Source organism: Carassius auratus, chromosome 45, assembly GCF_003368295.1.
Source record: "Carassius auratus strain Wakin chromosome 45, ASM336829v1, whole genome shotgun sequence".
NCBI lineage: Eukaryota > Metazoa > Chordata > Actinopteri > Cypriniformes > Cyprinidae > Carassius > Carassius auratus.
Window position 1 is genome coordinate 9,971,507 of NC_039287.1, and position 282,768 is coordinate 10,254,274.

General features: G+C 38.1%; 12 protein-coding genes, 1 long non-coding RNA gene and 1 pseudogene across 22 annotated transcripts in view; 5 read left to right on the top strand and 9 right to left on the bottom strand.

Annotated features, from left to right (window-relative positions):
* Nucleotides 1–12,702: 12,702 nt before the first annotated feature.
* On the bottom strand, nt 12,703–16,224 carry LOC113063222 (transcription factor Sox-7-like). The gene is made up of 2 exons (XM_026233462.1): nt 15,727–16,224; nt 12,703–14,537 (listed from the first exon to the last, which is right to left on the bottom strand). The coding sequence occupies exons 1-2, from the start codon at nt 16,169–16,171 to the stop codon at nt 13,585–13,587; spliced, it is 1,398 nt and encodes a 465-aa protein (XP_026089247.1). The 5' UTR covers nt 16,172–16,224; the 3' UTR covers nt 12,703–13,584.
* Nucleotides 16,225–21,892: 5,668 nt separating this feature from the next.
* On the bottom strand, nt 21,893–45,088 carry LOC113063223 (PIN2/TERF1-interacting telomerase inhibitor 1-like). 2 transcript variants are annotated; one of them, XM_026233463.1, is made up of 7 exons: nt 44,953–45,088; nt 44,461–44,570; nt 43,821–43,913; nt 43,654–43,735; nt 43,308–43,391; nt 35,556–35,641; nt 21,893–22,738 (listed from the first exon to the last, which is right to left on the bottom strand). In XM_026233463.1, the coding sequence occupies exons 1-7, from the start codon at nt 44,969–44,971 to the stop codon at nt 22,055–22,057; spliced, it is 1,158 nt and encodes a 385-aa protein (XP_026089248.1). In that variant the 5' UTR covers nt 44,972–45,088; the 3' UTR covers nt 21,893–22,054. The 2 variants fall into 2 exon arrangements, with proteins under 2 accessions (XP_026089248.1, XP_026089249.1); XM_026233464.1 differs by lacking the exon at nt 44,953–45,088 and adding an exon at nt 44,756–44,843.
* Nucleotides 45,089–50,009: 4,921 nt separating this feature from the next.
* Nucleotides 50,010–55,350, bottom strand: LOC113063224 (L-threonine 3-dehydrogenase, mitochondrial-like). 2 transcript variants are annotated; one of them, XM_026233467.1, is made up of 9 exons: nt 55,191–55,350; nt 53,367–53,571; nt 53,148–53,190; nt 52,959–53,029; nt 52,271–52,420; nt 51,904–52,076; nt 51,717–51,807; nt 51,160–51,429; nt 50,010–51,076 (listed from the first exon to the last, which is right to left on the bottom strand). In XM_026233467.1, the coding sequence occupies exons 2-9, from the start codon at nt 53,554–53,556 to the stop codon at nt 50,937–50,939; spliced, it is 1,128 nt and encodes a 375-aa protein (XP_026089252.1). In that variant the 5' UTR covers nt 53,557–53,571; nt 55,191–55,350; the 3' UTR covers nt 50,010–50,936. The 2 variants fall into 2 exon arrangements, with proteins under 2 accessions (XP_026089252.1, XP_026089251.1); XM_026233466.1 differs by lacking the exon at nt 55,191–55,350 and adding an exon at nt 54,024–54,111 and having other exon boundaries at nt 50,875–51,076.
* Nucleotides 55,351–57,382: 2,032 nt separating this feature from the next.
* On the bottom strand, nt 57,383–67,206 carry LOC113063225 (myotubularin-related protein 9-like). Its single transcript, XM_026233468.1, has 11 exons — nt 67,101–67,206; nt 66,318–66,523; nt 65,951–66,059; nt 65,723–65,848; nt 64,723–64,896; nt 64,429–64,646; nt 62,992–63,153; nt 62,482–62,623; nt 62,044–62,264; nt 61,162–61,313; nt 57,383–59,746 (listed from the first exon to the last, which is right to left on the bottom strand). Exons 2-11 carry the CDS (start codon nt 66,497–66,499, stop codon nt 59,583–59,585), a joined length of 1,650 nt encoding a protein of 549 aa, XP_026089253.1. The 5' UTR covers nt 66,500–66,523; nt 67,101–67,206; the 3' UTR covers nt 57,383–59,582.
* Nucleotides 67,207–70,547: 3,341 nt separating this feature from the next.
* LOC113063226 (XK-related protein 6-like) lies at nt 70,548–118,451 on the top strand. The gene is made up of 3 exons (XM_026233469.1): nt 70,548–72,468; nt 112,299–112,495; nt 114,101–118,451. Exons 1-3 carry the CDS (start codon nt 71,894–71,896, stop codon nt 115,072–115,074), a joined length of 1,746 nt encoding a protein of 581 aa, XP_026089254.1. The 5' UTR covers nt 70,548–71,893; the 3' UTR covers nt 115,075–118,451.
* A 2,830-nt stretch (nt 118,452–121,281) lies between these two features.
* On the top strand, nt 121,282–131,358 carry LOC113063227 (cerebral cavernous malformations protein 2 homolog). 2 transcript variants are annotated; one of them, XM_026233470.1, is made up of 10 exons: nt 121,282–121,619; nt 125,946–126,122; nt 126,818–126,901; nt 126,997–127,180; nt 127,298–127,428; nt 127,654–127,789; nt 128,005–128,062; nt 128,149–128,278; nt 128,421–128,559; nt 130,058–131,358. In XM_026233470.1, exons 1-10 carry the CDS (start codon nt 121,590–121,592, stop codon nt 130,342–130,344), a joined length of 1,356 nt encoding a protein of 451 aa, XP_026089255.1. In that variant the 5' UTR covers nt 121,282–121,589; the 3' UTR covers nt 130,345–131,358. The 2 variants fall into 2 exon arrangements, with proteins under 2 accessions (XP_026089255.1, XP_026089256.1); XM_026233471.1 differs by lacking the exon at nt 121,282–121,619 and adding an exon at nt 125,145–125,282.
* Nucleotides 131,359–136,403: 5,045 nt separating this feature from the next.
* On the bottom strand, nt 136,404–142,247 carry LOC113063230 (protein FAM167A). Of its 2 annotated transcripts, none has more exons than XM_026233475.1 (3): nt 142,153–142,247; nt 139,192–139,774; nt 136,404–137,220 (listed from the first exon to the last, which is right to left on the bottom strand). In XM_026233475.1, the coding sequence occupies exons 2-3, from the start codon at nt 139,528–139,530 to the stop codon at nt 136,957–136,959; spliced, it is 603 nt and encodes a 200-aa protein (XP_026089260.1). In that variant the 5' UTR covers nt 139,531–139,774; nt 142,153–142,247; the 3' UTR covers nt 136,404–136,956. The 2 variants fall into 2 exon arrangements, with proteins under 2 accessions (XP_026089260.1, XP_026089261.1); XM_026233476.1 differs by having other exon boundaries at nt 139,192–139,664; nt 142,153–142,239.
* A 1,538-nt stretch (nt 142,248–143,785) lies between these two features.
* Nucleotides 143,786–149,605, top strand: LOC113063228 (ectonucleotide pyrophosphatase/phosphodiesterase family member 5-like). Of its 2 annotated transcripts, none has more exons than XM_026233473.1 (4): nt 143,786–143,853; nt 145,282–146,129; nt 146,598–146,774; nt 147,391–149,605. In XM_026233473.1, the coding sequence occupies exons 2-4, from the start codon at nt 145,295–145,297 to the stop codon at nt 147,771–147,773; spliced, it is 1,395 nt and encodes a 464-aa protein (XP_026089258.1). In that variant the 5' UTR covers nt 143,786–143,853; nt 145,282–145,294; the 3' UTR covers nt 147,774–149,605. The 2 variants fall into 2 exon arrangements, with proteins under 2 accessions (XP_026089258.1, XP_026089257.1); XM_026233472.1 differs by having other exon boundaries at nt 143,817–143,888.
* Nucleotides 149,606–149,826: 221 nt separating this feature from the next.
* Nucleotides 149,827–155,663, bottom strand: LOC113063229 (eukaryotic translation initiation factor 5-like; annotated as a pseudogene).
* On the top strand, nt 152,708–163,070 carry LOC113063231 (uncharacterized). 3 transcript variants are annotated; one of them, XR_003278649.1, is made up of 4 exons: nt 158,098–158,306; nt 162,252–162,330; nt 162,562–162,695; nt 162,771–163,070. It is a non-coding gene; the product is annotated as an uncharacterized LOC113063231 (long non-coding RNA). The 3 variants fall into 3 exon arrangements; XR_003278648.1 differs by lacking the exon at nt 158,098–158,306 and adding an exon at nt 152,708–153,135 and having other exon boundaries at nt 162,562–163,070; XR_003278647.1 differs by having other exon boundaries at nt 162,562–163,070.
* Nucleotides 163,071–182,290: 19,220 nt separating this feature from the next.
* On the bottom strand, nt 182,291–203,018 carry LOC113063232 (tumor necrosis factor alpha-induced protein 2-like). Of its 2 annotated transcripts, none has more exons than XM_026233477.1 (12): nt 202,991–203,018; nt 190,125–190,283; nt 189,156–189,786; nt 188,943–189,057; nt 187,791–187,913; nt 187,566–187,660; nt 187,389–187,481; nt 186,983–187,109; nt 185,871–185,996; nt 185,493–185,708; nt 183,160–183,281; nt 182,291–182,543 (listed from the first exon to the last, which is right to left on the bottom strand). In XM_026233477.1, the coding sequence occupies exons 1-12, from the start codon at nt 203,013–203,015 to the stop codon at nt 182,381–182,383; spliced, it is 1,995 nt and encodes a 664-aa protein (XP_026089262.1). In that variant the 5' UTR covers nt 203,016–203,018; the 3' UTR covers nt 182,291–182,380. The 2 variants fall into 2 exon arrangements, with proteins under 2 accessions (XP_026089262.1, XP_026089263.1); XM_026233478.1 differs by having other exon boundaries at nt 183,160–183,300.
* Nucleotides 203,019–205,120: 2,102 nt separating this feature from the next.
* Nucleotides 205,121–238,721, bottom strand: LOC113063233 (tumor necrosis factor alpha-induced protein 2-like). Of its 2 annotated transcripts, XM_026233479.1 has the most exons (13): nt 238,621–238,721; nt 220,381–220,584; nt 220,130–220,288; nt 219,162–219,792; nt 218,949–219,063; nt 217,211–217,333; nt 212,789–212,883; nt 212,618–212,710; nt 212,258–212,384; nt 211,288–211,413; nt 210,970–211,125; nt 209,494–209,615; nt 205,121–206,403 (listed from the first exon to the last, which is right to left on the bottom strand). In XM_026233479.1, the coding sequence occupies exons 1-13, from the start codon at nt 238,643–238,645 to the stop codon at nt 206,238–206,240; spliced, it is 2,142 nt and encodes a 713-aa protein (XP_026089264.1). In that variant the 5' UTR covers nt 238,646–238,721; the 3' UTR covers nt 205,121–206,237. The 2 variants fall into 2 exon arrangements, with proteins under 2 accessions (XP_026089264.1, XP_026089265.1); XM_026233480.1 differs by lacking the exon at nt 220,381–220,584.
* A 16,960-nt stretch (nt 238,722–255,681) lies between these two features.
* Nucleotides 255,682–269,987, bottom strand: LOC113063235 (protein LBH-like). The gene is made up of 4 exons (XM_026233481.1): nt 269,839–269,987; nt 263,828–263,937; nt 260,539–260,704; nt 255,682–259,673 (listed from the first exon to the last, which is right to left on the bottom strand). The coding sequence occupies exons 2-4, from the start codon at nt 263,912–263,914 to the stop codon at nt 259,627–259,629; spliced, it is 300 nt and encodes a 99-aa protein (XP_026089266.1). The 5' UTR covers nt 263,915–263,937; nt 269,839–269,987; the 3' UTR covers nt 255,682–259,626.
* A 6,053-nt stretch (nt 269,988–276,040) lies between these two features.
* LOC113063237 (serine/threonine-protein kinase MRCK beta-like) overlaps nt 276,041–282,768 on the top strand; it is a 492,601-nt gene continuing 485,873 nt past the window's right edge. The window contains exon 1 of the mRNA XM_026233483.1: nt 276,041–276,850. Coding sequence (XP_026089268.1) covers nt 276,676–276,850 — 175 coding nt within the window. The 5' untranslated portion in view covers nt 276,041–276,675. The remainder of the gene's footprint in view (nt 276,851–282,768) is intronic.

A 282,768-nucleotide genomic window follows, 5' to 3' on the forward strand; every position in this document is an offset into this window, starting at 1 on the left:
TAAAAATATAAATAATTTAAAAAAATATATTCTTTTGAATATTCTATTCAATTTCCATCAAAGAAACCTGCCCCCAAATAAATAAATAAACAAACCATTAGTTTCCACAAAAATAATAAGCAGCTGTTTTCAACATTGATAATGAGAAAAGTTTCTTGAGTGCCAAATCAGCATATTAGAATGACGTCTGAAGGATCTTGTGGAGTAATGATGCTGATAATTCAGCTTTGTCATACAGTACATATATAACTTTAATACTTTACATTTTTAAGTGTCACTGATGTAATATAGATTCAAAAATGCAGAACTAACACTGAATCTGCATCTGGAAAAAAAAAAAAGATGTCCTAATAAATTACCCAGAGGCCTGTTCCAATATCTGCTTTTGATGAGAACATTTGAAGACAACAGAATGTAAACAAATAATATAAATCATCAGAAATGAATTATGTTACCCAAAACAAGTAAATTCTTGTGATACAGAGGCTCTGTAATCTCAAAACAACATATGAGCAACAAACAAACCTGAGCTAAGGTTTTAAGCATCATGGATCATGGATGTCCACAGAACTTTATAAATGCGGGCAGAAGCTTTCAGCTCTGACTGGTTCACAATAATTTTAATGGATGCCAGATAACTGCAATGATGTTTCTCATTATTCTCCAGTATTATCGCATGCACCTGTTTTGATATCCTTGTAATCACTTAATTCAGATCTACTGAAGACCAAGACCATTGAAAACACCAACTGAAGCACAGAAATTGGAGAGAATCTTTAAAACCGAAATTTCTACCGTAGTCTAAGCAGGTGCGTCCCATAAAATGGGGAACCAAAGACCCCCTCAGAATTCAAGTCAAAATTAGCCAATAGGAAAGGGTCTTTGTATAAAAAACTGAGTAGTGTAAGTGATTTTAAATGGCAGTCAGACATCTGCAGTACCTTATCACTACAAACACAGCTCAGGAGGGTATCTGGGATGATCCAGTAACTTGATGGGTGGCCTAGATGGAAATGGATTAATGGCTCTTATTCAGCAGTAGTTAGAACAATGCATATCACATTGCTTTCTTAAGGCCAGAGTTCTGCTCCGAACCAGCACTGTTTTCATCAAGGCTTTGCCAGCAATGACAAATTCAACTGTTCATCTGCATAAAGCCAAGAATCTAATACATAAATTCACAAGTCTCTTGCGTAGTAGTGAGTCAAGCCCACTGGCACAAATCTGCACTTTTGATTGTTGAATCAAGTTAATTTTTGTGAACGTAATGACTCAGCTTTTCTCTTAGAATAAAAACATTTTGTTGTGTGTTTTTATGTTCACAAATATCCCGAACACAGTTTGTAACACTTCTGGGAATTATCATATCCAAAGCACTAGGAAACAGCTTTGTTGCTGAATAAAGGCCCCAAACAAAAAGCGAACCACTCAAGGCTAGTCACCAGCTAATGTCATTCTTATCGGAAACTGCAGCTTGTAAAGATATCCCAACCCTGGTTACAACATTTTCTCTGGAAATTGCAAGGGTAGAGATGCTGATTCATCCGAGAGAATCTTTCAACGAATGGTGAACTTGCGGTCTTACCATCTGTCTGTGAGTCACAAGAGGCTTGACTGAGCGGATGGGTGAATGGGGACATAAGATTGTTTTTCTCCTGAGTTAGGTGCCATTAGACCCCCATAGAGTTCACACACTGGCCTCCTCCTTCTGGGTCTTTCCTGAGTTAAGGAACCTCTCTAAAGAAGTGGAGCCAGAATGCAAAGCACTGCAAGATTTCCAAGAGAAATCATATAAAAATATTTTTTAAGATATTCATGATATCTGGACATACAAGACGGCAACTAAGATAAGCAAACCTTTTTTTTTTCACAGTATGTAAAGGCTGTTAAAAAGACAGTCTTCTGAGCATGAATGTATAAAGGTACTATGTCATAACTGAACCTACAGTATTAGTTTGTCCAGTTATGTAAAATGTTATTCTTAAAAGACCAAATGAAATTTTAAAGCAAATGTGCAATAGAGCATACAAGTCGAACCGACTACTTTTTGATGCTTTTAATTGTTTTTGCATATATTTATAGCTGTAATTGACCTTTATTGATAATGCATTGAAAGGAGCAACCACCCAGCACAGGCTTCAAAATGTCCTGTTTTGTTTAGCAAAGACGAAAAAAGTCACAGTTTTGGGATGACATGAAGATAAGTAAATTAAAATGTAATTTTCATTTTTGGATGAATTAATCTTTTCAGTTTATCCAAAAAAAAAAAAAAAAAAAAATCATTAAACATCATTAAAATTGGCATGAAATTAAAATCCTCATTTAAAGCCATTTGAATTAGTCTCTGTCTGAAATGTGTTTGCCAAACCTGATATTCTAAATCTATTTTCTCAGGAAATCAAGATTACAACAATAGACAGTGTTGCACCGTGGGGTGCTTATTAAAAGAAAACGAGTGAAATAGAAAGTGAGAGAAGAAAAGTAGGAGTATGACAAAGAGGAATGTGAACGTCACAAAAGAGGGCTGTGTGAACATGAGACACTTTATCAAATGCTAATTTTGCTACTTTTCCATAATCAACCTCTCTTGCACAGGTAAGCAGCTGAATTAATTCTGACACATATGCAAGGTTGCACCACCTACCTGATTAAGAGCACATCTTTACCTGCACTACATGTATTAATATGCCACATGACCCCTTGACCTCATTCACACCAATAGGAAGTCAAAATTCACCGGTTAGCATATACTATAGTTAGCACCTTCTATTTGATATGGCAACTGCACTGTCTGAAAGCAATAAAAAGCATCTTTTTCCATTTATAGCCACTCAAAATTAGCCCTTTATTTTTTGCAAGCCACACTGAAAGTGCAAAAACTTCATTTTTATTATAACAGGAGTTTTGCCATTGTCCAATTTGTTTTTGGTCAGATAGAAATGCATATCTCATATTAACTATTAACTCAGAATTTGTAACTTTTTTTCAATTCTGAGTTTACACTTACATTTATATTTTGCAATTATGAGTTTATATTTTGAAATTATGATTTTTTTTTTATATATTCTGACTTTTTTTTTTCGCCACAGAAAATACAAATAAAAAAGGTAATCAAGACTTTTTATCTCATAATTGCAATTCTGACTTTTATCTAGCAATTCTGAATTTATGTCAGAATTGTGAGATATAAACTCACATTTACCAGTCTACAACACTAATGCACTTACATATTAGTCACAAAATCAAAGTCCCTCGAAAACCAGTCACAGCAGACATATTTGCCATATCGGCAACACTTTTCAATAAGTTTCAGTTTGTTAAAATAAGTATTTTTACAGCATTTATTAATCTACATTTATGTAAATTTTCAGTATTTCAAGTTGTATACTGTATATTGACATCATTTTTTACAGACAAATATCAATTAACAATTAATGAGCAATGATATATTAATAATTACAATTAGCCGAAATGTCATTCAATTAAATTCAATTCAAGTTTATTTGTATAGCGCGTTTTACGATACAAATCATTACAAAGCAACTTTACAGAAAATTACATTTCTACAATATTTAATTGTTGCTTATAAGTGGTGACTGTCAGTTTGTGCGCATATGACAGGATTTTTCAGAAAAATGTATACAAGACGTAGTCAGCCAGACGATGAACATCATCAGCAATTATTATATGATGCAATCACACTTGTAGCAAAATTTGTTAGTTCTGTTTGTTGATTCAGGTTTGGCATCATCTGAGGTCCTCTGATGGTCAGCATCATCTCTTCTCAGGTGTTCTGGATCCAGACTGGAGCTTGTGTAAATCCTTGTTACCACGCAATGTAAATCCCGTGGCAAAACAGAGAAAAAAATAGAGACATAATTAGCGTAGCTGCTGTTCCAACAAAGTAAAATGAATTAATTTAACCAAAGATAAAGAGTAAGAATGCGCATTTGATCAGATGCAACTGCTGTCACAATTTATGAGATGCATTATTCGAATGCTTGGTGAAAAAAGTGTTTTTTATCTAGATTTAAACAGAGAGAATGTGTCTGAACCCCAATTCAATGTTTGATTGTTATACCTATATATCTTAACATCATCTTTGCTTATAGGCTACTGTATAATGATTCATGAACACTATAGTGTACATCCTGTTATGCACCTGTCAAGATGTGTCATGACAAACTGTCACTAGCACTATGACTCATTTCCATGATTTTCATTTGAAGTGAAGTCTTAAGGAAACAGATCTGACTATCCACCAGGAAAAGGTGCCTTGCAAACCCATAAACAACATCGCTCTAAAATGTTTGCGCACATGAGGGGAAATGATATTACTTTGTGCAGTGGCCAAGGTCAGCCGCTACCGATCCTCCCACTGTTGTCACATTGTAAACACATGGGATCAAGGCATCGGAAATTCGCTTTTGTCAGAATAACATATTTAAGGATAAACGTAATGATTTTTGGTATGGCTGTTGGAGAGCATGAGTTCAGAAGTGCTATGAGCGGTTGTTGTTTTCACAGGCAAAATGCTTGAATAATGACGTCAATTACTTATGCTTTCTTACTCGTGTGATTTGTCTACAAAGCAGGTATAAAGTGCACACCAGACGTAACAGGACGAAACAGATTAAAACGTCTCTCATCATAATCATTACTGTGGTTTAAGGAAATTAGTTGAGTAAACACAGACACAATAGTTAGTAACTTCAGACAAGATGTTAGTGGTCGACTTTGAAAACCCCCTTTGGAAAAATGGTTCCCAAGCTGTCAAACCTATACAACGTAATGCTGACATTCTCATTTTCAGAGAACCTTAATTGCTTAGTGTCTCTAAAAGTAGCCCTCTTTTGGATTTTAGAACATTAAGTGAATTGTTTAATGGTTTTCGCAGTTCATACAGGTCATAGGTCACTGGAACCAAAAAATTCCAGAGCATTGGGCTGTCACCAAAAACTCTTTCCAGCAGCAGGACAGGAAATGACGTGACGTTTTACACAGACTAAATGAAAGATCCACATTGCAATTAGGAAGCACAATAGGAACATCCTCCTCCACATTGGGGTTAAGAATTATGACACTCGTGGGAGCTCCTGTGCTTTACAAAAACAAGTCTGTAGAGTTTTCAGCTTACTAACACTGACCCGGGTAGGATTTTCACAATATCAAGATCTGCATCAGCAAAGGATTCAGTAAATCTGTTTTTGGCCACTGATTACACCTGCAATGCATGTCAGCTCTGTATGGGAGTTGGGGGTCAGAAGTGAAAAGGAACCTGACACAGATGTCACATAAATTGCTGAAACTATTCGTATACAGTAGCTTTTTGTTTTGTCAGAAAGCTTTATGGATTAAAAGTGCAGTGACAAACGTCTGCCTTGACTTTGAGGCATACAAATATGAAGAAAATCGTAACCGTTTTTCTCCATATTATTTTGCACATTTTGCACATGCGTTCTAGCCCAATCACGTTAGCAGGAGGGCAGCCTGCTCTCAGCTGCTGTCGAATCACAGCACAGGAACCGCTGGCCCAATCAGAACTCGTTACGTATTTCTGAAGGAGGGACTTTATAGAACAAGGAAGTCATCAGCCCGTTTTTATGACAGTGAAAACAGCAGTATACAGATAGGTGAACTGTGTGAAAAATACTGTTTTTTTTTTACACGTGAAACATGAACATGTTATATTGCACACTGTAAACACAATAAAAGCTTCAAAAAAGCACGAAAAACGGGACCTTTAAGAAAATAATAATGTATTAGTCAAGTGCCTGAAAAACATTTGTCCCCTTCATCTAGTACATTTACATAACTTTTTAATAATATAAACAATTTTAAAAAAGATGCTTGCCCCTAGATTGTTTGTTTGTGCAATAGATTGGCATTAGTGTTATTGATGTTAAAAACCTTTATTTTGAAAATACAAAAAGCTGTGGAAAAGCACTTCCAAGGTTAAAGTAAAGAATTAAAAGGGTATTTGTTTTGGGGTCAGTAAAATAATCAGACAGGATACATTAAATTGATCAAAAGTTAACAGTAAAAAAGTATATTTCAAATACATGCTCTTTTAACTTTCTATGCATTAGATAATCCTGAAATAAAGTTTCCACAATAATATTAAGCAGCATAACTTTTTAAACATTGATTATAATAAGAAATGTTTCTTGAGCACCAAATCAGCATATTAGAATGATTTCTGAAGGATCATGTGACACTGAAGACTGGAGTAATGATGCTGATAATTCAGCTTTGCCTCACATGAATACATGACATTTAAAATGTAACAGAAACAGTTATTTTAAATTGTAATAACATTTCACAATATAACTGTTTATACTGTATTTTGATAAATGCAGACTTGTGACCATAAGAAGCTTCCATCAAAACATTAAAAAACGACCTTTATATATTTCAAAATTTGTAACTATCAAGGTGTGCACGTTATTTTTTCAAACATGTTCTGATATGTTTTCAAACCCTTTTTGAACAGTTCCATGACTTGTTAAAATTTTTTCTATCCATTTGTTGAGCTGTTTCATTTTTAAAACATTACATTTCACATTACACAATTAGTATGCATAGCGAAAGTATCCTGACAATGCTGAGCAGGAGGACACGAGGCATAAAATGTTGATATTGGAATCGCTTACCTCTGAGAAGGAAAATGAGGAAGCTGTATTCCCTCTCCCGTGGTTGGCAGTGGAACTCCAGCCTCATTTTCTCAGTTAATGGCACCTTTCAGTATCTGCAGTAAACAGGTGCTGGACTCAACACGGCTGGCGTATTCACAGGCAGGTACAGGTGGGTGGCCATTGGCTGCTTGCAGCATCCCTCAAGTTTTCCAGGGGTTCCCATCTGTACCCATGCGCTGGCTCCACCACATGGCACGGGGCCCTGGGCCGGGTCTGGTCCATTCTTTAGCTGGCCTTGCACCACGCCTGCACCACATCTGCTCGCTGACTCTGTTGTTCTACCACAATGAGCAGGAATGCAGGAGAACAGCTAGACCTATAATCCCCAGCCACCAGTAATGGATGCCAAATATGAATAGTAAGCAGGTTATTATTCTTCTCGATCCACATGCTGGTATGTGTAGTGGCCATATTGACAGACACAGACTCCTGTTCCATCCGGAAGGTTTGCGCGTGAGTCTCTGACATACCAGAGTGATTAGGTAGATTAAAGTGAGGTATTCGTTCTGTAAAATCACAAGGTCAATGTCATTGTTTCCCCTTTAACTACACAGCTGTTTTGAGCAGACTTGTAAAGGGCATCAAATATGTTGATTTGAGTTCATTTATTTATTAAAGATATTGCGTCTTGTTATATCTCACAATTTCATAATTGCAACTATATCTCACATTTGTAAAATATGCAGTACTTTATTTTTAAAGAATTTATCTCAGATTTACTCCTTTTTTTTCTTTTTTACTTCAAGGTTGGCTTCCATAGATTGTTGTTATAGTGTAAAAACTTTTATTTTCTCATCATTAATTATGATTTTTTTTTCCATGTACAATAGTACATAGTTACAATAGTTTTTAAGAGTTTTACAAGAGTTTTACAATCTAATAGATATAATAGTTGTTGTGTATTTTTACAATTATATTTTATATGATTTAACACAATTTAGTTTGACTGTACAGTTTAACTTACCAGTAAATAGTAACAGGAAAATAACTGTGACGTAGCACTGTGTACAGTCATAACTATAACTGTATGAGTACTATGCTGGAATAAATAAATTATGCAGCTACATTTTTTTTACAAATAAACACAAATAACCATAATGATGACTTTGAAAGAATAATGCAATGTGTAATTTCTTTTTGTATACAATTTGCATCTGTCTGCATTAATTTACACAGTAAAAATGACAGTATTTTATTGTTTATTCTTGAAAACCCTAGCAATTTTACAGTGTACAGTATGTGCTGTCTAACTCATTATAGCATATGGGCTGATGTTATCAGGTGGCTTTTGTCCACACCCAGCCAGGCTTATGATCAGAGCTCGAGCCAGTATGTCTCCAACAGGGGCGTCAGTATACATGACCTTCTTTCCCTCAGGACATTTAATACTTTACCCAGATGTGCTCAGCAATGTTGGACATGTATACACGCAGTGTCACACCATCAGAATGCGCATGCTGGAGCACTCTCACTGTGACGTCACTGCTGGGGAAACAGGAAGCAGTTGAGACTACCTGACATCCACGTTCTGCAGAACTGACCTGAAAATGGAGCAGAACCAGGGAGCAATCAGAGAGAAAAACAAGAAGAGTCTATAAAAAGGGGAAATCTGTTAAAAGGGGAAATGCGACTTACAAGCTAACATTTTTTACCTAACATGTTTTCCCTGGGAATCAAACCCACAACCTTGCGCTGCTAACGCAATGCTCTACCACTTGACCCAAAGTCAAGTTTACTGTTTGCATATTTAAATTGGATGCATGACCTAATTTTACACATAACAAAACACATAACATTCTGCACATTAACGTAATTCTCAGGCACAGCACTGAGCTGGCCAACACTCTGGCCTATTTAAGGAACATGGAAACAGGGGCCATTCCGTGGGTGACACTGAGTGCAGTGTATTCTTAGTCTGTTGCATGGAGAATTATTCAAGTTTCACACAGGAAAAGATTGTAGCAGATGAGTTGATTGTTTGCCCTGGTTTCCTGAAAGTCTCCACAGCGACTACAATGGCCACGGTGTTTGAGAATATTGGTGACCTAAAACCTAAAACAGGCTTTATCATGGTCACTGTATATACTTATATCTTGTGGTATAATTCAGTTGATGTGTCAAGTATAATATGATTGAAATATTGGATAATATTTTGAAATATGCCCAGTAGCTACTTTTTAGTGCTAAACGCAACTGTTTTAACCAAAGAATAAGCAAACTCAAACAATCCTCATCTAAACTCTGTTTAAATGTCTTATTTTAATTAAGGTTATTGTGTCCAGTGAAATATAATGAAAATATTTGATAATATTTTGAAATATGACCAGTAACAGGCTACTTAACAGCATTACTAAATGCTATTGTTTTACGATCCTTACCTAAGCTGTCTTTTTCTTAAATAAGGCCATATAATGCATCAAGAAGGTTTTTGAACCTTGGCTGCTTTGAATGGCCAAGGACCGCTCAAGAGGACATATGACTGACAAGCAAAGCAACCAATTAAGTTTTGTTTTGTGCCTTGTCATGTTTACGGGGGTGGAAATGTCCCCACAATAACAGGCCGGTGTGTAAAGCTATTGTGCCTCATCCGAAATCATAACTATATCATATCATAACTCATCGAAACTATATTGTAGGCGAAAAACAGTATGTGAGGGGAGTTGTATGTCAGAATTTATAGTATTCGGCAAAAAGTATTTCTACCGCCAGGATTCTGAAATGTTCATTCGATGGAAACTTTACTATACCATGAGGCCACGGCAGAGCATTTATGAATGACAGTGAAGTAACGCAACTGATGCTGGTAGGTCATCTGACAGTAGCAACATGGTGGATGTAATACGTCCGAATTTCGAGGTGATTTGGCATCACGGCATCTTTGTTTCTAGTCGGAAGGTTAAAGAACGTGACACAAACGTTTCCCAGAAATCCTGTTTATTTCAACCAATTTGATGACGACTTCCAAAGTCCTACAGTCCGTGTGTAGTCACATCTGGCTCCGATTAGTATTGTTAAGGAATTTCTAGTCCCACGGAATGTTGGCAGAACGTCTGATGCATATGGCACTCAAAAGCGGAAACACTTCAGGAGTTTCGAAGTCATCATCGGATTGGTTGAATTATACTGGATTTCCGACGTGTGTGTCGCGTTCTATAACGTTCGGCCTGGAAACAAAGACACTGTGGCACCAAACCCCCTCATGAAAGTAGGAAGCCTAGTGTTTACAACTGTGATGACGAGCACTTATCAGGGTCAACTAAGCGCAGGATTCTCAAAAGTATTTGAAGTATTTAAAGTCCGCGGCATAGAATATTTAAAATATTTCCTAGAGTTTTACACTCTGTTACAGTCTGTTATTGTGACGACATTTCCACACCCCGTAACATGATGCTGAAATGAAACGACTCTGAAGTAGTGTTGCTCACACACATTCATACAGTGTGGCTTGCGCACTCCCCTTTAAGTCATGATTTATACATCTGAATATCATGAAACCATTTTCCTTGGTTTCACAATACTCAATTAATGATTGTAAACTGAGTTTGGTTTCTTTAGATGACGTGTCTGTATTGATTTTACATAACTCACAATAAATAATCCCATGCTATGTGCACAGCCATTGACACAAGCTGCAGCGGAAGTTTTTTTATGCTACTATTTGAAACTTCTGCTTTTCGAAAGTGGAAGTGTGATGAAGACCTATTTTATGTGCCATATAATGCATTAAACGTTCAGTCAACAGTCCGTGGGCGTGAGACTACTGATAACACAACTAAATGCAACATCACTGATTTAGCTGAAAGAATAATCAAACATACTCATCAAAACAGTCCTTTATTTCTTAATTTATTTAGGTTAATGTGTCTGTGAAATATAATTAAAATAGTGGATACTATTTTGCAATATATTCCAGAAAGGAATCTCTGAAGGCAAAATTACATCGTTGAAAGAATCAAGTGCTCACCTAAATGGTCCGCAGTTTTGCATTACGAATGAATCAGTTCATTATCATCAGAGTTTTTCTGATATGCAGTGTTGAAAATTTAATTCATTCTAGTGGCTCAGTTCGCTCTAAATGCTTTCCTCTGTGTAGTGGTAGAAAGTAGAGTCATTTAAGACAAGTTTTCAGGTGATTCATTTAATCACTCAATAACAGATCAAATGATTTTCTAATTCCCTGGGCCATGGAGTAATTTATGTAAATAAAAGTGTGTTTTTTTTGCATTTAATATAAATTTGCCTGTTCAAGATTGATTTTGTGACCCCTAATTGAGATATAGTAATTTATTATTGCAGGATACTATTTTGTATATTTTTTTATACAAATCGTAAAAAAAAAGTCTAAATTTGGCTCAAAAATGTCTGTCAGTCTGTCTACTAATATTGCCTACATCAATGTGTAACTGAATATTTAATCGATTGAATACATATTACATATAATCTCTGTTGTTTAAACCAAGCACACAATGATTAGGCCAATTTTTTAATGTATGGAATCATATTGATTTTAATGTGTGTGTTTTACCATGACACACAATGCCCTTCCCCAAGGCCAGTGGAGAAGGTTATATTGGGTCCACTTACTCTGAACCTAGAGGTGTCTGGGTCACAAGCCCCAATTCAAGCCTCGGCCTGGGGCTGGTGGCCCCAATCAACCCCTCTCTCCTAAACCTTAAACATTTACTCAGACTGTTAATAACAGCCTCACTCGTGAAAAGAAATTGGAGGCACATGATAAATGTCCTTTGAATGAAACATTTCATAAAAATGAATACAACGCCATGACTCACATCATTACCATGAGCTACTAGCACTCTTTGGAGCCAGCAACAGAGACCGATTGAGAAAAGCTGTGCTGAGCCCGGTGTGTGGCCAAACCAGACGAGGGTCAAATCGAAGTCCTAAAAAAATCACGGTGTGAGATATTAATCAACGAGAGCCATGTTTCCTCCCTGCTAAAATGAACAGCAGGTTCCCTTTCCCTCGCCATGGGCTCTTTTAATGCGGGGACCGGCCGGGGCCCAAACATCCTGACGGAGAGAGGCTTTACTCTTATCAGGCAGGAAACACTGCTTCTCCGCCACATCCTCTTTACAAGAAACACGACTCAACCGTTCCCAAAAAACGCAGGAAGACCAAGCCAGACTCCAGGATTTGTCAAACGCCACCACCGCCTCCCTCTTTCCCCCACTTCAGATTCCTTTTATCAGAAAAGAGAAGGAATTTGAAAAGAGAGGGAGAGAGAGACAGAGAGAGAGAAATAAAAACGATGAACGTGTAAAACGTGGACGAGGTGTATTTATTTATTTCGCAGAGATTATGAAAGTCTGCATCAGCAAGATAGGACAGGCAGCAGAGGGGGGCGAAGGTAGGGTAGGAGGGGTGTTCCAGCGATCTGCTTAAGACACACACCCAGAATAAGACGAGGGGAAACAAAAGGCCTGTGGAGATGGAGGCGGGGAGAAAAACAGCAGAGCCTGTTTTACACTAATCCTCTGATCCGCAGAGGAGTGAAACTGAGTGCATAATGGGTGTTGCTGATAGCAAACTAGGAACTTAGGGTGGATGCCGCCAGTTTCCAACACTATGGTTATGGCGACGCACAATAATAAAAAATGTAGAGGTCAGCTTCTTGAAAGGACCTCAAACGGTAGCATTCAGTACTAAAATATATGTATGCAAAAAAGCTCCACAAATAGTGGAAACATTAAATAAACATTCAGTTAAATATTTTTAAGAAATAACTGTGGATGAAAAGAACATTTATTAATATCCTGTAAATAAGTTTATATACTATAAGTTTATAAAAACAAAACAAAAACATATTTAACTTACATAAAGCAATTATATACTCACGAGTAATAATAATGATGATAATAATTCAAATGAAAAAGAACTGAATAATTATAACGAAGCTGAAAATAAACCTTTAACTTCCAATAAAGCAGTTTATACTTTCTACTACTACTAAAAGCGACCAAAAAGTCTCAATCTACCAGACATTACAAAATCAAGAGTCACCTGTATTTATTTTTTGTTTTTATTAAGTGGCGTCCAATTCAGATGGGGCCTCAGAACATTCACTTTTAATATATCACAAAATGAAGAGCATCTGCAATTTTTTTTTCTTAAGTCCAGACCTACAGACATAACCATTGTGCTGTACTTAAATGGGCATAAACAATGCAATTTATCATGAAATCGGCCAAACAGACTGGCGATCAACAAACACCAATATTGATACAGTAATTCGCTTGTTATTGACATCAGTGTGGATATCAAAAGTGAGAATGCTAAATGTATAAAACTCGAAATGTAATTTCAGTTAAATTAATATGGCAAACCTAAATTGACATACAATAGTATTCATTATTATTATTATTCTTTTAATTGTTTATGAGTATACAAATACATTTTTTTGAAATGAAGGTAAAGGGAAATGAAAGGGAAGAATTTCCTTCAAAATTAAGTCCTATAAAGGAAGAGACCAGCCTCACTTAAATAAATCTTGAGGTAAAACAATTGAGGTTAAAAAAAAAAAAATCAATTGAATATATCTGGACTGAAAAAAAGCAATACAATAAGCTGTAATGCAAAGCAATTCGATATATAAATAAGCTTTATAGCATATGTACATGCTTTTGTGGCAAGATATGAGAGCATTTTCTATGTTTGTCCATTTTTTCTTTTACTTCCGTTCTTCTTTTGGAAACAAAGATGGGAATGAACTTCATTTTTTTTTTATCTATGCATCCCTGAGGTGTTCTTTGACTTCCTGTAGCTTCTCTTTTCCGCTCCCTCCGCGGCCTTCCTTTCACCTGTCAGTCACATTGCTGACCCTTGTCGAGCCCACAGTCTCTGTCTGTGTCAACTGTCTCTGTTTTGGTGTTTATGAAATGCTGTAGTTGTTGTAATAGGCTGCCGTGGCATCGGCCAATACGGAGATGAGACTGGTTTCCGTAGTGCTGCTGGAGCAAACAGAAGCTGGCGTTACCTGGATGTGTCCCGTGACTGTCATCCCACCGTGTTCGGGGTGATAACTAGTAGAATTTAGGTACTGGTCGAACTCATCTCGGTCTACTTCACCCAGCAATTCAGCCTGGCTCAGCTGATCCAGACCCTCCATGTGCCCCTGCTCTGGAGGGGGCGAGAGCTGGCCCAGGTGCCCCTGGTGCCCGTGATGGATCTGAACCTGGGGGAATGAAGGGCTGTAATAGGACAATGGAGTTGATGTGATAAGGGTCGCCCCACTTCCCTGATGGGACATTGGGATGTGGCCCAAATGTGAGCTCCCACAGTGCAAAGGTACATGCTGGGAGTAATCGGGATGGTAGGGGTGTGGACTGCTCATGTGCACCGGGGTGGGACGCCTGTCATCTGGGCAAGAGGTGGAAGACGAGCAGGAGCTGGTGGAGACTGAGCTGGAGGGCGAGTAGTAGGACTGGTGTTCGTGATCCACGGCGTCCAGAGGCGACATCTCAGGTGGCGTGGGCAAGCCGTATGGGTACGTATCGAAGCTGCTGTTGGAACTGGTGGGATCTCTGAAGACCCTGACGCCGGGTAAAGTTGCGCTGGGAGAACTGAACCTGACACTGCCACTCACAGCGCTCTCGTCGTCTTTATCGAGGGGGTGACAGCAGCCTCGGGGGGAGTTTTGGTCGGGGCCGAGGGTGGTCAGGAGGAAACCAGGGTCCACGCGTTTACAGATGCGCTTCAGTTGCTTCTTCCTACGGGGACGGTATTTATAATTGGGGTAGTCCTGCATGTGTTGCACCCTCAGCCGCTCCGCTTCCTCCACATATGGCCTCTTCTGCGGTGGAGTTAAAGCTTTCCATGACTTTCCTGTTGGAGGGGAAAAAACAGGAGCATTCGACTTAATACTGTATTTTTAAAGGAACAGTTTGAAGTTTTTGAGATTGCCCAGTTAGTTATTCCATTTACAAGCACCAACACAAAATCATTAACTGCTTTATTAGTTTTAAAAATAGTTCGTTTGTATGCTTATATTGTGTGCAGCAAACAAAGTTAAATTAAATGTCTTCATAACTATTTTTTTTTATATTTCAACATAAATAATAAAAAAGAAATATTCATCAGCTAGTAAAATTGCTAATAATGTCAGTTATAAAAATATAGATATTTTTGCACCATAGTTTTTTTTTTATCTTTTAAAAGGTACATATCTTTTAAAATGTATTTGTAGCTTGGCATTCATTTTATAATGTTTGAAATATAATATTGGCAGTAATTATACTGAGTTTATCATTTTCAGCTTTTAGGAATACTTGAATAAATTAATAAATAAAAATCCTATAAATGCCAATAACTGTTAAAACAGGTCTGAAAATTTATCACAACTGAAATAATGTATAACAGTATTAAAAACTAATTTAAAAATACTAACATACAATAAAAAATAAAAAAATAAAAACAACTTCTTAATTCATTATCCCATGAAGTTTTACACTTTTCTTTCAGTTATTTCTCATACAAACCCAAAGATCCGACTAATTTCAAATTAATGAATTTGAAATTATTTCTATTATTTATTTTATATTATTATTGTTTACATATTTTTATATTTTATATGATCTCATTTCTATATAGTATTTATGATTGTAATAAAGTCTCCCACGTGTTACATGATAATATGCGCTCTTGATCTAAATAAAAAATAAATACAATTTATATCACACTGTGATTTATTTCAGTTTAGTTTCAGTTCAGGTTCGTTACGAACATATTCAATTTCTCTGTGTGCTTTACGCTTTACATTTCTCAAGCTTACAAAATTACTTATATCTTTTAATTTTTGTAATAAACATCCCACTTTCTGAAATCGATGCATGAAAACAAAACACAACTGATTCAAAACTGAATTTCGATGAAGCCTCACAAGCCTCACAGTGATATTAATAACAATCTCCTACTATAGTAATAATAATAATACTAATAATAGTCTAATAAAAATAATAAATAGGAGCTGTTAATAATAATGATTATTACACAAATAGTATTAATGATGTCTCACCCAGCATCTTGCTCAGCTCCGCGTTGTGGAGATCGGGGTTCTGCACTGCGAGTCTCTTGCGCTCATCTTTGGCCCACACCATAAAGGCGTTCATGGGTCTCCTGATGCGCGGCTCCGACACCTTGTCCGCGGGAGCTCTGTGGGAGGTGTGTCCGTCAGGTACGTCCGCATTTCCCGCAGAGCACTCAAAGCTCTCCGGCCAGGACGAATACGCGCTTATCAGAGCAGCCATGTGCGCTCTCAAAACTTCAGCTTCCCTTCGTCTCAAACTTTGTTTCTCGGGCGCGGGTGTGACCAAGAGTTTTTCTTTCGTTGTTGAATTTCGTAAAAGTTCACTCAGAGATGACTTTGACTGAGCAGCTGGTGGCTGAAGAGCAGTGTGAGAGAGATGAGTGGATGGTGCTCGACTCCCTCTGAAGCTGTGATTCACTGTTTCCTCCGGCATTGGGAAGCGCTTTATATGAGACGAGCAGCTTCCAGCGCAGGCCCACGGGAGGATCTCAGCTCCTCCTTGACTGAAACCTGAGACCAGCGACAGAAAAATCACAGGAGACTAAAATATTTCAACAGCTTTACTACCAAATCACGTCATTAGCTCTTGGTTGGGTTTGTTTTCATCACATTATTTTGACGGAGAGACAGACATGGTTTTCAGTCAGTGTAGCAGACATTTCCTATATGACAGTCTTTAATAAACAATTAATAGAATGAGATTTTTATTAAAACCTAAAATATAAGCTATATATATACACACACACATTTTACAAGAGTTTGGTTGGATATACTAAAACAGATTCTCAACTGTTATTTTAGCACCTCAAGTTTAGCAAAACATTTTCTCCTTTTCAGGTTCTTGAGTTGTTTTTTTTTTTTTTTTTTTGTGATTTTGGAAATTAAAAAAGGTCTTGATGACACATTACAAGTTCATAAGATCAGAGTATTAGTTTCTGGATTCATCAAACCACTAGTCCATATAGGTTTTTCTATAGACCTATGAGGAAAGGTTCTTCAGTTGTATAATAAAAAATTAAATAAATGTTCCAAAACATTTGTTGTTGTTTTTTAATGTCTGTTGATAAGTGCATTCTGTGACATCCGAATGTTTGTCGTCTTGATTCACTATGATATTATCATGACATTCAATTATTAAAAGTTCTCACTATGAGTTCAACTTCTCAATTTTTGAATGTCAAAACGAAAACGAACCCCTTCAGCCGAAGTTGTTTTAAAAATACAGGAAGCTATTTAAAAAAAGGTATTAAAAAAATATATAGTTATTTAACCAAGGCACAGGAGGCCATATTGTGTGTCACTGGCTGAAGGCTGTTGTTATAGGCACAACATGCAACAAAAATTAGCAATCAGAACCAGGACTGGGATTATCCATTTTATGAATTTTGTTTTAAAATATTGAAGCCTGTAATAAATGATGATGCCAGACTGAAAAGAGTTTGAGTTGGGTTAGTTGGAATACGGATATAAAAATTTATAATTAATTAATGTTGGGGATGGTTTGTAAAGAGGTGCAACATAAATTTAATCATGTTTAAAAAAAAAAGACTTATTCTGTCAAGAATGTTTTACCTGAGCACTTGACTCAACTAAGAGCGAATTAAAGCTTTTGTTCCAGTAGAGACATCCAAGAAGGAAAAGTGTGGTAACAAACACCAGTTTGCTTGTAAGGCAACAAAACACTTCTTCATAAAATTATTTGTAATTAATTGTGCATAACATTTTAAATATAGCAACTGTGTTGAAATGTTGCTTTAAATGGAATGATGTATTTAGATAGCAGATAGCAGATATTAAGATTTAGATTGGGCCGCTTGTATGTGTCCAACGTTCAGCAGAATTAATGACAGATTATACATTCTCATTATTCATTTTCGCTTGAGGAAACATTGAACTTCCATTATGAAACAAGACTTTTCCCTGTACAGCATCTACATGACTTACTCATCAAAACCAGTTGTTCTGCACAATGATTCACATGTCAGACTGTTCAGATCCACTTCAGGTGCTCCCTACCGACTTGTTTTGGTGTTTAGGTTGAACTCCTCTGTTGTCACGATTAGATGGAGGAGTTCCTGTTTACAGCTTTATCTGTGAGCTGCAGCAAATACAGGAAGAATTCAGAAGAATCCAGTGATCTACTCATGAGAATCTGAACCGAGAAACTGGTCCCATTATTGATTTCAATGAATATTAAAAGTATCACGTTGACTGACCTTTGAATTTCTTGTAAGATGTCGGAGAGTTCAGAGGAATGGCAGGTTCATGGAACAGGCAGAGGATGAGCACCATTAAAATGAGGGAGTCATTCAATGAAGCAACAGGAAGAGGAGCTTGATGCCCTGGATTGCAAAAACATTACGATAGAAAAATGACACTTCCTGCTCTCCTCATTATACCTGCGTATGTTGGGGTGTGACAAGCTGGACGTGTGAACTGTTTACTCATTTGTGCCCTTCACTAGATAAACATCTTTCTTGTTCTGCATTTTGTGGCGTGATTTCCTGTTTCACCTGATTAACGTTGGGGAAATGCAGACATACCTGCTGCTTCTCAGTAGGTGTTTGCTTCAACGCAGATAAACTTGGCATCATCTCTGTTGAAGCAAACACCTAGCGAGAAGTTTTTGGAGAAACTCTACATAATTATTGTCACATGACCAAACATTTATAAAGGGCCCATGATGCACAGCTGCCTGGTTATTATATGTCAATGCAAACTTATGTTTAAATATATATGTACTTTTTAATGTATTTGGAAAGTGTATTATTGTGATATATTATTACAATTTAAAATAACTGTTTTCTATTTGATTATATTTTTAAATGTAATTTATTCCTGTGATGGCAAAGCGGAAATTTCAGCTGCCATTACTCCAGTTTTCAGTGTCACATAATCATTTTTTAATGATGTTAATAGACCATGAATTCTTACTTTTCAGCAATGAATCGTTAAATGAAACGTTTAAATGGTAGTGAAGTAAAGTGTATCAGATACTCTAAACAGGGTAAGGTGTGTCAGTCGATGTTGAAAATTGTGGAATGTTGAAAATTATTCACTACATTACAATTAGAATTATTTCCTGATAAGCTTCTGAACATGACACATTTATGTATTACATTATTTGAAATGTAAATGCAGTTTGACCTTGATGATGACATTTTCTGATATATGTAATGTGTATGTTTTCCGTTTATGGGAAATACTTTAGTGGATTCATTTAACTGAAATATTCATGGCTGTTACCTACACATTTAAATTTAGATCAAATACAATATTATCTGTTAAAAATGGACAAGATCACATATCATAACAAATGCTCTGCCAGAAAACATTTGAAAATGACTGACAGTAACAGCCTATTCTGATGTAATTACAATTTCAAGATTTGGAGTTAAATTGTTTTTTCACATTTAGTGCTTACTGAACTTTTTTGTCCCATCTAAAATACAAGAAACATCTGAAAACACTCTTACTTCATACAAAACGTCTAAATTAGATAATAGAATAAAATATCATTAAATATAGTAAATCACATTTAAAATAAAAATGATAAATCTGACCATACCTATGTCACTGGACCACTTTGTTTTAATATATTTCAAATATATCCATCCTTAGAGAACAACATAAGCAAAATGTGATACATCTAGCATCTTCCCCCACACCTATTTAAAGCTTTAACAAAATAATCTGCCTTTTATTTATTTATTTATTTTCTCTAAGAAACAATCTTCTCATTCCTCCCCTTTTGACAAGCACCTTAAAGGATTGTGGACATGGACCGTGGGAATAGGTAGGATGTAGCTCCATTATTTAATCATCACAAACGGGTTTGACGATGCCTTCAGATTAACCTCAGATGCAGATGCCATTTATAGCGGCCGTCATGACACATAAACAAATGAAGCCGTCGCTGTATGGCAGATTCCACAATTATTGTTCTGATTAACATAAGCTGTCCGTTTCCCTTTCCCTCTCTTTGCTCCATACGCCCACTCAGACTCCAAACACGATTATCTTGTCGGGGTTTCTGCTGTCCTCTCAAAACGGTGTATTCTTGAAACAGTTACTCTATGAGTGTCTATTTAATAAATTCATGACAGATGCCCACAAAGTTGACCGAAGTGCACGTGAAGGTCAGTAACATTGGATTTGATTAATCTAGTAAAACAGGACCTCCTTTGGTATTGCAGATTTCAAGAGGATCAATATTGACCGTGTGACAAGGTCATTAGGATTTTAAACAAAAGCATCGTATTTGCTGCCAGTTACTCTACATCAGCTCATGTACTTAACATACACTGGATAAGCTGGGCCCAATGCACAACATTACCATTACGAAAAGACCTCAAAGCTACACATTAGCGTGACAAAGAAAAGCAGGGTCACGCAGAGCGGTGTGCTATTAATCATACACTTACAAACAAGCCAAATGTGTTTGTTTAGCGTCATCATTAAGGATACGTGCAAAATAGGTGAGATTAAATTTAAGGCCCATGATCCATGTCCCAAAACTGTCTATTTGAATAAATCATACTGACAGTAAACACTGCTGACATGTTGGGCTGGTCAACTTATTCCAGAGAAGACCGAGACAAATCTGGCCAAACAGCAGATGAGAATCGAGACTGAAATACTGAACAGAAAGTCATTTTTATCCTATACTAATTAAGAACATAAACTGCAGGGCAAATAACTATTTCGTCACCGAAACTATCTTAAATTGTCACTCTTCAGTCATCCTTTGCTGTAAATAATTTAAAGGGAACAAGGAGTCAGGGGGCAGACAACTTTACACAATTTGTACAAGTAATATTCACAGAGCTGGTTCGTCAACATTGCATAAGTTGCATACATATGAAAAAAAAAAATATATATATATATATATATATTTAATGTAATGTTACCTGAGGTGTCTGTCACCACCTGCCACAAATTTCTGGAATTTATTTACACTGAAATGGCAAAATTATGAACGGAGACATTTGTTTTGAATATTATCAGTAATTTCCAATCCATTTAAGCAAGGGTTTGAAAGTGTGCATGTGAGAAGTTTAATAATCAATATCATAGTAATCTTATATCATTTAATATTATGTTCAGTACTGTATAAAAAAGCTAACCCCAAAAAAATTTAATTGCCATCATCAGAACAGATTTGGAGAAATTTAGTATTACATCACTTGCTAACCAGTGGATACTCTGCAGTGAATGGGTGCCGTCAGAATGAGTCCAAACAGCTGATAAAAACATGAAATATTTTTTAATAAAACTACAGCCTATCATTTAATATCTTGTGAAGTGAAAAACTGCATATTTGCAAGAAAGCCATCAAGACATTTTAACTTCAGATGGTTCATTTTGTCCAAAATACATATAGCGTTCAATCCATAATATTTCTTTATTCAGTGAAACATTTGTCTTATCTGAATCAAGAGAAAAATATGTGCAAGAATGGGTTTGGAATCTCTCCAAATCTGATCTAAGGAAGAAACAAACTCCTCTACATCTTTAAGAGGGAGTAAAAGTTTATCAATATGTTCATAATTGGGTGAAGGTGGAATTTGGATTAGAATTTCATTTGCCATTTTAAAAATGACAGAAGTTATATTAATCCAATATAAACTATAACAAATTACATAATTTTTACCAATTATGTCAATATTGGTCCAGTTATGTAGAATACATTATTTCTCACCTGATTAGTCATCAAAAGATTTTAATCTACTGATTATACATCTATATTTACCTTTTAAACATTCCAGGGGCATATTTTCTGGAAAGCTCAGCATTCTTCCACTATAGACCATTTAAAAACACTTTACAATTTAAGTCATAAATTAATACAATTTTATAAATTATATAGGCGGAAAGTGAAATATAAAGTGTCTCTGAAAATACCCCATATTTTTTAGGAGGAAAATAAAAAGTAAATCATTTATTCGGTTTGCTACATTTAGGAATTTCAATTGCTGCACAACACCATTATCTCTCTATATATTAGATATTTTGTAAAAATATACACACACACACACACTTATATATGTATAACTATATGGCCCATATTGAGGCATGCATCTAAAAATTTTATTTCCAGGAAACCATGACAACAAAGAAAAACAAAAACATAAAACCACAACTGCACATTCAGTTTGTTGTTGTTGTTTTTTAATGTTTTGTCATTTAGTTTAAATTTGTAGAAATAAACTATCATAAATGTAAATTCATCAGCTTCATTGTCATTCATTTTGGTGATCAAAAACATGATGGTATCAGAAAGTCAAGCGTTCAGAGAGCAGTTAATTGTAAGAAATCATTTCTTCTGTTTTTTCTTGTTCTTTTTGGGCACCACTTCCTCAGTTGCTCCTTCCTCTTCATCCCGTTCTCTCTTTTTCTTCTTTTTCTTTTTATCTGAAACTTTATGGTCCATATTCCCAGTCTCTATTGTTTTCAGTTCATCTGCATGAACCTCTGGAGATGTTTTTTTCTCCTTCTTCCTCTTTCCTGTGGTGGGAGCGTCTTCTTCAGTGGTGCCATCCATTACTGTAGGAGCGCTGCCAACTTCAGTCCCATCCTCATCCCGCTCCTCACGTTTCCTCTTCTTCTTTTTCTTCTTTTTCTGTGAGCAATTTGGCTCTTCAACACACTCTCCTGTTACTGAGGTCAGTGCATCTTCCTCTACGCTATCTCTTTCACTCTCCCTGTCTTTTTTCTTCTTTTTCTTCTTTTTGGACTGTTCTATATCGCTGGTGTTGGGGGAGTCCTCCATGGAGGCAGGCGTAGCCAGTGGAGAAGGTGCATTGCTGCTGACCTCAGATGAAGACGCGGCTGGGTCTCGTCCTGTCTGAGTCTTCTTGATCTGGGCCATCCGCTGGGCGAAGTACTCTTGCATGGTCAGTGTGCTGGTCACTGTGTTTGATTGTGTCTCTGGGTTCAGATTAGTTCCTGTGTCTTTGTCCTCTTCTCTCTCTTCCTGAGAGTCAGGTCCACTGCTTCCCTAAATGAAAGATATAGACCAATATAACAATACAAATAAAACAAACAAAACAGTATATATAGCAATATATAATTGCATTATTAGTATTACCATATAATTAATGTATATTATAAAAATGTATAAAAAAATATGATGATGGTTGTTGTTAAAGTATATTAAATGTTTTATCATAAAAATAATTTAATAAAATAATTATAAATTATATAATTATGCCAATTTACAATAATATGTGTTACGGTATAATAATTACTATTTTCATCAAGTGATTATACAGTATTTTTCTCTAATAAATCAATTTTATATTAAAATAAAAATCTTACAGTACTACAAGAATAATATATACACATCAAGTGATAACACCGTATATATGTAAACTGTATAATACAACAAAATAGTTATTATATCTCATTACATTAATGCTTTTATTATTAAAGGGGTTAAAGCAAAAAAATCCTGAGCCTGAGTTTTTTTCCGGGGGTGGGGCAGAATATGTAAAGCATGCAATGACTGTGGCAGTCAACTTTAACATCTGAAAGGATACTATGGCAAAGTTATTGCTTTCATTATTCAAACGGATTTTCTTTTCCATGAATATATGGTTGACCTGAAGAATGAAAGCTATATCATACACTTGGAAAATTATGAGCTATCATCATTATAGTTTCACTACAGTTAAATTAAGTATTTTTTATCTGTATTATAAGAACAATAATAATAGCTTGACTATAAAAATAAGAGCAAGAACTCAACATGCAAGCAGAATATCCAGTAGTGAAAGAGCGAACTGTCTGTTAGGAATCAATAGGACAACCCCTCAATTAATTTGAAGAACTTCGACGTACACACCCCTCATGTGTGTGTCATTAAATGCTTAAACAGATGTCAATCAACTTCCAGTCATGCTGAGACTTGTACCAGGTATCTAATGACATCACTGAACTTCATCTGAACTATCGGCTAAAAAAACATTTACAAAACACTTAGTTAAAAAAAGTATAACCTAAAAATGTCTTAAGTGAAAACATTTATTGTTTTCAATCGGTCACGAATCTGATTCTGTTCTTATCTTTATATATTTTTACACAGTGTTGCAAATATTCAGCACTATGTATATATAAAGAGGAAATGGATTCAAAAGGGGGCGTATGTACAAGTCACTGTGTAAATGGTTGGATTAAACAACTGATTCCTGAAAAACTTGCCTGATGAGTGAGAGACGGTGCTTGCACTGGCCAAACTAAGACAGTGATTATAAGAATTAAGAGAAAGAACAAACTTTATAGCATAACATACAGCTTAATCATAACAGGCAAGACACAGTGACTATGTTGAAAGACCACAGAGGAACACTTTAGATTAAACCGTCGTCCTCCAATACTTTATCAAGTTGACTCTCTCTCCCATTCGTCTTCATTTTGCTAATGGCCTCCTCAATGCATAATGATTTGCAGTGAAGAATACCCGCTCTGAAGTCAGCGCTAAACCACGCCGGTGCTCTACATTACGCCAGAGACGCCGGTGAAAACGGCATTTTTCAAAAGATGTATGGAGGGACTGGACCAAAAAAAAAAAAAAAAAAAAAAAAAAAAAAAAAAAAACAGATTGCAAAGCTTTTGTACAGCTAAGCAACAGCAAAATACATACAAAGACTTGCAATGCTAAAGAGGTTAAAAGCATTCTACATATAAGTAGCGAAAAAGTAATAATATTAACCACCTTAAACCCTAACTACTAGTAATAATATAAAACAATATTATTACTAGTAGTAAGGGTGTGTACCGCTAGACACAATTAACTGCTAGAAATGACAATCAGTCGAGATTTTGAATTATCATCTCTATACTGGATACACAACACATGACATTGATGTGCTACGCAATCACCAAAACGTATCACTGGCATGAATTTTTAAGCATTGTGGTTTAAAAACAATTGATTTTAATCCATTGAAATGTAATCAGCAGCAAAAGAGAACTCGGTATATGAGCACACAGTCTCCTCTGCGAGTATTGAAGTTATTTTTGCCACTTTATAGTCCTTAAAAGGTTGAAAACACATTTGTGTGTATCAAAATGCCCATCTTCTCAACTATCCTTTTAAACACAGTAGGTCTTAAGTAAAAGATACAGCTGAGAAGGAAAACACGTGTAACAGTATAATGGATCTGGGCAGCTTTTGAAGAAAGATAGCTTGTCACTGGGGCAATACGGTCAAAGGGACGTCTCTGTACCTTTTTTAAAAGTGACGTGACATTCAGCCAAGTATGGTGACCCATACTCAGAATTCATGCTCTGCATTTAACCCATCCAAAGTGCACACACACACACACACGCACACACCCGGAGCAGTTTTTGGGTGCACTATCTCTTTGAGAACCACTATTCTAGATCAGTGGTTCCCAACCAGTGGTCATTTTCAGGTCTTGAAAAATTCAGATGTGCTTTAGTACTAGTACTAGATGGTCATCGTGACTACAAGCGGCTGCCACAGGTCCCTCAAACGTTGGAAGTCGCCCAGAGGGAGACTGGAGAACTGCAGATGTAGGCTCATTAAAACAGAAGTCTCACTTTTCCCTCCAAATAAAAGGAAATCTATATTTCTGGTTTTTGGGACGGGGGGGGGGGCTGTCTTCAGAGAAGATGCGTCTGACTTAGAGCAGGGACTTAGAGAAACAACTGGGGGGCATTTTGGAGCACACTGTGAAATTACTCTCTGGAGAGAAAGAACGAGGAGGAAGAGAGATGGAGCGAGTGGGAAATCCTCTTCATCGGAGAGGTGGTGATGGTGTGTGAGTGTGTGTGTGTGTGTGTGGTGCGATGTCTCACTGCCTGGGGACCTCCATTAGGCTTATCTCTCTAATGTGCCGAGAGAAGTGCTGTTGGAAGCATTCCCTCAACAGTGCTGAGCAGGGATTGGGTTATACCACACACATGCAAGCACATACGTGCACGCGCACACAAACAAACAAGCCAGCAGGAAGGCTGACACGGAGATAACGCAGGTCCAGGTTTCATGACTGTGCTTGGATGTCCTAATGAGGGTGTAAACACAACAAAAATGGCCCCTGAATGTTCTCAAACGCTCTCTGGCTTCTTCTGCCTCCACATTCCCTCCGTTCTTTCTCTGCTCCTGGCAGATGGGAGGCCCCAGGAAAAGGATGCGTTCCCTGAACTGTGTGCAGTGTTCAGATAAGGCCCTTGCAGCAGGAGCTATGGGCTCTTTCCTGCTCCGCTCTCCCCAGGCATGGGCGGCTGGAGGGGTGGGGGCGGCGCGGCAGTGGGGCTGGACTTGGAGGGGGGTGTCGGGACATTCAAAAGTCTGTGTGATGAGGAAGCCCAAGAACAAGACATTGCCGCTGACGCCAACACATTGCAGCAGACAGTCCGAAGCAGCCAGGAACGGTGAAAAAAAAACCTTGTCGAAATGTGTTCACGAACCAAAAAAAAAAACAAATCGTGACAACATTCTTGAATTTGGTGCTGAAAACTGCAACTAATTTGTCCAACTCTGTGCTATGTCAGAGAGTCCCTAATTTATAATACAAAAGTAATATTCCTTCCTGCACAGAGACACGGTGCTCTGACTACGCTAGTTTAGCACTGCAAATGCTGCGTCAGCAATGAGAACTTCTGGTGTCCAGGGATTAAAGACCACAATATGGTACAAAAACACTGTGCTATAAATAAAGTTAGGATTATTTCTAGTACTGATTTTTCACAATACTTTTACAATAATCCCAGCTGAGAATGTTAAGCCATCAAAAATAAATGTGTAAATGCAGTACAAGCATTGTATAGGCAACAATTTGTTAGTAGTGCGATATGTTTAAAAAGACATTATAATATTGGGGGAAGGAAATATATATATATATATATATATATATATATATATATATATGTATGTGTGTGTGTGTGTGTGTGTGTGTGTGCTTGTGTTTTTGTGTTAACATGTCCTTTGATCTCTCTTGCTTTGATTTTACCTTGCAACCAGACTTAAAAATCTGTCATATTTATGATCCCGTTTTGCTAATCTGTATAGTATTTAAATGAATAAAAAAAAGGATTAATATATATATATATATATATATATATATATATATATATATATATATATATATATATTTTTTTTATGTACATATTGCTCCCTGACTGAAAAAAAAAAAAAAAAACTATAATATATATATATATATATATATATATATATATATATATATATATATATATATATATATATATATATATATATATATATATGAAGAGTTCAGATGCAAAAACCTCTAAATGCCATCTGAAATTTTCATCTAAAATTAGGATTTTTATCAAGCTCCTATGCTTAGGTTGAGTCATTTTACTTTAATGGCAATGTGCAGGTCCTTTTCCAGGCTATTAAAGTGAAATAACTGAACATAAATATAGGAGCCTGAAAAAAATCCTAATTTTAGATGAAAATTTCAGATGGCATTTAGAGGTTTTTGCATCTGAACTCTTCATATATATATGTATTTATATATTAATAGAGTGAGCATGCATTAATATATTAATAGAGTGAGCATGCATTAATATATTAATAGAGTGAGCATGCATTAATATATTAATAGAGTGAGCATGCAGTACAAACAATTTGTTAGAAGTGTGCTATCATAATTAAATAGTAGTAAAAAAATTATAAATTACAATATTAAATACATAAATGTAAAAAAAGAAATTAATATAAAAAATACTTAAATATTTAAGAAAATATTTAAGAAAAGCACTGTATGTGCTTTGGTCACAGGACATAAAAATCTGTCATATTTATGAAATTATGATCCCGTTTTGCTAACCTGGATAATTTTTTAAATGATTAAAAAACTCTTAAAAACATACATAATGGTGCCTGGCTGAATGAAGAACTGATTTAGATCTTCATTGGGCATCAACTATGGATAAGGTCAAGGTAAAAAGTCGGAATTAAATGATCAATCAATCTTCATTTGTGAAAAAAAACAAACAAAAAAAAAACTTCTTTAAGACATCAACACTGTGTTTTTCTCTTCTTATCCCTCAATTTCTGAAGATGGAAGCATTGAAGATAATTTACTCCTTTGAGGGTTCCAAGTTAAAATACCTTCTAAACAAAATAGATCCTGGCCCATTACACTCACAGGCCGAAGGATAATATTGAGATGATATTGGGAAGAGGGCTGAGTGTGCGAGTGTGTTCTCATTGTCCTGCCACTATTATAAATTTGGTGGTGGCCTGGGCTTATGGATCGGGACCCAGATTACCCAGGTGTCCCTCCCTGATGAGGAGAAAGGACCCGTCGCGCCATCCTTCATACCATTCACATGGGCGGACAGCAAAACTGGTGGCACCCACGCAATACAGTGCTTTGCATGCTTTAATGAGCATTTGAACATGCATCATGATATAATACATTACGTGAACGCAAGTAATGAAGTGGAACAAAGCAAATAGTCCAATTACAAGCCATCCTTTGAGACAGGTTTCTTTAAATCTACATCAAGCATAATGCTCTTCTTACCAAGGAAGACAATATCTAAATAATGTACACAAAACTTTAGACAACATGTTAGAACAGATGCAATCAAAAAAAATAAAAAATTTAATTGATGCATTCAAGCATTGCATTATTATTATTATTATTATTATTATTATTATTATATCAATTTAGCATACACCATGCAACTTCATAGAATTTCTCGTGTATATTATATATAATAATAAATTAAATTCATATTTATTTATAATAATTACAAAAACAATTCGATTTTCAATGTCAGTCATTAAAATAATTAACCATAAAGACAAAAAAGAATGAATAAAACCGGACAAATGAAGGTGTAAGTAATGAAGAGGTATTTGAATAACAAAGACCTACACCTAATGCAAACAGTAAGCCGGCGTGATGCAGACCTCTCCACCAACCTGAGACTTCATTACTTATCATGAGTAACAAATGGCAACAACACGCTGCATAGGGCATCATCACTAAACTCTGCTTACTTTACATTGTAAAGTGCTTGCCTTTCCGTGCCCTCCAAGGAGCTGATGTGTCAGCCCCAAGATGGAGGACACACCATTTATTCTCTGCCCTGCGGTGATTTATTAGATTAAACTGGCGGTGATTAAATGCAAGTCGAGGCCCAAGAAAACAGCAGAGGTGGTGGCTCTCAGGAGCGTCAGGCGGTTAGCTTCCTCTATTCATACTGTAATCACCATGCCAGGGCAGTTCTGCCTGGGCCAACAATGACTGCAGAAGTTGGCCATTTCAGTTACCGTTTTTAGTTAATGCCGTTTTTATTTTCACACTAATTTGTACGTGTCAGAGCTGGCATGGGCGTGAAGCCAGTTGCCGGAGGGTATGTAGCAAGCAGTCATTTCAGTCCGTTTCTTCATTACTCTGTAGCCCTGTCAACAGCATAAGGGAGGCCGCGCTTTTGTTTGAGGCAATTAGATGTTATCCGAGAACATATTAGGGATCTCGCACTCAAAAACAAACATGTCTTTGAACACCATCGCAGAGGCGGCAGTTACCGCATAACATACTGGAGCACATGGTTACATCGCACCAGTGTGCACTGCTGTCTGGTCCTAAAGGTTCTGTTTTTATGTTTAACGTTTTTTCAGATTTTTATTATTAGCGTTTTGTCACTTTTTAATGAGAGGAAAGGAGAGTACAGGAAATTAAAGGGATAAAATCTATAAAATCTGGAGATGTTGCAACCCAGATTTGAACTTGCAGGGTCCAATGAAGCACCAAAACACAATGCTAAACTCTAAACCATACGTTAGCATTTCTAAAAAGACATCAATACTTTTATTTAGCAAGTATGCATTTAATTGATCAAAAGTGACAGAAAAGGCACAATAGACTTCAATTTCAAGTAAGTGCTGTTCTCATGAACTTTGTGTTCAAAGAATCCTATAAAAAAAGAAAGTCTAAAATAGTAAACAACATTTTTAACATTAATGAAATGTTAAGAAATTAAGAAATGTTTCTTGAGCAGCAAATCAGCATATTTGAATGATTTCTGAAGAATCATAATACTGAAGACTGGAGTAATAAATAGTATCTTTTTTAAATCGCAATAATATTTTACAGTATTTTTTTTCTCTGTATCTTCTAATCAAATAAATGCAGCCATTATGAGCATAAGAGACTTATATATATATATATATATATATATATATATATATATATATAATTATACACAGTTTAAAAAGCCTAATTTGCTCAAATTGAGAAATTAAATGTTGTTGACAAATCTTTAGTTTTATTATTATCCTTCGATAATATCTAATATTAGAAATTTGAGTCATATATGAAATGTTTAGTTATGGGAGCTCCATCAGCCCGCTGGTATACTTGCATCCTCAGCAGCATTTCAGTGTTCAGCTCCGCCCACCAGCCGACTCCCATGAGGCCAATGACATCGCTGCCTCTCGCCCCTTCACCGCTTCATCTGCCAAATGGTGCAACCTCTTCTCCTCATTTGGTGAGGTGGCGGCATCGGGGGAATGTGCGAGTCAACTGGCCTGCGATCCTTCATGAGGACGGGCGTGGGCTGATACAGAAGAGCTACAGGTACCACCCTCCAGTCTGACGGCTTTGTGCTGGAGCTGGCGTGGGAGGGGGAGAGGCCACAGGGGGTCACGCCAACCCCTGGAAACACAGCGAGAGGAGATGCCTGACCGCCTGACTGGAACCATGGAGACAACCCCAGACCCAAACGCTCTCAGCACTTAGCTTAAGAAAAGAAATCCAGTTTCTTTACGTTTGTAATAAAAAAACAATATATGGGCTGTTTATGTGGGTAGTTACATAGTATATTTACATTATGTAAGTAAGAGTGCAATTAAATGTATTCAGACTATTTTTCTATGCTGAAAAAGGTTACTAAACAATTTGTTGTAATTTATATAATAATAATAATAATAATAGCGGTAATAATAGTGTATACATCAGATGAATCCCCACTTTAAAAATTTTAAAATATTCAAGTACTGTACAACTAAAAAAAATTAAACAATTGCAAGATTCTGTAAGTTTTTTTATTATTATTAAACATAAGCTATATTATTACAATTATATTTCCATTTTAATATATTTTACCCCAATGCTAAATTTTCAGCATCATCACTCCAGTCTTCGGTGTGAATTCTTCATTCTGATATACGGTTTCGTGCTCAAGAAACATTTCTTATTATCTATGTTGAAAACAGTTGTGCTGTAAGTATTTTTGTGGAAACGGTGATGCATTTTTTTTCCAGAAGAACAGAAAGAGAAATCTTTTTATTATTTAGTATTACATTTCTATGTTATATAAACCATAAATGTCTTTACTATCCATTTAGATCAATGCACTGTTGCTGTATTGAACTATAAAAAAAAAAGGGACTTCCATCAACAGGTAGCAATGGATCTTTTTTAGCCTACAATAAATGGAAAAGCCACAAAAAAAATCCCTACAAAAAATGGCCAAAATGATACAAAACTAACTTTTATCAAATCAAACCAAATATCAAATGAATCATTGTGAATGTCAATCTGAAAGACTATTGCTTGTGGATTTAAACTGAAAAATGTGGAACATAACAATATCAAAACTACAACTTTGATGTGGATATTATGCTGAATAGACATTTATTAAGCAATTTAAAGCAAAGACCAAATCAAACGATTGTCTGAAACGCATTCCACACACACAGATGGAGTTTCACGCGAAATATATAAGTGTAGGCCTTAGCGATCCACCATTGACGCAAAGAGCAGAGGTAAAAAATGACTAAGTTTCACTGATGTATGAAGCAGGAGGGAGTCCATTTATCAGCGGGCCCTCAGCGGTCGCCCGCTCGGGTCCCTCAAGTCACAGACCGCGACGCTCCCCTTTTGACTGATTAATTAGCCAATCACAAGACATTTTTCACCAGCAGCAGGAGGGTTTATTTCAGCTAATGCTGGGGCCTCGCAAACCGAGCCACGTTCAAGCAAACTCGGCTCTTTCCTCTGGGCCTGCCGGAGTGGAGGGGGCTACAGAGGGGCCGAGGGAGATAAATCACACCCACTCCTCATGAGTCCGTACACACTAGCCTACAGCCTAACTAAGGCCCCCGAGAAGAGAACGAGCCAACAGGAGAGAAAGAGACAGGGAGGGAACAAAATAATAAGAGACATCAGGAATAAATACTGAAAGGTAAAGACAAAAAAAAAAAAAAAAGTGATCGAGTAAAGCCGACAACTGGGAAAAGACTCAAATAAACATCATAATGCCATAAACGCTAGATGTGAACATCACTCTCTCTGTCGAAGAGATCTTCCCTAGAGGTTAGAGGTTGCTGTGAAATTGCTAAATAAGAAAAATAAACAAACTATAAAGATCAAATGAAAAAAAGAAAATAAATAATTTAATTGAGCAGCTTTGATATTACAACAGAAGCACAACAAATATCTTATGCGGCCCTAAAAATAAAAATTTGCCCTTAAAAATAAGGGGCCTCAAGTAAAAAAGGTCGAGAAGCATTGTGTTCCACTATTGTCCATCACAATATTTCACACTCAGCATCTGTTTATGCAAGCGAAAAGGCTCCAACTGGTTTTTAAAGATGGAAAAGCAATTGGGTCGCTTTCCATTTTTGTTGAACTTCCTCAGAGATGTGACTTTTTCGTCATCATGCGTCACATGAAAAAAAACAAATAAATACTACTGCACCAGAAAAATACAAACACAGATCCATAACAGCTTCTTAAATCAAAAATAATGAGCAACTTGGAGCAGCCTCCCATGTGCATGCATGTGTGTCAGAGAACACTGTGACAAGAGATAAGGGACTGGCAGGAAGCTCTGAGAGAAAGGAGGAAAACCCCTGGTGCAAGAGGTGGGAGCGAGGGCGGCCAAGACACAGCAGCAGTCAGATCGAGTCTTTATATGAACGCTAACTGAGCAATGCACTAAAAACCTGAGAGTGACACTGATGACACAAGCTTGGTCAAAAAAACTCTATGGAACTACCTTCCTTGCACAGACTAAAGTGTTTAAAGCATCAGTTCATCATGTTGCCTCATTGTGAACCCAGGATGCATCTACAGTATACACTGCCGTAAAAAAATCTTCCACTTGCCGTATCACCACACAAGCACACAATGCACACATAAACAACGCCCCCTCATTGGCTTCCTATGCAGGCCTAACTGCCCCTCGTTTACAGGGTTCGCCACCAGCCCTTTGCCACACGGCCTCCTGGGACACCATTGTGAGCCTGTTCAGATTGGTTTTCAATCCGGTCAATGAAGTCCCTCCAGAGCAAGACAATAACAAACTGCAACAAAACGATTAGCTGAAGAAAAAAAAATTTATAGCACAGTGCCGGCACTTCCAAATTCAGGCGAAGCATGAGGCGCTGCTATTGTGTCGCTTTCTCAGTAAAGAGGTGGTTCTGCCGGGGGCTGCATGGAACTGCTGTCACAAACACCACAAACCACTGTCAAACAAGGTTAAGAAAATTAAACTTGGATTTGTGTGACAAACTGGATGATACATGGACACCATATGCACACACTGCGACTGTCTAAACATACATAATGTTAATTAATATGGGTTTTAATGAGGTTGGACAGTGAGCAATATAAACAAAATACTACTTAATAGCATAAACAAAATCTGAAATCAACTAATTTAATAATCTTTAAAAGAAAAGAAAATTTACATTTGAAAACAGAATTTTTTTTATGTTTTCGAGAGAAGTCTCTTCTGCTCACCAAGGCTGCAGGTAAAAACAATAATATTGTGAAATATTGCAATTTAAAATTCTATCTGAATCCATTTTAAAATAATTTATTTCTGTGATGGGAAAGCTGATTTTTCAGCAGCATTACTCCAGGAAACATTTCTTCATATTACAAATGCTAATATGAATGCGTTTGTGTTTTTATTAAGGATTCTTTTCAATGAATAGAAAGTTCAAAATAATCATTTTTTACTTTGACCAATATATTACTGGACGAAAAAAAAATCTTGAAAAAAAAAAATGCTGTTTAGTCCAGCCAACCCCATTTCATCTATTCAGTTAGAAAATCCCAGAAGCATGTTGCAAAATTGCTCAGCTCAACGTTTGGTAATTCCATACACACTGGCACTTAGCAACTAAACACTAAAAACTAAACAAACATTAATAACGTCGGCAATTACCTGCTTGATTAGTTAGACGCTGAAGAATGAATTGATTTCAACTTCCTGCCAGGCAGAACTGTTTTTCTTATCGTAATCCACAATTTTCCAAAAACAAATAGCCTAGAACTGATGACTGTATGGAAAGTATTCAAACCATTTAGTCTTACCATCTATTTTGACTTTTTGTAAAGACATTTGACATTAAATGCTTGCTGAAAATCCCCTATAGACATAGTAAGAATATTTGTATTGACAATGGACATATCAACTGGTCTTATTTCATTTATTCGCACACTCTGTTGTGGTAGATATATGAAAATACCAAAATAGGCAGTTTTTTCTATGCTGTATGGGAATCAACTTATAACAACACCGTCTTTGCACAGCAGCCAAGAAGCGAGGCACACGCAGAGTGTCATGACAACAGCAAAGCTGCTCTGATGTGGCATTTCATTCACGAGCCAAAGCTTAAAACCTAAGCTTACCTAAAACTATTCTTTCTGCTGCCTTGCCTCGGAATGACAAATCTCACTAAGAACTAAACTACAAAACCGCAGTATACTATTTACATCTCAACAAAAAGAAAAAAAAAAAATAAGGAAAAGATTTGCAAAATAAATAGGTGTGGACATAAATTACAATGTCAAATTCAAGGTGGACTTGCAAAGGAAATACAGTTGCAACATGGGCCGGGGGAACCACCTTCAAACTGAATCCAAACTAGCAGTGTAAGCCCAAACTCCACTAAATAATCCCTTCAAACCAACTTCTCCAAACCAAGTTTCCAGGGTTTGAAGGGATCATCAGTAATTCGGTTTTTACTTCTATCACTGCCTCCTGTACCTGGGAGATGACGGGGAAATGCAGTTTGATCGTGCCCACTAGCACATCATCAGAAATACACTTCCTGATTTGACCACAGAGGATCCTGACAGGACTAGGGGTGAAAGAGTAGAGAGAGGGTGCAAATCCTTTAAGGGGATTTAAGCGGGATCCCTGCCTACAGTGACTTGTGTGTGGAGTCAGACTGCACGCTATGACACGATCATTATCAGCCTGAAACTTGCTGCAAGCGGGTCACGTGAAAGCAGAGGTCAGCGGGCTTTACATGTGGGATGGAGCGTAAGATGACATGCAATCTGCTGCAATAGCTTTGCTATATCTCAATATTACACTCAAGATTTAGATAACAAATGTCAGCTCAACACTGAGGAAAGGCTCATTTTGGAAGTAATATTAAGGGTAAAACAGTATTTGTGTCTTGAGTATGTTGGTTACAACAAAAATTGACAGTAACTGGTCGATGGTTTTAACAATTTTGGCTAGAGATCACTCAGAAGTAAAGGTTTTGTTGGGATTTTGTTGGTTAACTTGGCAAATCTGTGAAAATTGTGAATTCCAAATGGAGAAATAGTTCGCCTTCATGCAAAATTCAAAGGACTTAGTGGATTTCTCTTAAAATTATTGGATTTTGCACACAAAGAAATTCACTAACAACAGTAAACATGACCTCATCTTTACCAAGAAGAGGGACAAACTGATTTTTTTATTTTATTTTGGTAATCAACATTATTACATTAACCTGGAATATTATTGAAGCAAATTTTGAAAAAAGATGGATGTTGTGGTCAACTTGCACTGCTTACCTCATCTCGGTCTCTTGTCTCTCGTTTCGATCGCTTCCCAAAAATACAAGCTAGGTCTGTTTCGCTGCGACTGGACAGGTCTTTTCCTGTGAGAAAAGGTTAAAAACAAGGAGACTTTTTATAGATCTTTGACATTATTCCACACAATAGAACATTTGTGTAAACATTTCGAGCTCGGCTTCAACGCAAGGGCAGCAGGGTTCTGTTCAACCTGCAGATTCTTCTGCCAAACCCGTGCGCTACCAAATACAGATTTAAAAAGACGTTAGTGATAGTTCCTTTTTCGATTTAAAAAGAGAACCGTTTATTATGCATTTCACAAACATCTGGAGAGATGAAAAGGAAACATTTCCGGTCGCAACCGATTGACAGATGGATATTTTTCTAGTGGTGTTCAACTTTGATTTAAACTATTGATTTAAATGGCTAAGGGTCACTGGACAGTTTTGAACTCCTGCCGAGAGGAAAGGTTTAGAGGTAAGAGAGGTCGCAGGGGATGAAACGGCTGAGGAAAAACAAATGGTTCAGGGACGGCCCCACCTCACACCTCCCGTTTTCCAGCAGCTCAAAGGCTCCAGCAGTGCCTGGGCGCCCGTCTCAGCCGCGAGTCCTGTTCGTACAGCTGCATCCTCTTCCTCCAAGCAGCTCCTGATAACACTCACTTATTTATTGCTCTAGGGTCTTTTTCAGCGTGGCTTTCAAAGGGGAGACCTTGCCTTCAAGTAACCAAGGTATCCTGTAAGCAGCCCAAACAAAAGGCCAGGCCAGAACAAGCTTTCCACTGATCACAGTGGACAACAAGTGGAGCCCAAAAATGACCTTTTTACTTTTGGAAAAGAGATCTATCAACTTACAAAGGGTTAGTTTTGGGTGTAACAACAAATGCCACTGGAAACCTTCAGAGGATTACATTGAATCATGTACTGATCACCTTTTTCCCCCATATAGCTGAAAGGAATGGGGACTAAAGATTTCAAGCTTCAAAAAGGCAAAAGTACCATAGAAGCATCTTATGACTCGTGTTATATATTCTAGATATTCAAACGTCAAATGACAGCTTTGTAAGAACAAACTGAAATTGAAGTCACTGAAAACCTTCCCATCCAGTAAGCTGTTAATCACGGTGAATGAATTATTGAATCAGTGAGCTGAACTCAAGAACTGGATCAGTCTGATTCATGATTAATCACTCAATCAGTATGTTGAAGGTAAAAACTACATCTGCCCAATTCATGAATCATTTAGGTTATTTTTGTGAACTAAATCAACCAATTCTGCTTAAAAAAAAAAAGAGAAAAGAAGATTAAAAATTAAAAATAATTCATTGTGAATCAGGCATTTATTTTCTGTGAATAACGACTTGATTGAATCGGTTCACATCACTTATGAATGCTTCAAAAGTTGTATGGACACTTTTTTTTTATCATTTTGGAGCTTGACCGGACTAGTCCTCATGGATGGAATGTAGTCATAAAAACGGAATTTATGTAGAATGCGGAATGTCACAGAATTTGAAATTTTTGCCTGAATAAATCAAAAGTAGGTCAGTAAACATAAATGAAACCTTTGTCAGCTAGCATGTTTGGCTAAAAAAAAAAACATCTTCACAAACTGTCTTTTCAACTACACAATATTATTTCTGTCTTACAGTCATTTATATTATCAAAGAAATACTGGCATAAAGTTTATAGTTCAGATAAAAACATTGATATATATCTGGCAGCGATCAAAATAAAGCAAATCCCCTTTTGAAAGTGCTGAGCTTCAAATAACGTTTGTGTCGATTGCATTGTTTCACCACTAGGTGGCGACAAGTGTCTTAATGTATTTGTCAATGAATTAATTTTCATTCAATAGAATCGTTCAAAAACGCTGATTCATCCAGTAATGAAACAAGGGAAGTAGGTTTATGAGAGTCAACTTTTTCATCATTCTAATATAAAAACTGGGGTTTTAAATATATATACACTACCAGTCAAAAGTTTTGAACCATAAGATGTGTACTGTTTTTAAAGAAGTCTCTTCTGCTCACCGAAACTGCATTTATTTGATCAAAAGTACAGCGAAGACAGTAAAATTTAGAAATATTTGTACAATTTAAAATAACTGCTTTCTACTTGAATGTATTTTTAAAGTGCAACTTATTCCTGTGATGCACAACTGAATTTTCAACATCATTACTCCAGTCTTCAGTGTGACATGATCCTTCAGAAATTACTTTAATATTCTGATTTGCTGTTCAAAAAAACATTATATTATTATATTGAAAACAGATTAAAAAAAAGTGTTCCTTGAGCAGCATATCAGAATGATTTCTGAAGGATCATGTGACACTGAAGACTGGAGTAATGATGCTGAAAATTCAACTTTGACCACAGAAATAAATTTCACTTAAAATCTTACCGTTCAAAGACTTTTGGACTGGTAGTGTTTATTAAAATGTTTAATAATTCATTCAGATTAATTAGACACTTTTAAATAGACTGCAGCAATGACATTTTGTAACAAATTATTTTATTTAGTTCAGAATCGTAGGAGAATCGTGATTAGAGAGCAAAAAAATTGTGATTCTCAATTTATCCAGAATCGTGCAGCCGTAATACACATATACTGAAATGCGTTTGATGCTCGCCGTTTTCAGACTCTTCCGTCTCAATATAGGAGTACATGAACAAATGAAAATAATCTCTAGAACTGCTCTGAGAGTCACTGCATGAGCAATTAACCGCTTCTTGTGAGAAAAACTCTTGTCATATGATTTACAAACAGAAACAAAGGTCTTCACAGCAACCCGTCAAAATTAAAGTTCCGTTTAACTTTGAGTCTGACAAAAATATATTAATGTAATAATATTACTACTAACAATAATACAACTATTATTAAAACAGTTTCAATTTACCAAAATGTATTCAACAGAAAATTTTAAACACACAGTATTTGTAATAAAAAAAACACTTTTTTTAAATACTTTAAATTAAATTTTTGCTAAATTTATGGAAAACACGTTAATTTAGACAAAAACAATAAAAGACTATGCTTTTTTTGATTAATAAACTTTAACCATTAAAATAGTCTAGCAACATTGAAATTAAAAAAAAATAATAATAATCCAGAAAATTAAGACAGAAAAAAAAAGAATATGAAAAAAACATTTAAAATTATTATTAAATCATTATTTTTATTATTAAATAATTTCATAGTGCCCTAGAAGCAAGGTCACCGTTGAGGTGTCAACGAATGTGGCATAACTCCGGTCAAACCGGATTAGTAATCACAGAGGCTTTTTCGGATCGACTTGCTAATCTGACAAGCGAAGTACTAATTGACTGCCTCAAAAGACACCTGGATAAGTTCTAAGCCTTTCAGTTGCAATTAAATAAACAAGGAAAAAGAATTTTCTGGAACAAGAAGTGAAGGTGACAAAATATGAGGGGGGTGTTCTTTTAACTGGCTAAACAGGAAATAGTAATGATGGAAATATTATATGCACTGGTTTGTTTATCAAAAGAAATCATGTCAATTATTAATGAAGGGGGCCCAAAATTGTTCCGTTCATCTGTGTAACAGCTTGACACACTCAGATGATGAAGTGCTTGCAGTTCAACTCACATCAAGAAATACTGGATCAGTTGATAAATGGGCAGCCAATTAAATCTGGGTTACTGGTTTACGCTGCTCATGTCTGAGATGGGCGCTGGAGACGTCGGTGCCTTTCTCCTGTTCTGAATGCCATCAATCTTTAAAACTAGCAACCTCACGGCTACCTCCATCCTGTCTAGAGCAGGGGTTTGTTTGCTTCTATTCTAAAGGACCAGTCCAAAACATCTTCATAAGACTGGGAGAAATGTCCAATTTTCTTGACAAAAGATAATCAGCACCAAGAGGCTATTCAACACCAACAGACCTCTACAGACTACATTTAAGATATCATTGGTCAAAAGTTGACTGAATTACTCAATTTATTACTGTTTTTAGAATAAAAGTAAAGTCATCTAAATTATGAAAAGTATAGAAACTATTTTGTGTTTAAAAAAAAAAAATATATATATATATATATATATATATATATATATATATAAATTGTTTTATATAAAGGGAACACATGACTGTTGATCCACTAAAATAAACAAGTAAATACATACTTTATATAAAGACATTAACAGTTTGCACAGATATTCTTACAGTACAACTGAAAAGTTTGGGGACAGTATTTATTTTTTTATTTTGAAAAATAAATACTTATTTACAAGGACGCATTAATTTGATCAAGTGACAAAATGCATTAAAAACATTACAAAAGATTTCCATTTCAAATAAATGCTGTTCTTTTGAATTGTCAATTCATTAAATAAAGAATGTATCATGGTTTCTACAAAAATATTAATCAGCACAACCACCACGGGAATAAATTAGATTTTAAATTATACTCAAAAATAAAATATGCATTTAACAATATTATCAGTTTTACTGTATCTTGAATTAATGCAGCCTTGGTAAGCACAAGAGGCTTCTTTTAAAATCTTTTAAATACTGACCCATAAATGTTTATATTTCAAGCAAGCAGCAAACATCTAAGCACATTATGATGATGGTATACTGGTATATAAGAGAGAGTTTAATGGTTCCCAGACTAACTTAGGTATTTACATTTACTTTAAAATGAGTGTTAGATACAACTAGTTAATCTGTTAAATCAATTAAAGGCCTTAACCTGGCAACAGCTTTGTAGAGACATACTCAGGAAACGTACAAAAGGTGAGGCCATCTATGGGTTACAGAGCAACCGATATCAGCAAAAGATGATCCACTCAACAAAGCCTCCACGGGAACCCTGACGCGGTAACAACAAGCCAACTGCCATGACAACACACTACAAATCTGTTAGCAGTCGTAACAACCAGTGTTATGTTTGTCAAAGACATCTTAATTCCACTTTCAGATGCAGCAACATAAACCTTGAACAAACTGATAATGATCAAATTACATCACACCTTAACAGAACAGAGTCTGCTTCCGAGAATTCTTTTGTCATTGTATAAATCATAATCAGAGGATTTCAGAGGAATTGCATTGCATTACCTTTTACCATTAATCTCTAAATAGTTACGTTTTCAGAATGTATGATGTCTATCATACCAAGAGTAGGAAAAAAACTTTTCCTAATGAGCTTGAGTGATGCTGTTTTACCCCAGGAAGTCACAAAATGGGACTCATGGAGGCAAAGGGCAGCCACACAACCAATCAGAGTTGAGCTGAGGTCACGGACATGAGGTTAGTGAGGTGGCCCGATTACCACAGGGGGTCGTGATGAGGTTGTGTGCGAGATGTCCAGTTCGTCTCATGAGACATGGGACACATCCACTGAGAGTACGCTCTTCCTTCTCGTAGTTAAACAAAGGCTTTGACAACAGAGACAACAACATTAACATTGTTTTGGATGCTGTGTTATCTGTGGGACTCATCAGGTGCTGATTGAGGCCATTTTGAGAAGCGAGTGTGCTGGCCTGTGCTCCTCACAGGAAACAGTTATGCTACGGTGTCCTCTCAGGTGATAAGAGACAACGAGTTTTCCCCCAACATTCCTGACATTTTTTTATAAGCATCCATCATGGAATATGAGACAATGTCTAAAAATACCACTTATTCAAATGTCAAAGCATCAAGAATGGAAAACCGAAGGGCAAATAAATTTCCCACTCATAAAGACCACCAACAAACATCAGGCCACAATGCTTTCCAGTCTGGGAAGGATGTGAGCCATTCAGCAGAGGTCAACGGTACGTGACAAAACATACAGGGAGATCGTTCAACTGCCAGATCAAACTCAGGTTAATTGTTTGTCTACATGATGGTCAGAAAACTTGGAGAATCATGAAGTGACGCTCTGTACTAGGGACGGCACAGCCTTCTGGTTAAGCTGACCGCACAATTAGATCCTGCTGATCTACTGCAGCGGTGACCCGTGAGCTTTTACTACAGAAGACAAAGCGTACACAGTTCAGCTACTGAACACAGGAAGTGATGGACGGGTGGTGTGTGTGTGTGTGTGGGGGGGGGGGGGTGGTGGCGGCTTCATTTATAAAGGAAATTGAAAAAAAAAAAAAGTTACAAAAAACTGACTCTGTTTCTGTTTTTCAAATTAACATGTAGTTTATTTATAATATAAAAAAAAACAATAACCTTTCACCACCAGAATTAAATAGACAAACCTGACTACATAGAGATAAACTCAAGTGATTTATTTGTGAAAAGGTCAATCATCTAGCATGTGCCCAAAAATAATATTATTATTAACTATAAACTATATAACTATTATTTTGGTTTATTTTAAATAAAATTGTAAGGAGAAAACTATTCATTCTACAGCCGTGGTTCTCAACCCGGCCGGTAGAGGGCTTCCCAGGAGACTTAGAAAACAAGCATTGAAATATATGAACAAAAAACAACAAAAATCCAGATACAGATTTCAATTCACCCACTCAAAAACAGCCTTTTTTTCTGTGAAAAAAAAGGATCCCACTGCCTTGAAAATCCTAAATGTATTAGAAAGCCTAAATTTAAAAATACGACTTCTAAGCTCTGAAATATTTTAATGGGTACAAATTGTGACTTAAAAAGTCACTTTAAAATTATAATAATATTTCTAAAAACTAAAAAAGGTCACTTTAAAATTATATTAAAAGTCCCGTTCTTCGTGATCCCATGTTTTAAACTTTAGTTAATGTGTAATTTTGTTGTTAGAGTATAAATAATATCTGTAAAATTCTAAAGCTCAAAGTTCAATGCCAAACGAGATATTTTATTTAACAGAATTTGCCTACAAAAAACGACCCGTTTGGACTACATCCCTCTAGTTCCTGCAGTAATGACGTCACTAAAACAGTTTTTTGACTTGCGCTCCGACAGAGAAAAGTTGCGTTTGTGTTTGTCCCCATGTCGTTGAAACGCTGTTATTTTCATCTAGGAGTCCAATCATCTTTGTTTGGGCTTCCCAGGGACGCTGTCCTTAGAGATTAATGGTTACAATTCATGTTTAACTCGGTTCCTGGAAATGATAATCCACATGTAAAACTATGTGCAGCACATTTTGCTGAGGACAGCTTCCTCAATCTCAATCAGTTTAATGCCGGATTCGCGCAAGATTATTCTTGAAAGATGGAGCAGTTCCCTCTTTGTCTGGAGAAGGCGTTGTTTATGGTTGTTAAGTGTATTTTATTATTTAAGTTGGTGCGTTTAACAGTTTCTGTAACTTATTACACAAAGGGCAACGCTGTTTAGCTTTGTAAACTAGATTTTAGGGCTGTGCAAAAAAATCGAATGCGATTTTAATGCGCATCTTCTCAGTAAAAACGCTCCTGTAATTGTAAGTACATCTCCAGCACGTGCGTTCTAGCCCAATCACGTTTCCAGGAGGTCAGCCTGCTCTAAGCTGGTGTCGAATCACGACACAGGTACCACTGGCCCAATCAGAACTCGTTACGTATTTCTGAATGAGGGACTTTATAGAACAAGGAAGTCATCAGCCCGTTTTTATGACAGTGAAAACAGCGGTATACAGATAGGTGAATTGTGTGAAAAATACTGTGTTTTTTTACACGCGAAACATGAACACATGTTATATTGCCCACTGTAAACACAATCAAAGCTTCAAAAAAGCGTGAAAAACGGGACCTTTAATATTCCTAAAAACTTTTTTTATTTTTAAAATCCTTGTCCAATACATATAAGAAGCCGTGACACTGAATGACTCACCCTTAGTGAATTTCATGTAGTGGACCCTTTTCTTGGATGTCTTTGACTTTTCTTCCAAACTAAATCCCTGTTTCTGTGTGGGGCCTGAAAGTATATTAAAAAAAATAATAAGTGTTATCACACATAAGGCTTTAAACAGAAGACTGACGCACACTTAATGCTTAAGAGAAATGAAAACCAGATGGCAATGATCACAGCACATTTGATATTATTTTAACATCACAATAGCACCACCTAGTGAACATTAGGGGGAAATAATTTTCAAAGCTGCAATGACAAACATTGTGCTTTTACACAAATATATATGTACACACACATTGCACTCCATGTTTAAAATTCTGCTTACTATCAGTGTTGTTCTGTGCATGGCAGCTGTTAAGCTCAGCAAGGAGCTGATTAAAATCATCCTGGTGGGCAATCCAGTTGTCCTAAAAATTAATAATTATAAAAATTACAAATAAAATAAACAGAACATGTCAACTTAAAGCCAAGAACACAGGAACAATTCTTCACCTCGTGGTTCGTTGTAGTGCCCAGACCCAGGCCGTTATTCTTTACTTTAACCTTGATGTGTTCTGTAGCCCCCTGTTCACTCTTGCCAAGACCCTGCCCCACAAAAAAAAAAAAAAAAAAAAAAAAACACAATCTCACACAAATTATGACATCATTAGAAGAAATATTACCTTTCCACACAAGCAAGAAGTGGAGATTTTAACCTTTCAATTGAAACAAGAGGAAAACTGATTTCTGAAATTTCAAGTGTGAGGCTGAGGCCATCAGCAAAAAGTGTTTAGATAGACAGACAGACAGATAGATAAAACATGTAAACATGTTTATTTATTTATCACTAATTTGCTTGGTACTGTTAAGACTTTCATAAACACTACTGTAATCTATACAACTTACAATCAACTCTTCATCTGTGCCAGCCAGCTAGATAACGTTCTCTTGGCAGTATTTAAAACATCATTCTTCATTAATTCATAACAGAATGTTTCATTTTTAAGTTGAGTTGGCAGCTGTCAATCTAAAGTGTCATCTGTCAGTTGGACCACAATTCTCTTCAGTATTCCACCGCCTTTTAATTTTGAGCTCAACTTTATATTCACTACAGGATTTTGACGCATTTTGTTTTATATGTTAAAAGTGTTACCTTTCCTTTGGACCAGCCCATGCGTTCCAGCATTTTCTGTCCAAATTTGGACTCATCGTTGCTCCAAGCGCTGTTTCTGGGGTCCACGGACCACTTCTGTTTACGACGAGCTGATGAAATATCGACATGATAAGAAGAATGTCACAAACTCTACACTGCAATAATAACACATCCACTTTCATGTTACGTTTGTATAAGAAGATATTACGTTAGAAATGTCACAAGTGTATCGTGTTTATGCGAAGCAGTATAAAGCTGAATGTACAGTACGTACATGACAACTTATGTGATTCACCTTTTATTAAAGAGCCATGATTGCTAGCCTGCTAGCAAACATGCTAAACAACGTGGAGGAATGCAATAATGACTTTAATATACCCATGTACCATCAATCAAATTAATCTTCTAATAGAATATTACAAAAATCGGCAACTAATCTTTTAAAACGTTCCAAAAAATAATCCTAAAGTACATCCCAAATTGTAAACTCACGCTCGGCAAGCATGGACATCTTGAGGGGTCCTTGAACACATGGAGAAACAGGGAGGTTGTCCAATTTGTGCCTGATTAAAATTTATGAATTAATGTATTTTTGTATGTCATCTAAAACATCACAGCATTATTATAAAATAGGAAATTGACTTAAAAACCACACAAAAAAACTATATCAAACACGAATTTAGCTTATTTTTAGGCCATGATTACAAGCAAACGTATATCCACTAGTAGTGTATATTTTGCAGCAGCAGATGGCGTAAGTGGGTTAACTATTTAGAATCATCTCCATAAAATTGAATTAGCTTTATGTTAAAAACTTTGTTTTATTTATTTAATGTGATTCAATGTATTTATATCACTAGTGGCTATCAAAATCTAAAACAAACTGGTTTTCTTTGCACATCATAATTTTGTAAGGCCTTGCTTAATTGACATAATAGACTACATTAATATCTTAAGATGAAGTAAATACCTAAAGTTAACTCCCCATATAGCCTGTACCTGTCCTGTGTTAATGTGGTCTCTATGTACAGTTTCCAAGTAAAATGAGTTTATTCTGAATCATGTGGGAAAGTGTTTTTACTGAGCACTTCCACAATGAATGTTACTCTCTCAAGTCTCTTAGCAGAGGGCTGACTCTGAAGTGATTACTATAGTAACCAAGATATTGAGGACACTGTGTGAATGGATCAGATTTCATCACTTATAAAATTACACTGTGGACAGTCAGTCCCAAAGATCAGATTTGTGTGCAATATTGCAAAGATACCCTTCTGAAAAATATGTGCTCAATTTTATAAAGCATTTACCTGTAATGTAATGTATTTTTTATGTCATTTAGTCACATTTTAATGTTATTCCAAACCTGTATGAGTGTCTTTCTTCTGTTACACACACACACACACACACACACACACACACACCAAAAAGGTCTATACTGTGTGTGTGTGTGTGTGTGTGTGTGTGTGTGTGTGTGTGTGTGTGTGTGTGTGTGTGTGTGAAAAAGAAATTATAATACATGTTAATTTAATTGTAAATAACAGGCAGTTGAACGCCTGAAAACATTGCATTCACATTAAAAGTATGCTAAAGTGTACTTTTGCACTTTTATTTATAGTGTCATATTGAGTCATACCTTCATTTACACTTTTCTTTTTGTTGCATGAAAATCATACAAATGTTGTTTCATATAAGCAAGACACTAATTATTTGTGCTTTGCTCAGCTGTATTTCTTTTACTACACTTGTCTAAATTGCAGAGAAAAAAAAGATCAGGTCAGGGGTTAAAAATAATAAAATAATAGTGCCAACTTACACAAGAATGACCTTTTTCTCTCTTTCTGTATATCTTGAATAATCTACTTAATATGAAAGATATAGAGGTGTACAACACATACAGTATACAAAGTAATCTTACACCAGAACTTCACATAATTACATGTAAATTTATCTTCATTGTTTCTTTTTTGTTGTTTTCTTTTCTTTTGTTTTGGCATTATATGTTTGTTTATTTTCAGACTTGCTTTACATTTGCAGCAATGTTTTTCTGTGATACATTGAAAGAAGAAGAATGTACTGTTTTTTGTTCCTGGATTTTATGGTCTTTATTTGATAATACTGAAGGCACTAAATACAACAATAGACCTTGATTTCCCATAGCTTAAAAAAAAAAAAAAAAAACTTTAGAGACACAGATCCCAAGTTTTTTTTTTGTGACAACTACACTGAACTTTTTTAGTGAACTGAGTTAATTTCACAATAATTGCAAAGAACTGGCAAGTAACACATTGAATTAAATGTGAGATTTGGTAGTCTAAAGACTGTAAATAATATTTTCCTGTAAAACATGCTCCAATAATCCTTGTTTTATTTAAAACTTCAAAAATAATTTGAAGTTTTATATAAATAATTAGAGTGTGTCAGATAAAATATTATATAATATGATATTAAACCATCATGCAAAGTAGCCTAATTTCAAACTATTTTTCTTAATGAAAAATGTTTGCTAAAATAACTAGTCACTTTTCAAAATTTTTACACAAATAGTAGTTATTGTAAGTAATATAATTTACAATACACATTTAATGTGTATTGCTGTCAAAATCCTTCAAATCAGGTTTTTAAACTTTATATTACACAGTTTAGCAACACTTTATTATTATTATTATTTATTTTTTTATTTTTTTCAGAGAAAAAATGTGAAGACCTTTTTAATAATATTACGAATCTTTTTCCAAACCTTTTTGCAATACAAAGTTTCCATGGATGTTTCTTCATGGAACCTTCAAAGCCAATAGCTTTATTTTAAAGACCTTATGGTTGCTGAGGATGATTGCTATATGTTTCAGCAACAGGTTACCATGAGACAGCTACAACACAGCATTTTTGGCACTTCCCTCTTAAAAGGCACTGACAGCTATAGGGCTTGTTTATATGACCTTCACTCAGACAGACAGACTGCCAGCTCGGAGATTCAGTATTCACACAGCATGCCGACACACTCCTGCTTCTGGTATTGGTGGAGAGGTGTGTTCATGCAATGATCAATGAATGCTTATACAACATGACACACCTGAACAGGAAGTGCAGAAGAAAGATTCATTGTTCAGTTCAGGGAAACTCAGCAGGGGTTTCTTGAATTAGGACAAGAGTATCACCTGAGAAGAACAAGTGGGAGGTGGACATGCAAATGTGTTATGTAATGTTTGTGTGACATTTTAATAGATCATGATAAAAATAACTCTCATCTTTTAGTTTAAGGTTTTACAGCCAAACCCATGCTCACAAAAGTGTGCAGCTAATCACTTATCCCAGAACTGACACATAATTTGTCATGTTTATATATAATAACATTTATTGAATAAAAGTAACCTAACATCAAAAGTAGCTTGTTTAGATGTAATCTTACACAAATATAATATAATATAATTTTGTCAGCTTTTAACACTAGTCAAGCTTAGCCATTCAACCCTGTTTAATCTACCAAATTTATGCCAACATTAATATAACCCCATTCAGTTTTATAGCTTAATTTATGCTATTTTTGCAACCCTGTTCATTCTTATACAGTTTTAAACATTATTTTTTATAAATGTTGCCTATTTAATGTTGATGTTTATTTAATGTGTATTGCTGTCAGAACCACTCAAATCATTTTATATTGCATGAATAAAACCTGAAATATTAATAATATTAATTATTAACTTGACAAATAAATTATTAGATTTTTTTTTTTCGATTTGAAAAAGCAACTTTAGTTGTAAATATCTTCTTAAATGTACCAACTGTATTTTTTTCTTTGACTGGGCTTTGCATTTCATCACAGTTTGGTGTTGTCTTTTGTGTTCAAGTAGAAGTCTGTGTTTGTAGAAGTTCATTCCTCATACCAGTGGGGATTCCAGACAATGCCATGTGAGACAGCCTCTACATTCGACAAACACGTTATGAAATGATGGAATTATGAAATGATGGAATTATGAAATGGTGAAACTGCTCCAGTTATTTTGCAACAGTGCTTTTATACAAAGGATGTATGACAAGTATAACAGATAAGGAAGAAGGGAAATAAAACTGTTGCAACTAAAGAATTTTCTTATTTGATTTTTATTTTTTTGAAAATTAATCACTTCAACTGTACACCTGTCTCACTGAGCAACAGTGCAGACAAACAACACTATTTGTGTTCATAGATGACATGCCCATACTTTACATGAGATAAAATTTCATTTGGAAGAGCTGCTGACAGATACAATTGTCCTCACCTGAAACTCATCTGGTGCATAACTCTCAAATTACAGACAGCAAAGAGGCTCCTTTGCCAAGCACCCCAAAAAAAAAAAAAAAAAAAACCTAATCTCTCTTTTTCACTTTTGCAGTGTTCCAGCTACAAACAAAGGGAAACTTCAAAGGATCTTATGACAATAACCACAAACTTCAAGAAGGTATATGGGAGGGTTTCATCTAATTATTTAAGCAAGCCTGGTAATTGTCTCTTTCGGCATAATACAACCTGGTTGCCAAATACTTACAAAACCAATTTATCAGATAAGTGCCACCCATATTATTGTCAAATTTTTTGAATGACAGATCTTTTGTCACTGGATATACTGTACAAACAGGTACGATATAACCTGCTTTCAGAGCGTACATTTACAATCTAAATAAAAAGGAGATTTGGTCTAATGTCCCTGAAATGTTTATGTGGCACAACTCCAATCAAAACATGAAAATGACTCAGAAATTGTTCGGTGATAACTTAAGGAGATTATAGTCTTAAATCAAGGCATTATGCACTAATCACCTTGATCAGAAGTGACAAGATGAGTGCAATGTGAACATGCTTTAATGCAGCTCTTGTGCAGTCATTATATCCTCAAAAGAAACGCCATATTTTCCAAAAGTTATAATTAAAAACTTCAATGACTGGTGGCACTGCAGTCAATCAGGTACTATTAAACAAGTGCAGATACACACCAAGAAAATGAAAAATAAATTTAATAAAAACAATGACAGTTCTACCCTCAGTTATCATTTTTTACCCCTTATGTGCTGTTTGGGGTCTTTTTGATCCCAAAAAATGCCTGCTAAAAAATAATAATAAATAAATAAAATAAAAAAAAGTTGTCAACAATCTACAAAAAAAAATTAAATAATAATAATTATACTGGATTGATATATGGTTGTATGTTAGTGTGAAAAAAAAATCACAATCAGGAGCACACAGTGAAATGAACGAAAAAAATAAATAAATAGTTTTTCTTTTTAATTTGTCAAATAAAATAACTAAATCAAACACAATGCAGACCACAAAATACACGAAAAATACTGTAAGTGGCAACGCTTTCACACGTTCACAGTACAGAAAGTTGTTTTTTATTGTGAGTTTTACAAAAAAAAGTTTTATTAATTTATTCATAAAAATGTTTTAAAAAATACCATAAATCCTCTAAAGCTTCACAAATGTAGAGTAAAAGCATTTATAAAAAAAGGGTAAATCTCACCTACAAAAAGTCTACTGAACTCAAATAACTAATTAATTACTCTTCAAAATATTAAAGATAAAAAAGCTTTATTGACAAGTTTTGTGATCAAAAAGATGTGGATGTAAAGCTTAACTAAAAATAATTTAAATCGGTTTCCCACTCTCCCCTTCATATGAGATAATATATTCCATGGGAAAACATCCATGGGTTATGGCAATAAAATGATAGAAAAAGCATTTAACAAAAGAGACCTTATTAAAATTTACAGCAAACATGTGAAGCAAGACCAAATCTTGCATTTAATTTGTAAGCTGTCTAAATAAATATAGTGCACAAGACAGGAAAAGCAACCGAGAGGGATATGATAACGTCATTTATCATAACAGCCCTCACTTTCCCTGAGGACCTCCATCTGAGTCCCACCCTGTTCAAACCGGACTCTGCTGTTTATTTTAGAAAGGGGTGAAGCTGCTGTTGCTGTAACTATTCCAAATCTTTCATTCATATTAGTCTGAACTCAGCCACCTGCCTTTGCCTCATATTATGATTTTCTACAAAAGGTACAGTAAAATTATATATCTTAAATAAAAGGAAAAAATATAGAATTTCAGAAAGAGACTAGAATTTGGGGAAACTACATTTTAGGATCAGCCACATTCATTCAGTTGGTTCAGTTGGTTTGTTTCTCCTGGAGACATAGTGATCCTTTTTCACTAAATGCAAAGCACAAGCCGGTCTTGACGTCAGGTTTAAACTTATTCCTCTTCATTTAGCTTCCAAACACTTGTAAATCTCCGACTGTTTTCCACCCTGACCTGAAAAGAGACCGACCTCTTTGTATAATATACAATTATACATAGTCCGTGCAAGTCAAAAAGGAAATGCAGATGACACAAAAGAGAAAAGGAATATGACTATTTACAGACCGCGGATCTCTCTTTTGCATCACTATAAATCTTTATGAAATGTACATATTTTCAGTGTTCATGGGAAGACTCAGTTGGCCTGGGAGATGCGGGAGTCTGAGCCGATGAAGTCAAGCATTGTCTGGACCAACTCTGGCAGATCATAGTCGTGCTTCCAGCCCCAGTCTTTCCGGGCGTTGCAGTCATCAAAGTTCATGGGCCAACTGTCAGCTATATAGATGAAAAACAAGCGTTTTTGCACCATTTATTTGTAGCAAAATGTTTGATACAAGTGCAGAATTTTTGGATCATACCTATAGCCTGTCGTACGGAGTCGATCTCATATGTGACCTGAAGATCAGGCAGCTGTTTCTGGACCTCATTTGCAAGTTCCTCCGGTGTGAAGCTCATGGCGTTGATGTTGTAGGTTCGCATACTGAGCGATTCCACCGGTGCCTCCATCACCTCCAGCGTGGCCCGCAAACAGTCATCAATGTACATCATGGGCAGCCGTGTGTCTGGCTTCAAGTTGCACTCAAACTTTCCGGTCTTGACGGCGTCGTGGAAAATCTGCACAGCGTAGTCTGAGAAAAAAAAAAAAGAGACAGACTGTCATTACTCACTGCAGTTTTTTTTTTGGTCAGCAGTCAGTAACAGTAACAGCTGTTGAAGTACTTTTCAAGTTTTCACATGTGACCTCAGGCAGTCGGAGGTGTGGTTCATATGGCTGTCTGGCATTGGTGCAGGCCAGTTAAAAATACTCAAAGTGAACAACACCCCTTTCTGAGCAAGTGCTAGTTGCATAACCTCATTTACGTATGTGAGCAAGGCCATGTGCCAAATAACACAGATGGAGCAGAGCGCACCGTACCTGTCGTGCCACCGCCGGGCTGTGAATCTGCAGAGATGATGCCAGGGTACCGCAGACAGCGGAAGTCAAGGCCATATCGATGGTGGTAGTACTGCAGAAAAGGATTGTGGGTAAAGATTAATATTCAGAGTCACATTCGGCACAGAAAAAAGGTGAAATGCTAAAATAAGGGTGACTGGTGTCTTACCTCCCCCATGAGCTCTGCATGGACTTTAGAGACGCCATATATAGTGCGTGGTCTCTGCACACAGAGGTCAGGAGTGGGGTTTCGAGGTGAAGTTGGTCCGAAGGCACCAATTGTACTGGGCACAAAGAGCCGAAGCCCATGTTCTGCTGCAATGTCTAGGATGTTGTGTAGTCCTACAGAAAAATAAAAATCAGATTTATATTTAGTATCATATCAGAATCAAAAGATAATTTTATCAAAGGCTATTTTTATGGAAAGATCTAGTTGAAAAAATAATTGAAAAAGAGGCAAACGGTAGACTAACAAACAAATTGCATTTAAAAAATTGCAAATAAACGAATTGCATTGAAGTTTTCTAAAATCTTACCAGTGATATTGACTGCTCGTGCCAGTGCCACGTTAGCTTCCCCAACAGCACTTAGAAGAGCACTGTAATGCACTAACCAGGTGATTCTATTGTTTACTACAATCTCCCGCAAGTTCTTGTAGTCCAAAATATCAGAGTAGATAAAGGGGCCTGTGAGGAAACATTTAATCAACAGGTCAGTACTTGTGTGATCAGTCTAGCTCTGTAACTTGACTATTTCTCAATATTAAACATTTTGAAATGAGCACAAAAATCCTAAAATCTTTAAATCCTTAAAAATCACAAAAAGGGGGGGTGGGGGGTACAATGGTGTTGTGTATTCAGAGTTGTTCACAGTGTTAAAGAGTGGATTCTCATGCTAAACATGCCCAAAGTTTTAAAAAAATTATTTAGAAGAATGACTGAGAATTTCTGTGCAGTACTACTCTAGTTCAAGTTCAAGTCTGCTTTATTACTCTATAGGTACTCAAGATTAACATGAGATTAGGTGAAACGGTGTATGTTACGTACCCTTTAAATAAATTCTAAAGTTGCACATTCACTTGTTTTACACATGCAAACAAATGTTCAATCAATTTAAGCTAATTAGAAGACATTTTACTTTAGTACCCATTAACTGAGTGCAACCTGTTATTTCTCTCATGAAACTATTTTTAAAGAATTAGTTTGAGATGAACAGAAGTCATACCACTGTGAAAGACGTTGCTGGGTGGTTTCCTGATATCCGAGAGGATCACATTGTTTTTTCCAAATCGCTTCCTATAAAACGGATATATAGCTTTATTATGTAATATACATTTAGATGTAAAACGTTACGTTTGAAAATGCATCAACTATGCAACACATTTATATACAGTATGTACTACAATGTGCATACCTTAACAGTTTAGCAAGCCCAACACCTAGTTGCCCAAGACCACCTTACAAAGAGAGAAAATTATGAATGATCAAATCTCATGCAAAAAAACACACTAGGGGAGTCAGGATTCACCCTTTTTAAATTTGCTAAAACCAGTGTGATCAACATGATAAATTACAGAAGTACCAACTCTTAAAAAAAAATGCCAATATCGCAAGTACCTGACATTTTTCATACCTGTGATGAGAACTTTAGGGTGGTCCGTTTCAGAGAAGGACACAGAATGAAAGCTGGCGTCAGATCCAGAGGTGACCTGACGCGGGGAGAAGCTGATGTTGCGGATCGCTACAGTCAGAGGCTGACATCCACACGCAGGGGCCAGCAGGGCCTGCTTTGCTACGTTACTAAGGGCTCTGAAGACTGGCATAACTTACTCCGTTACCTGGAAAAACAAGAGGGGACACCATATTGTAAAGCCTTACACATTATAACCTAATCAACAATAATTAAATAACAGTTAAGCAAAAAAAAAAAAAAAAAAAAAAGAGCAAGGTCACCACGTACTCAGTCATATCCTTCCAAACCTGTGTGACTTACAGAAATTTTCGGGCATTATGACTTCATTTGCTTCCACTGCCCATTTAATTTTTTTTTCTACTATACAATGAAAGTGAAAGGTAACTCAGATTCTGTTTGTCATTCTGCCTAAAATCTTCTATGTTCCTCAGAAGCAAGTCATACAGGTTGGAAGATACTGGACATCTAAATAAAAAAGCTTGCGATGTTTTTGGTTCAACATTTCGAGTCAAACATCGAACATGTGCTTTTTGCGGCAGTGCTATTAACCTCAAATTATAACGGCAGGTAACTTAAACAAATTTTAATAAACTATACCTAATGTAAGGCACCCCAAAGTTAATTACAAACTGAAAACCATGTAAATTTCCAGGCTGTCATCGCTTAGCTTCTTACGTCTCAAATGTAAACGCACGAAAAGAGCGAAGAATGTAATTTGAGCAGATTTATACCGCCCTCTCTTCGCCAATCAGCACGCGAGGACCGTGCGCTCGCAGAGCACGCGGACAAAATGCCGAACACATCCTTCAGTTCGACCTTCAAAGGCTTCATTGTGCCAAGTCTCGGACTGTTCTGTTCTTGTTTTTTTGCTGTTGTTGTTGTTTTTTGTTTCACAAAACTTTAACACACAAACCGCGCCTTACTCATCAGCCGGTTTGATTATGAACGGAAAGGTCAGTCAGTCTTCTGGGAATCAGTTTAGACTAACGGTGCTATAATGCGGCACGTTTTAACAAAAACTTGTCCATCTGTGGCCACACAGGCCCTCTGTGCTCGCTTAAAATATTCACACATCACAAAGCCAACCCGTTTTCTACAGACTCGGAGACTAAACACGTGGCGTAAAGGCTCGTGAATATTTAATGAGGTAAGCACCAAGGGAGTTCCTGATTGGTTGTCTGTTGCTAAACAACTCGCTGTAACAATTCGGCCAATATAACCACGTTTTTAAATGACAAGTTATCTCTAGCCCAGGGTTGTGGTTAAATCCAGGGGTACGAGAGAGAAGTGATTCGTGATCTTGACTTCTACTGGAAGACTAGCAGCTCTGTGGAGAAACCGATGTGCTCACGACGACTTTAAACGTTACACACTGTGACGGACACCATAAAATAACGGTCACGTGATAAGGATTGCGACACGAATTTATCAATTTCAAAGAACACTAAAAGGGAAGTCTTGCGTTTTCGGGAAAGTGGCAAAATGAGGAAGAGGCATATAAGAATACCACCTCTTGAGCTTCGTTACAGGCCTAAAAAAAAAAATCACAAATATTTAACGGAATGCTTTAGGACAAAGTAAATGCATTGAGGAATAAAACGCGATAAGATTTAAAAGACGTGAAAGTGAAAAATAAACGAACATGCATTTGTATCTTTCCAGTCAAGGCCATGGGAAGCCAGCGTTCAGATAAGGCTCTAATTATAGGCTCTAATCCTAAAAGCAAAATACAGTCGTTTTCCGTAAATGAATGAATTCACTCACCTTTGGACTATAATACGATTCAGATATTAGGCAAACAATGCGTTTTTCTGGGCGACGTGAACCGTTTCTCTGTCGGGTTTTCCGTCACTGATGTGATGCTTCTCTCACTAACTTCAGTATTGCATTCATTGCATCAGCCCACAGTGGACGTATATATCTGCAGCTCACGAGGCTTTCAAGAGAAGCCGGGTGCGCTCTGATTGGCCAGCGCTGGAGGTGAGGCTCTGGCCACGCCCTCTCTCGACGTCTGGAGAGTTGAATCCTTTATACAGTGAGTAGTCTATGGCTGAAACATGTCTTTCAGGGTTGCACGTTCAACCCTCTCACAACGAATGCAGTCAACGGGACGTTTGGTTATGAGATGGGGGTTGAAAGTGTGAGACAGAAAGCAAATAGTAAAGGGTGGGAAAGAAAGATTCTTTTTTTTGTTTAAATTGCTCTGCAGTTTGTTAGACAGGACCAAACCTACAAAAAAAAAAAAAAAAAAAAAAATATATATATATATATATATATATATATATAGGCTATATAATTTACCTAATGAGTAAAATGTGCTTTGCCTCCCACTAATTTTAGCCTGAAATATATTTTTAAACATAAATCCTTTATTTAAACTATTTTAACCAGCACTTAATTACTTTTATAATAATTATTATTACTAACAATATTACTAGTATTACTACTACCAGTAGCTTTGGTTTAGATTTTTATTATTATATTCATGTAGCCATATTAATTGAGAACAAATAAATATTTAAACTTTCAGAAAAGTAAATGTTTGAAAATTAACTCATAAAGGCAAGAAGGTGATTGAAATGTTGTTAAAATGGCAAAACTCTAAAATAAATTGAGACCAGTTATATGAGGGTGTACATTTTGCTTTATATTTTTTTTACAATTTAACCTAAAAACCTGAATTTGAAGAGGACAACTTATTTGTTTTACCACATTACACTTATTTTTTTCTTACATTTATTTTTCAGTATTTATTTTTTAAATTATTAATTTGTTTAAAAAATATTTTTCATATTTAATATTGATTTAAAAGCACATACATGATCAACTAACATGAGGCGTAGTGACAAAAAAACCTGCCCTGAATCTTTCTTATAAATGTTGAGCCCTGGTTTAGAAGCATTTCAGCAAATAAAAATGATTGAAAACAATGAAATACGAAACATTATTAAACATGGTTAATTATTTTAATCTGTGAATACCACTAAAAAGCATGTTTTGCATCTTAAAAAAAAAAAAAGTCTGACCTTTCCAGCAGCTTTTCTTATTGTTTCTGCTATATTTACTGCCAATGCATGATGGCACTGGCAAGTCAAAGCTATTGCAGCATCTGGTCTGCCAACCACTCACCATCAATATGATTAAGACTATCTGTGAAGCTTCAAGGCCATATCCTCTCAACTCAATTGATCTTTACCCTAAAAATATCTTAGAACCTCAGTCCCATCACTTCAGGTGTATTTATGAGGCTTTTCAGTCTGAACAGATCAATAGGATGGATGCCTGATGTTTGCAGGTCACGGAGGAAGGACACATCTCCCACTTTCCAAAAGAACAAATCTCCAAAATAACAAAATAGTGAATGAGTAACTCAAAGTGTCACACTTTTAGGCCTTGCGTGAAGTGTTTTCCTGAAGGTTACTTCAGGTCTGCTACCGTCTCTGTGCACCCAACAAGTGTTGTCTTGTCCAAAAGCTGAATACAGAGCATGTCAGCACATACATTATTTCCAGACATAGCAAATTGGTATCTGCACAGCACAAGAGGTCCTGTATAGGGTGTGCATCTGAAACTTGAGCACACGTATACCATGTACTGCATGCTCCTGATAATGAGTGAGGAAAGCAACCATATGTTAATGTGATGAGAGATCTGGTGCTTTACACAGCCAGCGGTTGCATAATCACAAACAGTATAAAAGTGTTGCTGTTGAGCCAATTATTTGACAGTTCCACAATAGGATTTAAAATAACAATCAATTATTTTCACAAGAATATATATATTATATATATATATATATATATATATATATATATATATATATATATATATAAAATCGTCCATAATCATGTTTCCCTGATAAGCCATATTTTATTAGCCGTTTTATTAGTTTTCGAACTGAGATACAGGTGGTCAATTTAAATTTTGAAAAATTAAAAAATAAAAACACACACAGATTAAACATTAAACAATCATTTAATGCCCACAGAACATATTTCAGTTAAACATTTAATCAATATCATATTTTGTAAAGCAAGACATGATGCTGTATGGACAATTATACAGTGAATCTTGATGCATGTCAGTTGATGCTACTGAAGTGCCAAAATGAAATAATAAAAAATCATACATGAGAAACAAAACAATAACAACACCAACTACTGTCTAAACCCAGTATCAAAACCTACCTTAAACAAAAACACATTCATAAACGCATCAGAGTACTAGATGGTAAGAACCCAGTGGAATATTAAAATTACCTTTATAGGTTACAGGAGTCTCTACACAATATATTGAAATATTCACCTATTTACGAAACAAGTTAACCCAAAAACCTTTAACGGCACATTGAGCGTATATATCTTGATTTATTTACATAAATGATATGTGAAATGAGTTTTTGCAGCAAACACTTTTTGGGTACAAGACCATGCTCATGGCGCTCATGGAGAACTGGAGGAAATGAAATGCTTTTGTGCAGAACGGAAACTGTAATAATCCCACTGGGCTTATTTTTAGATGTTCCAAAACAACAATGTAACAAAGATATTTAAAGGTTGTGGGTGAAAATTTATGACACATTATTTTGACATTCACAATTTCACTAACAGAAAATCTGTATTCTTAAACTATATATACTCAATAATTTTACTCCATGCAAATATGAATATTATCAGTATACAAACAATCTTACATTTGTAAAAGCAAATAGCTTCACATTTGGCAATTTCTCAAAGGAACAATTCACCCTATGATGAAAATGTGTCACCCTCAGGCCATCCAAGATGTAGATGAGTTTGCTTCTTCATGAGAGCAGATTTTGAGAAATTTAGCATTACATCACTTGCACTTGCAAAAGTTTAAAGGGGTGGTTGATCAGCTTATTTCAAAAGCTTGATTTTGTTTATGGGGTGCAGTGTAACGTGTTCATGCTTAGTTTTTAAAAAAGCCCATTATTGTCACATATTTGACCTTTTTTCTACACCGCTGTTTTCATACTCATAAAAAAACGGTCTGTTGAGGTCCTGGTTCTATGAAGCCCCTCCCTCAGAAATACAAAATGGGCTCTAATTGGTTATCGTGCTAGTGTGTTTGTGATTCGTTAACCAACCGAGTGCACATTGTGCGGAAATGTCACACCCCCTTACCATTATGGGTAGTTGCATGTTCCAGGGGGCGGGGGTTTATGTAACCATCAGGGTTAGTGATGTCACAAACCCAGGAAGAAGCTCGTTGTAGCCCCTTCATGAAATTATTTGTAGTCCTTAAACAGCGATATCTTTAAAAATAATTTATCTCCCTTTGCATTGAACTCCGAGCATCGTAATTTTGCAGATATTGTTTACACTCTAACAGCAACATTACACACTAATGTTCAAAAAGTGAAATAATAATCAATCACCCCTTTAACGTTAAAACACACAGGTTTTCTCTTCAAAATACATGAACTGATGGACTAAAGTCACGAAGATTACTGGTGGATAATGGAGATGTTTTATCAGCTGTTTGGACTCTCATATTGACGGCACCCATTCACTGCAAAGGATCCATTGGTGAGCAAGTGATTTAATGCTAAATTTCTCCTAATCTGTTCTGATGAAGAAACAAACTCTTCTGCATCATGGACGGTTTGAGGGTGAGTAAACACTTAACAAATTGAGATTTTTGGGTGAGCTATCTCTTTAATCAAGTGATCAGTGTCTCTTTGGAAGGAGTTAAAGATCATTAAAGACTATATAAACCACCTGTGTTATATTCAAATGATGAATTTCCAGCATCCAATAGTGAGTACAATATTTTCCCTTTTATTTCATTTTAGAATTGTATTTTCTATTGCACTTCATTGCACGGGACTTATAATGGAAATAAGAAATGGCACGTCAGCAGTTCCTTTTTTTTTGTTGAGAATATGTAAACCAAAACAACAATGTACAATTTCTAGTGAAATGACATCCATATCATAACCTGCTAATCACTTTAATGTGTTTTACATTAAACAAATAATAATTAAGACAAATGCAGCATAGTGTTTGATAAATGTCGACCAATGGAGTCAGAAAGAAAGAGTATGATCAGAGGAGTGTAGATACATGTGCGTGAGGCTTATTTCAGTAAGACAGAGATGGCAAATCAGAAGTGTACAGTTCTGTTGATGTCCTACGGTGTTTGCAGTGGGCCGTCCTCCGTCTCGAGCTGGGCCAGCTGCCTGCGCAGGCTGTTCACTTTGTTCTGCAGCTCCTTGTTGTACTCTATAATATGGACCATCTCCTGATTAGCCTCATCCAAACACTTTGAGGAGCGATTCCAGCGAAGGAATACCCCTATAGAAAAAAAAGTCCAGATGTGATGACATCATCTTTAGATGCTGATCAGTGATCTTTTCTGTCATGACAGCCTGTGATACCATGTTAATATAGAGAACCTGTAATGTATTAGCAATCCATCTGCTTGACAAAAAACTGGACAGTTCTCTCACATATGGTTCTGTACAAAAGTGACTTGGAAGAAAGTGCAAACTGAAGAAAGGATGCATTCATATATAACCCACAAATAGTTTCATTCATTCAGACATACACTAGCAGCATGTGTTACTTCCATTCATACCGACCATGCAGACTGCGTTTGTTTCTATACACACAACTCTTTATTATTAAAACCTTCAAATGATAAATAATGGCAAAATGAAATATGTGCCTACATATCTTTTTGTTTATAAATAAATACATTTAATTATTGTTATAAATGCATTTTTTAATAGGTTGGACCAGTTAATAAAGGAAGGAGCTGAAATACCCAAAAAACATGGCATTTCTAAATAGATTTATAAACTAATCTAGGCAAAGACTTCTATATCTATAATATAAGATTGTTTCATATAGTTATTTTGGTGGGTACACTAATATCCACATGTTTGACTGGAAGTAGATATGAAAGGTCTAAACATATCTGTGAGTTGTTTGAGAACTGCTCATGTGACTGAAAGTGAACCACCATGGCATTAAACTTCATGTCTGCTTGGCTGCTCTTTCACTGCACCTCTAAAATAGAGCCATGACAGGCTCCAGAGATGAGGACTGAAAAAATGAATGGCACAGAGGTCATGGGGTTAAATTACTGTCACACTTGTGAATTCCATGTGACGTTAATCTGTATCTGGTGAAAGGTTTAAAACAAACTGATGCTGAAATTTTTCAAGCTTAATGATATCTGAAACATGACAAGGAAGGTGAGTTTTCTTAAAAGTTATTAAACAATGGAGACAAATTGATTATTATATTTAGAGTAATATTAACTTAAAAAAATAATTAATTAATTTATATAATATTGTATTATAAAATTGAAATACATTTTATATTTAATTATTAATAAATATCCATTATCATTTTTACATTTCTTTTTCATTACACCAGGATAACTATAGTTTTTCAGATGGAAATCTTACTGAATTGTAAAATTGAAGACTGACTAATGCACAATAGGTGCATCTACAGCCTGTCATGGAAGAATCATTTCAAACCACATACTGATCTCACAAGCCATATGTTCTTTAGGCATCTCACACATCTGAAGTGGCACTGCAAAAATACAGTTAAAGCACCAAGCAACACGTGACTGCCCCCTAAAGTTTAACTGGGAAACTTGCTTTTCAATCTCATGTTCATGATGTCATGTTCACAGCAACTGCTGGAAACGATCAAAAAAAGAGAGGAAGGTGGTGAGATTTGATGGTGCTCACCCTCCCACAGCAGCAGGCTCTGAGGAGCCACAGACGGCCAGATGACCAGGTTATTGGGCTCATATAGTGGGTTGAGAAACCGCTCCAGCTCCTGAGGTCTGTTCACCCACGACCACAGAGAAACAGTTTTCTGAGACAGCAGAAGCTTCAACCTGAAACATTACACAGAAAGGGCAAAGCTTATATTTACAGCTAAACTTTACAATAAAGTTTATGTTACGAGGAGCCAGACACATCCAGCCACTGCTATCCATTATAGTATCAATAAGCATTTAGAAAGCCTTTCAAATGTTAAACCAGAATGAAACCTCTCCTCTTGGGTCCAAATATCAGATTAATGACATCACACATTGTCAGTGTCAAAAAACTGGAACATTTTGAAATCTGATACACTTTAAACAACAAGCGGAAAATAATTTCCTAAAACATCCTGCTCAGAATAAGAGACAAACACAAAAGGGTCACTGCCTAGCTACAAGCTGACCTCTACAGACGCAGGAGTGTTGACGGAAAGGGTTGTGACCTTCTGCTCCTGAATTTATCTTCCCATATGGATAGAATAACAACATGCCAACATTCATGTGTAATAGAGTTTTTCCGTTCAAGTGCAAGTGTAAACTACGGCCCAATCTCAAATTCCCTTGCTGTTTTCTTCCAGACCGACACTTTGGAAATGTAACTACTACACAGACACACAAGTTACCTTCAGAGTGATAAAATAAGTGCCGTTTGCGACAGGTCCTGTGTTGACAGATTTATCTGATATGGTTAAAACCAACCGTTTTGACATGGTTGTATGTGATGTAATACAGGAAATGAGATCGTATGTGAGAATCTGTAAATGGACGTCATGACAGGACTGTGGTGGAGGGGAACACTAACCTCTCGGCCACGCTGTTTCCGAGGAAAGTGCCAAACTGTGAGGCATAGGCGTGCTCGAAGAGCATGATCAGGAAGTTCTCGTTGAACTGGAAGGAGCAGGGGAACTGCCGTAGGATCTGCCACACACAGTCCAGGAAGAGCAGGAACACGGGCGCTTCACTTCGGGGCTTCCCGTTTGAGTATGCGGACTGTGCACAGCGCTGCTGGAACGGGTGACCGGCCTGGAGATAAAGGTTACAGGATCATAGGTTATCCCAGACTTCACTGAGAAACATCATTTTAAAACCAAGACTGGGTTTCATACCACTAACTAGTTCCCTGGTGCATTCTGATATTTTCTAGGTAGGGTAACAGAATGATTTTGATGATGGGATAGGAACCAGATGAGACAATTCGGACACATCTGTGTCAAGAGTTTTCCAAGGGAACCTCTCTCACCTGTAACCACTCTCGCTCAATCAGCACCTCAAAGCCACGGATGGTCCTGCATGCCGGATCGAGGATGATCTGGGCAAGAGACGTCACCTGCAATGTCGAATCAGTGCCCTCTGTGCCATGAACCAGAACTGACGCCCCTTCCCTAGAATACAACACAAATAAAAAGTGGCTCCTCCTCATTCGCAACTGCACTCAGATTGAGATGATTTAGCACACTCTACAAACCTGATAATAAACTTCGGGCCAAAAGCAGCTTTTAAAACAGCAGTAGCAGTGTGGTATGAACACAATGGCAATTACAGCATGACAACAGCATTAATTATCACCACAACAACCTTTGCAACAAATGTGCTGAGAAACAGCGATAGCAGCTTTTGTAATTAACTTAGCTGAAACAGAGCTAAAACAGTAATTAACACAGCTGCACAATATGGCATTTACAGATCTATCTGCATTGTAATGACTCTGTGTGTGAGAGACAGGAACAGACAGACTTATCAACAGATGTACCTGTCGATGCACTGTGCAGCCAGGCAGGCCGTTGTGAGGATTTCCTTAACATTACTCTGCCAGTTGGACGCTTCAAGTTTACTGAGCCAGCGGTCCATGCTGTGCGACTGATCGTTGCATGCCTCAACCAGCTTTATCAGACTCTCCTGCAGAACATTAGACCTGTGGGAGAACAGCTGCCAGATTATAGTCCAATTACAGAACTCATTTATGCAGCTGTGTTTGTTTGCTTACATACGATATGCTTCATCTCCAAATTGGCATTTTACTACAACTGATGCATTTCCAGGCTTAAATGATTTTAAGTCCCCTAATTTAAATACAGTGTGTGTAGTAGTCTCATTCTTAGATGGTGCAAAGCACCCAAAGTCCATTCACTGACTGCCTTATGCATACAAAATTGAAAAGAAACTGATTTGGCAAAGTCTAATCTGAATCACTGATTTACACAAACTTTATCAGTTTGCCTGTAAACCAAGCTGAGCACTTGAGAAATACTCACTGGAACTGCCTAAGTTTGTTGAAATCATGATGAGACCAGAGAGAAGATCAAGTTATGGTTTTGATAAAACATTACAATGTCTAAATACATACACACACACATATATATATATATATATATATATATATATATATATATATATATATATATATATATATATATATATATATAATTTTTTTTTTACATGGATTAATTGTTCACAATAACATCTATAACATCTATAACATGCATTGACAAAAAACATCTATAACATGCATTGACAAAATAGTTATTAATATCAAATATTGAATTCGTTTCATGCATACTTTTAAATAAAAAATGCAAAAATGTCAATTTAATAAAATAAATTATTTGTTTGTATCGTATCTATTACTTTGAACCTATTTAACTACAGAGTCTTCACAGTTTTTTATTTTTCCACTGATTTCTTTACAGCTATACAAATAACCTGCTGCATCATAATTTAAATATTTTTCAGTGCTGGTAAATTGCATGTAAAAACAAAACAAAAATGCTGTTGATCATTTTACACGTTGGTCAGGTGGTCAATAATAATAAAACGTCTAATAAAATTTATTTTTACGTCAAATTCACTTATGTTCTCTACATTTCAATGCAAAAAAATGTAAAGCTAAATTGTATCACAGGAACAAATTACATTATAAAAATATAAAAAATTAAAATAGAAAACAGTTATTTTAAATTGTAATAGTATTTCACAAAATTACTGATCTGTATTTTTAATCAAATAAATGCAGCATTATATTGTATAACATTATATTACATTATGTTGCGATGTTCAATTTTAAAATGGCTGATTTTCTATTTTGGTTTATTTAGAACTCATGAAAATGATTATGATCCAGGATATTAATATTGTCCATATCTGTATTCATGCAGTCAGTCTGGCTATGTGAGAATAACTGGATAAACACCTCTCTACTGCTTTATGTATCCTCCTCCACTGAGGGTAGTTGGCTTCCTGTTCAAATCCTCCTCCGCGAGCTTTAGCCTGCTGTGCTACAGCTACAGTCCGTGTGTCGATGATGTAACCTCGCTTCCCTGCACAAAGCGTGGCATTGATCAGTTTCTCGTCCTCTTTGCAGCGGCGTCCATTGGTTCCTGTTAGTGGCTGTGCTGCTCGCATCATCACCTGTGGACAGCATGATCAGGGTCTGTATTAAATAGATCTAAATTTGGAAACAACATTTCCAAAGTGCACTTCTAACCATGCCGTTTTTCTTGTGGTAGTAACTGAGCACAGGGAAACGACCACCGTGGCGAAAGGAAGCAGCTTTGCAGAGGCTTTCATCATCGATGTCTTTGGGCACGGTCAGTAGGGACGGGTACGAGGGGCACACGCTGAAGTCTTTATTTACTTCACTCAGTCTCCATTCATCTGTCTGAGAGAGGACAACAGAACTCACTGCCACCTTTATCATTTAGACACTTTATTTTTAATTGAAACTAACAAAACTCTAAAGCAGAAATGTTTAAAAAGCTTCCATTAATGAATTTTAACTAAGTCTAATTCTAAACTAAATCAATTTTAAAATACGCTGATATACACTAACACTCAAAAGTTGGGTAGGTTTTTTTTCATTATTACTTTTATTTAGAAGGATGTATTAAATTGATCACAGGTGACAGTATATTATGTTAGAAAAAAATATTTCAAAATAAATGCTGTTTAGACCACTTAAAATTTCCACAAGATATTAAGAAATATTACTATTACATTAAGCAGAACAACTGTTTTCAACATATTAATAATAATAAATGCTCCTTGAGCCCCAAATCAGCATATTAGAAGGATCATGTGACACTGAAGACTGGAGTAATGATGCTGAAAATTCATCTTTGCATCACAAGAATAAATTACATTTTAAAATAAATCTTAATAATAAAAAAATAATTATTGTAATTATTTTGCCCAGTATTATTATAGTGTTATTATCATACTTCATTAAAATAAATGCAGCTTTGGTGAGTATGAAAGACTTTCAAAAACATAAAATAAAATCTTATCATGCCCAAAACCTTGAATGGTAGTGTATGAAATACTAACTGTATTTGAATTAAATTGGATATCAGAAAATACAGTCACAAATATTTTCTATGTGGCTTCCTATAGAGATCAATCTGAAAAAAAAAAAAAAAAAAAAAAAAACAGTTGTACAACTTTTTCGGATGACCTCAGGGTCAAGGCTTCCAGGGATAAAACAATACCATAGACTCCAGATCTTTGAAAGCCTCCTCTGGTACAAACAACTGCCATCCATCCTCAATGACCTCAAACAGAGGACGGTAGAAGAACGGATACATCAGGGACACAGAGTCCAGCGTGGAGAGAGCCTGAAAAATTAATGATCATACACTGAACACTAACTGATTAGTAGAAATTACGTTTATTGCATTATTATTCTGCTTTATGAGTGAGTACTAATGCAGTCTTACCTCAATAGAGCTGGCAATATTAAGACACTCCTCCATGCCAGGTATGTCCAGCTGAATCACCCGCAGGTCTTTACACTTTACAATAATAGTTCCCAGGGATCCGATAAACCTGCAAATATTAGGTCAGTTAGGTTCTTTCAACAGTCTCTCATGCTCACCAAGGCTGCATTTAATTGATCAAACTTACCTTGTGAAAAATTATTACATTTTAAAACAACTTTTCTATATAATAGAATATTTTTTTATATTAACTAATGGAACCTTATTGTAACGTGTTACCCAGAAATCTTTTATAACATTATAAATGTCTTTACTATCACGTTTGATCAATAACATGCATCCTTGATGACTAATATGTCAGACGTACCTTTTCTCAATAGAGTCAATGTTAGCATGAAGCAGCCAGAGCTCCTCAGTGTTGTCCTGGCGAGAAGACAAGATGAGGTGATGTCCTGTCAGACACAGAGTTCCCTCCACAGTGGGCATGAAGGGTCGGTGGAGGACCACTCCATCCACACGAGGGGTTTTGATCAGCTCGGCAAACTCCATGATGTTTTGAGAGGTACAAGACACCTGCGAGAGTCAATGGGACAGGACACACTGATGAACACTGGAATGCAAATTACTAGTCGGTTTGTTATTATTCCGTGAATTGCATTTATTTAAATTATATTTTTATTTAAGGTTACTTTGACAACTAAACCTATATAATAGCATGAAAATAATAAAAGCAATGTTGATACGCGGTTTATAAGAGGTTTGTTATTAGTCATGTCTTGCAGCGGTGGATTTTTAATCTGCTTCAGTTTGCAAAACATGACGCAAGCATGAGACAGCGGTAAGAAAAAATGCAGCATTCGCCTCTTTTGCTTTAAAGAGCATAACTAAAACAGACACCTATGTGTATATATAAACAGTTATTGTAGCATATTCAAGGTCCAATTTCTCTCGGCTCGCTGTGTCATCATTAAATATGGCAACAGACGGGATTTAAAGCTTTGTGTCGCTTTAACATAAAAACGCTCGTACTAAAACTAATAACATTACACTCGTCAAAGAACTGCAGGTGCAATGTTACTTGTTAAGAACAAAATATGCATTATAAACATGTACTAAGACGAGATGACAGCGGTTACAGCTTTCCTCTCACCTGACACCTCCACTTCCTTGTTTCTTTCCACTCCTTTGTTGGATTTAACAACCGACCGCGAGCAAATGTGGATCAATATCGCCGCCTAACGTTATTCGTTTGGATGAAAGTGAGGGAGCGCGAGGACAATGAAGGAGAGGAGTCTTGAATATTCTCACTCGTCCTATTCTCAAATAAATAAATAAAATATGGTAATTATTTAGATAATTATAACTGTATGTAAGTATTAATATAAAATGTAGTTACCAATGTAATTACAAAAACAATGTTCTCTACAGGTTTATAAAATATTATCACAAAGCTTTGGTGAGGAACAGCATGGCTATATAGGCCAACTAGACCAACTTTAACTATAAACCATAAACTTGTCATAACTGTGGAAATAGATTGAGGGGTTAACAGCACCAAATTCACCCTACAAAAAGTTAAACAACACAACAGATGAGATGTGGAACATGTTTGTAAGGTCAAATGTAGTGTCAAAAGTGGATTCACTGGAGTTAATGAAACTCATTATATTTTACATCATTTTTTGCTCGCAAATATATTATGTTCGCAACTGAAAAAAAATACAGGAATAAAAAAAAAAAAAAAAAAAAATCACTTACCACCATTTTAGCATGTTATACCTGTGGAAAATCTAGATACATAACATTTAAAATGGTTAATAAAGGGAACTTCATATAATTTCCACAGTCAGTACTGATTATTTTCAGTAGTTGAACTGTGGACTGTGCACTTGTGGAACTGAACAAACAGTTCTGGAACGTATTCCAGGGAATAGACACCTCTTGCTGCTCAATATTGAGTGGCAAAAGAATTTAAACTCTTGCATCTTGAAATGATCTAATGTTAACCAGTAAACAAAGTATAAAATTAAAATGAAATAAAATAAAATAAAATGTGTCTTGATGTTTTCAAGTGTAATTCACAATGGTTTTATGGGGTTATTATGAATAAATAAACAAACAAACAAATAAATAAATTGGTTCCATTATTGTACTACATTATGACATTTCAAGCATTTTATATTACAATATAGTATTTTTAATGTAATATATAATTGCAAAGATTATATTGAGAGATTTTGAGACATGTAAGAGATTTTTATCTTTAATTTATGTATCTGATATCAACAGTTTTGGTCCTTTTAGTGTGCAGTATTTAATATTGACTTATGAAAAGATCATATTTCAGTGAAGCGTGTGTGTGTGTGTGTGTGTGTGTGTGTGCGCGCATGCACATGTACACCTGTATGAGTTCACAACACGGCTCCTGCTGTAGTCTTAGCAGAATCCTGTTAGGAGAAGAGTGGCGTCCTGTTGAGGAGGAAGATGAGTGTCTGGCGTCTCTTGAGCACCGTGAGAGATTACAGTCACTCCATTATTTAGCTTGAGTTACATGTGTGCCATAAACCCCACACTCCCTCAAAAAATATGCTGCTCCATTTGCTCTCATTAAAAATGTATGCAAAAAAAAAAAAAATAATAATAATAATCATCTGTTGAGCCAGGCACTCATAAGCATACTGTACATTTTCATCTCATATTATAGTATATCAGTCATGAACAAAGCTACATAGCAGAGCACTGGTTTTAAAATCTGTGAAGATCTGCTTTTGTCAATTGGCAGATGATATAACATATCATGTTAGTTTCTTTGTTATTATCACAGTGTGACACCAATTAAGACGATAAAGGACTTAAAGCAATAGATCACTCAAAAATATACTCTCGCTCAGGCCATCCAAGATTTAGACGTTTGTTTCTTCATCAGAACAGATTTGGAGAAATTTAGTACATGTAGTATTTAATACATGAGTTTCACAATTTGAGTTGAATTACTGAAATATATGAACTTTTCCTGGACATTCTAATTGTTTGACAAGCACCTGTATATCATTTGCTCATCAATAGATCCTCTGCAGTGAATGGGTGCCGTCAGAATGAGAGTTCAAACAGATGATAAAAATAACACAATAACCCACAAGCAGTTCACATGACTCAGTTCATCGATTAATGATTTGTGAAGTGAAAAGGGATGGACTATGAAGTGTTATATGGATTATGAAATGATGGATTTGTTTCTTACAATTACACAGCTTCAGTTTTTCACTTCACAAGATGTTAATTGATGGACTGGAGATGTGTTGATAACTTGTGGATTATTGTGATGTTTTTATCAGCAGTTTGGACTCACATTCTGACGGCACCCATTCACTGCAGAGGATCCACTGGTGAACAAGTGATATAATGATAGATTTCTCCAAATCTGTTGTCATGAAGCAAACAAACTGATCTACAGCTTTGATTACCTGAGCAAATTTTAAATTCCTTTAAAATAAAATAAAATAAAATAGCATTTTATTTAAAAAAGTCTCTAATAATCCTGATGATATGGGATGTTTTTCATATCAATCCTTAAACTGCATGCTCATTTTTTTTTAATGATCCAAAAAGACATGATTTTTGTTGTTGTTGTTGTTGTTGTTAGTTTGTTCTTTTTTTTCATATTGCATTGTATGGAATAATTGTCTGTTTGTTACCATTGTGCATGACACCAATTAAAGGCAACACCACGCACGACACTGTATCTCAGACCGTTTCTCTTTGCTTCAAGCCACTTTGATAGTAGCTTTTTATAATATTAGCTCAGAAGTGCTAGTTTGTTCCGCTCATCAAACAATCCTGTGAAGTTTCCTCGGCTCTGAACCCCAGAAGAGACACTGACAGTGCACGCTAATTTGAAGAACTTCACACCAGACCCGCAGCACTGTGCAAATTCAGAGTCACTGCATTTATGAATGATTTCCAAACATTTCCTTATGTAGGAACCATTTCTGAATACAAGATGAGGCAGCAGTGCACACTTTCTCTGAACATCTTACTTTCATGTAATTCACATCAAATATCCGTTGCAATTGATACCAAATGGGAAAGGTTGGCAGAGAAATGTTGTTCTCTTTTCATGAATAAACAATAGACTGTTGCAATAAAAAATAATGATTACTGTAATGCCGCCATGCCTGTGCCTTAAGTTACAATCTAAGCCTATTGGCAACCAGTGGGACTGTAGTGTGAGATCATCTTATTAATCTAACAGTGGCACCGTCTTAATGTGTCCCTGGCACTTCCACAGGTGTTGAGGATTTACAATGGCTTGTGGGAGGGTGAGACGGAGTCCTATAGCGGTGGCAATGGATGGCAGTACTGCACTGGGAACTGTTTTGCTGCAGACAAAACACACTTCCGTTTGTAATCAGAACTCAAGTGGTATGTGGTAACTTTTTTTCTTATGATAACAGCAATGCTTTTGGCAAGGACCAACGTTTTCTTTCTCGATCGCTTGTTCTTTAGTTTGATTGACACCTGGAGAAACCTGAATCAAGGCTTTGAGAAATAGCTCAGAGTGCAGATCGGCTGCTGATGCCATGGGTTTTCAAAGAATAAAGGCTGAATTTAGCAGTCTAATAAATGATATGTAACCAATGTGGATGTGGGCTGTTGGGTACAGTTTGACCCAGATGGGAGACCAAGAAAGTTGCAATCAAGATCTTTTTTTTTTCTTTTTTTTTAATAATGAAATTCCTTTCTTCAGAATTGTCCAAAATTCATGCTGAAACCAGCTTCAACCTAGATGCAAAATACAATTTATTTTAATATTTAAATTAAAAAAATAATAATATTTAGAACATGAGAAAATGAGTGCTGCCCAAGACAACTGTCATTAATTAGAAATATCTGAATGCTGACTTCCACGAGATGCGATATAGATATATTTTAAACATCAGAATAACGGATATGACAGACAGGTAAACAAACAGATCAATCACTCCACCACTTTACAACACACTTTCAAAGGAGAAAGGAAGAGACGGGTGGGTACAAATAGTCTCGACTGTGCTTTTCACGGACAGCAAATGGACAGTTTTCTTGTCACAACAATATTTTTCGCGCTTCATTTTACAGATGTACTCTACCTTTATTGCTACTTTAATCCAGGGAGAGGCTGTTACGTTTACAAATGGGTTGAGCTTTTCTAGTTTTCACAGAAGAGAGTTGTTTGTCACAAACAGGACGGCACAGATGCGTAGGTCTATGCCTGACCGCAAACATGCACGATGCGCCCTGCGCTTCCGTCTATTTGCCCTGAATTAAATTCATTTTGAGAGTGGATTTGTGTGCACATCTTGTTTACCCTTCATTTACTTGTGTTTATTACATTCTACTGAAATCTTGATCATCTTGGTGTCATGATGGTACAGAAGAGAGGAGGAGAACGTGAAAGGCATTATGCATGTGTGTGTAGGCAAAAGTGTTCTTCCACCTGATGATGAGGGGCCAATTTTCACGAGCGGCGTGCTCACTACAGCATTACATCACTCAGCATCCCCCAGTCCCGAGGTGTCCAATCGAGCACTAGGTGGCATCCTAGATGAGTAAGGATCCGCGTCTCTGTTTGTGCTCCGTTCAGTAGAGACATCCAGTCAGCGGCGTCGGGTGTCTCAGGGAACAGTCCCGCGCTCGCTCCCTGTGCGGGGACGCTTGCAAACACAATGCGCAGGTGACAAGAACCCGCTTCCAGGAGTTCGTCTCTGACTTGTGCCGGCTCGAGGACTAGAACAGCACTGCCTTTACCGTCCGGAGCGCCGCGGGAGGATGCACTGCCTCTCTGGCGTCACCATCACCCCACAACTCCATGGCTACCACATTAGGGGTACTCTGGAGAAACAGGTGTCGGGGAAGTGACGTCACGAGCCTCGGAAACCGGAGGTGTGCGCTTTGGAGAGCAAGATGGCAGCGAAATCCGACGGTCGGGGGGTCGTCACCGGTTTCGCCCAGCTGCACAACCTGGACGAGACGGTGGGGAGCTGCGAGGACGACCCGCGGCAGGGCAGCTCCTTCCACATCTGCCACTGCTGCAACACCTCGTCGTGCTACTGGGGCTGCCGGAGCGCCTGTCTGCGTTACCTCCTGGGCAAGGGGAGAGACGTCAGGCGGCCACCTCACGAGGAGCGCCTGTGGTTGGACTGCCTGTGGATCGTCCTCGCGCTCCTCGTCTTCTTCTGGGACGTGGGCACTGACTTATGGCTCGCGCTCGACTACTATGTCAAGCAGGACTACCTCTGGTTCGGACTCACACTGTTCTTCGTGCTGGTGCCGTCGGTGCTGGTCCAGATCTTGAGCTTCAGGTGGTTCGTGCAGGATTACACGGGGGGCGGTCTGGCCTCCGTGGAGGGTCTCAGCCGCAGCCGGAGAGCCACGGCGGGCACGAGCGCAGGGGTGTACGGCAGGGCCAGATGCTGCCGCGCATCAGTGTGGGTCTGGCAGACGCTCATACACATCCTCCAGATGGGACAAGTGTGGAGGTAAGCGTTCCGTTAGTTTCTCCTATAGCCCGTCACCTGGTATGACCCATGCAGACCAGAACACAGGTGATGCGAGGATAACTCTAAGCATGTGCTTTTCTCTGAATGAACATCGTGCTCTCGTGAAATCTGTGGCATCAGTATGCGCAGCAGGGCGCTGGAAGTACACAGTGCGTAACTGAGGTGAGTCTCACAGTGCATCTGAGGATTCATTCACCCTCCCTTGGCTGCTCAACTCTCAGAGACTGCTGGCGAGACGGGCGTCGGGTTTCTCAGGGTCCCCGTGCGTCCCTCATAATGACATCCCTCCTTCCTACGCTCGATATCATCGACACAATCTGTGCTCTTTGATCCTTCGCGTTTTAGTAAGGATTCATCATCATAGGTGCAGTGCGTTATAACGCCAGTCAGTACAGTGTGTGCTCTCAAGTGAGGAATAGTTCTTGCGCGTGCGTGGAATACCGCCCGTGACATGTTGTACTGAACGTCTGATCCACTAGATATGATGCGACAGTTTTTTTTTTTTCCTGCAGCAGACAGGCGCAGTGGCCGTGTCATGTTTGTGTGAATGCGTTCAGTCTAGCCGGACGATTTAGCTTGATTTCGATGCCATTCATTATTCATGTTTGCTTGTGTTCGTGCTTTCTTCTCTTTATACGATGCGATTATTGCTTAAAGATAAGACTCTCTGTCATCACTGGCTCTCAATTGTCATGATGTCATCGCTTTAAAGGTGCTTCAGCATCTCACGCGAGCGCGCGCTCTCTCTCTCTCTCTCTCTCTCTCTCTCTCTCGTGTGCGTACAAAAAGTCCTTTTCATCTTTCATATAGTCACGACAAGACAGTTTTACTAAGATAAATCTAGTAAAATCTTTCTTAAAAGCCAAGTTAAACGCTCATTTTGGACAAGTTAAATAATACTCTGCATCGACAGTAAAATTATAAGTGTGTGTGTGTGTGTGTGTGTGTATACATATATATATATATATATATATATATATATATATATATAAAACAAACAGTAGACTATACCTGAGTGACTGACTTTGCTGAGATTTTAAAGTGTGGAGCCGGTGGAGCAAGTGTCATCTTCATGAAGTTTAAAAAAAAAAAGAAACACAGAACTGTGTGCAGCAGCTCACTTTTGAAGTGCTATCACTACTTAAATGTCTTCATTGCGGTTAAAGTGTACTTTTTTGTTTATCATAGGTACTTGTAGGTCTAATAGGCTACATTGTTTTCTTCTTCATTAAATTCAGTGCTGAAAGTATAGACACTTGTTTACAGTTAAAGTTTAAAAGGTAATGTTTATCTATATGTATACAGTTACCCTGATGAAAGACTTTTACTGTATTCTGACTTTTTAACTATATGTTGGCTCTTTAAAGATGTGACTCAAGCACTCCTCGCAACACAAAACAGTTACTGCTTCATTGTGGAATAAATGCAAAACCCAAATATAATGCAATGGCAGTTTTGAGGTAGAATGCTGAGCAGTGTATCATCTTAAAAATAGAGCAGCTTTTAAAGTGCTGGTGGAAATGGGTTAGAAGTCAGCATCAAAGAAGTCTTTTTTTTTGTTCCTTTTAAGACGGTGTGAATAAGGTGCTCATAATTAGATGACATCGAAATCAAATAAGAAGATCCTTAAGGCTTTTGTTATGTCTGTCAATCTTGAACTACGTTTTGTACAACAAAGTACCATTGTACCTGTGTGCATTTTCATATTTTAATACTTATATTGTTGCATCTGTCAGTTGTTATTGCTTTCTAGCCAGAACCCACATTGGCTTTATCTCTCAAACTGAACAGATAATGTTCTTTGGTCACACCAAACATTAGCAAGCAACTCATTTCTATGTGAAAACAAAAAATCTATAAAGTGGAATTACACACATCTGTCTTTGCAGCAGCTTCTGACTACTGGACAAATCTTTCTGCCAAAGACTTTAGAACTTGTGCATTTTAAGAAAGTGCGTGAGACATTTCTCAGTCGGATGTTTATTTATTTATGCTTGGCATGAGATCCTGATGATGATGTCTTTGTTGGCTTCAGTATCTGATGCGGCAGCTCAACTGCCAAAACCTCGAGCCTTTCCCAATCGTCTTGACTTGAAAGTCAGTCAGTGCAAGCGTCTTGAGAGATAAATGGGAAATAATGATCAATTAACCAGCCAAGGGCACTGCTTGTGTGCTTTGTTTAGCTCTTGGCACAACAATTGCTGCCTAGTTAGGGCAACTTGGTGAAAACGAGTATAGCTCAGGATTCTTACTCCCAGCATGTCTGATATGTCATGTATTACTACTTTTTAAATAGTAAAATCTCAATTTCCAAAAAATATTAAGCAGCACAACTGTTTTCAACACTGATGTTAATAAGAAATGTTTTTTAAGCAGCAAATCTGCTTCATGTGAGACTGTAGAGTGGATACTGGAGTAATGGCAGCTGAACAATTTAGATGTACCATCACTGGAATACATTACACTTGAAAATATATTCAAATAGAAAACAGTTATTTTGAAATTGTAATAATATTTCACAATATAATTGCATTTTTGATCAAATAAATGCAGACTTGGTGAGAATAAAGAAACATCTTTAAAAAAAAAAAAAGATAAAATCTTACTGACCCAGAACATTTAAACAGTGTATATAGGTTTTGTTTAGTTTTTGCTGCTTTTTTTGTAGTCTCTGTAATGATGGACACTTTAATAAAATGAATGCAGAATGATTTTGAGCATATGAGAGAACATACTTCTGGTTTGGTGTTAATGACGAGCTACTTGAGCCTTACTGATGGTGCTGTAGAAACATCTAAGACAAAAAAGCCTGGGAAACACTCTAATCCACTCCTTCCAAAATGCTTTAAGGCACTTCCTTTGCCTCATTCCTTTTCTGTGCTGTCTGTGTAAAATCATTGCTTTGCTGCTCTGTCCTCCCCATCCACTAGTTAAAGTCATAATATGCACTTTCCTCTTCTCTCCCTCGCTGCCTGTTTTCCCTTTTATATAAATTTCCACTTGACCTCCATTTCTGTCAAGGAAACTGGAGCATCTGTTGGCCTTCCCATTATTGGAGACTTTTCCCCCGTATGTGTGACGTTTAGAGCAGCCCTCCCTCCACACTTCATCACCTCTAGGACGCTCACTGTCCCCATTCTCTCCTGTTTGCCCTCTCAGTGTCACACCTCTCACAAGGGCTCAGGTAGGATATATAGTCAGCTACTATATATAGTGACTATCTGAGAGAGTTATATATAGTGTTTGTTTGAGACTGAGTGCTTGGAATGGCTGTTTAAATTGGGTTTAAATAGTGCAGACAACTTGTGTATGTACTTGTGTCTCACCACAGTCCTGAGGGAATACCATGCAGTAAATAACTAATTTCACTGTATACACTCAACAGTAAGCTATTCATTAAAACACAAGGGTCAAAAACATGACACCATTTTTTGTGTCTGCTTTTTAATTGATTAAAAAATACACTTAAAATGCAATTCATTAATATTTGAATACAACTTTTCTTTAACGACCAAGGTTTTTGTTTCTTAATTAAAATGAATTTGAATACTTTTTGAGGTCCATAAACTAAGAAATGCCATGGTGTTACCACTGCCCTGATATCATAATAAAAATAAGCATATTTAAAATAATTAAATTACTGAAGTCGTGTGATCCCTTAATGAAACAGACATACATTTTAGCATATAAAAAAGGACAATTTACAGAAATAATACACTTGAAAAGAATATACTTAAGCGTGAACCAAATGTTATGTGCTTGGTGTCTAGTCTTTTTAAGTAGCTTTTTAAGGTGCCACTTTATTGTTCAACTGCCTCTTCAAGAGCTTTATACAACAGCCTTCCCGTTTAAGCGAGTACTGAAGATCCAGCAGTGAGTGGGCTAATCAATGCGTTACACTGCTGTATGTCCTCAGATGTGCTTACAGTAAACACTACTCGGCTGTTATTCACAGCGACCTTGCAAGCATTGTAGAACGCTCTCAGTGAGAGTCTGGGCCTCCTCAAAGGCCAGCCACACTCTATGAATTATTTTACACACATAAAGTGTTTCAATGCCGGCTCGCCAGAATATACGATCGTATCATATTACTGTAGTTAAATCAGTGAGTGTGATAAATTAACACAGCTTGTGTGCTGAGTACATTGGGGTGGAGAGATTGACATGATGCAGTCATGCTGGAATCAGTCCAGCTGACAAAAGCCAAATGCACAATGTAATGTTATGACTAACTGGTGTGTTTTTCTTGCTTGTTGGCGTGTTGGTGTGAAGACCATACTGGGTAATTTATGTGTGCTTCTATCATCTTGGCAGTAAATTGTAATGACTAATTTGTGAGTGTATTTACAGATTGGACCACAGAGTGCTGAATAATCTGAATGTGTTTGATCACACCAGCTGAGTTTACATGTGTTTAAATATACATGTAAATGTACTGCTCCTCTTGGCTGGTTTAAGGCTGGTATCTATTGTCATGGGAGGAGCCAACGACAGACATAGTGGGCGTGGCGTCAGGCCTTGGAGAGGCTTTTATTAATAGAAAATAAAGTAAAACGGGATAAACGTGGCCAAAGGGGAAGAGTGTCCAAAATAAACAGGGGATCTGGTGTCCTCGTCATGCTGCGAGGTTCATGTGGGTCGGTCAGTGTTCATGGAGGATGGGTCCAGGTAAGGGGCGGAGTCCGGCGGCTCTTCGGTCTGGGGCGCGAGGGGCGGCGGCTTCTTCTTCTTCTCTCTCTCTCTCTCTCTCTCTCTCTCTCTCTCTCTCTCTCTCTCTCTATATATATATATATATACAACTTTCAAATATAATAGTTTGTTACTAAAAGGCTTAAAGTTTTTGTTTCTCTTTTTAACTGACAGTCGTTGGTAGCATCTATCTCTTATCTTATCACTCAGTGTGTATGTGATGACAGACAGATGAGTCCCTTGAGGCCTGAGAGAGCGAGAGACAACCATCAGCTTGTGCACCCACCAGTCTGCCATTAACCATTAGCCATCACATGATGACCCACAGCTGCCCCTCACACACACACACACACATGTGTATATGTACGGGTATGTCGACATAGGTTTGTTCACTGTACCAGGTTTTGGGAATCCACAATCCAGGTATAAACCCTTGAAGTTCCAATAGCAAAAATTAATTCTGTTTCTTCAAATAAACGCTTCCTCCACTTACTGAACTATTTGTATTATATGGACAGTTTAGACATCCTTGCAGTCCTCCATCTCTGTCCTCAGCATATAAACATAAATAAACAAGATTGTTAAAATAAGAACATGCGAAGCAAGATTTGAACTGTGAGCAGCTTACAACAGAGAATTAAATCTTATAGACAGCTGAGAGTGAGCAGTTTTAAATGTTCTATACAAGCATCTGGTGGAAAAACATTGTTGAATATTTTAATAGCAATCCTGTTATTCAGAGAATCACATCTATGATTGCTGGTATTCCTTCATTATGCAAAGAACAATGAAAAAACCTCATTCTCTTTGTGACCTGACTGAGACGAGTGACTGTTTGTCAAATGTGTTAAGTGCTGATTTATTTAGCCATGATGAAAGTGTGCTATTTATACAGTCATGAGTCTCTGATTATAATTCAGATGATAAGGAGTTTGCAGCAGGCTGTCAGGATAAAAAGAGCAGCTTTATTACTGTAATTTGTTACAGTTTTCTCTCTACGTCTGAATTTGATACCTTCTATGGAGAGCGTGGAGACACCTTTGACCTCAGGGCTGGACTGGTTGTGTTTGCATGTATCATGTAAAATTTAATCTCACTCAGAATCTCCATGCAGACATGATTTTTCATGTTTTTCAATCACTGTAGAATAAGTGTTTATGACAGTAGTTGACTTATAAAAACAGACCTGTACCATTACCCCTCCTCCACCAAACTTTACAGTTGACACGATACAGTCAGGCAGGTAATGTTCTCCTGACATCCACCAAACCCATGCTTTCCCATCAGACTAACAAACAGAGAAGCGTGATACGCCAGACCACAGAACAGGTTTCCACTGCTCTAGAGTCCAGTGGCAGCGAGTTTTACACCACTCCATACAACATTTGCCATTGTACTTGGTGATGTGAGGCTTGCATGCATCTGCTCATCCATTGAAACCCTTTCCATTTTATGTCAATAACATTTAGTGATATCCAACAATATCACATGAGCAAAATTGCTACAGCAGGCAATCTGTAGGCACAAGGTGTTTATGCAGTGTTTTTGTAAAGTGATATTGATTGCTTTTATGCAAAAGTAAAAAAAAAAAAAGCAGTTAATATTGAATAACATATTTTTTGGCTCAAAATTGACAGTTGCTTTTTTTGCTCCACCGATGAAAGTAGATGATATACCTTTTGGAGTAGTGGTGTTTCATTTCTAAATGAGTCATTGTATTAAACAATTTTTGAGTGAACAGTTCAATAAATCAATTGCTTGCCACCACCTTGCAGAAGATTCACTAAAAATCTCCACCAGTATTGCACAAGCAATAGTGATCACTATATTTTTTATTTTCTATAGACAAGTTTTGTTTAACAGCATGACACATACTGATAGGAATATATTGTCCATTCATGTGTATGTGAATGCAGGAGGCCAGAAACTCAAGCTCAAGTGAGGTTTGCTGTGTTTAAGTTCAAGCCGAATCCATTTTAGAATGTTGTGAACGGAATTAAAAGAACACAAACTTTAAGTCTGCAGGATTGCAGCATTACAGTAAAGTGTAGTAGATTGCATATTTTTACATTATGTATATATTATATGCAGAAGTATGTTTATTAAATAGACGTTACAGAGTGTGACATTATATCATATGTCGTTACAGTGTCTATTCAACCTGTCAAAGTCTAGTGTGACAAAACACAGTAAGATACTGTTGAAAATGTTTGACTAAAATTATGAGTGGACTAAAAAAATATTACATAAGTGTAAAAAGTGTAAAATTTTACTTGTTCTTGTGCCTGTTTGCAGAATAATTTAGTCTTTTGAACATAAAAGGCATGCTTTAAAGCATTTGAAGCTTGGCTTGATTATCTAAATGCATGTTTTTGATTTTTTAGTATAATTTTCAATAAAATCGTCATAACTGCATCTTCCAGTGAAACAACAGACTTCTTTATGGTGGCATATGCCGGGCTCCATTCAAAAACTGATGGACCGAACTAATTCCTACCCTACAATTTATCTTTTTTTGATAATCTGTTTCCACAATACAGAAGAAAAGAACCGTTGCTGTCTCCATTATATTGCAACTTTAAGAGCTTTGACTTCTGCGTGGCCTCATCTCAATGAAAGCTACTGAATCAAGAGACTCATGTTTGAAATGCTCTCCTTCCCACTGCAATGGGGAGGTCTAACCCTTTTTTGATAGCACATTAAATTTGGACGGTTCCCCTCAGAAGCAATGCCCCCCTGCTAAAACTGACCTAGTTTTAATGGAGAGCATTGCAGTGACCATTCAAGCTGATAGTGCTTGAATGTAATGCCCTACAACCATACTCACTGCTCTCCACTCATGTGTATTAACGTGTATTAATTTGCCAGAAGCGTCCACTTTTCTTACCCAGATCTCAGTGGATCACACTGTTTTTTTTTCCTAGTGCATCTCTTTTGAGCTCTGTTTTTCTTTCTTCCACTCTGTGCATGCGTGGGTAGACTTGAAGCGTTCTCTCTTTTGTTGTTGTTGTTGTTGTTGAATGTAATCTTACACACATTCCCAGATGTTGACATGATGCAGCAGCCAAGGCTGTCGGGGGAAGTCCTCACACACCAATGTGTGTTGCACACCTAAATCCGTATTGCAATATTTTACTAAAGTATAGTTCACCCAAAAAAAAGAAAAAGAAAAAAAAAGTTTTTCCTTAAATTTAAAATGGGTGGGGATGTCAAGTTTTAAAAATGTAAAAATAAATTAATCAAATAAAAACATATTCTTAGACTCATGAAGCCTTATGATGCATTTTTAGGAGGAACAGACTTAAAAATTAAGGAGTTATTTATTTGATTGGCAGCTGACAGTCACTATTCACATTCAGAAATATTTTCTTTTTGTTCCATTGAAGAAAGAAAATGATATAGGTTCAGTGTTGTTATTATAAATGAAAATAAATAAAATATAAATACTGAATGAAATGTAAAAAATAAAATAAAATAAAAAATAAATAAAATAGAATTAAAGAAAAAAAGTTTGTTGAAGTTAAATTTAAGCTAAATAGCAAAAGCTAAATTACTAAAACGTCAAAATTTAAATGAAACTATAAAAGTATATAGGTAATACTAAAAAGCACTGTGCAGGTTTCAGAAGGCATGTGAGTGAGAAGTGCATGATAACAGATTTATGTAATTATCTTCAGAAAATCTCAGCTGTGCTTCACTTCTCACACAATTCCGACTGAAAGTCATCCATTAGTGCGAAGGTTACTGTCAAGAGACTATTTACTTAACCTTAATACTTGCTGCTATGACACCTCCTCCGCTTCCTCCACCTCCTCTTTCTTTTCCTGTGAAACGAGCATGCAGACTCTAACACGTACTAACTCTCATCCCGTGTCTTCACTCTCCCCCTCCCTGCTTGTTTCTAGCGTGTGCTGTGAGGCGATGACAGTTGTATTAGCAGTCGATTGCGAGGTCACTCTCGCTCAGCTCCACTGAGACACAGCAGTACAGCAGAGGAGCAAAGCAGAAACAAGAGCAACGGACAGCAAGAGAGAGATATCCAACACCAGACAGATGAATTTTCTCATTGCTAGCATTGTTTTTTCATTACTTCTCGTCGACCAGTTCTAGCACGCAGATAATTTCATTTGACAACAGGGTCAGTGACATGAAGATACTGTATACTGATGAATTTATTCAAAAATGCATTACAAATTCAATTTGTACATACAATGTCTTGAAGACAACTGTTCTATGATGAACATGTGAAGTGTTGTAAAGTACAGTATGTGTGTGTATAATATATACTACAGTTATATTATTTTTATTATTCAGGTTGCACTGTGATAATTATTAAGCTGTGAAATTAAATATTAAAATAGAAATTAAGCATAGAAAATTATTCAGCATATTATTGATATATTATTGTAATTTGTATTTCTATTTTAAATTAGATTTTATTTTATATCTTCTGTTTTAATTTAAATTTAGTTAAAGATTTGTTAATGTTGTTGTGCATTTTTGTCATTTTTGTCATTATTTTTTTTTTTTTCACGATATTAGGAAAATATGCTGTAACTTGATTTCTACATCTGCTGCAATCTGATCTGGGATATTGCAGGCCAGTGAATATATTAATGGATCAGAAGTATTATTTCATAGTTGTCTGTCCAGTGTAGAGATTTTAAATTCAAATTTCAATTCAATTTAAACTGATATTGCAGATGGAAAAGCACAGTATTAGATAATTCCCTTGCTGCAAGCTATTTCATAAAACAATGGCAACAAAATCAGCTGTGACGAAGTCCCCACCATTAATGACAGTTATGTTAGTTGAACATCTGGGAGGTCTCCTCCTGACATATCTTTTGGGAATCCTATAACTGCACACAATTACAACCTCTTTGGCTGAAGACAGAGCATGAACGGTAAATGAAAGTAAATATTCCAATCCAAGAAGACTGACCTGTCCTGTGAAAGCGGTGTTAGGGAATCCCCTCATCACTAGCGCAGGCCTCTGCTCAACGTGACTCACGTGGAGGTGCCAATCATGGCATCAGAGACAGACACTGAGGCACTCAGACCTGACTGTGCGTCTCCCAAAAGAGGAGGACACAGTCTGTTAATCCTACACTATGAATAGACTAATGAGAAGCCTCCTTTGGGAACACAAGAACCTTTGGGGAAAAGCTTTGAGCTTGAGTTTTGGGCTGTTGAATGTTTGCGATACAGATTCGACAGATGGTGCAGTCGGGTTGACAGTGGGGCACCTCGTCCTAGTTGAGAATTAAAATTCCCTCAAGATCAGCAAAAACTGCTGTTCTATTTCACAATGCCTTTTTTTACTGGGGCATTCACATCCTTATAACATTTACACGTAGCTAGCGTGATGTTTTCCTCCTTGACAGGAAGGACGTCATTGTGCACACACTAAACCAGAGGCAGGGGCATCCTGCAATCTATTCAATTAAATCCAATATTTTATATTTAATTAGAAAAATATATATAAAATCTCTAGTTTAAAGTAAATGATGTAAAAGTTTGTACCTGATAGGGCCTATCAAATTTAGACACATAAATGGATGGCTTCTAGTTCTACCATACCTTATAAATACTTTCTTTAACCTGAAATAACTGTGATATGTAATTTACTTCAACTCTCAGGAGACACGTGCCCTCTCGGTTTGAATGGGCTTGAGGTGTGTACTGTACATGCTCCACCTCTGCACTGAGGAGAGAGAGAGAAAGGCATCAAATCAGCATCTCCCACTGGGAATACTCTGGAACTGTGCTCATCCTGGTTACTATACTTTGATGCAAGGCCCCTGTGAGGCTGTGGCAGGCTGTTTGTATGGCCCCAGGCTGTGCGGGGAGCTGCTATATCTCTGAAAACATCACACTCTGCACTCTGATGGAGACATGCAGCGAGATTGAGGAGGAGAGGAAGGGAGGGAAAATAGGGAGAGGAAAGAAACCGGGAGCTGACTGTAATGGAACTGAATTAAAGTGAGGGCAATACAAAATTAAACTGAGTTACAGTAAACTGATTCAAGGCATAAACATGCCCAAGAAACTGCTTATTTTCCTCTCTTATTCATGTCTTGTTGGATGCTCTTTCCACTGGTCCTCTGTCATCAAATGTTTTTAACATTTAAAACATTGTATATCGCTCATTGTAAAGCTGAATGGAATCAGTGCAACAGCACGGCACCCGCCCAGACTAACTAGTCGTCTGTCTTGTGCAATGATTCATAAAATGTTTTTAAAAATTAAACTTTTGGGATCAGTAATATTGTGAAATATTATTACAGTTTAAAATAATGGTTTTATATTTTAATATACTTTAAAATGCAATTTATTTATGTGACGCAAAAATGCTATTTTATCACCCATTAGTCATCAGCCAGTCTTCTGTGTCACATGATCCCTCAGAAATCAGTGTGATATGCTTCTTTATTATCATTGTTGGAAACAGTTGTGCTGCTTTGTATCTTTTTTGAAAACTGTGAAACTTTTCCATATCACTTTTTATTAATTTAAAACATCCTTGCTGAATAAAAGTATTGATTTTATATATAAAAAAAAGAACAAAAATATTACTGACCCCAAATTACTGACCAGTAGTGTATATTGTTATTACAAAATATTTATATTTTAAAAACACAGCTTCTTCTTTTTTTTTTTTTTTTTTTTACTTTTTAGTATCACATATTAAGCAGGAGAACTGATTCAAGGAGATTCTTTGATAATGAATCATCATATTAGAATGGTTTCTAAAGGATCATGTGATAATGATTCTAAAAATTCAGCTTTGCATCACAGAAATAAATTATAATTTAAAGTATAATCATTTTTTAAAAACACTTATTTTAAATTGTAATAATATATCACAATATTAAATTTTTTTCTGTATTTTTGATCAAATAAATGCAGGCTTGATGTTTTTGAAAGAAGAAACTTCTTTCAAAAACATTAAAAATAGTAATGTTTCCAAACTTTTGGTCTGTACTGTATGTATATGTGTATATATATATATATATATATATATATATATATATATATATATATATATATATATATATATATATATATATACACAGAGGAGATCAAATCTGTTCTGAAACAAACTTGTCTATACATCTTTAGTAAAGTTCAGAATGAATATCTATCCAATATTCTTATTAAAAAAATCGTTATGTTCCATTTTCTAATCTAGCCATACTTCTGTACTTAGTACTTGAGCAAGAAAGCTTGTGTCCATCTGTTTGACAGCTTACAATGTAACACTGAGCATTGTCAGTTTATGCAAGCATCTGTGATGAGGATCTTTCTCTCCCTTTGTGTTTTTTCTCTTTCTTCTCAGCTTGAACGGTTTGTGAATCTTATACTGATGGAGATAGAGGGCTTCAAGGGATAGTTTATCCAAAAATGAAAAGTCTGTCATTAATTACTCACACTCATGTCATTCCAAACCCATAAGACTTTCATTCATCTTCGGAACACAAATTAAGATATTTTTGATGAAATCCAAGAGCTTTCTGACTCTGCATAGATAGCAAGAGAACTACCATATTAATTCAAGGCACAGAAAGCTAGTAAGGACATCATTTCAATAATCCATGTCACATCAGTGCTTCAACCATGATTTTATGAAGCTACGAGAATACATTTTGTGCACAAAGAAAATAAAAACACTTTATTCAACAACTTCTTCCTTTCCCTGTCACTGTCTGCCGCCATTCACAAGAATAGCGTAACACTTATGTTAATTTGTGTTCCAAAAAAGTAACAAAGGTCTCACGGGTTTGGAATGAAATGAGGTTGAGTAATTAATGACAGAATTTAAATTTTTGGGTGAACTATCACTTTCAGTTTAAATAAAGGGTCACTGCACAACATAACAGGCCTACACACTGTCTGCTAATGACATATTGACTGTGCATGCTTTATGGATGTATTGTGATGATTTTGTCGCTGAAGGGAGAGCTCCTAAACCCCCTCACACACATGCACATCATATGTGAATGGGTGACACACATGTGCATTAACATTTACAGACATCCACACGATATAGAAGGTACTGAAAATCAGACTAGTGAGTCTATGGCTATGTCTACATTAATCTGAATACATTTGAAAATGCATCTTTTCTCTGTGTTTTGGCCTTTTGTCAACACTTGGACTGATTTTTGTCCTGTGAAAAAAGAGCTTTTTGAGGATTCTCTCCCAAATGGATAAATTCGCCATTTTCATAATTGTGTGGCGTGAGAGGTATTTGAAAATGATGATGCATGCTTTGTAAAATCTTCATACATTCTTGAAAATATATAGAATATCATTATTTTCTTTTTTTAAATACAAAAAAATATTGTTTTTACTGTCAGCATTTTAATTAGATTTTGATTCTAAATTTTTAAGTTGGGTCTCAGACCCCACTGAATATTTCTGTTCTTACACATTTTGGAGGATTTAATGCTTTGTGATCATGACTGACTATGTCCTTCTTTGTTTTAAAACAAAGAATATAATTTATTTATAAATAGACAATGTTTTTGATTATTTACAAAGCAGCTTAATATTAAAGCAGCTGTTCTGTAATGTACATCATTCAAGCATCTGCTTCCATCCACATGTTGTGTTCCGTGCATTTCACCCAGCGACCCACAATGCATCCGTCACCACACCAGCTGCCTGCGGTGGAGGTGACATCAAAACTTTGATCAGGGAAAACATTAATTTTCTGTTTCTCACATGCAGGAGCCCCCAAGTCCCCCCACCCCCTCTACCCAACTCCAGAAAGGTCTCCATCCAGGTGTCCAGCAGAGATACCTCTCAGAAAGTGTTTGAGGGTGATTTTCAGGGATGAGTGCTTTAAGCCTGAGTGGAGGAGGAGTACGTGGACTATATTTCTGCCCACTGTTGGCGTCAGCGACTTTTCCTGCTCAAAGCTGAGGCACTGGTTGTCCAGGACTTGTCTTCTTCAATGTGTTCTCAATGTGTCACTCTGACGTTTATTCATTAGTTTTTTCTAAAGTAGAATGGTTCAGGGACTCGCCTGTTCGCTGGAATGTTGAGTGCTTGAAGCACGTTAGGAATGATAGCAGTCTAACATTTCCATCGAGGATGTCTTTATTGGAGAAAAGGGAGGAAAACCTCCCAGACAAGACTGTGTCTCGCTCAGTGTCTCTGGAGTGATACCACATCCAGATTTAATAAAAAAAAAACCTTGGATAATTGTATTTTCTGATCAGTCCAGGCTCTCCGACTGAGGGTGTGTGTATCAGGGAACATTCGCCTGCATAGACGCTTTTATTTGATTGACATTTGAGGTTTTATTAGTTAGTTAATAATGTTCCTTTCCACACATATCTGTCCTAGTTTCTCTTTTTTCATCTCTTCCTTCATTCTCTTCTCCTCTCCACTGTCGTCTCTATAAAAAATTAGGGCTGTCAATTGATTGAAGATTGTAATCAAATTAATTATGTTCTATAAGTTAATTAAGTTAATTAGTCAAATTAACCACACATAGGAATATTTGCTGAGAAAAGACTTCACATGAAGATTAAAATGTTCAATTATTGTGAAAGATGAGTAAAGCATTTAATAGAAAAGTTGCTTTGTTTTATTTCCATTTCATTGACCATAAGTTCATCACTTTCCTACAGCATTTATAAATCCACTCCTTGTGTTTGAGGTTGACTGAGATGCCATTCACATGCATTCTTTGATGTTTTTTTGTTATTTTTCAGTCAAATGTTTTTTCAGTGTCTCACGCCATGAGCACTTTGTTTTTATGAATACTGTGTGTGTCAGGTTTAATACGACTGATACTTTTATAAATGTTTTGTGAGAATCAGTCTATTTCTGTTGCCGTCTGTCCCAGCTGTTTTTGAACATAAGAACACATCAAGCGTGAACATGACTTGCTCTCTGTGTGGTTTGGCAATAGCTGGCTGGGGCTAGGGCTGCAAAAATCATGGTGACATTTCAAGCTAGAATATATCCAGTAGTAGGAAAGTCCCTTATAAACAGGGAGAAAATTTAATAACATAATATCTTTTAATCGTGTTGCTTTTTAAATAACGAGTCATAATACTTGAGTCCCAAGTCGGTTTGACCCCAGAATGACCCAACTTATTTCCAAGTCAGGCACACAATGGCATAAACACCAGGCTAGTAAACAAACAAACTTTGTGTATTTGTTTGTGTACTGAGGTGAAATTGGCTGTCAATGCACGTTCACACGCACACAACGACGCAAAGCTGCCGATGTGACTCACTGTGAATCATAGGCCACCGTGTAGGTGGACAAGCCAGCAGGAAATTATAATGTAATCCACCTCAAAATACTTGGAGGTGGCCTACTACCTGCGGTATATATATTTGATGTGATGACCTGTTATAGACCCTAGATCCTTGCTGCTGGGATCTTTCCTCAGGGGGAACACGCCAAAATCCTCTGTGTATCTTCGTATGAACAACTGACCCAGTATTAGTAAGTGTTGCTGATATAATATATCTGTCTGCGTGACTCACACTAAGATGGCCAGACTGTGGCGCACGCTCACTTCTTTTATGCTGGAACAGAACGTGGTTGACTAACGGAATTGGACGTGGCCTCGTGGGTGATTGATGATCCAGAAGGCTTTGTCACTGCTATTTATTTGACCTTTTCCTCCTCCTATCTTTATTTCATTTTCTTTTTCTCTCTCTCCTATCTGTATTGATGTTCATTAAACTGCTTTCTAGTCACTATAGCCCTTCAGCCTATAACCCCTCTTTCTTCTTACTTTATGTCTTTTTCCCCTCTCTCATTATTTGTATCAGTCTCACTTGCTTTGTCTTTGTAACTCCAGGCTCTTTTTACACCTGTATTAAAGACCCCATTAAATCAAGTTTTATGGCTTTCGAATGTGTGTTAGCTTTAAGATGATCTGTATGCTAATGTACCTGATGATATTCACCAACATACTAATTAAAAATGTACACACATTGTACAGATCAAAATTATTAATGGCTTATGCTGCACTACACAAATAAGAAGTATCTGCACTCCTGACTAGCAGCTAGCAGGTAACAAATCATGTTCATGACTGTGCTAAAGGCACCCAAACGTCCCGTTTCAATGGGGGGAAAAACCACCACAGGAAAGAAAACTGTACTGGTATTGTTTTATGGGTGATGAAATATCTTGTGTTTTTCCTTTTCTTTTTGGGTGATGCAATCACAAGTGGTCAGCACGAAATACAGGTGTAAAAGGGATCCAAATAGTTCTGTGATCTGATCAAACTACATTTTAGTTGAAAACAAACATGCAGCTCCACATTTGCAAATAACTGCCTACTCCCTTGTCAATCATCCAGTTTTAAACAGCCCAGACTCTTTCAAAAAATATAGTTCGGAAACTAAATGTCCGGTGAGTGGCACTAAAAGGTTACTTATAGGTTACATTTACTAAATGCTACACTAAACCTAATGATAGTTGGCAAACAAGAGATACAAACATGTTTGCTAAAGCAACCATGCCATTTTAGCAAGTATTTGAGCTCTTCTTTCATGACGTGTTTTTCACATTGTAAGTGCAGTGCTCTACCAGGTGAGCTATCGAGCAAGTTTACCATGTCAGAAAAGCCATACATATGGACATGGTTATGGATGCAAATGCCAAAATGTATCAGTTTACAAAACATGCACTATGGTAAAGTCTTTTGAGGTCATAGTATTGTGCAACAAAGGATTCTGCTTGTGCTCGCAGATGTAGAGTAAAAGGGAATCCAGTGTGTTCATGTCTGTTTATCCATCTCTGTCTCTGTGAGTATCTATTAATATCTATTATAAGTATCTCTGTCTGTATGAGTGTTGAATGCTGTAGGATAATTTTGTGAATGAAATGAAAACTCTGAGGCACATTCACTCTACAGTCCTCGAATCTAGCTAGATTATGGATTTGGCTAGATGCCAACCCTTAAACACAGTCGTAAGCGCAATACAGATGGATTTTACCATTAACATTACCATTACCATTTCGAAAAGTTAGCACATACACACATTTAGTGTGACACATTGATGATGTATTTTTGTAGGCCAGCTTGAACCTTGGCCATAGCATGATTCTAAGCTATAAACATAGCCCAAGGTTAGCTATGAACAAACTATATCACAGTCTTATGACTTCAATGTCACCATGACTAAGCTGCTGACAAATCTTTTATAATTTATTTAAAATCTACAGAATTGTTTGCAAGAGCGTGATTATAAATACACTGATGCTATAAAAGTGTCCTGTGAGTAGATGAGTTTTCCTGTACGGTTTGATCACGTTTAATGTTCATAATCCCATTTAACAACTGTCTTTTCAGTCATGTAAAAGCAGGAAAAAAAATATCACAAGTAGAGCATTAAACCTGAAAATATCTGACTATATTTAAGGCATTTGACAAAACCCTGTTCATAAAAGCCATTGACTTCAAGAAAATGAATTTAGATCTCTCTTTGTTTTCAACATACTACATGATTTGGGATCCTAGTCTTTGATATTTGGGTAATATATAGTTACGCGACCTTTGTATTCTTAGTGCAGCTCTGAAAATGGTGTGACACAAGGTCCTGGTATCCAGCAGCACTGCAAGCTGATGACCTGTCTGTCACCGTCTGTCGTCATGGTCAGACTGACTCATAGGACATACGCTCTGTGTCAGGAGACGCCCTGCGGTCGGCATGCATCTCCTCAGCCACCTCTGAGTTCACGGTGTTACAGTACAAGTCCACCAAAGTCAGAGCATCTGCCCCAGGCCCAGCTAAAGGGCCAGGAAGGTGAATTTTGATAGATGATATGAGAAATGGTGATGGCAGGAAATCCCTCTCAAAGGCATAAGGAATTAAACATTCACATAAAAAACTGCAGCGTCTTCATTTGTGAGCCATATTTTCGAGAGTCGTAACTGATCCAGGCTTCCCCGGGCGTCTTCCCCTTGGGAAGCAGTTCAAAACTCCACGTTTGTTACCCTTATTATTTCCCAGCTAAGCATGTCGGAAATGGGACAGGATGCATTTCCATCCTGATTTGAGTGTTTTTGACAGAATAAACCTTTGAAGGTTTGCATGAAAGCACCGTGTAAATGTTCTTGACGCAAACATCTATCATCATCATAAAGGCAGCACTGAGCTGCGAGGTGTCGAGGGAGAGGGGAACACGTTCAACGCACCCTGGAACATTACAGATGCACTATCAAACACTCTTTACATGCTCCCTCCTGAGAGACCTGTGTAGAGCAAAGCAGCTGTCGTTCTTTAGCACGATGCTTTTTTTTTGCTGCTTAAATACAGTCTACAATTATCCCCAGAGCGAGCAATTCTCCCTCCATTACTTCCAGCATCCTGTTCCCTTTCTGATTTACCTCTCCCATTTCTCCACTCCCAAACTCCCCTGTGTGGGAAGGCGGTGTGGATGTGTCCGGTTGGGTTTGTCTAGGGGAGGGGGTGCTTGTGAAATGGTATAGTCTGATAGATGGAGTGGGCATGAGACCGTGTGTGTGAGCGGAATAGTAAAGGAGCCCTGGAGACGAGGAGGCACAGAGCCAGAAAATTGCATTGCATATTTGGTGATTAGTTTACCTCATGGGTCTCTTTCTTCCCATCGCTTTAGTTTTCCTCTTCTTCTTGTTCCCTATCTTCATCCTGGTCATTCCTTTATTACGCATATCATCCTTGTTTCTCACATTGCCTGTATTACAAGTCATTTCTGTATTGCCCATAATACTTTTTCTATGAAGCTTCTAGGACTTGTACAATACATTTTCAGTTCATTTGACATTTAAGAAATCATTTATTTACAATCAAATTTTAAAATCACTGAAATTCAAGCTGATTCCATACTGAATCCTTTGGACACATATGTGAACTAGTTTAATCAATTCATTAAAACTGATTCATCATTTGCTTTCTAGTCTGATATCAAAATGTGATTAAATATTTTCAGAAGATAACTTGAAAATATAAGTTATTTAATATTCATCATATAAATTACTGTGACTTTATAATAAATTGTTTTTAATATACTTTTAATTGTTCCATCCCTGGAGCACATCATTTCATTATTATTGTTTTTATTAAATGAAAAAGAAATGCAGTGACCAATATTATTTCTACAATAATACAAAATCAATATGATTACATATTGCAAATTGTAGTCCTGAATACAAAATTTCTTAAAGGGATAGTTCACCCAAAAATAAAGCCAAAAATAATCAGAACCTGCATGAGTTTCTTTATTCTGTTGAATACAAAATAAGATAATTTGAAGAATACTGTTCAGTTCTTATTGACTTCCAAGGTTTTTATTATTATTTTTGTGTCTATACAATGGAACTCAATAGGAATCAGAACTGTTTGGATACCAACAGTCTACAAAATATCTTTACAGAAGAAAGTCATCAATGTTTGAAATGACGAGGCATTAGAAGGCATTAATCATTTCATCAGCAGCTCTGCGGGGGTACATTTTCTACAAACATTTTTAGATTCTGCAAGGTCTTTGTAAACGTACGACCACAACTGTATGTATTTATTATAGGAAACACCTTGTTCACAAACACATTTCTTTCAACTCTCTTCAAAGCCCATCTCAAGGTTAGTATAGGCAAACTTCAGTATTCTCACTGTGCTGAGTACAAATTATAGCACTGCTCCCAAGTCAGCGATTCTTTGCGAGAAGTGTCCTTTCTGAGACTTTTTTTCACTCAGCCTTTGTGCAAAACAACAACACACTGAAACCATACTGTTTAGAATGACAAATGACCTGCTTATAAATGCAGACACTAGCAAATGCGTATAAGTTAGTGTGCTCAGCTAATGTGCAGGCAGAAATCTAAGACCTCTGCGAGATAGTATTGATAACTGATTTCAATTGTCTTGCTGTCACAAGGGTTCAGCGAAACTGTAAGCCACCTGCCGTAATTACAGTCGCAAATAGGATAAACCTTCACAATGTGATTTTCAATGACTGAAAGGGGTAGACAGGCAGCCGCAGCGTTCTCTTAAAAAGCAAGTAGGTCAAGTGTTTTCTTTTAATCCTAGCTTAGTTTGCGCCCATGTCTGGTTGATGGGAATTCTCAAAGCTCAGAAGTCGTCAGAGAAAATCCCGCTCTCTTCCATACTGCCAAAAATTGTCCATATCCCCTTTGTTTAGAATCAAAAGATGCTCGGCTGTCATTACATCACTCAACTCTTGCATTCTCTTTGGACTCGGGTCTCTTTGAAACTCAGGCGATGTTTTTATGTATTTGCACAACCCTGATGTTTGTTTAGTTATGAAACTCCATGGAAAGCATCAGAGATGAAATCGATGAAAGTCTCTGCATGAAATAATTTACTGCTTACATAAAGCCTAATGATCATCCAATAAGCCAGCCAACAGAGATGAACTAAAATCCACTGTGATTAGCTCACTGTTATTGCTTATTCGCAGTGACGGAGATGCATCGTTGTGGGCACAAATATGCATTTATATCTGAGTGAAGAATTGTAACATCTCTGACAGAGTCCAAGTGGCCTCTGATTGACTCAAAAGGCCACACTTTCTACACAATTAGATGCTCTCCTGGGTCCCCAAGGCAGAAACAAGAAATGCTCTCTGAGTGAAATGATTATCTTGTATGTAAGGCTCTTTTTTAACTGAGGATTTCCGCTGTAGAAGTGGGACAGAGTGGCACAGTGTACAAGGACATGAGATGTGTCAAACAGCAGCGGTGGATAAAGGTCTGGAGCTTACTGCTGCATGCAGCGTACGCTAACTTGAACATTATCTTTCTGTACACTGTAAAAAATTTCTTGTTGTTTTTACAAAAACTTTTTGGCAGCTGTGGTTGCCAGAATAATTTTGTAAAAATACAGAAAACTGTAAACACATTTACGTCAAAAACTGTTAATTTTACAATATAAAGCTGTAATTTACAAACAAGAAAATGTGAATATAAACCAGTAAATTCAACAACACACAAAATTAAATCTGTTTTGTACCTTGAAAATACTGACAACCACCATAATAATAAAGATGGTACTGTATAAGAGAAAGCCACATGAAGTATCAAAGCTCATCACAAGTAGCTTCACCACAAGCAGAAGTATATATTAACATATAGAAGGTGCACATTTATGGAAACACAAAACACCATCATGGTAACACACGTGATACTTAAATAATGCAAAAAACTTTCATTAAGCAACAGAAGATGTAACATAAAGCTCAAATGTACATAACTGATAACAAGAACTATTTAAAAACATGATTATTTAAACAAAATACTTTCAAACGTGGAGTGTCACGCAGGGAATTCTGGGAATATCAGTTTACAGTTTTAGACTGTAAATTATACATTGATTTGTGCTTTTTTTACTTCTAAAAGCTGTATAATTAACAGAATTTTACTGTAAATTTACATTAAATGCTTTGTTAGATCTTTTACAGTTTTTCCCTGTATATAGTACGGGAACTTACTGTTAACCTATTATCAGTTTTTTTCCGTAGCGTTTTTACAAAATTTTACAGTTAAAATTACACGTATTTTTTACAGTGTATTATAATCAAATGATCAGAAATATACATGCAGAACTTTGTACTCTCATGCTGTCAAAATTCATCATTGTAGGGAATCAGATCACATTTTGGAAGGATCTCCTTTGTGTTTGCATCTTGTTGTTTTATTCTGCAGTTAGTCTCTCAATTGTCTTGCAAATAAAGAAATATATTTACATGAGAAGAAAATGATACTAACAATTGTTTTGCAAAATATACACACCCTAGATCTTTTCTTTTTTTTTGCAAGACATTAATGCTTTTATTCAGCAAGCTTGCATTAAATTGATCAAAAGTGACCATTTATAATGCTACAAAAAAATCTGTACACAGAAACTTTATATACATCATTTATTACATTTTCCACAAATATATTAAGCAGCATAACTGTTTTCAACATCGATCATAATAAGAAAGGTTTATTGAGCAGCAAATCAGCATTCTAGAATGATTTCTGAAAGATCATGTGACACTGAAGCCTGAGCATATGAGACTGCATTCAACAACCTTAAATAATCTTACATACTCCACATTACTGAATAATATTGTTTATATTAAAATATATATATTTAAAAAATTACATTTTTGTCACATTATGAGTAAAATTGGTCCCCACAGGTACATTATGTGATATCATCTCAGTTTTGAGATTTAAAGTAGTATTGTGAGATATTAACACACAATACTGAGAAATAGCTGCAATTGTGAGATATAAAGCCATATTTGAAGATATTTACTCATAACTATTGTTGCAATTCTGAGAAGCAGATGCACATAGGCTTCAATTCATTTTTCTAATGGGTTAAAACTAAAAGATTTTTATGTGTGCATTGTTTTTGTTAGTGAATTATGAACTGATATCAACATTTTGTTGTACACATAGCCTAAACATACTCATTGATTTCTGCTTTGTTTAATATTTCATCAGACTCCCATAGACTGTAAGTAAATATGAGGAATGAAGCTCTTTTCCCCTCCCTCTCCTCAACATGAACTCATATGATCCAGACTCTAGCCGTGATATGAGCGGGCGGTTGCTAATAGTGACAAAAGACCGTGAAGAGAATCAGAGCGTGAGGGACTCACAGACAGCAACACTGACTATGAGCTGCGAGGCAGTGCGAGACAGACACAAACATACAATATACACACTAAAACAATTGGACAAATACTCTTTTTGTGCTCTTTCTAAACATTATTTATATTCATGAATGATACTGAAGTTATAATTTTGTGCTAAATGATTAGCATTGACTGCCAAATCAACATCTTAATGATCTCTGAAGGCTCATGTTGTGCCACCACAGGAATAAATAGTTAGGAATAAATATATATTTAAAATATAGTAAAAGAAAAAACACTTATTTGAAATTTCTGTGCATGTCTTTTTGACTATTAAAGTTGCAGATAGACATTTTTTTAATTTTTTTATTTTATGTTGTGTTGGCTGGCTGTTTGTCAGTGGAGAAACATGCTTCATGTTGAGTAATAGTGTAGTTACAGTCTCTACCAGCAGGGGCTAACTAACATAGGCCAGTCGTCTTGGACTTATACTGACCCCTAGAGGCATGGATGCAGCATCACGTAAACATTTTCAGTTGAGTTTTGCAAAGCTAACTTCTGTAGAAATTAGCTATTCACAGTCAGATAACTTCTTCCATGAGTGGACATGTCTGTTAAATGTTGGTTACTGAAAAAAATGAGTACACTCTGTTCTGTACATTAGTAGTGATTATGTGGCTGTCCTGTCCATCATAAAGGCTTCACTCATGGTCCAGATACATACTTTACAATCACTGTGTAATGCTGTAAACATATCTGTAAGTACTAGCAATATAAGAATCTTCTCAGGATTTGTGATTCATTGTATTCTCTATCATAAAAGTCTTGTGTACTGCTCTGATACATGGAAAGCTTTCTGTACCCCACTGGGAAGCATTTACGCCCTCACTGTTGCCATCATAGTGATGTAATGGGAGGCACTTTCTGGGTTCCGGTTGGGTCTAAATCTGGCCCTGTCACACTTTCATAAACGCTCAAATTTAATTTGCAGCCATTTGTGTGTTTCTCCCGCACAGTGAATAGGACTGTGGCTATAAATACCTCAAATGCACAGGGACAGAGACGCTGCACATAATCAAAGAGAGACTCAGCAGAGACAAATAATCTGGAGAGAGGGAGAGGGAAAGAGCCGACAGAGAGCAGTAAATACTGATTAGAACCAGGAATAGAAGGAAAATGCAATCATAAATCAATAGGGAGCAGATAATAAAGGATGTAAAAGGATGCTGGGAAACTGGAGGAGCGTTCGGCAGGTGGTGTGGAGGACCTGAAGATAGTGTCCCCCTCACCTCAGTTCTGTGACTCACTGATGCCCTGTCATACATACACACACACACAGCTCACACACATCTCTCCAACTAATTAGCCTTACGTACTTCCAAAATATACAAAACAACCAACATGGAGGACATCTTAGCATGCAGTCATATTCAAAATTGCCAACACTGCTTTTGTTAATACATTAAAGACATTCCAAGATGCTTATTATATATTTACTAGTCTTGTGAGGTGAAAGGCAGTAGACAGGGAAATGTAAGCCTATTTTAGGCTTTTATTAAAAGCCATCCAAAGATTGGTCACTGGTTTAACATCTAGTACATCTAATGTGTGTGTGTGTGTGTGTGTGTGTGTGTGAGTGGGCATGTTTTTGTGATGTATCAGGACACAACTCTGTATAATGACATGGGTATGACACAGGTATTACAAGGAGAGGGTGACTTATGAGGACATAACCCATGTCCCCATTTTTCAAAACACTTATAAATCATACAGAATGAGTTTTTTTTTTTTTTTTTTTAATAAGTTTCCTGTGAGGGTTAGGGTTAGGTGTAGGGTTGGTGTAGGGCCATAGAATATGTATTTCCACATTTGGATATTGTTAGTAGATTAAGCGTAGCTGTCTGCATATAAAACTGGGTGATTTGAACTAGATGGGTAGGGTATACACAAAGTTTAGGTGAAGGGTACCTCATCAAAATTGTTTGGTGGGAACAAACCTGCATCTCTTGAAAACCTTTTGTTTCATCTCTTTGAAAACACATCAAAACAATGTGTGTTTTGGGGTATTTAATTAAGCATGACCTGATGCACCATATGCCCCACTGAACCATTAGTCATTAGCACTGGCACTCGCGCATCAGGAGATGGTCTGTGTCTGCGGTGCAGATGGCCAGACCTGCAGAGCACTCGGATGTGACCTGGAACGGTTCAGGCCAAGTGCAGGCTAGCTAACGGGGCATGAGCGAACGCAATGATCTCAGACCCAATAATTCAACGGGAGCCAGGTTTCAGGCAAAAGGTCTAACATTTCTAAAAGGGTCTTCAAGTGTAGCACATGCTGAGATTGTTGTAACTGGGAGGAAAATACTAATTGAATGAGGATTTCTGTGTGAGTGAAAGTTAAGAAAAGGTTTAGATAGGCCCTCAAATTTATCACTTGACAAGTGCAGCTTTCTTTCCTGAGTTCATTTTTTAAATTGAAAAAGGAACAAACAAACAAACAAACCCCCGTCACAGTTGTCATGAAGGGAAAAATTAGCTATATAGACCAAAATAATTTTTTGTACCAGACTGTAAACACATTTTTTTTCTGCTGTAAAGTAAACACGTGGGGTCTATGGGATTGACTCCCTTTTGGAGCAAGTCTCTAGCGACCAGTCGATGAATTGAGTCGTTTAATTCACTTAGTGTTGGTTTCAAGAGAGAATGGCAGTTTTAATTTTGTGGTAGCTCTGAAATTGTTTACTGTATCCACCTTATTTTAAATGTAAGAATGGGAGTTGCTTTTTGTAACTTAAGTATGTGAGGCTTACAGTGTCAGTTCTTTTAGCTGAAAAAAAGATATTATAAGCTGGTAATTGTTGTCATACAATTTTAATTCATTATCATAATCATAAACACAGTGGATTGTATTTTTTGCACTTTGTTACTCTTATAATGTAGTTATTTAGCTACAGTGGCTAGTGAATCAGAAGTCACATTGGCACATTCAAAGAAAATAGCTTACTTCGGCATTGCAAAATACTGGTGTGAACTAAAAGGGCCAGAACTTTCGCCCGGTCATTAGCAGCGCTAGACTACAGGAAAGGATGCTTGCATGGCTGCCAGTGAACTCTTCATTTGCTCCTCCCATTCAAGTCAGGAATCAGGAGCACACAAGTGGGCTTTCATGGGTTCACACTGCTGCAACATTTGAGGGGCATGTGAGTGTGGGGGGCAAGGAGCATACTGGTGGGTTTGTTTGTTAGCACCCCTGACATTTACCAGGCTAACAGAAAATGTCAGTGAATGCCGGATGTTAGCTCTGGTTATGATGCAGTTCTTGAAAAGCCTGGGCTATTGATCCACAGCCTTCCTCCACTCAACCCATTCACTTCTCCTCTCACCCTACCCCATCACTTGCCTTTTCTCTCTCTTCTTCCTCCTCTCCCTGTCTTCTCCTGCCCTGTGCAGAGCTACCGACACCTGTCAAAAATCAGATGTAATAGGTCTGAATAATGGATCTTATGCACATTCTGGCTGAAACAGTCCTGGGTTCTGCTGGTATATGTTCAAGCATGAGAAGATCAGCCCTGTCTTACACGAGTGGGCTAAATTATGTACGTTAAGGGCAAATGCTTTGAGCATTTGGGGGTTTTGTGTGTTTCAACTTTGTCTTTAGGCATTTCTCTATATTTTGTGTTTTACTGAAATCTGGCCTGATTGCAAACCTTCGAGGGTCAATGATGTGACATTCCCCTTTTTGTGTTCATTTAAAGGAACAGTTTACCCCAAAATGAAACCACAGTCCATCCAAGATGTAGAAAAGTTTAGTTATTAACCAGAACAGATTTGGTGAAATGTAGCATTACATCACTTGCTCACCAGTGGATCCTCTGCAGTGAATGGGTGCCGTCGGAATGAGAGTCCAAGCAGTTGATAAAAACAACACAATAATCCATAAGTATGACTCCAGTCCATCAATTTATATATTGTCAAGTGAAAAGAATGTGTGTTGTAATAAACAAATCCATCAAGACATTTAAACTTTTGCTTCTGGCTAAAATACCATAGTGGGTTCCATCTTTATATTTTCTACGGTGAATGATATCTAATGTTAACAAATGGAACCATATTGTAATGTGTTACCTAAATGATTTTTACATTTATTTACATTATTTTATGCCTTCACATTATACTTTGTTTCTACAAGGGACACAAGTCATTTTATTAGTAGATCTGCATGAGAATCAGGAGAAAAGTCTCCATTTGCTCAAGATATCTAATAAGTGTAGAAACAATTTAGATCTCATTAGTGATTTTTCTTTCCTGCAGACAGGCTCCTTCCCTGGAACATTTTGTGTCGCCTTCAGTCAGCTGACTGAATGACTGAGCGGTGAAATGGAGCTGAAACACTAGCTGCACGGTTGAGGAAAAACTCAGCAAGCTACACCGTTCATCCTGTTGACATTGTGACAGGTGAAACTCTGGTGAAAAGTCCTGTTCACTTTGCATTTTTCAGATGCATGTGCAGTTTTGCCACTTGTCCCAAGAAATCTGATTCATGCAGTGAAGTGGTAAATGGGCTCTGTGCATGACGCATTCAGACATACAATGACAGCAGAGTGAAGCTCTTTTCAAAAACATTGGCAGCCTTTCACACATGCACATCATCCATCATCAGAGAACTGCAAGCAATCTCTCTCATGTGTAGACAGCCTTTATCTGTAAATCATTTTTGCAAGAATTTAAGAATCATTTCTGAATATTAAGTGATATAGTTTTTATTTTGCATACTTAATCTTGTAAGATCTTGTTTCATTTACAGTACTTATTGAATCCTCATCTTTAGCCACCCATAACTGGTTGCTGTTTACTCATTGGTTGTTGTTGGTCAGTCTTGTTTAATCATAGATTTTAGTTGATTTGTTTAGTTTACTCATTTGTGGTTGTTGGTCGGTCTTTTTTATGATGAACTGTTTTTGGTTAGTTTTGTATCATAATTGGTTTCTGATGGTTTAAGGGTGGTTTCCCTACCGGGTTCAGTCTGTGATTGCCGAATGACTAAAGAAACATTAACAGCAGGATGGTATAAAACTGTACATTTAAAAAAATTACAATAAAAAAAAAATTAACAATTCATCTAACTCTCGCATGCTTTTTAAAACATTTTCCTCACTTGCCCGCTTGATCCTATTCCATCTCATCTTCTTCAAGCCATTTCTCCTGCAGTGGTACCTGCACACACTTACATCATCAACACTTCCCTCCACACTGGTGTTTTCCCCTCATCATTTAGACAGGCACGTATAACTCCACTACTTAAGAAACCCAACCTCAACCCATCTCTTTTAGAGAACTACAGACCAGTTTCTCTTCTTCCTTTCATTGCAAAAATACTTGAAAGAGCTGTGTTCAAACAAGTTTCTACATTTCTCACACACAACAATCTCCTTGAACGCAACCAATCTGGCTTCAGAAGTGGACATTTAACTGAGACGGCCTTGCTCTCAGTTGTTGAAGCTCTAAGACTGGCAAGAGCAGAATCCAAATCTTCAGTACTTATCCTGCTTGATCGGTCCGCTGCTTTTGACACGTTTAATCACCAGGTCCAGATGCAAATGGCATCTCAGGAACCACACTTCAATGGTTTGAGTGTTACCTATCAGATAGGTCATTCAAAGTATCTTGGAGAGGTGAGGTGTCCAAGTCTCAACATCTAACTACTGGAGTGCCTCAGGGCTCAGTTCTTGGACCTCTTCTCTTCTCTGTTTACATGGCATCATTAGGTTCTGTCATTCAGAAACATGGCTTTTCATACCACTTCTATGCTGATGACACTCAACTCTACCTCTCATTCCATCCTGATGATCCTATTAGTAGCTATTCGCATCTCAGCTTGTCTAACAGACATTTCTTCCTGGATGATGGACCATCAACTTCAACTCAACCTTGCCAAGACAGAACTGCTTGTGATTCCAGCAAACCCATCGTTCCATCACAATTTCACCAAGTTAGGCACTTCAACCATAACTCCTTCAAAAACAACTAGAAGCCTTGGAGTTATGATTGATGATCAGCTGACTTTCTCAGACCACATTGCTAAAACTGTCCGATCCTGCAGATTTGCTTTAGTCAACATCAAGAAGATCAAGCCCTTTCTTTCTGAACATGCTGCACAACTCCTTTTTCAAGCTCTTGTTCTGTCCAGGCTGGACTATTGCAATGCCCTCTTGCCAGGTCTTCCAGCCAATTCTATCAAACCTTTACAATTAATTCAGAACGCGGCAGCAAGATTAATTTTTAATGAGCCAAAAAGAATACGTGTCACACCTCTGTTTATCAATTTGCACTGGCTTCCAATAGCTGCTTGCATAAAATTCAATGCATTGATGTTTGCCTACAAAATTACCACTGGCTCTGCACCCATTTACCTAAATTTGTTACTTCAGACTTATGTGCCCTCTAGAAGCTTGCGTTCTGCAAGTGAACATCGCTTGATTGTGCCATCCCAAAGAAGCACAAAGTCACTTTTACGGACTTTTAAATTAAATGTTCCCTCCTGGTGGAATGACCTTCCCAACTCAATCCGAGCAGCTGAGTCCTTAGCCATCTTCAAGAATCGGCTTAAAACACATCTCTTCCATCTTTATTTGACCCTCTAACTTTAACACTCAATATTCTAATTCTATTCTTGAAAGGTTTTTCTTTTCATTTATTATGCAATAATATATATGTGTGTATGTGTAAAGACCTCTTACTAGCTTGCTCTATTTTTTTTATTCTATCTGTTTTCTTTTTATTTATTATATTATTTAAAATCCCATGCTACATGTACTGTGTTAACCTAACTGAGACTTGTTATAGCACTTATATATCATTGCTCTTTTTGTTGTTTTTGATTGCTTCCACTGTCTTCATCTGTAAGTCGCTTTGGATAAAAGCGTCTGCTAAATGAATAAATGTAAATGTAAATGTACATTTTGTGTCCATTTACACCCACTGCTACTTATACCAAGGATGGAAATAAGTGCAGTTAGAATAGCCAAATATGTGTATTGTATTGCAATAGGTAGCATTTCAATGTTAATGTTGAATTGAGACTAGTTAGCACATAATTTATAATTAAAATAGTTCAGAATCAGAATCAGAAAGAGCTTTATTGACAAGTGTGCTTACACACACAAGGAATTTGTCTTGGTGACAGAAGTGAATTCAGCAATTACTCCTTACTTAGAAGACATGTTAGGGTTCTTTAGGGATATAATGTTCCAACAAGCCTGCCTGATCAATTACCAAAGAAGAATGCCAAAATTATTCCTAAAAATAAAATTTTCTTATCAAAGTGATAAAATTTTGTGTTGCAAAAATGAGTACACCCTCCTCAAAATTACTAAATAAAACAAACAGCAACAAAAAATTGTATAGGTTTGAGGCTATTTTTGATCAACAGGTAAGTATACTGAACCAAAACTTTTAAAGACAAGTAATTTCCTGACAATTAAAAGTGTTATAGCCCACTGAATCATACTCTGACTTAACACTGGCTTCAGTGGATCCACTTGGGAGAAAACTGCAAGGTGATTTATCTATTAGCATAAAAAAGGAAAATGATACAAGAGGAATACCAAATTATTGTTTTAAGTGTGAAAATATAGCAGAAGTAGCACCGACATTCAAAAACAATGGACTTGTGACAAGGCTTCTGAAATAATCAGGTCCTCACTTTAAGTTTTATTTAGTGATGAGTGAAGTTTTGCTATAGAAAGAGCAGGAGAAATAACATGCAAGTGTCTCAGAGCCAGCAAAAGCTATGAAAAGAGTGACATTTTATCACACAGAGTATGACGCAGCCTGCAGAAGTGACATGCATGCTTGTTGTCACCACTAGAATTACTTAATGTAGCCAAAGCAAAATAAACTCATTTAACCTCTTCCAAAGCCCATATTTACACAATATAGCCTCTGGAAACCATACTCTGGTCTCAAGAGACCAAGTCAATCATTTCGGATCCAAAAGCATCCAAAATGTTCTGGTAATGATTAAGGAGGAGTACAGTGAGAAGTGCTTGGTACCCACAGTGATGTTCAGTGGTAGTAAAGCTTTTATTCAGGGATGAATGAGTGCTGAAGGTGTGAGGGAGCATGGATTCATACACTACTGTGTGATGTAATACAAAAACTTGAAATAGAAGATGCTACCCTCTCCTCATTCCCTGAATCACTCAATCTTAATGAGATTTCACTCAATCTCTATCTTAATCTCAATGTTCTTGTGTAGCTGTTGGGGATTCTGTAGAGACGAGCTGAGCAAAACTCCCCATTAAAGACCAGAGGGTTTAAGGAGGTTGTACTAGAGTTAAACAGGACAGATGTGAAAATTTGTCATGAACTTGTCAAGTCAAGTCACCTTTATTTATATAGCAGTTTAAACAAAATACATTGCGTCAAAGCAACTGAACAACATTCATTAGGAAAACAGTGTGTCAATAATGCACAATGGCAGTTAAAGGCAGTTCATCACTGAATTCAGTGATGTCATCTCAGTTCAGTTTAAATAGTGTCTGTGCAATAATTTGCAATCAAATTACTTGCCAACAATGGTCAGAGCAGTATACTTTAAGTTCTGGAGGACATACCAAGTAATAGAATATTATACATTTTCTGAATTAAATATAAGGTGTTCTAATTTCCAAAATGCTTCATTTAAACAAAATTGGCTAATTTACTTACAGAAAATATTGGCATATATTTTGTTGTTTTTATTAAGTATATGCTTAATGTTTAAATTTTGCCATCTTTCCATGAATTATATTAATGATCATTTAGAAAATGATGAAAAATGCAATGTGGATAGATGTAAGATTTATTAAAGGGTTAGTTCATCCAAAAATGAAAATGATGTCATTAATTACTCACCCTCATGTCGTTCCAAACCCGTAAGACCTCCGTTCATCTTCGTAACACAGTTTAAGATATTTTAGATTTAGTCCAAGAGCCATATGACATCGGAGGGTCAGTTAGAATGTTTTGAAGCATTGTTGATCCTCTGATGTCACATGGACTACCTTGATGATGTTTTTCTTACCTTTCTGGACATGGACAGTATACGATACACACAGCTTCAATGGAGGGACTGAGAGCTCTCGGACTAAATTTAAAATATCTTAAACTGTGTTGGGAAAATAAATGGAGATCTCACGGGTTTGGAACGACATGAGGGTGAGTCATTAATGACATAATTTTCATTTTTGTATGAACAAACCCTTTAACTCAATAATGTACTTTTAAGAAATATAAGTGTAGATAGTTGGTTAGTGCACATGGGTAGTTTTATTGCACAGTGGGGAGAAATTTTAACTGTTCATGAGGTAGATGGCCTAAGGGAAGAAACTTTTCCTATGTATGGCTGTTTTGACCAGACGGCAACAGTTCAAAGAGGAAGTGTGCTGGGTGTAAGGGGTCCAGAATGGTTTTGCCGGTTCTTTCGTTCACTCTGGATGAGTACTCGTGAGTTCTTGTGGTGTGGGACAGTTGTTCCAGTGATTCGCTCACCAGTCCAGACTATCCGCTTTAGTCTTCTGAGGTCAGTTTTGGTAGCTGAGCCGATCCAGACAGTTAATGAAGTGCAGAGGACGGATTCAGTAATGGCCGAGTAGAACTGTATCAGCTGTTCCTGTCAGCTGTCGAAGGAAGTAACCTCTGCTGGGCCTTTTTGACAATAGAGTCAATGTGATTGTCCCACTTCAGGTCCTGAGAGATGGTGGTGCCCAGGAACCTGTTTAATAACAGTATTACATTATGGTTAATTTATGGTTAACTTAAATTGGTTACAAAAGAGACGAAGGACAGTAAAACATAAACAGTTAATTGTACCCAGCATGTATGTAAAATGTAGCAAAGAAAGAGGGAACGCCAGCCAAGAAAAGAGACAGAGCAACAGTGACAATCTTCTTTGATCCCTTCCTTGACCATGTGACTAAAAACCAAATATGAGCCGTTCAAACTGAAAAATCATCAAATTACAGCTTTCCCCACCGTGCCACAGGTGTGATAATTAGCAGACCCCCGATGGATACACATGTTGAACCTACAGGCCTTGATCACAATCAGTGCCTCTGTGGCTTCAATGATTCCAAATGTACCTTTTGTTATGGAGGATAGGTCTGGATAGATAGACGACCATTTTTAGCCCTACATTGGACAGTCTTGTTTTATCATAGATCAGTCTTGGAAGTTGTTGGACATAGTCTTGTTTAACTTATTGTTTATTGTCGGTCAGTCTGGTTTAATTATAGATTTTTGTTATTGTTTACTCATTGGTTGTTATTAGTCATCGATAATAATCTGCAACAAGCCATGAATTGGAAAGATTCTATTCATGGATTGTTGCTGGTTATTATTGTTTAGTCATTACCCAGATAGCACACATATGCCTGCAAAATGTATGTTAAAGATCTCTTCATCTGAAAAGCATCTGCTGTGTACAAACATCTGATGAATGTCTTTAAAAATGTGAGTTTTACATTCATAAGATGTTTATGATACATTCTAAATCATAAACATCTTAAAGATATATTCTAAACTGATAGGAAACATCCTATGCATGTACTGCAGATGAGCAAACTGTCACAGTGTCTGGGTTGTGTTCCCTGGGTTTCCACTAGGTGTCCTCCTTTCCCACGGTGTCTGTCACTTTATTAACGGTCTGTTCCCTTATTTGGTCACCTTCCTCCTTGTTTGAGTTAATTGATTATTCCCCACCTGTCTCCAGTTCCCTCATCACCTTCTGTGTATTTATACTCGGTCTGTCTGAGTATGTGTCACGGAGTCCTTGTCTATGTTTCATGCTTTCCGTAGTCTTGCACCTGCCGTGTGTTCTTGTCTGTTTCATGCTGTTTCTGGTTTTGACTCTGCCTGGATTGTTTACTCCTTTTGATTTTCCCTTAAAATAAAACATCATACCTGCACTTGGATCTCTCCTTGTTTCCTGTATCACCGAACGTGACAGAAGGACTCCGTCACACACAAGATCCAGCGGTATGTCGATGAATGTTTCCCCCCCAGCCACCGAGCGGGAGAGAAGCAATCGGTTTGAGGGATCCTGCCTGGTCGTGTTTCGCGGGACCAGGGGAGGTCACCGAGGAGGAGGTGGGCGAGAGGAGGCTCAGCATTGCTCTCCACCATGGCCCCCCTTCGACTCGGGGCTCATGTGGGAGGGACCAGAGCCGCCGTCTCACCATGGTGGATGGAGAAAGCCAGCGCCACTGCCCATGATGGTCGCAGGTCCAGCGCCACAGCTCAAGATGGCCGCCAACCCAGCGCCGCTGCGGTGCATGGCCACCAATCCCGCATCACAAGGCAAGATGGAAGCCAGCCTCACACCACCGTACAAGATGGCCGCCAGCTCAGCACCCCGAGGCAATATGGCCGCCAACCCAGCACCACGAAGCAAGACGGCCGCCAGCCCAGCGCCACAGCACAAGATGGCCGCCAACCCAGCGCCACGAGGCAATAAGGACACCAGCACAATGCCACAGCACAAAGTGGTCACCAGTCCAGCGCCACGGTGCAAGATGGCTGCCAGCTCAGCGCCAATGCCCAAGATGGCCGCTGACACATTTCTTGATTACTTCGCTATGCTGTCAAAGATCCTAGAGATTCACTAAACGGTTCATGTCATGGCTGCTGAGCCAGCGCCACAGCCCAAGATGGCCGCCAGCCCAGCGCCACAGCACCGGGTGGTCGCCAGCCCAGCACCACAGCACAAGATGGCCGTTTACCCAGCGCCAATGCCCAAGATAGCCACCGGTCCAGCGCCACAACCCAAGATGGCTGCCAGCCAAGTACCACAGCACAAGAAGGCCCCCTGTCCAGACTCATGGCCCAAGATGGCTGCTTGCCCAGCGCCGCTGCACAGGAGGACAGTTACAGCTGACCCTCTGGAGTCGAGTCAGGTTCCAGTTGACCCTCCGGAGTCGAGTCAGGTTCCAGTTGACCCTCCGGAGTCGAATCAGGTTCCAGTTGACCCTCCGGAGTCGAGTCAGGTTCCAGTTGACCCTCCAGGGTCGAGTCAGGTTCCAGTTGACCCTCCAGAGTCGACACAGTGGACTCTCCAGAGTCGAGTCAGGTTCCAGTGAACTCTCCAGAGTCAGGGCTCGTCACCGATGACCCTCCAGAGTCAGGGCACGTCACCGATGACCCTCCAGAGTCAGAGCTAGTCACTGAAGACCCTCCTGAGTCAGGGCTAGTCACCGCTGATCTTCAAGGACTGAGTCAAGTCACCGGTGATCTTCAAGGACAGAGTCAAGTCACCAGTGATCTTCAAGGACAGAGTCAAGTCACCACTGATCTTCAGGAACAAAGGCAAGTCACCATTGATCTTCATGAGCAAATGCAAGTCACCAATGATCTTCATGTCACCAAGAATCTTCATGAGCAGTATTGGGTCAGCACCGATCTTCTGGAGTCCGGTATGCACACCATGGAATTGCCAGATTGTCTTCCTCCCGTTGGTCGGACCACACGGTTGTGGTGGTCTTCCGCTCTGCCCTGGAGGACTCAGGCTTCGACCACAAGAACGTGGTGGTCTTCTGCTCCGCCCTGGGGGACTCAGGCTTCGACCACAAGAACGTGGTGGTCTTCTGCTCCGCCCTGGGGGACTCTCGCCTCGACCACAAGGATGTGGTGGTCTTCTGCTCCGCCCTGGGGGGCTTCATGTTGTTTTGCTTTTTGTTTTTGTGTTCACTCCTGTCCCTGTTCCCCTCTGTTCGTCTGGCCCTCCGTCCCTCCCCCTGAGCCTCCACCTGTCCGCCTCCCTCCTGGTCTCAGTTTTGTGTCTGTCGTGGAGCGTCTGGGAGCCGCTCCGTAGGCGGGGGGGGGGGGGGTTGGGGGGGTAGGTTGCTGTCACAGTGTCTGGGTTGTGTTCCCTGGGTTTCCACTAGGTGTCCTCCTTTCCCACGGTGTCTGGCACTTTATTAACTGTCTGTTCCCTTATTTGGTCACCTTCCTCCTTTTTTGAGTTAATTGATTATTCCCCACCTGTCTCCAGTTCCCTCATCACCTTCTGTGTATTTATACCCGGTCTGTCTGAGTATGTGTCACAGGGTCCTTGTCTATGTTTCATGTTTTCCGTAGTCTTGCCCTTGCCGTGTGTTCTTGTCTGTTTCATGTTGTTTGGATACTCTGGTTTTGACCCTGCCTGGACTGTTTACCCCTTTGGATTTTCCCTTAAAATAAAACATCATACCTGCACTTGGATCTCTCCTTGTTTCCTGTATCACCGAACGTGACACAAACACGTTCGGTGATACAGATGCAGATGCAAATGTGTTTAGTAATTGGTTGTTGTTGCTCAATCTTGTTTAGTCATAGATTGTAGTTTGTTATTCTTGTTTAGTCATTTGTTGCTGTTCATTTAGTCTTATTATACAGTATCTTATATCCCTACAGTATATTTATATAGCCCTCACATTGCCTTTGTAAATTAAGTGTACATTTTGTTCTTTCCTGACTGAGTTTTGAGAGTCTTTTACATTTATGTTCAGATTCCTTGGTCAAGCTTCGACTACCTACTGTTTTTTTTTGTTTTGTTTTGTTTACTACTTTATTATTCTCACTAACACTGTACACGGGTCTTTAGTTTCATCATAACATCAGTTTGTTATACAAACACTGACTGTGTGGACATAACTTGAATTTAAAGGCATAAAATCCTCAGATAATGTTAAAACAGAGAGAAAAAAGCTGTTTCTGTAACATTTTGTGCTGAGATGTGTTTCGAAGAATTAGCTTTCACAAAGAAGCATAATGTGCTTTGCCGATGTGCACAAGAATGTCTTTTTGTTGTTGTTAGTGATGTTTGCCACCAAATTTTATTCCTACTTTTACATAATTACCAGCTCCTGTTGAAGCCATTAAGCTTTGCAACGAATGGAAAGATGATTATAGTTGTAATTAGCTTCATGAGAGCAGTGAGCGGCAGAGAGAGATTACGCTCCATTCAAAGCACATTCTGGTGAACAATTCTAAAGGCACGCTTGCTTTAAAAAAGCATGTGATTCAAGAGTCATTGAGACGTGCTGTCATTTTCTGAAGAACCTGCAAATGTGCAAGAAAAAATAGTCACAGTATAGAGTCATCATAAGACAATAAGGCCATTAGAGAAAAATTTATTGACAGTCTCGAAGGGATGTTAAAGTTCTTTTTAGTTTCTTAATGACTATTCCTGTTTTTCTTCGGAATAAATGTCATTGTTGGACAGATGTTTACATTATGACTTTGGAAACGTCATCAAAAATTCATTTGAAAAAAAAAAAACATGAAATGAACTAGATAAATATCGACTCGACCGATATCGAGCTAAATATTGGCTAGTTTATAATGTTCACCAATAGCCAGATAGCTAAGACTAGTGTATAATAATGTCTATTGTTAGCCAAATAGATATAAGCCTAGGTCATAATATTTACCATGACTTGGCTAATGTAGCCAGTTTATAATGTTCATCAATAGCAACTATATAAGGCTAGTTCATAATGTATCCAATTGGCCAGTTAGCTATTGCAGCTAGTTTAAAATGTTCACCAATAGTTAAATAGATAATAGATAGTTTACATTGCTCACTAGCTATTTCCTAAATAGCTGTTGGTGCTAGTTTATGTTCATGTTGACTTTCAGTATATCAAAAAGCCTACCTCAAACCATCACTGTATACCATTGTGTAGCTTCAGTACTTTCGTAAGGGGTTTAACATGAAAATGAGTTTCACACTAATTTACGTTTTCAAAAGCAGATAGCATCTGTGAAACTATTGTGTGTGCGACTTTAGAGCAGCTGTAGCCATGTTCTGTACTTAATGTGTACATTAAACGCTAGAGCAGGTGTAGCAGTGTTGAGTAGCTGGTGTGTAAACAGAGCAGGTGAGCTGCTCTCGGCGTATAAGTAGCTCTGAGCAGATTGCGCAGATATGGCAACTTCAAACAGCAGCTGCCCCTTTCATACTGATATAGGACCTGCTGCTGAGATTTTATATTCAAAATCCATACCTGAAGAAGTAAAAATGAGATTTTGTAGATTTCAGTGTAATGTAAACAGCTTTCACAGCTCAGTGGTCCAGAGAGAGGTGGAGAGCAGGGAGACCGGGTGCATTTACAGATGGTGTGGATGAGTAAACCATAAAGAACATATTGATCAAACAGAATGGCAAAAGCAGACATGAAAGAAACATAGAGCTGAGAAGGCAGATTACGCTCGTCAACATGTAATGGACTGGAGCCAAGGAGGTGGGATGGCATCTGCGACTAACTTTGAAATTTGTGCATAAATGTGTTTCCCATCAGTCCTTTTACTTTACTGTGCAGTAATACACTGCTTTCTGTGCAACAAAGATTTGAAATTCACGAAATGCATGTCATTTTGACCCATAAGTGATTCCTAAATGCTTATAATATTTTCAAACAAGATTGATTAGATGATGTGCTTTTTAAAGAAGGCATTTCAACTTCAAAAAAAAAAAAAGGTTGACTTTATTTCTTTTAATTGTGACTACATCTGACAATTGCAACTTTATTTTTATTTTACAATTGTGAATTTACTTCTTGTAATTGTGACATTATTTCTCATAATTGCAGCTTTATTTCCAACTTGTTCTTATGGGGAAGTATAACTATTAATTTCCTATGAATTTTTTCGAAAATTTACTTTTTAATTTTTTTAGAAAAATGCATGAAAGTCTAACCTAAATCTAGCCCTCATTGGGGCATATATATATATATATATATATATATATATATATATATATATATATATATATATATATATATATATATATATATATATATATATATATATATATATGAATAAAAAAGGATAAAACTGCTAATCAGATCAACAAGTGATATTTCAACATTTTTATGTTACATTGAATAATTAGATACATATTCAAATATATAGCATAGAAATTCATAGACAATTGCAACTTTATTTTTATTTTACAATTGTGAATTTACTTCTTGTAATTGTGACATTATTTCTCATAATTGCAGCTTTATTTCCAACTTGTTCTTATGGGGAACTATAACTATTAATTTCCTATGAATTTTTTCGAAAATTTACATTTTTTATTTTTTTAGAAAAATGCATGAAAGTCTAACCTAAATCTAGCCCTCATTGGGGCATATATATATATATATATATATATATATATATATATATATATATATGTTGATATGTTGACTCCTGTTGACCACAACGTCTCAGTTCTGTTATTATGGCTAAATATAATTTTCTCCTCTGAACACATAGGCTCTTAATGTGTCCAAGCTTCTCACATGAAAACATCGTAATTGAGCTTTAGATAAGAAATGAGAGAGAAATGTGGCCCAAGATTGTGCCTTCCAATAAATATAGAGTGACTCCATGGTGTTGAGCTTTAGAAGATGATCCATGCTCAAGATCACAGATAATCAATCCCTGAGAGTTGCTGACACAGCACACCCTGTCTCCATCCCTGCCTAGACAGGTGCCCGTTGGCAACTATCCCAATCGGTATATAGTGGTGTCTTTAATACAGGATGAGAAGAAAAATAGGGCTAGATTAGCAGTCTGTATGTATGCTGGAATAACTATCCACTTCCAGTTATCATGTACTACTGATTACTAAACCACATAAACCCTAATAAACACTAAGGAACACATGATAGGTAAAAATTGTTAGCCTGAATGCACTGTGAGTCGCTTTGGATAAAAGCATCTGCTAATGCAGAAATATATATATATTTCAAATGACTCACTATCAAAGACAGTGGCTGCGCATGAAAGCTTGGGCAGCTGACTAGTGGGCTCATCATTAGGCAGTGACTTTTCAGGCAGCACTTGCACATGACTGATTGATTAACAAAAGAAAATATATCTGATCTACAACAAAATAAAGATATATTTTGTAATAACTGAGTGAATAAGTGAATATATAATTACTACAATACTAATTTCTCCCTGGAAATTACATCAAAAGTGGAAAAAGTTGGCAAATACAGACATTTATATTAAGTGAATGATACAGATGACCAATGATTTAGTTGCTAGCTAATTGATTGAATCGAGTGAGTTAATCATTCAAATGACTCCCTAATAAAGATAAGCACTTTTTCTGCCACCTTCTAGTAATGATGTACCCTGCAAAAAAAATAAAAATAATAATAATAATAAAATACACACCGATTATTACACAAACTGATATTCTGTCTGGAACAAACACAGACAAGTGAAGATTGAGTGAGACATTCTAGCAGTGTGTGTGTGTGTGAGATTGTGTGTTCCTCCCCAACACAACACTGGTTTGAAGAGAATTTATCCATAATGGATATGTGATTTCAATCTGTTTAACTGATTCCTCCCCTTGTTTTCTCTTTTTCTGTTACTCCTCTGTGATTACTGTTATTTTCATCTGAAATGTAAATAGTTCTCTGTATATTCCAGCTTTATACTATATCTGCCTTCCTTCTCTTCTGCATCTGCACCTCTGCAGGTACATCAGAACAATGTATCTTGGCATCCAGAGCCGCAGACAAAAGGAGAACCAGCGACGATTCTACTGGGCCATGATGTATGAGTATGCTGATGTCAACATGCTCCGTCTACTGGAGACATTTCTGGAAAGCGCACCACAGCTGGTTCTCCAGCTCTGCATCATGATTCAGAAGAACCGGGCCGAAACTCTGCAGTGTAAGGAGTGCCTCTAGGCTCTGTACTGAAACCGCTGACATTTTGAACAGTACTGCTTATGTTTGTCAGTGATAAATGTTTTTTGGATGTGTACATGTCACTGAGATAACTCTGAAACCTTGGTAAAAAAAAAAATGTGATGCAATGTATACCTTTCATAAGATGTATTTACTCATGTTTTCATATTTTGTGATTGTGGTGAAGTATAATGCAATTATAAGTTAATAATTACAGTAGCGAATTTTGTTTCTAATTGACTTGGTAACTTTTCACATGCATTGCATGATTATGATTCTAAATACTGCTGAAAATATACCTTTATTTTTTATGAGTGCAAATTAAGGCTCTGTAACAACATGTTGCATGGCTACTATTCGCAGTTAAGTTAGCTTTTCAAGTGACAACAGTATATGCCCAACCTGATCTCACAGTTTTGTGTTGTAATAATTCATCAACACATCCAAAGGACCATCTTAATCTTTCAGAAAACTGGACACATCATGGCAAATCCATATTGTGTTTCTGAAAAAAAAGGCTGACTTTGTGGATGAATCTAAGAATAAGGCCCTCCCTGGCTGAGACTTTTTGAATGATCAACTGTGTTTGTGGGCAGCATGATTTTTTCTGCTGTGCAGCAGATATTCTGAGCTGTGAAACCATTTCTTACCTCTGAGGTGACAGCTCTGCCAGCAGTGCAGATGCCTTTATGAACACGAAGTCTGAGCTCAGCAGGATGAATTGTAAACATCCTAGAAAAAAGACATAAAGAACAAGACAAGAGGTGTGTTTTGGAAATTGTCTCCAACAAATGGTAGGCAGGTGTTATAGAAATAATAAGACAATTGTTGTTGCTGTTTGTTTGTATTAGCGTGCTTTTCATTAGCATTATTGGATGCAGATAGTTTATGTTATTCATCACAGTACACATATATTGCATTGTGGTTTTTGTTCAAAAATTTGGTGTCAGTAAAGGTTTTTTTATGCTCAACTAGGCTGCATTTATGTAATGCAAAATAGAGTTAAAACAGTAATATTGTAAAATATTACTAAATTTTAAAATAACTTTTTTTTACTTCAATATATTTTAAAATGTTATTTATTATTGTGATGGCTAAGCTTTTTTTAGCAGTCATTAATCTTCAGTGTCACATGGTTTTCTGCTTATTATATCTATATTGAAAAGTTTTGATGCTTAATAATTTTTGTGGAAACTGTGATAAAATTTTTGTTAGAATTCTTTGATGAATAGATTATTCAAAAGAACTTAATTTATTTTAAATATAAATCTTTAGTAACATTATACATTTATTTACTATCACGTGTGATCAATTTAATGCTGAATAAAAGTGTTAACTTCTTTGAGAAAAAAAAAATCTTACTGACCCCATTGTTTATTTTTCATTATATTGTAATTCAATAATTGTAATATTATTTATCATTGATAAATATTATGTGCTTATTTAGTATTATCAATACTATTATTATTTATATATTTATTTATATTATATCTTATTTTTTAAAGATATTCATATTAATTCCAAATATTAATAAGCAATGACATTTATCTATTTAATAAGAATAATTGTATGTCTCTCTGTCATCCAGGTGTGTCAGCGATTGCGTCTCTTCTCTCTCTTTCCTGGGTTCTGGCCTCGTACCACAAGCTTCTGCGCGATTCTCGTGATGACCAAAAGAGCATGAGCTACAGGGGAGCAGTGGTGCATCTTCTATGGCGTTTCTTCACCATTTCTTCTCGGGCGTTATCTTTCGCCCTCTTTGCCTCAGTTTTCCACATCTACTTTGGCATTTTTGTGGTGCTGCACTGGTGTGCCATGGCCTTCTGGGTAATTCACGGAGGCACCGACTTCTGTATGTCCAAGTGGGAGGAGGTGCTATTCAACATGTTGGTAGGCGTAGTCTACGTCTTCTGCTGGTTTAACGTCAAGGAGGGACGGACCCGATACCGCATGGTGGTTTATTATTTGCTGGTGCTAGTGGAAAATACCATCCTTACAGCTCTGTGGTACACCTACAGAGACCCGGTCACTACCGACTCCTACGCTGCATCCGCCCTCTGCGGCGTCTTCCTGTGCTTTGCTTCCGGAGTGGCCTGCATGGTTCTTTACTACGGGGTCCTGCATCCTATGGGGCCCCGGATGAGGGTGCTGGCCAGTTCCTGCTGTGCTGAGCTGCTTTGGGGCCTCCCTTTACCACCTGAGGCTGAGCCCATGGCTCCCACTCCAGGGCATCGGGGCTCCCAAGCCACCCCGACCAGGGGTATGGCTTCAGGGGACTACGGCGAGCCGGAGGAGGCTGCCACAGACACTTGTCTACCGGTGTTCCAGGTGCGGTCCACAGAACCCACAGATGCGATGGGTCGGCCAATCCCCCCCGAGGGGCCCCTCATCAAGATCGACATGCCCAGGAAGCGCTACCCAGCCTGGGATGCTCACTTTGTAGACCGACGTTTGCGGCGAACCATAAACATCCTCCAGTACATCAGCCCCAACGCGGTGGGCATCAGGTACAGGGATGGACCCCTCCTTTACGAGTTGCTTCAGTACGAGTCCTCCCTGTGAAGGCATGCAATGCTGTTCTTTCTCTAATTTCATGCCCTCTCTGGTTCTCCACTTCCCTTGGTGCTTTTTTCTTCAGAGTTTTTATTTAGTTGTACTCTCAAGCTATAAGAGTTCATCTAAAAGAGTCTAAACAGAGAATATTCAACATATATTTTGACTAACACAGTGTAAAGTTGGAGAACAAATAGTTCGAAATACAACATTCCCTAGTTTGGGTTACTATGGTGTGAATGTTCAGCTAATGTGTATGTTTGATGGTGTTTGTGGCCCTGTTGCCTCTGTCAAGTGCATGATGGGAATGATGGAGGAACATATTCTTTAGCATCCTCATTCTGATTTCGCTTTTACCATTTTGTGCCTACGTTTTTCCCAAACAGTTGTGGTGACGACTGATCTTCAAGATGGCAAGTGAGTCAATATCAGCTAGACACTAAAAAGCACATTTGATTTTCAGAAAAAGCACATGATGCCCCACTCATTTTCTCTTGTGATAACGGGGAAAAGACTCAAATTGCGCCAAAAAGATACAATCGCTTTTTTCAAGCAAAATGCAATGATGTCATTGGTGTAAAATTTTGGTGTTGGCCTACCATATAACACTGCCGCCGCAATTTTGATCCTCAAGGTCCTTAATATTTATCTTAAAATGTCTTTTCCTACTGAATCTCACTAGTGATGTGATATCTACAGCTCTGTAATCTGAGGGAGCTGAATATATGATTTTTTTACCATCTATAAAATGTGAAAATGCACTTTAAGACCACAAGATTGAATGAATGGGACATGTTTTCTTACACTACTGTATTCACTATTGTTCAAAAGTTTGGGCTTAGTATGATTTTTTTTTTTTAAGTGAAAAGGTTAAAAAAAATATTTATCAAGACCGACAATAAACAGTAACTTTTCTATTTTTTTACATTTTTATTCACCCATTCATCTATTCTTCAATATCCTAAAATTTGTTATCAAGGTTTCCACACAAACATGTAAGTAGCATAAATGTTTTCGACATTGATAATAATAAGAAATGTTTCTTGAGTACCAATTACAGCATATTAGAATGATTTCTGAAGGATCATGTGACACTAAAGACTGGAGTAATGGCTGCTATATAATGGCAAATATTATATTAAAATAGAACAGTTCTTTGTTATCTGTATTAAATTGCAATGATATTTCACATTATTACCATTTATACTGTATTTTTCATCAAATAAATGTAGCTTCATTGATCTAAAGATATAATCTTACCAAACCCAAACTTTTGACAGTAGTGCATTATTTTTTTTTATTACATATGGTCCACTGATATATATATATATGTGTGTGTGTGTGTGTGTGTATAAATAGACACATAAAACAAAATACCAATACTCTGTTAAACAAATATTTTTTAAAGTGCTTTTTGTGATTTAACAAGTATGTAAATGTATTGGTTTTATTCAAGAAAAAAATATTAATTAATATGTCTAAACTAACCTCAATAAAATATGTTACATTGGCAAAGTTATTTTTAAGGTTTAGATTGTGGGTTAGAAAACAAATCTTTAAGGTAACAATTGCTTGTTACCATTTTTACCGTGTAATAATGAACATAAATGTTTGCAGGGTGTGGTGCTTAACTCTAACCTTTAGTAATCCTCCATCATTCCCTGTACAAAATTGCATTTTTCTATCCACCTAAACCATTTCTTCAGAAAAAGGCTAACAGATTTTCGAAAGGTGAAAGACGTGTAAATGGTATACCATTCACATTCAAAATGTACTATAATAATTTTTTATAAAACAAAAAGGTCCTTTATTTGAATTGTGCAATATTTTTTTTTAAATGTACTATGAAATCATTGGAGAAAAAGGTGTTGCTTCTGCCTGAAATTAGCTAAGTTTATACACCATCAACAAATGCATGCTGAGGTTGTGCATATTGAGGATTGACTGGGTTGCCAGGTGCCAACCAACAATCGAATTTGTTAGATATTTTAATTAAAAGTCCCATTTTATATGTTTGTTTTTTTCTCATTATCCTATATATGGTGCACTTAAAACAGAACAAACCTGAGGGTTTCCTCTACAAAAAGCCAATCCTGAAGTAATTTTCCCCAGATTTCATCAATTCAATTGAGAATGAATGAATTGCTCTGTGAAGGCTGAGGTCATTTTTGTTACTAAAAACAACGCTTTGTTTAGCATCCAGGTGAGATAAGTGCAGACATTAACATGGGATGCCAACTTTCACCGCATGGGCTGCTACAAACTCCATTTGTGCCTGCTGAAATTTTCCAAGCAGACTTCAGATTGGTTGTAGTGGATGAGGTGGAGGGATTTTTTTGCCAGGGATGGAAAAGAGAATGAGGATAGACAATAGCTATCAGTGAGTGTGTGCATTCTGTGTATGTATGCGTGACTTTGGTTTGTAGGTCTTACCTCTTCAGCTCCATCCTTGGTTGCTGCTCTGACCCCTCCACCCCTCTCATGCGAGTGTTATCTGGGATATTCGGATGCAAAGACTATGTTTCAAGATAACAACTTGGATTTATACCCTGGCCAAGGGGAATGGGGGACGGGCAGGCGATTTCATGCAATTCTTATTCCAAAACATCAATATTCCGTAACCCTCACAATATCAGGTTTTCCGTTTAAGCTACAGAAAGTTCAGTTTCCTGTTCCTTGTTCCCTACCAGTGCCAAAAAAAGTCACTGAGATTCCACTTCTGTAGGTGCTTGGCACATTGATGCACTGTTGTTTGCTGGGATATCACCAAGCCTGTTACATAACGATGTGTACGACTACTGCTCATTTTGACGGTTGCGTGACTCAGCTGCCTGGCATCCCATGATACGTTCATAGTCCAGTTACAGAATTGGTAACTAATAACGCACTTGAGGTAAGACAGTCCAGGTGATATTTTCAACTACACTGTGATATTTTCTTCTATTATTCCACTTGCATGATGTGTAGTGACCAACATCGCCACGTTTGTTCAGATGTCAGGATTGGCAACAGATCCAACCCTGTACAGTACGCATATAATTCCAAATTGGTTTGTTTTAGATTATTGCCTTACCAGTCAAAGAAGTTACACATCAGATTAATTGATATTGAAGTAATGCCACCATTTGTACACGTTGGGAGTGGGATGGCTAAGTGGGACCAGTCTCTAATATCTGATTCCTCTTGTGGTGCCTTGTCTTTATGGGTGCTTCTGTGTGGCCATGGCAGCCAGTGCAGCAAACAACAATGCCAGTGTCTCTGTCTCCATTCACATTTCACTCAGTATTGTAACAAGCCAGTCAATTATGCCCTGCATGCACACAGGAAGTCCTCTCCAGGTAAATCTTTGCAAAATAAAATTATCTGTTTATTTCGGTCACACTTTATTTTAGGGTCCAATTCTCACTATTAACTAACCATTAACTATGACTTTTGCCTCAATTAACTCCTTATTTGGTGCTTATTAATAGTTCATAAGGTAGTTGTTAAGTTTAGGGTATTGGGCAGGATTATGGATGTCATGTATTATATGTACTTTATAAGCACTAATAAACAGCCAATATGTTAATAATAGACATGCTAATAAGCAACTACTTATTAGTGTGAATTGGACTCTATACTAAAGTGTTACCTTTATTTCAACTCAAAGGCAATATTTAACATCTACTTGAATGTTGGGTTCCACATTTTTCCTGAAGACGAAACACACAGACCGGTTGCATTCGACTATTTCCAAGGGTTTTGTTTATGATCGGATGCGAAAAAGCAATGAGAGTTGGTTTGTTTGGGTAGCTAACTGACAGTTGGTTTGTTTGGGTCCTAAATGACAGTTATGATGAAGTTAGCAATTTATTTAATGATTGTTAATGTACTTCTGTCTATGCCTTCCTCTGTCTTGCAAAACGAATGAGCTGTAGTGCCAACAAGTTAATCTTTCTCTCTGTCGTTTGTCTTGTGAACAAAAAATGTCTAGCCAAATGGATTTATGCCTGCAAACAAAAAAAAAAAACAGAAGAAGAAAAAAGAAAAGAAAAAATGTGTGTAGACCAATAAGAACAGAAGAAGTGGGGTACGTAAATATGGTGCTCACTGGGTCAAATATTTAAACTTAAATCTGAGATGGCATTGGACACATTTTTAAAGGCCTCTAGTGCCGAACCATCTTTAGATTGCTTCTACATCCTTTGGATTCTTAGCATGCCCACAATATGCATCCTATTGTGACCCCTCCAACACACGTGCATGTTTTCTTCAATGAAACATCCCAGCCATCGCTCCAGGGTTCTCTAAGAGCATCTACATGCTCATCAAATCCAGTTCTGTACAGTGGTTTTGCAATGATTGGTATTGATGTAGAGCCAAAAGTTCTAATGGCGAAACAACCACAAAACGGTGCATTTTTGTTTCTTGATCTGGTGCTTATCAACATATTCTAAAGGTGCTACCACGAATGTGGACTGCAGGACCCCTGTTGTGGCTCACTAAGCAAGGCCACCGTCCAATAGACCTGCCTCTTTAGGCTCACGGACACTTTCCTCTCTGGAAGAACAAGCACCTCAACACAGTTTACAGCCAAACATCTCTCTTTGAAATATGGTGCCACTTATTATGTTTCAGGCTGTGCACCGAAGCATTGGTGCAGCAAATATGTTTATTTTCTACTTCTACCCCGAATTTCTGTTTATTTTGATGTATATTTGTTTTTAAAAGATATGTTTAGGTGTTAAGAATCTGCACTAGGATTTCTCTTAAAAGAGAGAGAGAAAAATGCATCATTTTGACATTCATCTACAGGCCTAAATGTACTACTGGTAAAAAGGGATTGCTAAACATATAGAGGGTGATTGCTGTGTTGTATATTCCTGTCATCTTTATGTCCTAAACCTATGTGTATTTCTTCTGTTATTGTAGATCTGGCTGTATATTTTGTTGGGAAATTATCTTAATAATTATTATGGTTGTCAGATGAATGGGTGCTGATTTTAGAGTTGTTATCCATGCTGTTGGACACGGGTAAATTACCTGTAAAACAGATTGTGTTAGATTGTCTTTGTGATTTTCACATGGAGTGTTAAAGAAAGAAGGCACAAAGTTATTAAGCAAATTATTTGCTTCTGTCTGTAACATTTCTTTTTTCTTAACTGACTGACTGTACTCATTACTTATGTTGAGGGAAAAAAAAAAGATTTATTTGATGTTGTCAAATACAAATGAAAGTAAATTGTTTTGTTTGATTGCCATTATTTGAGAACAAATCTGATGTCTAGTAATGAATTAAAACTTATTTTGAGGGGGGAAATATGACTAATACTGGCAACATATGGTGCTACGGTTGTTTTTTTAAATTTTGGTCTTAGGTGAAAAAGGGAATATCATATTGACAAAAAAAAAAAATATGTTGAGCCTTACTGTAGACCTATATTCGAGACTGTTCATCACTGGAGAAATAAGTATAGTATTTAAAAAAGTGAGTACTTATATACAAAACTGTATGCTTTATGTTTATGCAGAATTTGCCCAATGACAGATCAAAGTGGTTATATACTAATGTATATGTTCAGATGTGTATGTGAATGTATACTGATATGATAGAGATAGATTTCCCAGAGTAACAAATTGTTGTTTAATAAAGATATGGTATTATTATAATAATTCATTTTTATTATCAAACTGCTTCCACTGAATGACCGTGAAGAAAATTTACTGAGGTATGAAGACCTCTAATATATTCAGAATTCATAACTTATGTAACCACATTCAGGACTGGGGGGGGGGGGGGGGGGTTATAAGTAATAATAGCAACTGTGTTACTTTGGTGGTGATTACTATAATTAAAATATCAATAGACTAAAATTATTGATTAAATCCATCAGTAAAACCAAATGCTGTTGGTGGAACAGATTCAAACTATGTCAATATATATGTTCGAAATAAACATTTTGAGAAGTTTATGCAATTTTAATTGAGGTAAACCGTTCTTGTAGCTTCTTTAGAGGTTTGCTGAGGCCCCTGAGGACCCCAGTCCCCTCTTTAAAGAGCCACTATAGGAACAGACTTACTATTAAGTTAGAGTACAAATGCACAATCTAAAACAAACTAAACAGATACCTTTAAGTAAACCAACCCTTTAGTTTTCAGGGTTTGTTAATAAGACCATATGCATTTCGTTTGTAGATAAGTAGCCTACGCGCTTATGAAGTTTTCTGTTGTGTTTGTCTCGCAAAGCACTATGGGTAGACGTTCTACGCCCAAAATGGCGGCAGGTTGAAAAGTTTGTTGCTGTTTTTGTTTTATTTTATGATACTTTATCGGTTCCTGTCCCCCTCCGAATAAATCCGTATTTTTATCACGATAAAGAAGGATAGCGGGTTATTTCCGACCCACGCACACGTGATCTGGATCGGTGTTTTGTTTTGTTTAGCTCGGTAAAGCGCCTCCGTTGACGTGTGTGAGGCTGATGGCTCTAAACTCGTGGACAGCACTGCATCTAATACAGTTAAAATGAAGAGCATTTGTACATAGAGATGGAGGATGATGTAAAGAAAGTCAAAAAGGTAAGTACACACTGTAATATTACGAGATTTCACGCGCATGATCCACAAATCGGTTAGTAGCTGAAAAGTGTTGGCCTAAAAACCACAGATAAACGCTGCATTAGCTCTCTTCAGCTTCATAAAAACACTCAGATTTTATTGATATCTCTAAACATATTAAGAGGAGTCTCTACATGGACTGGGTTAGTAGGGGCGTTGCTGGTGATTTACGTTAGTCGCGGTACTGAGACGTAAATAAACCGAGAATCTCAGTGTGTGACTCTACTGTGATTGTTTCATATCTGTCTCTTGTCATCTTCTTCTGAGTGTCTTTATCGCATTTAGTTTCTCTCTCATACCTCGGTCAGAAGGAAGAAAAAAAAATTGATTTGATTTTCGATTTTTTTTTTTTTTGTAAATCTGTATCTAATATATATATGCATGTAGTAGATGCATGTAGTACATCCATATAATTGCACACACACACACACACACACACTATATATGTGTGTGTGTGTGTGTGTGTGTGTGTGTGTGTGTGTGTGTGTGTGTGTGTATACACTGCAAAATAATGTAAATCTTAATGCATTTTAAGTTAAGTGTTTTGAACCTAAAATGAGAATGTAAAATACATCCTGAATTTTCTTAATTTGACAAATAACACATTTTGTAACTTAAGCAGGATGTGACACACACAATATTTTAAATAAATATTATTAAGTTTGCTTGTGTATATATTTATATATATATATTTAAAATATAGTAAAAATATACAAATGTAAATATTATTTTTTATGATAACTTATGCATTTTAGATCTATTAAGGGAGCAGAGATTTACAAATGGTGGGAATGGCTCTACAAATCTATGTTTGTGATTTTGTTAAATGAGTTGCAAAATTAAAGGTATAGTTTACACATTTTTTGAGCAATATTTTTCAAATGAAGGAACCACTTAATACAGTTTATCAGACCTAAAAACTCTCCTCTCTGTCCTTGTTTTGGATCTAAAGAATTGCTCATCTATCCGATGATGAAGTTAATACGCCTGCAGGAACAGTGCTATCTGATGTGAGGAATGGAAAGATCACAGACACGGTTCTTATAATGTGACCTTTCCTGACAGATCAGTTTTGTGTGTGTGTGTGTGTGTGTGTGTGTGTGTGTGTGTGTGTGGGAGGTGTTTCCATGCTAAGCTCAGACTTTCCTCCTCATACACAGGGGAGAATGGAGGGTTGGGTTCTCCAAAGATTCAGACAGGAAGTGACACCTCCTGTGTTTGCCTCTTAATCACCACTGTGCGGCTGATGATTTCTTTCCCTCAGTCAAAGCAAATCAGTTTTTGTTGGATGATGTGTAATCCCTCATAGGCTGTGCTTTTTAGTCCAGCTATCTTATTAACTGATGAATGAATGTTTTGGTTGTCTGATTTAGCTGATAGGATCAACTCCATCAAATGGCCACAGGGAGGAGGAATTGAGTCATTTACTGTCAAAAGCAGTGTGAAATAGTGCAAATGGGTTTGTCTAGTCAGTTTGTTTTATATTAATAATCATTTGAAAATTCACTGCAAATCCACAGTTAGGATACTAATAGTTGTATAATTGAACTGACAACTCAATATGAACTATAATGAACTGAACATAAGCAGGTATTCGTTTTTTGTGATTGCTTGGTTATGTAAACACCAGCTTTAAAACCTGAAATAAACAAACATCAAACTTAAAAAAAAAATTATTTTAGTGCTGTCAAATGATTAATCGTGATTAATTGCATCCAAAATAAAATATTGTGTTTACATTTTAAATGTGCGGTGTACATTTATTGTGTTTATATAAATACACAGACATACAGTATATATTTAATAAAAATGTTGTTTTATATAAACTATAAATATGTATATATAAAAATTACACTTGAATATATATATATATATATAAAACATGTAGACACGTAAATATAAAACAAATATGTATGATTATGTATTTATATATACATAATAAATTTACACAGTACGCACACATTTTGTAAACAAACTTATTTTGGATGTGATTAATTGTTAGACAGCATTATTTTATATACTCTTAGCATTTTCAATTCAAGTTTATTTGTAAAGCACTTTTTACAATACAAATCATCGCAAAGCAACTTTACAGAAAATTAAGTTTCTTCAGCATTTAAAAGTTTGGAGTCTGTTTTAATGGTTTTGAACGAAGTCCCTTATGTTAAAAAAATACAGTAAAACAGTACTATTTTGAAACATCATTACTATTAAAAAACTTTTTTATTTAAAAATAGTTTAAAATGTATTTTATTCCTTTGATGCAAAGCTGAATTTTCAGCATCATTACTCCAGTCCTCAGTGTGAATTCTTGATCCTTCAGAAATCATTCTAATATTCTGATTTGATGCTCAAGGAATATTTCTTATCAATGCTGTAAATTGTTGTACCTTATTTTTGTGGAAACCGTGATTTAATTTTTAATCAGGATTCTTTAATGAATAGAAAATTGACAGCATTTAATTTAAATTAATTACTGTTATTGAAAGTCTTTTGTAACATTATAAATATCTTTACTCTCTTTTATCAATTTATTGTGTCCTTTATTGAATAAAAGTAAAAAAAAAAATTTTTTTTTTTTTGTTTTTTTTTTTAATCTTACTGACACCAAAGTTTTGAAGGGGGTGTCTTTTGAATCCAGGTAAGGATCACCTGTGCACCTTGTTGTCTGACATTTCGGAAGGACTCATGAAATGTTGATGTTCCTGTAGTGTCTCCTTCCGTGACTGTTCAATAATTCAGTATGTGAGATAAATAGGCTGAGACAGAATGGCACAAGAAAACATCTAAAGTTGTGAATTAGCATTGATATTCTAGGTTGCATGGGATGTTTTTGAATACTTTACATCAGGGCTCCTCCACCTTGTTCAGGCCAAAGACTCCTTGGTGGATATAAACAGGGAACTATTGTATGAAAAGAGATGTGCATTTTAAGCCAGACCTATAATAAAATGCTTATAGAACAATATCAGTCTATAAGAAAACAAAATTGTATGTATTTATTGTCAAGAGCCATTTACTTGTACATTAGAATTTTACTAAATTAGTTAAAAAGTGGGATTTTGCTTAACTTATTAGCTTTAATAGACTTCTGGATTGTTTGTTTTATTGTTCTCTAAATGCCATAGCATAACTATTTTTGGCAGATCCTCTTTATTAGTTACTTCCTACCCAGAACAGTATTTCTCACCTACTAGTGTGCAATAAATATGTACACACACACACACACACACACACACACCTGAAGTCTTGTTTCCTCAAAACAGTTATTTAAACAGAATGGCATTATTGGAGATAAGCTTATAGCAGGAAGGCAGTTTCACGTACCTTTTTGCAGTTTGTTTGAGTGTTTCATCACAGGAAATGGTTTCTATTCTCCCTGATTGCATGAACTATAGCTTGAGGCAGAACATGAGTGTTTGTGTGAAGAGACACACGCGTGTGTCGTGGGGTGTGGTTTCTATCGCTGCTTTGACAGAGTTGTCCCCGTTCTCGTTCGTCACAAGCCACATGCAACCTGTTTTGAGAGCAGCGCACACACAGTAGTCAACTGTTGTATCGGACAGCTGTCGTGCACCATCCGTTTCCATTGTGCTGTCGAAGTGACTGATCATGGAGACAGAGGTAGGGCTCGCAGGAATATTGCTTCTTTTCTTAAATGTAATTTTAGAATGCGGTTCACCATCACAAATCCACAGACTTTGAAATACAACGTGGTGCCTGAACATTCAGTCCTTCAGTCCGCCTCCAGGTTTCAGCCTTAAGTTCTTCCAAGAGCTTAGAGACTTTTCTGTTGGATAGTTAGCTGACATTAGTGGTTAGGTTTACCACAGAGTAAGTACCAGACTTTTTCCATGAATGTCAATCTCATTACGCTTTGCAGAGGTATAGGGTTTCATAAAAGGCTTCAAGCCAATTTAGTGTTGAGACTAGTTGATTATGTTGTTTTTAAGCCATTAGTGCATGTGAAGGGAAAAGACTATTAACAGCGTGTGTTTTAATAGAAACCGTGTATTGCTAAACTTAATTCAACATAACTGGTCCTTCCATGGAGGCTGATGTATTTACTGGCTTGGAATTGTTGTAGTAACAGTTGCCCCATCAGTCCAGAACACAGAATTCACAGTGGAAATCCAGTACGTCGGTGTGAAGTGGATCAGCAATAGTTATTTTGGCACAGCTAGCCACTGACCAAACTCCTAAACTGGTCACACTGAAAAATGCTCTTGTGGTGTTGACTTCCTCTGGTCATGATGTGATTTCCTCTTTCTCTTTTTATTTCTTCAGCCAGGTATTGTGTCTCCCTTCAAGCGGGTGTTTCTGAAAGGAGAGAAGGGGAGAGATAAGAAGGCTCTGGAGAAGTCCACTGAGCGCAGGGCCCTCCACACCTTCTCCCTCTCTCTCCCGGACCACCGTATCGACCCAGACATTCTGCTCAATGACTACATTGAGAAAGAAGTTAAGGTATAACCCGCCTTCAAATTTATGCTATTGTATTATGTGCTCATAGTTTACCATTTTTGGGGGGTGGGGGGTATCGTAGCAAAGATAGAAAGGGGAAAACTGTACTGGGAGGACTGCAGACTAGGAAAAACTAAAACATAGGAAATTCCAAATTAATGCTGCTAACCAAATAGTCATGTCAATTACCTTAATTTTCTTCTTCTGGAATCAAGCTCTGCATTTGACAGTGTTTGCCACAAGCTCTTCACATAATCCCATCTTGCAGCAAGTTGTTTATTTACAAAATCTTTATCCATCTAATCAACTTGTGGTGTCCCCCAGGGTTCAGTACTTGGTTCGATTCTATTTGTAGTTTATGCATCCATTTGGACAGATAATGAGGCAACATTGTTTCCACTGTCATGCTCGTGACACACACATTTATATCAACTTTTTTCAGGGTATTTAGCACTGCTGCTCCTAGATTCTAGAACTCCATAGACAAAAAATAAAGAAAAATAAAACTTATTAATAAAATAAAAGAACTGTGCAGGGCAGTCTCTTGGTGTATGCCTATATCCCTGTTATTTTCTTTTGCCATTTATTGTTTTAATATAAATAATAGTTTTTCATATTATTTTCCTGTTTATCATACAAGCTATATTTTTTGTTTGTTTTAGAAAGGCTCTATATCATTATTGTTATTATTATTGTAGTATCTGGGACAGCTAACATCGGTTCCTGGATATCTGAATCCCTCCAGCCGCACAGAAGTTCTGCAGCTCATTGACAATGCCAGGGTAAGAGTGACAGTCAATGACATTGCCTTATTTTGCAATATGAAGATAAATTCCATAATTGCTTCTCTAATGTTTTTTTCTTTTTTTTTTTGCAGAAGTCTCATCAGTTGGCAGGGCAGCTGACATCAGAGCAGGATGCTGTTGTCAGTTTGTCTGCATACAATGTGAAGCTTGTGTGGCGTGACGGAGAAGACATCATTCTTCGTGTACCCATCCATGACATTGCAGCTGTGTCCTACATCAGAGACGACTCACTCCACTTCGTGGTGCTAAAAACAGGTACACAGTAATGTGGATGAGCATTACACAAAAAAACTAAACGGAACTAGATTCTAAGGATAATGTGTAAAAATAATTTTGGGTTTTCTTACCATGAAGTATGATTTGTTTTTGCAGCTCAGGAGCCCGGTGCTTCCCCATGTCATAGTACAGAGATGTCAAAATCTCCCACTCTGAGCTCTCTTTCTGAGAGCGGGGCTGTGCTTGTGGAGGTCTGCTGCCTGCTTGTGCTGGCCGTTGACAACAAGGTTGACTTCGGTCTTTTGAAAGGACCTTTTTTTTAATGTTCAAATAATACGTGACTTAGTCTGCATCTTTTACATCCAGCTTAAACGGTCTTGTCAAGCCATACAGAATTGAGTTATTGTGCAAGTCGTTTATTGCAAAAACTACTGCTATTGTGCAATGTACTGATACGTTTGATGTTAATAAAAGCAGCCGTGGTTTGAATATCATGAACTCTGGTTTTACAGGCTGCAGCAGAGGAGCTCTGTCTTCTTCTCAGTCAAGTCTTCCAGATCGTCTATACAGAGTCCACCATTGACTTCCTGGACAGGGCCATCTTTGATGGAGCCACAACACCCATCAGGCATCTCTCGATCTGCAGCGGTAAGTAGGCAACAGCTGCATCATTTTGGGATTTCCCAGTAAATTAATACTTCTCCAAAACCACAGAACACAGTCAGTTTCACATCACTATTTCATCTGGGGGTGGTTTGTTGGAATCCTATTTATGTTTCCTGAAGCTTAGTCTCTTAATATCACACTGAGCTTGCAGCATAATGAAATATTTCTTAATACTTTCCTTATTTTGCCAATAAAAGAAGACTCCTCGAGCAAAGTTGATGTCAAAGAAGTGTTTGAGGCCGAGACAAGCACATTGTGAGTATTGCTTCAACTGTCCTCTGCAGTAATGTGCCATTTTATCTGTTGAATCGAGTGAGCATTGTGTTTTTGTCCAATCTCAGTTCGTTCCAAAGTTCTCTAGAGGCAGGACACTCCCCCTCTTCCGTCCCGGCCTCACCACAAAACATAACAGCCAGTGACAGTGAACTAAGCACAACGGCTGCTGAACTGCTACAAGACTACATGACCACAGTAAGTGTTTGAGCGCAGTGTTTAAAAAGGCATTTGGATGTCTGTTGTTAGAGTCTTTAATTAGTCTTTGCATAATAAATGATCCCATCATGCATTTCAGATTTCAGTTTTTACATTGTTTTCCTGTCATCCTCTGCAACAGTTGAGGACAAAGCTGTCATCTCAGGAGATCCAGCAGTTTGCCACACTGTTACGTGAGTACAGAAACGGAGCCTCCATCCATGAGTTCTGTATCAACCTGCGTCAGCTTTACGGAGACAGCAGGAAGTTCCTCCTCCTGGGTTAGTTACATGTTAGGATGTTAAATTTGACTTGAACAGCTGTTTTTTGCGCTAACTGTCTTTAAATGCAAAACATTAATATGTGCAGAATTGTTATTTTTAACTATAACTAATAGTTGCATGTAATGCTTTAAAGGTCCCATGATGTGGATTGTTTTCTTTTTTTAAATGCTTCTTTAATGTTTCCTGAGGTGTACTTATATTGATAGAGTTTTTAAACTAACGAGAAAGTTTCGCATTTTGAAACGTAAAGGATATTTTTTATAGTACATTGACGTTATATGTTAAAAAATATTTCTCGGTTCATAACCCCTTTAAACCTATCGTGTTTTTCGGACTATAAGTCGCACCTGAGTATAAGTCGCATCAGTCCAAAAATAATTCATGAAGAGGAAAAAAAACATATATAAGACGCATTTATTTAGAACCAAGAACCAAGAACCAAGAGAAAACATTACCATCTACAGCCGCTAGAGGGCGCTCTATGCTGCTCAGTGGTAGACTACAGGAGCAATGACCAGCATAGAGCGCCCTCTGGCGGCTGTAGATGGTAATGTTTTCTCTTGGTTCATTTCTCTCGGTTCATGTCAAATTAATTTTGATAAGTCGCACCTGACTATAAGGGCCGTTTCATAGTCAACGCATCTGTACGCATACGCGTCCCCGAGGCTACGCATCGTTACGCTTTGGCCGCCATTATGCGTCAGTGCGTAGCAAAATGTGTCGTTCTAGTTTTTGATATGCGACGCGCCGATGCACACAATACAATGCTTTGTCGTTGGGGGCGACATTGCAAGTATTGTACATTAATTCAAGTATATTGTGTTTACAGAAGAAGAAGGTTTGAATACAATGGTGGGCGAAGAGGAAAAATTATGCGAACTTATATGTATTCATCCACATTTATACGACATCCTAAAATACTGGAATTGTCTCTCCTCGTCCAGGCTTCGCATGGGAAGCACCAGAGACACAAACTCCCCATCCTGATCCCTTTTTTGACTTAAATAAAGGGCGAACATACCACCGTCTATCTCTGCGTTGCTTTTGTTGCCGCCGATGTAAAATCAGCAACAGAATACACTCCTCTTCATTTGCCATTGTGATCTGAATATCACGCGACCCGACTCTACTAATATCACCCGACTCTACTACCCCCTGTTGCGTGAGCGGTGTATTGCATACACGCATTGCCCGTGATGCTTGCGTCCACTGTTTAGACTATGAAAGAGAGCGCGTCGCTCGCGTTGCTTGCTCTAGTTTCTCGCGTTGACTATGTAACGGCCCTAAGTCACAGGACCAGCCAAACTCTGAAAAAAAAAGTGCGACTTATAGTCCAGAAAATACGATAAATATAAATATATAAAGGCCACTTTTGAAACTTACAGAATGTTTAAATAGTACATCAAACTCTCATCAAGCCTCACATTTATTCTTATGGACATATGTCAGAGATTTTCTTTATTTGTTGAATTCACTTCAGTTTTCTCCACCCCAGGACTGCGGCCTTTCATTCCTGAGAAGGACAGCCAGCATTTTGAGAACTTTTTGGAAACCATCGGCGTGAAGGACGGCCGCGGCATCATAACGGACAGCTTTGGGCGTTACAAACGTACGACAAGCTCTGCGTCAGACTCCACCACTAATGGAAACGGTGCTGCGGGGGGTTCGGATGAAGGAACGACCAACTCTGAGGGCGACGAATGGGACCGCATGATTTCAGACATAAGCAACGACATTGAAGCGTTAGGAAGCAGTATGGACCAGGACGGCTTGTCCTCTTGATGTCACGGCACTCGCAGTGTGCTTCAGCCAAACACCACTTGAGATAATCACATGGGCCACTGGTCCATATTGCTGTCCATCAAATCTGACAATGCTGGAGTTTGGATACTGTATGAATACCACTTCCTGGCCATCATCCTTATTTTTATGTGTTGTGCCATATTAACACAAGCAGGATTTTCAAATTTGACAAATGTGAATTTCAAGACCTGTGATAGAAGGATCGTATTTTGCTGTTAAAAGCAGTCGTGTTCTTCTGGGATGATTATTGGCAGTATCTGCTACCACTAATAAGAAACCTTGTTGCTGGTAGATGTTGCTTTTTCACGCTGATCTGTATGGAAGCTTATTTCATAATAAACGTAAACTTTTTTTTTAATTCTGTCGCAGAAATAAGCTTCCATAGATGTGAGACCAGTTTCCTTGTGTCTGATTTAATAGTAATGCAACTTCTGATCAGTGTGAAGACGGTTTGAAGCATTGTCTAGTGGCCTTCCTAAAGCGTGTTCTGCATTGCCTTATGTGTGTTGTACCTGAGGGAAGTGAGGTGCAGTATATTTCCTCCTGCGCTAATCAAAACTTGACCCTTTTACACACTTATATTAACTGGTCTTTTCTCTTGTTACACTTGTTTTTCCTCTAGCATATATTTTTCACTTCTTTTATATTCGTTTCAGCCAGGATTGGTTCTAATTACCCAGTTATTATCGTGTGGGTTTCTTCAGGTAGGAAATGTAGCACTATATATTTTTGGTTTTGAAAACCTGGAAAAGTTGGATAGTAGACAAAAGTCAGTTTTCTGGCTGATTGAGAATGCAATATTCAGTACACTGCATTAGATTCATGTCCTGTCATTCGTAGGATCTCCTCAGAGGTTTCCGTAATCTAACATTGTGCCTTGCAGAATCACTGATTGTATCATCCGACATGGATGTAAGTAATACTCTGTAATCTGTACAGAACATGACTGAAGTATGAGTTTATTAAAAAGTGCAGCACTTACATCCTCATTTATCACCTTTTTTTGTGGCTTTTTATTGTCTCATTTGAGTACTTTATAGAGGAACTACAGGAAGGGTTATTTCACGAGAATGGATTTGCCTGCTTTGCATCACATTTTATGGTATTAGTAGGGCTTCTTTTGAATCCTGTGCATTTGCATTTAGCCTGCTTTTAATCTTGGTTTAACCCTGGCTTAAGCAACATTATGCTTTTTATTTCTGAAGGGTTTCACTGACTTTAAGAATTGTTCTGAATTGTTGCTCCAGAACTACTCTGTGAGCTGGTATAGGTGTAATTGATTCTGATTTGGTTCCAACGGTATGAAGTGTTCCAGTTAAGTATGAAACATGCAAATAATACTGGCTTAACAATTTCAAATTTTTAAAGGAAAGCTTTTTCAGAGGATGTAAAACAAAACTTAGCATGTACACTTTTTACCCCTTGTACTAACTAGATATGATGTGGTATTTTTGCTTTTTTTATGCTATTTGATGTTTTATATGGAGTAGGAAATAGTTTCTGCTAAAGTAACTGTTTTGATTTGTGGTGGCCATGTAACATTGTTGCCAGCAGAGGGCACTCGACCTACAGCAACAATCCAGATTGACTATCATTAACCTAAATTAATCATTTGTGCATAGATAGATAGATAGATAGATAGAGTACATTTATTTATTTTCCATTGGCACGTGTGGAAATGACTAACTGCTCCAAATTCCTCCCTCTTGTTTAAAAGACATACACTCATGAATTATGACCAATGAAAACCTTGACAAAAATAGGCATCTAAGAAATCCCTAACATAGGCATAAGCCTGCTCAATTTATCCGAGTAAAGCTATCACGCAACGATAAGTAGGATTAAACGTAACCCACAGTGCAACAGCATACTGGCTTTTCTTTTTGAGGTTACCTAATTTTAGCTAAGATAAACTTGTGCTATAAATCTGCTCTTTTTTTAGTCCTTGCTATCAAAGCATGAACTAGAGTCCTCAAAGAGACAGACTTGTGTTATCACATGACTCCAGAACTAGCTTTGGCACCTGTATAAGAAATCACATTATTGGTGGGCCTTAAAATGACAGTGCCAAAAGTTTATTCCAGCGGCAAACATTAAGTCCTTTATTAATAATACGCCTCTTGAAGACGAACGTGGCACATAGCTGTAATTCTAGGGTGCATTCATGCATAAAACACTCATTTCTCACTGTAGCCAAGAAGCACATCCTGACAAAATGAGCTGCTTTAGGAACACATAAAGGGTGTCAAAGGTCAGTACCCTGATCCTGAGCTAACAAGGACCTGGGAGCTTATGTCATGTCAGATGTGATTGTAACAAGACAGCTGCACTGGAGACAGTGATACAGAGAGACTCAGGGTAGACAATAGCTCTAAAACAGCAGGTGTCTTGATAGTTTATAAATGCAGTATGGAGTGTGTTTGTACACACCCACATTTTCAACAACCTTGGTTTCAGAAGTGTTTAAACCAAATCAACCACCTATGAGGTGAATCACAACTTTAATTAGGTCAAAAAAGTGTTTGAAAATCAGACAAAAAGGCAATCCCATGAAGCACTGCAAATTGCATAATGAATTCAAAAACATCAAAGACATATAAAACTAATTATTTTGTATAATATATTGTTTATATCAAAATATGCATAACATACATTCAAATATTTCAGTAGTTTTTGAACGAGTATGGATACTGACTCTATTACATCACTTGCAGTGCTTCATGGGAGTTCATGGGAACAACTTGCTTGTCTTGATTCTCTGATTAGTAGAGGTTTCTCTGCTAAATCATGGGTAATGCCATTTTTCAACAGAAATTTCACTGTTGAACACAATTACTTCTTATCAACATTTATTTCAGGATTATATAGATGAATTAACAGAAACGTTGTGTGTTTCTGTAAGCATGTTTCCGAAGATGATCTGTAGACTGGGATTTTATTATACTGTACATAACAAATGCCATCTTTGCTGTACATTCTAAGAATAATATCTTATTCCAGGTATAGCTTTAGTGTATCTAACCACGAGTCATGTTTATAAGATATTAATGCATTCTTTCATATAAAATACAAATGTGTGAAAACAAAATATCTTAGGATATAGTTCAAACTTGCAGATCAATGTTAAACAGCTTGAGACATTTTGTTTCATACAAAAGCAAACAGAATTAAGGCTATAGCTCTGTTACAAAACCTAGAGGGCTGCTTCACTATGGCCTTACTTGACTTCAATAGAAAAAGTAGGCAGCAACTTTTGTCTGTTGACATTAACAGCTAATTTAATGCACTTCTACGCATAAAATACACAAATATTATACAATAATTCATTTAAATAAAATGAATCCTTACTTTTCAGTATTCAATGATATGCATGTTAAATTAACAATCAACATTTTTAAAGGGAAATCAAATTTGCCTTGATATTGAGGTCTTTGTGCATACTGTGGGTTAAAAGTTTCATAGGTTAAAATGTCCTCCTCATTACTTACAAAGCAGTTATTTAATCAAGCTCCCAAAACAGCTTGTTTTTATCAAATATAAGTCACAAGGGCATTTTCATAAACACCCCTTCCAGAGCAAGACGTAGTTATCATCTCACAATAGGCCCCGCCCACTGACATTCAGTCACTTAACAGCAGACATTAGCATACACTGGATGCGAGCATCGCGTCGCATTGTTGTCAAAAGTAAATAGAACCCATTATAATAACTGTAGCTGTCTTATCTACACTGGACACAATATAGAGATGCAGAAGTGCATTCACTTTCTGAGAATGTATATGACAAGAGTGAAAGAATGTTTTGCTTTGATGCGGTTGGTTTAAACAGCTCGTTCACATCTTTGAACAGACATCAGAAGGATCCCAGCATCAGAAACAAGCGGTTGGTCTATGTTGAATGGCATCCTGGATTATATTGGAGGATTATACATTTTTTCAGAGATTTTTGTTTTGTAAACAAGGCACAGTTTAATGGAGCGTTCGCAAAGAAACAATAGGTTACTGTTCGTAACCCCAGTTCTCGGAAACATTCAGTGGAGAGATCCACCTATGGGAAGGGATCCAGGTCTGACCTCTACAAAAGCATCCAATTGCACTAAGTCTGATTTGACAGACAGGAGCTTGTTCCCAAGGGCAGGTGATGGACTGACTCTTAACCGAACACATAAAGCCCCTGCACACGCTACCTTTCCTCACTGAGCATAATCGCTTCTCGTGCAGCAAGCGGGCAAACTTGGTGGATCTCTTAACTCGAAATTTCAGAGAACTGGGGTTACAAACAGTAACCTACTGTTCTCTTTCATTATCTTGTGTTTGAGATCCACCTATGGGAGGTATAGACAGCTCCCCGGTTGCCCAGTACACTCACAGCGAGGCTCTGCAAGTCAAAGACTGGTCACCTAGAAAGGTCCTGCTTGACATATCACCAAGTGTCAGAACCCACACAAAGTGAGAATGGAAAACCAGCCATAAAAGAAATGACATGTGATAACATGCATTCAAAACCTGACAACACACCTCATGCTGATGCCATAAATGATAGAAATACTGACATATATATTATATACATATAAATATATCTAATTTTGTGTCAAGGGAGGGTACAGATGCTTAATGACATTAATAAGCCGAGGTAGACAACCCAGGCTTAAAAGGTGTAGAGGGTCTAAGGGCACAAGGCTATGAAGAACCCACACCTAAAACAGGATGAGTTACCGGGGTGTGGGTAACATCAAGCCTGTAGTATCTCACAAATATTGTTGACAAATACCCTTAGCGGCAGTGGCAAAGGACATTTTCCCCCAAGGTTTAGCAGGTGGAGGCTCACTCTGCTTCACCGGTGACTTACTGCAGGGTCTGTGAGCCCTGCCTGCATTATGGGGATGGGGTCTCATAGCAGGGAGGCTTGGAGGCTGCACAGAGAGTGTCTGGAATGGGGCGGGCTTCCTAGGAAGACAAAATCTGAAAGCGTCATCTTCCTTTTTCTTATCGTTTCAGCGCTGCTGCATTAGCACGATGGCATTGCCGAGGCTAACACACAGTGTGTTCTCCAAGACCACCGAGAGAGAACCACAGAGAGCCTGCACGCTTGGACAGCCTAATAGGCATTACAGAGAATGAGGTCATTTGCTGAGGCCGCTCCTTCCAGAGATCGGGTGATGGCGACCCTTTCTCCAGTTGCTAGCAGGAGGCCCCTGGAGTCACCTTTTTTCCTGTCCGAGTCAGACAATCCCAAGTCAACGCTCTGAGTAATGGCCACCTTGAGCGTCCTAAGCAAGAGCTTCTTAGCAAGCAATGGCTACAGTTCTCCAGTAATTCTATGGCTTCTTGAAAGTGTTTAAGACCCATGCAAACAAAACAAAAGGAAAGGGGATCCCTAGTGCCAAGGAGGGTGCCTCTCGTAGCCGAGCAAGCTTGTGACTGGTCGTCCACTGGGGTAGCTGGATTCGATTTCGAAAGAGCCATGAGTAGTGAACAGTAGCTGGAGTGAGGAAAAAGGCGAGGTAAGACAGCATAGTAACAAAAGCAAGAGTTGGCGGCTTGCAGAATAAAATAGCTGACCATGTATAAATGACAATCACATCTGACAGAAGCTGATCCAAAGATGTGTCCTCTTGAATACAATAGTGAAGTCAATCCAATGAGCTGTGAGTACATTTACAGAGGTTGCAAGAAGTGATTGTCAATTGATGAAAAGTAGTGCGTGCAGGGTCTAAATGTGCTTGGTTATGAGCACGCGCTCCTGTCAAACATGATGCAATTGGATGCTTCTGCAGAGCTCAGGCATAGATGCCCTCCGCACAGGTAGATTTCAAACATGAGATGATGAAAGAGAAAGTTTGTTGAAAGACGAAGCAGTACTGGACCTTTCAAAGCACTTATTCACACGTAGTAGTGAGGATGTGTTGATACTGTTTTATATGCAATGATTTTAGCCAATCATAACAGTGGCTGATTACTGACATGCCTTAAAGGACCCACTCCTCAAAACTCGATCATTTTTATGCAGAGGGTCAGAATGAGGGTTGAAAATAAGAATTTTTTCCACATACATATTTGTTTTTTTATACAAAAACCTTCATTCACATTATAAGGGAACCTCAAACAACATATTAAAATTATTAAAAAATCAATGTCATGACACCTTTAATGCTTCATCCACAATCTACACTGAGCTTATGGCAACAAATGCTGCCTTAGAATTTGGCTAAAACAATGTGTTTCGGGAGACTTTGTGTCTTCGCATCAAAGGGTGCGTATTTGATTTTGAAACAGAGCCTGCAGTGTGTGGTAAGCGACACCAGTTGATATCTCATGACCACAACAAGGACTGTTTCTAAGGCATATAGAACCATGGCTAGTGGATCAGACATTTTTTTTTAGAAGTCATTGTCTATAGTTCATTTGATTAACTGAAAAGGTTTCACTGGCACAAATACATAGAGCAAGAGGCACAGGATGTTCTGTGGAAACAGTTCTTATGGGTTCCTAAACAGTTGTCTAAGATTATTCACTTAAACGCTTAATACCAGAATAGTCCATTTTGACTCCCTGATTATTTTCTTTTGCAGTTGGGTCACTCATTGAATGGCTAGCAAAGGGAAAAGCGTCTGGAGTTGATGTTCATCTTGGTGACACCGATGAGGCGCAGTGGTGAAGAGAGGCCGAACCCTGGAGTGACGGGTCCATCACACAGAAGATCCGACAGCTCATCGCGCTCCTCCAGACCAAAGGTGGCGTCGTTGAGCATCCGGCGATGCAGGTGACACGTCTGCTCCACTTTGAGTTTGTTGATGTCTCCGCGTAGTCGCATAAGTTGGCGGGCCAACTGCTGGTCCTGGACGCGCATCTCCATCTGTCAATGAATAACAGGTAGGAGAAACTCATTAAGGCCCTCAAGGTCCACTTTCCGGCAGTGTTACTGTTCACTGTTTTGCTCTTCACTGCATTGTTTTCATTGGTGTTGCTGTGTTTGTTGATCTTTAAAGTTACTTTGTGTGGTTTTGTATTAACTGTGCTTTTGTATGTAGTTGTTCAGTCATTATCATGGTTTGTAGGTTATAATGGCTACACAATTCAAAGAACATTTATTTTGTAATATAAATCTTTTGTAACATCATAAATGTCTTTACTGTCACTTTTGATCAATTTAATTTAATTGGAGACTCCACCCTAAAATGAAAATTTTGTCGTTAATCACTTACACCCATGTCGTTCCAAACCCGTAAAAGCTCTGTTCGTCTTCGTAACACAATTTAAGATATTTTGGATGCAGACCTGGAGGCTTGAGACTGTCCCATAGACTGCCAAGTAAATAACAGTGTCAAGGTCCCTAAAAGGTATGAAAAGTAATTGTCAGAATACTTCATCTGTCATCAGACATGCAATCTGGGTTATATGAAGCGACAGGAACACTTTTTGTATGCGAAAAAAAAAACTAAAATAACGACATTATTCAATAATTCCTTAGTCAATGGTCTCCTCTGTGTCACTCTAACTGTTCCCGTTGCTTCATATAAAACATGGCAGATGGAGTTTTGTGACGACGACTTTTCATACTTTTTCTGGACCTTGACACTGTTGGGACAGTCTCAAGCCTCCAGGTTTTCATCCAAAATATCTTAAATTGTGTTCTGGAGACAAACGGGTTTGGAACGACATGATTAATGACAAAATGTTAATTTGGGGGTGGAGTAACCCTTTAATTTTAGTTCATTTTTGAAAGGTGGTGTTACTCTACCTTTCAGACACATGGCAAAATTTCCGGTGTGAACCTATTGCTATTAACCATTTAAATAAACATCGGAAGTTAGATCCATCTTTAATAGCAAACATGCGTTTGTCCATTTCACATAACAGCTCAAAATTAGTCAGGTGATATGGACCTTCAGATGTCCTTTTGTAGCACAACTTGTTATTGTGTCAAATTTTCTTTGTCTAAAAGTTTATGGCCACACAGGGCGAAGGCAGTGGAAGAAAGGCTTCTGATGTGGTAAAAGGAGCTTCATTGCATGCCTTGGTTGTAATGGCCTGTGCATAAAAGTATGTCTTAAACCACATGGCTGAGTGGAAGAGAAGTGATTACACTTAGAGGAACAGAGAGCGATCACCTCTCATGCTCATCTGCTCACCATCTTTTCCACTCAATTTAACATGAATGGCAATCTTACGCAGTGATGTGGTAATGAAGGCCTGTGCATTCCCTCCATTGTTTAATTCAAATGAGCTAACTAATGGAGATGCTGTTCATTTTCTTCGCTTATAGAAAGATGACTGCAAAATAGCAGCAAGTATTTTGAAAAGTCTAATTTGTGAGAAAATTATAATGACAAATACGAGTGTATATGACCAAGACAGTCTTACTAATAACACTTTAAATTTAGTTTAAAATGAATTGTTTAAAAAAAAACAGAAAAAAACGACACATATAAGTGTTGATAATGATTACTGAAAAACATTTTTTAAATCTATTTTTCATATACAAATATACGTTATAAAAAAAAATTATATTATATTAATTATAATTTTTTGGGAGTTGCACTACTTGATATCCTCTCTATTTTTTTCCTATTTGTGTATGTATGAGTGTGTGTGTGTGGGGGGGGGGGGGATTCAATAAAAATAAAAATAAAATATTATTCTAGTCTATGCAATAAGCTTTTCTTTCAAGAATTTCATTATTTAAATATTACGTTTTTATTACCCTGATGTTTTTGGCTTTATACTTCTCAAAAAAAAAAAAATGTAAATGAACTGTATGCTATTTCAATTCAGACATAATTGAACCTAAATCAGCTGATGGACATGTGGGCACATTTCGACTTACCAATTCTTTTCTAAGCCAAACAAGAGCTTCATCAATATTCTCAAACCCTCCAAGAGTTCTGGAAATCAGGGCTTTTCCTGCAGTGACTTGGGAAATCTGAGGTGTGACGTTGGGCTTCAGTCCAGCACTTTTCTCCAGCTCTGATGAGACCTCTGACACGACTAAACCTTTGGAGCTTTGAGCTTCCACTCGTTCCTTCCACTCAAGATAGGACGGCCTTCTGGTCTCAAGTCTGAGCTTCTCAGTCAGTGCTTTCAAGTTTCTCAAATGATCATCTGGGGCAACCTCAAGGCCATCACAGTCCTCGATATTAATCTGAGGTATTGAGCTGGCATCCATGGCCTTTCGAGGAAGTGGTTAGTGTCGAGAAAATAAACTGTGAAAATCAAGTGGTCAGGTGAAGCCGTTGCCTTGTTTGATCAATAAATATACTGTAGACCTTTGGATTTGCTTGCAGTAACCAGATGTTGTGTCTGTGGGAATATAAAATAAATCAACGATGCAGATACTGAGCTTCTATTCTTCCAGCAGTATCATCTCTGAGGCGAAGCCGTCCTAACACATCTAGCTTCTTGATCCTTTCCTTCAAACAAAACAAACTTGGTTACCATTTTATCATTTACAAATTTAGGCCTAATATTAAAGATTTATCTTTTTTAATAACATCTAAAATGTCTACACTTTTCGATTTGACAGTTTTAACATGAAAACGTAATACGCATAATGTGATGCATAGGCTATTTGTCAGTCATGCATAAATTAAACCAGTAATTTATGTCATAGTACTAATAAACTATAAAAGATGCAAAATATCCAGGTTTAAATATTTATAATATATGTATTAGTTTTATTAATAACTATTTATAATTATTCTTTTAACAGTTTAATCAAACATTTAAATTAAATAAACTAATTGATCATAATTTTTAAGTGATTCAGTTTGTTTACACAACATATTCAAGCTGATTCTAGGGAATTTGAATAATATATTTAGAATATGATTACTGAAATAAAATTAAATACAAAATTATTTTTCAAAAAGATTATTGGAGTGTTTTACAAGAAAAAAAATTTTATGCTTCAAAATTTTGAGTGAAATATTATTTCTACGCTATTTATTTATTTATTTTTAAATGCCAATACCTTTTTATAAACTATACCATGACTACTTTTTTTTAATGTAAGTGAAAAGGTATATAAAAGAAAGAAGAAAAATTAATTATGCATTTGCTAGTTTTAATTTTGCAAAACCATAAAGCTATTCTTCTGGAGTAAAGTATGGTTAAAATGGGAAGTTTACTGATCACATGGACGATTTCCACCCATGCCTCATATCACACTGTGGATCTCAGAAAGCTGGCGGTTGCCATAGCAACTAAGGCCAGCCTATGAGTCAGCAGCACTGAAGACGGTCTGCTGTAAAGAACTGAATGGCACTCCTCACTACAGCAGCCAGACCTGTGACAATCACCAAAGATAATTACGCTGCTCAATTACAGCCTCTCATTACTCTAATACAGACAAGCAAAACTACTGCGGAGAAGACAATCACATGAAGTTCTGGTTCACACCAAAGCATCAGTATTGCAATTAAAACATAATTAATCTCGGGCCACCCACATTTTTAATGCTTTCCCGCAAAGCTGTCTGTCTACTACATGTGTGATATAGAGTTTGGCACAATGTCTTGACGCATTTCATCATCGCAGCTGCTCTAGGAATGTGTCCTTCTCATTAGAGGCGTGTGCTGGTTGTTAATTGGCCTCACATTAACCTCCACACGGCTGCGGGACTAATCACACTCCCTAATTCTCAGCTCATTGAGCACTTTGCTCCACCTCCTGCACTCTTCCAGCTCTGTGTGTGGCAACAGTAACGTGACTCATCTCGGAGGGGGATCCATTTACCCCAGACCACTCTCTCTTTAGTCTGACAAATTATGCTTCTTAGGGACTAAATACTTAGACTTTAAAATATGAGGCAATTAATGATAATTCATGATGCAATAAGGGCTGAGACGCCTTAAAGAGAATGGGAATTCTGTATGGACTAAACAAGCTTTGAAGGTTTTGCTTTTGCACTTAATTAACACAATAAAATATAAATAAAATAATAAAATATAATATAATGTGGTAGCAATTTATTTTTCAGTCCTGTTTTGCATGTTCATAATATGTACTTATTATAATGTAATTTAATAACCTGGAAAATGTCGACCTCTTTTATTCTCTTTTCATGAATAATATTGGCTTTTAGTGCTGGTCTCCTTTTTCCAGACAAATGAAATGTTCTTTGGGCCAAACAGACAGTTTGGAACACTAGGCATGACTGCATTTATCCATGTCTAATCAGATGCGGTGAACCCTTCTGTCCCATATCTGGAGTGCAAATCTGTTTCCCAAAATGATTGTGCTGTTTATGAGTGAAAATGAACTATTCTGGCCAGAATCTCAGTTCATGAGCAGTATTATTGGCCTTGATGACTAATAACTTTCCGTTGAAGCTGTTAGTTGTGTAACATGTAACAAAATTTCTTTGATTATTACCAAATAGTTTGTTTATTACACGTCACATAGCAATGATTAACTCAGGCCAAGCAAATACAGACTAAATGAAAACCTATACGGGTGTTGAATAACTCTAGACAATTTAGAAACATGAAATTAGTTTGCTTTTCTTTTTAAAAGACAATACGTTTATAAAAGTTGTTACTTTAAAATGCACCATCTCAATATATTCATGGTCAGGGAATACAACTGATTAGAATGAATCATCATGAAGCAGATCATGCGCAGAAAAGCTGTTGAAAGTCATCTAAAACTTACTGCACCCCGTGGACAGACAGGCAAAGTATTAGTGACTCTTAAAGAGTATTTGAATTTTTGATCTAGTTTATATGGGCTTGAGATGGTGTGGACACTATCTTTATGCAGATATTATAAAGGGAAATATTATTCTTACCTTCATAGTAGTTTGTCAGGCACTTGCAGCCCTCGCGTCCTGCTCTACTGGAGAGCACAATAGCACTGCTTTTACTCCACACTTGTTTCTTGAATGAGATGAGAGGCTTGGATGGAGGAGGGGCGTAAGCTGCGTCAGGTTGTGGTTGTCGTGGAGACGGTCAAGAATCCGCACAAAGCCGCATCTTTCACAGCGAGGAGAGGCCAACTTACACTCCTCTAAAACACTTGTGCTCTTGCATCATGTTAAACAGTTACATAAGAAATATTCACTATCATAATAAGCTACTTCAAAAATTTGACAAGGCCTATTTTACATCTACTTCCACATTCTAAATATTTATTTATAGAACTTCGGATAGACTTTCAGAGAATGCATGTAATGTGCATTTCATTTTCTTTAAAAAGTCCAGAAAAGTAAAAGACCACATTTTGTCGTGATATCATCAGGTTTATTGACAAATACTTATTATTCAAGACTCTGGAAATGCATAAAGGGTTAATATTTAAACTGGCTTTTGATTAGCACACCATGTATTATGTTATGTTTGTATGACCTCTGGTGGAGAATGTTGATAATAAAGCTTGCATATAGATATATTTTTCGATTATAGTGAGCAAAATGATCACGTTTATCAGTGTTATCATGGTATTGATAAAATGTGTTGGAAATTTTCAAAAAGTATTGACACATAAAACGTATCACAACGTTTTATACTTAAAATTAGCAAACAACGAATAAAATAAACTTTTATAAGCATAAACACTAAAACAATAATCAATGATACCAATGATGTCTGGATTTTAAATAGCATCATGATGACAACAGTTTATCTCATAACATGTACGAAATGTTCAAATAAGGCTTTGAAAAAGTTTTGTAAAATTGTAAACCTCACATTTCAGCCTTTAAATAAAGAAAATGGTTAAGTCAAAATGATACTTGATAAATAAATAATTATACGAATTTGATCCGCTCTATAAATAATTGTGTTTAAATGTGCACAATCCACATAAGTTTGTTTTTCATCAGCTGGTTTAAATTTACAGCAGGTCATGCACATTTGGTCCGTGTTTTGGCCAGACATAAACTGCGCACAGTTTAAATATACAGTAAATGTAGCTCTCTGTAGATCCACTCTCTGACAGCAGGTGGCGCTGATGGAACAACAGAATTATGTCAGTTTTATATATATTCTAAATCATAAACAACTGAAAGGCATCTTATGAATGTCTATTTGACATCTGATAGGAAACGTCCTATAGTCCTATCGCAGATGAGCAAACACTAAAAATATGTCTTGCAGATGTAGCTAAATGCTGACAGCAAATAGACATCTCTGTGATGTAGCCTACATGTGCATCAGGGATTAAAATTATATCCAATATATATAAAATAAAATATAAAATACAATTGTACACAACCAAAAGTAATTATTTCGGATGACAGTAGATGATTTGCATTTGCGACTATCATTTAGACTGCAGTAGCCATTAGCCTAACATATATTAATACACACTAACAAACTATTACATAAAAAAATCTAATTAATAGTGTTGTTAACGTTTAGCGCTGATGATTTTTTTCCAATGACTTTTCTTTCTTCTAATGAGATTATTTTTGGTGAGCGAGAAGTAGGCGGGACTTCCTGTGCTTGAGCCAGTGTTTATTTTTTTGCAGAGCCAAATATCGTCCACGGAGGTAAGATGAACGTTCACTTGCATGCATACACACAGGTTAGATTCGTTTAATTGCAAATGTTTTCACTGTGAAGGTGCTTGATATCGGAGACGGTTTCATAATGTATTGTAATGTCATTAAGCGTTGTCATAGATCATGCAGTGCGCTAACTTGAGCTATAATAACGGTTTTCCGTTCGTTTACAGCAGGTGCTGTTGAGGGGGGAAGCACACTGGTTAGTTGAGGATAATGTTCTAGAATATTATATTTTACATAACAGATTGTTTTCTAGATGTTTTCAAAAAGAAGGACACGAGTGAAGCGAGCCAGTTTGGGGACGGGGACAGAAATGCGCTGCATTGTGTATGATGTCATCATCTTCCATTTTCACTGACGCACTGTACAATTGAATTATTTTGATACATTTGACACCCGTTCAAAGCATTTATAGTGCGAAATGTATCCAGTTAGTTGTTACATTTGGTATAAGAGAAATGCACCTGTTAACTGAGCAGGCGCGCTGAACTGACATGACCGAATATGACATGAGCTACATAACCATTGCATACATGCAGTGCCATTCAGAACAATGCGCGACCAATTGCAGTCTTTTTAAAGACAGATACAAGCGGATACTTTTTATTTATTTTTTATTTTTTTAGGTGAGTCATTGTTGTGTAATATGTTTTTTTCCCCACACAATTATCTCTTTATTTGATCTTATTCCGAGTCAGATCTTTTGCAGAGCTGCATTCCCCTGTGAGAAATCATCGCAATTTATTGTAAACCACAGTTATATAATATATTATAAAATATAGGGACAATATATAATAATAAATTGAAAATAAAATATAATAAAATAAAGTTAAAATGTACTAAACTATAAATCAACAATATTTTTCATATTTAACTTTTTCATTTATTTCTCATTTCAGTTATTTATTTGTTTATAGTGGCCATCTTTTATTTATTTATTTTTATTTATTTTTTTTGAATATTGATCTTTTCAAGCTGCATTCCCCTGAGATAAATCATTAATTGTTTTTAAATATATTGATTAAAATGTTAAATAAATAATAATCTGGTATATATATATATATATATATATATATATATATATATATATATATATATATATATATCAAATCTAGTTTCTCCAAGTATATATATATATATACTTGGAGAAACTAGATTTGAATGACTTTAAAACCACATTACAAACTTGACGAAACTTTTATGTGAGTGTGTTTATATTAAATTAGAAATGAATGTGCATGTCTTAATTTGTTTGCAATTTGCTTATTGCATGTTCACCAGAATACCACTAATAAAGTTTTACCCACTCTGTTGCTATTAATCACAAAATGAAATGTTGTCAGTGGTCAAAACTTTCTTGCCTTCCCCATTCATGGCTAACAAATTAGCTTTTTGTTGGTCTCCCTTTCGTAGAACATCTTACATCATGCCAGACCTCTTAGTGATTAAGAGCTGCTTCCTGAGTTGCTTATTAGTACTGCTTCAGACATCAAGCTCACAGCAGGACGAGCAAAGCCAGCTGCTACTGGTGTCCTTTGATGGCTTCCGCTGGGACTATGTGAATCGAGTACCCACACCCAATTTCCGTGCCCTGATGGATGAAGGGGTGCAGGTGGAACAAGTGGAAAACACCTACATCACCAAAACCTACCCGAACCACTATACCTTAGTGACAGGATTACACGCCGAAACCCACGGCATTGTTGCTAACGAAATGTATGACCCCATTCACAACCGCTCCTTTTCTATGGAGGGACCTGAGGTGTACGATGCATGGTGGTGGGAGGAGGCTGTGCCACTGTGGGTCACCAATCAGAAGGCCGGGCGGAAGAGCGGAGCTGCCATGTGGCCTGGATCAGACGTAGCGATTGGTGGAACATTCCCAACACATTACTTGAGTTATAATGCGTCAATGCCATTTGAGACCCGAGTCAACAAACTCATTGACTGGTTCTCAGGGCCGGAGGCCATCAATTTTGGTGTCTTGTACTGGGAGGAGCCAGATGAGAGTGGGCATAACTTGGGGCCAGAGAGCCCGCTAATGGATGTAGTCATAGCAGACATCGATGAGAAGTTGGGATTCCTCAGGGAAAAGCTCAAAACCGCTGGCCTTTATGATAAAGTCAATCTCATTGTTACGAGTGATCATGGAATGGCACAGTTATCACATGATAAGATTATTGAGCTGGACACCTACGTCAGTCGTGATCTTTACACATGGATAGACAAGAGCCCTGTAGTTGGTATTTTGCCAAAAGAAGGTAAGAATGAATATGAAGCATTGTTTTTTTTATTGCTTATTACACTATTCTTGTAATTGGGTGTTTCTTCCACTATCTTCTTTTTCTATAAATTAAGCAAAGATCACATTAATACTGTAGTGAAAATGCCAAAATATGCTTAATCAATGTTTAATCTTAAATGCTTTGCTTTATGCAAAAAGTGTGAAAAAATAGATAAATTATTATAAGTTTAGGATGCATAAAGCCTAGCTACGAAATTAATTTTAGCAAGATAAATGAGTCTGTCATTTTATTCCAAAAATGTATAGAAAGTAATTTAGATTTACCGTTTTTTTACATCACAGAATACAATACAACAACATATGCCTATTTTATAAATGGCAAAATATGCCTATAGTTTAAGAAACACCCAGCTGCTGATGTTATATGTTAGAATTGGTGACACATGCTTTATAGATTTTGAGTGTTATTCTCTTCTTAACCCAGGTAAACTTGAAGAGGTCTACAGTTTGTTGAAGAATGCCAACCCTAACATGCTTGTTTATAAAAAGGAGGAGATCCCAGATCATTACCACTACAGACACAATGTCAGGATCATGCCTCTGATCATTGAGGCCAAAGAGGGCTGGACGGTCATGCAGAACAGAAACGCATCTTTTATGTGTGAGTATTAATATTTACACATAATTTAAGCAGAACATAGTACGATAAGCTATTAAAAGAATAGTCCACCCATAAATAAAAATTTGCTGAAAATGTACTCACCCTCCGGCCATCCAAGAGTTTATTTCTTCATTGTAACAGATTTGGAGAAATTTAGCATTACATCAATTGCCTCCCAGTGGATCCTCTGCAGTGAATGGGTGCCGTCAGAATGAGAGTCCAAACAGCTGATAAAAACATCACAAGAATCCACAAGTAATCAACACCACCCCAGTGCGTCAGTTAATGTCTTGTGAAGCATAAAGCTTAATGATGTATTGTTTATTACAAATACTTGATGGGCTGGAGTTCTGTTGTGGATTATTGTGATGTTTTTATAAGACTCTAATTCTGACGGCACCCATCCACTAAAAATGGATCCATTGGTGAGAAAGTTATGTAATGCTGAATTTCTCCAAATCTGTTCTGATGAAGAATCAAACTTATCTAAATCTTGGATGGACTGAGGGTGATTACATTTTCAGGTGAACTGTTTGTTTAATGTCATTGATGTGTTTACTGATCAGTATCAGAGATGTCTTTGCAATTGCTTAATGAATACATGCTTGATTTGCAGTGGGAAACCATGGTTATAACAACAGCCTTCCCAGCATGCACCCTGTGTTTGTTGCCCGTGGTCCCGCTTTCCGCCGCGACTACACCAAAGCCTCCATGCGCTCCGTCGACCTCTATCCTCTCATGTGCAGCATTCTTGGTCTCAAGCCCTTGCCCAACAATGGCTCTTTGTCAAGTGTGCAGGATGTCTTAGTGGAGACGTCAACCCCAAAGCCAGTGGTCCCGCCTGTGCCCAGAGAGCCTTCCTACGCCTGGGCCGTGGGATCCATCCTCGGCGCTACCCTCGTGATTGGCTTTCTCTTCATCTATGTGCAACAGGTGACACAGCGGCAGCTACTGCCACTGCATCTGTCCAATAGTGAAATAACACAACCCTTACTGTAGGGTCAAAAACAAGGGTTGTCGGCACTTTTCTCACGTGAGGTTCTCAAAGTATGTAGCACTGATTATCTCTCCAGTGCCACAGATCTCAATTCATTCTAAAATATTTCTGATAACACTTTTTAAGCAGTCAGCATGGTCGCTTGAATTCAAAAGTGATCGATATCCACGGTACCATGCCAAAGCCAAATATACCAAAAGCAATATGGGGAAAGATGCTACAGTGGAAAAAAGGTTGTGCAATCATCAAAATCATAGCTGACTAAACCAATAGTGCCCTCTTCTGGTGAAGCTGTCAGTGAGACCTTTATTCTAGTCCTCTAAAATCTAGTATTTGAAAAAAAAAAAAAAAAAAAAATTAGCATCCCCATGCTTTTCCTTTCAATTTGAATCTGACATTAATTTAATAAGAGAGAGTTGACATTACCTTGAATTGAATTTAAAGAATGTTCCAGGTTGAAATTGCTTGCATTTGTGGCATAATGTTAATTATAACAGAAAATGTATTTCCATTTCCTCCTTTTCTTTAAAAACAACATAAAATACCAATCTGGGATACAGAAAGGCACTTACAGTAGAAAACTGAACTAATTTATACACATTAACAGTAAAATAATAATTTAATACTATTTAAATAAAACATTAAAATGCTCATTGTTTCAGTTGCATAGACACAAATAAGAAAATAATATGAATGTTAATATAAAATGATTAATGTAAAATGATTTTAAAGTGAAAAATTACTTGATTTAATTTTTCCCCATGACAATGAAATGCTATAATCCCTTTTATTTTTCACTATTCTTTGATGAGAAGGAAGTTCAAAAGAACAGCATTTATTTTAAATATAATTCTTTTATAACATTATATAATGTCCCATTTAAGCTCAAATAATGCACATTTCAACATTATTTATTAAATGGGAAGCTAGGTCTCATTTACTTCTTCCATTGTAAGTGCATCATTATAACCTCTTTTTTTCTTTTTATAATTAAGAAAGTCAAAATAATTGTTTATTTTGATTAACACTATGCCACAAATGCTGTTTATTGAGTTTAGCTTGTGTTGAACCCAGACTATTCCTTTAACTGAATGTTAAGGATATTTAACATTCAGAACAAAAAAATTAAGAGAGGTTAGTAGCAGTCACTTTTTGAACTTGTTATTCTCATATCCATCATCAGTTTTGTTTGTCAATTAGTTAAATGCAGTTGTTTAAGTTGGCAGTTTAATGTTAATAAGTGTTAATGAAAAGAAGCTGGTAGTTGTCAAACTACCTCCATGTTGCACTAAGATCAATGTAAGCTAATCAGGATAGACGGATGAATATTAGACTAGTGGGATGTTTTAGCTTATCTGCGTTTTGCACAATGTAATGCCATCCAAAATTTATATAAAAAGGGTGTGGGTGCCAAAAATTGACATCAAGTAGTAATAGTATAAGTCCTCTGTTGATATATTTTGTACTTTTGAAAATAGCATTTAACAAAAAGCCCTGTGTGGGGCAAAACACTGTGATCGGTCTTCTACTGGTGCAAAGACTTAAAGAAAAATAACTATGATCTTTGATATTAATGTTGCTAAAGTAGTAGTAGTTAGCTGCTTGCAGATTGTTAGGATCGTTTCTGTTATTAAGAAGGAAATTATGACGTTCTATATGGACGTGTGCAGAGACTGTTGTGTTTTGTGTAAAGTATTTCATTGATTTACTGGATATTTATTACATATTCTGGATTTTATGTCGGATTTTGACCTGTCAAAAGTCCCATAACTAAAACATTACTTTAAATGTGTGCTACATTAAAATGTTAATAAATGCCTGATTTGGAAACTTCTGAGTGCTTGATATCTACCTAGTGTAATTCTTATTAGTGGCAACAACCCATTTCTCTTTATTCTTGTGATGCAAAGCTGAATTTTCAGCATCATTACTTCAGTGTCATGATCTTTCAGAAATCATAAGATGCTGACTTGTACTATTATAGACGTTTAGACTCAAACTTTTGAACACCCTTTATAATATTAACAGTGTCAAAATCAACAATACAGACAAACGTTGGAATTCACAGGCAAATCTTTATTAGTTGCAAAAATACAAGGGGAACTTGTGTAAATTTATGCTCTATAATCTAAGAAACTCATGCATACAAACAACAGCAACAATTCATCAATAGACCTGGTGAGGAAAAGACTAAAATAAGAAGCTTTGAGCAGAGCGCTAACCCAGGCCTAGAGCTGAAGAAAAGGCCAAAGGAGGTGAAAGGCATGCGTCTGACAAAAAGAAGCTGAGCAGTATGTGAAGAGGCAACTGAAGATTTTTGGTTTCATCTTTAAATGGCATCAATATCAATGTCCTCCTCCTCGTGGTCTGGCTTCACGGGTTTTGTGGTCTCCATTTTCAACTCCCGGGCAGATGAGGAATACACCACCTAGAGAAAAACAAGATAAAAGTAAATTCTGTGCGGTCTTACAACGCTTATCAAGTATCTAACAACTACTTTATTATGTTTCATAACCAGGATTTATCGTAAGATCAAAGTAAATAATGTAATGCAGCTTTTTACCTCAACATTGTCATCCTCATCTTCCTCTTCCTCGCTGCCCTCACTCTCCTCCTCTGCCTCCTTGAGCCATTTAACAAAGGGCTCTGCCTTGGCATGAATCTCTTTAGCCAACTCTTTGGAGACATACTTCTTAGAAACCTATGACAGAAACATCACAAGCCTAAACTCGAGAATACGACACTATTCAAGTATGCTTGCTGCCATCTGACCCTGGGCTCTCCAGCCGCATACAGGTCACAGACGTTACTATATTACAACCCCATCAGACACTCAGGCTAAAATAACAAGGGTTGTCTAGCAACAGGTAACTGACCACATCATCCTTCCACCTATGTTTTTTCAGAGACCTGCCAGAGATCAGAATTGGATTCATGCATCTAAACTACTTAAATCATAAGATTTTTTTTGGCTTTGACCTACATAGTTTCATCTGAGATTCTAGAAGGTTAAGTCTAGAGGCGGTGTGTTGGCAGGTTACCTTTTCAGCCCATGCAAGTATGACATCTTCCTCCAGCATATCTGCATCGTACAGGTCTTTGAGTATGATGGGGACTCTGGGTAAGAGCTGAGTCTGATGCAGCTTCACCAGGCACTCAAAGCCACCCAGAAGATATTTCTGGGCTTTCTTATTGTTGTGGCAGAACTGTGGGCAGACAATGTAAACTTCTTACACTTAATATAGTGCATAAACAAGCCAGTATGAAAGTGTTATTTGTAAAAGCACCATTAGTGCAGTTTAACTAAAGGAATAAGGTTTGTACACACAGGAAGACTAAAAGGGTTCAAATCCTACTACTATAATATTAAAATCATAGCATGAATTTGTTAAATAACTGAAATATTAACAAAATCTCGGGGTACTTCAAGTAAATATTTTAAGTCCAAGAGGTTTGATGAACCAAGGAAAAAAAATATATAATAAAAAAAACAACAAAAAAAAAAAAACAGAAGAATTCAAGCTGTCAGAGTTACAGTTTCAAGTCACACTCTAAATCAAGGGGCCTCCAATTAAAATAAGCAACTAAGCACTGATATAGGCTTAAAAAAAGAAAAAAAAGATATATAAATAAAAATAAGTGGATACATTTCAATTCACATCCTCAGCAAACCAGAAAATACCGGTTTATCTTGGGAAACATGGATGTATGATATAGCCTAATTTTAGGAGTATGATTTCCATTTCTGGAAACAACATTTATAATGAATACAAATTTTTCTAGTATGACACGGGTCAAATTTTTTTTTTTTTTTTTTTATTTTAAAATACATTAAATTGTAAGTTCCAAATGACTGAAAAAAAGGAATGTGAGCTCGTTGGACAAACAGAGTGGGAACCATGAAAATACATTCAGCCGTTAAAACTTTGATTCAAATATTGTTGTCCTACTGAAACAGTATTCAATCAAAAAGGTTGAGAACCACTGTTTTAAATGATGAGGCTATGAACTATGAGGACATACCCTGAGGAAGTGACGCTTGTACTTCTTGATCTGTTCACGGATGTTCTCATCAAAGAGCAGCTCGCTCAGGATCAGAGGACCCATGGCCTTCACATCCAGCCTTTCAGCCTCCGCCAAGATCTCTTTATCTGCAGAGTCAATCGTGCCACTGTCCTTCTTTTCCTGAAGAGCAGAAACACAGAACAGTGCTGGATAAGAACGGTCTAGAGCAATTATTCCCAAATTTTCAGTATAATATTAGGATAAACACCTTCACAAAGTTGTAAAATATGTTGACCCTCTCCTCCAGTGATTTTTCCAAGTCCTCAGTGAGCGTGAGACCCTTGGCATGCTCGCTGATCTCCTCCATCCTGCGACGCTGGGCCTCCTCTGTGGTCTCCTCAGCCCAGTCTCCATCATCATCATCCTCCTATCATTAGATCACATCAACACCAGTATTTCTCATCCCTTACGCGGTCTAGTCTGAAAGTGTTTTTTCAGGAGATTACGTAAAAGCAGCACTCACCACAACATCAGGGGCATCGATGTCATCGTGGTTTCCAGCCTCTCCACCACTTGAGCCATTCTCTTTGTCCTTCTTTCGGTTCTTCTTTTCCTTTTCTTTTTTCACAGATCCACTGTCAGTCTCTACCCCAACAGGACAGGAGAGTTCATGAACATCAAATCAACATGACACGGGTCAGAAAATCTGAGTTTTTAACCACCGTTACAATCACATACTAAGCCTAAAATAGATTGTGGTAACAAATTACCCAGGCCATCCTTTAGTTTTAAAGCCAAAGTAATGAAATTACCTGGTGGGTTTTTTGAGAATGAAGGTGCAGAGTTTGTGTCTGGTGTCCAACATGCCTCGGTAACCACAAGCCTTGCAGGAGTTTCCAATGGTCTGCTTCTTGGGATTAATGTGCTACAGTGAGGAGAACATTTGAAGTCAGTGTTTTAAACTATAAACAGGTGGTGCAACAAATTCAGCTGCAAATCTGTGAAGCTTTGTGTACATGACACCTGCAGAAATCATTTTGTTGCTGGAAAAATGTATCCTTTGCCCTGTATACAGGTGCAGGCCTGTGTGTTACAGTATGTCCTATGACCCTACAGAGAGGATATAAGGCTGACTGCAGCATGAAACAGAAACCAGGCCAGCTGAGACCATGCAAAAATCTCAGGAAGTCCTCAGTACTGCATTGCAGAGGAAAATCAGCAGGGGTAAAAGACCAAGGCTTTTCATCTCTCGAAACAAGACACTTTTAATGAAACTTCTGTCCTTCCACTGAAAGTCCATGCTTAACCATACTTGTGTGACGCAAGAACAAACCTCATTGGTTCTCGTGGATAAATCAGGTATGTTTGAGCGTCTGTTTATCATAAGTGATCCATATATGATGTTCTTTAAATAGGCCTGGGAGGTATATTGACTTTATAAGGCATTTTTGTATTTTCAAAAATTATTTAGGATAAGTAAATACAGTTTGTCAACAGTAGTTTGAAGTTGTAAGTGCAAATTGAAAAACAACAAGGACACAGAGTGAGCGGTCTTTGCATGAGACATGATATATATTAAGCACTTCCATCAAACTCATAAGCATAGTTTGATCCAGCTTGCGGTCAGGTGATCTGACAGATACACGCATGTGCTATTTGAACGAATGTCTTGTGGGTTTGGAATGACGTGAGTAAATGACAGAACTTTAATTTTTGGGTTAACAATGCCATTATGATAAGACCCTCCTTATCTTGAGTTTGGAAACTGAAAACGAGACTGAATGTAACAATGAAAAACTGAAGGTGGCTTGTATACGGCTATTGACACAGCTTATTTCCTCTGTACACCTGCAAAACAATCTTAACACATAGAAGCTACATGCATGACCCCATAGAGACCTGAATACTCGGCAACATGCATTCAAATATAAAGGGCACCCAGTTCAACATGCACTGGTTCATCAGTAGTCTCACTTCAACAAAGACCTTTCTATGCAAGTGTATATGGCAAAATGGAAATGGAGGATGCATTTACCAAATCAGTTTCAGGATTGTCACACTCAGGACACAGCACAAACTTGCGAATGAATCCATCTAGCATGTCTTGCAGTTTGTTTGCCTCATGAGATCCATTGACAATGTAGCGGTCATTCTTGGCATCAAACTGGGTTTGGGCACCCAACTCACAACCAAAGAATTTGGTGGGATCTAAACAGAAGTTACAACATGTCAAATGGGAAAAATCAATATTTAAGAAAATTGAAGCGACTTAGCTTTAAAAAGCACTACTCACATGTCGGAGGCCTATTAAGAGCCTTGGCAACATCAACCATGTTGACTATTACGGTCTTTATTCCATTCCCCTTGCCTTCCACCTGTGAAAAACAAACATGGTTTAGGTTGCATCTAATTTTTTTTCTTTTACATATATAGGTGGTTAATGGTAAATATTCATACATTTACATATATACCACCCCCTTATATATATATATATATTTTTTTTCTATATTAACATTAACAAGAATTAAATATTAACCCCCAGCCATAGAGGTTAAACACCCACCTTAGCAATGATTCGGGGCATTTTATAGCGGTAGAACTGGTCTAACACGCTGCGATTGACATTGACAGACATTTTGGCTTCCCGTATGGTTTATCAGCAAGACGAGAAGATTTTGAATTGGTAATTATTAGTATCTTCTGTTTGAAGAGGAGGGGATGACATAAACGACTGCAAAAGTACTTTGTCTCTGACATGAAAAGGGCACAGCCAGTGAGGCTCCAGGCTTCGGGCTCGTTGACTAAGTTCCCCCCAAACAGGTTCCGGCAACTGCACTATAGCACTGCAAAAAGGACATGAGGAATGAGGATTAAGAGCAGAACACAGAGAGTATGGCATCATTTCCAGCCTAGTATCAACCATAGCAGACATATAAATCGAGGTGTGGTGCACCCATTCTCAATAAGCCTGGCTAGTTATCTACTAGGACCACCTGTCATTGTGATATTGGGGTCTGCACGTCAATGTGCTGTTTGCACACAACTCAACTTGCTATTAATTATAGAAAACAATGGCATAGTCAGACCCAGGCATTCGGGAGCAGCATTTACTTGCATGCTGATGGGATGAAACCCCAAACAGAGCTCTGTTGAGCAAGCCCATGCTGCAGAGTGCGTCACAACATGAGAGGACGCCATTTTATTCGGTGCAGCATGCAACACATAAGACTGACGCGAACTCGTACATCCGATTAACCGAGCCAACTATCGCGAGAGTATGTGAGCAGACACACGAGACACAAAAATACAGTAGAAATCACAGAGATCAACGTACCTTTCCCATCCGTAGCTCCTGTCGTCCAGGTACTCACCGTTTTCGCAAAACAAAGACATAAACACACCGCTGGTCGCCCTGGGAAGAAGTGAACTACTGGTTTCAGTGGTCGGTTTAGTTCGAAACGCAGGTTAGGGGTCGGACTGGGTTACACCTTGCGGAGCAGAGTGATTAACCCTGGACAGAAAGCTCACGATGCCCTCAGGGGACCTGAAATAAAACAGCATTCCTGAGCAAAACTATACAACGAAGCATAATAATGCCGTTGTGAACTAACAGGACTGACGTATAAAAGCTAGTCAGCTAAGTTAGCTAACATATAGAAACATTACCAGAAACCTAACACGCAGTGTCTCCTCAAGCCTCAGTTCGAATTTATTTATCAAATGTGACTTTAAAAAAAATATTATTCAGAAGAACTCCCTGATGGATAGGCCAGTATGTTTTCGCGAAGTTCTACTCACCTCTCGCACGCTTCTGCTCGTATGCTAAACCACAATGAGCACATAAGACCTCGTGACTTCCAATCTTAACTCAGCTACAAACTAGCCCCGCCCCCTGTCCTAAATGGATGTTTTGATTGGCCCCTTCGCCTCACTGGATTCTATTTCATTTGTCAAATTTTGCTATCAATCATATTGAACAGTTGGCATCACACTTTACTTGCTGATTAGGAAAGGTATCTTTTTGTTGCCAATAACATTACTTTTTAAATGTTTTATAGGTAATGGCAGATATGCTGATTTGGTCATTACTGTTATGGATGAATATGTCCCCATCATGTTTGTCTTGATATATTGAATAAAATCAAAACTTTATTAGATTATAGGTGATTGCAGTGTTTTGGCTTCAGCCATTTATTTCTTTTATCTAATTAAAACATTTCTTTCCTATAATTTTATTTTTTTATTATAATTTTGATTAAAATGTGCATTGTTTTAGTATTTCAACATATACACAACAGATATAACTATACACAAACATGTCATGAAAATGCCTCTCCTTTTACATATTATTCTTTTGGAAGCATCACAAATTCCACATATAGCCTGGGACAGTGGATGCCACACAGAGTGAATTCTCTGGATGTGTTTACAAACCTCTGGAACAAAAGAACCTGGCTGTGCACATCATGGTGTAGGCCAGTAGAGAGGAATGCATTGGACAGCCAGTGTGGGTTCACTGGATTACCTGTGGCATTTTCAAGGTTCAGAGGGTTTATTGTTGTAAAATACTGTGACTAAATCCTTTACTCTGTCGTGTACAAAAGAAAATATAAAAAAACAAAAACAAGAGAGAGAGAGAGAAAGAAAACATTGCAACTCAGTCCACTTGTTCTGAAATGAAAGAATAAAGAATTTGAAATGCAGGGACTCGTAAAGGGGATAGTTACGCAAAAATTAAAACCCTGTCATCAATTACTCATCCTCTTGTAGAAAGTCAAAACATGTATGACTTTCTTTCTTGTGTAGAAGACAAAACAAAGAAGTTTTGAAGGATTTTGATAACACTTTTGGTACCCATTGACTTACATTGTATTTCGTGTCCATACAAATGTAAAAAGGAAGCGCAAGCCATTTAATTATCAACATTCTTCCAAATGTCTTATTTTGTCTTCCAACGAAGAAAGTCATTTGGAATGACATGAGGGTGAGTAAAGGATGAATTAATTTCATTTATTGGATGGACTATACTTTAATCTCATGACAGTGTCAAAAGTGACACAATTTACCAATTAGGGGCATTAAATATGTTTGGTTATTAAAAAAAATAGTTATATAAGAGTTCTGTAAAAAAAAAAAACACCCCCTTAATTTTAAAAACCAAACAGGTAAACATAAGATGGACTTTATAGGTATCATATACATTTAACTATTAATGTTTGACCACATTGAATTCCTTTCTTTAATAGCATTAAATATTAAAATGTAAGTCTTCTATAAGAGACACTGTTTCTTTACTTGGTTCTGTTTGTGATTTACTTGCACATTCTCCAGGGAATTTTTGCTCTACCTCTGCCAAAACAGGTTGAGAACATCTGTGGGAATTCTTCAGGTCTTATTACAGATTTCCCGATTGGATTGAAGTCAGTGCTCTGGCAGAGGTGTTCCAGAATAACAACCATTTTCTTGCTATTCATAGTTTTTCCCTTGTGTGCTTATCCCTGCTGATGAAATGAACGTTGCCCCGATTACAGATCTCTGGCTGGCTGAAATATAGGAGATTTGCATTCATCGCTGTTGTGTTGCTCTTCTGCTAAAAAGCAACTGCTTCTCCATGCATCACTCAGAGTTATGTTTTTACATGGAGTTTTTCCATATTTTGCTCACATTGCCATTACAAAAGTCTACCCATTTGGATCCCAGACTATTGCTTTTGGTAGTGGCAGTGGAGAGCAGAACCTATGGGATCTTTGAAAGAAAACAAAAAAAACTTGATAACTGATAAACGTCTTTAAAATTTCAGTTTTACATACATTCTAAACCATAAACATCTTAAAGACATAACTTATATTTGACATCTGATAGGAAATGTCCTATAGACGTATTGCAAATGAACCAACACTGTAGGTGTAAATGCAGACGTTAAATAGACGTCTCCGTAGTGCTGTCAGGTAAGCATTAATGAGCATTAATGGTATTTATTGATTTTGCTGATTTTATTGAAAACGTTTCACTGTTGTATCGTGTTGCTGTACACTACTTCGACCAGCAGGTGTCACCAGTGTGGTGTTTAAAACGCTTCGAAACAGTAAATCATAGTCGAGGTCAAGGTGCATTCAGTATTTTGGTGTTAATTTAATTTAACATTTACACATCATGTTTTTGTAAAAAGACTTAATGATGTCCACCCACATCAGAAGAAAAATGTCTATATTTGTATTTAAATATAATTATTTCTCCATGTTGAAAGACGTGACCCGCGGTGCTTACGTCAGAGAGGGTCCTCGGTTGCCGCCTTTTTGGTGAATCTGTTGCGATGGATGAGATGTTAAAAAACCAAGCAAAATAATTGTAGTTTGTTTATAAGAAGAGAGTCAGTAGCTACATGTACGGTCGAATAACCATAAGTAGGTAGGAACCTAGACAGAAAGATCTACAAAGACAAAAAAAAAGTGTTAACTGTTACGGCAAACACAAAGCGGAAAGTGACGACTAAGTTGCTCTTTTTTTCTTCTTTTTTTTTTGTCAAACAGGTAAGGAAATTAATCACCGTGTAGACCGCTCTCTGAAACTCACTGTAGTTTCGGTGATATTTACATAAATCAGTCATGCTGGATCCACTAATGCTAATCTGGAAATTAGCAGCTCATCAGATCTACTGCAGATGGCAGTGTAACAAATGCTAAATTGTAACGATCTGACTAAAACAGTCAGTGAACTCTTTACCCCATCCCTCACTGTGAAAGTCTCTCCCCCGAAAGTCCGAAGAAAAGTACAGTGCCTACTCTGAATGAAGGATGTTTTATATTCAGATGGCATCGGAAAAAATTTAACATTTAAACTGACATTTAAACTGAGTTTCCCCTTTTGTGTTTCCACCTGCTTTTCTAGGGAATCATTAATATGCAGATCAGTAAAACACCACAGACACTAAGTTTATTAATTCTCTCCAAAACACAAAAAGGACAAACAGGCATTTCCATGAAGCATATCAGCTGGATTAGTGGACATATTTTACAATGTTTTATAAACATAGCTTTAACGTATTATTTATTTCTTGTATAAATATAAAAGTCTGGACGAAGTTTCTAATGATCTTAAAAACAAACATCTTTAAACGAGCTGTATAGACAAATGTATATTGTGAGTTTCTTCACAAAGCTAATTTAAATTATTTCTTAATGAGTAAATCAAACATGAAGGAAACACATCAAACAAGAGCTCAGCATCAGAAATCCTTCAATACTATATAAAGGCAGCCACTTTAAATATGATCAAATATAAGTTTCATATACAAAAAAACATAATATTGGGTATTAATAGCTTAAAATAGTTTTAACAATATACAATTAGTTTTTAGTTTTCCCATTGGCAATTGCATTGCATTTCCCATACTTCCAGTTGTCTTATTTCAATATTTAAAGCCAGTCCACATCACGTACTCAAAGCTCACACTTCCCATTTATAATTAAACAAAGATTCCCTTCAGTGATACAGTCAGTGTTGAGTGAGGCTGTGTTGAGTCACAGTAAACAGGCTAGACAATGTTTAGAACAACTGAAATGGAAGATTGTGATAAAGGCTGATGACGCTGGTAATTAAGGGCTGATGGGGACAGGAAAGAAGAGACAACACTGACTCAGAACTTATTGAGCACACCCACCAAGATGATGTATTGACATAATACATGTCACAATCAGAGAAATGAGGTTTTGTTTAGGTGTTTTTATTTAGATATATTTTTAAAATACAATAGCTCTCTGTCGGAGACCCTGCTATTTGTATGAAAGAGTCATTATTAGCTTCACATTATGTATGTATAAGTATATGCATTAATTTCCTTTAGCCCGGAGATAACCAAGAAAAAAAGATTCGGCTTCAATTACACAGTGAAATGAGGAGCTTGAGCACAATTCTAGGCGAAAAAAGAAGTTTTGGATTCGTAGGATTTGTAAAATGTTTATGAAAAAATTCTCGTACACATTTCTTTGCTCAATAAAACTTTAGAAATAGTAATACTGTGTCATATAATTTAAAATCATTGTTTTCTTTCAAATGTAATTTATGATATAATCACGCAATTCTGATATCAAAGATAATTATGAAAGCTGTTTGTGTAGCTTGTCAGTGAACTACGGTTCTTTTTAGTAAATGCTGTTCCATCTAAAAGCATGTAAAAATACCTCATTTAATAACATGTTTTTACTCCACACTACACAACTGTAAATGCATGTTCCCTGTTTTGTTATGTACATGAAGCCATAAAAAAAAAAAAAAAAAACTGTAAATGCATGTCACATGAACATTCATGTAGGTACTACGATGAGCACGATGCTATTGTTTACACGGTCATCAAGATTATGCAGAGGGAAGGTTTGGCAGCTTTTGTTTTCAAAAGTCTCAGTTCTGGTCAATTTACACTGAAACACAACCCCAGAGTTTTCTGACTAAAATTGGGTCTGTGGAATTTTTAGAAGTCTCTGTTTGGGTTGAAAATGCTAACAGCTTTTTCAAAGGGTTATGCCTGTAAACAACAGATATAACCATAGCAAAAGTTGTGCATTTTAAAAGAAAAACACTAAACGTAGCCTAAGTCTAATATATATGAAAATCATACAAAATTACCACTCTGGTCAGTCATGTCAAAGAGTGAAATATCATGGTTTTGGTTGTGGCCTAGTGTCTGGCTCTTAGCTTAAACCACTGCATCTTGCCAGCTTATATCTAACAAGCTCAACTAATGTTATGACAGTTTCTTACCATGTTGCAAACTCCCAGAATGCTGCAGTTTCAGAATCTCTGAAAATTTGGGCAGTATTTGACAGAGCCATTCTTCTCTGGATCCATAGAGATAAGAGAATGGTGCCTGATTTAGACATCTCAATTTTTTATTCTCTAAAGATTTTGATCTGTACATTTGCAGTGCTTCTTCCCAGCTCTTACATTCTGCATTCCCAAAATTCATTATGCTATTACAAAGACAATACTGTAAAGATAAAAGATTGATTAGGTCTATACTTTGTCTTGGACTCAATATCATATTGTGTCTAAAACAATAGTACCAGACTACTGTATGTTATTGGCAGCATGTCAAGCACATAAATGTTTTACATTTTCCAAACCATTTTAGCCAATAAACCTTAAAACAAGCATATAAAATGACCTTTAATTGTAATTTTAATTAAGCAGACTTAATGTGGAGGTTTGGGAACTGTAATTAAAGGGTTAGTTCATCGAAAAATTGAAATTATGTCATTAATAACTCATGTCGTTCCAAACCCGTGAGACCTCATTTTATCTTCGGAACACTCGAGAATGAGTCAGTCTTTTGTTCATTATCTGGCTCGGCTCGGTGTTCATCTTCAGTTCTCTCTTCACAGCAGTTCAGTCAGTGTACTGTTTGAGTAAATTAATTACTCCAGGATATTGGTTTATTTTAACATGGAGGGAGTGTCAGCCACATTAAAAAAGTTAACAGCTTAAGTAATTTGTGGATTAATGCATATTGGAGACGCGAACCGTTTAAAACAATTCAGTTTGATTTGATGATCTGGTTCAAAAAGATCATTACATTGAATGATTAGTTCGCGAACCGGATATCACAAACTGCTTTGTTTTGAACTCTCTCACAACAGACACGAAAGAGAAGACAATGCTGAATAAAGTCGTAGTTTTTTTTGCTATTTTTGGACCAAAATGTATTTTCGATACTTCAATTTTTTTTTACTGACCCTCTGATGTCACATGGGCTACTTTGATGATGTTTTTCTTACCTTTCTGGACATGGACAGTAGACCGTACACACAGTTTCAATGGAGGGACTGAGAGCTCTCGGACTAAATCTAAAATATCTTAAACTCTATTCCAAAGATAAAATGAGGTCTCACAGGTTTGGAACGACATGAGGGTGAGTTATTAATGACAAAATTTTGATTTTTCGATGAACTAACCCTTTAAAACACAAACTCTCACACACAAACATATTTCCTTTTCTTTTTGGTTTTCTATATTACATCGAAAATATGATTTAGAGAAACAGAAATGTAAAGGAGACAAACAAAAGGAGGTTTCAAAACATAATGACAACCATATGTTACTGCAACATGAGTCAAGAATTCCTGTGGTTTCCCTGAATGTTCCAGGGAGAAAGCTATGAAGGTATATTTGGTGAATTTAGTTGGAGTTGTGGAGAATAGCCACACATGTGTACAAGTAAATTTGAAGTCACAGAAAAAAAGTTGCAAATTTTTTTTTTCCTCTCCCACAATCACAACACCAATAGTTACACCTTCTTGAATCCTCCACTGCAGGTGCACAAATCCTATTCTACGAGTCTCAAATCAAATCAAGAAACTTGTACGCTGACATGTTTTGCTATATTGCTGCAGTGAATATGGTGCAAAACACATTCACACACCTGCATAAAAAATGTGAAGTCACGGACAAATTCTTAATGAGATTTTAATTTTTTTTTTCAGGTTGTGGTCATCTATCATGTCATCTGCAACGGAGGTGTAATTTTTCTTGTGATTGTCATCGTAGCGGTGCTAACAACAGGTGAAGCTGCCATCAACTACTATATTAGTCGAGATATAAACAACTATATTAGCCGAGTTAGCCACAAACTGCTGCTCTTCACTAACCCACAGAACGGGACGAGCAATATATTAATGTAGCGGGATTGGTTATCAAATATTATTATTATTATTATTTTTTATGATCTGTTGTATGGTATTTTTTTTTTTCTGACCATAAACCATAAAAGCCTGTCATGACTGTCTGTTACAGGATATTTCTCCAAGTAAAAACAGATTTGCTGATTATGAGGGCTCACCCATATTTTGGGTTACCTAATTCTGCATTACATTTAAATTCATGCATTTGCCAGATGGTTTAATCCAAAGCAGCTTGTGCAGAATAAGGTACACATTTTATTGAGTTAAGTTATCCAAACAGTAGACTACTTTTCAAGTACTTCTTTTGTTTTTTATTTCTAGTTTGATGTCTGGATTATGTCATCTGCAGTACATTCCAGTCTGAGCCTTTACTTGTGATTGCCATCATAACGGCGATAACATCAACTGGTAAATTAGACAATGTAAACTAGTTAAAAGAGATATGCATTTTTTATCTTAATCCATTCCCTGGGAATCAACTCCATTATTTCATCAATGTAACACTTTGCTCTACTGTTTGATCTATGAATGCATTGTAAGGAATGGAGCTTTAATTATCTGTGATGGATTAAAAAACTAATTGCACTTTCCTTGTAGGAGGTGCATTCAGATTACATTATAAAGTGTATTTAATAATCTACAAAGACAGTTGGGACAAATTCTTTAATCTGGGTTGAATGTTTGGTAACACTTTCTATAAAGACCATATTTATAATACATTATAAGGGTATTCTTAAGCAATTATAATGAATGTACAATGCATTATACAAAATTATAATATTCCCATCGTTGCCTTTACAGATGCACAAATCACTTTTGCACCATTTGTCATACAGGAGAAAAAAAAAATCATTATGACAAGAGTTCATAACCTGTGCGCACACATTCGCAATCAGTTCCCTCAGATTTGTATCGAATTTCAATCCCTGTAGATATAGGTAAGGCAGGGCAAGTTTATTTATATAACACATTTTGTACACAATGGTAATTTAAAGTGCTTTACATAAAATAAAATAAAATAATCATCAAAATAATCCCAAATATAATACAAGGAATTTAAAAACTTGAATGAATTTAAGACAATTAAAAATAGAAAATGTTGCATAAAATACAGTGCAATCAGTTCGGCCATTGCATAGTGCTCATTCAATAAATGCACTGCTAAACAGATGCGTTTTGAGTCCAGATTTAAAAGGGCTAATGTTATATCACATCTAATTTCTTCTGGAAGCTGATTCCAACTGCGGGCAGCATAATAACTAAAACCAGATTCAGAACCAGCTGAAGGTCTGTCTCCAGAATCACACCAAGATTCCTGAGTTGATTTTTAGTTGTTAGACCTCTAAAGTCATTTCATGCATTCACCTTAAAAACTTCATCTTTGTTTCCAAATGCAATGACTTCAGTTTTTCTTTGTTTAACTGAAGAAAGTTCTGGAACATTTAAAGAAAGTTCTGGCACATTCAACTGTTATTTTAAAGGGGGGGGGGTGAAATGCTATTTCATGCATACTGAGTTTTTTACACTGTTAAAGAGTTGGACTCCCATGCTAAACATGGACAAAGTTTCAAAAATTAATTTGTACGTTTGAAGGAGTATTTTTGTTCCAAAAATACTCCTTCCGGTTTGTCACAAGTTTCGGAAAGTTTTTTTTTCGAGTTTGGCTCTGTGTGACGTTAGATGGAGCGGAATTTCCTTATATGGGTCCTAAGGACACTTCTGCCGGAAGAGCGCGCGCTCCCGTATAGCAGAGCACTGAGAGTATTCACTGATCAGAGCGAGAGCGTCGCGAAATGTCACAGAAGTGTGTTTTTGGTTGCCAGGGCAAGACAACCCTGCACAGATTACCAAAAAAAAAACAGCATTAATCAGAATCAGAATCAGAATCAGAATGAGCTTTATTGCCAGGTATGTTTACACATACGAGGAATTTGTTTTCGTGACAGAAGCTCCGCAGTACAACAGAATGACAGCGACAGAACATAAAACACATAATAAAAGAATAAAAATACAAATATGTAGACAGTGAATGACAATATACAAATGACAATTGTAGGCAGGTATATTACAAAGTGAAGTTATGTATGTACATATATATTGTGTGCAATTTTAAGTGTATACTAAGTATGTGTGTTAGATGAATAAAGTGTGTGTGTATATAAATATAAAGTGTAGTGTGTTCGCCATTATTGTCAGCTGTTCATAAGATGGATTGCCTGAGGGAAGAAACTGGTCCTGTGTCTGGTCGTTCTAGTGCTCAGTGCTCTGTAGCGTCGCCCAGATGGCAACAGTTCAAAGAGGGAGTGTGCTGGATGTGAGGGGTCCAGAGTGATTTTGACAGCCCTTTTTCTCACTCTGGATAAGTACAGTTCTTGAATAGAAGGGAGAGTTGAACCGATGATTCGCTCAGCAGTCCGGACTACTCTCTGTAGTCTTCTGAGGTCAGATTTAGAAGCTGAGCTGAACCAGACAGTTACTGAAGTGCAGAGGATTTATTCAATGATGGTGGAGTAGAACTGTTTCAGCAGCTCCTGTGGCAGGTTAAACTTCCTCAGCTGGCGGAGAAAGTACAACCTCTGCTGGGCCTTTTTTACGATGGAGTCAATGTGAATGTCCCACTTCAGGTCCTGAGAGATGGTGGTTCCCAGGAACCTGAATGACTCCACTGCAGTCACAGTGCTGTTCATGATGGTGAGTGGGGGGAGTGCAGGGGGGTTTCTCCTGAAGTCCTCGATCATCTCCACTGTTTTGAGGGTGTTAAGCTCCAGGTTGTTGAGACTGCACCAGACAGCCAGCTCTTTTACCTCCTGTCTGTAAGCAGACTCGTCACCGTCCTGAATGAGGCCGATGAGTGTGGTGTCATCTGCAAACTTCAGGAGCTTGACAGAGGGGTCCTTAGATGTGCACCAGTGGATGGAGTTTATTTTTACAGAGCATCAACGGAGTTGTGCAAGTGTTTGTGTTTGTTCCCCTGCATTTCGAAGATGCTTGTTTTACAAACAAGACCCAGTTTGACGCTTGATTTGCACATCGTTTATTTCTTAAGGATCATGCAGTCCCAACGAAAAAGGGTCACGATCGTGTGTTGGAACCGCAGGCAGTGAGTAAAACTGCTTCAAATATCTCTGTGTTGTTAACTTAGCTTTCCGCGTGTAAGCACATCAAGTAAACAACATGCGATGTTGTCATCACACTGCACTTTCCACATGTACAGCTTAAAAAAAAAAAAAGACGACATAAAGTGGAACTTAGTCATTTTCCAAAACCGCTAAGCAAATATATACAGTTTTTGTACATACCACAAAGAGACGTCGTTGCTGATGCTGCTCTTGTTAAATTTCAGCCTCTGGATCTGTGTCACAGCTTCCAGACGCTCTCAACGCAAAAGCCTACTCGCGCTCGTGATTCTTTAGCTCCGCCCACATGTCACGCCTCCAGCCGGTCGTGTTTTTCCGGGAAAAGTCGGTACAGACTATCTTTCTCTTATGAATATAATAAAACTAAAGACTTTTTGAAATTTATGAAGGATGCAGTACTACTCTATAAGTACTCAAGATTAACAGGATATTGAGTGAAAACGAGCATTTCACCCCCCCCCCCCCCCCTTTAATCAATGCACTGGCATTATTTGACTTAGTGGGAGCATACAAAGGCTAAACAAGAGCGGTGCAAGAATTGAGCCTTGTGGGAATCTGCATGTCATGGACTTATGCTTTCCTTTACTCACATAACATAATAATAACATCTCCCTTCTAAGTATGATCTGAACCATATGAGTACCATCCCAGAAAGCCTGACCCAGTTTTCCAGTCTCTGTAGAAATATGTTTTTATCAACTGATCAAGCGCAGCACTGAGATCTAGTAATACCAGCACTGATATTGTCACGATCATCAGCTGGAGTGCCCATGAACTCCAGTAGAGGGCACTCCACTCTGGAATCTGGCATCTTGTATTTCCATTCCCAACTCCATTTCCCATAATCCCGTGCTTAGGGCTAATCACCACCAGGTGTTCCTCATTACCACTCTCCTATATATACTGTGTTTAGACTCTCAATGAATGCGAAGTCTTGTTTAGTTCTGCCTGGCATTTCCGAACGATATCCTAGTGTTCCTTCTGTGTTTGACTTTGGATTGTGTATACCGCCTTTGATTCTCTGCCTCCTGCCCCGACCTCTGCCTGGTACTTTTTACAGATTTTTGGATATCCCTTTACACACTCAACACTGTTGTTGGATTACTGCCTGTTTGACCACTCTATAATTAACTACTGCATATGGATCCGACCATCTCTGACTCCACGTTACAGAAGACTTCGCCAAACCAGGATCCAGCAGCCTGGTATCCTCTTGTTAACCAAGATGTCTGTTCCCACTTCTAGGTCAGTGTGTAAACTATCCAGCTTTATCATTGAACCAGTGGATTAGCTATTACACCTTCGCCAAGGAGGCCTGTCTACTCAGGAGTACAGTATGTTCAACAGTTCTGTGAGATATCATTTCAAGTACCGTACTATGATAAAGTTTAGTTTAAGGACTTGTTCCGTTTTGGACTCAATGACCCAATTAAGTCATGGTTACCCAGAGGGGAGTTTAATGGCAGTCTTAGGGACATCATGTACTATGCACTGATGTTATGTGACTCTCTGTTCACTTTGGGAGAGGTAGAGGACAGCATTGAAACCCAAAATAACTTTTTTTGGGGGGGAGGCAACAGTGTCAAGCGGAGCTTGAACCACCAGAGTCTCTGTACAAGATGGCCGCCAGCCCAACGCCACTCCACAAGATGACCGCCAGCACAGCACCACTGCACAAGTTGGGCGCCAGCCCAGCACCACTGCACAAGATGGCAGCCACAGCTGACATTCCAGAGTCAAGACAGGTCCCCGTTGATCCTCCAGAGTCAGGTCAAGTCACCCCTGACCTTTCAGAGTCAGGTCAAGTCCCTGTTGATCTTCACAAATCAAGTCAAGTCACTATTGAACTTCCAGAGCCTCATCACGCCTCAGCTGATCTGGCAGAGCCTCGTCACGTCTCAGCTGATCATCCAGAGCCTCGTCATGTCTCAGCTGAACTTCCAGAGCCTGGTCACGTCTCAGCTGAACTTCCAGAGTCTCATCACGTCTCAGCTGATCATCCAGAGCCTCGTCATGTCTCAGCTGAACTTCCAGAGCCTGGTCACGTCTCAGCTGAACTTCCAGAGTCTCATCACATCTCAGCTGAACTTCCATAGCCTCGTCACGTCTCAGCTGAACTTCCAGAGCCTCGCCACGTCTCAGCTGAATTTCCAGAGCCTTGCCACATCTCAGCTGAATTTCGAGAGTCTCGTCTCATCCTATCTGTTGCACCCAGCAATGTTCTCTCAGCCTGTTGTGTTGCTGTCAAGAAGACTGTTATTGCTGTGGTCCCTTCAGAGGTGGCGGCACCTGCTGCAGAACCTTTGGAGATGTCAGTTGTATCCATCCATGAACTCTCGTCTTGTCTTGTCACAGCTATGGAGGCCATCCACGAACTCACGGTCTATCCTGTCACGGCCACGGAGGCTGTCCCTGAACTCACTGCCTGTCCTGTCAAGGCCATGGAGGCCGTCTATGAACTCATTGCCTGCCCTGTCAGGGCCACTGAGGCCATCCATGAACTCTCAGCCTGCCCTGTCACGGCCATGGGGGCCGTCTATGTCACGGCTCATCCTACCATCTATAAACTCTCGCCTTACCCTGTCACGGGAATTCTCTAATTACCTCATCACGGCCATGGAGGCCACCATTAATCTGTTTATGTTCTCTGTTTCAGTCAGACCTGACCAGACTTGCTCTCCTGTGCCATCGATTCCACTGTGGTGGTCCTCTGCTCTGCCCTGGTGGGCTTCTGTCCCAACTGCTTTGTTGTCAGTCTCTCAACATTAGCAAAAAGAGTGTGAGTGTTGTTTAACATTTACATTTATCTGACGCTTTTATCCAAAGCGACTTACAATTGCTATATATGTCAGAGGTCGCACGCCTCTGGAGCAACTAGGGGTTAAGTGTCTTGCTCAGGGACACATTGGTCCCTCCCTCTCCACAGGGGTCCCGCTGATCGTAAGAGGAGTATAGGGCTGCTGCTGTCTCTTCCTGAAGTCCACAATCAGCTCTTTCACATTCAGGGAGAGACAGTTGTCCTGGCACCATGATGTTCATTTCTCTACCTCATCCAAGTATGCGGTCTCATTATTGAATGAGGCCCAGAACCACAGTATCATCAGCAAATTTGATAATAGATGTGGAGCCGTGCGAAGACACGCAGTCATGTGTGTAGAAAGAGTAGAGCAGGGGACTCAGGACACAGCCCTGCGGGGCTCCTACATTCAGGGTGATGGAGCTGAAGGTGTACTGGCCTAGTTTCACCACTTAAGGTCTGCCGGTGAGGAAATCAAGAATCCAGTTGCAGAGTAAAGAATTCAGGCCGAGGTCTATGAGTTTAGAAGCTAGCTTTAAGGGGACTATAGTATTAAAAGCTGAGCTATAGTCAATAAATAGCAGCCTTACATAGTTCCTGTTATTGCTGTCAATGTGTGTGAGAGAAGAGTGCAGGATGTGAGAAATGGCATCATCTGTGGATCTGTTTGGGCGATAGGCAAACTGAAGAGGGTCCAAAGTGTCTGGTATGGAGGAGCAGATGAAGTTTTTAACCAGCCCCTCAAAGACCTTCATGAGTATTGATGTGAGGGCAACTGGACGATAATCATTCAGACAAGAGGGTTTATTGTACTTAGGCACAGGGATGATGACCGATTTTTTGAATGAGGTGGGAACCACTGATGTAGCAAGAGACTACACTTTCATTAAAAATGGATGTAAACAAACCAGCGAGCTGATCAGTGCAGGACCGCAGAACACGGCCAGAAATGCCATTCACTCGCTTTAGTGCCCTCCGAACCTTGTCCTCCGACACGGTGATCGCATTATAATCGTTGATCTGACTGCTGCTTCCTGACGTGCTAATCGGCAGACTCACACTACTTAGATTGCTTTCAAAGCGGCCGTAGAAAGTGTTTAGCTCGTCAGCCAGCGACAGATCTGCTCTCACCTCTGCAGAGGATTTATGTCCAAAGGCACAGATGGTCCTTAGTCCTTGCCACATGCGTCGGGAGTAATTTAGCTGGAAATGTGACTATTATGCGTTCCCTGTATTTGTGTTTGGCGGCTCTTACTGCGCGCCGGAGAGCATAGCACGATGCTTTGTACTCGCTCATGTTTCCCGACAGAAGACCGGCGTTGTAAGCAGCAGTGCGATTGTTTACTGCTGCACGAATTGATCTGTCCACCAACTGTTTCTGATTTGAGAATGGCCTTATAGTTATTGTATCCGTAGCTTGTTCGGCTAGCGTGTATACAAAGCTTAATGCTACATCCGTGAACTCGCTGACGTCAGATGAACTTGCGCGAAACATGTCCCAGTCTACGTCATCAAGAGCAGCCTGTAACGTTGCTTCTGATTGGGCGGACCATCGCGTCACCACCCTCTGCACCGGGGGATCTTGAACGAGCCGTTGTTTATATTCCGGTGTGAGGAAAATGGCGGCATGGTCCGATTTGCCCGAAAGCCGGTAGTGAGCGAGCTTTGTAGGCATTCTTAAACTGAGTGTAGCAGAGATCCATTGTATTCGGTCCTCTGGTTGGACAGGATACGTGTTGATAAAAATTTGGCATAACTTGCCTGATTTTGGCTTTGTTAAAGTCCCCAGCAATGATAATAGCAGCATCAGAATGTTTGTTGATGTTGCCGCTGAGCGCATTGTGAAGCTCCGACAAAGCCAAGCCGGTGTCTGCTTGTGAAGGGATGTAAACAGCAGTTATGATGATCGATGAAAACTCTCAAGGCAGATAGAATGGGCGGCAAATAATGGATAAATGTTCCAGATGAGGCGAGCAGGAGCACAACAGAGTGGAGATATTCCTGGGGTCACACCATTTCTTGTTAATCATGAAACACACTCCTTTGCCTTTCGATTTGCCGGCCTCGGCTGTCCTGTCCATCTGTAAAATAGAGAAGTTTTCAGACGTAGAAGGAAGAATGGGTAAAGGGATTTAAAATGAAACAAATGGCCAGAAGGGGAGGAGGTCTCCTGCTCCTCCACTCTGTGGGGTGTCTCGAAGATGCCTGTGTATGTTTGTATTTTCTGTTTCTCAGGAGATCAAAGTATCTTAGGTTCTTTCATCCTAACAGTTCCCCTGTTTGACCCCCAATGGGTCACATTCAGATGAATCCAATGGGGCACTGTTAGATGATTGTTTATCTTTGAGAGGTTATCTCAAAATTGTCTTTGTGTTTTGTTAGCAGAAACCTTCTGAGGGCTGTATTCATCTGCAGAACACTCAGTCTCAGCATGTGTGTGTCGCTTGAGTTTGGGAGGTGGATGAATGTCTCCAGGGTTTCTACCTGTGGTTGAGCTCAGCATGTGAGCACAGTTCAGTGGGTCAATCTGAGCCTTTACGACTTGTAAATTTTACTGTCATTCCTTTATCAGCTTAATGTCATCACCCATGGAGTAAGATAGAAAAGTCATAAGTTAACATAAGAACAATAAAACAAAAAAGAAACCTGATGAATTCATGTCAGCCAGTGCAAGTGGTACATCTAGGGTGATCACCTGCTAATAAGCCCAAGGGGGGACAAGGGGTATGTTTCTGAGGGACAATGTGGGACACCTTGCGTGGCGGTGCCCCCACCCCATGGGCAGACTCACTGATAGTGGTTTACCCCTTTCTAGCACATACCACCTTACATGGTATATTAATAATGCCCTATTCCCCTAAACATGTGTAATTGCTGATGTATGCTCATGACAGAATTGACAGATGCACTTCCACTTACGGTTTACTTTAGCTTTTTATTTATTTTTAATTGCAATTTATTCACTTTAAATAAATTATAATATAAAATTATAGGATTAAAATGAATTGTAGTTGCTCAACACCACAGGAACATAAAAAAAAAAGTCTAACATCACAACTCAAGGGAAGGGAATTCACTCATTCACTAATCCCTATATAGTGTATGGCAGTTGAGTTCACTATATCAGGAAGGAGTGAACAAATAAATAAGTGAACGGATTTGGACAGTGACGTATAGCCTACACTGCGCATGAGACTTGGAGCTGTTGCAAAAACATTGCCATCTGTACTTTTATATTATATGTACCTAATTTTAGAAAATAATACTCATAGCAATAATACTCAAAATTGCTTTATATTGCAGTTATACATACCTCCCGCGTCAGCTTTGTGGTTTCATCGATGGTATATAGACGGTTTCAACGGCATCAACATAAACAAAGGTTAATGCGCGTGAGCGCTTTTGTGGACCTAACTTAACTTCCGGTAGACTACAGCCAATAACAACAGCCAAGTCCCTCTAGAGTAGATATTTTTTGATAACAAACAAAATGTGTTTTCTGTGTGGATCAGGCGGACTTAATGAAAATGCTAATTCATTATTTGCCAGCAGGAGATGTTTTAAAGCATAGACATAAAGCGCGAGAAATAGAGGTTTCCCCAGTAACAGCTGTAAACAAAGCAGAGCTGGTACGCTCACACGCTGCTTTATCAGGCATATAACATGCAAGTCTTCCTTCAGAAATACAGCGATATAAAAACACCCGTGCCTCGTTTTGATATTTAAACATAAATGTAAGGAATTATTATTATTAAACGTGCAGTACGTTACGTAACGTTACTCGTTTATTTAACGAAGCCTTTTTGAAAATCGATCAGTTTTAAAATTGTTGCGAGTCTCCAAAAATAAATAAATGTATGGGAAACACATCCCGCAGCACAGCCACCTGAGCCCAACTTCAGTCTACTCATCACCTTGACTTTAACTGCGTTTGTAGATGGCACCGCAGCCAGACCGATATACACAACACAGACCGGAAGTTAACTTAGGTCAAGGCGCGTGCGCCCGATGAAACCGTCTATAATAAAAAAAATGTTTAATGCTTTTATATTCATAATCATTAAATGCTATTAAAATAACTTACTGAGAACAAAAATAAACACACATTAACGTTCATAATTATGTATTTATTACTTTTAGTATCTTGACACTTGCTAAAGCAGCGTTTTGAGCTCAGATAAGATGGTTGTAGAGTGTCCTCAGGTGACCGTTAATTTTAAATCAGAATACACTACCTGTTATTAACGAAAAAATGTAAATTATCCACCAAATTATCATAATTTTTGTAAGTTAACAACGATGCCACCTCAGTAAATTAGTCAAATATTAAACTGAGTTATTGACATAACATATTTTTATATAAACAATGTAGGAAAAACGTTAAAACAGAAATAATAAAGATGTAAACTTCATCTCTCATTCAAACTCGCTCGCTCCCGCTCTCGCAGTAGCGTGCTGAACTGTCAAGTAATGTTCGTTTGGCTGCCTGGGGCTCTAGGATATAGAGCGATCAACTTTTTTTGAGCAAGCCTTTATTATGCGTGACACAGTCTCAATTTGTGGGACGCATGAATTGGGCTTCAAACGCTGTGCGCTGTGCGGGTGGTCACCCTAGGTACATCTGATGTTAAAAGTATTTCGAGGTCAATTATGCTAGAGTGGTCCCATGTAACAGGTGTGTGTGTATGTGTGTGTGTGTGTGTGTGTGTGTGTGTGTGTGTGTGTGTGTGTGTGTGTGTACCTGGTATTCCCTACATTATGAGGACAAAATGTCCCCGTGAGTTTAGTAATACATGTAAATTTTGACCTCGAGGTTTGTTTTTCCAGGGTTTTTTTTTTTTTTTTGTTCCCCATGGGGAAACAAGCTCATAAAGAAACATAATGAAGTTTTTTGGAAAAACTAAAAACACAGTGTGTTTTCTGTAAGGGGTAGATTTAGGTGTAGGGTTAGGGGAAAGGAGTAGAAAATACAGTTTGTACAGCAGAAAAACCGTTATGCCTGTGGAATGAACTCAGACAAAAATGGAAACCAGAATTTATATCTCTGTGTGTGTGTGTGTGTGTGTGTGTGTGTGTGCGTGTGTGTGTGTGTGTGTGTGTGTGAATGGGTATCTGATATAAAGGCTAAGGTTCGGTAAAATTTTTAATTTTATAATTGATTGATAGAGATGAAGTGTAGGCACTTCATATTTGATCATTTTAATAATGTTTATTGTCATTAGTGATGTGTTGGGAAACCAGGGGCCCTCTGGCTTGTAAACCACCCTAATCACAATCAGAAAGCCTTTACTTAAATTGTAAAGGCTTCTCTGCCTCTGTGTTAAAAAACTTGCACCATCGATCTGTGACTTGTCGTGCAAATGTGTGTTACAGTGTTGTTCCATAAGTTCTTTAGACAGTTGCAGATAGTAGATATGTTGTTTCTTTTGGAATGTGATTAATTCTATTGTCCTGTGTGTGTGAGGCTATGTGGTTCTGTCAGTGTGAAGATAGACAATAGATCTTTAGTAGAGTACCACGTTTGTAATCTAAGCCATCATTGTCTTCTGTTTGTAGTGTACACACTGGATAGTCTAGATGAGGTGATGCAATGGTGGAGGTGTGTGTTCTGTGCTCATGTCTGGGAGATGGATGGACTCTAATCTATAGCAATCTGTGTTGCAAAAATTTTGTTCCGGTTCTAACCCGGGAGGCCATATAGATATTTGTGTAGTAATGTTCTACTGTGAGGTGTGAATGGCCCCTTCAAGTGTCTCCGCATCCATCTCCCACTTTTCAGGTTATGTTCTAACAATTCTGTTGTCCTGGTTTGATGCAGATGGGACCAGGCACCTTCCTGGTATCTGTTCTCCAAAGAATTGCATTGGTCAACCTGAGACAGAAACAAATATAAAGAGAATCACAGTTAATTTTGAACTTTTCATCAGTTTCATGTTCAGGCATGTGGAATTATTTTAACTATGTTCATCCTCATGTACTGTAGTTTTAATCCAGATGTCACATGAAACGGAGTTTGGTTGGTCAGATCTGAATTACTGCTACTGTTTCAGTGCAGTCTGAGTGTGTAACACCTGATGCTGCTCTTGCAGTAGAGCCCTCACAGTCTGCTGTGTCATGAGCATTAGAAACCCCAGTTCAGCTGGGGACATTTTCTAGATTAATTGGTGTTTTTATCACCCATGTCGCCATGCATTCCTATGGATCAATGTCCATGACTTAAGTTGCTGTTGCTCTCATTACAGTCAGACCTGTGGGCAGAAATGTGTTCACTTGTTTCGCTGTTGTCTGTTTGACAATTGTTGTTGTTCAATTATGAAATCACACTGTGGCCACATGGCAGTTCTATGCTCCTTTACATGGTTTAACTGCAGCTACATGGAAAATAGCAGAGTGTACCACTCAGGAGATAAACAAATTCTACATAGATAGACACACATGCAACTTGAAATTGCAATGCATTTCCAGTATTAAAGTTATTCCAATTTTACACAAGACACATGGTCTAGAATGCATGTAGCATCTACAACCTTAAACCTAAGTGTTTACACACTTACAGTAAAGCAGTCATGTGTTTTAAAATGTGCACAATGTTTAGCACAATTATACATTTGAAAATGCAATCAGGATTATTGAAATTTGGATGTTTCCATATTAAACTCATTGGTATTTAACTGTTAACCCACTAGCATTGGTATTTAACTGCTAACCCACTACTGAAGTCAGTAGCTGAAGGCCTTGCATAAACAATGCAGTCATCTCACTAAGAGTGTTACCTGAGGTAGACTTGTTACATGTAAACCCCTGATCTTTGCCTTTAGAAAGTGATATCCTACATTTCAGAAGGTGGAGGTCTACCCCTTCCCAGCGACCAGCATTTTTCCTCTGTATGGCCTATTTTCTGACAGGAAGAACAAAACCTGCTTTCTTTGCCACAGGTTTGTTTGCTGTGTTCTCCTAAAGTTTGAGGATTTTCATGACTCTCTAATGCTTTCTTTACACCTTGCTCTCTGGTCCACGACTCTGCGCTATTATGGTGCTGCATCTCCTTAAGAACTGAAATCGGCACACTATCTTGAGCAGAGGCACAGGCTTCCTCTGAACTAAAAGTTCTAGATTCATCACAGCAAGTCACCTCCTCCAAGAAGTGGACATGCTTTTCAGTCCCATTGCTTTTAGAATAATTCTCTTCTGTCATCCACTGTGCAGATGCAATAGTTTGGGGCTTTGATTTCCATCGGTTTTCTATCCTTGAACCCCAATCTACAATCTCTCTGAATGTGTTTTCGGCTGAATCTGCTCTGTTTGACAATGCATTTTGGACTGGAGTGCCAGCATTGTTCTTTATGAGTTGTAATAACGGTTTTCTAGACCGTAATGCTTGAATTTCCATGATCTCCTGATCTACACTGTCACTTTTTAGTCCCTGAAAAGCCATGTTTCCCAGTTAACCCCTCCCCCCCACCAGATTTCTACGGTCTCCGGTCTAACAATGGGTGTGTCGACCCGTTCTAAAAATGTGTCTATATGTGAAATACAAAAAGCTTTCCCTTAAAACTTCTAATAAGAAGAAGGAATGAACTTACCACAGCAGTTGTAGACAGGGAAGAAGCTCAAACCTCATATCTTCAGTGAAACTCAATCCGAAATTTGCGCTGGGAAGACATCACTCACGTAAGTAGGTAGATCACGTCAGCTGGGTCATTACTTTGTAAGGTCCAGTTACTCGGCCCAAGGAAGGTATCCGGTGCTGGATGAAGGTTTCCTGGGTGTTCTGTCTTTCAACGCGTAGAATTATTCAATTTAGGTTAAACTCAAATCTTACTCCATTTTAATATGACCTCGAATTTAGGTTGTAATGCAAATTGGTTGTGCGTCTGTTTCTAATTAGTAGGCCTATTCTTCTGACATTTTACTTTCTGGCTTCACAATCGCCCTAATCCTCTTGTTGCAATCGTTTAAATACCTCAGACCAAGAAAACATCCCCCGAGATGGAGACAGGAGCTAACAATTGGAATTTGCATTAACTCAGGTCCCAAGCCTGGGTGATTTTACAACTAAATGGGAACAGGGGATAATTTACATGGAGGGCCCTAGGAAAGGGCACTCCCATCACAGTAATCAAGATATCTCTTGACTCTTCAGATCTGTATTATCTTCTAATCTACTTTTGTAAGATTGAGACCATTGTACCAGTTGCACTGAGACATTTCCAATGATACTAAACATGGCCCGGTTCCCCAAAACGTTCTTATCCTATGTTCTTAACCTATTCCTTAACCTCTCTCTTAACCTTATGGCACGATTCCCGACACGTTCGTACGCTAAGTATATCTTCTGTAAGTCACACTTTCGTAAGGTTTGTCTGGACCATTCGTAAGCTCTCTTAGCGTTGTTTGAGCTCAAAACGCTACTGTACAGCAGTCTTTAGAAACCAGCGCAGCGAAGTACAAGTCAAACTATGGTATGTTGACAATGTTTTGGCTCAACAATGATTTTAAGACTCATAATAAATTATGTTCGCAATGGATACAGGCCTATTTATGAAGTTGACTTTATGTGGTGGTAGTTAGCCTAGGGTTTTTCGTAATGTAATTAAAGCAAATTGACAATCAATTTATGGATAATTAAAATCATCCCTATCGCCAATCCATCAGTGATTAATCAGGTGTACATATCGCGAAAGAGAGAAGTTGCCATAAACGTGCAGGTTATAGTGGACCATATGGGTGTGATCTCCGATCTGGTGGCAATGTCCAGCAAAACTTCAAGTTCCTCTGACGAAAGGCTTGGTGCCCCTTTTTACGTTGCTTCCCCAGCATATTTGCTATCTAACTCTGTCTCTCTCTGTTCATTGTAGATAGGTTGCTTTTTATTGAAAACATTAACCAATGGCAATCAATACGGCATTCAACAGAAGTAACTGCAGCTGCTTGCCAATCAATTCTGATTGTAAAGTACCTTACCATTAATATAAAAGTGTATTACATATTTTTTAGTCGTTAAACCCATGTCAAGAAGCGGCACGAGTGGCACAACAACGGGATGGATGATTAGCGAGGGATACCCGGTTCGTCTATCCGTCACAACATATCATATCGTGTGAACATATTACTGACCATTTGATAATTTAATTTATAGTCTATATTCTACTGATAAGTTAAAATATGTTAAAATAAATGTTACTATAATAATTTAAGGAATGTTGTCTTTCTTAACGCTGTATTGCACCATCGCGTGAAGAGGAAAATCGATTCATGAGCAATCGATGCCAACTAATTCAGCACCCTCACTTTGGACAGCGCTCTTGTTACGTCGGACGTAAGAGGCAGTGTGCTAAGAGCTTCCTAAGGGACACTTCGGGGAACACACTTAGGAACATAAACAACTTTGGTAAGATATATCTTTCGAGGTCTTCTTAGCACGCTAAGAGTGAGCTTTATCGGGAAACCGGGCCCATGAGTGTTAGTTCACTTGCATTGACATTTTCATGTAATCATTTTGAGCAGACTGAGTAGAAGGAAGAATGGGTGAAGGGATTTAAAATGAAACAACTGGCCAGAAGGGGAGGAGGTCTCCTGCTCCTCCACTGTCTCGAAGATGCCTGAGTATGTTTGTATTTTCTGTTTCTCAGGAGATCAAAGTATCTCAGGTTCTTTCATCCTTACAGGAGTAACTAGTAATGAGTAATAAATTAAATTTATGGAGTAATTAGCCGAACACTGCATGCTGCGGCCCAATTCACATGTCCATCCTAAATAGTAAATTTATAGAAAATCAAAATTAGAACTGATTAGAACTTAGAATGAGTATTCCAAAGGAACCTGGATGGTTTACTATTTCTGGTGGAAATTTGAAGTGCAGATTCATGCACACTCTTTTGGATAATATTGACCTTAACCCATTGAATACGCATAGGAGAGTTCTGTTGGAATTCAGCAAGAGAGATATCAGTCCTCTCCCATCACCAGTAGCTCTCTCCAAAATAAATATTGATGTTTTGCTGACATTGATTCGGTTAAAATATTTAAGTGATGTTATGATTTGACTATGAGAATGGCTCAGTGTTCTCCTAAAATACCACAATAAATTTCAGGAAACAAATTTGCCTAAAGCACTGTCAAACTCCGGTGAACTCAAAACATTCAAGAAAATGAAGATAAAATTTAGGGGTGCTCCGATCACGATCGGCCGATCGTTAATGCGCATCTCGTCAGTAAAGCCGGTTTTCTAATCAGCGGTTAATTCCATCAGGTGCGTGATTTCACATAGAGCAGCTGTTACTACACAGAGCCGTTGTTAACTGAGAAGATGCGCCAATAAACGGTGAAAATTAACGTGATTTGCGCATCTTCTCTATTAACAACGGCTCTGTGTAGTAACAGCTGCTCTATGTGAAATCACGCACCTGATGGAATTAACCGCTGATCAGAAAACCGGCTTTACTGACGAGATGCGCATAACGATCGGCCGATCGTGATCGGAACACCCCTAATAAAATTATCTTTGATTATCCACACAGGAGATAAAACAACAAGAGGAAGGCATAGGACATGTGAAAACGGACAAGAGCTGATAAACACTAACTGGACAGACAGGAACATAAATACACAGACAAATTAAGATAATAAAACTCTGCAGGACAGTGGGCACTCCAAGATCGATGTTGCCTATCCCTGCTCTATTAAGTGCACTTAGGTAAGTCACATATGTTCTCTCCACTGCAGGAAGATAATACTTATAAAACCTAAGCCCTATTCGGACGGGACTAGTTTTACAGGGGGTCGTTAGAGAAATCTGCGTTTCACAGACGTACTTGGTGATATTAATCCCGTCCGAATCTGCCACGTCTGTGTTTTTCTCACACAACCTCTGTGATAATTCCAGAGCAAATTACCTACCGTTTTTCAGCAAACTCAGTGATCCTCTGAGAAAACTAATCCCGTCCGAATGCGAATGTCTGTGATTGCCGGTGATATTTTATTTCACACCACGTTTCCTTGTGTGTTTTGGCCAACGTGAATTACCGTAGATGCTCTTACTGCGCGGATGTTTGATATATTTGCTTAGAGGCAAATAAATAATAATAAAAAAATAATACAAATAATAAAATCAAGAGCAAGATGGCGTAAACTGTTAATACCGGCTATTGCAATATCAACATCAGGTAAGATTACTCGCGTTCATTTATGTACTCTGTTACATAATGTTTAATTACATTTAATAAAAAAAAATAAAAAAAAAGGATAACAAGTTAAACTAAAGGAACCACACATTAACATGGTTTTGCTATACTAGCCATTTAGTATTTATTGTGTAATAATACTAAGGCAATCATTCTGAATGAATGCAATGCACGCATACAGAGCGCGTGATCTCTGTGACGCCCAGATGCACAAATCAGACGCTCCCACCTCTGTAATAAACACGGAGATACTAGTCCAGTCCGAATTGGTACATGAAAATCACAGACGTCAGGTGGTAAGAATCGAAACTCAAATGTAGTTTAGAAAACTAGTCCCGTCCGAATAGTGCTTTAGCTTTGGAAAAATACTTTGTAATACAAATGATTATATTATTTGGATTTCTATTAATGCAATACAATGAATCACAGCTGTCTAGTCTCCCAGTGGCTTGCATTATTTGCCGCTTAGTAATTTACACCCAAAGCCTTTTTTTTTTTTTACATTTTACAAATTTAGACTGAATTAGTACTGAATTGTTTTTAGTCAGTTTATTTTAATGATTTGGAACGGGTACAAAGGATTGTGGGTGATTGAAGGTCAAGGATGATGCAGCCCAAGCATCCTTCAAATTTAGCTGAATGAAGGATGTGAAACAAAGGCTTTATTGAGTGTCCCAACAAGGAAGAAGGCAAGAGTCAAAAAGACAGGAAAGCCAACAGTCACTCTTGGCAGCACGGGGACTCAAATGGGCAGTCAATTCCCCAGAGGTCCATGGAGTGAAATCCACTAGAGGGAAGAGACATAATTCACAGGAACAGCCAGGATCAGAGACTCAAATAAACTCTGTAACAACAACAAACAATCTGACAACACAGGATGAAAAGCACAGACATTGAATGGCTGAGCTAATGACATCCCACACACCCAGAGAGAGAGAGCAAGAATGGCTGTGCATTCCAAACAGGATATATCATCCTCTGAAGGGCACTTTGGAGTAAAAACAATAATGGCCGCCATATTTAAGGGTTGTTCCAAACCAAAGTTCTCAAAACAGGCTACATCAAAAGGTCCCTTCGGAATGAAGGATTTTGAAGGGTACAACTGATGAACTCTTCAGGCTCCCATGATCCTTTGCACAGATTCTTTGCATGAAGATGGTGCCTCAGTGGGGGAAATGGATGATGACGCAGAAGAGCAGTTCAGGAAACAGTTGTTTGGTTTCCTACACCCTTCAAAGCTCTCACTCTGGAGGGTAAACCCTTTGAAGGGATAAAGGCATAGGGGTGAGCCCTTCCGAATGGAATAAAGGCAGAGTCAGTGAGCCCATGAACCAAGACAGATGGCCTTCAGTGATGTTTGATGACGTAGAAGCCGGGATATGCAGCCTTCAGAGGATGCAGCCTTCCATTTGAGAAACACCCCTATCAAAACAGGAAAAGAAGAGGAACGACAACAAACTAAAAGTCCATGATTGTAACAAGCACATAATCTGTTTCAAGGAATGAAAAAATGAACAAAAATATACAGTGAGAAAGGAGAGAAACTAAAAAGAATGCAATATATGCCAAATTCCCATACAAGCTGGATATTAAAGACAATTTTTGCCAGTGAGTTTATTGCTTAGTCTTTCAGTGTTCTTTTTTCCATGTTGAAAAAGTTGTTTAATCCTTTCATTTCAAATTATCGGCAGGATCAGTGCTTCTCAAACGGAAGGCTACATCCTCCGAAGGCTTCATATCTCGGCTGCCATGTCTCTGAAGGAAATCTCAATCGGAAGGATCCTTGGAAGACAGCCTTCGTTTGGTGTCCTTCATTCAGCTGAATTTGAAGGGTGCATGGGATGTGTCCTCCATGACCTTCAATCACCCACAATCCTTTGTATTCATTGCATTCATCTTTTATTTGGCTAGTGGCATCTATACTGAAACTGCATATTGTAGATATGAAGAATGAGAGTGAAAAGAAGACATTCTTTATGCGTCTGTGTGACGTTAGATGGAGCGGAATTTCCTTATATGGGTCCTAAGGGCACTTCTGCCGGAAGAGCGCACGCTCCCCAGAGCAGAGACATTCACTGATCAGAGTGAGAGGGAATTGTCATAAAAGAAGTGTGTTTTTGGTTGCGAGGGCAAGACAACCCTGCACAGATTACCAAAAAAAAAAAAACATTAAGGGACCAGTGGACGGAGTTTATTTTTACAGAGCATCGAATTATATTTAAATAAATTTTGAGAGCTTTGAACATGCATTCAGACTGAGCACTTACATTATAAATATACACTTGATTCTACCATTTAGTTTTATGGCATTTTATAGGTTTTCTCAAATGGTTTTACACAAATTCAGTGCAATATATATATATATAAACTTGTAATGGTCTGCCATATTCAAAATGTTTTTGACAACTTTCCAAACACATTGTTCTTGACCTTATTTTTGAACAATACTGTAAAATTAGTTTTGTAACAGAATAAAATGACTTGTAACAGTCTGATGAGTTTTCATAATAAATATTACATAAAATAATACTGATTATACTGGCCATCCGTTCAGACTCCATCCCTCCACGACCCTGCAGAGGGTATGAAAAATGGATAGATGAACGGATAATACTGATTTTGTATCATTAGCTATATACGTTACAGGGCATTCAGATGATTTTCCATTTGATAAGTAAAGAAGAAGGAATTTGAGGATTTTTGGAAAACAGTGTGAAATCAGTTGATAATACCATGAGTGTTTTAATAATAAATATTACATAACAACAAAGATATCACAGTATTTTAACATTAGCAATAGATGTAACAGGGCATTTAGATGATTTTCCATTTGCTGAATTTTTTAGTGAGTAAGGAAGTAGAGGACTCCAGAGTGTCCAGTGTGCCTCTGTTTTCACTCAGACACTTTTTGATCCTGCGCAGATCTGAGCTTGAAAGGTTGGTCTTCAGGTTTAGGAGAGCAATAATATGCTGCTCACTAGTGAAGAATATTGATGAAACAAAAATCACACTGTTAGACTGATCATCAAATTATAAACTCATCTTTCATTAGCTAGTGGCATCTATACTGAAACTGCATATTATAAGTACATATTTGTATAAAGAACAAGAGTGAAAAGAAGATATTTTGCTATTCGCTTGTTAAGTCTGACGTCACGTAGCAGCGCTTCCGTGTCCAAACGCTCTATCAGTTACCATGAGAAAACAACAAAAGGTGCTAATATAAACTCACAATGTGATAGAATATTAGCGAAAAAGTTATAATCTTAACCTTTAACTCCATACCGAAGTCCCAGGTAGCCAGACAATGAAGATATAAATATTAAAAAAAAAATATTAAAAAATTATTTGTGTTTGGGAGCTGTGAGCAGGGAGACTGTAGTGTAAACCGTAAGTTTGAAAGCGTTTAGCTTAAATGAATAATATGAATAAACAGTGCTCATAAACGGCTGCTGAGGTCGTATTCTCAAGTGAAGTGAGTTGAAGCTTGGACCCGGAAACAGCGCTTCTTACGTCATCACTTAACAACCGAATAATCTCTTCCTCAAAGGTAAAATAACTGCATCTTGCCAGTTCCTATCTAACAGACTTACCTCATGTCAGGATAGTCTCTTGCCAGAGTAACAATCTCAAGTTGTAAACTCCCAGGATCCTGCAGTCTCAGAATCTCTGATAATTTGGGCAGTATTTGACAGAACCATTCCTTTCTGCATCCCTAGAGATGAGAATGGTACCTGATTTAGAAAACTCAGTTTTAATGTGGCATCATAATTTCCCTCTGCTTTCCCACAATTCTTTATGCTGTTTCAAACAAAGAGAATACAGTAAATATGGCCATATTTTGTCTTTTAGTATTATCTAGGGACTTTGTGTGATTTTTTTTTTTTGTGTGATCTGAATTTCATGTGGTGCAGTCGCACAGGATAAGCAAAGCCTGTGATTTTACTCAAATTTACTGACTTATCTCCCGAATACCCGGATGTCAAGACTTTGAGAGTCCCATTCTAGATGGATTTAAAGGTCCCGTTTGTGACGAGTGGGGCGGGGCCGAGAGCCGTGAGAATGGGAGATGGAAGGATATAAAACAGGAGCGACGACAGTGACAGAGGAGAGAGGACCAGGCCTGGATTTTAGTTTGTGTTTTGGTGTTGTTTGTGCGCGGCAGTCGGCCGTGAGGGGCTGCTGCACTGTTTTGTGTTTATTTGATTATTAAAGTTTGATTTGATTGTCCGCTGGTTCCCGCCTCCTTCTTCCCGAAGATTATGAAATTTAATGCGTTACATTGGTGCCGAAGCCAGGGAGAAGGAGGGATGCGCTGCTGAAGATCCCTCACCCCTGTGGTGAATCCGCGGTGCCATCGAGCAGGCGAGGGAGTGTGCCACCATGGACGCTCGAGGCGGTGGGCTGGAGTGAGTTGCCGGGGACGGGCGAGCTCGCTGCCGGCCGCCCTTGATATGGAGGGGCGGCTGCCATCCGTGAGGAAACGGAGGAGTCGGCACCGTTAGCCAGGGGGCTGGAGCCTGCTGCCATCCACCAAGAATGGGGAGGAGCGGGGAACGGGGGACTCCTGCCGGCTGCCCAAAATCAAAGGAGCAGTCACCATCCACCGGGCGGTGGAGGAGTGTCATGCTGTCCGCCAAGAGGGGACATCTCGAGAGTACCCCCTGGCTTGCGAGGGGCGATGGGGGTATGTGACGAGTGGGGCGGGGCTAAGAGCCGTGGGAATGGGGCGAGGCCGGTGGAGTGATTGGAGATGAGCGACACCTGCTCTACCCACCAGTCTCGAGTCCCACGGAGGAGATGCAAGGATTTTAGTTTGTGTTTTAATTTTGTTTGTGCATGGCAGTCGGCCGTGAGGGGCTGCCGCGCTGTTTTGTGTTTATTTTGATTATTAAAGTTTGATTTGTTTAATCTCCAATCATCTTTGTTTGGGCTTCCGAGGGACGCTGTACTTGGAGATCAATGGTTACAATTTAGGTTTAACTCGGTTCCCGAAAATTATAATCCACATGTAAAACTATGTGCAGCACATTTTGCTGAGGACAGCTTCCTCAATCTCAATCAGTTTAATGTCGGATTCGCGCAAAGATTATTCTTGAAAGATGAAGCAGTTCCCTCTTTGTCTGGAGAAGGCAATGTTTATAGACCACAACCGGTAAGTGTATTTTATTTTCACATGTTAAATTGCACACTGTTAACACAAATAAAGCACGTAAAACGGGACCTTTAAAAGAAAGAAACTAATATAGTCTGGTGCGCTGTTGTCATTTAAGTTTCAGCACAATAATATCCCAAGCTTTATGCTTGATTTATTAGTAAAACATTAACCTTAAAATCTTCTTTCAAACACTCCAACGCAGCTCCATTCTTCACAAAAGATGTATAAAAAGGCGGACATCAAACAAAAACCTGGAAAAAATTATGTACTGTACGACCTGCCAAATGCTGGCCAAATCACAGAGATGTCGATTCGCACGGGACTAATGTTATCACAGGAACTTGGTGTTGGGCGAAAGATATGGTAGGTCATTTGAGTGGGAATTTTCATTTTACAAATTACAGACATGGACGATTCGCACGGGATTAAAATCACAGACAAATGACTCAAGGTCACTTGATAATACTAATCCTGTGGGAATAGGGCTTTAGACTAATTGTCATATTGTGTTTAAAAATAATAGTACCACACTACTTTATGTTACTGTCAGCCACGCACTGTAAATGTTTTACAGTAAATGTAAATTTTTCAAACCATTTTAACTAATTAACCCTACAAGCCTCTCTAGGGCTTTAATAATTTCCCAACGAGAACAACTGAGTTAAAGACACATGAAACAAACATATTTACATCAAAACTTCATTATAAGATCTAAATATAGATAAAACATTGATCAAGGGAATAGTTCACCCCTGACATTTTGCTCACCAATGGATCCTCTGCAGTGTTCATGCATACATTGTTGTGTGGGTCTGGATATGATCCCACCACCTTTGCAAACATAGAGCAGATTTTGTTCCTGTCGTGGCAGATGAACTCAGCAGCTGCTTCTTGCTGCTCTTTGTCTTTCAGTTTCAGTTTACTCTTCATCATTCGCCTCACATATTCAACCATTACTTCTAAATGCAGCTCAGTCACTAGCTCCTATAAACACACAGATACACACTCTTCATATATCTATAATTGTATTTTAAAACAATAAAATAAACACACCAGATTATAGAGACCAAAAATAAAATGACACGTCTATTAACATCATGTTATAAGACTGTCAGAAATTAAATTTGCTGCAAAAGTGGTTCTGACCTCTCTGCAGACAGACTTTAGCTCTTTGAAATTGTCTATGTTACTCTCAAGCGCCTTCACCAGCTCCTCCACAACCTCACAATGTCCAGCGAACCAAACTTGAGTCCACAGTTTACGGTACAGCGGCTGTGCAGATAAACAAATGGGTTATTTTCAAAATGTACGATTTAATTAAAGAAGTTAATATTAAAAGAAACATCATAAATATGAATGTAAAGCTTATTATGTAATGTATCTAACTGAAGACATCTGTGTTTAAAAAAATATTTGTTGAAATTCTGTTCCAGAAATAGGCGTAAATCCCAGGGGTGGGGGGATAGGACCCCCACATCTGAGAGTTGTCTCCCTTAAAATGATGATAAAAAAAAACACACTGTGTATTGTAAATAATAATGTTTAAATAATTGTATGTGTAGTAAAACAACACAAACGGGGTAAAAATGCGTTTTAAGTTTAGAACGTTTTTTAGTCTCCCCCTCCCTTGCCTCACAGTGCTTTGGTCCAAATGCCTGCTTTGCTCTTTTACATCACCTACACACACAAACAGACAAGTCCAGTGAGAGAAACGTCAATAGTTGGGAAACTACAGTTAATAAGGCGTTCAATGGCTATTTTACTGACTTAAAAATCAGATGAAGTTATTATTTTCTCTTGAATATACGATGTCAATGTATTTTTCGATGAATCCGCTATGTTAGTAATAATAACGTTACCTGCTTTGCAGAAAGGGTTGCCAGGTGTTCACAGCAAAACTAGCCCAAACAAACCACATTTCAAGGGGAGACGGCCAGTAAAAATCACATTCTGGGTGCTAAAATAACATTATTGGGGACGGTTCAACCAGCAACGCCGACATGATAACATCCTGTTATCAGTGACAGTGATAAAGTAGCCCAAATCTGTGATGCATGAACTACTCGGCAAAATCCAACTTTGTTAAATTGCTGTAGTATCAAATGCTGACTTTTAAATTGTGATATCTGGATAAACTATACTAAACACTTCCTCATTGGCCATTTTATAAAAAAAAAAAAATGAGATTCAAAATGTTGATGGGGCAGTATCTCAAGGTAAATAAGTACATTAACTTTACATGATGTTTTGTTCTTTACCTTCAGTTCTGTGTGAATATGACTGAGGAAGTATCTGTGACAAATGTTTTTGAGATCTGCTAATGTGGAAAGGCAAGCTTTTCTAGTGTCCTCTGTGAAAGGATGTTCTGGTTTTTGTACATAATCCCTGAAGATATAGAGAAATAATTGTTGGTACAATTTTATTGTAATTATGACAGTAGTATGAAGCTCTAGTTTAAATAAAATAAAATTGTATCTGAATGATTTAAATTCAAGTATGAATAACATGATGAATTATTCTATAGATTCATTTATAATAACTTTAAAAGCATATTTAATCAATTAAAAATGTACACTTTTCAGAATTCAATTTTAGTTTTAAATTATACAGAATGTCTGCAGTAAGGCAGAACTATTTTTTTTTTCAGTAATCAATCAAACTCACCTAAACTGGTAAATATTAACCAGATTAGCAAAGAGAGTTTTAGGAATGTTTTCTTGTTTTCTTTTGACCAACTCCTCCAGACTTGTCTTATAGCTGCAATTGAAAAAAAAAAAGGAAAGGCATGTCAATTTTATTATTATACTTATGTGAGAATGTGACTAGTGACTAGTTATGTACCTCTGAAGAAAGCTGTCCAGCTGGTTTAGAAAACTCCGGGCTTTACTTTCACAACTCAGAAATGTGTTGACATCTTTTACAGCCCCATCAACAAGCTGAAGAAAAAAAAGACACTTCTATAATGCTAAACCCCATAAACCACCTTTTTCTGACTTAGTTTGAGTATACCAACATTTATAACTAAATAAGGTGATGGATAGAGAGTCAATAGAGCCCATAACATACTGGTAAAACATCAACAGCAAGGCTACTGAAGTAGTATCCGTCCATCAGCTCTGGCTCGATGCCATCACTCCATTTTTCCGCTTCTTTCTCTAAAGCATTGGATAACCAGTTTCTGATCTCATTCTGATGAGAGAAAATAAGCAATAGGAATTATCATTTAAAATTAAAAGTGAAAATAAATCTGCATTTTTATCCTTTTGATCTTTCATTCCATAAAATAAAAAAATCAAACCTATCACCGAAGTAAAACAATTATTATGAAATAAATCTTTTTCACTAGTTCACATTAGCCACTATTAATGGCAACCAATTATTACAACATCCTTTTCCCAAGATAACAGCTCTGAGTTTCTTCCTGGAATGCCGGATGAGTTTAGAGAACAGTAGTATATTTAACTGTGTGCATGGGGTACTTTTATCCCTGTTTGCACCAAACCCATCTGTGGGTTTGGGAATTTTTAATGCTTAGCTAATGCTTCAAACAGCTGCTTTCTATTTTGTGAAGCTCAACAATCTTGTTCTAAACATTAGAACTGTTTAGAGAATTTAGCCTGTGTGTCCTTCCATTTATATTATAATCCTGTGAATCAGCAAGTAATGGCTGGAGAATTTCATGCTCCTAGTCACCCTGGTGTACTGAAGAAAAAAACACTGTAAAACAGAATGGGAATATACTTCAGAGATATATTACTAATAAAACTGTATATGGGTGCCAATAATTGTGGCCAACAGCCATTGGAGAAAAACATTTATTTCACAATGTGAGTTTTTCCCCAATTTAAATTGTTTTACTTCAATGATAGGTTGATATATATATATATATATATATATATATATATATATATATATATATATATATATATATATATATATATATATAATATTTATTTAATTTGGTATTTTATTTGTCATATTGTCTTATTCATGCTTGTACATAACTTTCGTAAACACACGCTGTTTCTAAAAAAGTGCTTTATAAATAAACTTGGACTTTTGTGCATTTTTTTTTATGAAAAATCAAAAAGATTAAATATGCAGATTTATTTTCACAGCTACCTTTGCTCATATTTACCAAGGGTGCCAATATAAGTGGTTGGCACTGTATATATATAAAACCATTTGCAAAAAAACATTGTTGATGTACTGAATAACCTCTTTGTAGGAAAAGTACTGTTCCTCTAATCTCTTAAGGTCTTCTTCGGGTAACAGAGGTCCAAGTGATGAACTGTTGATGTGCTCCTCTAGTTCTTTATGCTTCAATACGTCTCTAAAAAAGAAAATGAAAGAACATTAACATTTATGAATCTGAAAATGTATGTAAAACAGCATGCTTTTAAAGGATTAATGTTGTTTACTGGCCATTACTTTGGGTAGTACTCCACAATCCAACTTAATATATAGAGGCAGTCCTCAGAACTGATTTTGGATCTGGCAAGCTCTTGAAGTCTGGTGGAAAAGGTTTGATGGTAGAGCTGAGCATATGTTCTGCAGATGTCAAAGTCCGGTGGGTAACACTCTCTCAGATTTCGGACCACTCTGAGCAGATCTTTCTGCACTATTTTGCCCATTCGGAACACCTCTCTCTTCAAGGAGGTAGACAGTATATCTGTATTATTCTCCTCTTCATCTGCATTCTTCATTCGTTCCTCCACGGTAGTCTGGAGTAATGTGTCATGGATCTGTCTGCACCCCGTGGGCCTCCATTTTGGGCGTTGATCCTCGGAAACTTCCATCCAGCGTCTGTCCTGTGCCTCCTCTTTAAGTATTGAAGTCAAAGCACTCTTGAGCGTCTCCTTGCTGTCCTCACTGAAGGAGTCATAGATGGCCAACCTCAGGTGCAAAATAAAGATCTCATAGTCAATATGAAGCTTGTCTTCCTCATCTTCTGTCCTGCCCACTTCTTTTGAACCAAAGAGACATTCCTCAGCTTTCACCAGCTGTTGCTGTGCTTCAGCCAAACGGTTCTGCTCAAGGTTCTCTTTGAAATCCAATTCCACTGCATTATATGAGAAGATATCTACATTATATTAACTTGTCTTATCAGATATATTAATCCTTAGCTAATTCTCATGTGTATGGCATAGAAGGAGTTTTCAAACTTTTTAATGCCAAATATTCTCTAAAATAGTGATCATTTTGCAAGAGACCCATATTAAAATATAGCAGCTGTTTAATGCATTTTTATGTATAAAGATGTATTTAAACTTGAGTGGAAAATATCATGTGTGAAATGAAGACATCTAATTGCAAAACAAATAAGAAAAAAAATATCTGGGAAATATTTACTTTTTGATTATGTTTACAGGGCATTTTTCCCTACCAGCTATACTATACCTGATGGAGTTCCAGGGGATTTTGAATTCTTCTGCCGTTTCTTGAAGTCAAGAATTTTAATTTTTTCTGATATTTTGATTATGAATTTTTGTTTCTGACATCTCACTTCAGAATCACCAGTAGACTCTACTGTGCCTTCAATGGTGTCAAGGTCCACTTCTATAGTATAAACCAGAAATTAGAAGATGATAAGAAACTTGTTTTCTTTAATTTACAATCATTCCATTTTACAACACATTGAAATATTTTACCTAACGGTGCCTCGGGGCTGAGAGCAGCTTCAGATTTTGGATTCTTTTTGTGTTTTATAATATTTTTGATTTTCATATTTTTGGTATTTTCATTTTGTGCTTTTGTTTCTGACATTGTTCTTTTGCCTCTTCATCAACTATGCCTTCAATGACAATGATTTCTTCACATATTTCTTCTCATTTCAGAATAATCAGAAACATATATAAATAAAAAAATATTAATCTTATAAAATAAAAAAATCCTCATATATATGAGTATTGGGATGGAAGGAAGTGTCCCACCGTGGTTATCTGTTATGAAGGGTTACCACAGGTTAAAGCTTACACTACAAAAAATTCTATGAAACATCATAGTATTACATGGTCTCATCTGTTTATTGTCGCAGCTCTTTACAACACAGCAAACACCCATGATTGTACACCATAAATGTACTATCTAGTAATTGCTGACTCTATTACTCCAACTCTGAGCGAACACTCTGCTCATCACCACGGCGCGCCTTGGGTGCTGCGCTAATCACTTTGCCCAAGTAGCCACTCCGCCCAAGTAACGTTAGCTGTGCTCCTACGCCTAGTGAGAATATAGTTCCCAGTAATTATACGATTAAAAATGGCCTCTGTCTCATATAGCCTTGTTATTTTTACACGCTGTGACTATACAGATCACAACATGTAAATAGGAAAATGTTTGCATTATTTTGTCACTTATTGGGATTACTATGCTAACAGTATCCATTTACATCTAGTCTTTGTGCTAAAGCTAGGCTAGCGGTGGGTGCGTCAAATAACACTTACAGAACGCACAGAAATGAAAAAGGTATGTATGGACTTATCGAACTCTGGGGGATACTGCGAATAAGCTAAAGTCCCAAAAAGTCGGAGTGTTCCTTTAAAAAAATAAGGAAGTAGGTAGTTACTCTTAATTTTTCTGTCATTTAATTACATTTACTTCTGATGTAATTGCATTGAATATTGTATAGACTACAGAAAAATTATAAATGAAACAACAGTGGATTGGCTTGGCCAAAAATAAGTCACGCCTGGATTTAAATATGCAAATACTGAAGATCTTAAGATTGTATCATTACTGGAGTGATGATAATGTTTCTGGCATGTTGTATGTTTGGCCAAAAATCTTTTAAGCTTTTTATTTCTCAACCAACCATGTTAGAAGATGTACAAATGTACATGCCAAATTTCATAACACTTGTGGATTGTGAAAGACAACCCACCAGATTTTTCTTTTTATATTATATTATTATATTTTTGATATTATTTGAAACAATTGTCGTCAAACAATTATAGGCCTATTCATTTAGTAATATAAATATATCTTAGTGTAGGCTATATCTTTAGAGTTTTATAATACATTATATTCTTGATGATCAACCAGTTCACACAACTGCGGTTTCCTGAGTAAAAATAAAGGTAGTTTTTTCCCTTTGGTCTATCAAATAGGAGAACGGCATATTGAAAAAAATGGAAATTAATTCTCTGCCAGCAGGTCGCCAAGAATATAACCATTTCTCTGTAATTTCATTAAACAAAACAAAGCAGCACCTGACTTTGAAACTTGCAGTGCTTATATTTGATCAATTAAATAGCCTTTGAAGTGTAAGCTATTTCTCATAATACTGTCACGAATGCACACACAAACAGAAAGATCCAGTTGCAGTGTTTTATTAGGGGAATCCAAAAAAAATCATAATCCAATCAGGCAAAAGGTCAATATCAGAAGGGCAGTCCAAAAACTAGAAACACGAAAAACACTAGGGAACACGAAAAAGCAGGGTGACATAAACCAGGGACTGGTTATGATAGAAACAAACAGGGTATATATATGGACAGGTGAAAACGATGAAAAGTGGGAACAGCTGAGTGCAATTAACAGGTGTGCAATTAACACTGATGACTACAGACAAAGGGTTGTGGGAAATGAAGTACCTGCAGTGGGGAGACTAAATGGGGAAGTGAGACCACTAGTGGACACCCAGGGATACACAGACCAGGCACAGTGACATTATCCCCATGGCAGAGCTGGTGAATGAAGAGCGGTTTCTGTAAGGAAGAGCGGTTTCTGAAGCTTGGCTTTGACCTTTGATTGCAGCTTTGATATGTGAATGGTGAAAGAAAGTGAAGTTTCCAACCAGATGCCCAAGTAGTTATATGCAGTGACTTGTTCTAGAATAGTCCTCTTGCAGGTAGTGATGTTAAGGGCAGGACGAGGCGTAGTACCCTTAAGGTAAAACCACATTATTTTTGTTTTGGAGGTATGGAGAGTGAGTTTGAGATGTGTAAAAGACTGCTGTAGTTGGAAAAAGCTATCTTGCAGGGTAGGTTGAACAGCCTCAGTAGAGCAACCTGTGGCATAAAGGATTGTACCAACAGCATATAATTGAATGAATGAATTACCAACTGCCTGGGGAATATTATTAATATAAATTAAGAAAAGTGTAGGGCCAAGGATGGAGCCTTGGGGGACACCCTTGGTAACTGGGAGAGAATGGGAGAAGCGGTTTTCAAATCTTACACGTTGAACCCAGTGAGACAGATAATTTGAGAACCAATTCGCCCAAGAAAAACACTTTTCATTTTATGGGCCTAATGATGCTTGCTATGTGTGTCTGACTGTGGACAGTCTTGCAGATTACTATCCATTACCTGCATATAATCAGTTCGGTTTCCAATTGATTGCCTTGCAATATTCTGTGTGTTACAGGTAAAAAATAAGTGAAAAATGGCAGTACTACCACAACTAGATGGAAAGAAATTGGAAATGTTGGTGGTTGAGTTGGTGTCCAAGTTAGGTGTGGAGGACCCAAATGATTTTTCAAGGAAGAAGATATTGCACATCTGTTCTCACCTATTCAATGCAGAAAAAATACAATTTCTTCAAAAAAGCTAAGATTTTCACTATAGGTGCATTTTTATTTAATTTCCCATCTTTGAACAGATGTAATTGTCAACTTTTTCAAATATTTTGTCGCTTAACATTATTAAATTTCCTTCTTGTTCTGTGTATCCTTTTTTATCTGTATACAGACTCAAGTCTTGAATCAGCCACCTCTTCACCTGAATCAGAAAATGTTGCTTCATCCAGCACTGTATTTGACCTGCAATGTTAGAAGAGCAGTTGGATGGACAGGTTCCGAGTGCCATGGGACAAAATTGCCACTTTTCCACTGTTGGGCCAGTGCGAGCCATGGCTTAAAATGGACCGGGTGGGGCTAATATTCTTGAACCTGTAGCACCGAGGCCAAACCAGTGCTGTATTTCCACCATCAGGTCAAAACCTACCCTTTACACGCCTCTCGGGAACAATGTCATACAACCCCACCATTTCACCAACAAAGAGAAGTTATCAGAAAACTAATAAGAAATAAGTCACTGGAACAAGCGCGATCACAAAACGAACACGATAAAAGCTGCTGTTTGTTTGCATGCTTTGTTAAATATTTAAATCCAAAAGCATCTATTTATTGAAGTCACAATAGCCTATATACAACACATTTAGAAAGAATGATCAGTTCTATATTTTTATTAAAGCTCCAGAACAAAAACTAAACGACACAAGACTTATGAAAGATGAAATATGATACTAAATAAATACACAATTGTGATAGAGAATAAGAAGCTGACGTCTGATTTCTTCAGCGGTCATATTTACCATGTTTACTGTGGTAATGTTAATGCCTAGACACAGTCTTTTAACGACATATAAATATTTCTGCCTTGTATGCTGATTAAAATCCACATCAGATCAAGTTATTTCAAACACTCGCTGCTGACTGAAAGTGAGTTCAACTTATTTTAAAATGTTTTTAATGCTGCTGTTACAACTTTAAGGTTTCTGAAATGAATGGCGTCGAGCCAAAAAACCCGGGCCATTGGCCCAGAGGAAGCACAGACGAGGCACGATCAAGCCCCAGAAGTGACAGTGCAAACGCTACTGGCCCTGGCACGCATTAGAATGCCCGCTTTTGGCCCTACAGGGGAAACTCGGCTATTGAGGCCCACTCTTAAAAGAGTGATTTATGCTCATGAGAGGCCAGAGCCAGAGGATCGCCAACACATGGTAAGAGTGATTCTCGATTCAATGAGAGTGCATTGCTTATACCCATCACGCATGGACTGCTAAGCAGTGGCCAAAGAAAAAACCCAGAAGTATCCGGGAAGCGGTTTAGACAAAACAGAGGAAGGAGAAATAATTGACAAAACATACAGTCAAGTATTGTGACCCATACTCAGAATTCGTGTTCTGCATTCTGCGCCATCACTTTCATGGAGTCATGAGCAATCCAGTTCTCTATTATAGATCATTGTTTAAGTATATAAATCAGTCATTTAATCAAGTGTAATGGGACCATGTTTTGGGCACACAAAGTCCCAGCAGCCCTGGCATTATATCAGGAAGTAGTGAAGATTCTTTGCTCTATCGCTTCTTCTTATGATTTCTGGAATGTTGTGATGGATTTAGAACTTTTAAAAGAATGGTTGGCAATGCGATTTGTTTGTGAGAGGTGCTCTCTCACTACTTCGCTACTTTTATTGATTGTATTTAATGTATGAATTGATGTTGTGGCAGATATAGCACTTTAAAAGAATGGCAGCAGTTAAGCAGTTACATTAAATACTGCTGGAGCTTCGTTGAGAACTGAACATATGATGTGCAGATAAAGGAGGTAGTAGTTTTGTAATATTAATGTTTGTTTGTTGAGTTTGTTTTAATGCTATTCTTCTTCTCTGTTTTAGTGTTGTGGCTGGATTATTTCCTGACTGATGGTTACCTGACTTTCCCAAAATCGTGGATGTTAGTGGTATTGTTTAATATAAAGGGAGCTATTAATGTTTTTACATTACTTGTAGTATTTATAGTGAGTGCATTTTATTTAATTGATGTGTTTTTATATCTGATTTGCCCTCACTGTGTGGATGGCGGTGGTGAGGTGGCTGGGATTCTGTGGTGGTTTGATCCCTTTATCTTTGTTTTTTATCCTGTAGGTTTGCAGTGTGATTGCTTGTGAGAACACTTTTGCTCATGCCACCTCGGTCTTCACTTTCTGGGTAATCTGTGGCCAACTATATTGTTATGCAATAATAAATGATAAATGTAGATTTTGCATGTTCAGAAGAAGTGAGCTCCCCTGTCTTGCAGAAATACTAACAGGATGTGTACTGTAAGTAAATTGCTCAGTTCAAAGAAAGATAAGAAATAAGAATGTGGTATTTCCATGTTTTTTGTTTGTTTGTTTGTTTGTTTTTTCATGTGTCTAATAGACATGAACAAGTTCTTTGAAAAACAACGACCTGTGAAACATGTCTACTCTTCATGCTCTGTTAACTATGGTTTCACTAATAATAAAAATATATCACATAAGGCTGTTACAAACACGCCAGGTTCCACCTCCACACAATCACAGCGCACACCCTCACCTGAGTACTAAACCATCACCACCTGATCCTCATCACCAGTCATCCACCACAGCACTATAAAAGCCACACACACGCACCCAGTCATTGTCCGGTCACGTTCGCGACAAGATTATTCCTGTGCGCTAACTATAAGGACTAACTCCTCTTTACCTTCTCTCCAAGGATAACCTCTGAAGACTCCTCTTCCATCTTCTCTCTAAGGATAACTTCCGAAGACTCCTCTTCCATCCTTCTCTCTAAGGATAGCCTCCATAGTCCTCAAAGCCCCAACGGTGCGTGTGTGTGGTCACTACCTTCCCGGCACGGATCCCAACACCCATCCACTCCTCACTACCTGCTCCTCTGCTTGTGTCTCTAAATAAATAACATCTTCATCTGTTACTCCTGTGTCTCTGAGTGATCCGTAACAGATGACCGGACCAGCACCGAGAGACGCAAGCATGAGCCTCACGGACCCCTTCCAGGAATTAGTTGATGCACTCCGTCGGACACTCATGTCAGCACCAGCATCCCCACCACCAGCGAGCACTTCCGCTGATCCCGTCATCCCTCCTTCACCTGCCGTGCACACCAGTCCCATGGCCAGGCCAGCGCCCTACTCTGGTTTGGTGGAGGAATGTAGCGGTTTCCGGCTTCAGTGTTCACTGGTCCTGGAGATGCAACCGCTCTCATATCCAACGGACCGATCCAAGATAGCTTTCATTATTTCCGAGTTACAGGGCAAGGCATTGCAGTGGGCAGATTCTCTCTGGACTCAGAATAACCCTGTAACCCAGTCATATTCTAGCTTCGTTGAACATTTCCGGGAATTTTTCGACAAACTGGGACTCCTCGATAGGTGAGAGACTATATAATTTGAAACAAGGGAAAATGTCTGTCAATGATTATGCCTTGCAGTTCAGAACTCTGGCGGCCTCCAGTGGGTGGAACTAACAGGCCCTGCTCACTACCTATCGCCAAGGACTGGAACCCAGAGTGCGGTTGCATCTAGCTGCATACAAGGATACCATCGGCCTCGAGCAATTCATCCAGCTGTCCATCCGCTTCGCCACTCATATGCAGTCGTGCTTAGGCTTCCTGCACCAGGGCCAGGCGCATTCCTCCACACCGCTCTGCCGACCAGAGAACGTCAGCTCCCCAGAACCAGCCAACGAGCCCATGTTAGTGGATTCATACCGCCTCACTATGGCGGAGCGTCAAAGACGGCTGGCCCAGAATCTTTGTCTGTACTGTGCAGCTGCGGGGCATACCATAGCTGGGTGCCCCGTTCGTCATCCTCGTCCCATGGTGAGTGCCATCCTTCCTTCATGATACAAGATGAAACCACTGTTGTGACACTTCTTGCGGCTGATGTGTCTCTTCCAGTTTCCGCCCTTCTCGATTCTGGGTCAGTTGGCAACCTCATATCCGCACCCTCTACTCTCAGGCTCCCAACCACGGCCACGCCGGCCACCTACCACACAATCCACACAATCACCCGCAGGCCGCTAAGCAAGAAATATGTACGCCACTGCGTGGGCCCTATCTCCCTTCAGACAGGACTTCTTCATCACGAGGACATCCATCTGCTGGTTCTGGAGGATTCCACCGCTGACGTTATCCTAGGGCGCCCATGGTTGGAGCAGCACAACCCAGTGATCTCCTGGAGGACCGGGGAAATCCTGAAGTGGGGCGAAGGCTGCTTTCAATCATGTATCTCCGGCTGTCCTGTCCCTGTGGAACGTCTCCCTGAACCACTACCAGTCTACTCCACCTCCATTGAAAGCCCTGTTGAGAACCAGTCCATCTCCATACCCCAGTGCTACGCCCCCTTCAGTGATGTCTTCTGCCCGAAGCGGGTCTCCAAGCTGCCTCCACACCGGCCGTGGGACTGTGCAATAGATCTGCTGACGGGTGAACCAGTACCAAAGGGACAGATTCATCCCCTATCCGTTCCCGAGGAGAAGGCCATGGAGGAGTACATCAGGGAGGTGCTGGCTCAAGGATACATCCGCCCATCTACCTCCCCTGCTGCTTCCAGTTTCTTCTTTGTGGCCAAGAAGGATGGAGGTTTACAGCCATGTATCGATTATAGAGCCCTTAACAAGATAACTCAGAAGTTCCGATATCCTTTTCCCCTCGTCCCAGCGGCCCTAGAACATCTCCGTGGTGCCACTGTGTTTACCAAGTTGGACCTCCGCAGCGCGTATAACCTCATCCGGATACGTGAGGGGGACGAGTGGAAGACCGCCTTCATCACCCCTACTGGTCACTACGAGTACTGTGTTATGCCGTATGGGCTTGTAAACGCCCCCTCCATATTCCAGGACTTCATTCATGAGGTGCTCCGGGATTTCCTCTATCAGTTCGTCCTAGTCTATATCGATGACATCTTGATATACTCCCGGAGCCAGGCAGAACATCAATGCCACGTTGCGGAGATCCTGCAACGCCTGAGGGACTACCAGCTCTATCTGAAAGCGGAGAAATGTTCATTCCATCAACCCTCAGTGCAGTTCCTTGGATATACCATCGACCGCAGTGGCATCCGGATGGACGAGGAGAAGGTAAGCGCCGTCAGGGACTGGGCCATTCCTACCACTATAAAGGAACTGCAGCGATTCCTTGGCTTCGTCAACTTTTATAGACGATTCATTCAGAATTTTAGTACCATCACCAGTCCTCTAACCAACCTCCTTCACCAGAAGCCCAAGTCCCTGTCATGGACTCCTGCCTCTACCGAAGCCTTCCAGGCCTTGAAGCTGGCCTTCACGACCGCCCCACTCCTCGTGCATCCAAACCCCGAGTTACCATTCGTGGTGGAAGTGGACGTCTCTACCACCGGAGTGGGAGCAGTCCTATCCCAGCAGCAGGCGACGCCCAGTCGCCTCCATCCATGTGCCTTCTTCTCCAGGAAACTCAACCCGGCGGAGGTAAATTATGACATTGGGAATAGGGAGCTACTCGCCATCAAGCTCGTTCTGGAGGAGTGGAGACATTGGCTGGAGGGAGCCAAACAACCTTTTCAAGTGCTCACAGACCACAAAAATCTGGAATACCTTAGAGCAGCCAAGAGACTCAATCCCAGACAAGCACGCTGGGCGCTATTCTTCACCTGCTTCCAGTTCTCCATCTCCTACCACCCTGGGGCTAAGAATGTAAAGGCCGATGCTCTGTCCAGATGTTATGCGCCCGAAGAAAAGTCAGAGAATCCCGAACCCATCCTCCCGGACAAGGTCATAGTCGCCCCTATCACCTGGTCAGCAGAGACTCTACCTCCAGCCGAAGCTCCCAACAACACCCCGCCGGGTTGCCCACCAGGACACCAATACATTCCTAGGACACGGCGCACTCCACTCATCCACTCCACCTATACATCACTTGGCACTGGTCACCCGGGGGTCAATGAAACCCTCTCGTTGCTACAGGAATGCTTCTGGTGGCCCAACATGGCCTCGGATGTCAGGAGGTACGTGAGTGGATGTACCAGCTGCACCATGTCCAAAAGTCCTTGCCATCTACCATCTGGCAAACTCCATCCTCTGCCCGTCCCCCACTTCCGTGGTCACACCTAGTCACACCTCCGCAGACGCAGGACGGCAGCCGACCTTCGCCGTTCAGAGGCTCCCCAGTATCAACCCAGTCAGAAGGTCTGGCTGTCTACCCGGGACATCCGCCTGCGTCTACCTTGCCGGAAGCTCAGTCCCAGATTGATTGGCCCGTTCACTATCACCCAGCAGATCAATCCGGTCACCTACAAACTCCAGCTTCTCCCTGAATACCGGATTCACCCCACATTCCATGTCTCACTCCTGAAACCTCACCATCCTTCTGTTCTTCCCTCCACAGAACCTGGCGAGATGGAAGCCCCCCCTCCTCTTCTCCTAGATGACGGCGCAGCCTACTCAGTCAAGGACATCCTGGACTCCCGGCGGCGTGGTGGGCAGCTGGAATACTTAGTGGACTGGGAAGGATACGGTCCAGAGGAACGTTCTTGGGTCCCACGCAACGACATCTTGGATCCCGCCTTACTGGATACCTTCCACTCCAGACACCCCCGCCGACCTGCTCCCAGGGGAAGAGGACGCCCACCACGTCGTCGGGGTCCCCGGCCCTCAGGAGCGGGCCTTGGGGAGGGGGGTACTGTTACAAACAAGCCAGGTTCCACCTCCACACATCACAGCGCACACCCTCACCTGAGTACTAAACCATCACCACCTGATCCTCATCACCAGTCATCCACCACAGCACTATAAAAGCCACACACACGCACCCAGTCATTGTCCGGTCATGTTCGCGACAAGATCATTCCTGTGCGCTAACTATAAGGACTAACTCCTCTTTACCTTCTCTCCAAGGATAACCTCTGATGACTCCTCTTCCATCTTCTCTCTAAGGATAACTTCCGAAGACTCCTCTTCCATCCTTCTCTCTAAGGATAGCCTCCGAAGTCCTCAAAGCCCCAACGGTGCGTGTGTGTGGTCACTACCTTCCCGGCACGGATCCCAACACCCATCCACTCCTCACTACCTGCTCCTCTGCTTGTGTCTTTAAACAAATAACATCTTCATCTGTTACTCCTCTGTCTCTGAGTGATCCGTAACAAAGGCATCCATATTTGTCCATGCCCATGTTGATTAGATTAAAATCTTGAAGGCCTCATTTCACAAACGGGTCTTATCTAAAGCCACGACTAGGCCTTAGTTAAATTAAGATATTTAAGCAACTTTTATAAAAATGCCTTAGACAAAATTTTACAGGTGTGCATCTTGGCACAGAACAATGACACTGACATTTAGAACAGATAAAATGTGTTAAATTAAATTAAATTGTGATATTCACAAGTTAACTCATGTTAATCATGCGATAAATCGTGATTATATATTTTAATTAATTGACACCCCTAAATTAAAAATACTTCTGATTCTGATTTAAAAAAAAAAAAAGGGTTTAAAGGTTCGGTTTTGAGGTTTATCATTTTATAACTTATTTCGTTTTTTGTTAAAACTTCTATCTCAATGGTAAATCAATTATTATTTTGTGGTCTACAACATTAAATAATAAGAGTGTCTGCTAAATTTATAAATGTTAATTAAAGAATCCCATTATAACATGTACATAAAAAAGGTAGAAATATTGGATACAACAATGTGACACCATTGTGCAACAGAAAGCATCATGACAAAAACCTCAAGGTTGATCTAGGTGAATGTGTGCAATTGTATAGGGCCCCATTCCTATATTTACTTGGGGCCCCTAATTCACTAAATCTGCCCCTGCATCCAAGGGGCACAACAGTACATTATGTACTGTTTTTAGAATATCTTATTGTGTGTATATTTCCCGTTTCACTCCACTGGTTACCGTGTGTTTCTGCCACCATAATGCACAGCTGCGAGTGACGTCTACATGAAATTGGTCTATTCAAGCACACACACACACACACACACACACACACAAACTGTTTTCGCTCAGTGGAATGGCCATAGGCTACTGTTCCCACACAGCTCTTTAACCAGATCGCACATACATTTTATTTTCTTTCCTTTTCTATCCGAAGCTGTGGCACATTTAAATGAATGCTCCTGTATTCTCCTCTGACTCGTTTGCTGCTGAGTCGATGGTAAAGCTGCCAGCTCCTGTACATAGTGCACCAACCTTAAATAACCTAGGTCGCACTGGTCTGTATGCTGTATGACATGCTTAAACTGCACAGTCACAATGGCTACCATTAGATTTTGTGTTGTAATACGATACCGGTCTGAATGTAACACAGTTAGTCTCTCTCTGGTTGCTATGGTAACAATGATAAGAGAAAGAGGCAAGCTGCTATTTTAGTAAGTAAATGAATTTCGCAAAATGGCATTTAACGTCAAATTAAGAAAAAGCTTCTGTAGTTACGTTGTCTCGTCTGCCACATTTCAGTCCCTAACAGCAGAACTCAATTCTGGGCAGATATATTAGGCTATGTTTAACTTAAAGGGGGGGGTGAAATGCTCGTTTTCACTCAATATCCTGTTAATCTTGAGTACCTATAGAGTAGTACTGCATCCTTCATAACTCCAAAAAGTCTTTAGTTTTATTATATTCATAAGAGAAAGATAGTCTGTACCGATTTTTCCCGGAAAAACACGACCGACTGGAGGCGTGACGTGTGGGCGGAGCAAAAGAATCACGAGCGGCAGTAGGCTTTTGCGTAGAGAGCGTTTGGAAGCTGTGACATTACCTTGAGGAAAAAAACCATCATCCAAAACAAACCATGGCTAATAGTCAGATTCAGCCGTATATTTATGATCCAGAATCAGATCCCGAGGCTGAAACTGAATGAGAGCAGCAGCAGCAACGACTCGCTCCGAGCGGGGCTCGAACCCGGGTCTCCGATGGGAGGCGGACGCACTAACAAGGAGGCAGAGATATTTTAAGCAATTTTACTCACCGCCTGCGGTTCCAACACACGATCGTGACCCTTTTTCGTTGGGACTGCATCATCCTTAAGAAATAAACGATATGCAAATCCGTCGTCAAATTGGGCCTTGTTGTAAAACAAGCATCTTCGAAATGCAGGGAACAAACACAAACACTTGCACAACTCCGTTGATGCTCTGTAAAAATAAACTCCATCCACTGGTCCCTTAATGCTGTTTTTTCTTTGGTAATCTGTGCAGGGTTGTCTTGCCCTGGCAACCAAAAACACACTTCTTTTGTGACTTTTCGCGACGCTCTCGCTCTGATCAGTGAAGTCTGTTGTGCTCTCAGTGCTGTGCTATATGGGAGCGCGCGCTCTTCTTCTTCTCTAGTAAAGAGCGCGCGCTCTTCCGGGAGAAGTGCCCTTAAGACCCATATAAGGAAATTCCGCTCCATCTAACGTCACACAGAGCCATACTCGAGAAAAACTTTCCGAAACTTGTGACAAACCGGAAGGAGTATTTTTGGAACAGAAATACTCCTTCAAACGTACAACTTAATTTTTTTAACTTTGTCCATGTTTAGCATGGGAATCCAACTCTTTAACAGTGTAAAAAAACTCAGTATGCATGAAATAGCATTTCACCCCCCCTTTAAAAGGACATACAAGAACACAACAAATGTTTTAATTCATTCTTATTTACATTTAAAATCAAAACTTTTCATCTCAGCCTCTTAATAGTCATGGTCAAAATGTGCAGAATAAAACTCGGTATGTCATGTCATTGATTGTCTTACCTTTGCTCTCTCTGCTAAAGGCCATAATTCAGAATTGAAGGCAACCCAAGTGTGTCTCAAGCTCTCTCTTTTAGCTTTCATGAGCCCCTCGCAGCCTCTTTTATAGACTGCTGCTTATCTGATCTAGTGTCTGGGAGAACTGCCCTGTTTTGACTCTAAGGTCTAAGGTCTGAAGTTTCCTATCTTGATTGCTAATGCTAACCTACTTCCTGAGTGTTAATTATATAATGAATGATGATAATGAGACGCCTATATTTTAACATGACTCATGTCTGATTTGTGAAAGATCTAATAAAACAGGAACAGAAATCCAGAGTGAGTCTAACGATACCATTTACATATTCTTGTTTAGGCATTATTTTAAAGAAAACATAAGCATGGATAACAAGCATCCAGATCAAAATGACACATTTTGGTCAGCTAATAGCATGTGGGTTGTTCTATTTATCTAGCATTACAATTATACAAAAATGTATTGTAATGTGCTGCAATCTACTGAACACATCTTTCTTTACAACATTAACAATTAAAAACACAATAGCATATTTCTATAGTGAGTAGAGAAGGAGAATTGAATGAGATACATTTTTTTGTACATGTATTTTTAGTCTGAATCTATGTAGGCTATAGTCAAATTTCCTGTGTTAGGATATAATTCAATCTCTAGTCTCTAGTTTCTTCTAGTTAACTAATTTTATTTAGCAACTGTGAGGTTAGGACACTACTTTGATTGTCACAATCATCACTTTTGATCAGTTTTGATCAGCATCTTTGCTAAATAAAAGTATTAATATCTATAATTTCTTTCATAAAAAAATAAAATAAAATAAATAATAATAAATAATCTGACTCCAAGCTTTTGAATAGTATAGTGTATAATCTTACAAAACCTTTTTCAGATAAATGGTACTCAACTGTTTTACATATTTATGATGACGATAATAATAATAATCCACCCTGGACACCCCTCTGGCTCCACCACGGAGTATAATGAGGATTTATGATTAGGATGTATTTACATCCAATATGGAAGAATCTAAAGAAAGCTAAAAACTTTATTTGTACTTGTATTTAGAAAAGTAAAAAAAAAAAATGGGATGAAAAATAATGGCCAGTATGAATGCACTCTACTATTGCATCAGTTGGACAGTGACATCTAGGTGAATTCACGTGCTAATGCATTATTATTTTTATTAAAACACATGAGCTCACTAGTTTATATCAAAATGTGCAATTATTCAAATAACCAGTGATAACAAACTTATCAGTTTTTAAAGGAATGAAGTTGAGGGTATCATGCTGTTTAGATAATTATGTAACCTACCACAGTATTTCTGTTTAAAGTAGTTTCTGAATACTCTACTTCACAACATGACCATTGCATATTGTGGGAGACAAGGATGATGAAAGAATGTTTTCTGATCCATATATGTTTTTTTTTTTTTTTTTTGGAACAGTCCAACTGTCAATATTAATTTTGCGTAGTGGGACACAATGCAATATATATTACACCGCCTGCATGATGTCATGGTAATTTAACTCAAGGTGAATGACAGAACCTTTCATCACATCTTTTTTATAGACCATTTTTTTTTACCTGTCTCTTTAGAAGAGAAAATACTAAATTGAGTGATTGTAAAACTGAGTGTAAAACTGTAAAACTGAGTGATTGTAAAACTATGTCCAATTTTGCTTGTATTAAATGTATAATACTTTTACTCAGCAGGAATGCATCAAATAGATTAAAAGAGACATTAAAGACATTTGTAATTTTATATAAGATTTCTATCTAAAACAAATGCTGTTCTTTTGAATATTTGAATACTGATCTTTCTTTTCCTCAAAAAAAAAAAAAAAAAACCTGAACGAAAAGAAAATGTAATTTTTGCCAAAATATTAAGCAACTGTTTTAACCATTGATAATAATAGATTTTTATCAATGAAAGATTATTGAGCAGCAAATCAGCATATTAAAATGATTTCAGAAGGTTCATGTGAAACTTAAAATTCAGCTTTGCCATTACAGAAATAAATAACATTATAAAATACATTAAAATACAAAACAATTATTTTCAATTGTAATATTTTTTTAACAATAACAACAATACAACATTTTACAGTACAATATTACAATACAAGATTTTTCCCACCCCAATCTTTTGATTGGTAGTGTACATGCTTAATGAATAAAATGAAAGAACATCCATTAGTTGCTGAATGAACTAGACACCACAGTATCAATTAAACTGACATCTAATGGATCAAAAGTGTATTTATTTTAACATAACATCCTGATGCCATGTCATATGGATGTCATTACCTCAATAAAATGATCTTGTGGCCACAACATAATATCATGCTCCCTCCCATGAGTTATTATGCCATGACAAAACTAAGTAAACTGACCATATTTTTTATTATCCGTATTAGATAATGAAGAATGATTTGTTGATCTTGTTATCCCTTTTATACTTACCTTACACAAGACAAATTTAAACAGTTTATTTAGCTACTGGAGGCAAATGAAGAGCACTTTGCAGAAGTTTTAAAAAAGCGTATTTTCTAAGCAGCTCTCATCGTATTTAGTTTAAAATGACATTTACTGTATTTAGAGCTTTGAACATGCATTCAGATGAAGCACTTTACATTATAATATACACTTATTTTTACATTTGAGTTTACCATCTAGTTTTATGGCATTTCACAGATTTTCTCAACTGGTTTTACACAAATTTGGTGCAATAAATAAATAAATAAATAAAACCTTCTGTTCTGCCATATTCAAAAATGTTTTGATTAAATATAAATTTCAAAACACATTGTTCTTGACCTTATTTTTGAACAATACTGTAACAGAATAATATGACTCGTAACTGATATGAGTTTTCATAACAAATATTACATAAAATAATACTGATATACTGGCCATCCGTTCAGACTCCATCCCCCCACGACCCTGCAGCAGGTATGGAAAATGGACAGATGAATGGATAATACTGATTTTGTATCACAGTATGCTTCACAAGTATTTACGATTAGCTACAGATGTTACAGGGCATTCGGGTGATTTTCCACTTGATAAGTAAAGAAGGGAATTAGAGGATTTTTGGAAAACAGTGTGAAATCAGCTGAGAATAACAGAATAATACCATACATTTTTTTTGAATAAATATTACATAACAACACTGATTATGTATCACAGTATGAATCACAGTTGTTTAACATTGCCATAGATGTAACATGGCATTTAGATGATTTTCCATTTGATTAGTACTTTAGAGAAGAAGATGGAAGTAGAGGACTCCAGAGTGTCCAGTGTGCCTCTGTTTTCACTCAGACACTTTTTGATCCTGCGCAGATCTGAGCTTGAAAGGTTGGTCTTTAGGTTTAGGAGAGCAATAATATGCTGCTCACTAGTGAAGAATATTGATGAAACAAAAATCACACTGTTAGACTGATCAACAAATTCTAAACTCATCTTTAATTTTGCTAGTGGCATCTATACTGAAACTGCATATTGTAAGTACAAACCCGATTCCACAAAAGTTGGGACACTGTACAAATTGTGAATAAAAACAGAATGCAATGATGTGAAAGTTTCAATACAACATAAATTAAATATCCAATGTTTAAACTGAGAAAATGTATAATTTTAAGGGAAAAATAAGTTGATTTTAAATTTCATGACATCAACACATCTCAAAAAAGTTGGGACAAGGCCATGTTTACCACTGTGTGGCATCCCTCTTCCTTTTATAACAGTCTGCAAATGTCTGGGGACTGAGGAGACAAGTTGCTAAAATTTAGGAATCGGAATGTTGTCTCATTCTTGTCTAATACAGCCTTCTAGTTGCTCAACTGTCTTAGGTCTTCTTTGTCACATCTTGTTCTTTATGATGCGCCAAATGTTTTCTATGGGTGAAAGATCTCCTCTTCAGGAACTCGAGCTGCGTCAAGAATGATTGGGAAACACCCCCAGCATGATGTCTCTTGAATAACATGTGTAATCAGTCCAATGGAAGGGCGAGACGTCATAGGCGGGTGACATCAGAGACCAAGAAGCATAAAAGCATGAGCGGCGAAGCCAGTAATCAGCCTTCTATTTTCAGCAAGCGCTCTGTGTATGTGTCTGTGTATCTGTTTGTGAGTCTTATTTATTGTCTCTTTTTCCACTGATAAACTCCATTGTCATAGCTTCAATCAAGGTAAGTTTTGGGCGAGAACAGGCAGTGTTCAGGCTGTGTGTTGTCCCTGGCAAAAAGAAAAAAAAAATGATGCTGCGGCTCAGAACCTCGGAGGGCAGGCCCCTTTGACCTTTAGCATGAGACCTAAGGCCAAGAAAAGTGTGCTTTCTCCGTTTTTTTTTTTCGTGGTGTGGGATTTGACCACAATGCATGTCACCTGCTCGGATCGAGTCGGTCCTCACTGCAGTCACGAGATTGAGAGAAGGCCAGTCACTCACTGTCAAGCAGTCTTGGAGATTGCTGGGTCTGATGGCAGCTGCGTCCAACATGAATACTATTGGCCTGCTGTACATGAGACCCCTACAGTGGTGGCACAAGACCAAGGGGTTCTCCCTGAGGGGAAACCCACTTCTCATGCTAAAGGTCACGCGTCGATGCCTATGTGTCTTAGACATGTGGAGAAAACCTTGGTTCTTGTCTCAGGGCCCGGTGCTGGGAGCTCCTTGTCGACGCGTAATGCTAGCGACAGACGCATCTCTCACCGGCTGGAGTGTGGTCATGAGTGGCCACCCTGCCCGCGGTCTGTGGAGTGGCCGCCATCCAACATGGCATTTCATCTGCATGAGGATGCTGGCCATGCTTCGAGCACTACATTACTTTCTCCCAGACCTAAGAGGTCACCATGTGTTGCTACGCACCAACAACACAGCAGTGGTCTCTTACATCAACCAGCAAGGAGTTCTGCGCTCACGCCATTTATACAAACTAGCGTACCAGATCTTTGTGTGGTCTCAGGGTGAACTCCTCTTACTGAGAGCAGTCCACATTCCTGGGCATCTTAATATGGGAGCAGACATCCCGCAGAGGCCTGGGGAATGGTGGCTTCACACCGAGGTGAGGAAGCAGAGTTGGAGAGGTTGGCCAGACTCGGGTGGATCCTTTTGGGACTTGAGAGACATTGCACTGTCCCTTCTGGCTTCCTCTGACTCATCCAGCTCCACTGGGGCTGGACACCATGGTAAAGATGTGGCCAAGGCTTCATCTGTAAATTTTTCCCCCGATTGCTCTGGTCCCGGGAGTTCTGGAGAGAGTGCACTGGGACGGAGTCCGGCTGTTGTTAGTAGCCCCGTTCTGGCCGGGCCGGGTATGGTTCCTGGGCCTGATTTCTCTTTTTGGCGGCACTCCATGGGAGGTTCCCATCAGGAGAGATCTCCTCTCGCAGGCAGAGGGTGCGCCCCCGCATGGAGCTTAGAGGCTGTAGGTGTGGTCTCTGAGAAGGCACAATTCTTAGCTTCCGGTCTCTCAACCGAGGTTGTTAAGAAGTTCTCCAATCCAGAGCACCCTCACTGAGGAAACTGTATGCCTTGAAGTGAAAGCTTTTCATTTCTTGGGGTGGAGACCACCAGCTCGACCCAGTTAACTGCCCGGTTGGTAAAGTGCTGGAGTTCCTGCAGGCTCTCCGCAGGGTTGACCCACTCTACTCTGAAGATCTACGTGGCGGCCATGTTGGCCTACTGTGCCCCTCTTGGTGGCCAGTCAGTGGGCAGAAACCCTCTGGTTACATGTTTCCTCCATGGTGCACTGAGGCTAAGGCTTCAGGCCAGAAGAAGCTTATGCTGAGCTGTGTTCAAGATGCTATCCTTAGCCTCGAGTCCTCTGATCTCCCCTCTCCTGGTGGTCAAGACTCACTCTGATTTCTGTCAGGCTCTTGTCTGCTTAGGCTCTTGCTTTAGCTGTGCTCTTCCACACTAGGCAGAGATTTGAAAGTCTGGCGGCGTGGGCAGTCTTGTTCCCCTAATCATTCTCGACACAGCTGGAGTTTCCTGAAGAGGAACGTCTAAGGTTATGTATGTAACCCTGGTTCCTCGAAGGAACGAGACGCTGCGTCGCAGTGCCACATTTCCGGCATCTCTGGTCGGCGCTTGCTTCATCCTTTGAGGCTGATTACTGGCTTCGCCGCTCATGCTTTTATGCCTCCTGGTCTCTAACGCCACCCGCCTATGACGTCTCGCCCTTCCATTGGACTGATTACACACGTTATTCAGAGACGTAACACTGGGGGCATTCCCCAATCATTCTCGATGCAGCATCTTGTTCCTTCGAGGAACCTGGGTTACATATGTAACCTTAGACGTTTATTTGATTTTTAAATTATTCCATTACTTTTTACTCACGATTTGTACAGTGTCTCAACTTTTTTGGAATCAGGTTTGTAAATATATGTATGAAGAACGAGTGTGAAAAGAAGATATTTAGCTATAGTCTCTTCCTCAAAGGTAAAATAACTGCATCTTGCCAGCTCCTATCTAACAGACTTACCTCATGTCAGGATAGTCTCTTGCCAGAGTAACAATCTCAAGTTGTAAACTCCCAGGATCCTGCAGTCTCAGAATCTCTGATAATTTGGGCAGAATTTGACAGAACCATTCCTCTCTGCATCCCTAGAGACGACAATATACCCAATTTAGAAAACTTTTAATGTGGAGTCATAATTTCCCTCTGCTTTCCCAGAATTCCTTATGCTGTTTCAAACAAAGAGAATACAGTAAATATGGCCATATTTTGTCTTTCAGTATTATCTAGGGACCTTGTGTGTTTTTTTTTTTTTATTACAACACCCCCCCCCCCCAACACACACACACACACTCACATCTGAATTTAGTGTGGTGTAGTCGCACAGGATAAGCAAAGCCTGTGATTTACTGACTTATCTCCCGAATACCCGGATGTCAAGGCTTTCTCGTTCTATGATCTGGTTAGATGGATTTAAAAAAAAGAAACTAATATAGTCTCGTGCACTGTTGTCATTTAGGTTTTAGCAGGTTAAAATAATATCCCAAGCTTTATGCTTGATTTATTTGTAATACATTAACCTTAAAACCTTTTCAGCTTTCTCTTTCTGTTAATTGTACACAAAATACTATCAAACACTCCAACGCAGCTCCATTCTTCACGAAAGATGTATAAAAGGGCAGACAGAAAACAAAAACCTCGAAAAATTGCCAAATGCTGGCCAAATCACAGAGATGACGATTTGCAAGGGACTAATATGATCACAGGACCTTGGTGTTCAGCAAAATGTGATAGATCATTCTAGGGTTTTAATTATTAGTATTCCCAATGCGAACAACTGAGATAAAAACACATGAAACAAACATATTTACATCAAAACTTCATTACAAGAACTGAATAACATTGAACAGGGGAAAAGTTCACCCAAAAATGAAAATTTCCTGAAATTTTGCTCACCAATGAATCCTCTGCAGTGAATGTAATTTTAAATCAATGTTTCTGATCAAAATATGAATCCAAAATTCACAACAACGCTTCCTCCAGTGAAAAGGTCCATCCCTTGTCATCATCTCACATCAAAGTCCACTCACATATTTGTTAAGAACTGTTTTCAGTTGTAAATGGTGCTTGATCCATGCATATTTCTCTCCTGATTCAGACAGACAGCAATGTCATGGATAGAGGACTCTTATTTGAGCCAAATACAATGGTTTGAAGTTAAAAATTATCTTAATGATGATTAATTCATTAACTGGAGTAATGTGGATTACTTGTGATTTATTGTGATGTTTTATCAGCTGTTTGGACTCTCATTCTGACAACACCCATTAACTTTAATGTTATATACTGTATATACAGTGTATATAAATATATATAAAACATCTGTACATTAACTCCATTATCAGTTTGCAATGTGCATGAACTTTGCACTGTGCATATCTTGGACACATGTGAGTACATGGTTATGCATGCATTGTTGTGTGGGTCTGGATATGATCTCACCACTCTGGCAAACACAGAGCAGATTTGATTGCTGTCGTGGCAGATGAACTCAGCAGCTGCTTCTTGCTGCTCTTTGTCTTTCAGTTTCAATTTTCTCTTCATCATTCGCCTCACATATTCAACCATTACTTCTAGATGCAGCTCAGCCATTAGCTCCTATAAACACACAGGTACACACTCTTCATATACCTATAATTGTATCTTAAAACAATTAAAAAAACACACCAGATTATAGAGACCAAAAATAAGATGACACATCTATTAACATCATGTTATAAGACTGTCAGAAATGAAATTTGCTGCAAAAGTGGTTCTGACCTCTCTGCAGACAGACTTTAGCTCTTTGAAATTGTCTATGTTACTCTCAAGCGCCTTCACCAGCTCCTCCACAACCTCACAATGTCCAGCGAACCAAACTGGAGTCCACAGTTTACGGTACAGCGGCTGTGCAGATAAACAAATGGGTTATTTCCTAAATGTAAGGTTTAATTTAAGAAGTTAATATTAAAAGAAGCATAATAAATATGAAAGTAAAGCATATTATGTAATGTATCTAACTGAAGACATCTGTGTTGTTTCTGGAACAACTATCCTATAGTATAATCAAAATCCATTCATTATGGTCTTTCCATAACCTACCTCTAAAAATCTGAGAGAAATTTTAAGTTAAAGGTTTAAAAAAGTATGATTCAACTGACCACCACTGGTTGAGCCGAAACATGTCAGACCTTTCAAGCAAACATTTATTCATAACCATTGATTGAAATGCTGTTCCATCTGAGGGTTGTCCCTTTATAATTATGATTAAAAACCACGCTGTGTATTGTGAATAATAATGTTTTACACTTTACATAATTGTATAAGTTGTAAAACAATACAAACAGGGTAAAAATGCGTTTTAAGTCTAGAAAGATTTTAGTCTCCCCCTCCCTTGCCTCACAGTGCTTTGGTCCAAATACCTTACAAGTACATTTTTTGCTGGATTATTTATGTCCCCTTCAAAAATAGCTCTTGTAAAATGTTGTTTATTGTCCCCCCAAATGTTACACAAAATTTACCCGCCTGGTCCCAGGACCAACGGGGATGTTGATGCATGAACTACTTGGCTAAATCCAAGTTTGTTAAATTGCTGTAGTATCAAATGCTGACTTCTAAATTGTAATATCTGGATGAACTATAAACACTTCACTGGCCATCTTACATAAAAAAAATGAGATGGAAAATGTTGATGGGGCAGTATCTCAAGGTAAATAAGTACAATAGCTTTACATGATGTTTTGTTCTTTACCTTCAGTTCTGTGTGAATATGACTGAGGAAGTATCTGTGACAAATGTTTTTGAGATCTGCTAATGTGGAAAGGCAAGCTTTTCTAGTGTCCTCTGTGAAAGGATGTTCTGGTTTTTGTACATAATCCCTGAAGATATAGAGAAATAATGGTTGGTATAATTTTATTGTAATTATGACAGTAGACTTATTAGCATGTTAACAGAGAGCTAGAGTTTATATAAAATAAAATTTTATTTTAATGATTTTAAAATCAAGTATGAATAACATGATGCATTATACTATAGTGTCATTTATAAGAACTTTAAAATAAATAATTACATTATATTGTAAAAGCATTTTTCAGTAATCAGTCAAACTCACCTAAACTGGTAAATATTAACCAGAGTAGCAAAGAGAGTTTTAGGAATGTTTTCTTGTTTTCTTTTGACCAACTCCTCCAGACTTGTTTTATAGCTGCAATTAAAAAAAAAAGGAGAAAACGATCTTATTAATGTACTTATGTGAGACTGTGACTAGTGACTAGCTATGTACCTCTGAAGAAAGCTGTCCAGCTGGTTTAGAAAACTCCGGGCTTTACTTTCACAACTCAAAAGTGTGTTGACATCTTTTACAGCCCCATCAACAAGCTGTAAAAAAAAAGAAAAAAAAAATACACTTCAATAATGCTAAATGTCTCTAGGTTACTTATGTAACCCTAGTTCCTCGAGGGAACGAGACGCTGCGTCAAATGCGCTTTGGGGAACGCGTTTAGCATGAGCGACTCTGAATATCATATCCAATCTGTCTTATAGAAGAGCGTGACGTCACGGGCGGGGTGATGTAAGCGACCAGGAAGCTATAAAGGCACGAGCCGCGCAGCTGGCTTCAGCTTCGAGTACCAGCAAGCGCTGGCAGGGGTGCCAGGTGTATGGCCTCGAGATGCAGCGTCTCGTTCCCTCAAGGAACTAGGGTTACATACGTAACCTAGAGAGGTTCCTCTTCAGGAATTCGAGCTGGGTCAAATGCGCTTTGGGGAAAGAGTGCCAACGCCACCAGACTACCAAACCCCTGCCTAGTGTGTATCCGAAGAGCACAGCTTAGGACGAGAGGACTGAAGTGCCTGGAGTGACTGGCATGTCTAAGCCATAGAATCTTGCAAAAGTAGGAGGCGTGGACCACCCCGCACCATTAAAGATGTCCAGCATGGACACGCCTGCTAGAAAGGCCTTGGAGGCCGCCATACCCCGTGTAGAGTGAGCCTTGGCTCCCGACACTGGGGGACGACCAGAGGACTCAAAGTGGCGTTGATAGTCTCAACTATCCAACGACTAAAGGTCTGCTTAGAAGCAGTCCCTCTTGGGGGGACCGCAGCATACAAGCAATTGATCCATTTTTCTCCACAGGGCAGCTCTGTGGACGTATGCATCCAGCGCTCGAGCTGGACACACACAATTTAGCTCCTCTTGGTTGAGCTCCTGAAAGGGAGGAGGACAGAAGGCCTCCAGCACTACAGGTTGTGGTGTGATAGAGGGCACTGTAGGAACATATCCCGCTCGAGGGTATATGAACAATTTGGTCATGCCAGGTGCAAAATCAAGATAGGTAGGGGCCAATGAGAGGGCCTGTAAATCTCCTACTCTCCTCAGAGAGGTAATGGCCAACAGAAAGGCGGCTTTAAGAGTCAGATGTCTGCGAGATATCTTGAATCTGTTTACAGAGAGCTTCTAACACCACACCCAAGTCCCAGGGGGGAACATGAGACCGTACTGGAGGTCTCAGCCTCAGCGCACCGCAGAGAAAACGTGTAACTAAGGGGTGTCTTCCCAAAGACTGGCCATCGAGAAGGGAGTGGTAGGCCGCAATGGCCGCCACGTAAACTTTCAATGTGGAGTGGGTCAAACCTGGAGAGAGCCTGGCCTGTAGGAACTCCAGAACTGTACCAACTGTGTAGTTTGCTGGGTCTAGCTGGCGGTCACTGCACCATGAGGTGAAGAGTTTCCACCTCAAGGCATACAGTTTCCTCATTGAGGGAGCTCTGGATTGGAGGAGGGTCTCAACAACCTCGGTTGAGAGACCAGCTGCTAATAGTTGTGCCCCCTCAGGGGCCACACCACAGCTTCCATAACTCCGGGCGAGGGTGAATTATCGTGCCCTGCGGCTGTGAGAGTAGGTCTGTCCTGATTGTTATCTCCCATGGAGAGCCGTCGAGGAGCGAGACCAGGTCTGAGAACCATACTCGGCCCAGCCAGAACGGGACTACTAATACCCGTCTGTACCATAGCGTCCAGTCCCAGAGGAGCTGGATGAACTAGAGAGAACCAAAGGGGATACTCTCCATATTTGCTTCACCACCTCTGGGTGAAGTCCTCCCCCATTCCCATATTTAATTTCCCAGAAATATATACTGCTCTTAATGAGAGGAGTTTGCTCTGGGACCACACCAGGAGCTGGTGCGCAAGCTTGTACAAAGGGCGCGAACGCAGACCTCCCTGGTGGTTGATGTAAGAGACCACCGATGTGTTGTCGGTGCGCACCAACACATGGTGACCCCTTAGGTCTGGGAGGAAGTGCTTCAGTGCATGATAAACTTCTAGCATTTTTAGACAATTGATATGCCATGTTAGATGGCGACCGCTTCACAGACCACGGGCAGGGTGGCCACTCATGACTGCACCCAAGCCGGTGAGAGATGCGTCCATCACTAGTATTACACGGCGACAAGGAGCTCCCAGCACTGGGCCCTGATTCAAGAACCAAGGTTTCTTCCACATGTCGAAGGCACGGAGGCAGCACAGCATGACCTTGATAGTGCAAAGTAGATTTCCCCTCTGGGAAAATCCCTTGGTCTTGAGCCACCACTGTAGGGGTCTCATGTACAGCAGGCCAAGACGTATCACGTTGGACGCAGCTGCCATCAGACCCAACAATCTCTGAAATTGTTTGACAGTAAGTGACTGGCCTTCTCTGACTCTCTCGAGTGAGATGAGGATCGACTCGATACGAGCAGGGGACAATCGTGCCTGCATCGCAGTCGAATCCCATACTACACCTAGATAGGTGGTTCTCTGAACCGGAGAAAGTACACTCTTCTTGGCGTTCAGTCTCAAACCCAGCTCCCCCATATGTGCGAGAATGACATCTCGATGCCGAGCCGCAACCTGCTCTAACTGAGCTAAAATTAACCAATCGTCGATGTAGTTGAGAATGCGGATGCCCTGCATGCACAGGGGAACCAGAGCCACGTCTACACATTTTATGAACGTGCAGGGTGAGAGTGCAAGGCCGAAGGGAAGTACTCGATATTGGTAAAATTCGCCCCTGAAAGCGAACCTCAGAAACTTCCTGTGTTGTGGAAGGATGGATATGTGGAAGTATGCATCTTTGAGTTATATTGTGACAGACCAGTCCTCGGACCTGATCTGACCTATAACATGCTTGATCTTGAGCATTTTGAACTTCAATCTCATAACTGAACGATTTAAGACCCTCGAGTCTATAATCGGACGCAACCCCCCAATCCTTCTTTGGGACTGTGAAATACCAGCTGTAGAACCCGGACTCCCTGTCTTAAGGACGGACCACCTTGATGGCCTCCTTCTTTAATAGGGTTTTCACTTCCTGTTCCATTACCAGACCCTGCCTGGGGCCGACTATCGCCGGAATGACCCCGACGAATATCGACGGTGCAGAGCCGAACTGAATACGGTAGCATTTTCTACTGTGTGCAGGACCCATTGAGATACATTTGGCAGTAGTTTCCACGCTGGTAAATAATCTACTAAGGGAATCAGTCTCTTGAGACTGACCTCTGGTGTAAGAGGCCCCCGCAGGGGCAGCGACCATCTCAGCCCTGCTGAGGTGAGACCGGCACCGTGTAATGTTGTGTACGCCGCTCTACCCCAGTAGGGGCCGCCCTCTGCAGTCGTGACCGAAACATGTCAGGACTTCTTAACCGAGGGCCTCACAGTCTGAAGTACGACCCTCAAATCCGCCTTAGGCTGGGAAAACCCTGCTTCAGAGCGTTGCTTTAGCCTCCATTCCCGACGCAGGGGGAGCGCGGGTGGCACCGCTCTGACTATAGACTGAGAGGGCTGCTCTTTAAACAGTTTAAACAGAAACTGATGCTTGTGTAACTGTTTGTCTGTGCAACTGATGTTTATGCAGCTTATGTTTGTTCAACTGCGAGCTCATCATCGCCCTCCGTTTCAATCTCCTCTGAGAAAAAAAGGCAGTGCGTCACAGCCGTCACTCGGGGGGAAGGACCGCAGCACTTGGGCTTCCGCACCCAGAGATCGGGCAGATCTGGCGGGTGAGGTAGGAGATAGGGACGCGCCCATCTCCATACCCTCCAGCAGATCTTATCTGCGAACCCAGCGAGTGCAGGCACCGTTCCGCCTCGGCAAAAGCGGGACTGACACCGCGAGGAAGACTCCCCCTCGAGAGAGTCCTCCAGAATCGAAGCGTCCACACTGGCTTGTACCAGTGCAGGCAGTCGGCTCCCTGAAGAGCTGAACAGCGTGCCTCAATCCCAGGCAGACCGCACACAGTCCGTGTATTCTGATGAACACACAATCTGAAATGTGATCTGGATTCGCCTTTCAGATGTCTCGTCTTAGCTTTGCTCTTTGACTATTGCTTACTCTTTGAGGAGCTAATAGTGACAAACAACAATAAATAGGACTGACAAGACAGAATGACATGCACACAAACATGCACACACTGAAATACGCGAGGCTGAAGCCAGCTGCGCGGCTCGTGCCTTTATAGCTTCCTGGTCGTTTACGCCACCCCGCCCGTGACGTCAGGCTCTTCTATAAGACAGATTGGATATGATATTCAGACGCTCACGCTAAACGCGTTACCCAAAGCGCATTTGACGCAGCTCGAGTTCCTGAAGAGTCTTACTTTGAGTATACCAACATTTAAAACTAAAATAAGGTGATGGATAGAGAGTCAATATAGCCCATAACATACTGGTAAAACATCAATAGCAAGGTTACTGAAGTAGTATCCGTCCATCAGCTCTGGTTCGATGCCATCACTCCATTTTTCCGCTTCTTTCTCTAAAGCATTGGATAACCAGTTTCTGATCTCGTTCTGATGAGAGAAAATAAGCAATAGGAATAATCATTTAAAACCTGCAGAATTAACTGATATGAGAGAGAAGAACATTAACACTGTGTCTACCACAACGGATATGAGTAGTATGTCCTGTCAAAAGCAAAAGCGAATTCAGCAAATGTTCTCCTCGTTTTAATTCTAACTTCAGACGCTTGTGCAACTTCCACCAAACGGGACAAATGGCTTTGGTTTTATACACATATACATTATATGCAGTGCCAACCACAAATACTGGCACCCTTGGTAAATATAAAACGAAGGTGGCTGTGAAAATAAATCGGAATTTTTATCCTTTTGATCTTTCATTTTCATTTCATATGAAATAAATATTTTTCTCTAGTTCACATTAGCCACTATTATTGGCAACCAATTATTACAACATCCTTTTCCCAAGATAACAGCTCTGAGTTTTTTCCTGCAATGCCTGATGAGTTTAGAGAACAGCAGTATATTTAAGTGTGTGCATGGGGTACTTTTATCCCTGTTTGCACCAAACCCATCTGGTGAGTTTGCTGCTAAAAAGCTTTTTTTTTTTTTTTTTTAGTTTCATCTGATCATAGAAGCCAGTCCCATTCAAAGTTCAAATCGTGTCTGACAACTGAATATGCTGGAGCTTCTTTAAGGATGAGTGAAGATGATTTTTCTAGAAACTTTCCCAAACAACATGTGGTGCGTTTTTTGTTTGTTTGTTTTTTTAGGCTTTCTGACCCCAAGACTAAACTAATCTCTGTGATTCTGCAGCTGTGATCCTGAATCTTTGGCCACTAAAACTCTTAACTCCTCACTGTCCATTTGGACAATATAGACACACATCCTCTCCCAGGCAGATTTATAATATCTTTAGTTAATAGGAACTTCTTAATTATTGCCCTGATGGTGGAAATGGGAATTCTTTATGCTTAGCTAATGCTTAGCTATTTTCTAACAGCTGCTTTCTATTTTGTGAAGCTCAACAATCTTGTTCTAAACATTAGAACTGTTCTTTCGTTTTACTCTTTGTGATTCACGATTTAGAGAATTTAGCCTGTGTGTCCTTCTATTTATAATCCTGTGAATCAGCAAGTCATGGATGGAGAACGCTCCTAGTCACCCTGGTGTACTGAAGAAAAAAACACTGTAAATCAGAATGGGAATATACTTCAGAGATATATTACTAATAGAAATATACATGGGTGCCTGTAATTGTGGCCAACATCCATTGGAGAAAAACATTTATTTCACAATGTGAGTTTTCCCCCAATTTAAATTGTTTTACTTCAATGACAGGTTATATTTATTTCACAATGTGAGTTTTCCCCAAATTTAAATTGTTTTACTTCAATGACAGGTTATAATATATATATATATATTTATTTGTCATTTTGTCTTATCCATGCTTGTACAGCACTTTGGGTAAAAAAAAAAAAAAAAAAAAGTGCTTTATAAAGAAACTTTTGTGCACTTTTTGAATGAAAAATCTAAAAGATAAAATATGCAGATTTATTTTCACAGCCACCTTTGCTCATATTTACCAAGGGTGCCAATATAAGTGGTTGGCACTGTATATATATAAAACCATTTGCAAAAAAACATCGTTGATGTACTGAATAACCTCTTTGTAGGAAAAGTACTGTTCCTCTAATCTCTTAAGGTCTTCTTCGGGTAACAGAGGTCCAAGTGATGAACTGTTGATGTGCTCCTCTAGTTCTTTATGCTTCAATACGTCTCTAAAAAAGAAAATGAAAGAACATTAACATTTATGAATCTGAAAATGTATGTAAAACAGCATGCTTTTAAAGGATTAATGTTGTTTACTGGCCATTACTTTGGGTAGTACTCCACAATCCAACTTAATATATAGAGGCAGTCCTCAGAACTGATTTTGGATCTGGCAAGCTCTTGAAGTCTGGTGGAAAAGGTTTGATGGTAGAGCTGAGCATATGTTCTGCAGATGTCAAAGTCCGGTGGGTAACACTCTCTCAGATTTCGGACCACTCTGAGCAGATCTTTCTGCACTATTTTGCCCATTCGGAACACCTCTCTCTTCAAGGAGGTAGACAGTATATCTGTATTATTCTCCTCTTCATCTGCATTCTTCATTCGTTCCTCCACGGTAGTCTGGAGTAATGTGTCATGGATCTGTCTGCACCCCGTGGGCCTCCATTTTGGGCGTTGATCCTCGGAAACTTCCATCCAGCGTCTGTCCTGTGCCTCCTCTTTAAGTATTGAAGTCAAAGCACTCTTGAGCGTCTCCTTGCTGTCCTCACTGAAGGAGTCATAGATGGCCAATCTCAGGTGCAAAATAAAGATCTCATAGTCAATATGAAGCTTGTCTTCCTCATCTTCTGTCCTGCCCACTTCTTTTGAACCAAAGAGACATTCCTCAGCTTTCACCAGCTGTTGCTGTGCTTCAGCCAAACGGTTCTGCTCAAGGTTCTCTTTGAAATCCAATTCCACTGCATTATATGAGAAGATATCTATATTATATTAACTTGTCTTATCAGATATATTAATCCTTAGCTCCTGATCATTCTCATGTATATGGCATAGCAGGTGTTTTCAAACTTTTTGATGCCAAGGATCCTCTAATATATTTGCAAGAGACCCATATTAAAATATAGCAGCTGTTTTATGAATTGTTATATATAAAAATGTATTTACACTTGAGTGGAAAATATCAAGTGTGAAATTAAGACATCTAATAGTAAAACAAATAAGAAAAAAAATATCTGGGAAATATTTACTTTTTGATTATGTTTACAGGGCATTTTTTCCCTACCAGCTATACTATACCTGATGGAGTTCCAGGGGATTTTGAATTCTTCTGCCGTTTCTTGAAGTCAAGAATTTTAATTTTTTCTGATATTTTGATTATGAATTTTTGTTTCTGACATCTCACTTCAGAATCACCAGTAGACTCTACTGTGCCTTCAATGGTGTCAAGGTCCACTTCTATAGTATAAACCAGAAATTAGAAGATGATAAGAAACTTGTTTTCTTTAATTTACAATCATTACAATTTATAACACATTGAGATATTTTACCTAACAGTTCCTCGGAGCTGAGAGCAGCTTCAGATTTTGGATTCTTTTTGTGTTTTATAATATTTTTGATTTTCAAATTTTTTGGTATTTTCATTTTGTGCTTTTGTTTCTGACATTGTTCTTTGGCCTCTTCATCAACTATGCCTTCAATGCCAATTATTTCTTCGCAGATTTCTTCTGACTTCTTGTATTCGTCAAGGTTTTCTGAAAATAGAAAATAATCAGAAACAAATATAAATAAAAATATTAATCTTATAAAATAAAAAAACCCTCATATATATAGAAATATTGGGATGGAAGGAAGTGTCCCAACGTGGTTATCTTTTATAAAGTGTTACCACATGTTAGAGCTCAGGGTAGGGATAGGAGTTACTGTTTATTTTAACATCTGTAAACAAATAACTATAACAGACATCATATGAATTGACTGCAGGGATTTTTTAGGCCAATTGGTTAATGAGGACCAGTGTTGGGTGCAATGCATTACTAAGTAATTAATTACTCTAATTTAATTACTTTAAAAACAAAGTAGTTGGTTAGTCTCAATGTTTCTGTTATTTAATTACATTTAATTCTGATGTAATTACATTGAATATTGTATAGACTACAGAACAATTCTAAATGAAATATTAGTGGATTTAACATGAAATGAACACTACTTGGTCAAAAATAAAGTCACGCCTATATTTAAATATGCAAATACTGAAGATTTTAAGACTGAATCATTAATGGAGTGATGATAATATGTTTCTGGCATGTTGTATGTTTGGCAACAAATCTTTTAAGCTTTTTATTTCTCAAACAACCATGTTAGAAGAGGTACCCATCTACAATGGCAAGTTTCATAAGGCTCAAATTGTTAAAGACTGGCCACCAGAGAGTAAAAAGTATATATATATATATATATATATATATATATATATATATATATATATATATATATATATATATATATATATATATATATATATATATATATAATTTAACAACTATTATCAAACAATTAAAGTCCTATTCATTTTGTAATATAAATATATCTTGTAGGCTATATGAAGATCAAACAGTTCACACAACTGCTGTTTCCGGAGTAAAAATAAGGGTAGTTTTTCTCTTTGGTCTATCCTAAACAAATAGCAGGACTTATTAATAAAGAAAATGCAACAAAATTTTCTGCCAGCAGGTGGATTTCGGCAGGAATATAGCCATTTCCAGGTAATTTACAGTAAACAAAGCAAAGCAGCACCTGACTTTGAAACTTGCAGTATTTATATTTAATCAATTAGCCTTTTGAAATGTAAGCCATATCTCATAATACATGTTAATTTTTCAAATATATTGGAGAAGATTGTGTATGCACAGCTTAATGATTTTTTTAAGTACAGCATTTTGGATAGATTTCAGTCAGGGTTTAGAGCTGACCATTGTATGGAGTCAGCTCTTTTGTTGGTTACTAATAAAATTCTACGTGGGACTGATTCTGGAAGTTGTGTTGTTCTGTTACTTTTAGATCTTACCGCAGCATTCGACACAGTTGACCATAAGATTCTCATTCGCCATAAGATCGCCTTATTCCCCTTTCACACTGCACATCGGACCCGGCAAATTGCCGGAACATTGCCGGGTCGCCTTCTGTGTGAAAGTAACCATGTCCTGGGATTGATTCCAGTATTGAACCCGGGTCGGGGACCTAGTAACATTGCCGGGTTCAACCTGAGACGAGCGCTGTGTGAACAAAAGCCAGATCTAATGCCGTGTCGAAGTGACGTGCGTTATCACGCAACTCTTTTACTGGCTGTTTTGAAGGAAGATCAACATTTGCGATGAAAAAATATGTGCAAATACTTTGCCCGTGTATTTGCCGGAATCGCAGTATGAAAGGGGCTTTAGAGACCATGTTGGCATTCAGGGTTTAGCCTTAGAATGGTTTTCTTCATATTTAAAAGAAAGGACTTTTTCAGTCAGTCTAGGGAATTACTCTTCATATGTTGGCCCTTTACATCTCCCTCTAGGATCAATTTTTTTAAAACGTGGCATTCATCATTATTTGTATGCTGATGACTCACAAATGTATTTACCATTGAAATGCAAGTATCACTTATCCATTCAGTCTTTGTACGGTATGCATGTTTTATAAGTGTTACTTAAAGTTTCAAATGATTTTATGATGTCAGCTGAGTCGAAAGAATATACAGTGTTGGTTATATTGGACCTCTCATTGGCCTTTGATACTATTGATCAAAATATTATGATAAATAGACTTCATGATCTGGTTGGTATGTCTGGATAAGTTTTAAAATGGTTTTCAGGTTCCCACCTGTCTGGTAGAAGTTTTAGTGTTAATGTGAATTATGTGAAAGATTATGTCTGAAACTGCAGAGTTGTCGTGTGGGGTACCTCAGGGTTCTGTTCTGGGATCTATTTTGTTCCTCTTGTACATATTTCCTCTTGGTCAGATAATTAGTCAGTTTATCGACATATCATATCATCTTTATCATTGTCTTCTTTAGTCAACTGTCCGACTAGTATCAAACAGTGGTTATGTGAGAACTTTTTGTTTCTGAATTCTGACAGGAACAGAAACATCCCAAAGATAATACAACATTGGTGACTTGGGCACGTCTATCCAAGAAACTGTTTCTTTCAACTGAGAAACATTTCCAAATTAAGATCATTTGTGACTAAGGGTGAGTTGGAGATGATATTCATGCATTCAATAGTCTTTTTACTTGTTTGAGTAAGAAGGAGCTTTATCATCTCCGGGCTGTTCAGAACTCTGCTGCAAGGCTTTTAATTCACATTAAGAAAAGAGAACACATCACACCGGTTTTAGTAGCACTTCACTGCTTACCAGTCCAGTATAGAATTTATTTTAAAATCCTGGTTCTTACTTTTAGAGCCCTGCATGGCCAAGCCCCTACCTACATCACTTGATACAGCTTCATACTCCTAATCGGAGTCTCAGGTCATTAGATCAGAGGCTATCACGTGTAGTTGTTCCCCGCACTTATTTTAAAACTAGAGGGGACCAGTCGCATTCCGGGCAGTCGCTCCTAGGCTGTGGAATGCTTTGCCTCAGTTTCTGCATTGTGCGAACTCAGTGGAATTAAAAAACAACAACTTTGCTTTTCAAGCAGGCTTTTGTTGAGTTAGTTGAGTTTTTTTATGGTTCTTTGTTATGTTTGCATTTAAAATTTTTGTTGAATGTATTTAAATTGTTATTGTATAACATTTTAATGTGAATCACTTTTGTGATTTGTATCTGTCAAAAGTGAAGGCAAGGCGGATCCTAGACAGTGCAGTTGGGAAACACCTGATGACGTCACTCCCTCTCACTCGCAAAAGTTCGCTAAAACCCGGATTGGGACGGAGGAACGATGGAGACAGCCTCCCAGCCACAAAATGGGTAAGTGACTTCTCTTTTATTATCATTTTACCCTGTGGTTGGTTGAGGCTCTCGTCTAAAACCCAGTTACTTTGTCCCTGTTCTGGCGCGCTGCGAGAGGGAGGACTGCCCGGAGAGGAATCCCCACCCTGATAACAGGGATGTCACTTGGTAGGGGGAATGTGAAGAGTCAGCTGACTCCTCCCTGATTATCATTGGCACCCCCTAACGCCCCTCCCAGGCTCCTGACAGGGGTGGGTGTGTGAGAGAGGAGGGGTGCTGGATGAGCCAGGGCTGGCAGCATGTGATGAGGCACACCTGAATGAAATGGAGCCTCATCACCACAGCTGTTGAAAAGCCCAACGGTCCTCTGCTCGGGAGACTGTTCTCTTCCCTGCGCATGCACACTGGTGTCCTCGTGGGTCCAGGAAGGGTGCGTTGAGAGATTGCCGCACCACTCGAGACGTGAGCTGCTGGACCCGCAATCCGGATGAGAACCGCACCCGTTTACACGTCCATCAGGCCAGAATGCCGGGCCATCCATTCCCTGCACGCACCGCGGCCAACGAGAAGGATGCACCTTACCTGGACCCTTCCTCTATGAACACTGCCCATCCCACACGAACCCCGCAGCACGACAAGGACACCAGATTCCCTGTTGATTTTCCCTGTTCTTTGGCCACTTTATTTCCCTGTTTTCCTTTTTTTCTGTTAATAAAAGCCTGACGCCATGCCCCCTGTGTCTGTCATTTACACCTCCCTGTCAATCTAACATCTGGGAATGGAAATGCGCTGAATGTTTGGAAACTCTTGGTCCCATGTACGCCAGGCTTGGAGCAGTTCGTCTGGAAGTTGAGGGTTATCCCATTCCCTCTTCTTGTCCCACAGACACTAGGATTAGGACTTAAGCTCTTGTGGTGTAAGGGACGATGTATCCCAGGGGATCATACTGACTGACTAGAACCTTGTAGATATGATGATATGAGATTTGTCCCTCCATGTTGGAATGAACAGTTGAAGATAAATATTTTCTTGCTGTTATATTGTGTCATATGGTGTGGAATGTACCACAACTCCTCAACTTGCTCCTCTTGTTCAGGATATATCACTTGTGAATATCCAGCTTCTGTAATGTCTGTAACGGTGAAAGGAGTGGCAGGAAGCAAGTGCGAGTAAATTAATATTTAATGATATTAAGGACACAATACATGAAGATGGAAACACAGGTGATACTTGGCCAGGGATACACAGTCCAAGTAGATGCAGGTGAGTGGAGGATCCGAAGTGCGGTGATGAGTTGGCAGCAGGAGAGGGTGACACAGGAACTTCGGGGAAGCAAGCCGAGAGTTAAGTGATGTTCCAATGGTTAGAAGCGATGCATGGACGGGGTTCCAGGGAGACACAGACATCCAAACTCAAAAACAACAGATAGCAGAACATCAGACGAGGAACAGGAAACAATGCTCTGACAAACACAAGACACTAGACAGGGCAATATATAGGGATGAGTAATGAGTGACAGCTGTTGCTGATGACAACTAGCGGAGATGCCCACAAGAAACAATCAGTGCTGACGCATGACACACAGACTTCACCCACATAGTGAAAAACCCTGATATCATGGTTTACCAACCGTGACAGTACCCACCCCCCCCCCTCTAGGAACGCCTCTTGGAGTTCCCAGAAGGGCCTACCTGCTGATTGTAATCATCAATAAGGGAGTGATCCAGTATGACCCTAGCAGGTACCCAACTCCTCTCCTCCGGACCGTAACCTTCCCAGTCCACCAAGTACTGGAATCCTCGCCCCCTCCGTCTCGAGTCCAGAATCCGATTTACCAAATAAGTTGGCTGCCCATAAATGCAAGATTAAAGGAACACTCCGACTTTTTGGGACTTTAGCTTATTCACAGTATCCCCCAGAGTTAGATAAGTCCATACATACCTTTTTCATTTCTGTGCATTATGTAAGTGTTATTTGACGCACCCACCGCTAGCCTAGCTTAGCACAAAGACTGGATGTAAATGGATACTGTTAGCATAGTAATCCCAATAACTGACAAAATAATGCAGGTAGCCACTCCACCCAAGTAACGTTAGCTGTGCTCCTACGCCTAGGGAGAATATAGTTCCCAGTAATTATACGATTAAAAATGGTCTCGGTCTCATATAAACTTGTTATTTGTACACGCTGTGACTATTCAGATCACAACATGTAAATAGGAAAATGTTTGCATTATTTTGTCACTTATTGGAATTACTATGCTAACAGTATCCATTTCATCCAGTCTTTGTGCTAAGCTAGGCTAGTGGTGGGTGCCTCAAATAACACTTACAGAACGCACAGAAATGAAAAAGGTATGTATGGACTTATCTAACTCTGGGGGATACTGTGAATAAGCTAAAGTCCCCCAAAAAGTCGGAGTGTTCCTTTAATGTGATGAGGATTAATGCAAGAATAAAACACGGGCTTAATTTTGGACACATGGAAGGCGGGATGAATCCTCCTGTACGCCAGAGGTAGTTTGAGGCGGACTGTCACCGGACCAATGATCTTGGTGACAGGAAATGGGCCAATAAATTTTTTTATTGGTTAATTGCGGTGGCACCTCTGGACAAACGCGTGAGCGGAGGGGACCACGACTTCAGACTCCAGACTAGGAAAAACAGGTGGCTGGTAACCTAAGCTACACTGAAACGGAGAAAGGCCCGTGGCTGAAACTGGTAACGAGTTGTGAGCGTACTCCACCGTACCCCGAGAGTTGTTGGCTCCAGGAAGAAGGATTCTTGGAGACTAAACATCGCAAAGTTCTCTTTAAATCCTGGTTGGCTCGCTCAGATTGCCCGTTACTCTGAGGGTGATAGTCCGAAGACAAACTAACCGTCGCTCCTAACAATTTGCTAAATTCTTTCCAAAATTTGGATATGAATTGGGATCCCCTGTCAGCAACCACAACCACATGCCATTAGAGGGCGGGAGGGCGGTAACAAAATCTAAAGCGATATGTGACCAGGGTCTCGAAGGGACAGACAGCGGTTGAAGATACGCATTATGAGTCATTTTCTCCTGATAACCCAGAAAAGAACTGAAATTACACTTTCATTTTTAATCGTACAGATACGAGCAATACATCAATTTAATCTGTAAAGGGTCTACTTTTTGGATACAGACATAATAACAAGAAACCTTTGTGCACTTATAAAATAAAGATAACAAACAAGGTGTGCTGTCTGCAGCCTTTGGCTTCACTGATCTTCATTTACAAACACGTCATTAAAATGAACTGTTACTCCGTGAATACTCAACGAAGAGACATGAGAGATATCTATATAAAGTTTGACATGTCTACTTTTAAACTAAACAAGTCCCGCCGAAAACAGATATTCTGTGATAAAGTAATCCATATGAAAACAATGCGATGTCTATTTTTCATGTCTCCCTTCATTATATCTAATGTGACCACGCCCCCACGCTGAACGCGCTATTCAGATTCAAACTGAAGCGCGCGGCTTGAATATGCCCACACAGAAGAAAAAGCAGCAAGACTGTTCAAGTGTTTTTATTTTACTGTTTGCTTCGCGATGAGAGGAATAAGACATAATTCACCCCAAAAAGATGTGATGTGGTTGAAGATTTGAGAAATGGATTTCCTCGGAAAAAAAGAATGAAGCACTTTATTCAGCAGAGATTATTAACATGAGTAAGTCTCTTTTTATTTATTTATATACTTGTACTAGTTTTCACAAACGTTTTTTTTTTTTTTTTTTTTTTAGAAAATAAGATTGTTAAAAGGATTTCTGTAGGATTGTGTGACTGGAGTAATGATGCCAAAAAATGTGTTTGAAAGTCTGCTTTGATTGTTCCTAATAAACTGTTTAACTGCTCCCCCAAGTGGATATTAAATTATTTTGTGGGATAATTAAATATATTCTAAATAAACTACAAACATAAAATTATATAGATTTATTTTGTCCTCACATTATTTCTCACATTCTTTTCCTCACATTCTTTCACATTGTCCTCACATTCTTTCATAGCTGATGAGTGGCCTCCCTTCCAGCCGCAGCCCAATTGAACACCCTCTTCATCTCCTTGGAGAGGGTGTGGAACGAGGCGCAACACGGATGATGGTTCTCCCACACCGCCGTCCCCCATAAGGCAGCCCTAACAGAAAGCACAGCTGTCACTCATTACTCATCCCTATATATTTCCCTGTCTAGCGTCTTGTGTTTGTCAGAGCATTGTTTCCTGTTCCTCGTCTGATGTTATACTCTCAATCAGTGCGGACACGTAACAGACTTCATCCACATAGTGAAAAACCCAGAGATCACGGTTTACCAACGTGACAGCTTCTTTCAACTTGTTCATCTACACCTGGTAGGCTGCTGCTTGTGCTGGATCTCTAACTAATCTCCTCTCAATTCCTTGGAGACAGGGCAGATTGGTATCTAGGGAATGTGGCATAAGATACATATATATAAACTCTTAATAAGGTTGTTGTATATCTGGCTACTCCATCTACTGTAACTCTAGTAGTCTTGGACTCGAGCAGTGAAAGGGTATCTTGATCTTGCTTTGAGCGAGTAATGACCTTGTCACTGCATTATGGGAGCATGTCTAGTTGCCACAATTTCTCAACTTGTCTGTACAGATTGGTATATGAGCTTTAAGTAGCTGTAAAGAGACACTGCTGGCTGGGAGGGCAATGCTTGATCTGTTGAGTGGGACCTTGCAGGGTCCAACCTAGTCTGGTCTTGATAGCTGCAGGACCATTAGGTGGGTCTAGACAAACTGGCTCTACTGGGGTGATGAGGTCAGGGTAATCTGACCCTGTAAGTGGTTGGACGGTTTCAACAGGTGGCAAATGTAGACCTTGTAGGTGGCTATACTTCCGCTGTAACTCATCTACTGGATATGTATGTTCAGCTAATCCCAATGTCTCAGCTGTAAAGGCTTGACAAATCCTGAAAGAAGTCTTGGGTTGGGATGCTGGTGACACTGTGAAGGTAATTGAAGCACAATGCAGGATGTTAAGGTCTTGTCTGACTGTACGTAGAACAAGCTCTTCGGGTCGACCAATCAATCTGAGCTGCTGGGCCACTGAATGAAGGAGGATGGTGCATTCTAAACTAACATCCAAGAGGGCGTACGTCTCAAAGCACTGACTGCCATTTCTGAGGAGCACTTTACAGGTCTTTAGTAAGACAAGTTGACTGTCGATGGGCTGATCTGGATTTAATTTCTCTGCGGTCGTGTTCACCAAACAATTCTCTAAAGGTCCGACATTAGGAGTCTCAGGTGTTTTCACAAAGGATCAATCGTTTAACTTCGTGGAGGATGTACAGATGGCATAGATTATAACTCTTGCAGGGTATATGAGGTTACACTGTGCAGCTTTATGGGTTCTTTCACAACACCAGCACCTCTTTTGTGATTGTATGCAATGCACTTTCTGATCTGTGTTAAGTCTCTGGAAACTGGCACACCCATTCAATTAGTGTTCTTGAGCATCACAATACTGGCAGAACATCTTCCTGTCTCTGGGCTTAGGGTTGGAAGCTTTACCTTGCATGTCACTGCTGTCTGTCTCTGTATTGAGGAAGATACTTTTGACCTTTATTGGCTGTCTTGTGTCTCTCTGGTGACCCTCTTGAGTATAGGCATTGGCTTACTCATTGAAGGATAGAACCTGGTACTGTCTTCTTGAACTTGCAGATCAATCTCTTACCACGCTGAGAGATCAGGTAAGGAGTGGGATGGGAACTTGTTGGGGATGGACATACCATCTAAAACTAGTCTGCAGATCATGTGGAAGCTTACACAACAGTCTTGATAAATGGGAACTGCACTCTAACTCCATGTGGACATTATTCCCCAGCTGCTGAAGCATACCAGCTAAAGAGTGAACTTTCAGTCCAACAATTCGGAAGACTCTCACATCCCCATGGTTGATGTTCGGACCATCCATAATCTCAGCAATTGTCTCAAGGGCCAACTGGTGAGGCTGTGCGTACTGTTGGTTAAGTGCCTCCATTGTATATGAGAAGGGGTATAATGAGTTGCAAATAAGAGTCTGCAATCAACATGGCTTCTTCCAACTTCATTTGATTGACAAGAATCTGGTACTTAAATCTCTCTGAAGCGCCATAATGTTCTCCAAATTGATGCGAAGATGCGAGAACTCTCTCGGATCTAGCATTACAATGGTCGGGGGGGTTGGAGCTGGTCCCCTGTATGTACTCTCTTGACTGGGAGGAACAGTCATGATCATTTGCTCTGTCATAAGACCTATGGGGAAGGACAGATGCTTCGAGTGGGACTCCAGTCTGTCAGTGGCTGCCATGGCTGCACACCTGTTCCATACTCGGTGGAGATGTCGATGAGCTTGAGTGCAGTCGCTCCTTGCAATTCTGAATCATTGCCCATTTCAGAATAAGTATCTACTCTCTGTCTTGACTGTAACTTTTGTTGATGATCAGTGAGCTCGAAATCTAACAGGTAACTAGACCACTCATCTAGGTCATTCTTATGACACTCATTCTTAATGACAACTCTTCTAAACAAGACTTCCCAATGTGAATGTGGATGAGTGCAACCTTTATAGTGTCACTGATAGGAAACAGGTGTGGTTTCAATAATGAGTTCCTAGGCAGGGGTTTATAGGAAATGAATTCCAGGGTGTACTGTGTGGTGACTAAACGGATGTGCAGTGACAGGATCATGACACCACTAATGATACCCCAAACTGGGAAAGAACCTGCTGAAGCTGCACTTTGTTTTGGCCTTCCCACTTTTTTTTCTTTCTTTTTCAAAATAAGTTTTGTTTGAACTCTATTCTCCCATTTCTTTTTGTCTTGTTATATGTTAGCTTACACCTTTCCTCATTTAGGGGTGCATCAAGTCAGTCTGTCAAGAATGTTAAATTGCAGTGTGATGACTTAAAATCACAATATGAAGTTCAAACAGTAATATGGGGGATGAGGGAATCATTTTTGCTGTTATTTTACAGTTACATTGGTGCTACTGTAACTGAACATACAGTGACAATAGTTATTTAACCTACAGGAAGTTATTTTACATTTGTTGAATGTTAACAACTGTGTTGTCACAGTAAGCTACTTGTCACTAGCTGCCGGTTAAATACTGTAGTCCTTTTCTACAGTAAAGCCCCTTTCACACTGCAATTCCAGAAAATACACTGGTAATTTGTCCCTGCAATTGTTCCTGGGTTGCTAGATTTAGCTCCTTTCACACTGCCAGTGATTACCCGGAATATGTGCATGCCTTCACACACAACCTGTTATGGTCCTGTAAAGACACATGACATCAGGATGTTATGTTTAATGTACTGTATGAGTCGAAAACACTAAGCACGTTAACTTTCACTTAAACTGGCAAACAATCTCAGCTTCAGGGTGGAAAGTGAGGAACTAACTGATCTCTGCTTCATTACAGTTTGCACTTTTTTTTTTTTTTGTCGCAAATGCTGATTTTCCTTCAAAATGCTCTGTAAAATAGTCATGGGATAACGTGCATCATCACTACGACACACCCTTTACGGCATTGGTTCTGGGTTTTGTTCACACAGTTCTCATTCCTGGACTGAATCCGGCAATGTTACTAGGTCCCCAAGCCGGGATCAATCCCGGAATTAGTCCCAGGACGTGTTTGTGTTCACAACGAAGGTGACCTAGCAATTTTCCGACAATTTTTCAGGTCCTACGTGCAGTTTGAAAGGGGTTTAAGTTACTTGTCACTTGTTGCCAGTTAATTACTGTGAATTTCAGTGTTTCTTACAGTGTATGACAAAGATAACCTGCAGGGAACATTCTGGGAACCCTCTCTCTAGGCTATAAAAAAATCTAAAAATAACATATTGGGAATGTTTCCTTTAGGTTATAATAAAAAAAGAAGGAAAGAAATAACCTACAGGGAACATTCCTTTTAGGTTAAAACCTGTTTTTATACAGTATATGGTTCAAATCTATAAAAATATCCTGCAGGGTATTTTCTGGGAAGGTTCTTTTTAGGTTATAAAAATAAAATAAAGAAAATTACCAGCAGGGAAAGTTCCTAGAACGTTCTTAGTTGAAAAAAACTAATAGGAACACTCTGTGGACTAGAACGGCGTGCTGAAAACAGAGCAGATTTTTACATGGTAAAAAGAGTGTTTTTTTACACTACCATTGATACATTTTTACAATTAAGACCCTTAAAGAATCAAATCAACTTGTGGAAAATGAGCATCCAATGACCCCTTCAAAACATACAGATTCACGGCAGTGCTAGTTTGGGCCATCGCCATCTTGCCAGCGCATCAATGCTCGTCACTCTGGGGTAATCGTAAATGGCAAAAGGCTACAGCGGTGACAGCAGCGACAATCCACCTGTCACTCTAGTGGCCACAACTCTTAATTATGCAGAACTTTAAGGTTTAATATAATTTAAACGGATGAGTTATAAATAAATAAAAATCACCCCTCTCACCCCCTCTACCCTTTTCATGAAGAGTAAATTAGCTATATAGATGGAAAAAAATGTTTAACCAGGCTGTAAACATGTTTTTTCCTGCTGTAAAGTTGGGCATTTTAATATGGGATTGACTCCCTTTGCAGCTAGCCTCTAGCGGCCAGTAGATGAATTACAGTTGAAGTCACTTCCGTGTAGGCTTCACGAGAGATAGCAGGAGACTTGACAGACCCTTTTCCTGTTAGTAAATGTCTTGTTCTTCATTCATTATATGTTGCACAGGGAGTGCAAAATAAGGAGACGTAAAGCGAGTACCGAACAAACTTTGAGCTTTACTGGCAAACGTGCAGCAGTATTCACGTCACATACAACTGGCACCAAGCCCATAATCCAACAGCAACTTGCTGTCATGCCGTAAATCAGTGTCGCAAATATTCAGTGCTTACGTGAATATTACATCCCCTTTCTTTTAAAGAAAAGAAAAACAAAATAAAACATTATACATATGTATCATACAGTACATATTCAAACTACTCAAACAATACTCTATCATAAATAGAGGTTGTTGCATTTCACGAAACATCTCCATACATCTGACACTTAACGTAGCACATCATGTAACAATATTTAGGAACAAAATGTCTATGATTCTCAGACAGCCCATACCAGATCTTAGATTCCATTTTCTCTCATAGGGGCAGCGATCCGCCTACACCCCAGACAAATTACTAATCACAAATCAAGAATTGCTCTTGGTCGCACTGCTCGACCCGATCTGGTATGGTATTGTATGGGCTGGACCTCTCTCTCACTTGAACTCCGTGCTGGCACTTCAGGATGTATCTGACGCATTGTTGAGGAATTGGTGTTTTGCTCTTCCTCTATGTGTGCAGAAACGCAAGTGTTTTCCACAGGCTCCTCTTTTGTGCTGAGAAGATGATGACGGTTTCTGCGATACACCCGACCATCTGAAGTACAAACATGATAGGATCTTTGTGTACTGGCAGGGTGGACAACAACAGCTGGTTTCCAAAGTCCATTCTCTTGTATCCGAACAGATTGTCCAGTATGAAGCTGTGAAAGTGGACGAGTCGAACGATCATAATACTTTTTCTGCTGCTGCTGCTGTTTTACTCTTTTGGAGCGTGCCTCTGTGAAACTGACAATTTCAGGTAGGAGCTGTTTGTTGGTTGTTGGCAGTATGGATCGCAGTCTGCGACTCATGAGAAGCTGGGCAGCCGAATACGACCGCATAGAGCTCCTTCTCTATTTGAGCGTAGCTAACTTCACATTCGGTCAGTGACCTTGACGCATAGCTGAGCGGCTTCCCGTCCTGCAGTAGGACAGCACCGAGGCCATATTTCAATGCGTCGACTTGAAGGTGCAGTTCTTTCTGTGGGTCATAGTACGCAAGTACTGGTCCCGGTTCCTTAGTTATGAGATCTTTAATTTTTTGGAATGCGGCGTCGTGCTGTGAATCCCATATGAACTCGCTGGACTGTTTGAGGAGTTGCTGAAGTGGTGCATTAATGTCCGATAAACAGGGTGCAAACTTGGACGGGTAATTTACCATTCCCAGGACTGTTTCGAGCTCCGCTTTGGTCTTTGGTGGCTCCATGTGCTTGATTGCTGAGACCTTTTCAGGGTCTGGTTTGACTCCTTCAGCCGATAAACAGTGACCGAAATAGCGAACTTCAGTAGCACTCACGATGCTTTTCTCAGGGTTGAGCTTCACACCTTTCTCACGAGACCTTTGCAACATTGCGTGTAAGTTGTTGTCATGCTCCTTTTTGGTCTGTCCGTAAACCAGAATGTCATCAACGATCGCAACGACACCATTTAGACCTTCGTATGTCTCGTCGATTTTGCGCTGAAATTCATCCTGAGCTGAAATTATGCCAAATGGAAGACGCCGAAATCTGTATCGTCCAAATACAGTGTTGGATGTCGTCAGCTTGGAAGATTCTTCTGTAAGTTTTATTGCCCAGTACCCTGAACGGGCATCCAAAACACTGAAGTATTTCGCTCCTGTTAGCTTGGGCGTGATGCCTTCTATTGTTGGCAAGGGGTAATGTGGACGCTTGAAAGCTTTATTGAGGTCGCGGAGATCTAAGCATATACTGAGTTTGCCGGTTCTCGGTTTTTCCATGACCACAAGTGTGTTTACCCAGTCGGTGGACTCCGTTACCTTGACTATGACTCCTTGTTTTTCCATATTTTGCAGCTCTTCTTTCAGTTTGCTACATAGAGCCAATGGTATTCTCCTTGGTGGGTAAACAACTGGAGTTGCATCAGGTTTTAGATGGATTGTGCATTCCCCTGGAAATAATCCAATGCCATCGAATACATCAGCATATTCTTCCATGATGGACTTGTCGTCTTTAAGTGCATTCACTGATAGCACTAGCTTGATTAAGTCCAGGTCCAGACATGCTTTTAGACCTAACACAGGCGGTGCTTGCGTGTCAACTATGTAAAAGTTTCTCTGTCTTTGTATCTACATGACAGCGCACATGTCCCTTTTACTGCGAGCATTTGACCACTATATCCTGTGAGACTGTGCTTAGTTGGTGTGAGCTTGCTCTGAGCTTGTAGTCTATTAAATGTGTGCAATGGAATTACATTCACCTGTGCTCCTGTGTCCAATTTTCTCTCGCACTCGCGGAGAGTGAATGCCAAACACGATGCGATCCCTAACCATTTCCTCGCTGTCTGCATAAGCACAGTCTTTCACTAATAGTCTTAGCTCAGTCACGAATTGCTCAAAAGTTTCGTTAGCTCCTTGAATTCGCTCATGAAATTTGTACCTGGCGAAAATTGTGTTCGTCTTGGGCATCACATACGCTTCGTATTTGTCGTAGTATGTTTGCAGTACCTTTGCTTCCTCTGGCGTCAGCGCCCAGGTGTTGAAGACATCTCTTCCTTTTTCTCCTATCCACAGGAGCAAATAACTGCACTTTTCATCTTTACCCCGTTTCTTTAACGGACCCACGAACATGAGCTCTGCATGCTGTCTGAACTTACGCCATCCATCTGGTAAGTTAGACGATTCCCAATTCATGTGCAGCGATGGTACTCCTGCAAAATCCATTTTACTTATTTTTCTTCTGACACCATGTCTTGTTCTTCATTCATTATATGTTGCACAGGGCGTGCAAAATAAGGAGATGTACAGCGAGTACCGAACAAACTTTTAGCTTTACTGGCAAACGTGCAGCAGTATTCACATGTCACATACAACTGGCACCAAGCCCATAATCCAACAGCAACTTGCTGTCATGCCGTAAATCAGAGTCGCAAATATTCAGTGCTTACGTCAATATTACAGTAAACATTGTGACGTTTTTTCTGTGGACGGAGCTTAGGTGGTGGCAGAAAGATTCCACTGACCGCCTCACTGACCCTAGCTATGACGTCTGTTAGCTTGTTTTTCTAACAATAACTGGAGAAATTCCGATTTTGCCTGCATATATAAGGTCACTCACTGTCCAGGACCGCGTTATTTGAAAGGTTAAGTTAACGGACAAAACTAGATTGGACCGACTTGTACTCACTCAAAGGGTGGACGATCTGATGGGATTACCTCCGGTTGAGTGACTCACATCTAACATGTATAATAAAGAAAAATTCACAGTGTATCTAGTCATTAAGATGCAATTTATATTTCAGTTTCAGCAGGCAACAATTTTTACAGCTACATTATTATTCAAGCCACAATTACTCATCACAATGTATACAATTACACCTCAAGCATATAAATCATTAAGCATATAAATTATTGTGCATATAAATCAATTATTTAATAAAGCATTGTTTTTCGGACAGGCTTCTGAGGCAGTGTAATGGTTTAATGATCGACAGCAAAATACAGAGAGCTTTGGTTATAACTAAGTGGATATTTCATTACTGCAATATTAATTTCTCACTAGAAATTACATAAAAAGTGGAAAATGTTGTTCAGAAACATACATTTACACACAAACTGATCATTCAACACAACTTTCAGACGCCATCTTTATTTTTTGGCTTAACTGTCACAGATTGGAACGCACAGGATTGTGGGATATCAAAGGCAGCGAAGGATGCATCTATGCTGCCTTCAAAAACCAGCCAGATGAAGGCATCTCAGGAGACAGGAAATTAAGCTGACATTGATTTCTGACGTGCCTTGATGCCTTCCTTCCAGCATTTTTCAGTTTTCGGATGCAGCCATAGTAACGACAGAGGGAAACGACCCACAGCATAGACATGGAAGACGACGCATAGTAACGACAGGGAAATGACGCACAGCATAGACATGGAAGATGACGCATAGTAACGACAGAATAAAAAAAAACACAATAGTCATGACACATGCAGCATTGACACACAAGACAACGCAGTCAAACGACAAGGACAGATGACAGGAGTAAGTGGACATAATTTTGGCACAAATGGAACCTCATACATTTGTGCCAAAATTATGTTGACATGCCTTCTGTCTATGCTATGTGTCGTCTTAATTTACTCCTGTCACCTTTCCTTGTCATTTGACTGTGTCGTCTTGCGTGTCAATGCTGCATGTGTCATGACTATGCGTCGTTTCCCTCTGTCGTTACTATGTGTAAGGTGAACATTTTATGACATCCTCAGACCTCAGTCTAAATGAAAAGGATCCATGCATCAGACTTCCCTCATCGAACAAAATGGCATCACGCCTCGGAATGAAAAGCTTCAGGTGTCAGGTCTCATACAATTAGTCATCAGACGAAACGAACTCAGGTGGAGTATCGCGTTGCCCCGCCCCATGTGATGTCACGCGCACGCAGTTCAGAGGAAGTGGTGTATAATGGTTGATTGATGGCAAAAGGAGGTAAGCAGTGTCTGATATATATTTTACCAGTTTTATTCAAATGTTACACTAATTAAGTTATATAGGGAAGAGAACATGCATTTCGAGAGTCATGTATGCACGTTAAAAAAGTTAGTTAGCCATATTACAACCAGCAAGCTTTTATTTGGGCAAAGTAGTAAATTTACCGTCTGAGGATGTCCTAAAATGTACACCGTACTCATAGTAACGACAGAGGGGAAACGACGCATAGCAACGAAATGGAAGATGACACAGAGGGAAACGACGCATAGTCATGATGCGCAGCATTGACACACAAGACGACACAGTCAAACGACAAGGAAAGGTGACAGGAGTAAGTTGAGACGACACATAGCATAGACAGACAGCATGTGGACATACTTGGCACAAATGGAACCTCATACATAACAACAAACGACAATACTTTATCGGACCTTTTCTGATAAGTGTGCGTTGCAAAACGGGAGCATTTTGACTATCGTTTAACCACAACTGTAAAAACTGTTAGTGGCAATTAATCAAAGAAATCTGACTTTATTCTCGCAATTCCGAGATTCCACAATGATAAGAAAAATAAACTCGCCATTCTATCCTTTTATATCCAACATATTTGGCTTCTATGTTTTTAGTATCTATTGTGTGGATTTTTTCCCATTTCACTCCTCTTATTACCGTGTGTTTCTGCCATCACAATGCGCGCGCAGCTGAGAGTGATGTCTACATGAAATTGGTCTATTCAAGCACACACGCGCGCACACACATACACACACACACACACACACAAGCTGTTTTCGCTAAGTGGAATGGCCATAGGCTACTGTTCCCACCCAGCTCATTAACCAGATCGCACATACATCGTTTTATTTTCTTTCCTTTTCTATCCGAAGCTGTGGCGCATTTAAATGAATGCTCCTGTATTCTCCTCTGACTCGTTTGCTGCTGAGTCGATGGTAAAGCTGCCAGCTCCTGTATACAGTGCACCGACCTTAAATAACCTAGGTCGCACTGGTCTGTATGACATGCTTAAACTGCACAGTCACAATGGATACCATTAGATTTTGTGTTGTAACACGATACCGGTCTGAATGTTAACACAGTTAGTCTCTCTCTGGTTGCTGTGGTAATAATGATAAGAGAAAGCGGGCAAGCTGCTATTTTAGTAAGTAAATGAATTTACACCATGAAACTAAACTCGCAAAATGTCATTTAACGTCAAATTAAGAACAAGCTTCTGTAGTTATGTTGTCTCGTCTGCCACATTTCAGTCCCTAACAGCAGAACTCAATTCTGTTGTCTATTGAGAGCTTCAGAAATCTTGTAGTAGGCACTGTGCTAATACCTAGGTTTATACGGGATTTCGTTTAAATACAGGGGTGTGGCTGATATATTAAGCTATGTTTAACTTAAAATGATATACAAGAACACAACAAATGTTGTAATTCGTTTTCACATCAAAACTTTTCATGTCAGCCTCTTAATAGTCATGGTCAAAATGTGCAGAATAAAACTCGGTATGTCATGTCATTGATTGTCTTACCTTTGCTCTCTCTGCTAAAGGCCATAATTCAGAATTGAAGGCAGCCCAAGTGTGTCTCAAGCTCTCTCTTTTAGCTTTCAGTCTGAGCCCCTCGCAGCCTCTTTTATAGACTGCTGATCATCTGATCCAGTGCTGGGGAGACCTGATCTATGTTTTAACTCCTAATGTCTCTGTTTGTAAATATAGCAGATTTTAATGTTCTTATCTTGATTGTTAATACCTTACTTCCTAAGTGTTAACTGTATTATGAATGATGATAATGAGATGCCTATATTTTAATTGACTCATGTATGATTTGTGGAAGATCTAGTAAAACAAGAACAAAAGTCCAGAGTGAGTCTAACGATACCATGTACATATTCTTGCTTAGGCATCATTTTAAAGAAAACATAAGCATGGATAACAAGCATCCAGATAAAAATGACACATTTTGGTCAGCTAATAGCATGTGGGTTGTTCTATTTATCTAGCATTACAATTATACTAAAATGTATTGTAAGTTTGTGCTGCAATCTACTGTAGAGCTCTTTCTGTTGAGAGCGTTAACAATTAAAAACATAATAGCACATTTCTATAGTGAGTAGAGAAGGAGAATTAAATGAGGTCAATTGTTTTTCATATGTACTTTTAGCTGTAGAATCTATAGGCTTGTCAGTTTACTTGTGTTTTGGTTATAGGATATAATGCAATCTCTAGTTTGTAGTTCTCTTTAAAAAAAAAAAAAAATTGCAACTCATTTTAGCTACTGTAGGGAAAGCCAACCCCCCCCCCCCCCAACAGCATCACAGTTTCCTCTAAACCTTGTGATTTCTCCAAAAATCTCCTCACTGCTGCCTCCAGACGTTAAATCCAACTATTGCTGATTACTTCACCTTACCCAACATACAAAACGATTCCAAAAAAGTTGGGAAACTGTACAAATTAAATAAAAACAGAATGTCGGAGTGTGGAAGTTTCAAATTTCAATATTTTATTCAGAAAACAACATAGATGACATATCAAATGTTTAAAATGAGAAATATTTTCATTATAAGGGAAAAAATAAGTTTACATTACATGGCATCAACACATCGCAAAAACGTTGAGACAAGGCCATGTTTACCACTCATTGGCTTCCTCTCTTCTTTTTCTAACAGTCTGCAAACGTCTGGGGGCTGAGGAGACAAGTTGCTCACGTTTAGGAATATGAATGTTGTCGCATTCTTGTCTAATACAGGCTTCTAGTAGCTCAACCGTCTTAGGTCTTCTTTGTCGCATCTTTCTCTTAATGATGCACCGAATGTTTTCAATGGGTGAAAGATCTGGACTGCAGGCTGGCCTTTTCAGTACCTGGATCCTCCTTCTACACTGCCATGATGTAGTAATTGATGCAGTATGTGTTCTGCCATTGTCATGTTGGAAAATGCAAGGTCTTCCCTGAAAGAGACGACTTGGATATACTTTTTTTTTAAATATATATATATATACTTTTCAGCATTGATGATGCCTTTCTAGATGTGTAAGCTGCCCAAGCCACACACACTCATGCAACCCCATACTTTCAATTCAGTTCAACTCAAGTTTATTTGTATAGCGCTTTTTACAATAAAAATCATTACAAAGCAACTTTACAGAAAATTAAGTTTCTACAATATTTAGTAGTAGCTTATAAGTGGTGACTGTCAGTTTGTGTACATATGACAGGATTTTTCAGAAAAATCAATACAAGACGTAGTCAGCCAGATGATGAACATCATTAACAGCTATTATTATATGATGCAGTCACACTTGTTAGTTCTGTTTGTTGATTCAGGGTTAGCATTATATGAGGTCCTCTGAGGGTCAGCATCATCTGTTCTCAGGTGTTCTGGATCCATCAGCCATACCATCAGAGATGCAGGCTTCTGAACTGAGCGCTGATAACAACTTGGGTTGTCCTTGTCCTCTTTAGTCCGGATGACATGGGGTCCCAGTTTTCCAAAAAGAACTTCAATTTTTGATTCGTCTGACCACAGAACAGTTTTCCACTTTGCCACAGTCCATTTTAAATGAGCTTTGGCCTAGAGAAAACACCTGTGCTTCTGGATCATGTTTAGATATGGCTTCTTTTTTGACCTATAGAGTTTTATCCGGCAACAGTGAATGGCACGGTGGATTGTGTTCACTGACAATGTTTTCTGGAAGTATTCCCATGTTGTGCTTTCCATTACAGTAGCATTCCTGTATGTGATGCAGTGCCGTCTAAGGGCCCGAAGATCACGGGGATCCAGTATGGTTTTCTGGCCATGACTCTTACACACAGAGATTGTTCCAGATTAGAAACTCAATCTGAATCTTTGGATGATATAACACTGTAACCTAAAACTCTTTGCAATTCTTCTCTGAGAAACTTCTTTCTGATATTGCTCCACTATTTTTCACCGCAGCATTGGTTTGATTTGAGATACACTGCCACACTGAAAGGCTCTTTTTATACCCAATCATGTTGCTAATTGACCTAATAAGTTGCAAATTGCTCCTCCAGCTGTTCCTTATATGTAGATTTAAGTTTTCCAGCCTCTTATTGCTACCTTGTCACAACTTTTTTGGAATGTGTTGCTCTCTTGGGATCCAAAATGAGCCAATATTTGGCATTGATATCTTATCTATATTCTGTTGTGAATAAAATCTAAGTTTATGAGATTTGTAAATTATTCCATTCCTTGTTTACCCACAATTTGTACAGTGTCCCAACTTTTTTGGAATCGGGTTTTGGACATTCCTACCATAACTTCAAATGTTAGAAAATTATTTCCATTATTTAATTTATTCCTGCGATTATAAAAAAGTTTTTAGCATCATTGTGATTTGCTGCTCAAAAAAACATTTATTATTATGTTGAAAACAGCAGAGTAGATTTTTTCAGGTTTAGAAAAAAATAATTATATTTATTATACATTTTAATATTCAAATAAAAAGCAGCTATTTGAAATAGCAAACAAATATTGTACCATATTACCGCTTTTGCGGTAAGCAGTATTTTGGGTCAAATAAATGCAGGCTTGGTGAGCAGAAGATAATTCTTTAAAAAAAAATCGTAATGTTCAAAAACATTTGACTGGTAATGTACTCAATTTTTCTAAACTAAACTATACAGGGAACATTGCATGCTTGAGTTTGAGACTAAAATAAACACTACTTTCAGTACGATTAAACAAAAGAAAATTAAATAGTAGCATATTGAATCATTAGGGTGGCACTCACCCAGGGTGGCCGATCAGATTTCAGGGGTGTTCATTGCCGCCCTGGACACCCCTCTGGCTCCACCACTGAGTATAAAGAGGAATTATGATAATGATGTATTTACATCCAATATGAAAGAATCTAAAGCTAATAACTTTTATTTGTACTTTTAAAAAAAATACATTCAGAACATACATTTGACATACACATTAATTATTAATTAAAATGGCCATTAATCCTGAATATGTAGAGTTATTTATTGGCAGCTCTGGACTGTATTTAGAAAAGTAAAGAAATGAGATGAAAAATAATGGCCAACAATGAATGACCTCTACTATTGCATCAGTTGGACAGTGACATCTAGGTGAATTAACGTGGTAATGCATTATTATTATTATTATTAAAACGCATGAGCTCACTAGTTCATATCAAAACGTGCAATTATTCAAAATACCAGTGGTAACAAACTTATCAGTTTTTAAAGGAATGAAGTTGAGGGTCTCATGCTGTTAACATAATTGTGTAACCTACCACAGTATTTCTGTTTACAGTAGTTTCTGACTTCTCCACTTCACAACATGACAATTGCATGTTGTTGGAGAAACGGATGATGAAAGAATGGTTTCTGATCCCTTTATGGTTTTGTTTTTATTTGTACAGTCCAACTCTCAATATTAATCTTGCGTAGTGGGACAAAATGCAATATATATTACACCGCCTGCATGATGTCATGGTAATTTAACTCAAGGTGAATGACAGAACCTTTCATCACATCTTTTTTATCGACCTTTTTTTTTGTTTTTTGAACTGTCTCTTTAGAAGATAAAATGCTGAATTGAAGTTTAATTGGATCTTGGCATCTGAGCTACTGAAACAAAAATCTGGAGTTTATTAATCTGAATCTGTCCACCAAATTTGATTAGAGTGATTGTAAAACTGTTCAGCGTGGACTTTATTACATTTATTTAGGATTTAGATTCTTGGTGCTCTTTTTCTTTAAAAAAATAATAATACTTTTACTCAGCAAGAATGCATCAAATAGTGACATTAAAATGTGACATTAAAGACATATATAATTTTATAAAAGATTTCTATCTCAAACAAATGCTGTTCTTTTGAATTTTTGAATGCTGTTCCTTATTTTCCTCAAAACACCCTGAAAGAAAAGAACATTAAATTTTGTTTTGTTTGTTTTTTTGCCAAAATATTAAGCAACTGTTTTCAACACTAATAATAATTTATTTTTATCAATGAAAAATTATTGAGCAGCAAATCAGCATATTAAAATGATTTCATGTGACACTGCCCAGAGTAATAAATAACATTATAAAATACATTAAAATTCAAAACAATTATTTTCAATTGTGATACTTTTTTTTTTACAATAACAATAATACAAGATTTTACCCACCCCAAACATATTGCTGAATGAACTAGACTCCACAATATAAATTAAACACTGACATCTAATGGACCAAAAGTGTATTTATTTTATTTTGTCACACCACATGGGGTCACTAGTTCACTTCAAAATAACATTATCATGTGAAAATGTAGTTATGATCAAAACAAATTTGGATGAACTGTGTTGAAGTGCTTTAGTAAAACAAGCCATGTCGCAGTGTATTTGTCATTTCTGTGTCTGTCACTTAAATGCATAGCTATCCACTATTCCATAGTGCAGGGTTATTCAAATCGTGCCCTGAAGGGCCAGTGTGGTGCAGAGTTTAGCTCAAACCCTAGTCAACAAACCTGAGCAAGCATGCTAATCAATGTTTTTGGGATCATTAGAAAATCGCTGTCAGGTGACCTTGATCAGGGTTGGAGCTAAACTCTGCACCACATTGGCCCTCCAGGGCAGGTTTTGAATAACCATGCCATAGTGTATAAGCATCCATTGTATTTGTTGTGGCAGGTGCCCTTAAATATCCCTCTTTAATTCTGTAAGCCACTAACTGTTGCTGGCATGTTTGCTGGTGAACATGAATGAGCAGATTAGGGATGCACGATATTGGATTTTGGCCGATATTCGATATGCCAATATTTTCAAAATAATTTTGGCCGATGTCGATACCGATATCGATATATATACAAATATATACTGATATATTTAAACTTTAATTTTACTGAAGAGAAATCCATGTATCTCTTCTGTACTGATTCTACCATAAATTTATTATTTTACAAATGTAGACAGACATTCACATCTGAAAAACAGGTCAATTATTTCACTTGGAGAATATCGGTTTGGCTCATCGGCAGAAATATTCATATCGGCCGATACCGATAATGGTCATTTTAAGCTTTTATCGGCCGATACCGATATTGTGCCGATATTATCGTGCATCCCTAGAGCAGATGATAAGAACAAATGCAGATTAGCCCCCGCTAGCTAACATGTCCAGCAGCCTTCAAGCGGCCAAAATGATTCGTCAGCAGAGTGATCTATTCCATAGTGTAATAAATATATAGTTTGCACTTTTCCATAGTGTTAGATTTGAAAAACTCTGCTTTCAGGTGGTCAAGAAGATGCTGTACACTGTCAAACAGTCACAATAAATGTGTAGTAAATTGTTCTCTTTCAGATGTCATTGAAATTGGGGGTGCCTAGGGAGTCCGTCATGAGCAGACATGACACGTGCATGTCACCTTCATGTAGATCACCCTGCTCACAGTCATCCAGAGACCTCGTTGGCTCGTTCACGACCAGTGACGAATCGTTTTGGCTGCTTGAAGGCTGCTGCACATGTTAGCTAGCGGGGGCTAATCTGCATTTGTTCTTATCATCTGCTCATTCATGTTCACCCGCAAACATGCCAGCAACAGAAAGCTGACATTATGAGATGCTAAATTATGAATATGAGATACCAAAAAAAGGGACATACTAAGTCATAATTATTAAGTAAAAAGTAAAAATTATGACAAAGTATACATTCTGACGTCATTTACATTTTGTCTTTTGTTAAAATTTCACTTGTATCACAATCCTTGCTTTTAATGTCATAATTATGCATGTTTTTTTTTTTCATATGTGAAAATAATGGGCTTCCGTAATCATAGGCTTTTAAGATGCTTTCTTGACAAACTACTAAGGCAATTGAAGTGACTAACAATAAATGCAGACACTTACAAAGGCAAGAAAGAGTGAAAACATTGTGCTTACTGAAGTGTATTGATTTTTCAAGAAAAGTCTTTAGCATTTATATTGATCATCTAATGTCTTCATTAAATGCAAGTTCATTCTGCAAAGTAATTGGTCCAATTGATCCGAAGTTCAGAAAGCTGATTCACTAAGAAAAGGCTGTTTTATTCTACACAATTCCCACCTCTTGATGATGACCACCATGTTGCCATCACACAAATGATACTGAATTTTCATCAAAACTCCAAATCGAAGAGTTTTTCAGAATACTCTCTTAGAAAATAAGGTACAAAAGTTGGCACTGGGGCGGTACCTTTTCAAAAGGCACACTTTTGTATCTTTTAGGGACTAACATGGACTGTTTTGGTACAAAGGTATGTCCTTTGACAGGGTACCGCCCCAGTGACTGTTTTTTTGCATTATGCATTCGCACATATAGGGGTCAGTATTGGCATTGGATAACTAACACTTTTTTTAATCTACTGATTGTTTGCTATAATTAAATAGTTTTTTTTTTTTTTTTTTTTTTGAAAGTCTCTTATGCTTATGGCCAACAACTGATTACTTTTTAAAATTATTTTAAGACTGAACTTATTGCTGTGATGGCGAAACTGTTTGTCCAGCATCTTTACTCAAGTCACGAGATCCTTCAGAAAAATGTTCTAATATGCTGATTCGCTGCATTTATTATCAATGCTGAAAACAGCTGTCCTGCTGTTTCTTTGATTCTTCTTGTGAATAGAAAGTACTAAAGAACAGCATTTAGCCTATGTAAAACATAAATCTTATGTAACGTTATAAATGTCTTTAGTGTCACTTTCAATAATTTGCATGCATCCTTCCTGAAAAGCAAATGACTAGTTTCTTTCAAACAAAATCGCACTGACCACCAAACGTTTGAGCAGTAGTGCATGTCATTTTTGGAGGCCTCTTAAAAGCATAAAATGGACTTTGGGAGTATTACGCGGACACAGCAGTTGAACTGGGAATGCTAGTGGATTCTAATGGCTATCTTTTCCCCCATTATTATAGAGCTTATTGTGTGAGTAATTACTGGACGTCTGCACTGGCCCTTAATCGCTGGGTCTCTTGGGACTTTTAGATGCATTCAGGATGCTCTGTGCCTCGTTAGCTGTTATTGCCCCGTGGATTCTGTCTCTCCACAGACTGCGCGACTCTTTCAAGAGAACCCGGGAGTCTGTATTTGGAAATCCTGTGACGCAATAAGAATATTAATCACCTCAGTAACCAGAGGGCAATTCCTAATCAGGCTCCCCTAGGCTCATCTGCAAGCCTGTAATGTAAATGTGCTCATTATCACTCCTCTGTCACCTCCAGTCACTCTCTCTGTCCAAGTGGCATAATAATATTAGCTAAGATATGTTTTAGTTAGTGTGTTTGTTTAACATGTGCTATACTTATTTACAATCACATGATTGTAAACTGGTTGAATGAACTGGTTGAAATATGCTTTTTAAACCAATTAATCCAGGCTTCTGTATGTAGTCATCGTGATGGAAGTAAAAATGAATGTCCATCACAGTTTATTTGAAAGAAGAAATTGAGGTCAGCAGGACTTCTCAGTAATTTCATCTAAATTAAATTAAAGTTAACAAGAAGCGACCTCGTGGCTCAAAATTTATTATCGGAATGAACATCAAGATCTATTATCGTTTAGAGAAAGTTATTCAGGGACTCTTGGCCTCTGACATGTTGTAATTGCAAATGACATGAAACTCTCTCAAAAAAAAGTCGCCTTTTTGACAAAAAAAAAAAAAAAAAACTCAGTGTAGTGTTTATACTTAAGTCATAAGAGGTCAATTTTGAGTCAATAAGAAGTAACTTTTGATAAAAGAGAAAGAGGCAGAAGATGAGAGTTCAACTCTACCAAATAATTTTTATTTTTTGTTTTACTCTGATTGTTGTTAGGTGCGAATTCTTAGGGTGAAAAATTCTCATAGACTTACACTGATGGCATTAAGACTGGAGGATCTTAAGCCATATTTAAGAACTTAAGCTCTTTTGACTTAGGACAATAACTAACTAACTGGCAACCACATATATTAAAAACAACTTAGAAAAACACATACCAACACCCTGTTATAAGAAATTTTGTAAGTGATAGGAATGTGTGAAAAAGTATCAGCAACTTTTGCTAATGTATACAAACCAAAGATATGTTTAACAGTATGCATGTTTTTAAAATATATTATTTTTATTTTGTTGTTGGAATATGTCATGTAAAGCATATTATAAATCAACCACCCAAACAAATAATGTTAAACGCCCTCTTTTCCCCATGTTTTGCCATTTGAACAAAATATTACTTGTTAATCACATAATTGCATGTTATATATTCTGTTACTCTCTATAAATCATATACAAAGCAACCTAAGATTTTTAATGAAATCGGTTATCACTTTCAAGATATGTAAAAGATTCACAGCACAACTCATTTTTTATATGCGAACAAAAGTTAAATATACAATCAAATTAAGCTATGACACCACATGCGTGATGGAAAGTTTTCATGGATGTGGGAGATTCTTCTTCATGGAACATAAATGCAAATAAAGAACCTTTATTTTTAAGAGTATATTTTTGTCAAAACATGATGTTTTCAGTTTCCTCTGAAAACACACTTTCCTCATTTCCACTTTATTTCCTTACCATATCATGTATCTGATATAAAAACCAAGCTTTTGTGAATTGCTGTGTAGTGGGGGAAAGGTAACAGCGAATAGTAGTCTGCAGTGCACATGTGATATGAATTTATTCATCCACGGTCGAGAAATATGAATGCGTAATAATATTTCGGTGAGGTCTCGCTTATAGGTGGAGCACGGCTGAATTCCCTCTTTGCCGTGAACGATAGCAGGGCAAGGTGTGTGTGTATGTGTGTGTGTGTCTATGAGGAACAGAATAGGAGTCTGGCTGACAAGGTTAAATTTAGCGGCTGATTAGACTGTATGAATTTTAATCTGCTTCTGACAAAGGCTCAACAGCACCCCTCCACTCACCAAATCTCATTCTTCCTGATCCTGTCTTTTCCCCCTCTCTCTACCACTCCATCTATCTCTCTCGCTCGCTCCCCTCCACTAACCAGGCTCTTCTTTCTCATGGTCTCTCTCTATCAGTCTGTACATATGGGCCTGGGGTTATAATGATAAGAGGGGATAGAGCTGATTTGAATGTGACTCAGGATCTCTCTCTTCCTTGATGAGATTGTAATGGATGGAGATGATTGTAAATGCATATTCATCAACCATAGATGGCAGCTCAGAAGCGTGACCCAGAGGTTGCGATGAGTTTATTTTCCTCCTCGGTTAACAGGTGGGCTTCTCTGGAAACTCATGTTGAATCACTGCACACCTCCACAAGATTCAAGTTGTCACCTAAAAGATTTAAACTGTCACAAATCGTTTCACTGGCAGCGAGAAGGACATCCGTGGGTTTTGGGTATCCTCCTCTGCACCATGTTACATCATGGAGGATAAATACTAATGAATTAAATCAGAGAATACCGTGGAAATCAAAGGTGAAGTGTTTAATTTGTGTGTTACTAGCAGCAGTGATGTAGAGCTGGCTGAAATTGTGGGCATACTAGGGACCAACCGCATACAATTTACAGAATGTTATTGTAATTTAATATAACTCACATACATATAATTCAGTAATATAATTTAGTGCATATACAGTATTATTCAGTAATCACAGCTATTTCTCATACCTTTACAAAGTTAAGATATACTCATAACTGATAAAGTAAATTAGTAATATAAAACTTTAAGTAAAAATTTCACATTACATTCAAATGTAAGTACATTTTTTTTTTACTTGCATTTTTTTATTTGCAGTCAGTAAAATAAAATATGCATGAATTATGTGTTGAGGAATATTTTTATTTACGGATATTGGTTATGTAGAATTGAAGTGTGTATGCTGACATCTTCATTAATGTACCACAGTTTTTATTATTATTATTCAGATTAATACAAATGTTATATAATTGTCACAAGTACAGAAGGAGATAATGTTAACAACAGTCATTATTCACAGGTATTTCAGAGAAGCAGTGTGGTAAACAGGTGTGTATATGATTAAGGGGGGGGGGGGGGGGGGTGAAATGCTATTTCATGCATACTGAGTTTTTTACACTGTTAAAGAGTTGGATTCCCATGCTAAACATGGACAAAGTTTCAAAAATTAAGTTGTACGTTTGTGACCGGTTTGTCACAAGTTTCGGAAAGTTTTTTTCGAGTATGGCTCTGTGTGACGTTAGATGGAGCGGAATTTCCTTATATGGGTCCTGAGGACACTTCTGCCGGAAGAGCGCACGCTCCCGTATAGCAGAGCACTGAGAGCACAGACATTCACTGATCAGAGCGAGAGTGTCACAAATGTCACAAAAGAAGTGTGTTTTTGGTTGCCAGGGCAAGACAACCCTGCACAGATTACCAAAAGAGAAACAGCATTAAGGGACCAGTGGATGGAGTTTATTTTTACAGAGCATCAACGGAGTTGTGCAAGTGTTTGTTCCCTGCATTTCGAAGATGCTTGTTTTACAAACAAGGCCCAGTTTGACGACGGATTTGCACATCGTTTATTTCTTAAGGATAATGCAGTCCCAACGAAAAAGGGTCACGATCGTGTGTTGGAGCCGCATGCGGTGAGTAAAACTGCTTCAAATATCTCTGTGTTGTTAAATTAGCTATCGGCGCGTAAGCACATCAAGTAAACAACATGCGATGTTGTCATCAAACTGCACTTTCCACATGTACAGCTTAAAAAAAAAAAGAGCTATAATAAATAGTACAGACTATCTTTCTCTTATGAATATAATAAAACTAAAGACTTTTTGGAGTTATGAAGGATGCAGTACTACTCTATAGGTACTCAAGATTAACAGGATATTGAGTGAAAATGAGCATTTCACCCCCCCCCCCCCCCCCCCTTTAAATGGAGATAAATAGCACTTGAGCATAAACAGTTCTTTGTTTGTTGTTGGTGCTGGCAGACGTGCGGTGAAGTGAAGACTGACTGAAGACAGGTCCATACCCAAGGAAGTGGGAAGCCCACACACATGGAGAGACAAGACTAGACAAGGAAGAAGTGGAAAGAAGCTGCTCTTATACAGAGCTTGATGAGATCATCTATGACAGGTGTGGTGATGGCTGACTGAGTGCAGGTGTTGACCAGAAGGGATGATGGGAAATGTAGTTCCTAGATGACTGAGCTGGTGACTGGGGATTGTGACAAAATATTATAATGAACAGGTTTTTATAATCTTTTATAATATAATATTGTTTGGGAAATTTTTATCGGAGGAATTGAGCTCTTGTGACTTTACACATACTTGTTCTGCAGTACATAGTTCTTCTTCTTCTTTTATCCACACTTCATAGTCAAAATTCTTAGGAAAAATAGAAGGACATACACCATTTAGATGTATAAGACCTCCGCTAAACTACTGATTAGCGGTATGAAGCGGAATTGCAAAAATAATCATTATTTCCAGCCGGCTTTCTCAAACACTTGCTCCAGCAGTAGATGTGTGATTTCTGGATAAATGTATCTGTCCGCTCCCTCCGGCTGACTGGCCGCTGAATATGACCATCAGAGATGATGCCTGCAGACAGCCACTAATTGAGGCCAGTCTATCTATTCACTCCATTTCATGGGTCAGACACCCAGGATGAAATTGTGTGAAGAGACAGACATCCTAAAAGAATGGACTGAATATTTAACCATGTCCAGCCATTCATCCACAGGACTGATGATATAAAGAATATATGTGACAATGCTGAAAACTGTCTCGTACAGTTCATATAATGTATGCATGATTTGAGAATGATCCAAAGAGCATCTCAAGCTTCAACAGGAACATTCCCTTGAGAAAACCCCTTAAAAATAGTAACATGTTGCATATAAAAAAAATTACTTACAGAAATAAAGAATATCCTTAAGTGCAAACTAAATTTAATGATACTTATAATTAAATGACATTTTTTTATGAAAAGTGAAGGTGTGCTCTGATTGGCCAGCTATACAGTGTGTTGTGATTGACCAAATACCTCAAGCATGTGACGGACATGTTACACCCCTTAACATACTGTGATCCCAACTCTCGGCGCGACGAGACAAAAAACAATTAAACCCATTATAAAGGAGTCATTTGTTGCATCCAGTGGGGCAGGGGACATAATTAAGGATTCTAATGACTTATACTGTCTTTTTATGCATTACGTTCCGTATCTCGCCACGCAAACATAAAACCATTTGTCTGCATTTGTGATCGGAGAAATGACAAACAACAAGCGCAACTCTACACTGCTCAGAACTCGTGATTGAATCGCTAGTGGCAAATTTTTTCAATATGAAATCATGATATCAAACTTAGGCTTTGAGTCAGAACAGCTGGCATTGTAGGTTCAGGAAACAGTCCTCCATTAAATGCGTTGCACACACACACGTATATGTGGTTTAAACAGTTCTGGACTGGAACACTGTTGTAAATACAACTAAAACACTGATTTCTTGTCGTGCCCTATTTTAGAAGGCCAAACAAAGTAGTTTTACACGATTAGTTTTGCAATGAAACAGCGACTCCACAACATGGCGGCAGCAGCAGCAACAATAAAGTTACGCCTTCTTTCTTTGTGTGAACATTTGGGCGGTGTTATGCAAATCTTCCTACATCGTGACGTAGACGTGGGGGCCTGTTCTAACAAGATGTTTTAGGAAGGCATGGTTTTTATAAAGAATATCTCTTTTGGTTTGAGACGTTAGTCTCATTAGGGATCTTATCTATGCAGGAACAGCTTGTAACACTCCAAAGGGAAAGGACAGCTTGAAATTGCATCATATGACCCCCTTAATATGTAATTTCATAATTACTTGTATTGTCTTTGAAATATAGTATACTGGTGAATGATCTAACAAGCATCTATGGCAAATATAAGAGTAAGAATGAAAGAGGAAATATAAACTATATAAAATAAATAATCTTTTTATTATTGTTATTATTTTTCTTCTTTTTTTGCAATATTTGAGCTAAACAGAAAGTTGCTCTCTTCCCAATATGGCAACCAAGTGAACAGACTTGGCTTAAGTGGACTTTCAATATGCTGTATATAGTGGAAGCACTGGCACTTCATAAATACACACACACAAACTGAGATATGTCCAAGCGAGTGACTAAGCATGTTCTGGCCTTTACTTGAATCCACTCTGAACCACCTCTTTATTTTCATCTCCTGGAAATGGCAGGCAGTTTGATTGTAAGAGGCAGGAATTGCAGGCTATCACAACTATTGGCACAAGGTCTAGTCCAGGAGGAAACTGCTGAGCCGAGAATAAAAGAAAAATAGAGCGAGACAGACAGGAAGTGAGAGAAAAATGATTGTGACTAAAGGAGTGCTGCTGTTTAGTGGTAATTGGATTTGTAATACTCCGAGGAGAAATTGCTCAGCATTGAACATCAATGTGTATTCATGGAAAGAGGTTTCATATCCTGCAGAGATGCAGTTGACCACTCAGGTGTGAAGGATTGAGAAGTGTGTAGAGTTACTGCGTGTGTGTGTGTGTGTGTGTGTGTTTGTGTGTGTCCTCTTGTTTTTGAAATCTCCTTTGAGCATTCATCCAGATTTGACTTCAGCCACGCGTATCACCAGTTTGATGTAACGATAATTGATCCCATTAAGTACTGATGAATGTAACCATCCAAATGACGATGCAGTGATAAAAAAAAGTGTAAAAGAATGTATTATCATGTGTTTTTTTTGTTCTTCCTTTTTTTTGGGGGGGGGGGGGTACATGGACCATAGTATCATCAATTTATTCATCCTCATGCACCATTGTAATAGATGTTGACTGATATTAACTTTTAATGATCAACAATGCTGTAGATTATCTTTATGTTTAGTGCTTTAGGAACTGATTATTTTATTTTTGCTTTTTGATACAGTATATTATCTTATCATTAGATTTCAATAATAATAATAATACAATTTGATAATCATAGAAGTCCAACAATACATTATTATTATTATGCAACATTTTTGTAACTCCTAATGTTCACAAATTTATTCTCCTCTTTGTTTTGAGCTCTACTTAATTGTTAACCTACACATTTGTCGCTTGACAATAAATGCCTGCTATTTAACAAGTTAAAAGATTCTCTAAACAATATATTAAATAATGTACCTGTGTTTTTGTGATTTCATGCCATCTTCTTGTATACTTGGGATCTACTGAACTGCTCGATAAATGTTCTTTTAATTCGGAAAGAAACCAATCGAATCACTGCAGCAAAGAAACACTTAGATGCTCATGTTTCAAACATATATTACATTGTTTGTACTTTCGTCTTATATGTAACCTATAATTGATCAAATGGGGCGATGCCATAATGTACATCAGTATGCATAAAATCAAGTTAAATAATTCTAATTGTGTGCATGTTTTTAAGGAAGCCAGCCAGTGCTCAACTCAGCTCACAGCTGGGTTTGACATTTCCACTGTAAATATCAGCTGTTATTTTAGTGTGGCATCTGAGTAGCTGGCAGGTAGCAGCGTGAACTTTGACTCAGTGTGAGCGCTCTGATCCCAGCTGGGCTGCTCACCATGGAGTGATGCTGTCCCATGGAGGAGAGGAACCGCCTGAGAACCTCCAGACTCATAAATACCTGAGTTCAAGATGCTTCTCATGACTCTATTCATTTTGTGTGCGGGGGCGGGGGGGGGGGGGGATATGGAATGCATTTCAGATTCATTTGCACCTGAATTTGCTCTGACATCTTCCCTCATTTCCTTATTGTTCATCCACTGTCTGACCTCCGCAGACAAATCAAGGAGCACGGCACAATAGGAGCTCTCTGGATTTACAATAGAAGACCAAGCCACATGCACAGAGAAACAAAAATTCTCAAGTAATTTCACATGCTGACATTTCACCTCTGACTATTTATTTCTTTAGCTCAGGAGGCAGAACAAAGAACATCATCAGTTCTCTTTTGAACTTTCTCTCATCCAATCTCACCTCTCTCTCTTTCCTTCTGCAGATCATGGTTTCACAGCTTGGCTTGCAAGCTTTCCCCTTTAAATTACTTTTCAAAATTGCCCCTCTATGCCATCAGTGGGTCCCTGCTTGAAAACAGAGGATTGTATTATGCTGTCCATATCACTAATATAAGGTTATTCTCCAGACCGTAAACACTGGCTTCAGTGTTTCACAAAATGCTCCATGGCAGATCACAGGTGTGAGCATCTGCATTAAGCTTAATGCTGTCGACTGCTGGAAAAAGCCTGCCTCAACTCCACACGACTGTATTTATGGAGAACTCTGAACCTTAAATCAACCGAAAGAACCTTAAATAAACTGAATTGTCATATTAGTGAAAATTGGCTCATGTTGGTTTGGTGCTAAGGCGTTTTCAAACAATGCAAAGTGCACATTAGACATTAATATATTTTATATGTTTATTAACACTCATTATTAAATAATGATTCAACTAATTTTTTAATAATACTTTTATATTAAAACAACTATAAGAATTAACTCAAAATTAAACATTTGTTGAAAATTTATCCAAGAACAGATTTGCGCCTTAATTATAGATTAGCCTCCTACAAACATGTCCCTTTTCGCTGTATAATTTGTTGATTGATTGACTGGAGTCATGTTTATTGTTATGTTTGTGGATTATTGTGACTCTCATTCTGACGGCACCCATTCACTACAGAGGATCCATTGATAAGCAAGTGAAGTAATGCTACATTTCTCCGAATGTGTTCCGATGAAGAAACCAACTCATCTACATCTTGGATGGCCAGAGGGTCAGTACATTTTCAGCAAATGTTCATTTTTAGGTGAACTACTCCTTTAACTAATATTAACTAATGGGTCCTTATTATAAAGTGCTTATGGAAGTGATTGCAGAAATACAGACAAAGCCAGATGAATAAAATTCCAAATAAAGTTTAATATAATCTACCAAGACTGGTAGGCGTCAAACACATGTATTCGTGATTTGAGACCGGACAAAGAGTGCAGGCAAGAGTATAAAGCAAACACAGACAAGATAATTAATCTTTCACAGCTCAACAAATCAAAACTAATAATGACAATGACTTTAGCAACAAGGAAGTGCGTAAATACCAACAAAGGTAAACAGGAACTGAAGAAATACAAACTAAAAGTCCATTAATCTTCCTGACGTCACATTGATGTACTGTGCCTGCTGGGTGGTGTTTCTTTTTCTTCTTCACTTGTGTATTTTTGAAAATTTCGTACAGAAGATGAATACTAGCACCCTCTACCATAAAACAATGAAAGCACAGATTCTAGGAGTATAGCTCAAATATATTTAGACTTTTTGTAAGTATAAGTCAAGTATATTAAACGTAATTTTAAGTATATTTCTGAGAAGTACATAAAAAGTAAACTAAAAGTATACTTTCCTATTTTAAGTTTAAAAGAACTATACTAATAGCACACTTGAATAAACTTCTTTTTCGTAAGGGTATGTCCACTGTAGAGGACACGTTTTTCAAAAAAGTGTAATGACACGAATAGACATGAAAAGGCTATTTGTTTTTTAATCACCGATCAATTTTTTAGGTTTCAAGATTTATATATATATATATATATATATATATATATATATATATATATATATATATATATATATATATATATATATATATATAAAATCCAGACTTAACACTGTGACATGTGAGGTGAAATTCACTCAAATATAAAGGCCACTACAGAGACAAAAACTCCATAGCTGGGTCTCCGGAAGTTTTAAATGAACATGAGAAGAACTAAACAAACTTAAAGATAGGTAAAAATTAATAGCCTGAGTGCACTGTAAGTCGCTTTGGATAAAAGTGTCTGCTAAATGCATAAATGTAATTTTAATTTTAATTTAAAGAACGTAAATTTCCATGCTGATCCAAGCTGGATTATTGTTGGTGCTGCACCAACATATCCACACCACAAACAACCAACATGGTCTTTTTGAAGAAGCTGGTTGATTTAGGGAGGCTTGGTTTAGGATCCAAAAACCAACATAAGATGGTCACCAGCAATGCAGGTCTTTTAACAAGGTAGAAAGATGAGAATGTGTGACCTGAAGTGGCCAGGAATATGTATGCACAAGCATGTGAAAGCTGTTTCTGCATAACTTGGTGCATTTGTCTGTCCACGCACACAGCAGGCTCGGTCTGCATCAGGAGGCACATTTAAGTAAACACATTTCAGCGCGCGCCACAAAAGGCTTCCCACATCGAACCAATCGAAAAAGCCATCAAAGAGGCATGCTATTTTTCGCCTCACCTCTGATTAATAGCAGCACTAATATAGCACAAAAAAATGTATTATGATAAAGTCAGACGAAGTGAGTGGGTCAGTGGGGAGGAGCACTCAGCGGCGCGCTGCCGCTGGAGAAAGACAGCACTCTGATGCCTGCTTGACAAGGTGGTTGCTATGGTAACACCACAGCGCAAAGTCCCAAAGGACAAACGCATCAAAAGAGCTCTCCAGCAAATGAGAGACAGAGAACGAGAGAGAAAGAGAGGGAGGGATGAAATGATAAATAAGAGAAGGTTGGAAATGGAGGTGGGTGGTGTAGGAGTGAGTAATGGGGCAGGTGTACAGCGCTCACTTTATAATAGGTAGATGCCGAGTGTCCCGCTGGGGTCCGTGGCACTGCTTCATAATATGTCATTCGGCGACGACAGTGGATGGGCTTGAAACTCCTTTTTAACACAGAGTCAAAGGCGCTGTATCAATCTGAGAGCCCGACACTGTGAAATACTAGGCTTATTTAAGAACTAATGGTAGATAGACGTAGGTACACATATTTTAAGTGCTGCCTTGGATTCAAGAACTCTCTGAGAAGTGTGCCAGAAAGCTTTAGTCTTAGTCAAAATAACATGACATGTTTGGTCCACCTACGGTTGCAACCTTCATTATTCACAGAGGCCCAGAAAAAAAAAAGCCTTTAAGATTGTTCAAGTTGTGTTGGCTGCACTAGTTGTGTATTTCTGCATGTGTGGGTGCATGGGCATGCGTAGGAACACTTATAAATCAGAGCGGACTCATACCGGCAGCTTCTGTAACGGGAAACTGTAATATATGTTACTCGAGCGAGCTTTGGTATCTTCGAGACCCTTTAAGAGTGACATGTTTATTTTCTAAAACCTGTGGCTCCAAACAAGGTCACTCTGCCAGCAGTATTCAGTGGCAGGAAATGAGTGAAAATCCCCTCGCCGCTCTCGCTGGAGGTGGCTGAACTTGACAGTGGTTCATTTCCCAGGAGCCACCTGACGATGTGCTTTTAGTGCTCCATCCGGAGAGAGCTTCCACTGGAGAGCACAAACGCGACGTGACAGCTCTCTCTACCTGAACACACATGGTCCTCAGCTTCATTTAGAAAGGAGGTAGTGATCTTGAGACTTAGAAAGGGCAGGATTGTGCATTCTGGGAAAAATTTGAACAAGCCAGTCTTTGAAGAGAGTAAAATTAGATAATTTTAAAGGTCTTGTTTAAGTGTCTCTTAATGTAGTTCCAAACATGACTTTCTTCGGTGGAACATGAATGATCACATTTTGAATGTGTCCCAGTGTTTTGTTTTTCTTTATCACTCAGTCAAGTCAGGGGTGTCCAAACTCAGTGCTGGGGGGCTACTGTCCTGCAGAGTTAAACTTTGCAGGACAGTGGCCCACCAGGGGAAGGATTGGACACCCCTGAATTAAGTGCAGCACTGCTCGCCCACTTTTTCAGCAGCCTTGGTTCCAGAAGTATTTCTTCCATAGATTTTTCCGATAGGGATTTTATCAAAAAGGAGTTAAAAAAAGAAGATCTTTTGAAAAATGTTAGTAACTAAAAAGTTGCCAGTAGCCATCGACTTCCACAGTATGGGAAAAATATGGTGGAATTCAGTGGTGACTAATTGATGACAGAATTTGGAATGAACTATCCATTTAACAGCTTTACTGAGGGAAAGAACTGCAATCATTGTGAATATCAATGATCTTGGATAAATAATCTTGATTTAACTGATTTGAAGAGGTTGATTGTATGTTCAACAAACTACAAACCATCCATTAGCAAGCACATAGCTCACAGTAGGTCCATCTTAAAGCTTTATCAATTCTCCGGTACAGAAACTAAAGAAAATAAAAATAAATGGGATTTTTACTTCCACAACTGTTGAACTCTATGGGGTGCAATGTTATTTTGCCCCCCACTGGCATTCATGTATGAAACTAACAGTTTTGTTTTTCACAGAAGAAAGATCTGTAGAATTACAATGAATTGAAACTCAAATAAATGTAAATACCCCCGGCCCCGATAATTTTAATTTATAACAAAGAAAGTTTATATAGACAAACACCTAATATGAACTTGACAACCTTGTTTGGAAGTTTAAAAAAAGTTTTCAAAGGCCTTACTTAACCTCAGATCCTGCACTCGCTAGAGCAAACATGCTGAAGATTATAACAGATTTTAAAGAGATCCGACAGTTAAAGAGAAAAGTTTCAGGAGGGTTGAGATGAAAGACAAGGGGAACTGAAGCCCCTAAAACTGCTCTAGCAATGCCTCTGGCTGGAAAACATCAACTGCTTAGAGCTGCTGATGCTGCTGGGCTAGAATAACTATTGCTCGTGTCAACACAGTATTCAACTAGAAGCGCCTTTGGCTAGTACTTGACATCTACCCACAAGAAATCAGTGATGTGTCAAGGCTGGATCCTACATACATTCATTTGATGAATCAACAGAGCTTGGATGTAGAAATAACTGCCTTTAATGCTAAGTGATACTTTGGTGCATTCATTCCCATTCCCAGACAGATAATTAATATATTAAGACTAATACTCAAATACTGTAATACTTACAGAATACAGTGATATTCAACAGACTCTGAAGCACCAAAGAGTTTCGCCTTTGGAAGGTGACAGACACATATAATGGGAAAATAATGACCGTCTGAACATTTATGCGAACAGTAATTTCATTTAAATGATGATGTACATACAGTGTAACTACAAATAAATGTCTAAGGCAAAGAAAGCTACATTTACAGCAGCTCGGACAGACACTAGTAAATAAGCAGCAGCGATGTGAAGAACAGAGGATTAATGCAAGTGCCAAAGAATAAGTACAAATCTGGAAAGCATGTTAAGAAGAAAACCCTAGGTGAACGTGAAAACGAACAGATCTACTGTACATGGCGTAGAGTTTGAAATCTACGCTGGCCATTGTGCACTGTAGTTCATTTACATGTTATCTGAAATCCATTTTCACTTAATTTACGCTGATATAATACACTGAATTAACATCCTGAAGCTATGTCCTTTTGATAGGAAGTAATGAAAGACTTTGGTCCAAAGCAAATAAATACATAAATGAATGCCAATCTATAATTTATAATTCTAATGGGTATCATGGTGTTAATGGAGATCTTTTACAACTCAAGCTGACTACCACTAGAGTTTGGCACGTGAGCTAGCTCAGTTAAGGCAGTCTCTCAGGCCTCTTTTCAGCTCTAGTGTGGATGATAAGCAGACCTAACTGGTGGAGTCTCCAATTCACTCCTGTCCATACTGAAGACATTCACAGTGACTGGCTGGATTGGTGCCAACCTTCGCCCATTAGTTTTCTGTCGCGACCTCTTGGCTGTCTTCTGTGGCCTTGACACCTGAAATACAAACACAATAAACATCCCGTAAATTCGATTTCCTTACATGCATCTGCCTCTGATGCTACAAGACTGCATTTCGAATTGTGCTAAACTGCATTTGAAGTGAATTTCAGAAAATGTACAACATTTTTTGAGCTTTAAAATATATTTTCTTTTAAAGAAATTAATACAGTTATTCAGCAAGGATACATTGCATCGAATCAAAGTGACAGAAAAGAAAGTAGAAAATCCTGAAAAATATATCACGGTTTCCACAAAAATATTAAGCAATATTAAGTCTTCAACATTGATAATAATTAGTGTTTCTAGAGCATCAAATCAGCATATTACAGCAGATCATTTTTTGAAGGATCATGGGACATGACTGGAGTAATGCCTGCTGAAAATTCAGCGTTGCTATCTCAGGAAGAAAAAAAAACATTTTAAGATATAATACAAGAGAAAATGTTATTTTTAAGTGCATTTTAAATTGTAATGATATTTCTGTATTTTTGATCAAAGAAATGCAGCCTTGATGAGAATAAGAGGATTTTTCAAAAATCTAAAAAAATAAATAAATAGAACAGTATACTTTTAAAAAAGTAACTTGCAACTGTAACCATAAAGAGCATAACCATAAATCAATTTATTTTTGGTGGATTCAGGGATGTTAAATTATATTTTTGACTAACACCAGTTCATATAGATGTTACCATTTTTAGGTTGACATTTTTGTGTTCTGTATAAATGTTTTCAGTATTGCACCACGAAAATTTATGTGATGTGTTAAAATACATTTTTTGATGAGAAAAACAAAATTAGATTAGAGAGAATAACAGTAAACTTAAAGGGGACATTCTTATTATGGTTAACATGAACTTACTTGCAGCCTGGGCCTGTTTGTCTCTGGGGTCGTCTGTAGGGCTCAGATCATCAGGAGGCCAGCGGAGTTCCCCGCTCTCCACCTCCCCGCTCTCAGTGGGTTCAACCACGATGGATGGCAAGCGTTTGGAAAGCTTTGGGAACCGTTCATGGGAGTCTGGGAAGATCTACAACACAGGAATATAAGAGGCCACAGTACATGACAGTTCAGTGAGCTAAAGTTCTCAACATGTCCTGACAGTTTTTATGAAACAGCATGATTTGACCTTTACTTCCTCTGTCAGAAGATCTGAGGACCTCATTAAACCCTCTATTGGAAGCAGAAGTGTTCATTTTAGCATAAACCTGCACAAAACGTTGTTTCTTTTGTATTTTCATGATATGTTTTGTCAAATATTTACTGGAAAACAAAACCAAAAATTACTGTTAAAAATGTATTAACCTTTTTATTAACCTGTTAAAAATGTTAACCTTGGAAGCATTCAGCACTAAATCCTACTTAAAATTTTCAGTGCGTTCCCATTATAAGCAATCAGAGAGAATAATTACTTTTTTTTTTCTTTTTTGGGGGGGGGGGGGCAATCACTTGTAATATAAGTAAATAGATGTTTACAAAATCTCCCCTCCAGCAGTTCCATCAAAAACAATGGGTTTTTATTAATAATGTGTTTGGCATTCACCTCAAGCCTTGTGTGAGTCCTATTGCCATAGCACAGCTGAGTTCACCAGAGCAGGATGTGACTCAAGCTGTGTATGTTTATTGCTCCACAATTGCAGTGAAGTGTGAACAAGAGCGTCTTGAGAGTGTGTCTGCAACGTGGGGGCATCGAGCGAGACGTGAATTGTCTAAAAGCATCTGCGCCAACAGTGGAAAAGGGTGTGCTTTGCATGTTGGTTTACACAGTACAGAAAGAGCTTACATAACCGAGTGAATGACAGATTCAGACATGTTTCATTCAGCTAGCATATGATAGAACTGCTCATCCTGTGGTAAAGAAAGGGTAACGATAATCATTTCCTGAAAAGATTGTCTGAGGAATCTGAATTCATCCAGCAGGCTGTATGAACGAGCAGTTATCTGAGGTTTTTTTTTTTTTTTTCAAAATGAAAGGGACTCCAATCATGCTGAAATGAATAATGGTATAGCTAAAGCTCCAATTAGACCCACTGAGACCCATCACAGTCATCTATAAGATAACTGGAAAAACACTCAGCATGTATGTGTGTCTGACCATGACTTTAAAAGTAACCTATTCCTACCCTGCTCTCTGGAATAGATGATTTTGATTGGTCAGTCGTGGGACTGAATGCTCAAATATTTTTGTAAGATGCCACTTAATGGACACACCAAGAACAAAAACTACAATTCTGCGAGAATAGTATCAATAGCACAACTATAAAGGACACAGAGGAATGATACTGTTACGGGGCCATTCACACTCCACTGTGCCATTTTTTGATTGATTTTCTATGCAAAACATACACTAGATGGACGTGTTCAACTGTTGCACACATGCCATGCATCTTTTGCATTATCTTGTGCATGTCACGGCATTCTAAAACTGCAACTTGTTAAAAAAGGTTCAACTTTTAAAAAACGTGTTTATTAAACAGTAAAACAGTTGGTGTGAACAGGCTTTAAATATATGTATGTTATCATTCTCATCAACATAATGGTGCTATTTTAAGGTCACTCTCTCTTTTCATTGTCAGAAGTTAGAATTTCTCACGGGCGCCATCTTGCAAATCACTTCAGTATAAAAAAATTACTGTAAGCATAAAACCTTACGGCAGAAGACCCGGAGTTAGCCAGCTATTAGGTCACCAAGGTCCGGATCTCGGTAAATTTTTCATGTTCAAAAATAACATTTGTTCTCTGATTGACTGAATTGCTGCTAAGCTCCTCATATGAATGTCTGCATGTATAATTAAGAATGTGTATTTGTCACAAACGTTATCATTGCTATCAAAACGCAGTCGAACACTAGTGCAAAGATCTGTAAAACAATTAACTTAGGGGACAGAATGAAATGAAATCGACCTGTCCTTCAACCAATACACTCGTATAGGTCGTTTGTCCAAATCCCTGAAATACGACCCATCAGAGCGTATACTACAATTGCGCCCTAATCGGCAAAAGGTTATTTTCATATTAATGTTTTGTACTCTTTTATTTGCACTCTGGTTTGCGTTTCGTGAAGCTCAGTTGGTAGATCATTGTGTTATAGTTTGATATGTAATCATGCTATCATGGGTTTGATCCAAGGGAACGGAGGTGCACGAAAATGTATATGCTCAATAAATCATAATTTAGCATGATTTCGGTGAGGGTTAGGTTTAGGGGTGGGGTTAGGTGTGGTCATTCGAACGAACAAGCCACCTAGTAAAATATGTAGGAAATACTGTGAGATCGGAGTAAAAAGCCCACACATTGCATTTAAATAAACATGCGTTTTGATTGGTAATGACGTTATAGGTCATTTCATGACGACAGATGCAACGCGATACTGTCATTATTTTTACGCCCGCTAGAGGGCGCTTAACTTTAAAACGTAAATATAGGTCGTAATAAGGTGCTTGCACAAATGACCTATATGGTCGTTTTTTATTGGAGGACAGGCTCAATAAAATATGGAAACACTAGCCATTAAGAAGTCAATTCTATGTCATTCAGTATAGTATTCAAACTTTCACAAATCATGCTATAAACATTCATAAGAGCCCTAGACAAAGTTATCAGCTAAATAATTGTTATAAATAAAATAAAAATTATAACAGCAATATGTATGGTTGCATAAATAATAAACAACTGATAAAATTGTCCACCCCATAAATATAGTAAAGTATTAACAAACTTTGATGCAATAAATAGGGTATGATTTAAAAAAAAGTATTCATCCAAAAACATCTACATTTTGGTTTCTTTTCAAGTATTAGTGTATATAATTAGTTGTATTTATAGGGTTTCTTATAGCACAATTCGATAATAAGGGGTTTATTATAGAAACCCCCTGGACCTCACTAATTTTCAAAGCCTGGCTACGGCCATGCGTCCATACATTCACTTTGTCTTTTCTATTTTATAATTATTATTTTTTACAACATTTTGGCAAATAGCAATTTAATGAGTCATATGATCATAATCTGTGTTAAATCCCTGTATTTGAAAATGACCAGTGAATGTATATATTATTGTATTACACTAGCCCTGTTCCTGTGGCTTGAATAAAAACATTGATATGAATTTCAAGAGAGCATCCAGCCAGTTGACTAAGAGGAGCGCAACCCACCTGAAAAGAGATGCTTTGCTCCTCAGACGCACCGCTCACACTGTAGTCTCCCACCGCAGAGTCACAGCTGTTCAGCACCTCCGTCATGCTGCCCGGTGACACAATTAAACCTACAAGTCAGGAAGAAGTGCATTTACACTCGGATAGTCACAACGTCGCTCGGTCCACTCATTTGCCTATGAATGTGGGAGAGACCGATTAATATGAGCCACCTGCAATAACAACAGCTGGGTTATTTTCTCATCTATGAAAAGATCCTGCCCAAACCATCCAGCCAATCCATGTGCACCTACCATGATGTTATGCAGAGCAAGTCTTTACATGGTTTGTTATTCAAATCAGCTCTTGCACCATTTTCGAAGAAAATTACTTTCACACTCATCAGCTAAAATCAAGCGAGAGGATACATTTATTGGGTTGCAATAATGTCAAGGCTGTTCTCCAAGTCATTCTAAATGCAAAACTCATTTAGGAGATGGAAACTGAATGGTGCCGAGCGTCCAGTTGTGCGCAGTATAGGAAATCTTTCCCATATTAAAAACTTTGCTTAAGTTTACAGAACCAATATATTTATAATTATTGAGGTAAAGTAAACAAACATCGCTTTTTAAATTTTACACTGTAACAACATAGTATCTTTTACATAATATTGATCTTAAATTGAACTTCTGTTTGGTGTAACCTAAAGTAGTCAGTTGGTTCAGACAAATCAAATAATACTTTAGTAAAGTCAGTTGAAGATGTAAGCACATAAAGTACATTTGTTACATCTTTATAATAATAATAATATATGTATGTATCTTGCTATATATATATTAATATGTACAGTACATACCAAAAGTTTGGACACACCTTTTCATTCAAAGAGTTTGTTTATTTTCATGACTATGAAGTAGTGTAGAGTCAGACTGAAGCCATCAAGGGCTATTTGACCAAGAAGGAGAGTGATGGGGTGCTGTGCCAGATGACCTGGCCTCCACAGTCACCGGACCTGAACCCAATCGAGATGGTTTAGGGGTGAGCTGGACCGCAGACAGAAGGCAAAAGGGCCAACAAGTGCTAAGCATCTCTCGGGGAACTCCTTCAAGACTGTTTGAAGACCATTTCAGGTGACTACCTCTTAAAGCTCATCAAGAGAATGCCAAGAGTGTGCAAAGCAGTAATCAAAGCAAAAGGTGGCTACTTTGAAGAACCTACAATATGACATATTTTCAGTTGTTTCACACTTTTTTGTTATGTATATAATTCCACATGTGTTAATTCATAGTTTTGATTCCTTCAGTGTGAATCTACAATTTTCATAGTCATGAAAATAAAGAAAACTCTTTGAATGAGAGGGTGTGTCCAAACTTGAATCAGCTTTTTTGTCATTATTAATTTTTTTTCACTTTTTTTTTTACTTATATTAAGTTTTTAAGTTTTGTACTCAACTAATGAAAATTTACAAAAACCCAAAGTAAAAACCTTTCCATTTTTTGTACATCAGTATCATGTAAACATACCCTAAAAAGTAAGATCTAGAGGATCAACTCCTTGTTTATTGAGCAATATTATGACAGCACTCTTGCTCGTGTGATACTGCTTAAATAATATACAGGACAGACTGGATACATTTACATTTGCATAATCTATCTGCTGCATGATCTGTCAATGCGACGTGGACCAGCTGGTGGTCCTGAAGGCTGAATCTTCAGGACTCCACATGCCACATACTGTATGCACACTGTCCTGCAGGAATGACGAAGGCTGGGTGACTAACACGGCCCTTTACCATGAAAACGTGCATGGTATTTAGTTGATAAAGAATGAGATTTTGTTATATAATTTATAATTTAGTTTCACAGTGTAATAGTGTGTAACCTTGTAGCATTTTATTGATTTTATATTATGGATTTATTATTAAATGCTGCATTAAAGGCATGCACACGAGCAAGCATACAATGTTGCACATGCACACAACAAACCTGCTTTTTTAATATGATGACACACATACTATCACCTGATCATTTGCATGGATAAAACCAGTATCCAGGCTTAGCTGATCTGAGATAAGGCTGTGAAGAGACCACAATGATGCTTCTTATGCTTTGATGTAATGAGAAATGAAGTGAGAGACCTTCATTACAAAACAGCCACTTTAAATATATTTTGGTTTTATCTGAGAAACCAAAGGTCTGGGTATGAGGATATTATACTTTATCATTATCATTGCATTTTCCTCTTGATTCCATTTGGGAACTGCGTGACTCAAATGAATCAAAGAATGAGGGATACAGAAAACTGAGGGTGAGCAGATGAAAGAACGTAGAAATAAGCAGAACTATCAAAGAAAAGGATTAAAGGATAGTGAAAATGAAACGATGAAGAAATAAATCATTTGGACCAAAGAACGACATAACCTGATAAAACAGACCCACGAGCTACAATCTTACTCACTGCTATCAAAGATCACAGCAGTTTAAAGACCGAGCACGAAAAACCATGCCCAAATAATGAACTTTTTACTAAAAGCACTGTTCAGATTAATTAGCAGGAAACAGATGCTGGATGGCAGACAGATAAAGGAACATAGCTGTTTATGTTCTCTGCCTTTAATGTTGGTTGAAAATGGACTGATTCGTGCTCGCTATTATGTTGATAGTGACCAGCACAAATGCAGCTCACTCCCCAGACCCTTGTTAGCATACAGGCCTTTTCATTGCTGAAAGTGAACGGCAAAGACAAAAGGGGCTTGAGAGAGGGATCAAAGGGCTGTGCGTGTGGTTGGTGCCATTTATAGTGAGACAAAACACTGTGGAAGACTGGCTTTGTAGGCGGCCACACAAAGACTTCATATGCCCATCAAAATATTTTCAGACGGGCATCCCTGAAAAAACAGTGCTGGTGTTATTGTGGCACATTGCACTTTTAAGTATCTCCGGTTTTTAAAGAAAGTCCCATGTTCAGTAAACTCCCCGTGGAGTGCATGGTGGTTAGTTAGAGACATTATTTTCTACTATTTAAAGGTGTCTAACTATGTGTGGCTCTGCATTTCTGTAAAAAATAGAGACGGTATCTGAATAATTGAATATGACTGGGTGCAACGACGGACCTCACCCCCTTCCTGGTGACATGGAAAATCTTACTCAAATCTAGGCAATGACTGATACTGAAATGACTGTTATAGCAAAACTCTCAGAACTAAATGTCGCGATCACAAAGCATGCACAAAACACACTTCAAATAACACACTACCTTTCAGATTATTGACTGTTGAGAACAATACACCGTCAATAAAGCCAGAGCTTGACTGCAAAACAAGTCATTTCACAAAAGAAAAACACACCGTCGCATGCAAAATTGAAAATAATAAATCGATGAATAAAGCAATGAAAAGCGCCAACGGAGATGGTCAAACTTTAAGAAATTAGAAATCTGTTTTTATGTCCATCAGAATTGCATAATGTAGTTATAAAATGAATTTTACAAGGCTTCATGTTTACTTTTTCACCGCCAAAAAATGAAACTTCTGACAAAATTGACTGACTCCCAACTTATTCCAAACCCATATGGCTTTATTTATTCTGTGGACCACCAACGGAGACCCTCGGCAGGGGCAGACTTACCCATTAGGCAAAGGTCACCAAGCACCCTGGGCCCCCAAAAGTCAAGGGCCACCTAATATGCTTTTCATATACAAGACACACATTAAACACAGACAGTAGCTGTTTATGGTGTTTATTACCATGACAACCTTCTGCATCTCCAATCATGTCTGATAATTTTATCACTTGTTTATCATTTATGCAACAATATGTATTACTGTTATAGTTTTCATTAATAACCATTGCTATATAGGTGATAAATTTAGTGCTTTTATTAATGTTTTAGCGAAAATGTAACGAATGAAAAAGCATTCATCATGGCTAGTGTTTGCACATTTTATTTCAATCTGTAACCTAGATATTCTACATCTATCTGTGTACTTGTGGTAAATGCTACTGTTTTTAATATAAAGTTTCTGACAGATAATATCATGGTGTTTTTGCATTTTTCTTACGAATGTGGAATCATATCAGCAATAACCTGTCCGTGGGCTTTTTTGATTACTGTCAGTTTAAGTGCCGGCGATCAGTCTTGCCCGATATTGCTATGAAAATGAATAAAAACCGAATATTTCAAATATTTCGCAAATAAGATAAGATAAAGGTATCGCTAACCCTAAACTGCAACTTCCCATTTTATTTACCTTCTAAAGCAGGGGTGTCAAACTCAAATCCTGGAGGGCCAGAGCCCTGCACAGTTTATATTCAACCCTAATTAAACAGACCTGATCCAACTAATCAAGTTCTTCAGGCTTATCTGAAAACTACATGGTATGTGTTGGATCTGGCAACCCGTGTCCTCTCTCACAACTCAGCCTCATGCAGACACTCATATGAGGAGTTTTAAATAGAAAATTTGTCATTCAGAGAACACATTTTATTTATGAACATGAAAAATATACCTGGTGCCCAGAGCCTCGCTGGAAACCTAACTCATCAGCAGACTTTTCTATAGTCCATATAGGCTTTTCCACACTTTTCTCATTCTTACTAATTCAAGTTTTTACATGAATGAATCTCTGAAGGGAACCGACTGTCTTCAGAAAAGTATTGATGGCAGTTTTTTTCACTTTATCTGTTAAAGTAGCGTTTATGAGTGCAGCGCTGCTTCGTTTACAGTCGTTATCGGGAAAAAACGATACATTTCTGACATTCCACAAGCGCCTCCAACTAGCAGAGAATGAATATGCATTTTCAGTAATCCAATCTATAGGTTTTGTTCAGACCAGTGCAAAAATCCACCCACGTAACCACATTTTAAATGAATCTAACCTTTTATACTTCTGACTCATCCCTTTTCTAAAAAAGAAAAAAAAAGGTTAAAAAGGTTAACAAGTCTCAAGGTTGATCTAGGTCAGGGATGGCGAACTCCGGTCCTGCAGTTCAGCTCCAACCCTAACCCTTCAGACCTTGATTAGCTTGTTCAGGTGTGTTTGATTAAGGTTGAAGCAAAACACTGCAGGGCTGCAGCTCTCCAGGACCGATGTTCTCCACCACTGATCTAGGTAAATGTGTGCAAATATATAGGGCTTCATTCAAAATTTGCCTGGGGCCCCCAATTCACTAAAGCCGCTTCTGACCCTCAGTCACCATTCACTTTCATTGCATCCTAAGACTTCCATTTTCTTCCTTCCTTTTTTATTATTATTTTTTTTTTACAGCAATGTAATCTCTGTTACATAAACATTGGTAGTTTACTAGCATAACTACTTTCCTGAAAGTGTTATTTGGAGAAAGTAGTGTTGTTATGCACAAACCATGCTATAGCAAGAGTGTCTTTTAATATTATTCAGAATATCAACAACACGTTAAAAATGTATATAAAAAAATATTTTTTTTTTATTAGTCCTTTTTATGCAACAAAAGCCTTCACAGGTATTGGTCAGCACCCAGACTTGAACTATTCGTTGTTGTTATATCACTTTTCCCAACAAATAATTAGATAAGATTATCTATCTAAAAAGCGTCGAGTAAAAAGATTTTGTTACTAAGAGTCCCGTGACTCTTAATTAGTGCCAGGATGCATTTCAGAAAGAATGTGGGTTTAGAAAGGTATGAGGGTGAATAAATGATATTGTTTAATATCAGAATGATGCTGGTGCTATAATAAGAGACCAAATCCGAACGCATGATAATGGCAAAGTAACAAAGATAAGAAAAGCAGACTATTTTTGACAATTATTTTAATTAGAGCGCATCATTAGTCAAAGAAAAGCGCTGACATGAATAGCTGAGTAATTCTAAATTTTCGTGTCGTTATTTAAAAGATTGCGTTAGCACCAGAAACTTGTTTCAATACAGGCTATAACAGGCTAAACCTATTCGCAATCACTTGCATGAAAATATATGATACATCGTGCAACAATTTTGGTGCACTGAATTCAGGTGATTCTGCATTTGCACGGCCGTAGTGTAAAGTGCTCATACCTGTAGCCTTCTGAAGTGTTGTCTCTCCGCGTAAAGCCCGTGACTGCTGCTCTTTCCAGTGGATGTGTCTGCTAGACACAGTCAGATTCAAGTCAGATTCTCCCAGACTAAAGCTGTTACCTCAGAGCGCGCGACTGTAATTTCACGCGCACTCACCCGAGTCACAAGAGCACGACTGTGTGAGAGTGTGAGTGAGTGAGTAAGAGAGAGAGAGACACCTCTGGCTCTCACGATGGTTTTAAGATGCAAATAGTTTAGCTTAGTATTGTGCAATTGCCATAAGTCAAATACTGAATATGAATATACCCCAGTTAAAAAGAAATTATGAAATGTTTAATGTCCTCTACAAATCATGTAATGGTTACCTTTTCACATATTATCTCTGAAATGCATGTATGATTTATTTTCAACAATGCATTTTAATTAAAATGAATGAAATTTGTTAATAAAGTATTGTAAATCTTGTTATCAGGTGTGTGAACTACTCAGCTACTCAAATCTAAAAATATACTATAAATGTGCTAATCTAAATCATTTTAAGGTCTTTAGATCAATTACAAGATCATTTGTAGAATACACTTTAGTATTTTGTGGATTTGTTGTTATAATATTATAAATATTATGAATTAAAAAGATTTTCATTCTTTATTACATTCCAAAGGCATTTCTCCTCACATTTTTATGTCATTACAACATGACTTGAACATGACTTGTTACTACAACATGACTTGACAAAGTAATTTATCACTGAAAAAAAAATGTATGTAGAAGTCTTACAACTATAAAATTAACTGTTGAGTAATTAAGTGTTTAGTTACAGTTTCAAGTGGATTATATAGTCAGTGCATTGTGATTATTCAGGTTGCTTTACAAATTTTATGCATCAAATTTGCATTATTGAAGAAATCTCTGCTGTCTCTTGAATACGGTCAAAAATAAAATCTGGAAACTTTTTTCACTAAAGGAAATTTCTGGTGAGGTACTTTTTTTTTTTTTTTTTTTTTTACAAAGTATCTATACTTTCATTTAAGTATAATTTCTCACAATTTTTTCCCTTTCTGCATGGAAATCAATAAAGATTATATTAATATGGTTGACTGGTTATTCATTATTGTTCCCTTTCATGCTTTGTCATGTGAAACCTTAGAAACTGCACTTACACCTAATGGAGAATGACATATTGTGAACAAGGACTTAAAAAAAGAATGTGAATTGAGTTAATTGACTTTAATCACAGCTGCCATGCCATTAAAGCATCCCATATCTATTCTGTACCCATAACGTCTTATCATAAAGGACATTTTAAACACATTGTCTTGTCATATCTTAGTCATTTACATGACTGATCATGATACAATTGTTGCCATAATGGTTGTTAGTTATTAATTCAAGCTAATCAGACCATAATATAATTTATACATTTCTAAATAATAAATATACTGTAGCTAAAGATATAACTGGGAACTGAGTGTGAGATTTGTATTGTCTGGCGTATTTAAAGTAGTTTGCTAGTGAAGTGATGTAAAAAGTCATGACCTGTGGAGTGCACACACTAACATAACTATTAGACTGGTATCTTATGCTGACATTTCTGTGTCAAATTACACAGCGTGATGGAAAACAGAATGAGAAGTCAAATGTCAGAGGTTACAGCATCTCACCTTCCTATTGGCTCAGCCCTGATTCTGATGATGATGTCACAGCGAGTAATGAGTGAAAGGAGATGCTGCCATTCATATAGAGATCACCTCACAGCCTGGGATCCAGCAGAACACAGACCTCAGTCTCTAGACAGGCAGATTTTTCCAGTGGCTCTGTAACTTGACAAGGAAAGGTATCCATTTTGACACATACACCTCTGTGCATGTTAATTTTTAAACACAAAGAGTCAGTGTCAGTTCAGTGCAATGTTTGTGTATTCCTGTACCAAATATAAGAATAAATAAATAAATATATTTAGCTAGTTAGTTATATATCAAATATATCAACAAATTTTCAACTGAACACAAAATTATGCCTTTTTCAGAACTGATTTCTCTTTTCTGATTTTTGCAATGAGTTTTAAGTGACTGTTAATATTATTATATTTTTTCGTCAGTGTGTTAAGTCAGTTGACCTTATAATGATCTTATTATATCTGACACTACAACTTACTGAATAATTAGTGTGTCACGCAATTTCTCCATGAGTGTTTCAACAACAAAAATACAGCGTGTTGAAAACACTGTCACATAATCTGAGAAAATCCATCCAGTGTCCATATACTAGCGAGAAAAATTTACACCAGAGAGGAGAATTTTGCAAAAAAAAAGTTTTTACATTTATTATATTTTTATTCATATTATTACTCTTTTTTTTATTAGAATTAATAAAAATGTATAGATTTTACTTTGTTATAACTTTTAGTCCCAATAGACTAACATTTGAAGTCTAGTAGGAATGTATAGCTGTGTAGGGTAATGTTTCATAGGATTTATTCATTCTTTTTTTATGCCATGCAGGTTGGAGTTATACGCTGATTTTCTATCGTGGTCTAGGACCCCCTGAATTAGCCTTGGCTCTGCCACTGTATGTGCTGACATTTATTTCTCATTAAAAAAAAGACCAGACCAGTTTCTCTAGTCTCACATCAAACACAAACTGAGATGCAGTTTCCACAGAGAGTTCAAGAGGTACCAGCTCAGGACCGAGACACAGACTTGCAGACATTGCCGGCTTGCAGAGTAATTGAAATGTAGAGCTCCTCCCCTCTTCTTCTTTCCTCTTCACTCTTCACTTTATAGGACTGCTGTGTCTCTTTGAACGAAGAGCTCTGAACTCTGCGTGTGTGGAGGAGTGTTATAGACTGACCTTTAAGTAATTTTGTCATCTCGTACAAATTCACTTCAGGCCTGTTTTCTGACATTCTCTATTCATTCAACCAATTAGCACTTCATGCATCTGCCTACTCTCCCTGGGCTTTTGTGGAAGTCTCAGATTGAAAGCTTCTCTGGGGAAAATAAGTAATTAACTGAAATTTCTTTCAATATCCTGATGTCCTCCAGCTGAAAAGGAATCTCTAACATCAGACCGCAATGTTAAGTTTGATTGAAGTATGAATAAAAATTTGTATTGATAGTGTGTGATAGTGGCTTTTCTACAAGTTACAAATCTGAATAATTGTTCACTTTATATAATCTTCATTTAGCACTACATACATTATACCAGTCAAATGTATAAAAGCACTGAATTTACTTAATTTTTTTGAGTGTGTGATACTTTTGTGTCATATTAATTTCTTTATAAAACTAAAATTGAAAAGAATGAGCTGAACTGGATAATGAAGTCAACAAGAGCTTCAGCTTAAAGCTCACACGTAAATTCCTTCAGTACTGTATAAAAAGCAATTGTGGATGAACTGAACTTATTTGTCATAAGTTTAGACAACACCAACTAGAAACTATCCCAGAAAGACTGTTTTTAACCAAATATATGGAGAGATACAAAAAAGTTGTGGACATGTTATGTAACTGAATATTCAGATATTACATAATATTCCTGTGGCTCAGTGTTAGCAGTGCAAAAGGTCATGGGTTCATTTCCCAGGGAAAAATGTATAGCCTGAATGCAATGTAAGTCACTTTGGATAAAAGTGTCTGATAAATGTAAATGTATTATTATATAATATTAAATAATATTAATAAAATGGATTAATAAAATAACATCTTTATATTCTACCAGTTAATTTTGTATTACTGCACTAAAGAAATATGTCTGAAAAAATATTTCTAAAATGTGGAAAATGTAATTAATATAATTACTATTGTTTTTCTAAAAAAAGGACTCTAAAAGACATATGTAGCGTAATCATACTTTACATACGTAATCATAACTCCTATTAAATTGCAAGTGCAATTGGACGTCCTCTAGTTTAACTGATAGAACATTTTGCCAAGATCATGGGTATACACATAATCATGGTATAGATGTTTTCCTTCTTTTTTTTTTTTTTTTTTTTTTACAGAGATTAATGCTTTTTTTAAACATGATGCATTATAATGTTACCAAAGATTTCAATTTTGAATTAATGCTATATTCTTTTGATTTTTCTATCCTGCAAAGGTTACACAAAAATATTCGGCAAAACACAACTGATTTCAACATAGCAAATTGATTTCTGAAGCAATCGCGTGACACTGAACAGTGTCATTCAGCTTTGCATCACACAAATAAATTAAATTCTGAAATATATTGAAATGTGCTGAACGTATGGGATCATTGTGTCAAGGAAGAAAGACTGTAACGACAATCATGATTTTAGAGTGAATCCATACTCATGCTCACAAATGTAGTGTTTGCAAGACATTGTTTAGGGGACAAGATGATGGCAAACATCATGTTTTTAAAGGCCAGTTTCTAGATTTATTTGCATTAATGATGCCCAATCCCACAACATGAATGAATTAATGAAGCTCTCACGCTTGTGCAGCAGCAGATGCAAAGGACTGGTGCTCCCTCTGCTGCACAATGCATGTAACAAAGATTTAAAAAAAATATAAAAAAATATATATACATTTTATATGAGATATAAGAATGTCAAATGCAATATGACAATGTTTAATGTGATATTCTAAACATGAACAGTTTTTTTTTAACACAACTCTCAGACATACAGATCCAGATTTCCAGTGTGATACAAAAAACAACTGCAACAACTCCGGCTATCTGATGCTTTTATATATTAGAAAAGGGAAAAACACAAAGTGTTCAATTAAACTCTACAGGGTATCCTTTTCTCCTAGCTCATGTGTCACCAAAAACAGCCCAGAGCACCAGTATGTAGGTAAAAGGCAGAAAGTACGGTTGAGGCAGTAAAAAAGAATCCGTCCTGACTCTTACAAGCTCCCACAGAGACTTGAAGCTCTCTGCTTATAAAACATTGAACAGCTACTTCTGTCTCCCAGAGCTGTCTGCAATTCATCTCAGAAAAAACTCAATGGGAGGTGCAAAGACTGGCTACTCATTCTCACCAGCAGAGGTCGATGTTTTCAAAGCATTCACATGATGGCTCTTCTCAGGTTGTTGGTGAGTCTGCAGCAGCTGAGTGCAAATGGATACATGAATGTGTATTATTTGCATAAACCAATAAATTAACAAATATAATAGTATAATATTAATTATGGATCATAATAGCAGATTTCAGAGGCAGTGAAAAGGTCAACGACATGTGATTTAGTTAATGCCCAGACAATTACAATCTGTGTTAAATAACTGTAATTGTTATGAGCGATTCCAGAAATATGTGTGAGTCTTATACAGTACAGATGCCTTGGAAATGTTTGTATCATTTCCATTTTACAGTGCTTCGTTTTTTGAATGATGAATTTTAACATTGATTTCCATAAGTTTAAGTGACTCTATTTGTAAGATAAAATATTAGAATAAATAGTTCACAAACAAAGTGGGAGCGTAGATATTTAAAATGTATTTTCACAGTTCCGATTATTGCTATTAAATGACAATTAAAATATAAAACATATAGTAAAGTATCACATATATTGCACAGACAAAAAGGCAATTTTTCACAAGGATTGTAACCTGTACATTGGAAACCTTTACTGTGGGTGAAAAAAACAGGCTACTTGAGCTTGTTTGTCAGAAGATTAGACAGGAAAGGCACTAGCAAAACCTAATGAATATATTTATAAATCCAGATGAGACATGAGCTATTTGCATTCTCTTTAGTATATGCAAAGATAAGCACATATTGCAAATATGTGAAATGATAACGTTTAAATATTAAAGATTAAATATCATAGTTTAAATATCATAAATCTTAAATATTTCAATATAAAACTGCATATTAAAACATAACATAATATCAATCATATTTAGATTAAACATTTTTCATATTAATAATATAAATACTATAATTTGAGAACAAAAACTGAAAAAGTTAGAACTGCAATAACAATACAAAACCAATTATATTTGTGGAATTGTATATTTATTTATATTAGGTAAAAACTGTTAACCTGAATGCACTGTAAGTCGCTTTGGATAAAAGCGTCTGCTAAATGCATACATTTATTTTTATTTATCATTTGAAAACACTTTTTGTTCATGTGAGCTTCTGATGAGGTCAGTCTTACGCCTCCCGCTGTCAATCAAACAATGGCGTCATGCATCCCCAGCGTTTCCGGTGCAGGTAGGCGGGGCTCTGCTATCCCGGGTCTGGATTCTTCATTCGGGAGCGCTGCTAGACAAGGATGAATACGAATGCAGCCATATTCGGCTCCGCAGAGAAGCACACCGGCTAGCGCAGGCTTACACGCAAGGATTCGCCTACTTAGAAAAAGCACCCACACCCGGTTTTTTGGTGGGCGTGTATATATAGGTTAAAGGTGCGTGTAGTGCTTCGTTAGGGAGTTTATAATTGAAGATTTACAGTTGAGCGGAATGAGCGTCCGGTCATCCTGAGATTCGACGGGAGAAAAAAACCCGACACATCCCTCAAAGTGGAAAGTACAGATTTGTCCGGATTAAGGCAAATGGAGCCGACAAGGCCTTGGGAGTGAGGAGGGGGTGGAAACGCTGGAAAGCCGCGGACAACAACCGGGTTAGGCGCATTAGGGCTACGTTTATTTAAGCACTATGTTGGGCACATTTTGCTAGCTGGCTAGCTGGATGGCTGGCTAGCTTTTGAAGTCTGGGACTTCAGTGCTCCACACATATCAGCCAGATAAATACGATTTGTATATATTTATTAAGCTCATCCTCGGGTTATTAATCTCGACAAAAGTTGTTGTATCCTCTCTGGCTCTGGGAGTGGTAGCCAGGCCGCTGAACTGGTAGAAGATGTCTGCGAAGGTGCGCCTGAAGAAGTTGGAGCAGTTGCTGCTGGATGGCCATCAGAAAAACGACAGGTCACTGAGTGTGGAGACGCTGCTGGATATCCTCATATGTTTATACAACGAGTGCAGCAACTCGCCCTTAAAACGAGAAAAGCATGTGACGGACTTTTTGGAATGGGGTAAGTTGATGTGTTTGGGTGTAAGCTACTGACTGCATTTGGGTTCAGAAATCAGTGCGTGTCCCTTTAAGACCTGTTTATCTGTTATTACATTTGCCTTAATCACCCAGCTGACTGCAGGCTATTGTCAAAGTTGCTGTTGTGACATTTGCTCTTGGGATTCCTGGCCTTGTTGTTTTGAAAATACTTGTCATCTAGTTGTTCCAGCTTTAATATTTTTCAGCAAGTATATATAAGTTTATGGATGGTATAAGGGAAATGGAGCGAATGCTACCATTGAAGTTGCATTTGTTCATGGCTTTATAACTTTTTGAGGGGTCGTAATAATTTGCTTGTAATATATACCGATGAGTTTTACAACCGTGTATTAGACTAGTTACATAAAATGCATGTCATTGTCAGTTGCTACTCTATATCCCTGAAATATATGTTGTATATTAGATTATGAGATAATATTTCAGTGCTTCATTTTATAATCAAAAGTCTGTTGTTTTAATTGCGGGGGCAGAACATATAAAAAAAAAAACGCAATACACTGGTGATTGAGAGATAAACAAATGTTCCTCCAATGCTTGAATTATTCTATTTGATACATACAATTTTAAAATGACTTTACTAAAAACAAATATAAATAAATGTATGGATAATCAAGCAAACCTGAATGACTTCAGTCCAGTAAATATTCACCTAATATTAACACCAAATGAAGCCCTTGCATTACTTTATAAATACATGATTGAAGATTTCACAGCAGAAAGTCACATGAACCCCACCCTAAGGGTGGATGTTTTTAGATTATAAACTGTCAATCAGATGATTGAAGGCATGTAGTAGATTGTGTACAACAGGTTTTTTAAGGAAGCTTTGCTCACCTGCATAATAGAGACTTAGAAATATATCAAATATGACACAGTAAGCTTTATATGATTAATCAGACATTGCTGATAAATGTCTGAAAAACCAGTTGTTTTCAAGGGCAATGTTAATCTTTCCCTTTAAGGGGTCATATGATGCGATTTAAATGTTTCCTTTCTCTTTGGAGTGTTACAAGCTCTTGGTGCATGAAGAAGATCTGTAAAGTTGCAGAGACTCAAGTCTCAAAGCCAAAGAGATATTCTTCATCAAAGTTAAGACTAAAACGCTAATTCAAACACGGTACTGCAAACACATAAACCTTCATCACTGTGTCTGTCACGCTACTCTGTTCCCCTTTCATGCTTGAACTGATGTAAAACTAAGGACATTATTAACTGTCTTTACATTTATTTTGAAAGGTGAAGCTCATTATTATGGAAAGGGGTGTTGCATTTCCAACATATGTTTGTGGTGTTCGCCCATATCACAATGCACTGAGTCATTTGGCCAGACTGCACTTGTCAAAATTTATAATTTTGGGCTCTTCTTGGTCCTTTTGATTGAGGTTGGTCTTCACAGTAAGTTGATTCTCTGTCCTGGGTGTTGGGTTGACGTCAGTAATGAGATTACACCCCAGTGTGTCTGCTCCTCTAAAGACGCGCCAGTGTCCTTGTGCAACCCGTCACTAGCAGGTGCCACCTCACATCCCATCACTGTGAGTGAGCCATAGTATGACCCAATTTCCAGGAGTCATAAACTCCTCTGTTCTTCTGTCTTGTTCTGTCTTACTACAACACTGGTAGAGGCACACTTTCTTATGACGCCCTTGATTGTGGAAGTTAATGATTTTCATGGAGGATGTTATGCTGGCGCCAGTTAAACACCAAGCAAAGCAATAACGTCATTGTAAAGTGCATTAATGGCAGAGTGCTATCTCAATATGTGCTTTCCATTTTATAAAGTGCTCCTTGAGTGAAAATCTTAGTATAAGCCTTTTAACTGCGGAATTGCAGTAAAATTGTCAGTGTACCTTTTCTGGTTAAAACCATATCTGCTATTCGCACTTGTTGTCTTGTTATTTTTGTCAGTTTTGTATTGCTACTGTTGACTAGAGATGCACTGATAAAAATTTCTTGGCCAATTCCGATATATTTTATTTTTTAAGAACTATAATTGACAGCACATACGAACAAAAACTATTTATGCAATGCAAAGTTTTATTTTGATAAAAAATAGTAAAGTAAAAACTCAGTAATAAAATAAGAACAAATAAAAAGAAATAGCTAACAACAGTACAAATAAATGCAATAGAAAAAAAGAGAGCTATGAAACTTGAATTTTTTTTATTTTATTCAGGTTAGAAATACTACAGAAGTTAAAGTGAAAGTAATCAAGTGTAAATTTTTATCAAAAAAAAGTTCTGTAGTCTTCATTATAAAAATTAAATTCAAAGTAATGCTTATCCTTAAAGTTATAAAACGTTTTCATTCAAGAGCAGAAAGTGGTTTTCTTTGTCTTTTGTTCGTTGTTTAACATGACAGACAGCAACAGGAAAATTAAGAGTTTATCCATGGACCCAATATACTGTTACACAACACACATTCTCTTTCTCAACTGTTTAACATTCCAAAACTGACTGTGTTTAACTGGATACTCACCAAGACGCGCATTTTGACATAATTTTGTATGTATTTGAACATTTTAGCGCAGTAAGCCCCTCATTCTGGTATTTGCGGCTCACAAGCTTTTTGAGACAGAGCGCGGCTTGTGCGCTCCACAAATATAGATCAGTGGTGGTTTAAGTGCAAAATCTGCGAGAATGACTAAAATAATGTTCAATACAAGCACTATTTAACCGGAGCGAATGAGACGTGTGTGAGAAAGAAGAGCGAGAATGCACGACTGATGTTTCATTGCCTGTGCCCTGGTAACAGAATGTTCATGTACGTTCACCGATATGGGCCAATAATGAGGAAAATAAGCTGGTTCCAATCCCTGACCAATCGATCGGTGCATCTCTACGGTTGATACATCAACTCTGATGTAAGTTGCTGGAAGTGAACGATTGACAGTTTGGTGGAAATATAGTAAGATAATAAGAAAGCTCTAACTGTAGTCCGTTGACTGAGTTCTTCATCCACTGATATAGTGAGAAGCTTAGTTTCAGTGTCTGTCCAATTTGATGATATTTAGATAATCACTTTTTTTTTTTTTTTTGACTCCCGCTACATTTGTTGAGTAATTAGTGATCAATAACAAAACTGACATTTTGGGGTGGAGTATCCCCTTTAAAGCTCCTTTCAAACACTGCACGTTGGACCCGCAATATTTCCGGAACATTGCCGGGTCGCCTTCTTTGTGAAAGCAACAACGTCCCGGAATTGATTACCGAATTGAACCCGGGTCGGGGACCTAGTAACATTGGGGGGTTCGACCCGGGACGAGCGCTGTGTGAACAAAAGCCAGATCTAATTCCGTGTCGAAATGATGACGCGTGTTATCGCGCGACTCTTTTACCGGCTGTTTTGAAGGAAGATCAACATTCACGACGAAAACATATGTGCAAACTGTAATGAAGCAGAGATCAGTTAATTACTCACATTCCGCGCTGACGCCAAGACCGTTTGCTTGCTTCAGTGAAAGTATAACGTGCCTAGTGTAGTCGACTCGTACATTACACGTCACGCGCTGATGTCACGTGTCGTTACGGGATCTTCAAGGGTTGTGTGTGAAAGCACGCACACATACTGGGTCATCACTGGCAGTGTGAAAGTGCCAGATCGAGCGACCAGGGATGAACACTTTACCCCTGTATTTGCCGGAATGGCAGTGTGAAAGGGGCTAAAGGGCTTAAGTGAGCTGATTGATGGTCATTTTGACAATGGTTGCTGTTAAAACATGACCTTTAAAAAAAAAAAAAAAATGGTATTAAATGTATAGAAAAGGGTGCATGTGAATGAATATAGCCAGTGTTTAAATTGTTTCAGAGGCATAAAACAAAGTCTTTTGATTTACTTAAATTTTTTTTTTTTTTTCAGAATAAATAACATGCTTAGAAATTTTCCCATTTAGAAACATTTTTGTGTCTGAGAGCCCTGTGGGATCTGCACCTCATTATCACAGACAGACATATTGACTGCTCCTAACATTCTGCTATTGACCGGATTTGTTAGTTCACAGTCCATCTTGACTCATTAGGGCACTTTTCCAAGAGTGGATGAGCTCTGACTGAAGAAATTTCTCCTCTGTGTTGCACAAGAAATGCTAATGTGAATCTGAATTAGTGCACACAAATCCATTTTGTTATGTGTAAGAGTCTGAAAAGAAGTCGAGCTTGGATAGTTCATGAATGTAGTGCATGCTTCTAATAACTATGTTTATAATAGTGCTGTCTTGCAAAAGTGTGAGTAGAACACTTATTAATCATTGCAGTGTCTTGGTCCTTTACTCGAATCCTGTGCATGTGAGCTCTCAAATGTAACACAATGCTATTAGCCGGCTTGCCAAAGTCAGTGGTGACAGATACAGCGGTATGAAGGGATGGGCATTTTTCAAAATTATTGTATCTGAATATTTGGGCTCATAAAACAAAAAAACTGAGAATTTGTTTATTTAAATGACCTTCAAAGATCATTTTTTTTAATATAATGACATTTTTATCACCATTTCTGAACATGCTTAATAGGCATTATACACAACAATGTTACAAGGTTGATTTTTCTTTAGTTAAAAACATCTAAACAAACAACAACAAAAATATGGATATATTAATAGAGAACAAAAGTATTCGAATGAAGGCCTGCCTTCTGAAATACGAAATGTGCTGTGATTGGTTAGCTGGGCCAGTGTGTCTTGTGATTGGCAACACTCTGGGCCTAATCGGGAAATGTCATGCTGTGATCCACACTTGTGTCATGATGGTAAAAAAAAGAGCAGAGTTTATTGTACAATCTTTGTTGCGTATGTTTCATTGATCAGACAAACACCAACTAGGCCTGGGCGAAAAATCGAATGAATGAATTAATTAGAATTTTTTTGTTAAAGGCGATTTAAAAAAATAAGTAAATCGAGTTTTTGTGTAATGGCGCATTTTTGGCTCCCCGGAGCTTCCGTAGCGTTAGTTTCACATGGCAGTATGGCAAGCAACAACAACAACATCATAGCACACACGAAACAGCAAGCGACAACATGGCTACGGGTGAGAGTTGGAAGTTTGTTCAGGAATAAATGAATACAATCATCTGTTGTTTGGAACTGGTATGGGTTTGCTGCGACAGACGTGGAGCAAGAGACCCCACGCTGCAACATTTGCCTAAAACCCATCGCAATCAAAGTTTCACCTGAAAACGAGACATCCAGCCGAATATGAAAATGGGGGTTACATTTGTCTTGCTTTTTATTAGGGCTGCTCCGATCACGATCGGCCGATCGTTAATGAGTATCTCGTCAGTAAAGCCGGTTCTCTAATCAGCTGTAAATTCCCTCAGGTGCGTGATTTCACATCGAGCAGCTGTTACTACTCGGAGCCATTGTTAACTGAGAAGATGCGCAAATAAAACGCCGATAATAAAGTGGATTTGCGCATCTTCTCAGTTAACAATGGCTCTGTGTAGTAACAGCTGTTCTATGTAAAAATCACGCACCTGAGGGAATTAACAGCTGATTTAAAAAAAAAAAATTAAAATTGGAGATTTTACACCAACTGAACAATGTTATATCAACTGATTCACTCTCTTATCTCTTATTTATACTGACAAACCAGTTCATGAAACCCACAATCATGAGATTGAACAATAATGAAAGAAAAATAAGATCTAAAATGTTAAAACTAAATAATAAATGATATAAAATGGTAAAATGATAAATTAAGTAAATCATTTAAATAACTAATGATTATGAATAATTATATGAAGAAATGGATTATAAATAAATTAAAACAAGAAAATAAAAACACAACACAAATGTACGATTGCGCTCTTGATGCATCACACACAGTTTGCATTTGAGGATCCTTCGATCCTTCATCACTGATTCCCTGCTTTTACGACAGTAGTAGCATATAG

What these genes read in the sequence shown, in the direction of transcription:
- LOC113063228 (XM_026233472.1), top strand. An exon ending in TGGTATTTTGCCAAAAGAAG is followed by an intron (nt 146,130 to 146,597) that starts GTAAGAATGAAT and finishes TTCTTAACCCAG; the next exon opens with GTAAACTTGAAGAGGTCTAC. An exon ending in CAGAAACGCATCTTTTATGT is followed by an intron (nt 146,775 to 147,390) that starts GTGAGTATTAAT and finishes CTTGATTTGCAG; the next exon opens with TGGGAAACCATGGTTATAAC.
- LOC113063232 (XM_026233477.1), bottom strand. Translation starts at nt 203,015, where the DNA reads ATGGCCTTTAGCAGAGAGAGCAAAG. An exon ending in TAAAGTCTGTCTGCAGAGAG is followed by an intron (nt 185,709 to 185,870) that starts GTCAGAACCACT and finishes GTGTGTTTATAG; the next exon opens with GAGCTAGTGACTGAGCTGCA. An exon ending in ACACTGCAGAGGATCCATTG is followed by an intron (nt 183,282 to 185,492) that starts GTGAGCAAAATG and finishes TCTCATCTCTAG; the next exon opens with GGATGCAGAAAGGAATGGTT.
- LOC113063233 (XM_026233479.1), bottom strand. Translation starts at nt 238,645, where the DNA reads ATGGCCTTTAGCAGAGAGAGCAAAG. An exon ending in ATCCCCTGGAACTCCATCAG is followed by an intron (nt 219,793 to 220,129) that starts GTATAGTATAGC and finishes CATATAATGCAG; the next exon opens with TGGAATTGGATTTCAAAGAG. An exon ending in AGAGACTATCCTGACATGAG is followed by an intron (nt 206,404 to 209,493) that starts GTAAGTCTGTTA and finishes ATTCTTCACTAG; the next exon opens with TGAGCAGCATATTATTGCTC.
- LOC113063222 (XM_026233462.1), bottom strand. Translation starts at nt 16,171, where the DNA reads ATGCCGGAGGAAACAGTGAATCACAGCTTCAGAGGGAGTCGAGCACCA. An exon ending in GGAGCTGAGCAAGATGCTGG is followed by an intron (nt 14,538 to 15,726) that starts GTGAGACATCAT and finishes CCCCTCCAACAG; the next exon opens with GAAAGTCATGGAAAGCTTTA.
- LOC113063224 (XM_026233467.1), bottom strand. Translation starts at nt 53,556, where the DNA reads ATGCCAGTCTTCAGAGCCCTTAGTAACGTAGCAAAGCAGGCCCTGCTG. An exon ending in CAGCAACGTCTTTCACAGTG is followed by an intron (nt 52,421 to 52,958) that starts GTATGACTTCTG and finishes GTTTCCTCACAG; the next exon opens with GCCCCTTTATCTACTCTGAT. An exon ending in ACGAGCAGTCAATATCACTG is followed by an intron (nt 52,077 to 52,270) that starts GTAAGATTTTAG and finishes ATTTTTCTGTAG; the next exon opens with GACTACACAACATCCTAGAC.
- LOC113063226 (XM_026233469.1), top strand. Translation starts at nt 71,894, where the DNA reads ATGGCAGCGAAATCCGACGGTCGGGGGGTCGTCACCGGTTTCGCCCAG. An exon ending in CAGATGGGACAAGTGTGGAG is followed by an intron (nt 72,469 to 112,298) that starts GTAAGCGTTCCG and finishes GCACCTCTGCAG; the next exon opens with GTACATCAGAACAATGTATC. An exon ending in CCGGGCCGAAACTCTGCAGT is followed by an intron (nt 112,496 to 114,100) that starts GTAAGGAGTGCC and finishes TCTGTCATCCAG; the next exon opens with GTGTGTCAGCGATTGCGTCT.
- LOC113063230 (XM_026233475.1), bottom strand. Translation starts at nt 139,530, where the DNA reads ATGGATGCCAGCTCAATACCTCAGATTAATATCGAGGACTGTGATGGC. An exon ending in TTTGGCTTAGAAAAGAATTG is followed by an intron (nt 137,221 to 139,191) that starts GTAAGTCGAAAT and finishes ATTCATTGACAG; the next exon opens with ATGGAGATGCGCGTCCAGGA.
- LOC113063223 (XM_026233463.1), bottom strand. An exon ending in GCACTACAACGAACCACGAG is followed by an intron (nt 43,736 to 43,820) that starts GTGAAGAATTGT and finishes ATTAATTTTTAG; the next exon opens with GACAACTGGATTGCCCACCA. An exon ending in AGACAAGAGACCGAGATGAG is followed by an intron (nt 22,739 to 35,555) that starts GTAAGCAGTGCA and finishes TCTTTCATTTAG; the next exon opens with GGAAGCAGTGGACCTGACTC.
- LOC113063235 (XM_026233481.1), bottom strand. Translation starts at nt 263,914, where the DNA reads ATGACGGAGGTGCTGAACAGCTGTGACTCTGCGGTGGGAGACTACAGT. An exon ending in AGCAAAGCATCTCTTTTCAG is followed by an intron (nt 260,705 to 263,827) that starts GTGGGTTGCGCT and finishes CCTGTGTTGTAG; the next exon opens with ATCTTCCCAGACTCCCATGA. An exon ending in CAAACAGGCCCAGGCTGCAA is followed by an intron (nt 259,674 to 260,538) that starts GTAAGTTCATGT and finishes TTTGTATTTCAG; the next exon opens with GTGTCAAGGCCACAGAAGAC.
- LOC113063225 (XM_026233468.1), bottom strand. Translation starts at nt 66,499, where the DNA reads ATGGAGTTTGCCGAGCTGATCAAAACCCCTCGTGTGGATGGAGTGGTC. An exon ending in ATATTGCCAGCTCTATTGAG is followed by an intron (nt 65,849 to 65,950) that starts GTAAGACTGCAT and finishes TTAATTTTTCAG; the next exon opens with GCTCTCTCCACGCTGGACTC. An exon ending in TTGAGCGAGAGTGGTTACAG is followed by an intron (nt 62,265 to 62,481) that starts GTGAGAGAGGTT and finishes CTTTATCTCCAG; the next exon opens with GCCGGTCACCCGTTCCAGCA.
- LOC113063227 (XM_026233470.1), top strand. Translation starts at nt 121,590, where the DNA reads ATGGAGGATGATGTAAAGAAAGTCAAAAAG. An exon ending in ACATTGAGAAAGAAGTTAAG is followed by an intron (nt 126,123 to 126,817) that starts GTATAACCCGCC and finishes TTATTATTGTAG; the next exon opens with TATCTGGGACAGCTAACATC. An exon ending in TACAAGACTACATGACCACA is followed by an intron (nt 128,279 to 128,420) that starts GTAAGTGTTTGA and finishes CCTCTGCAACAG; the next exon opens with TTGAGGACAAAGCTGTCATC.